Source organism: Phallusia mammillata, chromosome 3 (assembly GCF_965637545.1).
Source record: "Phallusia mammillata chromosome 3, kaPhaMamm4.hap1.1, whole genome shotgun sequence".
Taxonomy (NCBI): Eukaryota; Metazoa; Chordata; class Ascidiacea; order Phlebobranchia; family Ascidiidae; genus Phallusia; species Phallusia mammillata.
This window is the reverse complement of record NC_137254.1, coordinates 26,279,394-26,555,905: the sequence shown is the minus strand read 5'-3', so window position 1 is coordinate 26,555,905 and position 276,512 is coordinate 26,279,394. Positions and strand designations below refer to the sequence as shown.

Here is a 276,512-nt window from a genome sequence, read left to right as displayed (position 1 = left end):
GCAATAACCAACTAAAATAGGCGTGTATCTATTGTTTCTGGGGGTCCAAAAATTGAAAGGGAAGTGCTATAGCCTTGGTGTTTCTCCTAAATTCGAGCAGAAATTTTGGGTTTGCGATACGCATTTAAAACGGTTTGGAGGGGCTGTAGGAGGCAGAAACCGACTGGAATCAGTTTAAATTAAGTTAATTCAGGCGGTTACCCACTAAAATAGGCGTGTTTCTTTAATTTCAGGCGGTCAAAAAATCGAAAAAAGGGAAAGGCTATTGCCTTGGTATTTTTCCTAAAATCGAGCAGAAATTTTGGGTTTGCGATACATATTTAAAATGCCTTTGAGGGGCGGTAGGAAGCAGAAACCGACTGGAATCAGTTTGAAATCAGCCAATTCAGGCGGTAACCCACTAAAATAGGCGTGTTTCTTTAATTTCGGGGGGTCAAAAAATCGAAAAAAGGGAAAGGCTATAGCCTTGGTATTTTTCCTAAAATCGAGCAGAAATTTTGGGTTTGCGATACATATTTAAAATACCTTTGAGGGGCGGAAGGAGGCAGAAACCGACTGGAATCATTTTAAAATCACCCAATACTGGCCGTAACCCATTAAAATAGTCGTGTATCTTTAATTTCGGGGGGTCAAAAATCAAAAAAATGGAAAGGCTATAGCCTTGGTGTTTTTCCTAATATCGAGCAGAGATTTTGGGTTTGCGATACGTATTTAAAATGCTTTTGAGGGGCGGTAGGAGGAAGAAACCGACTGGAATCAGTTTGAAATCAACCAATTCAGGCGGTAACCCACAGTCGTCCCAGTTTAAATTAAGATAATTCGGGCAATAACCCACTAAAATAAGCGTGCATCTATTGTTTCGGGGGTCCAAAAATCGAAAAAAGGGAAGGCTGTAGCCTTGGTGTTGCTCCTGAAATCGAGCAGAAACTTTTGCGATACGCATTTAAAACGGTTTGGAGGGGCTGTAGGAGGCAGAAACCGACTGGAATCAGTTAATTCAGGCGGGTAACCCACTAAAATAGGCGTGTATCTTTTATTTCGGGGGCCCAAAAATCTAAAAAGGGAAAAGGCTATAGCCTTGGTGTTTTTCCTAAAATCGAGCAGAGATTTTGGGATTGCGATACGTATGAAAAATGGTTGGGAGGGGCGGTAGGAGGCAGGAACCGACTGGAATCAGTTTAAAATCTCCCAATTCAGACGGTAACCCACTAAAATAGGCGTGTACCTTTTATTTCGGGGGGTCCAAAAATCGAAAAAAGGGAAAGGCTATATAGCCTTGGTATTTTTTCTAAAATCGAGCAGAAATTTTGGGTTTGCGAAACGTGTTCAAAACGGTTTGGTGGGGCGATAGGAGGCAGAAACCGACTGGAATCAGTTTAAATTAAGTTAATTCGGGCAATAACCAACTAAAATAGGCGTGTATCTATTGTTTGTGGGGTCCAAAATTTGAAAAAAGGGAAATGCTATAGCCTTGGTGTTTCTCCTAAATTCGAGCAGAAATTTTGGGTTTGCGATACGCATTTGAAACGGTTTGGAGGGGCTGTAGGAGGCAGAAAGCGACTGGAATCAGTTTAAATTAAGTTAATTCAGGCAATAACCAACTAAAATAGGCGTGTATCTATTGTTTCTGGGGGTGCAAAAATCGAAAAAGGGGAAAGGCTATAGCCTTGGTGTATTTCCTCAAATCGAGCAGAGATTTTGGCTTGGCGATACGCATTGAAAACGGTTTGGAGGGGCTGTAGGAGGCAGAAACCGACTGGAATCAGTTTAAATTAAGTTAATTCGGGCAATAACCAACTAAAATAGGCGTGTATCTATTGTTTCTGGGGGTCCAAAAATTGAAAGGGAAGTGCTATAGCCTTGGTGTTTCTCCTAAATTCGAGCAGAAATTTTGGGTTTGCGATACGCATTTAAAACGGTTTGGAGGGGCTGTAGGAGGCAGAAACCGACTGGAATCAGTTTAAATTAAGTTAATTCAGGCGGTTACCCACTAAAATAGGCGTGTTTCTTTAATTTCAGGCGGTCAAAAAATCGAAAAAAGGGAAAGGCTATTGCCTTGGTATTTTTCCTAAAATCGAGCAGAAATTTTGGGTTTGCGATACATATTTAAAATGCCTTTGAGGGGCGGTAGGAAGCAGAAACCGACTGGAATCAGTTTGAAATCAGCCAATTCAGGCGGTAACCCACTAAAATAGGCGTGTTTCTTTAATTTCGGGGGGTCAAAAAATCGAAAAAAGGGAAAGGCTATAGCCTTGGTATTTTTCCTAAAATCGAGCAGAAATTTTGGGTTTGCGATACATATTTAAAATACCTTTGAGGGGCGGAAGGAGGCAGAAACCGACTGGAATCATTTTAAAATCACCCAATACTGGCCGTAACCCATTAAAATAGTCGTGTATCTTTAATTTCGGGGGGTCAAAAATCAAAAAAATGGAAAGGCTATAGCCTTGGTGTTTTTCCTAACATCGAGCAGAGATTTTAGATTTGCGATACGTATTTAAAATGCTTTTGAGGGGCGGTAGGAGGAAGAAACCGACTGGAAACAGTTTAAATTAAGTTAATTCGGGCAATAACCAACTAAAATAGGCGTGTATCTATTGTTTCTGGGGTCCAAAAATTGAAAAAAGGGAAATGCTATAGCCTTGGTGTTTCTCCTAAATTCGAGCGAATTTTTGGGTTTGCGATACTTATTTAAAATACCTTTGAGGGGCGGAAGGAGGCAGAAACCGACTGGAATCATTTTAAATTAAGTTAATTCGGGCAATAACCAACTAAAATAGGCGTGTATCTATTGTTTCTGGGGGTGCAAAATTTGAAAAAAGGGAAATGCTATAGCCTTGGTGTTTCTCCTAAATTCGAGCAGAAATTTTGGGTTTGCGATACGCATTTGAAACGGTTTGGAGGGGCTGTAGGAGGCAGAAAGCGACTGGAATCAGTTTAAATTAAGTTAATTCGGGCAATAACCAACTAAAATAGGCGTGTATCTATTGTTTCTGGGGGTGCAAAAATCGAAAAAGGGGAAAGGCTATAGCCTTGGTGTATTTCCTGAAATCGAGCAGAGATTTTGGCTTGGCGATACGCATTGAAAATGCTTTGGCGTGGCAGTAGGAGGCAGAAACCGACTGGAATCAGTTGAAAATCAGCCAATCCTGGCCGTAACCCATTAAAATAGACGTGTATCTTTAATTTCGGGGGGTCAAAAAATCGAAAAAGGGGAAAGGCTATAGCCTTGGTGTTTTTCCTAATATCGAGCAGAGATTTTGGGTTTGCGATACGTATTTAAAATGCTTTTGAGGGGCGGTAGGAGGAAGAAACCGACTGGAATCAGTTTAAAATCAACCAATTCAGGCGGTAACCCACAGTCGTCCCAGTTTAAATTAAGATAATTCGGGCAATAACCCACTAAAATAAGCGTGCATCTATTGTTTCGGGGGTCCAAAAATCGAAAAAAGGGAAGGCTGTAGCCTTGGTGTTGCTCCTGAAATCGAGCAGAAACTTTTGCGATACGCATTTAAAACGGTTTGGAGGGGCTGTAGGAGGCAGAAACCGACTGGAATCAGTTAATTCAGGCGGGTAACCCACTAAAATAGGCGTGTATCTTTTATTTCGGGGGCCCAAAAATCTAAAAAGGGAAAAGGCTATAGCCTTGGTGTTTTTCCTAAAATCGAGCAGAGATTTTGGGATTGCGATACGTATGAAAAATGGTTGGGAGGGGCGGTAGGAGGCAGGAACCGACTGGAATCAGTTTAAAATCTCCCAATTCAGACGGTAACCCACTAAAATAGGCGTGTACCTTTTATTTCGGGGGGTCCAAAAATCGAAAAAAGGGAAAGGCTATATAGCCTTGGTATTTTTTCTAAAATCGAGCAGAAATTTTGGGTTTGCGAAACGTGTTCAAAACGGTTTGGTGGGGCGATAGGAGGCAGAAACCGACTGGAATCAGTTTAAATTAAGTTAATTCGGGCAATAACCAACTAAAATAGGCGTGTATCTATTGTTTGTGGGGTCCAAAATTTGAAAAAAGGGAAATGCTATAGGCTTGGTGTTTCTCCTAAATTCGAGCAGAAATTTTGGGTTTGCGATACGCATTTGAAACGGTTTGGAGGGGCTGTAGGAGGCAGAAAGCGACTGGAATCAGTTTAAATTAAGTTAATTCAGGCAATAACCAACTAAAATAGGCGTGTATCTATTGTTTCTGGGGGTGCAAAAATCGAAAAAGGGGAAAGGCTATAGCCTTGGTGTATTTCCTCAAATCGAGCAGAGATTTTGGCTTGGCGATACGCATTGAAAATGCTTTGGCGTGGCAGTAGGAGGCAGAAACCGACTGGAATCAGTTGAAAATCAGCCAATCCTGGCCGTAACCCATTAAAATAGACGTGTATCTTTAATTTCGGGGGGTCAAAAAATCGAAAAAAGGGAAAGGCTATAGCCTTGGTGTTTTTCCTAATATCGAGCAGAGATTTTGGGTTTGCGATACGTATTTAAAATGCTTTTGAGGGGCGGTAGGAGGAAGAAACCGACTGGAATCAGTTTAAAATCAACCAATTCAGGCGGTAACCCACAGTCGTCCCAGTTTAAATTAAGATAATTCGGGCAATAACCCACTAAAATAAGCGTGCATCTATTGTTTCGGGGGTCCAAAAATCGAAAAAAGGGAAGGCTGTAGCCTTGGTGTTGCTCCTGAAATCGAGCAGAAACTTTTGCGATACGCATTTAAAACGGTTTGGAGGGGCTGTAGGAGGCAGAAACCGACTGGAATCAGTTAATTCAGGCGGGTAACCCACTAAAATAGGCGTGTATCTTTTATTTCGGGGGCCCAAAAATCTAAAAAGGGAAAAGGCTATAGCCTTGGTGTTTTTCCTAAAATCGAGCAGAGATTTTGGGATTGCGATACGTATGAAAAATGGTTGGGAGGGGCGGTAGGAGGCAGGAACCGACTGGAATCAGTTTGAAATCACCCAATTCAGACGGTAACCCACTAAAATAGGCGTGTACCTTTTATTTCGGGGGGGTCCAAAAATCGAAAAAAGGGAAAGGCTATAGCCTTGGTATTTTTTCTAAAATCGAGCAGAGATTTTGGGTTTGCGATACGTATGAAAAATGGTTGGGAGGGGCGGTAGGAGGCAGGAACCGACTGGAATCAGTTTAAAATCACACAATTCAGACGGTAACCCACTAAAATAGGCGTGTACCTTTTATTTGGGGGGGTCCAAAAATCGAAAAAAGGGAAAGGCTATAGCCTTGGTATTTTTTCTAAAATCGAGCAGAAATTTTGGGTTTGCGATACGCATTTGAAACGGTTTGGAGGGGCTGTAGGAGGCAGAAACCGACTAGAATCAGTTTAAATTAAGTTAATTCGGGCAATAACCAACTAAAATAGGCGTGTATCTATTGTTTCTGGGGGTCCAAAAATTGAAAGGGAAATGCTATAGCCTTGGTGTTTCTCCTAAATTCGAGCAGAAATTTTGGGTTTGCGATACGCATTTAAAACGGTTTGGAGGGGCTGTAGGAGGCAGAAAGCGACTGGAATCAGTTTAAATTAAGTTAATTCAGGCGGTTACCCACTAAAATAGGCGTGTTTCTTTAATTTCAGGGGGTCAAAAAATCGAAAAAAGGGAAAGGCTATTGCCTTGGTATTTTTCCTAAAATCGAGCAGAAATTTTGGGTTTGCGATACATATTTAAAATGCCTTTGAGGGGCGGTAGGAGGCAGAAACCGACTGGAATCAGTTTGAAATCAGCCAATTCAGGCGGTAACCCACTAAAATAGGCGCGTTTCTTTAATTTCGGGGGGTCCAAAAATCGAAAAAAGGGAAAGGCTATAGCCTTGGTATTTTTCCTAAAATCGAGCAGAAATTTTGGGTTTGCGATACATATTTAAAATACCTTTGAGGGGCGGAAGGAGGCAGAAACCGACTGGAATCATTTTAAAATCACCCAATACTGGCCGTAACCCATTAAAATAGTCGTGTATCTTTGATTTCGGGGGGTCAAAAATCGAAAAAAGGGAAAGGCTAAAGCCTTGGTGTTTTTCCTAACATCGAGCAGAGATTTTAGATTTGTGATACGTATTTAAAATGCTTTTGAGGGGCGGTAGGAGGAAGAAAGCGACTGGAAACAGTTTAAATTAAGTTAATTCGGGCAATAACCAACTAAAATAGACGTGTATCTATTGTTTCTGGGGGTGCAAAAATCGAAAAAGGGGAAAGGCTATAGCCTTGGTGTATTTCCTGAAATCGAGCAGAGATTTTGGCTTGGCGATACGCATTGAAAATGCTTTGGCGTGGCAGTAGGAGGCAGAAACCGACTGGAATCAGTTGAAAATCAGCCAATCCTGGCCGTAACCCATTAAAATAGACGTGTATCTTTAATTTCGGGGGGTCAAAAAATTGAAAAAAGGGAAAGGCTATAGCCTTGGTGTTTTTCCTAATATCGAGCAGAGATTTTGGGTTTGCGATACGTATTTAAAATGCTTTTGAGGGGCGATAGGAGGAAGAAACCGACTGGAATCAGTTTAAAATCAACCAATTCAGGCGGTAACCCACAGTCGTCCCAGTTTAAATTAAGATAATTCGGGCAATAACCCACTAAAATAAGCGTGCATCTATTGTTTCGGGGGTCCAAAAATCGAAAAAAGGGAAGGCTGTAGCCTTGGTGTTGCTCCTGAAATCGAGCAGAAACTTTTGCGATACGCATTTAAAACGGTTTGGAGGGGCTGTAGGAGGCAGAAACCGACTGGAATCAGTTAATTCAGGCGGGTAACCCACTAAAATAGGCGTGTATCTTTTATTTCGGGGGCCCAAAAATCTAAAAAGGGAAAAGGCTATAGCCTTGGTGTTTTTCCTAAAATCGAGCAGAGATTTTGGGATTGCGATACGTATGAAAAATGGTTGGGAGGGGCGGTAGGAGGCAGGAACCGACTGGAATCAGTTTAAAATCACCCAATTCAGACGGTAACCCACTAAAATAGGCGTGTACCTTTTATTTCGGGGGGTCCAAAAATGGAAAAAAGGGAAAGGCTATAGCCTTGGTATTTTTTCTAAAATCGAGCAGAAATTTTGGGTTTGCGAAACGTGTTCAAAACGGTTTGGAGGGGCGATAGGAGGCAGAAACCGACTGGAATCAGTTTAAATTAAGTTAATTCGGGCAATAACCAACTAAAATAGGCGTGTATCTATTGTTTGTGGGGTCCAAAATTTGAAAAAAGGGAAATGCTATAGCCTTGGTGTTTCTCCTAAATTCGAGCAGAAATTTTGGGTTTGCGATACGCATTTGAAACGGTTTGGAGGGGCTGTAGGAGGCAGAAAGCGACTGGAATCAGTTTAAATTAAGTTAATTCGGGCAATAACCAACTAAAATAGGCGTGTATCTATTGTTTCTGGGGGTGCAAAAATCGAAAAAGGTGAAAGGCTATAGCCTTGGTGTATTTCCTGAAATCGAGCAGAGATTTTGGCTTGGCGATACGCATTGAAAATGCTTTGGCGTGGCAGTAAGAGGCAGAAACCGACTGGAATCAGTTTAAAATCAGCCAATCCTGGCCGTAACCCATTAAAATAGACGTGTATCTTTAATTTCGGGGGGTCAAAAAATCGAAAAAAGGGAAAGGCTATAGCCTTGGTGTTTTTCCTAATATCGAGCAGAGATTTTGGGTTTGCGATACGTATTTAAAATGCTTTTGAGGGGCGGTAGGAGGAAGAAACCGACGGGAATCAGTTTAAAATCAACCAATTCAGGCGGTAACCCACAGTCGTCCCAGTTTAAATTAAGATAATTCGGGCAATAACCCACTAAAATAAGCGTGCATCTATTGTTTCGGGGGTCCAAAAATCGAAAAAAGGGAAGGCTGTAGCCTTGGTGTTGCTCCTGAAATCGAGCAGAAACTTTTGCGATACGCATTTAAAACGGTTTGGAGGGGCTGTAGGAGGCAGAAACCGACTGGAATCAGTTAATTCAGGCGGGTAACCCACTAAAATAGGCGTGTATCTTTTATTTCGGGGGCCCAAAAATCTAAAAAGGGAAAAGGCTATAGCCTTGGTGTTTTTCCTAAAATCGAGCAGAGATTTTGGGTTTGCGATACGTATGAAAAATGGTTGGGAGGGGCGGTAGGAGGCAGGAACCGACTGGAATCAGTTTAAAATCACCCAATTCAGACGGTAACCCACTAAAATAGGCGTGTACCTTTTATTTCGGGGCGTCAAAAAATCGAAAAAAGGGAAAGGCTATAGCCTTGGTGCTTTTTCTAAAATCGAGCAGAAATTTTGGGTTTGCGATACGCATTTAAAACGGTTTGGAGGGGCTGTAGGAGGCAGAAACCGACTGGAATCAGTTTAAATTAAGTTAATTCGGGCAATAACCAACTAAAATAGGCGTGTATCTATTGTTTCTGGGGGTCCAAAAATTGAAAGGGAAATGCTATAGCCTTGGTGTTTCTCCTAAATTCGAGCAGAAATTTTGGGTTTGCGATACGCATTTAAAACGGTTTGGAGGGGCTGTAGGAGGCAGAAACCGACTGGAATCAGTTTAAATTAAGTTAATTCAGGCGGTTACCCACTAAAATAGGCGTGTTTCTTTAATTTCAGGGGGTCAAAAAATCGAAAAAAGGGAAAGGCTATAGCCTTGGTATTTTTCCTAAAATCGAGCAGAAATTTTGGGTTTGCGATACTTATTTAAAATACCTTTGAGGGGCGGAAGGAGGCAGAAACCGACTGGAATCATTTTAAAATCACCCAATACTGGCCGTAACCCATTAAAATAGTCGTGTATCTTTAATTTCGGGGGGTCAAAAAATCGAAAAAAGGGAAAGGCTATAGCCTTGGTGTTTTTCCTAAAATCGAGCAGAGATTTTAGATTTGCGATACGTATTTAAAATGCTTTTGAGGGGCGGTAGGAGGAAGAAACCGACTGGAAACAGTTTAAATTAAGTTAATTCGGGCAATAACCAACTAAAATAGGCGTGTATCTATTGTTTCTGGGGTCCAAAAATTGAAAAAAGGGAAAGGCTATAGCCTTGGTGTTTCTCCTAAATTCGAGCAGAAATTTTGTGTTTGCGATACGCATTTGAAACGGTTTGGAGGGGCTGTAGGAGGCAGAAACCGACTGGAATCAGTTTAAATTAAGTTAATTCGGGCAATAACCAACTAAAATAGGCGTGTATCTATTGTTTCTGGGGGTCCAAAAATTGAAAAAAGGGAAATGCTATAGCCTTGGTGTTTTTCCTAATATCGAGCAGAGATTTTGGGTTTGCGATACGTATTTAAAATGCTTTTGAGGGGCGGTAGGAGGAAGAAACCGACTGGAATCAGTTTAAAATCAACCAATTCAGGCGGTCACCCACAGTCGTCCCAGTTTAAATTAAGATAAATCGGGCAATAACCCACTAAAATAAGCGTGCATCTATTGTTTCGGGGGTCCAAAAATCGAAAAAAGGGAAGGCTGTAGCCTTGGTGTTGCTCCTGAAATCGAGCAGAAACTTTTGCGATACGCATTTAAAACGGTTTGGAGGGGCTGTAGGAGGCAGAAACCGACTGGAATCAGTTAATTCAGGCGGGTAACCCACTAAAATAGGCGTGTATCTTTTATTTCGGGGGCCCAAAAATCTAAAAAGGGAAAAGGCTATAGCCTTGGTGTTTTTCCTAAAATCGAGCAGAGATTTTGGGATTGCGATACGTATGAAAAATGGTTGGGAGGGGCGGTAGGAGGCAGGAACCGACTGGAATCAGTTTAAAATCACCCAATTCAGACGGTAACCCACTAAAATAGGCGTGTACCTTTTATTTCGGGGGGTCCAAAAATCGAAAAAAGGGAAAGGCTATAGCCTTGGTATTTTTTCTAAAATCGAGCAGAAATTTTGGGTTTGCGAAACGTGTTCAAAACGGTTTGGAGGGGCGATAGGAGGCAGAAACCGACTGGAATCAGTTTAAATTAAGTTAATTCGGGCAATAACCAACTAAAATAGGCGTGTATCTATTGTTTGTGGGGTCCAAAATTGAAAAAAGGGAAATGCTATAGCCTTGGTGTTTCTCCTAAATTCGAGCAGAAATTTTGGGTTTGCGATACGCATTTGAAACGGTTTGGAGGGGCTGTAGGAGGCAGAAAGCGACTGGAATCAGTTTAAATTAAGTTAATTCGGGCAATAACCAACTAAAATAGGCGTGTATCTATTGTTTCTGGGTGTGCAAAAATCGAAAGAGGTGAAAGGCTATAGCCTTGGTGTATTTCCTAATATCGAGCAGAGATTTTGGGTTTGCGATACGTATTTAAAATGCTTTTGAGGGGCGGTAGGAGGAAGAAACCGACGGGAATCAGTTTAAAATCAACCAATTCAGGCGGTAACCCACAGTCGTCCCAGTTTAAATTAAGATAATTCGGGCAATAACCCACTAAAATAAGCGTGCATCTATTGTTTCGGGGGTCCAAAAATCGAAAAAAGGGAAGGCTGTAGCCTTGGTGTTGCTCCTGAAATCGAGCAGAAACTTTTGCGATACGCATTTAAAACGGTTTGGAGGGGCTGTAGGAGGCAGAAACCGACTGGAATCAGTTAATTCAGGCGGGTAACCCACTAAAATAGGCGTGTACCTTTTATTTCGGGGGGTCCAAAAATCGAAAAAAGGGAAAGGCTATAGCCTTGGTATTTTTTCTAAAATCGAGCAGAGATTTTGGGTTTGCGATACGTATGAAAAATGGTTGGGAGGGGCGGTAGGAGGCAGGAACCGACTGGAATCAGTTTAAAATCACCCAATTCAGACGGTAACCCACAGTCGTCCCAGTTTAAATTAAGATAATTCGGGCAATAACCCACTAAAATAAGCGTGCATCTATTGTTTCGGGGGTCCAAAAATCGAAAAAAGGGAAGGCTGTAGCCTTGGTGTTGCTCCTGAAATCGAGCAGAAACTTTTGCGATACGCATTTAAAACGGTTTGGAGGGGCTGTAGGAGGCAGAAACCGACTGGAATCAGTTAATTCAGGCGGGTAACCCACTAAAATAGGCGTGTATCTTTTATTTCGGGGGCTCAAAAATCTAAAAAGGGAAAAGGCTATAGCCTTGGTGTTTTTCCTAAAATCGAGCAGAGATTTTGGGATTGCGATACGTATGAAAAATGGTTGGGAGGGGCGGTAGGAGGCAGGAACCGACTGGAATCAGTTTGAAATCACCCAATTCAGACGGTAACCCACTAAAATAGGCGTGTACCTTTTATTTCGGGGGGGTCCAAAAATCGAAAAAAGGGAAAGGCTATAGCCTTGGTATTTTTTCTAAAATCGAGCAGAGATTTTGGGTTTGCGATACGTATGAAAAATGGTTGGGAGGGGCGGTAGGAGGCAGGAACCGACTGGAATCAGTTTAAAATCACACAATTCAGACGGTAACCCACTAAAATAGGCGTGTACCTTTTATTTCGGGGGGTCCAAAAATCGAAAAAAGGGAAATGCTATAGCCTTGGTATTTTTTCTAAAATCGAGCAGAAATTTTGGGTTTGCGATACGCATTTAAAACGGTTTGGAGGGGCTGTAGGAGGCAGAAACCGACTGGAATCAGTTTAAATTAAGTTAATTCGGGCAATAACCAACTAAAATAGGCGTGTATCTATTGTTTCTGGGGGTCCAAAAATTGAAAGGGAAATGCTATAGCCTTGGTGTTTCTCCTAAATTCGAGCAGAAATTTTGGGTTTGCGATACGCATTTAAAACGGTTTGGAGGGGCTGTAGGAGGCAGAAACCGACTGGAATCAGTTTAAATTAAGTTAATTCAGGCGGTTACCCACTAAAATAGGCGTGTTTCTTTAATTTCAGGGGGTCAAAAAATCGAAAAAAGGGAAAGGCTATTGCCTTGGTATTTTTCCTAAAATCGAGCAGAAATTTTGGGTTTGCGATACATATTTAAAATGCCTTTGAGGGGCGGTAGGCGGCAGAAACCGACTGGAATCAGTTTGAAATCAGCCAATTCAGGCGGTAACCCACTAAAATAGGCGTGTTTCTTTAATTTCGGGGGGTCAAAAAATCGAAAAAAGTGAAAGGCTATAATAGCCTTGGTATTTTTCCTCAAATCGAGCAGAAATTTTGGGTTTGCGATACATATTTAAAATACCTTTGAGGGGCGGAAGGAGGCAGAAACCGACTGGAATCATTTTAAATTCACCCAATACTGGCCTTAACCCATTAAAATAGTCGTGTATCTTTAATTTCGGGGGGTCAAAAATCAAAAAAAGGGAAAGGCTATAGCCTTGGTGTTTTTTCTAAAATCGAGCAGAAATTTTGGGTTTGCGAAACGTGTTCAAAACGGTTTGGAGGGGCGATAGGAGGCAGAAACCGATTGGAAATCAGTTTTCGAGCAGAGATTTTGGGATTGCGATACGTATGAAAAATGGTTGGGAGGGGCGGTAGGAGGCAGGAACCGACTGGAATCAGTTTAAAATCACCCAATTCAGACGGTAACCCACTAAAATAGGCGTGTACCTTTTATTTCGGGGGGTCCAAAAATCGAAAAAAGGGAAAGGCTATAGCCTTGGTATTTTTTCTAAAATCGAGCAGAAATTTTGGGTTTGCGAAACGTGTTCAAAACGGTTTGGAGGGGCGATAGGAGGCAGAAACCGATTGGAATCAGTTTAAATTAAGTTAATTCGGGCAATAACCAACTAAAATAGGCGTGTATCTATTGTTTCTGGGGTCCAAAATTTGAAAAAGGGAAATGCTATAGCCTTGGTGTTTCTCCTAAATTCGAGCAGAAATTTTGGGTTTGCGATACGCATTTGAAACGGTTTGGAGGGGCTGTAGGAGGCAGAAAGCGACTGGAATCAGTTTAAATTAAGTTAATTCGGGCAATAACCAACTAAAATAGGCGTGTATCTATTGTTTCTGGGGTGCAAAAATCGAAAAAGGGGAAAGGCTATAGCCTTGGTGTATTTCCTGAAATCGAGCAGAGATTTTGGCTTGGCGATACGCATTGAAAATGCTTTGGCGTGGCAGTAGGAGGCAGAAACCGACTGGAATCAGTTTAAAATCAGCCAATCCTGGCCGTAACCCATTAAAATAGACGTGTATCTTTAATTTCGGGGGGTCAAAAAATCGAAAAAAGGGAAAGGCTATAGCCTTGGTGTTTTTCCTAATATCGAGCAGAGATTTTGGGTTTGCGATACGTATTTAAAATGCTTTTGAGGGGCGGTAGGAGGAAGAAACCGACGGGAATCAGTTTAAAATCAACCAATTCAGGCGGTAACCCACAGTCGTCCCAGTTTAAATTAAGATAATTCGGGCAATAACCCACTAAAATAAGCGTGCATCTATTGTTTCGGGGGTCCAAAAATCGAAAAAAGGGAAGGCTGTAGCCTTGGTGTTGCTCCTGAAATCGAGCAGAAACTTTTGCGATACGCATTTAAAACGGTTTGGAGGGGCTGTAGGAGGCAGAAACCGACTGGAATCAGTTAATTCAGGCGGGTAACCCACTAAAATAGGCGTGTATCTTTTATTTCGGGGGCCCAAAAATCTAAAAAGGGAAAAGGCTATAGCCTTGGTGTTTTTCCTAAAATCGAGCAGAGATTTTGGGTTTGCGATACGTATGAAAAATGGTTGGGAGGGGCGGTAGGAGGCAGGAACCGACTGGAATCAGTTTAAAATCACCCAATTCAGACGGTAACCCACTAAAATAGGCGTGTACCTTTTATTTCGGGGCGTCCAAAAATCGAAAAAAGGGAAATGCTATAGCCTTGGTATTTTTTCTAAAATCGAGCAGAAATTTTGGGTTTGCGATACGCATTTAAAACGGTTTGGAGGGGCTGTAGGAGGCAGAAACCGACTGGAATCAGTTTAAATTAAGTTAATTCGGGCAATAACCAACTAAAATAGGCGTGTATCTATTGTTTCTGGGGGTCCAAAAATTGAAAGGGAAATGCTATAGCCTTGGTGTTTCTCCTAAATTCGAGCAGAAATTTTGGGTTTGCGATACGCATTTAAAACGGTTTGGAGGGGCTGTAGGAGGCAGAAACCGACTGGAATCAGTTTAAATTAAGTTAATTCAGGCGGTTACCCACTAAAATAGGCGTGTTTCTTTAATTTCAGGGGGTCAAAAAATCGAAAAAAGGGAAAGGCTATTGCCTTGGTATTTTTCCTAAAATCGAGCAGAAATTTTGGGTTTGCGATACATATTTAAAATGCCTTTGAGGGGCGGTAGGCGGCAGAAACCGACTGGAATCAGTTTGAAATCAGCCAATTCAGGCGGTAACCCACTAAAATAGGCGTGTTTCTTTAATTTCGGGGGGTCAAAAAATCGAAAAAAGTGAAAGGCTATAATAGCCTTGGTATTTTTCCTCAAATCGAGCAGAAATTTTGGGTTTGCGATACATATTTAAAATACCTTTGAGGGGCGGAAGGAGGCAGAAACCGACTGGAATCATTTTAAATTCACCCAATACTGGCCTTAACCCATTAAAATAGTCGTGTATCTTTAATTTCGGGGGGTCAAAAATCAAAAAAAGGGAAAGGCTATAGCCTTGGTGTTTTTTCTAAAATCGAGCAGAAATTTTGGGTTTGCGAAACGTGTTCAAAACGGTTTGGAGGGGCGATAGGAGGCAGAAACCGATTGGAAATCAGTTTTCGAGCAGAGATTTTGGGATTGCGATACGTATGAAAAATGGTTGGGAGGGGCGGTAGGAGGCAGGAACCGACTGGAATCAGTTTAAAATCACCCAATTCAGACGGTAACCCACTAAAATAGGCGTGTACCTTTTATTTCGGGGGGTCCAAAAATCGAAAAAAGGGAAAGGCTATAGCCTTGGTATTTTTTCTAAAATCGAGCAGAAATTTTGGGTTTGCGAAACGTGTTCAAAACGGTTTGGAGGGGCGATAGGAGGCAGAAACCGATTGGAATCAGTTTAAATTAAGTTAATTCGGGCAATAACCAACTAAAATAGGCGTGTATCTATTGTTTCTGGGGTCCAAAATTTGAAAAAGGGAAATGCTATAGCCTTGGTGTTTCTCCTAAATTCGAGCAGAAATTTTGGGTTTGCGATACGCATTTGAAACGGTTTGGAGGGGCTGTAGGAGGCAGAAAGCGACTGGAATCAGTTTAAATTAAGTTAATTCGGGCAATAACCAACTAAAATAGGCGTGTATCTATTGTTTCTGGGGTGCAAAAATCGAAAAAGGGGAAAGGCTATAGCCTTGGTGTATTTCCTGAAATCGAGCAGAGATTTTGGCTTGGCGATACGCATTGAAAATGCTTTGGCGTGGCAGTAGGAGGCAGAAACCGACTGGAATCAGTTTAAAATCAGCCAATCCTGGCCGTAACCCATTAAAATAGACGTGTATCTTTAATTTCGGGGGGTCAAAAAATCGAAAAAAGGGAAAGGCTATAGCCTTGGTGTTTTTCCTAATATCGAGCAGAGATTTTGGGTTTGCGATACGTATTTAAAATGCTTTTGAGGGGCGGTAGGAGGAAGAAACCGACGGGAATCAGTTTAAAATCAACCAATTCAGGCGGTAACCCACAGTCGTCCCAGTTTAAATTAAGATAATTCGGGCAATAACCCACTAAAATAAGCGTGCATCTATTGTTTCGGGGGTCCAAAAATCGAAAAAAGGGAAGGCTGTAGCCTTGGTGTTGCTCCTGAAATCGAGCAGAAACTTTTGCGATACGCATTTAAAACGGTTTGGAGGGGCTGTAGGAGGCAGAAACCGACTGGAATCAGTTAATTCAGGCGGGTAACCCACTAAAATAGGCGTGTATCTTTTATTTCGGGGGCCCAAAAATCTAAAAAGGGAAAAGGCTATAGCCTTGGTGTTTTTCCTAAAATCGAGCAGAGATTTTGGGATTGCGATACGTATGAAAAATGGTTGGGAGGGGCGGTAGGAGGCAGGAACCGACTGGAATCAGTTTAAAATCTCCCAATTCAGACGGTAACCCACTAAAATAGGCGTGTACCTTTTATTTCGGGGGGTCCAAAAATCGAAAAAAGGGAAAGGCTATAGCCTTGGTATTTTTTCTAAAATCGAGCAGAGATTTTGGGTTTGCGATACATATGAAAAATGGTTGGGAGGGGCGGTAGGAGGCAGGAACCGACTGGAATCAGTTTAAAATCACCCAATTCAGACGGTAACCCACTAAAATAGGCGTGTACCTTTTATTTCGGGGGGTCCAAAAATCGAAAAAAGGGAAAGGCTATAGCCTTGGTATTTTTTCTAAAATCGAGCAGAAATTTTGGGTTTGCGAAACGTGTTCAAAACGGTTTGGAGGGGCGATAGGAGGCAGAAACCGACTGGAATCAGTTTAAATTAAGTTAATTCGGGAAATAACCAACTAAAATAGGCGTGTATCTATTGTTTGTGGGGTCCAAAAATTGAAAAAAGGGAAATGCTATAGCCTTGGTGTTTCTCCTAAATTCGAGCAGAAATTTTGGGTTTGCGATACGCATTTAAAACGGTTTGGAGGGGCTGTAGGAGGCAGAAACCGACTGGAATCAGTTTGAATTAAGTTAATTCGGGCAATAACCAACCAAAATAGGCGTGTATCTATTGTTTCTGGGGGTCCAAAAATTGAAAGGGAAATGCTATAGCCTTGGTGTTTCTCCTAAATTCGAGCAGAAATTTTGGGTTTGCGATACGCATTTAAAACGGTTTGGAGGGGCTGTAGGAGGCAGAAACCGACTGGAATCAGTTTGAATTAAGTTAATTCGGGCAATAACCAACCAAAATAGGCGTGTATCTATTGTTTCTGGGGGTCCAAAAATTGAAAGGGAAATGCTATAGCCTTGGTGTTTCTCCTAAATTCGAGCAGAAATTTTGGGTTTGCGATACGCATTTGAAACGGTTTGGAGGGGCTGTAGGAGGCAGAAACCGACTGGAATCAGTTTAAATTAAGTTAATTCGGGCAATAACCAACTAAAATAGGCGTGTATCTATTGTTTCTGGGGGTGCAAAAATCGAAAAAGGGGAAAGGCTATAGCCTTGGTTTATTTCCTAAAATCGAGCAGAGATTTTGGCTTGGCGATACGCATTGAAAATGCTTTGGCGTGGCAGTAGGAGGCAGAAACCGACTGGAATCAGTTGAAAATCAGCCAATCCTGGCCGTAACCCATTAAAATAGACGTGTATCTTTAATTTCGGGGGGTCAAAAAATCGAAAAAAGGGAAAGGATATAGCCTTGGTGTTTTTCCTAATATCGAGCAGAGATTTTGGGTTTGCGATACGTATTTAAAATGCTTTTGAGGGGCGGTAGGAGGCAGAAACCGACTGGAATCAGTTTAAAATCAACCAATTCAGGCGGTAACCCACTAAAATAGGCGTGTTTCTTTAATTTCGGGGGGTCAAAAAATCGAAAAAAGGGAAAGGCTATAGTCTTGGTGTTTTTCCTAAAATCGAGCAGAAATTTTGGGTTTGCGATACATATTTAAAATACCTTTGAGGGGCGGAAGGAGGCAGAAACCGACTGGAATCATTTTAAAATCACCCAATACTGGCCGTAACCCATTAAAATAGTCGTGTATCTTTAATTTCGGGGGGTCAAAAATCGAAAAAAGGGAAAGGCTATAGCCTTGGTGTTTTTCCTAACATCGAGCAGAGATTTTAGATTTGCGATACGTATTTAAAATGCTTTTTGAGGGGCGGTAGAAGGAAGAAACCGACTGGAAACAGTTTAAATTAAGTTAATTCGGGCAATAACCAACTAAAATAAGCGTGTATCTATTGTTTCTGGGGTCCAAAAATTGAAAAAAGGGAAATGCTATAGCCTTGGTGTTTCTTCTAAATTCGAGCAGAAATTTTGGGTTTGCGATACGCATTTGAAACGGTTTGGAGGGGCTGTAGGAGGCAGAAAGCGACTGGAATCAGTTTAAATTAAGTTAATTCGGGCAATAACCAACTAAAATAGGCGTGTATCTATTGTTTCTGGGGGTGCAAAAATCGAAAAAGGGGAAAGGCTGTAGCCTTGGTTTATTTCCTAAAATCGAGCAGAGATTTTGGCTTGGCGATACGCATTGAAAATGCTTTGGCGTGGCAGTAGGAGGCAGAAACCGACTGGAATCAGTTGAAAATCAGCCAATCCTGGCCGTAACCCATTAAAATAGACGTGTATCTTTAATTTCGGGGGGGTCAAAAAATCGAAAAAGGGGAAAGGATATAGCCTTGGTGTTTTTCCTAATATCGAGCAGAGATTTTGGGTTTGCGATACGTATTTAAAATGCTTTTGAGGGGCGGTAGGAGGAAGAAACCGACTGGAATCAGTTTAAAATCAACCAATTCAGGCGGTCACCCACAGTCGTCCCAGTTTAAATTAAGATAATTCGGGCAATAACCCACTAAAATAAGCGTGCATCTATTGTTTCGGGGGTCCAAAAATCGAAAAAAGGGAAGGCTGTAGCCTTGGTGTTGCTCCTGAAATCGAGCAGAAACTTTTGCGATACGCATTTAAAACGGTTTGGAGGGGCTGTAGGAGGCAGAAACCGACTGGAATCAGTTAATTCAGGCGGGTAACCCACTAAAATAGGCGTGTATCTTTTATTTCGGGGGCCCAAAAATCTAAAAAGGGAAAAGGCTATAGCCTTGGTGTTTTTCCTAAAATCGAGCAGAGATTTTGGGATTGCGATACGCATTGAAAAATGGTTGGGAGGGGCGGTAGGAGGCAGGAACCGACTGGAATCAGTTTAAAATCACCCAATTCAGACGGTAACCCACTAAAATAGGCGTGTACCTTTTATTTCGGGGGGTCCAAAAATCGAAAAAAGGGAAAGGCTATAGCCTTGGTATTTTTTCTAAAATCGAGCAGAAATTTTGGGTTTGCGAAACGTGTTCAAAACGGTTTGGAGGGGCGATAGGAGGCAGAAACCGATTGGAATCAGTTTAAATTAAGTTAATTCGGGCAATAACCAACTAAAATAGGCGTGTATCTATTGTTTCTGGGGTCCAAAATTTGAAAAAAGGGAAATGCTATAGCCTTGGTGTTTCTCCTAAATTCGAGCAGAAATTTTGGGTTTGCGATACGCATTTGAAACGGTTTGGAGGGGCTGTAGGAGGCAGAAAGCGACTGGAATCAGTTTAAATTAAGTTAATTTTGGCAATAACCAACTAAAATAGGCGTGTATCTATTGTTTCTGGGGGTGCAAAAATCGAAAAAGGTGAAAGGCTATAGCCTTGGTGTATTTCCTGAAATCGAGCAGAGATTTTGGCTTGGCGATACGCATTGAAAATGCTTTGGCGTGGCAGTAGGAGGCAGAAACCGACTGGAATCAGTTTAAAATCAGCCAATCCTGGCCGTAACCCATTAAAATAGACGTGTATCTTTAATTTCGGGGGGTCAAAAAATCGAAAAAAGGGAAAGGCTATAGACTTGGTGTTTTTCCTAATATCGAGCAGAGATTTTGGGTTTGCGATACGTATTTAAAATGCTTTTGAGGGGCGGTAGGAGGAAGAAACCGACGGGAATCAGTTTAAAATCAACCAATTCAGGCGGTAACCCACAGTCGTCCCAGTTTAAATTAAGATAATTCGGGCAATAACCCACTAAAATAAGCGTGCATCTATTGTTTCGGGGGTCCAAAAATCGAAAAAAGGGAAGGCTGTAGCCTTGGTGTTGCTCCTGAAATCGAGCAGAAACTTTTGCGATACGCATTTAAAACGGTTTGGAGGGGCTGTAGGAGGCAGAAACCGACTGGAATCAGTTAATTCAGGCGGGTAACCCACTAAAATAGGCGTGTATCTTTTATTTCGGGGGCCCAAAAATCTAAAAAGGGAAAAGGCTATAGCCTTGGTGTTTTTCCTAAAATCGAGCAGAGATTTTGGGATATCGATACGTATGAAAAATGGTTGGGAGGGGCGGTAGGAGGCAAGAACCGACTGGAATCAGTTTGAAATCACCCAATTCAGACGGTAACCCACTAAAATAGGCGTGTACCTTTTATTTCGGGGGGTCCAAAAATCGAAAAAAGGGAAAGGCTATAGCCTTGGTATTTTTTCTAAAATCGAGCAGAGATTTTGGGTTTGCGATACATATGAAAAATGGTTGGGAGGGGCGGTAGGAGGCAGGAACCGACTGGAATCAGTTTAAAATCACCCAATTCAGACGGTAACCCACTAAAATAGGCGTGTACCTTTTGTTTCGGGGGGTCCAAAAATCGAAAAAAGGGAAAGGCTATAGCCTTGGTATTTTTTCTAAAATCGAGCAGAAATTTTGGGTTTGCGAAACGTGTTCAAAACGGTTTGGAGGGGCGATAGGAGGCAGAAACCGACTGGAATCAGTTTAAATTAAGTTAATTCGGGAAATAACCAACTAAAATAGGCGTGTATCTATTGTTTCTGGGGTCCAAAAATTGAAAAAAGGGAAATGCTATAGCCTTGGTGTTTCTCCTAAATTCGAGCAGAAATTTTGGGTTTGCGATACGCATTTAAAACGGTTTGGAGGGGCTGTAGGAGGCAGAAACCGACTGGAATCAGTTTGAATTAAGTTAATTCGGGCAATAACCAACTAAAATAGGCGTGTATCTATTGTTTCTGGGGGTCCAAAAATTGAAAGGGAAATGCTATAGCCTTGGTGTTTCTCCTAAATTCGAGCAGAAATTTTGGGTTTGCGATACGCATTTAAAACGGTTTGGAGGGGCTGTAGGAGGCAGAAACCGACTGGAATCAGTTTAAATTAAGTTAATTCAGGCGGTTACCCACAAAAATAGGCGTGTTTCTTTGATTTCAGGGGGTCAAAAAATCGAAAAAAGGGAAAGGCTATTGCCTTGGTATTTTTCCTAAAATCGAGCAGAAATTTTGGGTTTGCGATACATATTTAAAATGCCTTTGAGGGGCGGTAGGAGGCAGAAACCGACTGGAATCAGTTTGAAATCAGCCAATTCAGGCGGTAACCCACTAAAATAGGCGTGTTTCTTTAATTTCGGGGGGTCAAAAAATCGAAAAAAGGGAAAGGCTATAGCCTTGGTGTTTTTCCTAAAATCGAGCAGAAATTTTGGGTTTGCGATACATATTTAAAATACCTTTGAGGGGCGGAAGGAGGCAGAAACCGACTGGAATCATTTTAAAATCACCCAATACTGGCCGTAACCCATTAAAATAGTCGTGTATCTTTAATTTCGGGGGGTCAAAAATCGAAAAAAGGGAAAGGCTATAGCCTTGGTGTTTTTCCTAACATCGAGCAGAGATTTTAGATTTGCGATACGTATTTAAAATGCTTTTTGAGGGGCGGTAGGAGGAAGAAACCGACTGGAAACAGTTTAAATTAAGTTAATTCGGGCAATAACCAACTAAAATAAGCGTGTATCTATTGTTTCTGGGGTCCAAAAATTGAAAAAAGGGAAATGCTATAGCCTTGGCGTTTCTTCTAAATTCGAGCAGAAATTTTGGGTTTGCGATACGCATTTGAAACGGTTTGGAGGGGCTGTAGGAGGCAGAAAGCGACTGGAATCAGTTTAAATTAAGTTAATTCGGGCAATAACCAACTAAAATAGGCGTGTATCTATTGTTTCTGGGGGTGCAAAAATCGAAAAAGGGGAAAGGCTATAGCCTTGGTTTATTTCCTAAAATCGAGCAGAGATTTTGGCTTGGCGATACGCATTGAAAATGCTTTGGCGTGGCAGTAGGAGGCAGAAACCGACTGGAATCAGTTGAAAATCAGCCAATCCTGGCCGTAACCCATTAAAATAGACGTGTATCTTTAATTTCGGGGGGTCAAAAAATCGAAAAAAGGGAAAGGATATAGCCTTGGTGTTTTTCCTAATATCGAGCAGAGATTTTGGGTTTGCGATACATATTTAAAATACCTTTGAGGGGCGGAAGGAGGCAGAAACCGACTGGAATCATTTTAAAATCACCCAATACTGGCCGTAACCCATTAAAATAGTCGTGTATCTTTAATTTCGGGGGGTCAAAAATCGAAAAAAGGGAAAGGCTATAGCCTTGGTGTTTTTCCTAACATCGAGCAGAGATTTTAGATTTGCGATACGTATTTAAAATGCTTTTTGAGGGGCGGTAGAAGGAAGAAACCGACTGGAAACAGTTTAAATTAAGTTAATTCGGGCAATAACCAACTAAAATAAGCGTGTATCTACTGTTTCTGGGGTCCAAAAATTGAAAAAAGGGAAATGCTATAGCCTTGGTGTTTCTTCTAAATTCGAGCAGAAATTTTGGGTTTGCGATACGCATTTGAAACGGTTTGGAGGGGCGTAGGAGGCAGAAAGCGACTGGAATCAGTTTAAATTAAGTTAATTCGGGCAATAACCAACTAAAATAGGCGTGTATCTATTGTTTCTGGGGGTGCAAAAATCGAAAAAGGGGAAAGGCTGTAGCCTTGGTTTATTTCCTAAAATCGAGCAGAGATTTTGGCTTGGCGATACGCATTGAAAATGCTTTGGCGTGGCAGTAGGAGGCAGAAACCGACTGGAATCAGTTGAAAATCAGCCAATCCTGGCCGTAACCCATTAAAATAGACGTGTATCTTTAATTTCGGGGGGTCAAAAAATCGAAAAAAGGGAAAGGATATAGCCTTGGTGTTTTTCCTAATATCGAGCAGAGATTTTGGGTTTGCGATACGTATTTAAAATGCTTTTGAGGGGCGGTAGGAGGAAGAAACCGACTGGAATCAGTTTAAAATCAACCAATTCAGGCGGTCACCCACAGTCGTCCCAGTTTAAATTAAGATAATTCGGGCAATAACCCACTAAAATAAGCGTGCATCTATTGTTTCGGGGGTCCAAAAATCGAAAAAAGGGAAGGCTGTAGCCTTGGTGTTGCTCCTGAAATCGAGCAGAAACTTTTGCGATACGCATTTAAAACGGTTTGGAGGGGCTGTAGGAGGCAGAAACCGACTGGAATCAGTTAATTCAGGCGGGTAAACCACTAAAATAGGCGTGTATCTTTTATTTCGGGGGCCCAAAAATCTAAAAAGGGAAAAGGCTATAGCCTTGGTGTTTTTCCTAAAATCGAGCAGAGATTTTGGGATTGCGATACGCATTGAAAAATGGTTGGGAGGGGCGGTAGGAGGCAGGAACCGACTGGAATCAGTTTAAAATCACCCAATTCAGACGGTAACCCACTAAAATAGGCGTGTACCTTTTATTTCGGGGGGTCCAAAAATCGAAAAAAGGGAAAGGCTATAGCCTTGGTATTTTTTCTAAAATCGAGCAGAAATTTTGGGTTTGCGAAACGTGTTCAAAACGGTTTGGAGGGGCGATAGGAGGCAGAAACCGATTGGAATCAGTTTAAATTAAGTTAATTCGGGCAATAACCAACTAAAATAGGCGTGTATCTATTGTTTCTGGGGTCCAAAATTTGAAAAAAGGGAAATGCTATAGCCTTGGTGTTTCTCCTAAATTCGAGCAGAAATTTTGGGTTTGCGATACGCATTTGAAACGGTTTGGAGGGGCTGTAGGAGGCAGAAAGCGACTGGAATCAGTTTAAATTAAGTTAATTTTGGCAATAACCAACTAAAATAGGCGTGTATCTATTGTTTCTGGGGGTGCAAAAATCGAAAAAGGTGAAAGGCTATAGCCTTGGTGTATTTCCTGAAATCGAGCAGAGATTTTGGCTTGGCGATACGCATTGAAAATGCTTTGGCGTGGCAGTAGGAGGCAGAAACCGACTGGAATCAGTTTAAAATCAGCCAATCCTGGCCGTAACCCATTAAAATAGACGTGTATCTTTAATTTCGGGGGGTCAAAAAATCGAAAAAAGGGAAAGGCTATAGCCTTGGTGTTTTTCCTAATATCGAGCAGAGATTTTGGGTTTGCGATACGTATTTAAAATGCTTTTGAGGGGCGGTAGGAGGAAGAAACCGACGGGAATCAGTTTAAAATCAACCAATTCAGGCGGTAACCCACAGTCGTCCCAGTTTAAATTAAGATAATTCGGGCAATAACCCACTAAAATAAGCGTGCATCTATTGTTTCGGGGGTCCAAAAATCGAAAAAAGGGAAGGCTGTAGCCTTGGTGTTGCTCCTGAAATCGAGCAGAAACTTTTGCGATACGCATTTAAAACGGCTTGGAGGGGCTGTAGGAGGCAGAAACCGACTGGAATCAGTTAATTCAGGCGGGTAACCCACTAAAATAGGCGTGTATCTTTTATTTCGGGGGCCCAAAAATCTAAAAAGGGAAAAGGCTATAGCCTTGGTGTTTTTCCTAAAATCGAGCAGAGATTTTGGGATATCGATACGTATGAAAAATGGTTGGGAGGGGCGGTAGGAGGCAAGAACCGACTGGAATCAGTTTGAAATCACCCAATTCAGACGGTAACCCACTAAAATAGGCGTGTACCTTTTATTTCGGGGGGTCCAAAAATGGAAAAAAGGGAAAGGCTATAGCCTTGGTATTTTTTCTAAAATCGAGCAGAGATTTTGGGTTTGCGATACATATGAAAAATGGTTGGGAGGGGCGGTAGGAGGCAGGAACCGACTGGAATCAGTTTAAAATCACCCAATTCAGACGGTAACCCACTAAAATAGGCGTGTACCTTTTGTTTCGGGGGGTCCAAAAATCGAAAAAAGGGAAAGGCTATAGCCTTGGTATTTTTTCTAAAATCGAGCAGAAATTTTGGGTTTGCGAAACGTGTTCAAAACGGTTTGGAGGGGCGATAGGAGGCAGAAACCGACTGGAATCAGTTTAAATTAAGTTAATTCGGGAAATAACCAACTAAAATAGGCGTGTATCTATTGTTTCTGGGGTCCAAAAATTGAAAAAAGGGAAATGCTATAGCCTTGGTGTTTCTCCTAAATTCGAGCAGAAATTTTGGGTTTGCGATACGCATTTAAAACGGTTTGGAGGGGCTGTAGGAGGCAGAAACCGACTGGAATCAGTTTGAATTAAGTTAATTCGGGCAATAACCAACCAAAATAGGCGTGTATCTATTGTTTCTGGGGGTCCAAAAATTGAAAGGGAAATGCTATAGCCTTGGTGTTTCTCCTAAATTCGAGCAGAAATTTTGGGTTTGCGATACGCATTTAAAACGGTTTGGAGGGGCTGTAGGAGGCAGAAACCGACTGGAATCAGTTTAAATTAAGTTAATTCAGGCGGTTACCCTCAAAAATAGGCGTGTTTCTTTGATTTCAGGGGGTCAAAAAATCGAAAAAAGGGAAAGGCTATTGCCTTGGTATTTTTCCTAAAATCGAGCAGAAATTTTGGGTTTGCGATACATATTTAAAATGCCTTTGAGGGGCGGTAGGAGGCAGAAACCGACTGGAATCAGTTTGAAATCAGCCAATTCAGGCGGTAACCCACTAAAATAGGCGTGTTTCTTTAATTTCGGGGGGTCAAAAAATCGAAAAAACGGAAAGGCTATAGCCTTGGTGTTTTTCCTAAAATCGAGCAGAAATTTTGGGTTTGCGATACATATTTAAAATACCTTTGAGGGGCGGAAGGAGGCAGAAACCGACTGGAATCATTTTAAAATCACCCAATACTGGCCGTAACCCATTAAAATAGTCGTGTATCTTTAATTTCGGGGGGTCAAAAATCGAAAAAAGGGAAAGGCTATAGCCTTGGTGTTTTTCCTAACATCGAGCAGAGATTTTAGATTTGCGATACGTATTTAAAATGCTTTTTGAGGGGCGGTAGGAGGAAGAAACCGACTGGAAACAGTTTAAATTAAGTTAATTCGGGCAATAACCAACTAAAATAAGCGTGTATCTATTGTTTCTGGGGTCCAAAAATTGAAAAAAGGGAAATGCTATAGCCTTGGTGTTTCTTCTAAATTCGAGCAGAAATTTTGGGTTTGCGATACGCATTTGAAACGGTTTGGAGGGGCTGTAGGAGGCAGAAACCGACTGGAATCAGTTTAAATTAAGTTAATTCGGGCAATAACCAACTAAAATAGGCGTGTATCTATTGTTTCTGGGGGTGCAAAAATCGAAAAAGGGGAAATGCTATAGCCTTGGTTTATTTCCTAAAATCGAGCAGAGATTTTGGCTTGGCGATACGCATTGAAAATGCTTTGGCGTGGCAGTAGGAGGCAGAAACCGACTGGAATCAGTTGAAAATCAGCCAATCCTGGCCGTAACCCATTAAAATAGACGTGTATCTTTAATTTCGGGGGGTCAAAAAATCGAAAAAAGGGAAAGGATATAGCCTTGGTGTTTTTCCTAATATCGAGCAGAGATTTTGGGTTTGCGATACGTATTTAAAATGCTTTTGAGGGGCGGTAGGAGGCAGAAACCGACTGGAATCAGTTTAAAATCAACCAATTCAGGCGGTAACCCACAGTCGTCCCAGTTTAAATTAAGTTAATTCGGGCTATATAACAAAAATAGGCGTGTATCTATTGTTTCTGGGGGTCCAAAAATTGAAAAAAGGGAAATGCTATAGCCTTGGTGTTTCTTCTAAATTCGAGCAGAAATTTTGGGTTTGCGATACGCATTTAAAACGGTTTGGAGGGGATGTAGGAGGCAGAAACCGACTGGAATCAGTTTGAAATCAACCAATTCAGGCGGTAACTAACTAAAATAGGCGTGTATCTTTAACTTTGGGGTGTCAAAAAATCGAAAAAGGGGAAAGGCTATAGCCTTGGTGTATTTCCTAAAATCGAGCAGAGATTTTGGCTTGGCGATACGCATTGAAAATGCTTTGGCGTGGCAGTAGGAGGCAGAAACCGACTGGAATCAGTTGAAAATCAACCAATTCAGGCGGTAACCCACAGTCGTCCCAGTTTAAATTAAGTTAATTCGGGCTATATAACAAAAATAGGCGTGTATCTATTGTTTCTGGGGGTCCAAAAATTGAAAGGGAAATGCTATAGCCTTGGTGTTTCTCCTAAATTCGAGCAGAAATTTTGGGTTTGCGATACGCATTGAAAACGGTTTGGAGGGGCGGTAGGAGGCAGAAACCGACTGGAATCAGTTTAAATTAAGTTAATTCAGGCGGTTACCCACTAAAATAGGCGTATTTCTTTAATTTCAGGGGGTCAAAAAATCGAAAAAACGGAAAGGCTATAGCCTTGGTATTTTTCCTAAAATCGAGCAGAAATTTTGGGTTTGCGATACATATTTAAAATGCCTTTGAGGGGCGGAAGGAGGAAGAAACCGACTGGAATCAGTTTGAAATCAGCCAATTCAGGCGGTAACCCACTAAAATAGGCGTGTTTCTTTAATTTCGGGGGGTCAAAAAATTGAAAAAAAGGAAAGGCTATAGCCTTGGTATTTTTCCTGAAATCGAGCAGAAATTTTGGCTTGGCGATACATATTTGAAGCGGCTTGGAGGTGCGATAGGAAGCCGAAACCGACTGGAATCAGTTTAAAATCAACCAATTCTGGCCGTAACCCATTAAAATAGGCGTGTATCTTTTATTTCGGGGGCCCAAAAATCTAAAAAGGGAAAAGGCTATAGCCTTGGTGTTTTTCCTAAAATCGAGCAGAGATTTTGGGATTGCGATACGTATTTAAAATGCTTTTGAGGGGCGGTAGGAGGAAGAAACCGACTGGAATCAGTTTAAAATCAACCAATTCAGGCGGTAACCCACAGTCGTCCCAGTTTAAATTAAGTTAATTCGGGCAATAACCCACTAAAATAAGCGTGCATCTATTGTTTCGGGGGTCCAAAAATCGAAAAAAGGGAAGGCTGTAGCCTTGGTGTTGCTCATGAAATCGAGAAGAAATTTTGGGTTTGCGATACGCATTTGAAACGGTTTGGAAGGGCTGTCTGAGACAGAAACCGACTGGAATCAGTTAATTCAGGCGGGTAACCCACTAAAATAGGCGTGTAACTTTAACTTTGGGGGTCCAAAAATCAAAGAAGGGAAAAGGCTATAGCCTTGGTATTTTTCCTGAAATCGAGCAGAAATTTTGGCTTGGCGATACATATTTGCAGGGACTTGGAGGTGCGATAGGAAGGCGAAACCGACTGGAATCAGTTTAAAATCAGCCAATTCAGGCGGTAACCCACTAAAATAGGCGTGTACCTTTTATTTCGGGGAGTCCAAAAATCGAAAAAGGGAAAGGCTATAGCCTTGGTGTATTTCCTCAAATCGAGCAGAGATTTTGGGTTTGCGATACGCATTTGAAACGGTTTGGAGGGGCTGTAGGAGGCAGAAACCGACTGGAATCAGTTTAAATTAAGTTAATTCGGGCAATAACCAACTAAAATAGGCGTGTATCTATTGTTTCTGGGGGTGCAAAAATCGAAAAAGGGGAAAGGCTATAGCCTTGGTTTATTTCCTAAAATCGAGCAGAGATTTTGGCTTGGCGATACGCATTGAAAATGCTTTGGCGTGGCAGTAGGAGGCAGAAACCGACTGGAATCAGTAGAAAATCAGCCAATCCTGGCCGTAACCCATTAAAATAGACGTGTATCGTTAATTTCGGGGGGTCAAAAAATCGAAAAAAGGGAAAGGATATAGCCTTGGTGTTTTTCCTAATATCGAGCAGAGATTTTGGGTTTGCGATACGTATTTAAAATGCTTTTGAGGGGCGGTAGGAGGCAGAAACCGACTGGAATCAGTTTAAAATCAACCAATTCAGGCGGTAACCCACAGTCGTCCCAGTTTAAATTAAGTTAATTCGGGCTATATAACAAAAATAGGCGTGTATCTATTGTTTCTGGGGGTCCAAAAATTGAAAAAAGGGAAATGCTATAGCCTTGGTGTTTCTCCTAAATTCGTGCAGAAATTTTGGGTTTGCGATACGCATTTAAAACGGTTTGGAGGGGCTGTAGGAGGCAGAAACCGACTGGAATCAGTTTGAAATCAACCAATTCAGGCGGTAACTAACTAAAATAGGCGTGTATCTTTAACTTTGGGGGGTCAAAAAATCGAAAAAGGGGAAAGGCTATAGCCTTGGTGTATTTCCTAAAATCGAGCAGAGATTTTGGCTTGGCGATACGCATTGAAAATGCTTTTGCGTGGCAGTAGGAGGCAGAAACCGACTGGAATCAGTTGAAAATCAACCAAAAACCAACAGGCGGTAACCCACAGTCGTCCCAGTTTAAATTAAGTTAATTCGGGCTATATAACAAAAATAGGCGTGTATCTATTGTTTCTGGGGGTCCAAAAATTGAAAGGGAAATGCTATAGCCTTGGTGTTTCTCCTAAATTCGAGCAGAAATTTTGGGTTTGCGATCCGCATTGAAAACGGTTTGGAGGGGCGGTAGGAGGCAGAAACCGACTGGAATCAGTTTAAATTAAGTTAATTCAGGCGGTTACCCACTAAAATAGGCGTGTTTCTTTAATTTCAGCCTTGGTATTTTTCCTGAAATCGAGCAGAAATTTTGGCTTGGCGATACATATTTGAAGCGGCTTGGAGGTGCGATAGGAAGCCGAAACCGACTGGAATCAGTTTAAAATCAACCAATTCTGGCCGTAACCCATTAAAATAGGCGTGTATCTTTTATTTCGGGGGCCCAAAAATCTAAAAAGGGAAAAGGCTATAGCCTTGGTGTTTTTCCTAAAATCGAGCAGAGATTTTGGGATTGCGATACGTATTTAAAATATATATATAGGGGCGGTAGGAGGAAGAAACCGACTGGAATCAGTTTAAAATCAATCAATTCAGGCGGTAACCCACAGTCGTCCCAGTTTAAATTAAGTTAATTCGGGCAATAACCCACTAAAATAAGCGTGCATCTATTGTTTCGGGGGTCCAAAAATCGAAAAAAGGGAAGGCTGTAGCCTTGGTGTTGCTCATGAAATCGAGAAGAAATTTTGGGTTTGCGATACGCATTTGAAACGGTTTGGAGGGGCTGTCTGAGACAGAAACCGACTGGAATCAGTTAATTCAGGCGGGTAACCCACTAAAATATGCGTGTATCTTTAACTTTGGGGGTCCAAAAATCAAAGAAGGGAAAAGGCTATAGCCTTGGTATTTTTCCTGAAATCGAGCAGAAATTTTGGCTTGGCGATACATATTTGAAGCGACTTGGAGGTGCGATAGGAAGGCGAAACCGACTGGAATCAGTTTAAAATCAGCCAATTCAGGCGGTAACCCACTAAAATAGGCGTGTACCTTTTATTTCGGGGAGTCCAATAATCGAAAAAGGGAAAGGCTATAGCCTTGGTGTATTTCCTCAAATCGAGCAGAGATTTTGGCTTGGCGATACGCATTGAAAATGCTTTTGCGTGGCAGTAGGAGGCAGAAACCGACTGGAATCAGTTGAAAATCAGCCAATTCAGGCCGTAACCCATTAAAATAAGCGTGTATCTTTGATTTCGGGGGGTCCAAAAATCAAAAAAAAGGAAAGGCTATAGCCTTGGTGTTTTTCCTAAAATCGAGCAGAGATTTTGGGTTTGCGATACGTATTTAAAATGCTTTTGAGGGGCGGTAGGAGGAAGAAACCGACTGGAATCAGTTTAAAATCAACCAATTCAGGCGGTAACCCACAGTCGTCCCAGTTTACATTAAGTTAATTCGGGCAATAACCCACTAAAATAGGCGTGTATCTTTTATTTCGGGGGCCCAAAAATCTAAAAAGGGAAAGGCTATAGCCTTGGTATTTTTCCTAAAATCTAGCAGAAATTTTTGGTTTGCGAAACGTGTTCAAAACGGTTTGGAGGGGCGATAGGAGGCAGAAACCGACTGGAATCAGTTTAAAATCACCCAATTCAGACCGTAACCCACTAAACTAGGCGTGTACCTTTTATTTCGGGGGGTCCAAAAATCGAAAAAAAGGGAAAGGCTATAGCCTTGGTATTTTTTCTAAATCGAGCAGAAATTTTGGGTTTGCGAAACGTGTTCAAAACGGTTTGGAGGGGCGATAGGAGGCAGAAACCGACTGGAATCAGTTTAAATTAAGTTAATTCGGGCAATAACCAACTAAAATAGGCGTGTATCTATTGTTTCTGGGGGTCCAAAAATTGAAAGGGAAATGCTATAGCCTTGGTGTTTCTCCTAAATTCGAGCAGAAATTTTGGGTTTGCGATACGCATTGAAAACGGTTTGGAGGGGCGGTAGGAGGCAGAAACCGACTGGAATCAGTTTAAATTAAGTTAATTCAGGCGGTTACCCACTAAAATAGGCGTGTTTCTTTAATTTCAGGGGGTCAAAAAATCGAAAAAACGGAAAGGCTATAGCCTTGGTATTTTTCCTAAAATCGAGCAGAAATTTTGGGTTTGCGATACATATTTAAAATGCCTTTGAGGGGCGGTAGGAGGCAGAAACCGACTGGAATCAGTTTGAAATCAGCCAATTCAGGCGGTAACCCACTAAAATAGGCGTGTTTCTTTAATTTCGGGGGGTCCAAAAATCGAAAAAAGGGAAAGGCTATAGTCTTGGTATTTTTCCTAAAATCGAGCAGAGATTTTGGGATTGCGATACGTATTTAAAATGCTTTTGAGGGGCGGTAGGAGGAAGAAACCGACTGGAATCAGTTTAAAATCAACCAATTCAGGCGGTAACCCACAGTCGTCCCAGTTTAAATTAAGTTAATTCGGGCAATAACCCACTAAAATAAGCGTGCATCTATTGTTTCGGGGGTCCAAAAATCGAAAAAAGGGAAGGCTGTAGCCTTGGTGTTGCTCATGAAATCGAGAAGAAATTTTGGGTTTGCGATACGCATTTGAAACGGTTTGGAAGGGCTGTCTGAGACAGAAACCGACTGGAATCAGTTAATTCAGGCGGGTAACCCACTAAAATAGGCGTGTAACTTTAACTTTGGGGGTCCAAAAATCAAAGAAGGGAAAAGGCTATAGCCTTGGTATTTTTCCTGAAATCGAGCAGAAATTTTGGCTTGGCGATACATATTTGCAGGGACTTGGAGGTGCGATAGGAAGGCGAAACCGACTGGAATCAGTTTAAAATCAGCCAATTCAGGCGGTAACCCACTAAAATAGGCGTGTACCTTTTATTTCGGGGAGTCCAAAAATCGAAAAAGGGAAAGGCTATAGCCTTGGTGTATTTCCTCAAATCGAGCAGAGATTTTGGGTTTGCGATACGCATTTGAAACGGTTTGGAGGGGCTGTAGGAGGCAGAAACCGACTGGAATCAGTTTAAATTAAGTTAATTCGGGCAATAACCAACTAAAATAGGCGTGTATCTATTGTTTCTGGGGGTGCAAAAATCGAAAAAGGGGAAAGGCTATAGCCTTGGTTTATTTCCTAAAATCGAGCAGAGATTTTGGCTTGGCGATACGCATTGAAAATGCTTTGGCGTGGCAGTAGGAGGCAGAAACCGACTGGAATCAGTAGAAAATCAGCCAATCCTGGCCGTAACCCATTAAAATAGACGTGTATCTTTAATTTCGGGGGGTCAAAAAATCGAAAAAAGGGAAAGGATATAGCCTTGGTGTTTTTCCTAATATCGAGCAGAGATTTTGGGTTTGCGATACGTATTTAAAATGCTTTTGAGGGGCGGTAGGAGGCAGAAACCGACTGGAATCAGTTTAAAATCAACCAATTCAGGCGGTAACCCACAGTCGTCCCAGTTTAAATTAAGTTAATTCGGGCTATATAACAAAAATAGGCGTGTATCTATTGTTTCTGGGGGTCCAAAAATTGAAAAAAGGGAAATGCTATAGCCTTGGTGTTTCTCCTAAATTCGTGCAGAAATTTTGGGTTTGCGATACGCATTTAAAACGGTTTGGAGGGGCTGTAGGAGGCAGAAACCGACTGGAATCAGTTTGAAATCAACCAATTCAGGCGGTAACTAACTAAAATAGGCGTGTATCTTTAACTTTGGGGGGTCAAAAAATCGAAAAAGGGGAAAGGCTATAGCCTTGGTGTATTTCCTAAAATCGAGCAGAGATTTTGGCTTGGCGATACGCATTGAAAATGCTTTTGCGTGGCAGTAGGAGGCAGAAACCGACTGGAATCAGTTGAAAATCAACCAATTCAGGCGGTAACCCACAGTCGTCCCAGTTTAAATTAAGTTAATTCGGGCTATATAACAAAAATAGGCGTGTATCTATTGTTTCTGGGGGTCCAAAAATTGAAAGGGAAATGCTATAGCCTTGGTGTTTCTCCTAAATTCGAGCAGAAATTTTGGGTTTGCGATCCGCATTGAAAACGGTTTGGAGGGGCGGTAGGAGGCAGAAACCGACTGGAATCAGTTTAAATTAAGTTAATTCAGGCGGTTACCCACTAAAATAGGCGTGTTTCTTTAATTTCAGCCTTGGTATTTTTCCTGAAATCGAGCAGAAATTTTGGCTTGGCGATACATATTTGAAGCGGCTTGGAGGTGCGATAGGAAGCCGAAACCGACTGGAATCAGTTTAAAATCAACCAATTCTGGCCGTAACCCATTAAAATAGGCGTGTATCTTTTATTTCGGGGGCCCAAAAATCTAAAAAGGGAAAAGGCTATAGCCTTGGTGTTTTTCCTAAAATCGAGCAGAGATTTTGGGATTGCGATACGTATTTAAAATGCTTTTGAGGGGCGGTAGGAGGAAGAAACCGACTGGAATCAGTTTAAAATCAATCAATTCAGGCGGTAACCCACAGTCGTCCCAGTTTAAATTAAGTTAATTCGGGCAATAACCCACTAAAATAAGCGTGCATCTATTGTTTCGGGGGTCCAAAAATCGAAAAAAGGGAAGGCTGTAGCCTTGGTGTTGCTCATGAAATCGAGAAGAAATTTTGGGTTTGCGATACGCATTTGAAACGGTTTGGAGGGGCTGTCTGAGACAGAAACCGACTGGAATCAGTTAATTCAGGCGGGTAACCCACTAAAATATGCGTGTATCTTTAACTTTGGGGGTCCAAAAATCAAAGAAGGGAAAAGGCTATAGCCTTGGTATTTTTCCTGAAATCGAGCAGAAATTTTGGCTTGGCGATACATATTTGAAGCGACTTGGAGGTGCGATAGGAAGGCGAAACCGACTGGAATCAGTTTAAAATCAGCCAATTCAGGCGGTAACCCACTAAAATAGGCGTGTACCTTTTATTTCGGGGAGTCCAATAATCGAAAAAGGGAAAGGCTATAGCCTTGGTGTATTTCCTCAAATCGAGCAGAGATTTTGGCTTGGCGATACGCATTGAAAATGCTTTTGCGTGGCAGTAGGAGGCAGAAACCGACTGGAATCAGTTGAAAATCAGCCAATTCAGGCCGTAACCCATTAAAATAAGCGTGTATCTTTGATTTCGGGGGGTCCAAAAATCAAAAAAAAGGAAAGGCTATAGCCTTGGTGTTTTTCCTAAAATCGAGCAGAGATTTTGGGTTTGCGATACGTATTTAAAATGCTTTTGAGGGGCGGTAGGAGGAAGAAACCGACTGGAATCAGTTTAAAATCAACCAATTCAGGCGGTAACCCACAGTCGTCCCAGTTTACATTAAGTTAATTCGGGCAATAACCCACTAAAATAGGCGTGTATCTTTTATTTCGGGGGCCCAAAAATCTAAAAAGGGAAAGGCTATAGCCTTGGTATTTTTCCTAAAATCTAGCAGAAATTTTTGGTTTGCGAAACGTGTTCAAAACGGTTTGGAGGGGCGATAGGAGGCAGAAACCGACTGGAATCAGTTTAAAATCACCCAATTCAGACCGTAACCCGCTAAACTAGGCGTGTACCTTTTATTTCGGGGGGTCCAAAAATCGAAAAAAAGGGAAAGGCTATAGCCTTGGTATTTTTTCTAAATCGAGCAGAAATTTTGGGTTTGCGAAACGTGTTCAAAACGGTTTGGAGGGGCGATAGGAGGCAGAAACCGACTGGAATCAGTTTAAATTAAGTTAATTCGGGCAATAACCAACTAAAATAGGCGTGTATCTATTGTTTCTGGGGGTCCAAAAATTGAAAGGGAAATGCTATAGCCTTGGTGTTTCTCCTAAATTCGAGCAGAAATTTTGGGTTTGCGATACGCATTGAAAACGGTTTGAAGGGGCGGTAGGAGGCAGAAACCGACTGGAATCAGTTTAAATTAAGTTAATTCAGGCGGTTACCCACTAAAATAGGCGTGTTTCTTTAATTTCAGGGGGTCAAAAAATCGAAAAAACGGAAAGGCTATAGCCTTGGTATTTTTCCTAAAATCGAGCAGAAATTTTGGGTTTGCGATACATATTTAAAATGCCTTTGAGGGGCGGTAGGAGGCAGAAACCGACTGGAATCAGTTTGAAATCAGCCAATTCAGGCGGTAACCCACTAAAATAGGCGTGTTTCTTTAATTTCGGGGGGTCCAAAAATCGAAAAAAGGGAAAGGCTATAGCCTTGGTATTTTTCCTAAAATCGAGCAGAGATTTTAGGTTTGCGATATATATTTAAAATGCCTTTGAGGGGCGGAAGGAGGCAGAAACCGACTGGAATCATTTTAAAATCACCCAATACTGGCCGTAACCCATTAAAATAAGCGTGTATATTTAATTTCGGGGTGTCAAAAAATCGAAAAAAGGGAAAGGCTATAGCCTTGGTGTTTTTCCTTACATCGAGCAGAGATTTTAGGTTTGCGATACGTATTTAAAATGCTTTTGAGGGGCGGTAGGAGGAAGAAACCGACTGGAATCAGCTTGAAATCAACCAATTCAGGCGGTAACCCACAGTCGTCCCAGTTTAAATTAAGTTAATTCGGGAAATAACCCACTAAAGTAAGCGTGCATCTATTGTTTCGGGGGTCCAAAAATCGAAAAAAAGGAAAGGCTATAGCCTTGGTATTTTTCCTGAAATCGAGCAGAAATTTTGGCTTGGCGATACATATTTGAAGCGGCTTGGAGGTGCGATAGGAAGCCGAAACCGACTGGAATCAGTTTTAAATCAGCCAATTCAGGCGGTAACCCACTAAAATAGGCGTGTACCTTTTATTTCGGGGGGTCAAAAAATCGAAAAAGGGAAAGGCTATAGCCTCGGTGTATTTCCTCAAATCGAGCAGAGATTTTGGCTTGGCGATACGCATTGAAAATGCTTTTGCGTGGCAGTAGGAGGCAGAAACCGACTGGAATCAGTTGAAAATCAGCCAATTCTGGCGGTAACCCACAGTCGTCCCAGTTTAAATTAAGTTAATTCGGGCAATAACCCACTAAAATAAGCGTGCATCTATTGTTTCGGGGGTCCAAAAATCGAAAAAATGGAAGGCTGTACAAAAAAGGGAAAGGCTATAGCCTTGGTGTTGCTCCTGAAATCGAGCACAATTTTTTTTGCGATACGCATTTAAAACGGTTTGGAGGGACTGTAGGAGGCAGAAACCGACTGGAATCAGTTAATTCAGGGGGTAACCCACTAAAATAGGCGTGTACCTTTTATTTTGAGGGGTCCAAAAATCGAAAAAAAGGGAAAGGCTATAGCCTTGGTATTTTTTCTAAAATCGAGCAGAAATTTTGGGTTTGCGAAACGTGTTCAAAACGGTTTGGAGGGGCGATAGGAGGCAGAAACCGACTGGAATCAGTTTAAATTAAGTTAATTCGGGCAATAACCAACTAAAATAGGCGTGTATCTATTGTTTCTGGGGTCCAAAAATTGAAAAAAGGGAAATGCTATAGCCTTGGTGTTTCTCCTAAATTCGAGCAGAAATTTTGGGTTTGCGATACGCATTTAAAACGGTTTGGAGGGGCTGTCTGAGGCAGAAACCGACTGGAATCAGTTTAAATTAAGTTAATTCGGGCAATAACCAACTAAAATAGGCGTGTATCTATTGTTTCTGGGGGTCCAAAAATTGAAAGGGAAATGCTATAGCCTTGGTGTTTCTCCTAAATTCGAGCAGAAATTTTGGGTTTGCGATACGCAATGAAAACGGTTTGGAGGGGCGGTAGGAGGCAGAAACCGACTGGAATCAGTTTAAATTAAGTTAATTCAGGCGGTTACCCACTAAAATAGGCGTGTTTCTTTAATTTCAGGGGGTCAAAAAATCGAAAAAACGGAAAGGCTATAGCCTTGGTATTTTTCCTAAAATCGAGCAGAAATTTTGGGTTTGCGATACATATTTAAAATGCCTTTGAGGGGCGGTAGGAGGCAGAAACCGACTGGAATCAGTTTGAAATCAGCCAATTCAGGCGGTAACCCACTAAAATAGGCGTGTTTCTTTAATTTCGGGGGGTCAAAAAATCGAAAAAAGGGAAAGGCTATAGCCTTGGTATTTTTCCTAAAATCGAGCAGAGATTTTGGGTTTGCGATATATATTTAAAATGCCTTTGAGGGGCGGAAGGAGGCAGAAACCGACTGGAATCATTTTAAAATCACCCAATACTGGCCGTAACCCATTAAAATAGGCGTGTATCTTTAATGTCGGGGTGTCAAAAAATCGAAAAAAGGGAAAGGCTATAGCCTTGGTGTTTTTCCTTACATCGAGCAGAGATTTTAGGTTTGCGATACGTATTTAAAATGCTTTTGAGGGGCGGTAGGAGGAAGAAACCGACTGGAATCAGCTTGAAATCAACCAATTCAGGCGGTAACCCACAGTCGTCCCAGTTTAAATTAAGTTAATTCGGGAAATAACCCACTAAAGTAAGCGTGCATCTATTGTTTCGGGGGTCCAAAAATCGAAAAAAAGGAAAGGCTATAGCCTCGGTGTATTTCCTAAAATCGAGCAGAGATTTTGGCTTGGCGATACGCATTGAAAATGCTTTTGCGTGGCAGTAAGAGGCAGAAACCGACTGGAATCAGTTGAAAATCAGCCAATTCTGGCGGTAACCCACAGTCGTCCCAGTTTAAATTAAGTTAATTCGGGCAATAACCCACTAAAATAAGCGTGCATCTATTATTTCGGGGGTCCAAAAATCGAAAAAATGGAAGGCTGTACAAAAAAGGGAAGGCTATAGCCTTGGTGTTGCTCCTGAAATCGAGCAGAATTTTTTTTGCGATACGCATTTAAAACGGTTTGGAGGGACTGTAGGAGGCAGAAACCGACTGGAATCAGTTAATTCAGGGGGTAACCCACTAAAATAGGCGTGTACCTTTTATTTCGGGGGGTCCAAAAATCGAAAAAAAGGGAAAGGCTATAGCCTTGGTATTTTTTCTAAAATCGAGCAGAAATTTTGGGTTTGCGAAACGTGTTCAAAACGGTTTGGAGGGGCGATAGGAGGCAGAAACCGACTGGAATCAGTTTAAATTAAGTTAATTCGGGCAATAACCAACTAAAATAGGCGTGTATCTTTAATGTCGGGGTGTCAAAAAATCGAAAAAAGGGAAAGGCTATAGCCTTGGTGTTTTTCCTAACATCGAGCAGAGATTTTGACTTGGCGATACGCATTTAAAATGCTTTTGAGGGTCGGTAGGAGGAAGAAACCGACTGGAATCAGCTTGAAATCAACCAATTCAGGCGGTAACCCACAGTCGTCCCAGTTTAAATTAAGTTAATTCGGGCAATAACCCACTAAAATAAGCGTGCATCTATTGTTTTGGTGGTCCAAAAATCGAAAAAAGGGAAGGCTGTAGCCTTGGTGTTGCTCATGAAATCGAGTAGAAATTTTGGGTTTGCGATACGCATTTGAAACGGTTTGGAGGGGCTGTAGGAGGCAGAAACCGACTGGAATCAGTTAATTCAGGCGGGTAACCCACTAAAATAGGCGTGTGTCTTTTATTTCGGGGTGTCAAAAAATCGAAAAAAGGGAAAGGCTATAGACTTGGTGTTTCTCCTAAATTCGTGCAGAAATTTTGGGTTTGCGATACGCATTTAAAACGGTTTGGAGGGGCTGTAGGAGGTAGAAACCGACTGGAATCAGTTTGAAATCAACCAATTCAGGCGGTAACCCACTAAAATAGGCGTGTATCTTTAACTTTGGGGGGTCAAAAAATCGAAAAAGGGGAAAGGCTATAGCCTTGGTGTATTTCCTAAAATCGAGCAGAGATTTTGGCTTGGCGATACGCATTGAAAATGCTTTTGCGTGGCAGTAGGAGGCAGAAACCGACTGGAATCAGTTGAAAATCAGCTAATTCTGGCCGTAACCCATTAAAATAGGCGTGTATCTTTGATTTCGGGGGGTCCAAAAATCGAAAAAAGGGAAAGGCTATAGCCTTGGTGTTTTTCCTAAAATCGAGCAGAGATTTTGGGTTTGCGATACGTATTTAAAATGCTTTTGAGGGGCGGTAGGAGGAAGAAACCGACTGGAATCAGCTTAAAATCAACCAATTCAGGCGGTAACCCACAGTCGTCCCAGTTTAAATCAAGTTAATTCGGGCAATAACCCACAAAAATAAGCGTGCATCTATTGTTTCGGGGGTCCAAAAATCGAAAAAATGGAAGGCTGTACAAAAAAGGGAAGGCTATAGCCTTGGTGTTTTTCCTGAAATCGAGCAGAGATTTTGGGTTTGCGATACGTATTTAAAATGCTTTTGAGGGGCGGTAGGAGGAAGAAACCGACTGGAATCAGGTTAAAATCAACCAATTCAGGCGGTAACCCACAGTCGTCCCAGTTTAAATCAAGTTAATTCGGGCAATAACCAACTAAAATAGGCGTGTATCTATTGTTTCTGGGGGTCCAAAAATTGAAAGGGAAATGCTATAGCCTTGGTGTTTCTCCTAAATTCGAGCAGAAATTTTGGGTTTGCGATACGCATTGAAAACGGTTTGGAGGGGCGGTAGGAGGCAGAAACCGACTGGAATCAGTTTAAATTAAGTTAATTCAGGCGGTTACCCACTAAAATAGACGTGTTTCTTTAATTTCAGGGGGTCAAAAAATCGAAAAAACGGAAAGGCTATAGCCTTGGTATTTTTCCTAAAATCGAGCAGAAATTTTGGGTTTGCGATACATATTTAAAATGCCTTTGAGGGGCGGAAGGAGGAAGAAACCGACTGGAATCAGTTTGAAATCAGCCAATTCAGGCGGTAACCCACTAAAATAGGCGTGTTTCTTTAATTTCGGGGGGTCCAAAAATTGAAAAAAAGGAAAGGTTATAGCCTTGGTATTTTTCCTGAAATCGAGCAGAAATTTTGGCTTGGCGATACATATTTGAAGCGGCTTGGAGGTGCGATAGGAAGCCGAAACCGACTGGAATCAGTTTAAAATCAACCAATTCTGGCCGTAACCCATTAAAATAGGCGTGTATCTTTTATTTCGGGGGCCCAAAAATCTAAAAAGGGAAAAGGCTATAGCCTTGGTGTTTTTCCTAAAATCGAGCAGAGATTTTGGGATTGCGATACGTATTTAAAATGCTTTTGAGGGGCGGTAGGAGGAAGAAACCGACTGGAATCAGTTTAAAATCAACCAATTCAGGCGGTAACCCACAGTCGTCCCAGTTTAAATTAAGTTAATTCGGGCAATAACCCACTAAAATAAGCGTGCATCTATTGTTTCGGGGGTCCAAAAATCGAAAAAAGGGAAGGCTGTAGCCTTGGTGTTGCTCATCAAATCGAGAAGAAATTTTGGGTTTGCGATACGCATTTGAAACGGTTTGGAGGGGCTGTCTGAGACAGAAACCGACTGGAATCAGTTAATTCAGGCGGGTAACCCACTAAAATAGGCGTGTATCTTTAATTTCGGGGTGTCAAAAAATCGAAAAAAGGGAAAGGCTATAGCCTTGGTGTTTTTCCTAACATCGAGCAGAGATTTTGACTTGGCGATACGCATTTAAAATGCTTTTGAGGGTCGGTAGGAGGAAGAAACCGACTGGAATCAGCTTGAAATCAACCAATTCAGGCGGTAACCCACAGTCGGTAACCCACAGGCGATAGGAGGCAGAAACCGACTGGAATCAGTTTAAATTAAGTTAATTCGGGCAATAACCAACTAAAATAGGCGTGTATCTTTAATTTCGGGGTGTCAAAAAATCGAAAAAAGGGAAAGGCTATAGCCTTGGTGTTTTTCCTAACATCGAGCAGAGATTTTGACTTGGCGATACGCATTTAAAATGCTTTTGAGGGTCGGTAGGAGGAAGAAACCGACTGGAATCAGCTTGAAATCAACCAATTCAGGCGGTAACCCACAGTCGTCCCAGTTTAAATTAAGTTAATTCGGGCAATAACCCACTAAAATAAGCGTGCATCTATTGTTTTGGTGGTCCAAAAATCGAAAAAAGGGAAGGCTGTAGCCTTGGTGTTGCTCATGAAATCGAGTAGAAATTTTGGGTTTGCGATACGCATTTGAAACGGTTTGGAGGGGCTGTAGGAGGCAGAAACCGACTGGAATCAGTTTGAAATCAACCAATTCAGGCGGTAACCCACTAAAATAGGCGTGTATCTTTAACTTTGGGGGGTCAAAAAATCGAAAAAGGGGAAAGGCTATAGCCTTGGTGTATTTCCTAAAATCGAGCAGAGATTTTGGCTTGGCGATACGCATTGAAAATGCTTTTGCGTGGCAGTAGGAGGCAGAAACCGACTGGAATCAGTTGAAAATCAGCCAATTCTGGCCGTAACCCATTAAAATAGGCGTGTATCTTTGATTTCGGGGGGTCCAAAAATCGAAAAAAGGGAAAGGCTATAGCCTTGGTGTTTTTCCTAAAATCGAGCAGAGATTTTGGGTTTGCGATACGTATTTAAAATGCTTTTGAGGGGCGGTAGGAGGAAGAAACCGACTGGAATCAGCTTAAAATCAACCAATTCAGGCGGTAACCCACAGTCGTCCCAGTTTCAATCAAGTTAATTCGGGCAATAACCAACAAAAATAAGCGTGCATCTATTGTTTCGGGGGTCCAAAAATCGAAAAAATGGAAGGCTGTACAAAAAAGGGAAGGCTATAGCCTTGGTGTTTTTCCTGAAATCGAGCAGAGATTTTGGGTTTGCGATACGTATTTAAAATGCTTTTGAGGGGCGGTAGGAGGAAGAAACCGACTGGAATCAGCTTAAAATCAACCAATTCAGGCGGTAACCCACAGTCGTCCCAGTTTAAATCAAGTTAATTCGGGCAATAACCAACTAAAATAGGCGTGTATCTATTGTTTCTGGGGGTCCAAAAATTGAAAGGGAAATGCTATAGCCTTGGTGTTTCTCCTAAATTCGAGCAGAAATTTTGGGTTTGCGATACGCATTGAAAACGGTCTGGAGGGGCGGTAGGAGGCAGAAACCGACTGGAATCAGTTTAAATTAAGTTAATTCAGGCGGTTACCCACTAAAATAGGCGTGTTTCTTTAATTTCAGGGGGTCAAAAAATCGAAAAAACGGAAAGGCTATAGCCTTGGTATTTTTCCTAAAATCGAGCAGAAATTTTGGGTTTGCGATACATATTTAAAATGCCTTTGAGGGGCGGAAGGAGGAAGAAACCGACTGGAATCAGTTTGAAATCAGCCAATTCAGGCGGTAACCCACTAAAATAGGCGTGTTTCTTTAATTTCGGGGGGTCCAAAAATTGAAAAAAAGGAAAGGTTATAGCCTTGGTATTTTTCCTGAAATCGAGCAGAAATTTTGGCTTGGCGATACATATTTGAAGCGGCTTGGAGGTGCGATAGGAAGCCGAAACCGACTGGAATCAGTTTAAAATCAACCAATTCTGGCCGTAACCCATTAAAATAGGCGTGTATCTTTTATTTCGGGGGCCCAAAAATCTAAAAAGGGAAAAGGCTATAGCCTTGGTGTTTTTCCTAAAATCGAGCAGAGATTTTGGGATTGCGATACGTATTTAAAATGCTTTTGAGGGGCGGTAGGAGGAAGAAACCGACTGGAATCAGTTTAAAATCAACCAATTCAGGCGGTAACCCACAGTCGTCCCAGTTTAAATTAAGTTAATTCGGGCAATAACCCACTAAAATAAGCGTGCATCTATTGTTTCGGGGGTCCAAAAATCGAAAAAAGGGAAGGCTGTAGCCTTGGTGTTGCTCATGAAATCGAGAAGAAATTTTGGGTTTGCGATACGCATTTGAAACGGTTTGGAGGGGCTGTCTGAGACAGAAACCGACTGGAATCAGTTAATTCAGGCGGGTAACCCACTAAAATAGGCGTGTAACTTTAACTTTGGGGGTCCAAAAATCAAAGAAGGGAAAAGGCTATAGCCTTGGTATTTTTCCTGAAATCGAGCAGAAATTTTGGCTTGGCGATACATATTTGAAGCGACTTGGAGGTGCGATAGGAAGGCGAAACCGACTGGAATCAGTTTAAAATCAGCCAATTCAGGCGGTAACCCACTAAAATAGGCGTGTACCTTTTATTTCGGGGGGTCCAAAAATCGAAAAAGGGAAAGGCTATAGCCTTGGTGTATTTCCTCAAATCGAGCAGAGATTTTGGCTTGGCGATACGCATTGAAAATGCTTTTGCGTGGCAGTAGGAGGCAGAAACCGACTGGAATCAGTTGAAAATCAGCCAATTCAGGCCGTAACCCATTAAAATAGGCGTGTATCTTTGATTTCGGGGGGTCCAAAAATCAAAAAAAAGGAAAGGCTATAGCCTTGGTGTTTTTCCTAAAATCGAGCAGAGATTTTAGGTTTGCGATACGTATTTAAATTGCTTTTGAGGGGCGGTAGGAGGAAGAAACCGACTGGAATGGGTTTAAAATCAACCAATTCAGGCGGTAACCCACAGTCGTCCCAGTTTACATTAAGTTAATTCGGGCAATAACCCACTAAAATAGGCGTGTATCTTTTATTTCGGGGGCCCAAAAATCTAAAAAGGGAAAGGCTATAGCCTTGGTATTTTTCCTAAAATCGAGCAGAAATTTTTGGTTTGCGAAACGTGTTCAAAACGGTTTGGAGGGGCGATAGGAGGCAGAAACCGACTGGAATCAGTTTAAAATCACCCAATTCAGACCGTAACCCACTAAACTAGGCGTGTACCTTTTATTTCGGGGGGTCCAAAAATCGAAAAAAAGGGAAAGGCTATAGCCTTGGTATTTTTTCTAAATCGAGCAGAAATTTTGGGTTTGCGAAACGTGTTCAAAACGGTTTGGAGGGGCGATAGGAGGCAGAAACCGACTGGAATCAGTTTAAATTAAGTTAATTCGGGCAATAACCAACTAAAATAGGCGTGTATCTATTGTTTCTGGGGTCAAAAAATTGAAAAAAAGGAAATGCTATAGCCTTGGTGTTTCTCCTAAATTCGAGCAGAAATTTTGGGTTTGCGATACGCATTTAAAACGGTTTGGAGGGGCTGTAGGAGGCAGAAACCGACTGGAATCAGTTTAAATTAAGTTAATTCGGGCAATAACCAACTAAAATAGGCGTGTATCTATTGTTTCTGGGGGTCGAAAAATTGAAAGGGAAATGCTATAGCCTTGGTGTTTCTCCTAAATTCGAGCAGAAATTTTGGGTTTGCGATACGCATTGAAAACGGTTTGGAGGGGCGGTAGGAGGCAGAAACCGACTGGAATCAGTTTAAATTAAGTTAATTCAGGCGGTTACCCACTAAAATAGGCGTGTTTCTTTAATTTCAGGGGGTCAAAAAATCGAAAAAACGGAAAGGCTATGGCCTTGGTATTTTTCCTAAAATCGAGCAGAAATTTTGGGTTTGCGATACATATTTAAAATGCCTTTGAGGGGCGGTAGGAGGCAGAAACCGACTGGAATCAGTTTGAAATCAGCCAATTCAGGCGGTAACCCACTAAAATAGGCGTGTTTCTTTAATTTCGGGGGGTCAAAAAATCGAAAAAAGGGAAAGGCTATAGCCTTGGTATTTTTCCTAAAATCGAGCAGAGATTTTGGGTTTGCGATATATATTTAAAATGCCTTTGAGGGGCGGAAGGAGGCAGAAACCGACTGGAATCATTTTAAAATCACCCAATACTGGCCGTAACCCATTAAAATAGGCGTGTATCTTTAATTTCGGGGTGTCAAAAAATCGAAAAAAGGGAAAGGCTATAGCCTTGGTGTTTTTCCTTACATCGAGCAGAGATTTTAGGTTTGCGATACGTATTTAAAATGCTTTTGAGGGGCGGTAGGAGGAAGAAACCGACTGGAATCAGCTTGAAATCAACCAATTCAGGCGGTAACCCACAGTCGTCCCAGTTTAAATTAAGTTAATTCGGGAAATAACCCACTAAAGTAAGCGTGCATCTATTGTTTCGGGGGTCCAAAAATCGAAAAAAAGGAAAGGCTATAGCCTTGATATTTTTCCTGAAATCGAGCAGAAATTTTGGCTTGGCGATACATATTTGAAGCGGCTTGGAGGTGCGATAGGAAGCCGAAACCGACTGGAATCAGTTTTAAATCAGCCAATTCAGGCGGTAACCCACTAAAATAGGCGTGTACCTTTTATTTCGGGGGGTCAAAAAATCGAAAAAGGGAAAGGCTATAGCCTCGGTGTATTTCCTCAAATCGAGCAGAGATTTTGGCTTGGCGATACGCATTGAAAATGCTTTTGCGTGGCAGTAGGAGGCAGAAACCGACTGGAATCAGTTGAAAATCAGCCAATTCTGGCGGTAACCCACAGTCGTCCCAGTTTAAATTAAGTTAATTCGGGCAATAACCCACAAAAATAAGCGTGCATCTATTGTTTCGGGGGTCCAAAAATCGAAAAAATGGAAGGCTGTACAAAAAAGGGAAGGCTATAGCCTTGGTGTTGTTCCTGAAATCGAGCAGAATTTTTTTTGCGATACGCATTTAAAACGGTTTGGAGGGACTGTAGGAGGCAGAAACCGACTGGAATCAGTTAATTCAGGGGGTAACCCACTAAAATAGGCGTGTACCTTTTATTTCGGGGGGTCCAAAAATCGAAAAAAAGGGAAAGGCTATAGCCTTGGTATTTTTTCTAAAATCGAGCAGAAATTTTGGGTTTGCGAAACGTGTTCAAAACGGTTTGGAGGGGCGATAGGAGGCAGAAACCGACTGGAATCAGTTTAAATTAAGTTAATTCGGGCAATAACCAACTAAAATAGGCGTGTATCTATTGTTTCTGGGGGTCCAAAAATTGAAAGGGAAATGCTATAGCCTTGGTGTTTCTCCTAAATTCGAGCAGAAATTTTGGGTTTGCGATACGCATTTAAAACGGTTTGGAGGGGCTGTAGGAGGCAGAAACCGACTGGAATCAGTTTAAATTAAGTTAATTCGGGCAATAACCAACTAAAATAGGCGTGTATCTATTGTTTCTGGGGGTCCAAAAATTGAAAGGGAAATGCTATAGCCTTGGTGTTTCTCCTAAATTCGAGCAGAAATTTTGGGTTTGCGATACGCATTGAAAACGGTTTGGAGGGGCGGTAGGAGGCAGAAACCGACTGGAATCAGTTTAAATTAAGTTAATTCAGGCGGTTACCCACTAAAATAGGCGTGTTTCTTTAATTTCAGGGGGTCAAAAAATCGAAAAAACGGAAAGGCTATAGCCTTGGTATTTTTCCTAAAATCGAGCAGAAATTTTGGGTTTGCGATACATATTTAAAATGCCTTTGAGGGGTGGTAGGAGGCAGAAACCGACTGGAATCAGTTTGAAATCAGCCAATTCAGGCGGTAACCCACTAAAATAGGCGTGTTTCTTTAATTTCGGGGGGTCAAAAAATCGAAAAAAGGGAAAGGCTATAGCCTTGGTATTTTTCCTAAAATCGAGCAGAGATTTTGGGTTTGCGATATATATTTAAAATGCCTTTGAGGGGCGGAAGGAGGCAGAAACCCACTGGAATCATTTTAAAATCACCCAATACTGGCCGTAACCCATTAAAATAGGCGTGTATCTTTAATTTCGGGGTGTCAAAAAATCGAAAAAAGGAAAGGCTATAGCCTTGGTGTTTTTCCTTACATCGAGCAGAGATTTTAGGTTTGCGATACGTATTTAAAATGCTTTTGAGGGGCGGTAGGAGGAAGAAACCGACTGGAATCAGCTTAAAATCAACCAATTCAGGCGGTAACCCACAGTCGTCCCAGTTTAAATCAAGTTAATTCGGGCAATAACCAACTAAAATAGCCGTGTATCTATTGTTTCTGGGGTCCAAAAATTGAAAGGGAAATGCTATAGCCTTGGTGTTTCTCCTAAATTCGAGCAGAAATTTTGGGTTTGCGATACGCATTGAAAACGGTTTGGAGGGGCGGTAGGAGGCAGAAACCGACTGGAATCAGTTTAAATTAAGTTAATTCAGGCGGTTACCCACTAAAATAGGCGTGTTTCTTTAATTTCAGGGGGTCAAAAAATCGAAAAAACGGAAAGGCTATAGCCTTGGTATTTTTCCTAAAATCGAGCAGAAATTTTGGGTTTGCGATACATATTTAAAATGCATTTGAGGGGCGGAAGGAGGAAGAAACCGACTGGAATCAGTTTGAAATCAGCCAATTCAGGCGGTAACCCACTAAAATAGGCGTGTTTCTTTAATTTCGGGGGGTCCAAAAATTGAAAAAAAGGAAAGGCTATAGCCTTGGTATTTTTCCTGAAATCGAGCAGAAATTTTGGCTTGGCGATACATATTTGAAGCGGCTTGGAGGTGCGATAGGAAGCCGAAACCGACTGGAATCAGTTTAAAATCAACCAATTCTGGCCGTAACCCATTAAAATAGGCGTGTATCTTTTATTTCGGGGGCCCAAAAATCTAAAAAGGGAAAAGGCTATAGCCTTGGTGTTTTTCCTAAAATCGAGCAGAGATTTTGGGATTGCGATACGTATTTAAAATGCTTTTGAGGGGCGGTAGGAGGAAGAAACCGACTGGAATCAGTTTAAAATCAACCAATTCAGGCGGTAACCCACAGTCGTCCCAGTTTAAATTAAGTTAATTCGGGCAATAACCCACTAAAATAAGCGTGCATCTATTGTTTCGGGGGTCCAAAAATCGAAAAAAGGGAAGGCTGTAGCCTTGGTGTTGCTCATGAAATCGAGAAGAAATTTTGGGTTTGCGATACGCATTTGAAACGGTTTGGAGGGGCTGTCTGAGACAGAAACCGACTGGAATCAGTTAATTCAGGCGGGTAACCCACTAAAATAGGCGTGTATCTTTAACTTTGGGGGTCCAAAAATCAAAGAAGGGAAAAGGCTATAGCCTTGGTATTTTTCCTGAAATCGAGCAGAAATTTTGGCTTGGCGATACATATTTGAAGCGACTTGGAGGTGCGATAGGAAGGCGAAACCGACTGGAATCAGTTTAAAATCAGCCAATTCAGGCGGTAACCCACTAAAATAGGCGTGTACCTTTTATTTCGGGGGGTCCAAAAATCGAAAAAGGGAAAGGCTATAGCCTTGGTGTATTTCCTCAAATCGAGCAGAGATTTTGGCTTGGCGATACGCATTGAAAATGCTTTTGCGTGGCAGTAGGAGGCAGAAACCGACTGGAATCAGTTGAAAATCAGCCAATTCAGGCCGTAACCCACTAAAATAGGCGTGTATCTTTGATTTCGGGGGGTCCAAAAATCAAAAAAAAGGAAAGGCTATAGCCTTGGTGTTTTTCCTAAAATCGAGCAGAGATTTTGGGTTTGCGATACGTATTTAAAATGCTTTTGAGGGGCGGTAGGAGGAAGAAACCGACTGGAATCAGTTTAAAATCAACCAATTCAGGCGGTAACCCACAGTCGTCCCAGTTTACATTAAGTTAATTCGGGCAATAACCCACTAAAATAGGCGTGTATCTTTTATTTCGGGGGCCCAAAAATCTAAAAAGGGAAAGGCTATAGCCTTGGTATTTTTCCTAAAATCGAGCAGAAATTTTTGGTTTGCGAAACGTGTTCAAAACGGTTTGGAGGGGCGATAGGAGGCAGAAACCGACTGGAATCAGTTCAAAATCACCCAATTCAGACCGTAACCCACTAAACTAGGCGTGTACCTTTTATTTCGGGGGGTCCAAAAATCGAAAAAAAGGGAAAGGCTATAGCCTTGGTATTTTTTCTAAATCGAGCAGAAATTTTGGGTTTGCGAAACGTGTTCAAAACGGTTTGGAGGGGCGATAGGAGGCAGAAACCGACTGGAATCAGTTTAAATTAAGTTGATTCGGGCAATAACCAACTAAAATAGGCGTGTATCTATTGTTTCTGGGGTCCAAAAATTGAAAAAAAGGAAATGCTATAGCCTTGGTGTTTCTCCTAAATTCGAGCAGAAATTTTGGGTTTGCGATACGCATTGAAAACGGTTTGGAGGGGCGGTAGGAGGCAGAAACCGACTGGAATCAGTTTAAATTAAGTTAATTCAGGCGGTTACCCACTAAAATAGGCGTGTTTCTTTAATTTCAGGGGGTCAAAAAATCGAAAAAACGGAAAGGCTATAGCCTTGGTATTTTTCCTAAAATCGAGCAGAAATTTTGGGTTTGCGATACATATTTAAAATGCCTTTGAGGGGCGGTAGGAGGCAGAAACCGACTGGAATCAGTTTGAAATCAGCCAATTCAGGCGGTAACCCACTAAAATAGGCGTGTTTCTTTAATTTCGGGGGGTCAAAAAATCGAAAAAAGGGAAAGGCTATAGCCTTGGTATTTTTCCTAAAATCGAGCAGAGATTTTGGGTTTGCGATATATATTTAAAATGCCTTTGAGGGGCGGTAGGAGGCAGAAACCGACTGGAATCATTTTAAAATCACCCAATACTGGCCGTAACCCATTAAAATAGGCGTGTATCTTTAATTTCGGGGTGTCAAAAAATCGAAAAAAGGGAAAGGCTATAGCCTTGGTGTTTTTCCTTACATCGAGCAGAGATTTTAGGTTTGCGATACGTATTTAAAATGCTTTTGAGGGGCGGTAGGAGGAAGAAACCGACTGGAATCAGCTTGAAATCAACCAATTCAGGCGGTAACCCACAGTCGTCCCAGTTTAAATTAAGTTAATTCGGGAAATAACCCACTAAAGTAAGCGTGCATCTATTGTTTCGGGGGTCCAAAAATCGAAAAAAAGGAAAGGCTATAGCCTTGGTATTTTTCCTGAAATCGAGCAGAAATTTTGGCTTGGCGATACATATTTGAAGCGGCTTGGAGGTGCGATAGGAAGCCGAAACCGACTGGAATCAGTTTTAAATCAGCCAATTCAGGCGGTAACCCACTAAAATAGGCGTGTACCTTTTATTTCGGGGGGTCAAAAAATCGAAACAGGGAAAGGCTATAGCCTCGGTGTATTTCCTAAAATCGAGCAGAAATTTTGGCTTGGCGATACGCATTGAAAATGCTTTTGCGTGGCAGTAGGAGGCAGAAACCGACTGGAATCAGTTGAAAATCAGCCAATTCTGGCGGTAACCCACAGTCGTCCCAGTTTAAATTAAGTTAATTCGGGCAATAACCCACTAAAATAAGCGTGCATCTATTGTTTCGGGGGTCCAAAAATCGAAAAAATGGAAGGCTGTACAAAAAAGGGAAGGCTATAGCCTTGGTGTTGCTCCTGAAATCGAGCAGAATTTTTGGGTTTGCGATACGCATTTAAAACGGTTTGGAGGGACTGTAGGAGGCAGAAACCGACTGGAATCAGTTAATTCAGGGGGTAACCCACAAAAATAGGCGTGTACCTTTTATTTCGGGGGGTCCAAAAATCGAAAAAAAGGGAAAGGCTATAGCCTTGGTATTTTTTCTAAAATCGAGCAGAAATTTTGGGTTTGCGAAACGTGTTCAAAACGGTTTGGAGGGGCGATAGGAGGCAGAAACCGACTGGAATCAGTTTAAATTAAGTTAATTCGGGCAATAACCAACTAAAATAGGCGTGTATCTATTGTTTCTGGGGTCCAAAAATCGAAAAAAGGGAAATGCTATAGCCTTGGTGTTTCTCCTAAATTCGAGCAGAAATTTTGGGTTTGCGATACGCATTTAAAACGGTTTGGAGGGGCTGTAGGAGGCAGAAACCGACTGGAATCAGTTTAAATTAAGTTAATTCGGGCAATAACCAACTAAAATAGGCGTGTATCTATTGTTTCTGGGGGTCCAAAAATTGAAAGGGAAATGCTATAGCCTTGGTGTTTCTCCTAAATTCGAGCAGAAATTTTGGGTTTGCGATACGCATTGAAAACGGTTTGGAGGGGCGGTAGGAGGCAGAAACCGACTGGAATCAGTTTAAATTAAGTTAATTCAGGCGGTTACCCACTAAAATAGGCGTGTTTCTTTAATTTCAGGGGGTCAAAAAATCGAAAAAACGGAAAGGCTATAGCCTTGGTATTTTTCCTAAAATCGAGCAGAAATTTTGGGTTTGCGATACATATTTAAAATGCCTTTGAGGGGCGGTAGGAGGCAGAAACCGACTGGAATCAGTTTGAAACCAGCCAATTCAGGCGGCAACCCACTAAAATAGGCGTGTTTCTTTAATTTCGGGGGGTCAAAAAATCGAAAAAAGGGAAAGGCTATAGCCTTGGTATTTTTCCTAAAATCGAGCAGAAATTTTGGGTTTGCGATACATATTTAAAATGCCTTTGAGGGGCGGTAGGAGGCAGAAACCGACTGGAATCAGTTTTAAATCAGCCAATTCAGGCGGTAACCCACTAAAATAGGCGTGTACCTTTTATTTCGGGGGGTCAAAAAATCGAAAAAGGGAAAGGCTATAGCCTTGGTATTTTTCCTAAAATGGAGCAGAAATTTTGGCTTGGCGATACATATTTGAAGCGGCTTGGAGGTGCGATAGGAAGCCGAAACCGACTGGAATCAGTTTAAAATCAGCCACTTCAGGCGGTAACGCACTAAAATAGGCGTGTACCTTTTATTTCGGGGGGTCCAAAAATCGAAAATGGGAAAGGCTATAGCCTTGGTGTATTTCCTCAAATCGAGCAGAGATTTTGGCTTGGCGATACGCATTGAAAATGTTTTTGCGTGGCAGTAGGAGGCAGAAACCGACTGGAATCAGTTTAAAATCACCCAATTCTGGCCGTAACCCATTAAAATAGGCGTGTATCTTTGATTTCGGGGGGTCCAAAAATCGAAAAAAGGGAAAGGCCATAGCCTTGGTGTTTTTCCTAAAATCGAGCAGAGAATTTGGGTTTGCGATACGTATTTAAAATGCTTTTGAGGGGCGGTAGGAGGAAGAAACCGACTGGAATCAGTTTAAAATCAACCAATTCAGGCGGTAACCCACAGTCGTCCCAGTTTAAATTAAGTTAATTCGGGCAATAACCCACTAAAATAAGCGTGCATCTATTGTTTCGGGGGTCCAAAAATCGAAAAAATGGAAGGCTGTACAAAAAAGGGAAGGCTATAGCCTTGGTGTTGCTCCTGAAATCGAGCAGAAATTTTTTTGCGATACGCATTTAAAACGGTTTGGAGGGACTGTAGGAGGCAGAAACCGACTGGAATCAGTTAATTCAGGCGGGTAACCCACTAAAATAGGCGTGTATCTTTTATTTCGGGGGCCCAACAATCTAAAAAGGGAAAGGCTATAGCCTTGGTATTTTTCCTAAAATCGAGCAGAAATTTTGGGTTTGCGAAACGTGTTCAAAACGGTTTGGAGGGGCGATAGGAGACAGAAACCGACTGGAATCAGTTTAAAATCACCCAATTCAGACGGTAACCCACTAAAATAGGCGTGTATCTATTGTTTCTGGGGGTGCAAAAATTGAAAAAAGGGAAATGCTATAGCATTGGTGCTTCTCCTAAATTCGAGCAGAAATTTTGGGTTTGCGATACGCATTTAAAACGGTTTGGAGGGGCTGTAGGAGGCAGAAACCGACTGGAATCAGTTAATTCAGGCGGGTAACCCACTAAAATAGGCGTGTATCTTTGATTTCGGGGGCCCAAAAATCTAAAAAGGGAAAGGCTATAGCCTTGGTATTTTTCCTAAAATCTAGCAGAAATTTTGGGTTTGCGAAACGTGTTCAAAACGGTTTGGAGGGGCTGTAGGAGGCAGAAACCGACTGGAATCAGTTTAAATTAAGTTAATTCGGGCAATAACCAACTAAAATAGGCGTGTATCTATTGTTTCTGGGGTCCAAAAATTGAAAAAAGGGAAATGCTATAGCCTTGGTGTTTCTCCTAAATTCGAGCAGAAATTTTGGGTTTGCGATACGCATTTAAAACGGTTTGGAGGGGCTGTAGGAGGCAGAAACCGACTGGAATCAGTTTAAATTAAGTTAATTCGGGCAATAACCAACTAAAATAGGCGTGTATCTATTGTTTCTGGGGGTCCAAAAATTGAAAGGGAAATGCTATAGCCTTGGTGTTTCTCCTAAATTCGAGCAGAAATTTTGGGTTTGCGATACGCATTTAAAACGGTTTGGAGGGGCGGTAGGAGGCAGAAACCGACTGGAATCAGTTTAAATTAAGTTAATTCAGGCGGTTACCCACAAAAATAGGCGTGTTTCTTTAATTTCAGGGGGTCAAAAAATCGAAAAAACGGAAAGGCTATAGCCTTGGTATTTTTCCTAAAATCGAGCAGAAATTTTGGGTTTGCGATACATATTTAAAATGCCTTTGAGGGGCGGTAGGAGGCAGAAACCGACTGGAATCAGTTTGAAATCAGCCAATTCAGGCGGTAACCCACTAAAATAGGCGTGTTTCTTTAATTTCGGGGGGTCAAAAAATCGAAAAAAGGGAAAGGCTATAGCCTTGGTATTTTTCCTAAAATCGAGCAGAGATTTTGGGTTTGCGATATATATTTAAAATGCCTTTGAGGGGCGGTAGGAGGCAGAAACCGACTGGAATCATTTTAAAATCACCCAATACTGGCCGTAACCCATTAAAATAGGCGTGTATCTTTAATTTCGGGGTGTCAAAAAATCGAAAAAAGGGAAAGGCTATAGCCTTGGTGTTTTTCCTTACATCGAGCAGAGATTTTAGGTTTGCGATACGTATTTAAAATGCTTTTGAGGGGCGGTAGGAGGAAGAAACCGACTGGAATCAGCTTGAAATCAACCAATTCAGGCGGTAACCCACAGTCGTCCCAGTTTAAATTAAGTTAATTCGGGAAATAACCCACTAAAGTAAGCGTGCATCTATTGTTTCGGGGGTCCAAAAATCGAAAAAAAGGAAAGGCTATAGCCTTGGTATTTTTCCTGAAATCGAGCAGAAATTTTGGCTTGGCGATACATATTTGAAGCGGCTTGGAGGTGCGATAGGAAGCCGAAACCGACTGGAATCAGTTTTAAATCAGCCAATTCAGGCGGTAACCCACTAAAATAGGCGTGTACCTTTTATTTCGGGGGGTCAAAAAATCGAAACAGGGAAAGGCTATAGCCTCGGTTTATTTCCTAAAATCGAGCAGAAATTTTGGCTTGGCGATACGCATTGAAAATGCTTTTGCGTGGCAGTAGGAGGCAGAAACCGACTGGAATCAGTTGAAAATCAGCCAATTCTGGCGGTAACCCACAGTCGTCCCAGTTTAAATTAAGTTAATTCGGGCAATAACCCACTAAAATAAGCGTGCATCTATTGTTTCGGGGGTCCAAAAATCGAAAAAATGGAAGGCTGTACAAAAAAGGGAAGGCTATAGCCTTGGTGTTGCTCCTGAAATCGAGCAGAATTTTTGGGTTTGCGATACGCATTTAAAACGGTTTGGAGGGACTGTAGGAGGCAGAAACCGACTGGAATCAGTTAATTCAGGGGGTAACCCACAAAAATAGGCGTGTACCTTTTATTTCGGGGGGTCCAAAAATCGAAAAAAAGGGAAAGGCTATAGCCTTGGTATTTTTTCTAAAATCGAGCAGAAATTTTGGGTTTGCGAAACGTGTTCAAAACGGTTTGGAGGGGCGATAGGAGGCAGAAACCGACTGGAATCAGTTTAAATTAAGTTAATTCGGGCAATAACCAACTAAAATAGGCGTGTATCTATTGTTTCTGGGGTCCAAAAATCGAAAAAAGGGAAATGCTATAGCCTTGGTGTTTCTCCTAAATTCGAGCAGAAATTTTGGGTTTGCGATACGCATTTAAAACGGTTTGGAGGGGCTGTAGGAGGCAGAAACCGACTGGAATCAGTTTAAATTAAGTTAATTCGGGCAATAACCAACTAAAATAGGCGTGTATCTATTGTTTCTGGGGGTCCAAAAATTGAAAGGGAAATGCTATAGCCTTGGTGTTTCTCCTAAATTCGAGCAGAAATTTTGGGTTTGCGATACGCATTGAAAACGGTTTGGAGGGGCGGTAGGAGGCAGAAACCGACTGGAATCAGTTTAAATTAAGTTAATTCAGGCGGTTACCCACTAAAATAGGCGTGTTTCTTTAATTTCAGGGGGTCAAAAAATCGAAAAAACGGAAAGGCTATAGCCTTGGTATTTTTCCTAAAATCGAGCAGAAATTTTGGGTTTGCGATACATATTTAAAATGCCTTTGAGGGGCGGTAGGAGGCAGAAACCGACTGGAATCAGTTTGAAACCAGCCAATTCAGGCGGCAACCCACTAAAATAGGCGTGTTTCTTTAATTTCGGGGGGTCAAAAAATCGAAAAAAGGGAAAGGCTATAGCCTTGGTATTTTTCCTAAAATCGAGCAGAAATTTTGGGTTTGCGATACATATTTAAAATGCCTTTGAGGGGCGGTAGGAGGCAGAAACCGACTGGAATCAGTTTTAAATCAGCCAATTCAGGCGGTAACCCACTAAAATAGGCGTGTACCTTTTATTTCGGGGGGTCAAAAAATCGAAAAAGGGAAAGGCTATAGCCTTGGTATTTTTCCTAAAATGGAGCAGAAATTTTGGCTTGGCGATACATATTTGAAGCGGCTTGGAGGTGCGATAGGAAGCCGAAACCGACTGGAATCAGTTTTAAATCAGCCAATTCAGGCGGTAACCCACTAAAATAGGCGTGTACCTTTTATTTCGGGGGGTCAAAAAATCGAAAAAGGGAAAGGCTATAGCCTTGGTGTTTTTCCTCAAATCGAGCAGAGATTTAGGCTTGGCGATACGCATTGAAAATGCTTTTGCGTGGCAGTAGGAGGCAGAAACCGACTGGAATCAGTTGAAAATCAGCCAATTCTGGCGGTAACCCACAGTCGTCCCAGTTTAAATTAAGTTAATTCGGGCAATAACCCACTAAAATAAGCGTGCATCTATTGTTTCGGGGGTCCAAAAATCGAAAAAATGGAAGGCTGTACAAAAAAGGGAAGGCTATAGCCTTGGTGTTGCTCCTGAAATCGAGCAGAATTTTTTTTGCGATACGCATTTAAAACGGTTTGGAGGGACTGTAGGAGGCAGAAACCGACTGGAATCAGTTAATTCAGGGGGTAACCCACTAAAATAGGCGTGTACCTTTTATTTCGGGGGGTCCAAAAATCGAAAAAAGGGAAAGGCTATAGCTTTGGTGTTGCTCCTGAAATCGAGCAGAATTTTTTTTGCGATACGCATTTAAAACGGTTTGGAGGGACTGTAGGAGGCAGAAACCGACTGGAATCTGTTAATTCAGGAGGTAACCCACTAAAATAGGCGTGTACCTTTTATTTCGGGGGGTCCAAAAATCGAAAAAAAGGGAAAGGCTATAGCCTTGGTATTTTTTCTAAAATCGAGCAGAAATTTTGGGTTTGCGAAACGTGTTCAAAACGGTTTGGAGGGGCGATAGGAGGCAGAAACCGACTGGAATCAGTTTAAATTAAGTTAATTCGGGCAATAACCAACTAAAATAGGCGTGTATCTATTGTTTCTGGGGTCCAAAAATTGAAAAAAGGGAAATGCTATAGCCTTGGTGTTTCTCCTAAATTCGAGCAGAAATTTTGGGTTTGCGATACGCATTTAAAACGGTTTGGAGGGGCTGTAGGAGGCAGAAACCGACTGGAATCAGTTTAAATTAAGTTAATTCGGGCAAAAACCAACTAAAATAGGCGTGTATCTATTGTTTCTGGGGGTCCAAAAATTGAAAGGGAAATGCTATAGCCTTGGTGTTTCTCCTAAATTCGAGCAGAAATTTTGGGTTTGCGATACGCATTGAAAACGGTTTGGAGGGGCGGTAGGAGGCAGAAACCGACTGGAATCAGTTTAAATTAAGTTAATTCAGGCGGTTACCCACTAAAATAGGCGTGTTTCTTTAATTTCAGGGGGTCAAAAAATCGAAAAAACGGAAAGGCTATAGCCTTGGTATTTTTCCTAAAATCGAGCAGAAATTTTGGGTTTGCGATACATATTTAAAATGCCTTTGAGGGGCGGTAGGAGGCAGAAACCGACTGGAATCAGTTTGAAATCAGCCAATTCAGGCGGTAACCCACTAAAATAGGCGTGTTTCTTTAATTTCGGGGGGTCAAAAAATCGAAAAAAGGGAAAGGCTATAGCCTTGGTATTTTTCCTAAAATCGAGCAGAAATTTTGGGTTTGCGATACATATTTAAAATGCCTTTGAGGGGCGGAAGGAGGCAGAAACCGACTGGAATCATTTTAAAATCACCCAATACTGGCCGTAACCCATTAAAATAGGCGTGTATCTTTAATTTCGGGGTGTCAAAAAATCGAAAAAAGGGAAAGGCTATACCCTTGGTGTTTTTCCTAACATCGAGCAGAGATTTTAGGTTTGCGATACGTATTTGAAATGCTTTTGAGGGGCGGTAGGAGGAAGAAACCGACTGGAATCAGCTTGAAATCACCCAATTCAGGCGGTAACCCACAGTCGTCCCAGTTTAAATTAAGTTAATTAGGGCAATAACCCACTTAAATAAGCGTGAATCTATTGTTTCGGGGGTCCAAAAATCGAAAAAAGGGAAGGCTGTAGCCTTGGTGTTGCTCATGAAATCGAGCAGAAATTTTGGGTTTGCGATACGCATTTGAAACGGTTTGGAGGGGCTGTAGGAGGCAGAAACCGACTGGAATCAGTTAATTCAGGCGGGTAACCCACTAAAATAGGCGTGTATCTTTAACTTTGGGGGTCCAAAAATCAAAGAAGGGAAAAGGCTATAGCCTTGGTATTTTTCCTAAAATCGAGCAGATATTTTGGGTTTGCGATAGGTATTTGAAATGCTTTTGAGGGACGGTAGGAGGCAGAAACCGACTGAAATCAGTTTAAAATCACCCAATTCAGGCGGTAACCCACTAAAATAGGCGTGTATCTTTTATTTCGGGGGTCCAAAAATCTAAAAAGGGAAATGCTATAGCCTTGGTGTTTCTCCTCAATTCGAGCAGAAATTTTGGGTTTGCGATACGCATTGAAAACGGTTTGGAGGGGCGATAGGAGGCAGAAACCGACTGGAATCAGTTTAAAATCACCCAATTCAGACGGTAACCCACTAAAATAGGCGTGTAACTTTTATTTCGGGGGTCCAAAAATCGAAAAAAAGGGAAAGGCTATAGCCTTGGTATTTTTTCTAAAATCGAGCAGAAATTTTGGGTTTGCGATACGCATTTGAAACGGTTTGGAGGGGCTGTAGGAGGCAGAAAGCGACTGGAATCAGTTTAAATTAAGTTAATTCGGGCAATAACCAACAAAAATAGGCGTGTATCTATTGTTTCTGTGGGTCCAAAAATTGAAAAAAGGGAAATGCTATAGCCTTGGTTTATTTCCTAAAATTCGAGCAGAAATTTTGGGTTTGCGATACGCATTTAAAACGGTTTGGAGGGGCTGTAGGAGGCAGAAACCGACTGGAATCATTTTAAAATCACCCAATACTGGCCGTAACCCATTAAAATAGGCGTGTATCTTTAATTTCGGGGTGTCAAAAAATCCAAAAAAGGGAAAGGCTATAGCCTTGGTGTTTTTCCTAACAACGAGCAGAGATTGTAGGTTTGCGGTACGTATTTAAAATGCTTTTGTGGGGCGGAAGAGGAAGAAACCGACTGGAATCGGCTTGAAATCAACCAATTCAGGCGGTAACCCACTAATATAGGCGTGTATCTTTAACTTTGGGGGGGTCCAAAATCGAAAAAGGGGAAAGGCTATAGCCTTGGTGTATTTCCTAAAATCGAGCAGAGATTTTGACTTGGCGATACGCATTGAAAATGCTTTTGCGTGGCAGTAGGAGGCAGAAACCGACTGGAATCAGTTTAAAATCAACCAATTCAGGCGGAAAACCACAGTCGTCCCAGTTTAAATTAAGTTAATTCGGGCTATATAACAAAAATAGGCGTGTATCTATTTTTTCTGGGGGTCCAAAAATTGAAAAAAGGGAAATGCTATAGCCTTGGTGTTTATCCTAAATTCGTGCAGAAATTTTGGGTTTGCGATACGCATTTAAAACGGTTTGGAGGGGCTGTAGGAGGCAGAAACCGACTGGAATCAGTTTGAAATCAACCAAATCAGGCGGTAACCCACTAAAATAGGCGTGTATCTTTAACTTTGGGGGGTCAAAAAATCGAAAAAGGGGAAAGGCTATAGCCTTGGTTTATTTCCTAAAATCGAGCAGAGATTTTGGCTTGGCGATACGCATTGAAAATGCTTTTGCGTGGCAGTAGGAGGCAGAAACCGACTGGAATCAGTTGAAAATCAGCCAATTCTGGCCGTAACCCATTCAAATAGGCGTGTATCTTTGATTTCGGGGGGTCAAAAAATCGAAAAAAGGGAAAGGCTATAGCCTTGGTGTTTTTCCTAAAATCGAGCAGAGATTTTGGGTTTGCGATATGTATTTAAAATGCTTTTGAGGGGCGGTAGGAGGAAGAAACCGACTGGAATCAGCTTGAAATCACCCAATTCAGGCGGTAACTCACAGTCGTCCCAGGTTAAATTAAGTTAATTCGGGCAATAACCCACTAAAATAAGCGTGCATCTATAGTTTCGGGGGTCCAAAAATCGAAAAAAGGGAAGGCTATAGCCTTGGTGTTTCTCCTAAATTCGAGCAGAAATTTTGGGTTTGCGATACGCATTTAAAACGGTTTGGAGGGGCTGTAGGAGGCAGAAACCGACTGGAATCATTTTAAAATCACCCAATACTGGCCGTAACCCATTAAAATAGGCGTGTATCTTTAATTTCGGGGTGTCAAAAAATCGAAAAAAGGGAAAGGCTATAGCCTTGGTGTTTTTCCTAACAACGAGCAGAGATTTTAGGTTTGCGATACGTATTTGAAATGCTTTTGAGGGGCGGTAGGAGGAAGAAACCGACTGGAATCAGTTTAAAATCAACCAATTCAGGCGGTAACCCACAGTCGTCCCAGTTTAAATTAAGTTAATTCGGGCTATATAACAAAAATAGGCGTGTATCTATTGTTTCTGGGGGTCCAAAAATTGAAAAAAGGGAAATGCTATAGCCTTGGTGTTTCTCCTAAATTCGTGCATAAATTTTGGGTTTGCGATACGCATTTAAAACGGTTTGGAGGGGCTGTAGGAGGCAGAAACCGACTGGAATCAGTTTGAAATCAACCAATTCAGGCGGTAACCCACTAAAATAGGCGTGTATCTTTAACTTTGGGGGGTCAAAAAATCGAAAAAGGGGAAAGGCTATAGCCTTGGTGTATTTCCTCAAATCGAGCAGAGATTTTGGCTTGGCGATACGCATTGAAAATGCTTTTGGGTGGCAGTAGGAGGCAGACACCGACTGGAATCAGTTGAAAATCAGCCAATTCTGGCCGTAACCCATTAAAATAGGCGTGTATCTTTGATTTCGGGGGGTCCAAAAATCGAAAAAAGGGAAAGGCTATAGCCTTGGTGTTTTTCCTAAAATCGAGCAGAGATTTTGGGTTTGCGATACGTATTTAAAATGCTTTTGAGGGGCGGTAGGAGGAAGAAACCGACTGGAATCAGTTTAAAATCAACCAATTCAGGCGGTAACCCACAGTCATCTCAGTTTAAATCAAGTTAATTCGGGCAATAACCCACTAAAATAAGCGTGTATCTATTGTTTCGGTGGTCCAAAAATCGAAAAAAGGGAAGGCTGTAGCCTTGGTGTTGGTCATGAAATCGAGAAGAAATTTTGGGTTTGCGATACGCATTTGAAACGGTTTGGAGGGGCTGTCTGAGGCAGAAACCGACTGGAATCAGTTAATTCAGGCGGCTAACCCACTAAAATAGGCGTGTATCTTTAACTTTGGGGGTCCAAAAATCAAAGAAGGGAAAAGGCTATAGCCTTGGTATTTTTCCTGAAATCGAGCAGAAATTTTGGCTTGGCGATACATATTTGAAGCGGCTTGGAGGTGCGATAGGAAGGCGAAACCGACTGGAATCAGTTTAAAATCAACCAATTCAGGCGGTAACCCACAGTCGTCCCAGTTTAAATTAAGTTAATTCGGGAAATAACCCACTAAAATAAGCGTGCATCTATTGTTTCGGGGGTCCAAAAATCGAAAAAATGGAAGGCTGTACAAAAAAGGGAAGGCTATAGCCTTGGTGTTGCTCCTGAAATCGAGCAGAAAGTTTTTTTGCGATACGCATTTAAAACGGTTTGGAGGGACTGTAGGAGGCAGAAACCGACTGGAATCAGTTTAAATTAAGTTAATTCGGGCAATAACCAACTAAAATAGGCGTGTATCTATTGTTTCTGGGGTCCAAAAATTGAAAAAAGGTAAATGCTATAGCCTTGGTGTTTCTCCTAAATTCGAGCAGAAATTTTGGGTTTGCGATACGCATTTAAAACGGTTTGGAGGGGCTGTAGGAGGCAGAAACCGACTGGAATCAGTTTAAATTAAGTTAATTCGGGCAATAACCAACTAAAATAGGCGTGTATCTATTGTTTCTGGGGTCCAAAAATTGAAAAAAGGTAAATGCTATAGCCTTGGTGTTTCTCCTAAATTCGAGCAGAAATTTTGGGTTTGCGATACGCATTGAAAACGGTTTGGAGGGGCGGTAGGAGGCAGAAACCGACTGGAATCAGTTTAAATTAAGTTAATTCAGGCGGTTACCCACTAAAATAGGCGTGTTTCTTTAATTTCAGGGGGTCAAAAAATCGAAAAAACGGAAAGGCTATAGCCTTGGTATTTTTCCTAAAATCGAGCAGAAATTTTGGGTTTGCGATACATATTTAAAATGCCTTTGAGGGGCGGTAGGAGGCAGAAACCGACTGGAATCAGTTTGAAATCAGCCAATTCAGGCGGTAACCCACTAAAATAGGCGTGTTTCTTTAATTTCGGGGGGTCAAAAATTGAAAAAAAGGAAAGGCTATAGCCTTGGTATTTTTCCTGAAATCGAGCAGAAATTTTGGCTTGGCGATACATATTTGAAGCGGCTTGGAGGTGCGATAGGAAGCCGAAACCGACTGGAATCAGTTTAAAATCAGCCACTTCAGGCGGTAACGCACTAAAATAGGCGTGTACCTTTTATTTCGGGGGGTCCAAAAATCGAAAATGGGAAAGGCTATAGCCTTGGTGTATTTCCTCAAATCGAGCAGAGATTTTGGCTTGGCGATACGCATTGAAAATGTTTTTGCGTGGCAGTAGGAGGCAGAAACCGACTGGAATCAGTTTAAAATCACCCAATTCTGGCCGTAACCCATTAAAATAGGCGTGTATCTTTGATTTCGGGGGGTCCAAAAATCGAAAAAAGGGAAAGGCCATAGCCTTGGTGTTTTTCCTAAAATCGAGCAGAGAATTTGGGTTTGCGATACGTATTTAAAATGCTTTTGAGGGGCGGTAGGAGGAAGAAACCGACTGGAATCAGTTTAAAATCAACCAATTCAGGCGGTAACCCACAGTCGTCCCAGTTTAAATTAAGTTAATTCGGGCAATAACCCACTAAAATAAGCGTGCATCTATTGTTTCGGGGGTCCAAAAATCGAAAAAATGGAAGGCTGTACAAAAAAGGGAAGGCTATAGCCTTGGTGTTGCTCCTGAAATCGAGCAGAAATTTTTTTGCGATACGCATTTAAAACGGTTTGGAGGGACTGTAGGAGGCAGAAACCGACTGGAATCAGTTAATTCAGGCGGGTAACCCACTAAAATAGGCGTGTATCTTTTATTTCGGGGGCCCAACAATCTAAAAAGGGAAAGGCTATAGCCTTGGTATTTTTCCTAAAATCGAGCAGAAATTTTGGGTTTGCGAAACGTGTTCAAAACGGTTTGGAGGGGCGATAGGAGACAGAAACCGACTGGAATCAGTTTAAAATCACCCAATTCAGACGGTAACCCACTAAAATAGGCGTGTATCTATTGTTTCTGGGGGTGCAAAAATTGAAAAAAGGGAAATGCTATAGCATTGGTGCTTCTCCTAAATTCGAGCAGAAATTTTGGGTTTGCGATACGCATTTAAAACGGTTTGGAGGGGCTGTAGGAGGCAGAAACCGACTGGAATCAGTTAATTCAGGCGGGTAACCCACTAAAATAGGCGTGTATCTTTGATTTCGGGGGCCCAAAAATCTAAAAAGGGAAAGGCTATAGCCTTGGTATTTTTCCTAAAATCTAGCAGAAATTTTGGGTTTGCGAAACGTGTTCAAAACGGTTTGGAGGGGCTGTAGGAGGCAGAAACCGACTGGAATCAGTTTAAATTAAGTTAATTCGGGCAATAACCAACTAAAATAGGCGTGTATCTATTGTTTCTGGGGTCCAAAAATTGAAAAAAGGGAAATGCTATAGCCTTGGTGTTTCTCCTAAATTCGAGCAGAAATTTTGGGTTTGCGATACGCATTTAAAACGGTTTGGAGGGGCTGTAGGAGGCAGAAACCGACTGGAATCAGTTTAAATTAAGTTAATTCGGGCAATAACCAACTAAAATAGGCGTGTATCTATTGTTTCTGGGGGTCCAAAAATTGAAAGGGAAATGCTATAGCCTTGGTGTTTCTCCTAAATTCGAGCAGAAATTTTGGGTTTGCGATACGCATTTAAAACGGTTTGGAGGGGCGGTAGGAGGCAGAAACCGACTGGAATCAGTTTAAATTAAGTTAATTCAGGCAATAACCCACTAAAATAGGCGTGTTTCTTTAATTTCAGGGGGTCAAAAAATCGAAAAAACGGAAAGGCTATAGCCTTGGTATTTTTCCTAAAATCGAGCAGAAATTTTGGGTTTGCGATACATATTTAAAATGCCTTTGAGGGGCGGTAGGAGGCAGAAACCGACTGGAATCAGTTTGAAATCAGCCAATTCAGGCGGTAACCCACTAAAATAGGCGTGTTTCTTTAATTTCGGGGGGTCAAAAATTGAAAAAAAGGAAAGGCTATAGCCTTGTTTTTTTTTTCTGAAATCGAGCAGAAATTTTGGCTTGGCGATACATATTTGAAGCGGCTTGGAGGTGCGATAGGAAGCCGAAACCGACTGGAATCAGTTTAAAATCACCCAATTCAGACGGTAACCCACTAAAATAGGCGTGTATCTATTGTTTCTGGGGGTGCAAAAATTGAAAAAGGGAAATGCTATAGCATTGGTGCTTCTCCTAAATTCGAGCAGAAATTTTGGGTTTGCGATACGCATTTAAAACGGTTTGGAGGGGCTGTAGGAGGCAGAAACCGACTGGAATCAGTTAATTCAGGCGGGTAACCCACTAAAATAGGCGTGTATCTTTGATTTCGGGGGCCCAAAAATCTAAAAAGGGAAAGGCTATAGCCTTGGTATTTTTCCTAAAATCTAGCAGAAATTTTGGGTTTGCGAAACGTGTTCAAAACGGTTTGGAGGGGCTGTAGGAGGCAGACACCGACTGGAATCAGTTTAAATTAAGTTAATTCGGGCAATAACCAACTAAAATAGGCGTGTATCTATTGTTTCGGGGGTCCAAAAATTGAAAAAAGGGAAATGCTATAGCCTTGGTGTTTCTCCTAAATTCGAGCAGAAATTTTGGGTTTGCGATACGCATTTAAAACGGTTTGGAGGGGCTGTAGGAGGCAGAAACCGACTGGAATCAGTTTAAATTAAGTTAATTCGGGCAATAACCAACTAAAATAGGCGTGTATCTATTGTTTCTGGGGGTCCAAAAATTGAAAGGGAAATGCTATAGCCTTGGTGTTTCTCCTAAATTCGAGCAGAAATTTTGGGTTTGCGATACGCATTGAAAACGGTTTGGAGGGGCGGTAGGAGGCAGAAACCGACTGGAATCAGTTTAAATTAAGTTAATTCAGGCGGTTACCCACTAAAATAGGCGTGTTTCTTTAATTTCAGGGGGTCAAAAAATCGAAAAAACGGAAAGGCTATAGCCTTGGTATTTTTCCTAAAATCGAGCAGAAATTTTGGGTTTGCGATACATATTTAAAATGCCTTTGAGGGGCGGTAGGAGGCAGAAACCGACTGGAATCAGTTTGAAATCAGCCAATTCAGGCGGTAACCCACTAAAATAGGCGTGTTTCTTTAATTTCGGGGGGTCAAAAATTGAAAAAAAGGAAAGGCTATAGCCTTGGTATTTTTCCTGAAATCGAGCAGAAATTTTGGCTTGGCGATACATATTTGAAGCGGCTTGGAGGTGCGATAGGAAGGCGAAACGGACTGGAATCAGTTTAAAATCAGCCACTTCAGGCGGTAACCCACTAAAATAGGCGTGTACCTTTTATTTCGGGGGGTCAAAAAATCGAAAATGGGAAAGGCTATAGCCTTGGTGTATTTCCTCAAATCGAGCAGAGATTTTGGCTTGGCGATACGCATTGAAAATGCTTTTGCGTGGCAGTAGGAGGCAGAAACCGACTGGAATCAGTTGAAAATCAGCCAATTCTGGCCGTAACCCATTAAAATAGGCGTGTATCTTTGATTTCGGGGGGTCCAAAAATCGAAAAAAGGGAAAGGCTATAGCCTTGGTGTTTTTCCTAAAATCGAGCAGAGATTTTGGGTTTGCGATACGTATTTAAAATGCTTTTGAGGGGCGGTAGGAGGAAGAAACCGACTGGAATCAGTTTAAAATCAACCAATTCAGGCGGTAACCCACAGTCATCCCAGTTTAAATTAAGTTAATTCGGGCAATAACCCACTAAAATAAGCGTGCATCTATTGTTTCGGGGGTCCAAAAATCGAAAAAATGGAAGGCTGTACAAAAAAGGGAAGGCTATAGCCTTGGTGTTGCTCCTGAAATCGAGCAGAAATTTTTTTGCGATACGCATTTAAAACGGTTTGGAGGGACTGTAGGAGGCAGAAACCGACTGGAATCAGTTAATTCAGGCGGGTAACCCACTAAAATAGGCGTGTATCTTTTATTTCGGGGGCCCAACAATCTAAAAAGGGAAAGGCTATAGCCTTGGTATTTTTCCTAAAATCGAGCAGAAATTTTGGGTTTGCGAAACGTGTTCAAAACGGTTTGGAGGTGCGATAGGAGGCAGAAACCGACTGGAATCAGTTTAAAATCACCCAATTCAGACGGTAACCCACTAAAATAGGCGTGTATCTATTGTTTCTGGGGGTGCAAAAATTGAAAAAAGGGAAATGCTATAGCATTGGTGCTTCTCCTAAATTCGAGCAGAAATTTTGGGTTTGCGATACGCATTTAAAACGGTTTGGAGGGGCTGTAGGAGGCAGAAAGCGACTGGAATCAGTTTAAATTCAGTTAATTCGGGCAATAACCAACTAAAATAGGCGTGTATCTATTGTTTCTGGGGGTCCAAAAATTGAAAAAAGGGAAATGCTATAGCTTTGGTGTTTCTCCTAAATTCGAGCAGAAATTTTGGGTTTGCGATACGCATTTAAAACGGTTTGGAGGGGCTGTAGGAGGCAGAAACCGACTGGAATCAGTTTGAAATCAACCAATTCAGGCGGTAACCCACTAAAATAGGCGTGTATCTTTAACTTTGGGGGGTCCAAAATCGAAAAAGGGGAAAGGCTATAGCCTTGGTGTATTTCCTAAAATCGAGCAGAAATTTTGGCTTGGCGATACGCATTGAAAATGCTTTTGCGTGGCAGTAGGAGGCAGAAACCGACTGGAATCAGTTGAAAATCAGCCAATTCTAGCCGTAACCCATTAAAATAGGCGTGTATCTTTAATTTCGGGGGGTCAAAAAATCGAAAAAAGGGAAAGGCTATAGCCTTGGTGTTTTTCCTAATATCGAGCAGAGATTTTGGGTTTGCGATACGTATTTAAAATGCTTTTGAGGGGCGGTAGGAGGAAGAAACCGACTGGAATCAGTTTAAAATCAACCAATTCAGGCGGTAACCCACAGTCGTCCCAGTTTAAATTAAGTTAATTCGGGCAATAACCCACTAAAATAAGCGTGCATCTATTGTTTCGGGGGTCCAAAAATCGAAAAAAGGGAAGGCTGTACAAAAAAGGGAAGGCTATAGCCTTGGTGTTGCTCCTGAAATCGAGCAGAAATTTTTTTGCGATACGCATTTAAAACGGTTTGGAGGGACTGTAGGAGGCAGAAACCGACTGGAATCAGTTAATTCAGGCGGGTAACCCACTAAAATAGGCGTGTATCTTTTATTTCGGGGGCCCAACAATCTAAAAAGGGAAAGGCTATAGCCTTGGTATTTTTCCTAAAATCGAGCAGAAATTTTGGGTTTGCGAAACGTGTTCAAAACGGTTTGGAGGTGCGATAGGAGGCAGAAACCGACTGGAATCAGTTTAAAATCACCCAATTCAGACGGTAACCCACTAAAATAGGCGTGTATCTATTGTTTCTGGGGGTGCAAAAATTGAAAAAAGGGAAATGCTATAGCATTGGTGCTTCTCCTAAATTCGAGCAGAAATTTTGGGTTTGCGATACGCATTTAAAACGGTTTGGAGGGGCTGTAGGAGGCAGAAAGCGACTGGAATCAGTTTAAATTCAGTTAATTCGGGCAATAACCAACTAAAATAGGCGTGTATCTATTGTTTCTGGGGGTCCAAAAATTGAAAAAAGGGAAATGCTATAGCTTTGGTGTTTCTCCTAAATTCGAGCAGAAATTTTGGGTTTGCGATACGCATTTAAAACGGTTTGGAGGGGCTGTAGGAGGCAGAAACCGACTGGAATCAGTTTGAAATCAACCAATTCAGGCGGTAACCCACTAAAATAGGCGTGTATCTTTAACTTTGGGGGGTCCAAAATCGAAAAAGGGGAAAGGCTATAGCCTTGGTGTATTTCCTAAAATCGAGCAGAAATTTTGGCTTGGCGATACGCATTGAAAATGCTTTTGCGTGGCAGTAGGAGGCAGAAACCGACTGGAATCAGTTGAAAATCAGCCAATTCTAGCCGTAACCCATTAAAATAGGCGTGTATCTTTAATTTCGGGGGGTCAAAAAATCGAAAAAAGGGAAAGGCTATAGCCTTGGTGTTTTTCCTAATATCGAGCAGAGATTTTGGGTTTGCGATACGTATTTAAAATGCTTTTGAGGGGCGGTAGGAGGAAGAAACCGACTGGAATCAGTTTAAAATCAACCAATTCAGGCGGTAACCCACAGTCGTCCCAGTTTAAATTAAGTTAATTCGGGCAATAACCCACTAAAATAAGCGTGCATCTATTGTTTCGGGGGTCCAAAAATCGAAAAAAGGGAAGGCTGTATAAAAAAGGGAAGGCTATAGCCTTGGTGTTGCTCCTGAAATCGAGCAGAAATTTTTTTGCGATACGCATTTAAAACGGTTTGGAGGGGCTGTAGGAGGCAGAAACCGACTGGAATCAGTCAATTCAGGCGGGTAACCCACTAAAATAGGCGTGTATCTTTTATTTCAGGGGCCATAGCCTTGGTGTTTTTCCTAAATTCGAGCAGAAATTTTGGGTTTGCGAAACGTGTTCAAAACGGTTTGGAGGGGCGATAGGGGGCAGAAACCGACTGGAATCAGTTTAAATTAAGTTAATTCGGGCAATAACCAACTAAAATAGGCGTGTATCTTTGATTTCGGGGGGTCCAAAAATTGAAAAAAGGGTTTCTCCTAAATTCCTTGGTGTTTCTCCTAAATTCGAGCAGAAATTTTGGGTTTGCGATACGCATTTAAAACGGTTTGGAGGGGCTGTAGGAGGCAGAAACCGACTGGAATCAGTTTAAATTAAGTTAATTCGGGCAATAACCAACTAAAATAGGCGTGTATCTATTGTTTCTGGGTGTCCAAAAATTGAAAGGGAAATGCTATAGCCTTGGTGTTTCTCCTAAAATCGAGCAGAAATTTTGGGTTTGCGATTCGTATTTAAAACGGTTTGGAGAAGCGATTGAAGGTCGCAACCGAGAATCAGTTTAAAACTCGTGTTTTCAGGCGTTAATCGAATAAAATAGGCGTGTTTTTTTTCGAAATTTCGCTGGCACTAAACCAATAAAGGGAAATTGCATTTTTTAATTGATTTACTTACATTTGATATTTCATTGTTTACTACTATTCATCTACTTTCGCTCATCAATTTCTCCAAAAAAACTACGGTTTAACACACCTCTTTCAATTAAATCATGCACGATGGTCAGTGTTTGTTCACTATCACCACAGCAGAAGAAATCATTTGTGATCTCCAAAAATTCCTTCAAGCTGACATCTTCACTTCGCCTAATTCTTCGTTGCTGGTGTTGCCGATTTGAACTGACGTATTGGTCAGTAACTACAAATATAAAGCTGATAGTCAAACATGGTTCGGGTGACAAGCCAACAAACTGAAGCTTAGTTTCTGGACACGGTATTATTGTATTGAAGCAATACGAAAATCTTCACCTGGGCTTTACTCACCCAATACAGTTGATGATGCAAGTTTACTCGTTTACAATCTCCACGCTGCGTTTCATCAATCACCAAAGCAGAAAACACACGTGTTGTCTCGAGAAACGTTGTAAAAACTTCCACTGTCGCTGTGATCATCTTTCGTGATTGTGTTTTTCCTAATTTTTTTTGCCTTCTTTCATCCTGATCTTTTTGACTGAAATCTGCAACAACACTAATAAAAAGAACCGAGTTGGTTTTTTCTGTACGCCAATGTAAACAATATGAGAAGAAAATTTTAATACACATAACACATGTTGCTAAACCAAACTGTTAACCTATAATTCCGAGTTCGAGTACCCAATTTATTCGTATGACACAATGTAATTTTTGAAGCATGTTGTGAGCTTTAATTTACCTCACAAATTATTATTGCCAGTTCACAGATTGATCTTCTCTGTTAAACGTTCCACCATGTCCAAGCAGAGGAAATCATTTGAGCTTTCCAAAAACGTCATTCAACTGTCATCACAGCTTTGTTCATGTTGTTATTGGTGTTCCTCCACTTCAGGGTCAGTTTGCTGCAAAAAAGCAGAAATTTTGATGTATTATACATAAACAAGCGCAGTTGTCTTTGGTGTGTGACCCCGATTTAGGTCGCGACCCACAGTTTGAGAAGCCCTATTGGCAATAGTCGTACACGTTTCATTATTTTTAAGCATCACGCACAGTCCCATAGCCATTTTACAGTATTTCCGTCTAAGAATGAGAATCGTAAAAATCTTCGCTGTGCGAGAAAAACATTGTTTTAACAGTATTAATTCCACCTTTAGCAGTTTACTTTCTATCAATCCATACCCAAAAGCAATGATACACATTTCAAAACTGCAAAATAAATTAACACATCCGCTATTTTAATACCATTACACCATCAAAACAAATATACTAAGAACAAAAAGATAAGTCAATGACTACACAGCGGCTGCTTACTTGACTTCAATACAACATACAGGAGACTGAAGTCACGTTTGCGCTTTTCCAAAAGCGAATCGCCAAGTAAACGCGTTTGCCTAAAAACTAATTGCCTTCGCGCTCAAAAAGACACAAATCGACTGAAACCAGTATTTGATATATTTCAGCTATTATTCACTAAAATGGGCGCATTTCAAAAATTATTTGAGTCTCCGAAAACCAAAATACAGAAAACGGTATGGCTAAAGTGTTTTTCGTAAAATTGGACGGGATTGCTGGGTATGCAATTAGTATTTAAAACACTTAAGTGCGGTTAAAATCAGATACCCTTTTTAAAATAATGTAATCGGACACAAAGCCACTATAATAGCCACAATTCGTCAGTTTTAAGTGCCGAAAACCAATAATTCGGTTATACAAGCGTGTTTAACCGACGCCACAAGCCTAAATTCCTAGTAGTGGTCAAACAATGCGTGAAGAAGGTGCTGAAAATAGGTTAAAATGGCGTACATTGCTTCTCTTGGATATCTGTAAGTTATCAGTAATGTTTATTGTCACAATTAATATTTAAAGAATGCCTTTATCTTACCTCACAGTTAATTGTTGCCAGTTCACAGATTGTTAAACGTTCAATTGGACCAAGCAGAAGAAATCGTCTGAGCTCTCCAAAAACGTCTCTTCCTACTGTCAATTGTTCATCGTATTGCTGTTGTTCCTCCACTTCTGGGTCAGTTTGCTGCAAAACAAAAGCGGATATTTAGAGGTGCTCAAACAACAAACACTAATTGTGACAACAGCGAATACTGACTTGACTACACAAAGATGCGTCGTGTGAAACAAGCTCTTCAAACAGAAGTTTTACCTTTGCGATTCGTATTTAAAACTGTTTAGAGGTGCGGTAGGAGGCAAAAACCGACTGGAATCAATGTAAAAGCAGTTAGTTCAGGCAATAACTCGCTTAAATGGGCGTGTCTCTTTAATATGTCGTGTGCCCGAAACTCATAAAGGTAAAGTCCATCTCTATTTTAGTTTACTTACATTTGATTTTTCACTGACTTCTACAATTCATTTAGTTTCGCTCATCCATTTTTCCACTCCTTATCTTTTTTGTCCAAAATCGGCAACAAGACTAAGAAGAACATCGAGTTATTTATTGAAATATATTGTTAACCAATGTTCGTAAAGTGTATTGCACCAAAGCAGACTTTTATTTCTAGTTTGGATATTCATATGATGTTTCAATGACCCTTTTCATCATTTGGTTTAACCAACGGGTTGCATACGAAACTGTTTAACACACCTTTTTCAATTCAATCATGCGATCTCCCGGGATGGCTTCCTTCACCCAGTGTATCATCACAATCACCACACCAGGAGAATATAGTTAGAGTGCCAAACCGACAAACAAAAGCTTTATTCCTTGAAACGGTATCACTTCCTTCAAGTAAAGTACAAAAAATGTAGCCAACCTAATAACGCCAGAGTTTAAAATTAAACCCCAATACAAATATCTGCACCCGAGTTTTACTCACGCAACACAGTTGATGATTCGAGTTTACACGTTGAAAATCTCCACTCAGCGTTTCATCAATCACCAAAGCAAAATAAAAAACATGTGTTGTCTCGACAAACGTTGTGTAAACTTTATTTGCCGCTGAGGTAATCTTTGGTGTTTGTGCTTTTTCTGACGTTTTTCGACCCGATCTTTTTGACTGTAATCTGCAACGAGACTAATAAACAGAACCGAATTAGTTTTTTTTCTGTGCACTAATTAAACAATTTGGCATACTTTTCAAGAAGAAAATTTCCTAACGGTTTGCTATAATAAACACAGAACACATGTTGCTAAACCAAAATACTAACCCACATTTTCCTAATTCGAGAAATGTTGCATAAACTTCAATTGCCGCTGTGGTCATCTTCCGTGTTTGTGCTTTTCCTGAAGTTTTTCATCCCGATCTTTATGACTGAAACCTGCAACAAGACTAACAAAAAAACGAATAAGGTATTCCTATGTACGTCAATGTAAACAATTTAACACAGTTTTCTGAAAAGAATATTCGCCAACACTTTGATATAATACACATAACGCATGTTGCTAAACCAAATTGTGAACCTAAAATTCCGGGTTCGAGTACCAAATTAATTTGCATGACACAATGTAATTTTTAAAGCATGCTGTGAGCTTTTTCTTACCTCACAAATTATTATTGTCAGTTCATTGGTCTTCTCTGCTGAACATTCCACCACAATGGACCAACCAGAAGAAGTTTGTTGAGTTCTCCTAAAACGTCTTCCAATTCATCTTTGCTTGTTCTTCTTTACATGTTTCACTGGAGGTGTTTTTAGTTCTTCTTTTTTTCATCCAGATGATTTTTGATAAACATCTGCAACAAGACTAATAAACAGAACCGAGTTAGGTTTTCCTACATATGCGCATCAAAGTAAACAATTTAGTACTGTTTTCTAAGAAGAATGTTTGCCAACTTTTTATATTAATATATTCACAAATCAGGTTATATAACTATGTTTTACTGCCACAATGTAGCCCTAATGACTGCAGATAATGGTCAAACAATACCTTAAGAATGAGTTGAATATGAGTTGATATGGCGTACATTGGTTCTTTTCCGGCGTTAAACGTTCCACCATAATGGTCCAAGCAGAAGAAATAGAAGCTTTTCAGAAACGTCGTGTAACTGCCGGAAATCATTTGCGTCTTCCAACTGTCATTTCAAAGCTTTGTTAATCTTGTTGCTGCTGTTCCTCCACTTCAGGGGCAGTTTGCTGCAAAAAGAAAGCAGAAACTTAAATGTATTATACATCAACCAGCTTTTTGGCAGTAATTGTTCTTCAAACGTACACGTTTCATTAATTTTAGGCATCACACACTGTCCCATAGTCGTTTTACAATATTATAATCTTCGGTGTGCGACAAACAACATTGCTTTAGCTAGATAAATTCTACCTTTGTTCAGTTTCTATTATCTAATCAGTTTTTATTATCTAATAAAAAAATGTTTAAAAAGCTTTGGAGAGCTTGTCACAGTGACTTAAGTCTCCTGTATGCTGACTTCATTTCAACACAACATACAGGAGACTTAAGTCACTGTGACAAGCTCTCCAAAGCTTTTTAAACATTTTTTTGCATCACAAATTATCTCATAGCCATTTTACAACAGATGAAAAAGCAGCAAATCCCGAAAACAACGCAATTGAAAACCCCTTAAAGCTTATAAGGTTAATAAAAGTCACCAGAGTGAAGCTGGTCAACAATCGCTATTGCGCTAAAACTAAACAAGATTCTATACTGAAATTTTAAAATATTATTCTACGCTTTTAAAGCTTTTCAGCGCACAAACTTATAAAAATATTTTTCCGTTATTAATACGCGTATTTTGAAATTAATGTTCATCGATATGAACGTCATTACGCCAGGTGTACTACATAAAATGTGTTGCAGAGTCTTCTCCTAAACACATGCTTTAAAATAAGCTCAAACACAATGTTCTAGGAACGGGGAGTCATGTCGAAATAATAATAACAATATGTCATATTCACCCACGACAACATTAGATGTGTGCTGAACTTAAAATTTAACGCAGCTCTTGGAAATCTACAATTTTATTCTCTATACCCAGTGCCGGATTAAGGGTCTGCTGGCCTGTAGGCACATTTTATAAGTGGCCCGAAAAACTTAGAATTATCAGTGTTGTCAAATCATTGTCACAAAGATCGTTGTTGCAACTATAACACAGGGTACCGTGCAAAACTTGGTCGTATGCCTAACTAAGTAACAACTTTGCGCGTTTTTGCGATTAAAGTGGCCTGGATTTTTGCCTAGCCTGTTCGCGCTTGCCTACTTTGCCTAATGGTTAATCCAGCACTGTCTACACCCATACCTTTAAAATAAGCAATCACTCGAGCTTCTAGCAATGGGGACGCAGCACCTAATACACTATCGAAAATACATAACCGTCATCCCAAAACCGAAAATTTTATTTTTCACCCAAACAACATTCAATGTGCGTTGGCCCTTCACCGCTACTCTTTGAAATTTACAAATGTTATTTCTACATTCATACCTTTAAAATGAGCCATCACTCGAGCTTATAGCAACAAGTCAACTGTACCAAATTTGCGTTTGTTAATTCATAAATAATGCCCGAAATCAACCCAAAAAGTATTGGATTTGCGCTGGCCCTAAACTTCATCGCTACTCTTAACAGTCCTGCTACAAGTCTCCACTGGTAAACAATATAATCATAATAAAAGCCAAAGGGATAAACATCTACATTTCACCAAATCGGTAACCAATATTATCAACTTGGCATAAAAAGTGTAAAAGTTTTTAAGCAGTGTGCAACAAACAACATTGATTAACAATATAAATTCTACCTTCGGTTGTTGTTCACATTTTATCATCTAATCCATATCCAAAAGCAATCTGACTTTGTTTTAAACAGTGAAACAAACAAACACAGCTATTTTAATACCATTACAGCATTATAATACCTAGGAACAGAAACATCAGTTAGTCTTTGCACAAACACTGCTTGCTTTACTGCAACACAACACAGAGTAGACGAGATTGCACGTTTGCGCTTTGCCAGAAACGAATCGGCAAGAAACCGCGTTTGCCTGAAGACTAATTGCCGTCGCGCCAAAGCATGCATTACAACTGATTAGTTCACACGCGTCTGCAGTACATGTAACATTTAAATGCAAAATAAAACCAAAAACATATAATTTTATATTGTAAGTAAATATGATGTAAAACAAAATTAGTAACTGTGCACGTTTTGTACCAGTTTTGTGTTACGTTGTAAGTAATTCAAATATTACTGCAAAATTTTTACTAGAACTATTATTGTCGTTTTTAAGCCTTCGGCGAGGGGGATAGTGAGTGGGGAAATGTGTTTATCAAGATTAGAACGAACTGTTTTGTAAATAGTTCGAATTTTGAATGAATTGTTTTACTTTCATTTTTTCAACTGAAGCTGAATATCGTAATTGGAACTAATGCGAGAAGAAAACCAAACGATGAAATGAAATATAAATTTAATCGCTTGTTTGTTCCAGGTCGTATGCTCCTGTTATGAGTTTATCAAACAATTTAACTAGCACATGCACAATGAATGATACATAAGGAAGATGGTAATGATTACACTTACGCAAAATACATGATATATATGTTATTTGGTGATATTACTGACTAGCGCGTTTTATCTCAGACATTAATCGTGGTCCTGGGCAGAACGGTGATTTGAGTATTGTTTTCCATGACTCGAAAGTAAAAAGCACACTGAACAAGTTTATTACCACGTTAAAGTCGAAAACTAGAAAGGCTATGTAATTCGGTTTTCCTAGAGGCGAAACAAGAGCTGCATTGAAATTTGCGATAGTATCAGAGATCACACAAATAAGTGCTACAATCGCACTACGTTTAAAAAGACCAAGCATTCTGTCCGTACCGCTTGCTAGATTCCCGCCAGGGGTCTTTCTTACAGGGTAAAGAAACAACAAAAGCATCATGGCTTGCCCAAATATCACGACGCTGTTGGAAAAGTAATACGGCCAAATAGCTCTCAGATCATTGGACTTAGGTTCGCAGCCATTGCCTTGTGATGTATAGTTGTCTACTAGTAAGTACATACAGGCGCTAAAAGTTCCGGTGATCATTACCACGACGATGCTGAGCCAGTTTACAACTTTGATCCAGCCAATGTAATATGTTTCCTTGATCAATGGATGCCCATAGAGCGATATCTGTTTGAGCCATAGGAAAATGTAAACGCTGCCTTGAAAAAGCAGGTAGGCTATGACTGAAATAAGTGTTGCATATTTACAACGCTCTTCTGCGCCTTGGTCTCCATAACCTACGTTGTACACAAACTGACACGTTATCAAACGAAGCAAGCTCGCAGAGACAGTGACAACAGCAGCTGTGTAAAGTACTTTAGAGTTGTATCTTCGTTCATAAGACTTTTTCCACTTTCCAGCCGCTATGCCAAAGGTGACAAAGCATATGAGAAGTAGCGTGGCGACCATCAGCTGTAAAATCCCACCTAGCTCTGAAACCCACCACGCAGTTTGACTAAACCGAGAAGTAGCAGAGAAGTTAGTAGCAGAAGCTGTGCTTGCGTTAAAGGAATCCATAATCGACCAAAACATAGGTTGCTACGCACCAAGGAAACTAGTTTCGAAATGATTCCTAAGGCAACACAAAGCTAAACATTTTTTTAGTTTACATAATGCGTCCTTTTTCGTACAATGATGTAAGTTACGTGTTGCTAAGCTATAAATAATTAATGACAAATGTATTTCAATGCAATTAGACAAATTAGGGCGAAGCGACAGAAGCTCAAACCTTTTTGCTGGTAAACACTGATGTCCCGAAAGCAATTCAACCAATCACCACAAAAGTAAATAATAATAAAATTAAACGGAATATAACAGTTATTGTTTATTTTCAATTCAAGAGATTTATTCTTAAGTCTAGGATAAACGAGTTCGGAAATTTCATAAGACGTTGAGAAAATGTAATTTGGAAAAAACCAGGGGTGTTTGAGAATTCATTCATCACGTAGAAAGAGACATTTGAGACAATACAGCAGCAGACGGTAATAACATAATAACGTTATTACTGCGTCTGGCAGTGGCATCTGCAAAGCGCCTGGTATTGATTTGTTGACATTAGACATTAAAAACATGACATCGATCAAAAAATCAACAACGTCACCATTCAAGCCTGGACGTATTTTGGAAAAAAAAAGAATAACCCGGTTTAGTTCGGGGGTTTTATCAGACATAAAGGGTAGCAGTTTGGAGAGAAGGGCTTTCGAAAAAGCGGAACTCTTAGTAAAAGTCAGCAAGTTTCGAAACGTTCTTCAACAAAAGTGGGTACTTTTCAGCTACTGAAGGGCAGGGTAGTGCTCCTGAAACTGGGGTAACGCCAAAAAACTGTTGTCCGTGAACGAACTATTGACTTTAGGGCTTCGCACATTTTCGTCTCGCGAAGTTTAAGCAAACGCAGCGAAAATTTATGGTTCCTACCTAGCGTGGTGTGAACGTTTCGGTCGTAAAGCTCGATAGGAAAGAAAAGATATAGTCTTACTCTGTTGCACTCGATGGTACAAATAAAACAAGGTCAAACCATCCAGTTCCAGTAACGATTTATACATTCAGGGTTAAAAAAACATCAAATTTAAACACTAGTGTTTCACCCAAAAGCGTACTTACTGGCAAGAAGAAATGCGTTACTACATTTGGTAACATAGTAGCCTACATTATATAAACCTTCTAAAAGCCCGAATTAAATCGACAAATAAGGAAATTCAAGTTGTTACAACCAGACGGTCCGTTCATTTGCTTTCGACACTTTTTCATGCGAAACCTTATAGTGCCTCCAGCAACATGCAGTACATTTCGGCGTGTTTGAGATGCATAGCGCATACAGTTAGTGTTAGACAATCAAGAGTGCACTCATGCAAAAATTTTACGCACGCTAAGCGCTGAGAAGTAATAGCGCCACATAAGCGTGGGCCGGCGTGACAGGAAAGACGGCCGGTCCTCAGCTGCAGAAACATTACAGTGCACAAACGCACAATGTGTGCTGTTTATACAACAACGCATCAGCTGACTGCGAGACGTTGTTTAATGAGGCTTAAAGCTGCTACTTTTTTCAGTATTTCTCCTGTTAATCAGTGTGGAACAGGTCTGGATATTACAGTTTTTTTGTATGTATAGTGTGTTTCTGAGCTTGGCAAGATCAATATGGTACCCGTTATTAAAGAGAACCATAAGATACAGTTGTACATGTGTTGGTTAAGAAAAGAGTAGCAGCGTACAGCCCAATTACGAGCGTCTGCTATGGTCACATATTGTTTTAATTGACATCGACTTGTTTTGTAGTCAGAGAAAGAGATAAAATGACTGATAAACTTGATACAATCAAAACAAGACAAGATGCTACCACAAATAGGCTTGCCTCTATCGAGTTGAAAGAAGACACTAAACCGTACAAACATAAAGGTAACTTTAGCTTTTGTCCCAGTGCATTTAGTTAGTCAATATGTTTACATTTTATTACTTTCATCGATTAGTTATGGGGTATTTGTTGCGAAAAGTCCATTACAAATTGTACTAACACTATCAGCAGTATGATGATTGACTGCACAGCGCGATGGCGCGTTTTTTATGACGTATGACTATGCGCTCACATATGCAAACACGTATTACAGAGAGCTGTGAACCGCCTGTCCAAGATAAACAATACACGGAGGCGGGATAATGACCTGCGTCCTGCGTAATACCAGGCTGGTATTGCTAATTTGTTTACATAAAGGTTACTTTCGTTCAATAAGTTCGGGGAAAATTTACAAGCCAGGTGTTTGGGGGGCGTGGTGTAAGTCGTAAAGTAAAGCTTTCATTGTGCCTTTTTTGAGTAGCGATTTTATTGCATTGCGTCAGCTGTTTTGCACATGCCGTGCGCACAATCATCAGTAACGGCATCACTGTGAAAACAACGGTGAAAGAGGAAGCGATTTGGGAAACTCGTTTACAGAAGTAACACACTATATGCCACCAACAACGCAAATTCCATATGCTTAATTCCACATAACGTCAAAACTGAATTAAAACGTGGCTAATACACGTACACAAAATAACGATATACTTAATGTGTTTCAGTCATGTTTAAGAAGCTCCGTTATAACTGTAATCTATCGGCTTTTTAACATTAAACACCAAAGTGGATAAGCCAACTGAAACGTAACAAAACGCTTTACGTGGTAAACCCTTTTATCGCAGAGTGAGTTATAACGCTGGATAACGTTGATCCTCCAAATACAAAGAGTCTCTAAATTTGTCTCATAATTTCCGTTTGTTCACGTTGGCAAATGACAGATAATATTGTTGTCGGTGCTATTATGTGTGCTATTATGCAATCTATGAGATAGTTGATATTTCCGACAAAGACTTTCGTACATCTTCATACGGCATACAACAATATTATTTTATCCAACATTGTGCCATATATGCTACATTTATACTTAATCCGTGAAGGGCTACGCAATAAGGCGAAAATAGTCCGAGACATGAAAGGGGAAAGAAACACTTTGCAAAAATTGTATGGAACATGATAACATTGTAGACTAGTTTGTTCTGCGTAAGAATATCATGATTAACTGTTTGTTTTCTGTAGAGCAAGGAGGTGGAAGCATGCAAGATGCATACAGGACACTTCTACGTTCTATCGGTGAAGATCCTAACCGACAGGGCTTGCTACGAACGCCTGACAGAGCAGCAGAGGCGTTGAGGTTTTTTACAAAAGGTTACCAAGAAAGTTTAGACGGTAAGAGAATAAAGCAGGTGTGATATTATTTAGTTATAACGTCGCTGTGACTAAGTAAAAACACTTCCGCTGAAAAACGCCTGCAAAAGTGCTGTTGGATTGATTCAAATGCTAAAAAATTTTTTTACCCTGTTTCCGTTCTAAAGTTTTGAATAAAACTTTACGATTTCCGCTAACTCATAAATCACACTTTCGGTCGCACAATGCATGCAGCAATAGTCAACATGACAAAGTTAAGAAAGCAATCTTAAAATAAAAGAGTTAGCAAAAGTTACATTGTTGACATGATTTTGATTTGTACTGTATGTAATTGCTAGTTATATCGTTTTACATTCAAAAGCATAATCCACGCTTCGCTTTCCATCGTAATTGTTTAACACCTGACCCCTATATTGGCTGGTAACAAATTGACCCAGGTAACAAGACTGTCAAAAAGACCAAAGACTTTGCCCTGTAAGTCTGCTGCTCAGCCTTCAGTTTGAGATATAATACACCACAACGTGGTAAACCAATAACAGCAGGGGTGTCAAACGTGCTGCCTTTTGATACCAAAATCAGCAGGACGCGAAATAGGCGATTATCCTTAAAAGTTATTTACCCAAAACAAACAATTTCTGAATTGAATGTAGCCATAAAAGCATAGCAAGACACACATATGAAGGTAGTATGTTATAGCACAATGGAACACTTGTATGGTTTATGAACACGTTCAAATGTGGCTGCTAAAATCAACAAAAACCCTGACTGCCAGACGCCGTTGTAATCCACCTTCTTATTAAATAAACCGCAGTTGATGCTACCCCTTACAAATACGCTGAATGTTTATGCAACAACAAAAGTAATTCAATTCTCCAAACATGTTGCTTTTATCGTTTATGATTTACAGACATTTATCGAATACTGGAGGTATAGTTGTTTTGTTTTTAATGAGTTATTTGATTTTTAGAGCTCGTGAACGAAGCTATTTTCGACGAGGACCATGATGAGATTGTCATTGTCAAAGATATCGAAATGTTCTCGATGTGCGAGCACCATCTAGTGCCCTTTACTGGCAAGGTTTGTGATTTCGCAAGGTGGTGTGCTAGTCGTGGTCGTGTAAAGGAAACTTGGGTAACTGTTTGGGCTAATGGTCGGTGATATCAACATACATACGCCAAGGCTAATAGGGAGTTGTACAACTAAGGTTAATGTACGTACAGAATGTACTAAATTGAAATCACTTCATTTACTAACATAAAGTGGTTTCAACAACACTATTATATTACGATGTTACTTGGTTCATTTTGAGCAATGACTTAGACTGTAACCAAACATGCTATTCCAAATTACCCCAAAGCACGTCACAAAATGAAATGTGTCTTTTTTAGGTTTGCGTTGGTTATATCCCGAACAAGCGCGTGATTGGATTAAGCAAGCTCGCACGGTAAGTTAAATTGCAAGTTTTTACGAAGTTAATATCGAGGTGTTGCGAAAAACTATCGTAGAAATAAAAAAGCGGTCGTTTTATACCGAACGAACGATGGCATTTAGCCTGGAAACTAAAACTTACCATTATTAAATAGTATTAAAAAAGGACAGCAATGTTTAGGGAAAAATGTACATATAAGTTTACAACTAATCGATAATATAAAGAGTCTGCGTCAAGAAAACTCCATGGATTCTGCGTCACTTAAACTCTAGTTAAACTCCAGTCATTATAACTTAGGAACGAATGCCACAAAACACATGGACCCGCTTTAACACTTACTTTAAGCTTCTTTTGCTCTGTGTGTTCTGCAGAATCGTGGAGATGTTCAGTCGTCGTTTGCAAGTTCAAGAGCGGTTGACCAAGCAAATCGCCATGGCCATCACAGAAGTATTGGAACCAAATGGTGTAGCTGTTGTCGTTGAGGCATCGTAAGTCAACTGATTTTCAATCTAAAAAAAGAAATATAAATAAGATATCCACCGAAGCAAAGTATTTATGACGATAACCCTATCATTTGTTTCATATCAAGGCATAGTTTTAGGCCGTCGAGGGACAATATCACTTAGTACACAGGATGGTAGTACTGACAGGTTTTAATGGTTTGAAAGAAATCTTTAACTACATTTGTAAGTTTTAAACATGGCCTCTATGAGAAATGAACATGTTCAAGACAGAAAACACAATGTTTAAACGTAAAACTACTTACAGTAAATAAACAATAATTACTTGTTTTATTACTTGAGAACATGCAAAATAGTATGATGTAAAATAGCATGTATACAAACATTTTTTTGCTAAGCCTAAGATTTTTTTTACAAGTGCCAAAACCTATTTGTTCGCAGGCATATGTGTATGGTGATGCGAGGTGTGCAAAAGCCAAGTTCAAAGACAGTCACCAGTTGTATGTTAGGAGTTTTTCGAGACGACCCAAAAACGAGGGAAGAATTTCTCGTCCTTTCCACCAAATAATGCTTATGTATAAGTTTTGCTAATACAAACAATTCTGTTTCATAGGAACTTTATTTGCCTATTTTATCACCTGTTTCTTGCATAGCTGCAGCACGTACTTTCACCTACCTATGACATTAACAAATGTCAAAACACAGAAGTATTTCACACCAGGTATTGACCATTTTTGTTGATGAAAGCAATTGGGGAAAAATAGTTGCTTTTGGGCTGGTTTGCCTCGGTAAAATACAAGTTTCTTTGAATATTCATTTTATTGTTGGTGTTTTAGTAGCATTTAAACTGTTTTGTTCGCCATTACGTAACCGGTGATACCTTGGGTACTTTCTGTGGGTGAATATGGTTGCCGAAAGTTCTGCATTTTATTTAGACACCAATGTTGTAGTGTTTTGTGTTGTGTTCCTTCGCTACATATATTAATGTGACTCACCAGAGGATATTTTTTCTACATTTCTAGTTTGTCTAAATATGCTGCGGTGTTACATCGTTTTCATGTGTTACTTGCACTGCGTTAATCGTATTTGTGTTTTGAAAATGTTTCTATAATGTCTTGAATTGGAATTTCTATTTCTTTTTCGAATTTCCTTTGAACGACTGCACCGACCAACACACGAAAATTCAACACCGGCACCTATGCACGGGTTTTTAGTTTCGTTACTAAGGGAGGCGTTTGTTCTTTAAAAAAATACATGCTGTCTGCGCTGCTATTTAGAGCATAATACACTTTTTGCGTAGCGTTTTTTAGCATGTTTTGACTGGTAAGCTTTTGTATGTCCAGTCTTACAAACGATGATCCTTTTTCTTACTATGTTGGTATTGTAAAATCAAACAAATCGAACAGGGTCTTTATAGCCGACAACAAAATCACTTAGTAGGTTACCACTGCTAACCAAATCACGAATGGTATTACCGCTTAAGCAGGAATAAAGAAGAAGGCCGCTTTACAATGCATCACACTTTGACAAGACAGTCCGTACTTACAACTTTTCCCACAATATTTATCTTAAGTGACAACAGGTAAGCTGTATGGAATGGAAGTCGTACAAAATGCCTAATGTAAAGGCATACAAGTACAGCGGGCATCCAAACCAGAAGCACCAGCAGACGGTAGCAACTAATTGCGACAAACAACTTCGTGAGTGTGACAATTATAATAATGATTGATAAAGTGTTAATGAAATTGCTTGCCGCAAACATTTATGATTTTATTTAAGACAGCCGCACATAATATTGATCGACTCAATAGCAGTCAATAAAAAATCGCCTACCGCTGGCTTATAAAGTATAAGGTGTCTATTGAAACTAGAGTTGTATGCTGATGGGCCGGGCTTTTCGAGTCGGGTTCTGGTTCGGGTCGGGTTCGGGCTTAGATTTGTGAAACAAACGTACCTGACTTTAAATCTGTATCCGTTTTTTTATATAAAATTACCGAGCTAAGTAGCTAGTTACTGGGTGGCACCTAATGCCCAACAGCCCTAAAACGCCATTTTAATTATATTATGAACACTAGTACGTTTTGTAGGCTTTTAGAGGCCTGTCAATCAAACTTTGAAACTGTGACTAAAACTATGCAGACACGATTAAAGCACTCAGCATTGGACTTCATATAAGCCGATAACAAAACATGCAATACGCGCACCACATTAAGTTTAATCGTTACAAGCAGCTTAATCACAAATATCGCATTATTGTACAGTGTACAACAAGGTCACCGAGACCCAGTAGCCCGCCCTGCTTCTTATCGCAAATTGCGCTGTAAGGCAATGTAACGAGCCGTTAAACAAACACTTTGCCAAGCGTTCCATGGTCTGGTGAAAATGTGAACGACATGATATACATAGGGATGGAATGAACCGAAAATCCTTGGCTAATAAGCGAAAAATTACAGGCTAAAACACAATATTATGGCGCTTGGTACATTTAAACTATATATTTAACTGATTGTTGCTTTGCTTTTTAACGTGTTTGATAAAATCAGCAGCTAATAAAAAATATGATCTGAAAGGCAATGAATGCAACCCGATACGAAATTAGCTTTCTCTTTGCATTGGTTTGCAGCGAAACACAACCGGATCATGGGCGCCGCCACGTTGGGGCAAGAGGGGGCACTTGGACCCCCCTGGAACTTCAAAATACCAAAGCAAAATTACAACATTTTCTCGAAAATCGTGATGACTGAAAAACGATAATGCTCTAAGAAGGGAAGTTGAGATAGTCAAAGTAAATGTCTAAACAAGCGACTTTAACGATGTCTGCATTGTTTACGTATCTGGTGTTGTAACCATAGCCTCTGCTAATGCTTTTCAAACGAACAAAATGGTTCATAGTTACGTGGCTGAGCGGGGATTTTTTTTATCTTTGACGCAAATCTACTGCATATATTTTATGCCTTGTGTACATAATTACTTGATACATAGTAATATATCCCTGCAAGTGTGTTTTTGTCAACATTTGACCCCCCCTGGAAAAATTTCTGCCGGCGCCCATGAGCCGGATACAACTTAATGGGAACGTGAGCATTGCAGTATAACGAACATCATACATTCACGACAAAAACGTGAAATGCGCAGTTATTTTCCACCACGATATCTGCATTTGACCCGTTGTTTTTCGTTTTATTTTCTGTAACATTTAACAGTTCTGACGTCTAACATTCAATATTAGTGAGTATCAGCCGTTGATTGAATGCAAAATATAGGTTCAAACAACGGCCATAAGCGGAACTCGTCCTGGTTTTGTTCGTCATAGGGGCACGATTTTAGTGCATGATCTCGAAAAGGGTAATAAATTTAAGTTGTGACCAATAACGCGTGTGTTTATAAAATACAAGCAAAATATAGGAAGTACATCCTTTACATTTCATAACCTATGACTTGAAATATTGATCTGTGGACAAGTACGGCATCACACAACTTTAAAAAACATATTCCCATCATGGGAATCCCATGTCTTTCGACAGTCAAAAAAATTTCGACAGTTAATTACATGGCTTGTATTTTACCAAATATAAGTGTACATATAAAACAAAAAACTTATTTAATGCGAACATGTTTTAAATTAGGACCCTGCTTAATGCCTGCTAAGTTGTCAGTATGAAGTCAACAAGACTTTATACACACCACAAGGCAAACAACAAGATCACCTTGAGTTGTAAAACTCGGCGAAAGCTTCATTATTCGGATAACAGAAACCGTCCCGGTATGTTTGCCTGGTGATGTTGCCAGGAGCCAAGTATGTGTTTGCCAAAGCGCAGGAGCTAATCCTTCGCACGGAAGGTCAAACTATGCGTTTTAAAGTCAAATATTTAAGTTTGGGTCAAAGCCTTCAGGAAAATGTATCGTACACGTAAGGCGTGTTTTTATGTAGATATAGCAAATGTGTAGTTTACATTTAACCTGACATGAAAACTAAGACACTGGCATACAAATGAATCCAACTGAAAGAAAATACTACAGAACTTGTATATACTGAACGCATTTATAAAAAAAAACATTTTACAACTGTTAGCGCATTGAAATAAATTCAGGCACAAATTATTGTCTGCTGCGTTTCACGTTGTTGTGTATATATCAGGGTTTAAAATAAACGTACAAATAAGCAACATAGCAGAGCAAACGCTTTTAAAATGTCATTTTAAAAGTGAGTAGATTAGGATGCAAGTAATATTGCGTCCTATTTCTGGCATTCATATGTTAACAACGAAACACTCTGTAACATCAGGCTCAGTGAGTTTGCCGTAGCCAGGAATCGTCGACAAACAAACAGTTGATGATATACCGGCCGCCTCGCAATTCAGTTCATTAAATTTGACCTGTGTGACAACATAGTCGATACACAAGGACCGGGAATAGCAAATCATCGATACGTATTGACACACCTGATCTGTGGTATGGAAAGCAGTTCATAGTAAAGGCGATTGCGCAATTGACAAGCCTACGCCGGAATGTGAAACACGCGTAGGAGCCTTGTTGTAAAATCGTTTGTGGTTTTCACTGAGGCCAGTTCAATTTTCTCAACATGTTGCATGAGTATTAAACTTTATTTAAACCAGTCGGAAATGGTATTGTTTTTTGTGACGCAGTTATGGTCAACTTGATAAGCTAATTGAATTTCCATATCCCGTTCTATTATTAAAGATGCATTACGTTGAGTTATGAATTAATGTTCATCTTAACTTTGCTTTACTTCCTTATGTAAAACAGTATGTGTACATCATATTTACGAACCGGATATGAAATGTAGGCGGTTTGGACATGCCAAGCATCATTACTTTGACAATTACCAGTCAGGTAAGTCTAGAACGCGAGGAACTAGGGAAATTAAGCGAATTACATTGGATTCAATTACAAATGAGAATGGGATGTTAATGTAATGCATAATACATGGCCTGGGATGTTTCATTTAAAGTCTGCGGTTAGGTTTAGATTCCTACATATTGATGATGCCAGACAAAATAATATGGTGCATTTTCTGCGGACCCAAACCGAAAACGCAGTTCTTTGTGTAATACAGTGGTTGCGAAACAGGGAGAAATTTTAAAACTTAGGGTAGGAATTTTTTTTGCATGTGGTTTGTAAATAGACACCTTAGCTCTTGGAATATGACTTGTGAAGTTGATAAAAGACACAAACTTAAATGAACCTGTATGGTTTAGCATATACTATGTAGTCTAATGGAGAGGAAATAAAAATGTTTTGAATTGTTACGGGAGGAATTCGTCGAAAGTGTTGGAAACCACTGATGTAATAGTTACTGCGTTGTTGAGTAGTGGATAATCACGCTGGACAATGGCATTTAATACATTTGTTCAATCAATATTTGACATGGGCAGTACAGGCCGTTTGGACATTTTAAGGTCACCGTTACGCCTCAGTAAGAGAAGTGATCAGCTGACCTGAACGTAAATACACGCCACTACACGGTGTCAGTTTTCGAGTAAACAATGGATATCACGCCTCAAAACGGCGCTACGGTTGAACGCCTACACACAGAGGGAGGCGTTGCGAGGTATAAAACACACTCGCTGGGTTCTAGCAATCAAACTGGGAAGAGTACAGGTGGTGTACGCTCGTGAGCTATGCAGTCAAGGAAGTGCAAGAAAGGTAATGCATGTCTATAGAGCCGCCTCCGCTTATCTAAGGCCTTGCGGTGCTGATGTGTCTGGTAATTCGTATATCAGCTAAAGGTAAACTAAAGTGACACGTTTATGCTGTTTGATGTTATTGCAGGAAAAAGAATTATTGATATGTACTTGTACTTTTATACAACCGTAATATAACGTCTTAGATTTGCAATTACATTTAGTACGTTAGATCAATCCCAGTAGTTGGCACAATCAATTGCGCCATGGATTGCGTTGTTGCGCGTAGTACAAGTCAAAATTGCGCTAGTCTGACTAATAGGAAGTGATCATCAGCTGACAAACTTGCAAACAGGCCAAGCGCAGGAGACAGTTGTTGGCGCCTTGAAGCATTAAATTCGAGCACAACTTTGCAAACTGCAGTTTGACTGATTGGTGCCAGTTACAGCTTCGGTACAGGTCCGTGGTTTTAACGGTCTTTTAGCTTCGCACGCCATGCAAACAGACCTACAAAGGCAGACTGGGTTGAGTATACAGCAAATTTCCCACGGGAGTGCTACGTGAAAGAATTACCGACAATGTCATTGTCAGCGTGCCTAAGAACTTTTAACAATAATGTATTGTTGTAAGTAGGATATATAATTGTGTCATAACCCGCTTTTGTTGTGTTAATCGAAATGCTTTTTGTCTTAGATTTAGTTTGTTAATTTGGTTTAGAAGTTTAGGTTAAAGTTCGGCAAAAGTGTGCACAATGACTGAATGGGGCTACAACAACTCCGCCTGCCGTGAGTATGCTTGTTTAATGTTTATTAATACTAGCAGCATTGACATCGGCGCCGGAAACGGAACAAAGCGCATGGATTTGAATCGCATTAGTTTAATTGTTGTTTAAGCGGGTATTGTTACTCGATGAGAAACGAAGCCATAAACAACAAACACATGCAACGATGATTTGGTATGCAGTACATCATTGCAATACGTTCACCCATTGCTTTTGAATTATAGTTTACGGCCATTTGTATGCATTTAGAGTGGTGAAAAAACATACACGACTAACAAATGCCATACATAGTAATAACTCTAAAATGTTTTACATTTGTATTTTAGCGCATTATTCTGATACAAACGTACTATTAGTATAAATAAGCTATCCTGATGAAGGCGTCTTATGGGACGTCGAAACGTCGATTGTTTGTAATAAAAACTGCTGGATGAGCAATATGTACTCTCAGTATGTCTACACCGTACTAAAGTCTGTTAACTTATTTTGTGTTTAAATATCTTGGACTTTTTTTAGCTCCCAACGACTGGTCAAAGCTCTTTCCCATTGCTGCGTCCGGTAAACACCAATCGCCGATTGATTTGAACACTTCTTCAGCAGAGGTTAGTTGAAACAGTTTTTAGCGACTTTTTTAACCAGAATCAGACACACGAAAAGTTATACACTGGCCGCGGAAGTACCTGTAACGACGCTGTACAACGTTGAACCCGTTTATACGAGCGCTGTGGAACACTAGAGTAACACTTAAGCGGTAAATTGAACCGTGTTGACCCCTGCAGTTTTACCACTAACATTACTAACATGTCACTACTTTATGACACTTGTGCTATTCGCGTGTAACCATGAATGGTGTGCATTTAGAAAGCCGCCTTTCCCAAGCTGAGCATGAACTACGTTGCTGCGGAAGTTACGTCAGCGAGCAACAACGGCCATTCAGTAACCTTTCACTTGACAGGCGGAAAATCGGGTACGTCATTAAAAAAATGCTTGCTGTTCTTTATGTATGCACTATACCAACTGGTCACTTTAGAGTTGTAAACGGGCCTGAAATAGGAGCCCGAACACACCGAACCCGATTCGGTTTTGAAAAGTCCGTTTAGGCCCGAAAGTTTGATTGACAGGCCCACACATTGAAGCCTCGGGAAAGACCAAGACAACAGCAAACAATAAAAAATTGGTCTTAAACAAGGAGTTTTAGGGCTGTTTGACATTTGGTCGGGTCTAGCAACTGGCTACTTACTAGTTAAATTTATTCAAAAATAATACAGACACAGAGTTTAAAGTCAGGCCCGAATCCGGCCAGAACCCGGTCCGAAAAGCCCGGCCGACTTACAATTCTGTGTCACATCATTTCAACACTTTTGCGATTTGCTGCGTTTGAATAGTGTTACGTTGATACAACAACGTGGACCCAAATTTTATTTTCCTATGCAATATTTTATGCACAGTTCTTACCGGCGGTCCACTGACTGGAGAATACAAACTGCTGCAGTTCCATTTCCACTGGGGTTCCACCAATGGCCAAGGGTCCGAGCACACTTTGGATGGAAAGCAATTTGCCGCGGAGGTACGTCAAAAATTGAGATGAACCTGTAAATAATCAACTTCGTAAAAGACCCACTACATTATATAGTTGTTTATAATCCTGTACGTTACACTTATTATAGGTTAATGTTACATTACATAGTAATAACACATTGAAGTATAATGCATCGTTATGATAATTTGTATGTATTGGTGAAGGCTGAAACGGCCATTCATTTAATTTTAAAATTGCCGAAAAACACACGTTGTTACAGAGTTAGCTAGCTAGGTAACTTATATTTAAAAAAAATACGGCGCAGAATTTGAAGTCAGGGCCGATTTATGTCCATATGTTTAAAACACCTAAGCCTAAACCCGGCCAGACGAACAAATCTGAACCACCCAACAACACACAACATCATATATGAGCGTGCTCTTTAAAAACACGTTTTACGAATGGCGGCTGTTGAAAGTATTGATTTTCAATGATAGCTATAATGTTGTTGCCCTATACGCAGTTGCACTTGGTACACCAGAACGTCAAGTATGAATCGTTTGCCGAAGCTATCAAGCACCAGGACGGATTGAGCGTCATTGGAGTGTTCCTCGATGTAAGCGAGTGTCAAAGTACTTGCAAAACATTCATTCATTAGGGAAACATATGTACTATGAATGGATACAATAGCATGGTATAAGTCCAGACAAGGTGTTGGGATAACATAACTGACACATAGCATTAAAATGTAAACTCATTCATAAAAAATAAACCTTTTGATTTTATGTGTTCTTTTACATGTTGGCAATGTTGCGTATACTCGGTTAATTCGGACCCTGTTGGACCAAAAAAATGTCGAGGTCAGGCGAATATCCAGATTAACCGACGACTATTAGTTAAAGCCTTACCGCATTACAAATCAATTGTACCTCAAGTTTTGTCCGAACTAGGCGAGGATGCAAATTAACCGAACCCGATTTAACTGAGGTTTCGGCCTACTATACTTGTACACGTACAAATTTTATACACTTACATTATCATTTTAGGTTGGAAATGCACACAAAGCGTTTGAGAGTGTGACGAAAGTTGTATCACAAGTTCCGAACGCCGTAAGTTGCAACTATCCCTCCTTTTTTTCAACATGTTATGTGCTACTGTTATGTTTTGTAGGGAGACAGCGCACAAATTACGGGAGGAATTGACATTATGGGCCTCTTGCCAGCAAGTAAGTAATATATACGCTGTTTTACACTTATTTCTCTTTTTTTCAATGTTTGTTTATAGGGTTTATTTGTTGCCCTAATTAAAAGTAAGGCTTGACATGTAAAAGAAATTTCGAAAACGTTTTGTAATCAAATAAGTTATTACATATCTAAGTTCACTGAAAAATGCGTTTTTTTGGACAAGTAAGTTCATCGGCAATGCAAAGTTGTTTCTAAACGACAAAATAAAACAATGCACAAAATGCGAAAGGTCGTTTACCAACTTTAAATATATGAACTTTGCAGTTTTTTTAATGCGCTTGAATATTTTTAGTCGGGCTGAACACATGGTTTTGCAGATGAATTTGATTTCAGACGCTGTGTTGTGTTAACTTTCGCAGGGAAAACCTACATTCACTACCTTGGTTCGCTGACCACTCCGACATTGAACGAATGTGTTTATTGGATCAGTTTGGTCACACCCGTGGCAATTTCGGAAGCGCAGGTGTGTTTGAAAAAAAAATGCTTACAATTTTACTAGCAAAACAAATATTCTAACTCATACAGAAAGTGTCACGACTAAATTTTTTCCACCAAAGGACGTGCATTTATATTTATAAAAGTGTCTTAAATTATACGCAAGTGCGTATAGTGTCTGAAAAAGCATTGGGCGACGGGTTCTGATCCCTGTAGCGAACATTTTTCCTAAATGCTTGACAAACCCTATTAAATACTAGGTTACGAAACCGCAGATGACTTTTGTTTACCAGGGCATTTTTTCCCTATAATACATGGTTAATCGGATTCCGGTGTGCACAGGCGCATGTAGTTGTTCATTTGATTGAACAGGTGTTGCAAGAACTGTGCATGGAACTCGAATTTTTTTTATTCTAAATGTTTTCTAGATTGGAGCTTTCCGCAACACGATGCATACCGGCAAAGGAGCTACTGCGGTCGAAAAACTAGTGGATAACTGGCGACCTGTGCAAAATCTCGCTGGCCGTAAACTCCAGATATGCCAAGACTAGCTTATGCCTAGCCTATCCATAAAAAACATCACCAACAGCTGTCTGTGTGTGCGAGTGTGTTTTTTATTGTAATTCTCCGCATTGCCAATTGAAACCAATTAAAAGCTTTAGTTGCGTAATAATGCATCAACACAGTTCTTATAAATGCATTGTAAATTACCGTTTCAACGTGGTTTGTCATTTTTGCGTGAATTTGTAAAGCGTTTAATTGCCAAACATAGCGTATGTGACAGTTAATTTTGCCAATTGGCCATTCTACTTGGAAATAAATTATTTCAGCTATTAGCGGCCAAAACGCAGTTGAATTTGTTTGATTAATGTTGGTGTTTTCGGCTTCATCGCGGCAGTTAATAAGTTTTTTACCTTATGCACTTCATTATAAAACTGTGGATTAAAACGTACTGCAAACCGAATAAAACTGTCAATCGAACTAATGCACCTAGTTGAGATGTCTGCAAATTCATTACCAAAGGAGATAGCAAATGCATTGCGCCAAATTGTAACATGCGAGAAGCACGACATCTTTAAATGTTAATTATCCTCGCCTAGACCGATTAGTATACGCGGTGTACCAAAATAAGATAAGTAATGATGTGCCGTTGGCGGTTGCCATTGCTCACTGCTGTTGTGTATTTTTCATACGGTCTACGCAGGATACACAATGTCAGTTTAACTGCTTTAGGATCCGCTTGACAGAAAAAATGAAAACAGTTCAGATTTTGGATTTAATTTGCAAGGTGTTTTTGACACAGGAAATCATGACCTCAGATTTAAGGTGTAGAGTTAAATACAGTAGGCCTCAGTTAAACCTGATTCGGTTAATCCAGGTTTTCGTCCAATTCGGACAAAACTTGAGGTGCAATTGATTTGTATTAGGATAAAAGTTTAACTAATTGAAATCGGTTAATCCGTAATACGACCATCACCCCAAAAAATTTTGCAGCAGGAAGTAATTAGCGGAATACATAACACGTGCAACGATGAGTAAAATAGTAAATCACCTTGCGGGAATTTAACACGGAAATAAGACTTGCTATAAAACGGAGCTGCCAGAATACTTGTCTACTGTGAATGCAGTCCGTTGCGAACGTTTCAACGTGCTACCAGTGCGATAATACCTTAGCTTATGTTTACAAATTTCTCTGCAGTTGTGTTTATGATTAACTAACGCTACTAGAGTACTAGCATAATGCGTGGGATGCAAAAGTCTGAAGGCCATAGGCGTCTCTTTAACTTCACGGTTCGTTCACGGCCAAATCTACATTGAAATTCGCAACCGGAACCACTGTGCTATCAAGAATGGTATTTGCCTGCTATACAGATCCAGTGTATAGCGGTAATCCATATGTGCAGAAGTTATGCTGCAGACAGTTATTAAAGTCAAGGTGCATTTTGCAAAACGGTTGCAGGCTTACAAAGTGGCAAAAGGTGTTTAAACCAGCTGGGACGTTTTCATGCTATCAATCCAGATTTTGTTTGGAACGCTATAATTAAAGGCCCTTCTAGTTGACTGTATAGTTTTATTGTATGACAATGTAGTGGCCTTTAGATTTTACAGCCCGCATTTTGTATGTACAGAACTTTCTAGTTACACAAATTGCTCAAATTCAAGTTAATAACATGTTTTTCCGAGCAATTTTATCATCCCACGCATGCAAAGTTTCCAAATTTTCATACATGTCAGGCACAAAATTCTATACCACGATACGTGTGGTTTTTTTCCTGCCAAGTTGCATTCGTGTCCTTGTAAATTAAATGATCTTGACAGCGCTGGTACTTTATTTTTGCTTGCTGCAGCGTAGTTTCCCGCGTGTGTGTTAGGTAACAGTGTGTTCAATATTAAGATCATACTTCACTATACGGCTTTGGTTGAAAAACGTAACGCAGTTTATCTCAATACATTAACCGCGTTTAAAATAGTACAGAAGAAAAAGGGGAGCCTAAGCCATAAAAAAGCTGCTGCCTTTTTAAAGCGTGGTGCTATGCATATTATGCGATTAGTTGGGCTTGGCTATTAAATGTGGATGCTTTAGTGGACTCTTTTCAAAAGTTTTAAAATCATTTGTAACAACAGATTTTAAAATTGACATTTAAAATTAGAAACAGTTTAAAAATTGGAAAAATCGAAAAGATAGAAACTAAAAACAAATTGGGTAAGAAAAAAACAGGAAGTTTGTGCAAAATGTACTACTAGCGTAGGTCAAAACCATGTTTATGTGGGCTAGATAATGATAGGTTAGTTGTGCGTAGCCCGAAGAATGCTCTTTCTTGCAGAAATATGCACATTCAAAATTGTTTGTAGCTGTGTTTATTTTGCAGTACTGCATTTCTAGCTAAGTATCATTTGACATAGTTTATCAGAAAAAGAAGCATCATCATGGCTGCATGGGGCTACTACCAAAGTGCCTGCAGTGAGTATTAAAATACAAGTAGAGTAATGTTAAGGGAAGATTTTAGGGATATATATATAGGCTACTGCCCGCAAAAAAAGAATAAACAACTGTTAAACTAAGGTGGCAGAAACGTTCACCAAAAAGAAAATTAAACATTCTGTGTGCGCGGTAGTGAATTAAAAAAATTCCAGGCCTATTTGCAGCGAAAATAACAATTTTGTTCGCTATAGCGCAATCCAACGGTTGATATGTATTACATCAGATATTTGCATTATTTTTAGCACAGTTTAAGCTCTGCACCAGTAAAGGGCAAAAATACTAAATGCGATAATATTGAAAGAGTCCTCGTCAACTGCATTAACTTTAGCTCACTGGTCACATCTGTGCAAAAAATTCACACTACGCTACACGACATTGCGTTACAAATAGACATGAGAGGTGCTACAATGAAGTACGTAATTTTTTGCTGTTTTAGAGCCAAATGAATGGTACACTTCATACCCAATAGCGGCCAATGGAAAACAGCAATCCCCTATCGACTTACAGAGAGAAATAGCCGTGGTAAGTTAAGAGTTTTGCAAATAGGTAAACCACTAAGGCCCGTTGTAGGCCTAAAAAGTGTATATACCGAGTTTAAACGCCAATTTTTTTTCAAAAACATACATTCAGTAGTTTTCATTTAGCGGCAATTCGTAAAAACAAACAATTGAACTACTTTTTCTCAATGCAACTTAATAAAATTGTTTGTCTTAATTTTAAAAACTCGCAACATAACTTATTGTTTAACCAAACTCGACCCCGGGCATTACAAATTCACATGTAAAAATATATGGTTGTTAGGTTTATGATAACAGGTCTGGTTCGCAGCCATTGCGCAAAATTTGACAGGTTTGTTTTTGCCGAGTACAGAAAACCGATTATCCGAAGCTCGAAATGGATTACCTTGGCTCGGAAGTGAAGTCAGCGGGAAACAATGGCCATTCCGTGACGTTTACGCTTACTGGGGGAAATTCGGGTAACATAAAAGTCACGGCAAAAATTTCGCGTTGGCCCGAACAATGTGTGTATCGCGTGCAATATGTGTGTTGATTTTACGCGAACCCAGAATGGGCTTTTCGGGTTGAGCTCACTGGAAACCTTCTTTGCCGGTTTTGCTGTTACTGAAAAAGTTTTTTTTAATTGCACACTGATTACAAACGGTTGTTTTGTTTGCACTTACTGAAGTACAGTTGTACACGGGCCTGAAACTGGAGCCCCACATTGCCTTTAGCAAAAGGCAGGCAAAATTATTTTGCAAACTTAACCGTTTACGGAAAGGGCTATAAAATAATACAAGCGCATTGTTTTGTGTGAAACCTTTTCGACCTTAATGATGAAAATAACTGATGGTGGTATGAGCATTTGCCGAAACATTTGAACAATAAACCATGTCGCTTTATACGTCTGTTTGAAGCGTTATATTCATCAATAAACTTATGAACAGATCCGTATATAGTTTTCCTTACCGACCTGTTCTAAAATTGTAAGTTTTACAAACGCCCTGTTGATTTGTTTTACTCATGAACCGTAAAGTAAGGATGAAAATTATACGCAAAGTTAAACAATCCCGCCATTATATGCGAAGTTCAGGTACGGAACTGCGGTATTTTAGCTATCCTATAATGCAACGTACTTAAGCTGAACTTAAAACCGCAGGCCCAAAGCGATCTGAATTATAGGTTTGCCTGACCAAGCGAGTTCACAGTTTCCAAACAACACAACTGCAAAATTGCAAAGTAGTCGGAAATTTTTGCATATTCTGCGAAAGTTTTCACTTAACACCCTCAAATTTTTGCAGTGCTTAGTGGCGGTCCACTTACCGGAAAATACACACTTCTGCAGTTTCACTTCCACTGGGGTTCCGACAACAGCAAAGGATCTGAACACTTCTTGGACGGAAAGCAATATTCAGCTGAGGTCCACCAACCTAAATTACAGCAACAATATGTTTGAGATTACTTTGAAAAAGCATGGCATATGTGGTCATTACTTATCTAAATCAAATGCAAACGTACAGAGATGTTAAATTTTTTACATTGAATTGTGATCTGTTTTCAGATGCATTTGGTTCACATGAATCAAAAGTATTCGACTTTTTCTGAAGCAATTGCCCAAAAGGATGGTCTTTGTGTAGTCGGGGTGCTTATTGAGGTAAGGCAGTTTGGGAAATAAAACAGAAAATATACTTTAAACATTATATCATTCCAAAACAACTTAAGTTTAAGTAAATTTTCTCATGCAAGTTACTCCACTGCAACGTTTTTGAAATTTTATTGCATCAATCAATTCAAAACTCTTTTTTTACTAATTGGCCAAAAAGCTGCTATAAAGGGGACATTAAAAAGTGTTTCCTAATGAATTTTAATGGAAAACTGTGGCTTTTAGAAATTTCAAAAGAGTTTAGTTAATCTTTTGTATTGTATTGTTAAGGTTGGTGACGAAACCAACCCTGCTTTTCAGAGTGTGGTGGATGTGGTAAAGAATGCTCAGTACAATGTAAGTCTGGCAATTCAGTCAGTTTTAAGTCGAGTCAGTTGCTAAACAACCTTTTTTGTAGGGAGATACTGCAACAGTAAACGGAGGAATCGACATCAATAAACTTCTACCCCAATGTGAGGAAATAAGTTGCCAATAAACTCATCAAAAATTCACAAGTTAATATAAAAATTTAGTAATGCTCGACTCCAAAGAGCTACTTAAAAGACTTAACCCAATATACCCAATACACAGCACAAAACTTATATATTGTCTGATCCACACAAATATTGCAAGCTTTTTTGAAGCATAATTCTTTGAACAATTATGGCTTTGCTACGCATGAAAATCAATTCTTTCGTTTTACACGGTTAAATCAAGGATTACAAGACCCAACAAAACTAAAGTTTTAAAAATAAAAAAAAATACTTTCAGGTTAGAAGAGTGCTCGTTTAACCAAAATAAAACTTTTGCCGAAATTTTAAATCGTTTCACATGGTTTAGCGGGCGACTACATTCACTACATTGGATCATTGACAACACCAACCCTTAACGAGTGCGTTGATTGGATCAATATGACTGAACCAGTTCGCATTTCAGAAGAACAGGTGTTTAAATTAACGACTATAGCCTATACCTAATGTAATATGGTCTTATAGTTTAATAATGAAAGCATATTTGTTTATAAGTTTAATGAGGAAAATAACGTACCAAACAGACTAAAGGCGACATGTTTTTTTGATCAAACGTTTCGGCCAATGTTATTGCCATATGAGTTGTTTATGTAACTGTGTTTACAAACGGATGTAACTGATGTGAATGTCCCCCATCACTGGTGACGACATTTTTGGGTTTGAATTATTTAATTTGAAGGAATTTAAGCACACAAAACATGTGTTTAAAGTAGCTTGGTCAAAAAGGAAACTTTAACTGTTTGAGATTATGACCCAGCAAGCATATTAACCTAACCCAGGGAACCATTGACTCGCGGGTCACGAATTGACCCGCCACGTGAATTTTAGTGACCCACTTTTAGTTTAGCTCAGATATGACTGCTGCGTGTTTTGAGCTGAAAACTACCTAGGATTACAAGACTTGCAGAGAAGCATGTAGCAACAAGCTTCTCATTGACATTGACAAATAATAATAAATGTGACCCACTTTGTTTTCATTCCGAATTATGATCTCATATATGACCCATTCAACTAAAAAGGTTCGCCATCCCTGACCTAACCAATGGTTCTAGCAGTGGCTTCTCATTATGAGTGCGTTATTTATTTGTCAGGTAACAAATATAGACAAAAACACCGTTAAATTACTTGTTTCAGATTGCGGTGTACCGTGGACTGTACCACACCGCCAAAGGAGAAGCTAACCCGATACAATTAGTGAACAACTTCCGACCTTGCCAGGGTTTAAACGACCGCAAGCTGAATCTTCATTCAAGAGGTGGTCCCGGTGGTCCCGGCGGCCGTGGCGGTCATCGCGGAAGTCACTAAAGAAAAGCATCCCATTGGTTTACACCACCCACCAGAAGATATATTCTTACTCATTGTTTAATTACATAGTAAAAAAGTTTTTTTTGTCTTATTAACAATTATAACACCATACAAAAGTCAAACCTCAACATTTTTTCTTAAAGTAAACAGTCATTGCTCAGTTTAAATGTACAAACGTAATGGGAAAAGCTATTTGTGTATACCCCGAACGCGCAGTGATGTATAATAAACGGAGTAACCAAAAAGTGTGTCGTTTACAAAAGGGAAACAACTGCTTTTAAAAATGGCATGTCAGCAAAAATATTTCTGCTTAAGACCAAAAGCAGAACCTATTTAATGCAGCATACTTCGTTCTAGTATACTTAGGAACAAGTAGCGAAATGATTTAAGACCGATATCACAATCAATCATGCTACTTCCTGCAACAAAGTCATTTTCTCCTAACCCTAACCGCAAAAGCCAGTAGCACCGGTGTTTTATCATCATAAGGCAAGTGTGTTGTTGGTACGTACACAAAGCAGCTGCAACTAAAATGGATTGTCGTCTGTGGTCTTACAAGAAAAGCCACCAAGCGGTTGATTCTTGCGGTAAGTAAAAGTCGAGAGGCAATTGAAAGTACGACTCAATACTGCTTTGCGTGTTCTTAAGAACGTGTTGATGAAATCGGCTTAATACAAGCGGTTCGTCATAACAAAAGACAATTGCTAAGTTTGTCACTGCTTATGTGGTGATGTCATAGTGTTAAGAGCTAGAACTAGAATGGTAGAATAGATTCAACTTGTATTATGTTTTCTTTACTTGTTTTGTGACTTTTTGCAGCAACTAGCATAATTGCAACAGTATTGGTGCAAGTGCAGTGACCTGTGACCAATGGGTTAACCCAGGGGTGGGGAACCTTTTTGTTTGTGAAGGCCGCCAAACGGTTTATCGACACTCGTTCAGGCCGCACAGACTATTTCTCAGGCCAAGGACAGTGTCATTCAAACATTTTGACTTACAAAATGGTTAATGTGCTATTGGACTTACGGTCCAAGCTAAATAAAATTCGTCACTACATTTCAACCCTCACTACAACACAGTGGCGTAGCGTAGTCAGGGAGGGGCCAAAGGGGCCATGACCTCTCCCAAGTTTACAAAGTTGTACGTTGATAAACTTTAATCTAGTGTAGTTTCGTCCCTCATCATTGTGGTTTCGTCTCTCAACTATCAAAGGAATATATAAATTACCAAAAATGACTTTTGTCACCAAGTTGTAAGCCGAAATCCATGCTTTTTTGACTTATGCAGACATGGAATAAATCAATAAAGCGTTTTTAGTAGGGATGAACACATGGTTTTGCAGATGATTTTGATGTAAGATGCTTTGTTGTGTTAACTTTTGCAGGGAAAACCTACATTCACTACCTTGGTTCGCTGACCACTCCGACTCTGAACGAATGTGTTTATTGGATCAGTTTGGTCACACCCGTGGCAATTTCGGAAGCGCAGGTCTATTAAAAAAATGCCTAAAAAATTTACCAACAAAACAAATATTCTACGTTTCATACAGAAAGTGTACCGACTATTTTTTCCACAAAGAACATGTTTTTTAAGTGTCCTAAGTTATAGGCAAGTGGGTATACATTCTTAAAAGCATTAGGCTATGGGTTCGAATCCCTGCATAAAGCATTTTTTTCTTTTCCTAAATGCCTGAAAATCTAGATTAAATAATAGCTTCGCAAGCCTATATTTTACCCAGGTATATTCCCTACTATATTTGGTTATTCGGGCGTGCGCGGGTGCATGTCGTTTTGATTTGATTGAAAAGGTGTTGCGGCAAAAAAGGTGTGGTTAAGCCTAATTGTCTTTTTTAGATTGGAGCTTTTCGCAAACTGGCGACCTGTGCAAAATCTCGCTGGCCGTAAACTCCAGATATGCCAAGACTAGCTTATTCGTAGCTTAGCCATAAGGAAAACAACATCACCAACAGCTGTATGTGTGTGCGAGTGTGTGTTTTATTGTAATTCTCCGCATTGCCAATTGAAACCAACTAAAAGCTTCAGTTGTGTCATAATGCAGCAACACAGTTCTTATAAATGCATTATAAATTATCGTTTTAACGTGGTTTGTAATTTTTGTGTAAATTTACAAAGCGTTTTTGCCAAACATTGCGTATGTGACAGTTAATTTATCCAATTGGCCATTCTACTTGGTAATAAATTATTTCAGCTATTAGCGGCCAAAAAATAGTTGAATTTGTTTGATTAATGTTGGTGTTTTCGGCTTCATCGCGGCAGTTAATAAGTTTTTTACCTTATGCACTTCATTATAAAACTGTGGATTAAAACGTACTGCAAACCAAATAAAATTGTCAACCAAACTAATGTACCTAGTTGAGATGTCTGCAAATTCATTACCAAAGGAGATAGCAAATGCATTGTGCCAAATTGTAACATGCGAGAAGCACGATATCTTTAAATGTTAATTATCCGCGCCTAGAACGAATAGTATACGCGGTGTACCAAAATAAGATAAGTAATGATGTGCCGTTGGCGTTTGCCATTGCTCACTGCTGTTGTGTATTTTTAAAGCGGTCTACGCAGGATACACAATGTCAGTTTAACTGCTTTAAGATCCGCTTGACAGAAAAAATGAAAACAGTTCAGATCTATGATTTTATTTGCAAGGTGGTTTTAACCAAGAAAATCATTGACCTCATGCAGATTAAACCTCGGTCAAACCTGATTCGGTTTATCCGGGTTTTGGCATAATTTGGACAAATCTTGAAGTACAAATAATTTGTAATGTGGTAAGGCTTTAACTAATGGACATCGGTTAATCCGGATCTTTGTTTAATCCGGACTTATTCTATATGACAAATTCTGATGATTTAAACCAGTGGTTCCCAAACTTTTTCATATTTTTTTCTAAACGGTCCCCTTGCCATTATTTCGAGGACTCGCTGTCCTTAAGCCTAAATGTGTATTTCATAAAAACGAAAGTTGATTGCAGGATTTTAGCCAGTTGTGCAAAATTGCGCATAATAATCATCCAAAGACAACATGTGAAATCACAAACAGGACAAAAAAATTACGATTGTGCGCGAACAATTGCATTTATTATAGTTGTCATTCAATAAAGGCCATTGTTTAGCAATGGAGACAGTCGATTCTCAATTCTACTTTGATTTAAACTTATTTAGTGGCACAAACTGACGCCAAATAAGATTATAGAATTACTTCCATCGCCTCGCGGTCCCCCCAAATCGCCTCACGGACCCCTAAAGGACCGCGGACCCCAGTTTGGGAATCGCTGATTTAAACGGTAAATCATCGTAAACCGACAACAACAGTTCATTTAACGAAAGGAGAAGCTACTGGGGTCCTTTTAAATTATAGTGTATACATTTAACTAAGTCCCAATGAGAGTTTAAAGCGTAGAACTATATAAGTGTTAACTGGATGGTTTGTGATCTCCGCTTAAGACCATATCAGCCTGAAAATCAAAGTTATGATGGGTCACATGTTAACGGATGTACATGTTATGTTATGGTTCGTAATATCATCATCCAAAAAAATTTGCAGCAGGAAGTCATTAACGGAATACATAACACGTGCAACGATGAACAAATAAGTAAAGCACCTTCTGGGAATTTAACCCGGAAATTGGACTTCTATAAAATGCAACTGCCAGAATACTTGTCTACTGTGAATGCAGCCCATTGCGAACGTTTCAACAATCGCTGTAATTGTTGCTACCAGTGCGATAATACCTAAGCAGTGGTCTTCAACCTTTTTTAAAGGCGACCCCAATTTAAAAGAAAATTAAATCAACATTTACATGCGACCCCATTTTTTCCGATAGGGAGAAAAATGCTTGTAGTAATGCAGAAACTGAAACTATATTTTTATGTAAATATGACCGCTCAATTTTCCAGTATACATTAACTATTTGCATTCAGCGTGCGTTATTACGCTCAAATGTTAGAACCCAAACGTTTTATTTAATTTGACCAGTCTAATTCGCTTTAAAGCTCACCAGTTTGCAGAAATCAGTAAATTCACGTATATTTCCCTGTACCCGCTGTATTATTTTGGACACAATATGTCATTAATGGGGCTCTATGGCGTAACAATGGGTTAGATGACTTGTGTTTCATCTGGATTACTGCATTACAATGATTAGATTGTGACTAACGCTACCAAGTTATATGCAGAACATGAGCCAAGGTTGCGAACTAGAACAAAAACGTATCATTTTTTTGGTAATAAATTTAAACGCCAATAAATTGAATTTATAGCGACCCCAGAAAAAGTTTAGGCGACCCCACTTGGGGTCGCGACCCACAGGTTGAAGACCACTGCCTTAGCTTATGTTTACAAATTTATCTGCAGTTGTATTTATGAACTGACGCTACTAGAGTGCTAGCATAATGCGTGGGATACAAACGACTGAAGGCCATAGGCGTTTCTTTAACTTGCACGTCCAAATCTACATTGAAGTTTGCAACCGGAACCACTGTGCTATCAAGAATGGTATTTGCCTGTCATACAGCGTCAGTGTATAGTGGTGTCCAAAAACGCGGAACTTATGTTGCAGGCAGTTATTAAAGTCAAGGTGCAATTTACAAAACGGTTGCAGGCTTACAAAGTGGCAAAAGGTGTTTAAACAGGCTGGATGTTTTAATACTGTTATACCAGATTTTGTTTGGAACCCTATAAGGCGCTTATAAGTTGCTGCATAGTGCAATTGTATGACAATTTAGCGTGCTTAAACTTTTGTAACGCGTATTTTAGAGATGCAGAACTGTTCAGGTATACAAATTGCTCAAATTCAAGTTAATAATATGTTTTTCAGAGCAATTTTATCTTCCCACGCATGCAAAGTTTCCAAATTTGCATACATGTCAGGCACAAAATTCGATACTACGATACGTGTGGTTTTATTCCTGCCAAGTTGCATTCGTGTCCTTGTAAATTAAACGATCTTGACAGCACACGTATTTTATTTTTGCTGTCTGCAAGGCAATATCCCGCTTATGCGTTAGGTAACAGTTTGTTCACCATTAAGATCATACTGCATTAACGGCTTTGCTCAAAATAACGTTTATCTCAATACATTAACCGCGTTTAAAATATAACAGTAGAAAAAAGGGGCGCCTCAACCGATAAAAAGCGGCTGCCTTTCTAAAGCGTGGTGCTGTGCATATTACGCGATTAGTTGTAAGGGGATTCGCTTTTAAATATTAAATGCTTTTGTGGATTCTTTTCAAAAGTTAAAGTTTATAAATCATCTGGAACATAAATTTTAAATTTGACAATTACAATTATAAAAAGTTTGAAATCAGATGACACAAGCTGAAAACAAATTGAGTATGAAAAACAGGAAGTTTTATTTGAAAACATTGCAAAATGTACGGATGGCTAACCTGGGGTTAAACCATATTCCTGTGGGCTAGATAATGATAGGTATATGATATGTGCATAGCTCAAAGCATCCTATTTCTTACATGCAAATTCAAAAGTATTTGTAACTGTGTTATTTTGCAGTGTTGCATTTCTAGCTAGGTATCATTTAGCATCGTTTATCAGAGCAGATCATCATGACTGCATGGGGATACCACGGAAGTGCCTGCAGTGAGTATCTAAATACAAGGAGAGTAACGTTAAGGAAGATTTTAGGGATATGTATAGGCTACTGCCAGCAAAAACGAATGAACAACAAACTAAGGTGGTGAAAACGTCCACCAAAAAGAAGAGTAAACATTCTGTATGTACGCTGTAATGAATTAAAACAGCGGTTCTCAAACTGGGGTCCGTGAGGCAATCTTGGGGGGACCGCGAAGTAGTCCTATAATCTTATTTAGCGTCAGTTTGTGCCACTGAATAAGTTTAAATCAAATTAGAATTGAGAATCGACCGTCTCTGTTCCTAAACAATAGCCTTTATTTAATGACAATCCTGTAATCAACTTTCGTTTTCTGAAATACACATTTAGGCTTAAGAACCGCGAGCCCTCGAATTAATGGCGAAAGGACCGTTTTGAAAAAATAATGAAAAAGTTTGAGAACACTGATGTAAAAAATTCCAGGCCTATTTGCAGAGAAAATAGCAATCTTGTTCCCTATAGCTAGCGCAATCAAACGTTTCTATCGTATTACAAGGAATTTGCATTATTTTTAGCACATTTTCAGCTCTGTACCAGTAATGCGCAAAAAGCTTCGGCACACGACATTGCGTTACAAATATAGGCTACATAAGAGGTCATACAATTATGTACACAAAACGTTTTTCCACTTTAGGACCAAATGAATGGCACACTTTATGCCCAATAGCGGCCAGTGGAAAGCAACAGTCCCCTATCGACTTACAGAGAGAAAAAGCCGTGGTAAGTTAAAAGTTTTGCAAATAGGTAAACCACTAAGCCCGTTGTAAGCCTATAAGAAGTATATTTGCCCATAAGTCGAGTTTAAATGCCAAATTCAAAAAACATTTTACATTCACCAGCTTTCATTTGCAATTAGTAAAAAACAATTGTTTTAAACAGACCTACTTTTTCTCAATGCAACTTAATAAAATAATTTCTTGATTTTCAAAACCTTGCAACATAACGTATTCTTTAGTCAAACTCAAACCCGGGCATTACAAATTTACATAAAAAGGTATGATTGTTAGGTATATGATAACAGGTCAGGTTCGCGGCCATTGCGCAAAATTTGACAAGTTTGTTTTTGCCGAGTACAGAAAACCGATTATCCGAAGCTCGAAATGGATTACCTTGGCTCGGAAGTAAAGTCAGCGGGAAACAATGGCCATTCCGTGACGTTTACGCTTACTGGGGGAAATTCGGGTAACATAAAAGTCACGGCAAAAATTTCGCGTTGGCCCGAACAATGTGTGTATTGAACGCGTGCAATATGTGTGTTGATTTTACGCGAACCCAGAATGGGCGTTTCGGGTTGAGGTAACGGGAAACATTTTTTGTCAGTTTTGCTGTTACTGAAAAAGTATTTTCAGAGTTGTCAAAGGGCCTGGGGGATTTCCCTTCGCCACTTAAGCAGGATGTTTATAGGGTAACAATATACTTTATGGTGTTAGTCAGAAATTGGCCTTGGTTCTTCGTAACAGTTGCAACAACAACAATGAAGGTGTTGCAACATCAATACACCCACATCCTTCTTCACATCCTTCTTCCGCGCGCATTGCATTTAACAAAAAGCAGGCAGAATTATTTTGCAAACTTTTCTGCAAACCATTTAAGAAAACGGCAAAAAACAAGCAAACCGTTTTGTTTGAACTCTTTCGACCTTAATGATGAAAATAACGGCCCAATAAGACGTAAAAAGCGACATCTGATCACTAATGGCATGAGCAAGTGCCGAAACGTTTGGCCAACGCTTTTTGCTTTTTAAGTCTGTTTTTTAGGCCATTGTTTTCTTTATTAAACTTATGAACAGATCCGTACATAGTGTTCCTTTCCGTCCTGTTCTTAAATAGTAAGTTTACACATGCATGTTGATTCGTTTTACTCATAAACCGTAAAGTAAGCATGAAAATTACACCCAAAGTTGAACAAACCCGCTAATGTATGCAAACTCCAGGTACTAAACTGTGGTATTTTTTAGCTACATATAATTCAACGTACTTAAGCTGAACTTAAAACAACCGGGCCAAAGCGATCTAAATTATAAGTTTGCCTGTACCAAGCAAATTCACAATTTCCAAACATCACAACTGCAAAATTGCTCTGCATGTTTTGCATATTCTACGAAATTTTAAGGCTTTCACTTATCACCCTCAAACTTTTGCAGTTCTTAGTGGCGGTCCACTTACCGGAAAATACACACTTCTGCAGTTTCACTTCCACTGGGGTTCGGACAACAGCAAAGGATCTGAACACTTCTTGGACGGGAAGCAATATTCAGCCGAGGTACACGAACCTAAAACGTAGCAACAATAAATTTGAGCCTACTTTGAAAAAGCGAATCTATGGAAGGTCATTTTTTAATCTATTTTGTGCTGAGGCCGTATACCAGAGTTGTAAATCGGGCCGGGTTCGGGCTTAGGTTTCTTATAATTAAGAAACGGGCTTAATTATACCCTGACTATACACATTTTTTTAAATAAATTTAACTAGCTAAGGGGCTAGTTGCTGGACCAGCCTTATGTCAAACAGCCCTCAAACGCCTTGTTCGAGACCAACTGTCTATTGTGTTTGTTACCTTAACCAATTGGTTATTCCTGAGGTTGTAATGTATGGGCCTGTCAATCGAACTTCCGGGCCCAAACGGGCTTTTTAAAAAGGATTTGGGTTCGTGCCGGGTTTCGTGCTTGTACTTTTAGGTTCGGGCCGGGTTTAGGCCGGGTTCGGGCTCCAATTTCAGGCCCGTTCACAACTCTGTCCCTACTATGAGTACTTGGTTGGCATTTTATAAGTGCACATTTGTGTTCATAATTATCTAAATCAAATGCAAGGTTACAGAAATGTTAAATTTTTTACATTGAATTGTGATTTGGTTTGCAGATGCATTTGGTTCACATGAATCAAAAGTATTCGACTTTTTCTGAAGCAATTGCCCAAAATGATGGTCTTTGTGTAGTCGGGGTGTTTATAGAGGTAAGGCAGTTTGGGAAATAAAACAGAAAATATATTTTAAACACAATATTATTTTAAAACAACTCAAGTTTAGGTAAAATTTCTCATACAAGTTACTCAATTGCAACGTTTTAAAATTTTATTGCATCAATCAATTCAAAACTCTTTTTTACTAATTGGCAAAAACGCTGCTATAAGGTGCCACGAAAAAATATTTTCTAATCATTTTGATAGGAAGCTGTGGCTTTTATAAGTTTTGCAAGATTTTAGTTAATCTTTCGTATTGTTTTGTTAAGGTTGGTGACGAAGCCAACCCTGCTTTTCAGAGTGTGGTGGATGTGGTGAAGAATGCTCAGTATAATGTAAGTCTGGCAATTTGATCAGTTTTATGTGCAGTCATTTTTTAGTGTCACGCCAAACGATACTAATTTTGTAGGGGGACACTGCAGCAGTGAACGGAGGAATTGACATCAATAAACTTCTGCCCGAATGTGAGAAAATAACTTGCCAATAAACACCGCCAAAATTGTACAACTTAAAGGGTTTTTCTCAATTTTTGACTACAAGTAACAACTTAAGACTTGGTAACCCAGTATAGCACAAAACCTATGTAAAAGATTCGTCAAATCCACACAAATATCGCAAGCTTTAGTCTAGAACAATTTCATTCTCCAACCACTTTTAAAAGTATAACTCTATTAACAGGGCTTTTACTACGCATGGAATCCCTAAAATAGTAAAAGTACTTAAGTGGCATTATTGCGCGTTTCAAAAATAAAACTTTTGTTTTATTGTTTGACATGGTTTAGCGGAGGAGTACATTCACTACATTGGATCGCTGACAACACCAACCCTTAATGAGTGCGTTGATTGGATCAATATGATTGAACCAGTCCGTATTTCCGAAGAACAGGTGTTTAAATACTATACCCTAATGTAATATGGTCTCGGAACACTATACACGAATCTGTTTAAGTTCAATGAGGAAAGTAACGCCCCAAGTAGATTGAAAGTACGGCAAGTTTTATAAATCAAACGTTTCAGCAAATGCTTATGCCATATGTGTCTTTTATGTAACTAAGTGTTTATAAACGGATGTAAATGATGGCCCCTTATTAATGGTGATGACATTTTTGGGTTGATTTTTTTAATTTAACGAAGTTTAATCACACAAAAGATGCATTTAAAGTAGGCCTAGCTTGGTCAAAAACGTAGTTTCAACTGTTGAGAATATGACTTAGCAAGACAATACCTTAACCTGCAATCGTTCTAGCAGTAGCTTGTCATTGTCATTATAAGTGTGTTATTTATCTGCCAGGTAACCTATATAGACAAAAATATTGTTAAATTACTTGTTTCAGATTGCGGTGTATCGTGGACTGTACCACACAGCTAAAGGAGAAGCTAACCCCGTACAATTGGTGAACAACTTCCGACCTTGCCAGGGCTTAAACGACCGCAAGCTTAATATTAAGCTATCTTCATTCGAGAGGAGGTCCTGGTGGTCCTGGTGGTTACGGTGGTTCAGGCGGTGAGGGCGGCCGTGGCGGTCATCGCGGAGGTCACTAAAGAAAAACATCCTATTGGTCTATACCACCCACCAGAAGATATCTTCTTAATCATTGTTTACTTAGATTGTAAAAAAATATTTTATTGTGTTAACACCTTAAACACCATACAAAAGTCAAACCTTAACAGTTTTACGAAAGTAGGCTAAAAAGTCATTGCTCAGTTTACATGTACAAACGTAATGGGAAAAGCTATTGTGTTAAGCCTACCCTTAACGCGCAATAACGTATAATAAACGGAATAATCTCTAACAGTGTGTTGTTTACAAAAGAGAAATAACTGCTTGTGAAAATGCCGTGTCAGTAAAATTATTTGGGACTTTTGACCAAAACCAACACTTAATTACTTCAGCAGACTATGTTCCAACAAACTTAGGAACAAGTAGCGAAATGATTTAAGACCGATATCATCACCAATCATGCTACTTCCTGCAACAAAGTCATTTTCTCCTAACCCTAACCGCAAAAGCCAGTAGCACCGGTGTTTTATCATCATAAGGCAAATGTGTTGCTGGTTGTACGTACATAAAGCAGCTGCAACTGAAATGGATTGTCGTCTGTGGTCTTACAAGAAAAGCCACCGAGCGGTTGACTCTTGCGGTAAGTAAAAGTCGAGAGGCAATTGAAATTACGACTCAATACTGCTTTGCGTGTTCTTAAGAACGTGTTGATAAAATCGGCTTAATAGAAGCGGTTCGTCATAACAAAAGACAATTGCTAAGTTTGTCGCTGCTCATGTGGTGATGTCATAGTGTTAAGAGCTAGAACTAGAATGGTAGAATAGATTCAACTTGTATTGTGACTTTTTGCAGCAACTAACATAATTGCAGCAGTTTTGGACCAAGTGCAGTGAGCTGTGACCAATGGGTTAACATAATATTACTATTTTTTGGCAAAGTTATCATATCATAAATGTATGGTTTGCATTTACAAGTTATACACGGATACCATACAGCTTGTCGAAAAACAAGCAATTTGTTGATAAATTTTACTATAACACTTTGCTCATCCATTTTTGTAAAATACTTCTCAAGCCTTTGCAGAAAAAGTAAAAACAATACTTGTTGCAACAGTCTTGTTGTAATTCTGATTTACATTAGTTTAAAGTTGATTCGTTCCAAATAATATGAACTGTAGACATTTACTACGAGTTTGCGGTTTGTCAAATGCTTGCCGAGCGAGGTTTGCAAGCCAAACAAACACCATCAAAGCACTGTACAAAAGTAGGTAAATGCTGGGGTTTTCAGTAAAAAAACAAAACCACAATTTGTATATTAGAACAATATTTCCCTAACCTTTCTTCTTTTATTTTAGAGCCTCATGACTGGCATCAGATATACCCCATCGCTGCTGGCAAAAATCAGTCACCAGTGGACTTAATTGTTCAAGATTCTGCCATCTGCAAGGTACAATATACACTTATATTCTTGCTTTAGCAGCAAATGTCCAAGATGCAGTAATTTAAACAAAACATTATTTGATTGTTTCAGCAACAAGCGTTTCCTAACCTTTCATTAAGCTACAACCCAGCGGATATAAAATCTGTGGCTAACAGAAACTTTTCTGTAACATTTATGTGTGAAGGCTCCAACTCAGGTATACCACTTACATAACACTGCTTGCTCTACTCTAGTGGAGCAATAGTATTTTTAAGTGTGCCCAGTAACTGTAGAAATGACATGTGAAGGCTTTTAAGTCCAAAAAGCCTGTACAGTTCGGAAGTCTGAACAAAAAGTAGAGCCAAACTTCTGTTATTTAAGTGTTCTGTTTCTCCAAATGTTGCATGTCAATAATAAATATTTTTAAGGTAAAGCAACTGACTATTCCCCTTGAAATGTCAATTATATGTTGATTTGTGCCAGATTTTAACTTGTTTTACTTTGTTGGACTGTGTTAAACACATTTTGGCTAAACACCAAGCAAACATGCATTTAAAATTAATTTCATATGTTCGTGTTCTTTCAATAGTTGACAAAAAATAAAGATTATACAAAGGTATGATAAAGGTATTTTTGTTTACAGTTATAAGTGGTGGACCATTGCAAAACAGGCACAAGCTGCTACAGTTTCATTTTCACTGGGGGTCAAAAGATGATGTTGGCTCTGAGCACACTGTAAATGGAAAACAATATTCAGCAGAAGTAAGTACCAGCCATTGTATAGGTTTTCTCAATCTCATTTTTGGTCACAGACCTTTGTAACGCTTTGACAACAGTTACATACCCCCTGTGGCATGCTGGGGGCATTTGGTGATTTTAATTCAAGTCAGATCATAAAATGTAACTTAACTGACTCAACTAATCAGCTTTGACATTGTTTTGGAATTGCTATCCTTGCTGGTTTGAAAATATGCTGACCTAGTTGAGCAGAATAGACCTGACTACTGTTCTGCCCTTTAAAACAGTTTAGATGGTTCACCAAGAAAGAAAATGATCCCAGGTGATCAGGAGGTGGCACTTGAATTTTTCTTTAAACAAATAGAAAGAAGGGGGATTTTTCGTCTTTTCTATGTCTATTGGCAATCCAATCCTTTTAAACTTGTTACTTTTACAGTTGCATCTTGTGCATATGAATGAAAAGTACAGTGAATTCCCAGAAGCCCTTGAACATCCAGATGGCCTTTGTGTGATTGGAGTGTTTTTGCAAGTAAGTGTCATAAATTGTATTGCAAGAAAACATGCTCTTTTAATCACCTGTCATTCATATGCTTAGGTTGGACCAAATCCAAATAAGGCATATGATGCCATTGCAGATGCAATCAGCAAAGTCAAAACAGAGGTATATATAACCAAGCTGCTTTACTGCTGAAAGTTTTATACATCTAAATGTACACAAACATATGGTTTAATGAAAAGCATTACAATCTGGAGTCATGCACAGAGTTTAGGGGTCACAAGACTAGTTGTTTCTCTAGTATTACGGTAGTATTAAAATATAATACTTTTTGTTCAGTTCAAAATGTAAAATTTGCAAAATGTAAAGGGATAACTTCATGAATTTAACCTATTTGACCATGATTTTGATCAGGTATGTAATTTAAATTTACAGGACACAGAACATGAACTAACAAATGGTATTGATGTTACAGCACTTCTACCACAGGGTGAGTATGATGTTTTTGTATGATATACTGTTGTTTTATATCTGTTTCCCTTGCAATTAAACAGTTTTGTTAAATGATTTGTAGCAAAATTGAAAATTTACTGACAACCTATTTCAAATCTCTGGTATTTGCAACTAATATCTAAAATCATTTGTTAAAACAAGTGTTTTTATTGAACATAGTGTTGTTGCCGCGCATAATTCATAAACTGCCCTTTTGATCAACTAGCTATTAGGGTTGAGCACCGAGCATCTTACATTAATGTTAGCAGGGCGTGAATATGCAAATGTAATATGCCAGGGTCAGTGCAACTGCTCGGCCGAGCTCTGAGCATCAAAAACCACGATGATCAGTACAGAGTACTCGGGTTTTGGCTTGGCTAGGCCCATCCTACCGGCAACTATTTTTCTCGGCATCAGAGTAACATAAATGTGTTTTTAATTTTTAGACAAACAGTATGTAAACTACAATGGATCCTTAACCACTCCACCATTGAAAGAATGTGTGCAATGGATAAACTTCATAGAACCAGTGAACATCTCAAAACAGCATGTAAGGAACAACATATATAGTATCTTTTATTACATTTTGGACAAGACTTTGTCAACCTATTTCAGATTGAAGCTTTTCGCAATCTTTCATGCAATGCAAGTGATGAAAAACATGAATGCATCATGGACAATTTTCGACCCGTCCAACCCTTACATAACAGAACATTGCATTTTTGCAAACATTAACAACCCAAAAACAGATATGCAAAATACTCAAGAATGTATTCTTGTGAATTATCATTTTATAAAGAAATGTTTGTTGTAAGTGTAGTTTTCTTTGGCGATAGCAAATTTATGTAACTAGGCTGAAATCAGTTGTACTATGTTGTTGTTTTTTGTCACCATCCACACCAGAAAATACGTCGTGCAAATGTGTTTGCTGAAATTTACCATCTTTTGTGAATCTGTCCTTATGTTTAATTTCAATCATGGCCATCCTTCTTTACCTCATGTGTGCCATTTATGTTTCTATGTTGGTGTTAGCAATGTGGTGTTTTGCGATATATTTTCAGATTCGAAAGGGTTGTTAGGATTGGGTAAGCTACACCATAAGTCTGTTTGTTAAGCAATACACAATTGAATTAGTACCACACATGTTTGCTTGCCCATATGTCAAAATTTCCATCCAATTTTTTTGTATCGATTTTCAGTAAAGTTATGGTGCAAAAAAATGCCCAAAAGAAACTGGTTTATGTAATTTTTTAGTTAAACTATAGTGGGTAATTTGTATTTGTGCAGATTGGTCGCTAGTGAATTGAGTAATTGCAGGTTTTTATCAAGTTTGTAGAGCTCTTCTGGCAAATGTAATTTTATTCCGACGTTTCGACGTCCTATACAGGTCGTCTTCATCAGGGTAAATAACACTGAATGCGACTAGTACAGTGCACGAAAAACAAAGGAAAAAAGGTCGGAATAAAATTACATTTGCCAGAAGAGCTCTACAAACTTGATATTATGCCTGGCAGCAATAGCTTATATATTGCAGGTTTTTATGTTAGGAAGTTGACATATTAATTTTTTTGCTGATGTTAACAAAAACTAAAACGTTTTGGTGCATACAAATGCGAATCTTGTGATGTACGACTCACTCGTGGTCGCTAAAGAGTTAAATTACGTCGCAAAATCGGAGTAGTGAAGCGCCTTGGTATGTTTACACAGCCTGTGAAATAGAATCCAAAGGTACCGAATTACCTACTGGGTCAGTGTTGGACCTTGTCGTTAGTAAGTTGAAATCAATTCAGTGATCAGTATCTCAGATGTCATTTTGGTTACTTGTGCGATCGTGGATACGTCAAAGAGGGGCATTTGAAATTTCAGCAATACGTTACGAAAAACTCATTTGATTTTCTTTGGTCTTTTTTGCCAATTCGCGAGAAAATTGTTTAATAGCAAGTTCCGGTAAGCTATATTAGGTCTACAGGCTTTTGGGGAAAAACCGCAGACCAATTGGCAACGCAAGAGGTCGTTACGAAAACCACAGCTGAACAATAACCAGTACAGATTAAAACCTAAATCTGATAAAAATCAAAGGTTAGGCGTTTAAATTTCTATGTCCCTTTCAAGGTGGGATTGCTTTATGTTATGAACCGTAAACCCATCAACTAGTTTTCGTTCCAGCATTTACCCAAACGGAATTTCAGGCGAAACGCGCCAGTGCACAATACGGTGACGTGCAATCAGGCGTGTCACGAAAACCGGCCGATTTCTCCCAATTTAAAGGTGAACTAAGGTAATGTTTGTATGCGCCCTGAACCGAACACTTGTGAAAATAGGATCAGTCGGTGACCTAGTATAGAGGAGGTCTTCTATGTTTGCTAACGAGGCCTTGAAACAATGTTTGAAGATCGCGAATGAGGCATTTAGGTTACGAGTATTTGCCGAAACTCCTAAGGCGAACGCGAAGTAGTATCAATGGCGCAGAGTTGTTTGCTAAGCCGCCGGCACTTTGAGCGTTACAGAAAAGGCGTGTCCCTTGTTCAGAGTCGCCGACGCTATAAATTATACAGGCTTTCCGTATCAGCATCATTACAGCACAATAATCTGCAAATTAAACAACCTTGTAAGTTAGATGAGATGAATTATTGTAGAGGTCTCAGCGTGGTGCAACGAAAAGCAATTTTCCGTGGTTCTCGTATTATGTACTATGGGTTTTGCTGAGTGAGACAAAAAATGCAAAGGGCTCTTTGAATTTAGAGAGAGGTTAAAAATATTGCATATAAGTTTTTGGTCTTTTGCTTACCTGGAAAAAAAATATTTCGCTTTTCAGCGATTGTATACATTTTTTGAGCCACTTTGGACAAGAAAGCAAACATAATTTAGTTAAATAAGGACTTGAAACTAAATTCGCTTTCCGGGTTGCAAATGCAGTGAGCTGTCAGCTATGTTTGATGTTTTTTGCTTTCAAACAGAAAAGGCACTCAACGGAAACGTATTTCAGTTGCCTAAGGGCGCAATGTATCTCGGTATATCTAGTGTTTGATCAAGCTATTGAAACTGTTCGGCGTCGCAACATATTGCTACGAGGCGGCTCGCGAAAGAGTTTGTTTATCACAACAAGACAGTTTTCGCCCACAATAACGTCTTGTAAACGCCGGAGGTGGTATAGAGACCAATAAACATACAATGGGAGAATATAGCCTCATAAAACCACAAGGAATGTTCATTACACTACGCTTTTCCTCCTTCCGAGCCTACATAGCGATTGGTAGACGATGACCTAACTTACTAAACAAGCAATCGAAGAGTTGAATTGGCATGTGTCAGTGTTTAATAGCCCTCGAATCGTCTCGTAGGTGACGTAGCGCCAATTTGAATGTAAACATTGAGTGTTATGAGCCATCAATTGTTGTTGTTTTACAGTTGATGCATATCAATGTATGGAATTTGTGTTTGGCGCGTAGGACCAACGCAGCTTGTATAAACATGATTGAATACAGAAAGTCTGTAAGCCTTGATCGCTGTGGCGTTTAGTTTGTCTGTATGATTTGGCTACAACTTAGTTGGAAGTTAAGAGGACGTTTTATGTGAATTTTGACTGGTTTAGTGACATGAGAAAAGGGTATTCGTTCCGCGAACAATTATATTGTTTCGACTTTACCCCAATAAAAATCGATCACGTTTTCAATTACCGTATTGGTATGCCCGCCATACAATGTAAATTAGGCCACAAACGTTTTGACTGTAGTTTGCGTTGTAAATCATTCGTATATGACTGGTAAGGATTTAAGCACTGGCGTTGGTTCAAAAACCCGATCTTTGATGGTCAATACGCGAATTGAAACCGACTGTGAATTGAAATGCGACCGGATATACGTGTAATCGAGGAGGAGTCAGGTTCCTAAGAGCAGTAAGAAGCGAATTGAGAATGTTCTTGTAACGGTATGAAGTAATAAAACTGTGTGAATAGTATAATACTGAATGCTTAGTTCATATAAGCTAAATTCAGTCGCACTTAACATGGACTAGACTATTTTAAACAAGAGCGGTGATGAGAATAAATTTAGAGTAGTCGCTGTGTAAAAAATCCCCTAACAAGGGCACCTTGTCACGTTCTTATATGTTAATAGTATGAGGTTTTTACCAATCAAGTGCTCCGTAATGGCTAACATCCGACTAGTTAGACAGGCGCACAAGTAGCTATGTCCATAAGTGCAGATTTTGCGCAAAAATATGCGCTCCTCGCGATGGGCCGCTGATGCGCAGACACTAAAGAATTTGAACAGCTCCTTATATGGAGCGCTATGCCGGGAACGCCCGTGACGTCATAGCCGGCTTGAATGAAGTTTTGGGCGCAACAACATTGGGTCGGGGTGCACGTATCTGGCAGTGTTCGCTTCCTGTACTGCGCCAGTACAGAAAGTTTCGTTTTGGTTAGAATTCAATGGCGTTTAATATTACCGCAGTGTTCAAACGAAAATAAATAAGCGTCATAATAGGATGTACAGTTCAATACGTACTGTGAGTTTTAAACAGTGCTTCAGTCATCAAAAAAATTAGCAGTTCCATATGTTTTGTCAAAACTATGCAAGTATGCTTAAACATCTATGTTACAGTAATCTCATCTTAATCAAAGACTTATTTTTAGCGGCATTTTTTAAGTTAGCTTCAACGTTAGATATACAAGCTGCAGAAGACGTGGTATGCGTAAAGAAAGCGTGATCTCACTAGAAAACCGGCCGTCACTTTTGCATGGGCCATGGGCTGTTTGCTCGCAAGTCCGTGTGATATTTACCGAACACTCACAAAAAACTGTTTCGTGTTTCAGTTAGCGCATGAGGTGCGCTGTGAGAAAGGATTGACCCACTTGGGAAGATTATAAGGACCTCCTTCAGATTTGAAAGCGTAGTTTGTGTTCGACTGACAATGGCGACTGGTGGTTAAAGACCAAAAAAGGCAAATATACATTGATTTCTTCAGAGTGTTTTGTGTTAACATTAAGTAAAGGTTAGAGAACTGGCCTTGTGGGTGCAAGCCACCTTCGGCGATTTGTTTTAGGTACGCACCTTAATCTTTAATACGTTTATAGGTAAAATGACTTCTTATATATATTAAGAAGCATCGATTTGGAGAGAAGGCCAGATTAGATAGCCGATTATATGTCTTCCGTAGAAGTTGCTTTCAATGTTTAGATATTGCAAAGCCTACAACATCCGTTACACGGGTGGCTTGACTGTCAGGTAACTGAATTACCATCATGCAGCGTGTACAGTTGCTCTGCTTTCAATTGGCGTTATTTGTGTAACCGACGCACATTGCTGAAGCTAATTAATGGGCGAATGAGGGGAAATGACATTCGGAAAGTCGTGGGCGTGTGCTTAATGCAGCTAGGAAGGTTGTTAGGACAAACATTGGTTGCCTAACTCGCTAGGTTAAAATACTAGAGTACCGGTTAATGGCTGATAATTAAGTCACATAAACAATCAAAGCATAAAGTGATTTCAAACTTTTAAACATATCGGCAATTAGATAAAAAAGGCACCCTTAGCTATGCTTACATTGTTACAAAAAAGCTAGCAGTACTTTGTATATGACTTTTGATTTGCAAACACCCTTTATCAAAGTTAGCTCTTAAAACACTTAGTTTAATAATAAGCCGGTTAGAGTGGTGTGAAAAAATTACGACGCTTTTTGACGAATGGCTATAGTCAGCACTGCAAGAAAACAGGTGCTGCCCTTTTATCATCCGGTCTGTAAAGCATCTTTGTGACGACACCGTGCTAACGGTAGCCATGTATCAAAATTCACCTAACGATGTGAACCATTCGTCTGAGAAACGAGTGTGACAAGCGACTGCGTTGTTCTTCGTCTAGATTGCGGTGGTTTGCAATTGCAATAGCCGGTTACGCATTGGTATTAGCGCACCAGTTCAGTTATTACGTGAAGAAGAGCGATTTGGACGATATGCCCCCGGGTAAGGCTTTCTAAAACCAACGAGCACTGGTCGTCCTCTCTGTGCGATACTTGCCATTGTTGTACTTCAGTCTATTGGTCAAGCAAAGACCGGTTTCAAATCAATTTATCAGGCAATGAAAGTAAAGACGCTTGAATGAAGTAGTTGTGGACTTCTTTGTTTACCGATCTAGAACGATAGGTGAATGTCGTATGTTCGACTTCAAGCAAAGTATTTGATAAAAAAATCTTATAAATTAATAAACCTCAATATCACTTTACAGAAAACAGGGTTTAGTTAACATTTGTATTTTTGTCGTGTAACCGAATATACCTGCTTAAAAAAATCATGGAAGGTGTTAGGAAGAAGGTTGCCGACCTCAGAAACCAGCTTGACGAAAAAGATGAAAAGATTTGTGCTTTGAACGAGACGATTGAAATGCAACAGAGAAGGATACAAGAGGTAAAAAATATTCTTGTCAATTGTTTTGGCTTTTTTCGTGCTCATGACTAAAAACAATAACTTTCAATTTAGATGGAGGATGACAACCGAAGTTTTCAGTACAAAGTCGAAAAAGCATCTGTAGAGTTGGAAAACACTGAAAAGAAACTCGAAGATGCGATCCAAACAAAGAGCCAATTAGAATTGTAATGCATTCATTATTGTAAATGAGGAAAATAACAGCCCAAATAGACTTGAAGCGACATGTTTTATTTGCTAATTTCCCGGGATAGCACTTTCGGGAAATGCTAATGCCATCATTATTGTTTTGTTTCGCAAAAAGATATAGTTTTAAACGTACTTTTCTTTTCTTACTTACAGAACTTACACGGACACCACCAGCAACACACGAAACCAGGTACGTTTTGTTAAAAAATCACATTAAAGTGGATTAAGGAAATTAAACAGAGGAGAAAATTTGTATGTTTGTAGCATAAAACCTCAGGATCTACTTAATAACTCGCAATCCGCTGTTTAATTCCTGGAGCGTTTACAAAATAGCTTCTTAAACTGCACTGTTAACTGCTAATCGAATAACAAAATTTTGAAAACAAGCCCATGTAAGATCTAATGTTGAACTTGAAGATCCTACGTTGGACACATAACACGGAGTGCTTGAATATTGCCTGACAAATACGATTTGATTTCAGGTTGATAAACTAGAACGCGAGTTGGACTGTGCATTGAATGATCTGGACAATTACAAAAGGAGATGCCACGAGGTATGTTCATGTGATTTTTATAACAAACTTCTTACCTAATTTACAACCGTGTATATTTTGTTTAGGCGGAAGAGGGCCAGGAGCATGCTACACGAGAAGCCACCGCGTTGAGAGCAAAGGTTGCCAAACTAGAAGGTAATGAGATACAATAGCAACTTTGATTTAAGTGACAAGTATGGCGATCTTATACAAATGACTATAAACCTTGATGCCTTTCTAAAGTGTAACTTAGAGGTTGGTAGCTTGGTATTGGTACATTGTATTTGTATATACAGTAAGTTTGTGTAGACAACGTTTCGAAAAATGGCCTGTGGTCATTTCATGGTTTTTACATTTTTGTATTTTCGCTCAGACGAATTGGACATAGCAGACGAAAGATATAAGGCGGTCAAAGAAGAGCTGGACGAAACTATTGCTCAACTGAACGAAATTTGAATCAGGAGCGCCAAAAAGGCAAACCAAACTTCAGTGATAGGTTAAAGACTTATGGACGCAGAATATTTAATTAAAAACTGTAGGCCACGTGTTTTGTTTTCTGCAAAAAAGCTCAAAAACGAACTGAATGAACAAAGGCAAAAAAACAGTGACGTTAAAATTTGGCAGTTAAGACTTTTTTACGAAATGAGATTACACAAGATTCAAAATATCTCGCTTGGTGATTGATGTGTCCAGTTTTATGTATGGCCACTATAAACAATTGCACCCACGCACTATAATTTGCTTTTTATGTACAGAAGATTTTTAAAACTATTACTCGTGGTATCTATATTAACGCCGTATACTGTACATATTGTTTGTGTTTGCGTGTTGTTTGTACGTCATACCAAACGTGTTTTCTTGCCGTTTGCTGACACCGGCCCCCATAAGTTTCATGTACCTTTTGCTCTATATATACTCGCTTACTTTTATGGCTTTATACTGTTATGTATATGTGCGCGTAGTGCCTTGAAAGTTAGAAGCTGTGCCTTTAGGCAAATCAACGTATTATAGAGTCACTCTGTAGCGCTATGGTGGCTTTCTAAATGCAGTGAAGTACTCCATCGGAAACGGCCTATTGTTTGTGTAGGTATTTCAAAAAGATTTTATAACAACTGACAACCAATTTTGCAACACTATCCTTTTATATAAGAAATAATACGATTTTGCAACTCAAATTCACATACCTTTATCCGGCTTACGTCTTGCGCTGTCTTATTTGGCCGCAGCTTGCTATGCATGGCTCGAACCTCTTGACAAAATCTTCTGTAAATTAAAAATCAGTGTTGTTATCGACGTTCTAATGGAATCCCCACAGCGTTGGTGTGTGATTTTATTCAATGCAATACATAACGCATTAACGCTGATTACAGTGTGATTTTAGGTGATATGCAAACACAAAGACCAGATTCCAATACTATGCCAGTTGTAGTACAGAAAAATAAAGTATAAATTATCACATCTATTTGTAAAAGTGCATATTTTCTGCATAACTTCAACGTGTATTGATCAAGCCCTGTTCAAAAGGCTAGTAAATGTAGAAAGTTTTGAAATACCAAGCCTAAGCTTTGTGCCTTAATATGGCATCGTGGAGAAAAAAGAAAGAAGGGGCTGTAGGGTATCAACGGAACATGTTCTCCTTATCGCCAGCCAATACCGTTTTAGTCAAAATACAGTGGAGCCGAAACCGAATAAGCCGAAATACTGTCAAAAAAAGTTAGTCAAAAAACACTAGGCGCAAACAGAGAATCGGGTTAAGACCAAGGCCACAAGTTATAAGGTCACGTATTTACGTAGGAGGAACGTGGTGGTTTGCCGACAAAAAAGTTTGTCCTCTCCTTATATGGTTCGGCGATGGAAAGTACGTCACGTCGGATTTCGCGTCACGGCCCAAGAAGTGGCCAAATATTATCGCAAAACGCTACAGATGCTCATTACGAGTTCATGCTAGTGCAGATTATTAATGACGAGCAGTAGAAATAGCCGAAAACGGTCAAAAAGTGTTGTTGTGTTGCTATTAGGTTTGTAAACCCTGTGGACTTAAATGCGCTTGAATGGAGAACAGCCAGGAAGCGCTTATGCCAGCTCAATAGGTCATGGTAAACCGGAAGGCGCCATTACTGCTCAGCGTATATCTCTCTTTTTATATTTGATGCACAGCGAATTAACGTGGGTTCTGTGCATCGAAGCGCATTCTGCGGGTTCGGCGACTTGGTCGGGAGGCTTAACGCCGCCGGTTTCTTGCGAAAAAAGCTGTTTTGAGCCAGTTGAAATATTTAGCCTAAACAGTGCAATAACGAGTGCAGTGACCAAGACCTAGCGTCGACATAAAACGGCCAAGGAAAAGTTTTCGCGTTTAAATTGCGGAGAAACACCAAACAGTTGGTGTTCTGATTGAACATTTTTAGTCTTTGCAAATCAGGCTTGTGTGACCAGTAAAGTTTGTACAAATTTACATTTTTTAGCGTTTGGCACCTGACAACCATGCTTAATTTACGTTGTATAGAGTTAAGGTTGTCACACTGGGGTAAGTCACAACGGAAACGCACGTCGTGTAAGAACATTAAGTAGCAGAAAACAATAACGTTCTGTTCGGTTTGGTCTGATAATGGGCAACCACGATTTGACTGACTACCACTTACCGGTTTACTGAAAAAGAGATTTTGAGCTTGCGGCGTTAAACGTGAAACTATACATACCAAACCGTAGAACCTTAACGCATATAGGCTACCTCGAACTTCATTTTCAATCCACTGAATGCAACGTGGCAATACTGTTTTAGCGTTGAGATATAGTACGTAGGTTGTGTTTGGAATACTGTGTATTGTAATGGAGTCTGTCAAACGAAAGATTGCTGAGCTGAAAAAACAGGTAGAAGAAAAAGATGAATCTATTGACAAACTGCAAGCAGAACTTCGGCAAAAAGACGAAAGAATACAACAGGTACCATAATTTATTGGTATATGGGAATGGATCAATCAAATACCACGCAAAATGCGAGTAATTAGTAAGAAATGGTCCACATTTAATTTAGATAAAAAACAAACACATGTTAAAAATTAAACGCAGCTGCGTAGCTCAAATGAAAACGACACCAAAATCGCTTTCATAAGCGTAAAATGTCATAAACTGGTAGTGTTTATGATCATTCTATTTCGGTTTCTATCTTATGATTGACAAATCAATGAAAGCGTCAAACCACTGCAAATTTGCGCAAACCGTACTCTTCAGCACTACTAGCGGCACTAAAAATATGACGCTTATACCTTTCTGACAGCTTGAATCTGACAACAGCGCCAGTGAACGAAAATACGAGTTACAAAAGAAAGAAAAAGAAGCATTGGAAGGTAGATGTGGATGATGTTTGATTGTCAATGGAATGTTCAATTATGTTGTTATATATTTTACAGACCAGAAAGATAATTACAAACAGGCTTCTGAACAGGTAAGTGGATATACATAAGCGCATAAATAATTGTAGTGACCCTTCAAAAGGCAGAAAATATAGGGAAAGAAACGTGGTATAACAGGAACTGGCGATTTTATGCGAAAAATACATGATTTTTGGAAGTTTATAATTAGTAATTAATATGAATATTGAGGGACAAACAGAGCTTATTTAAGGCACTTTTAAATGGCAGATTTCAGTTTTTTCTTATTAACGCAGTATCTCACTGTCTTTTATAGGCGGAACTGGCTAAGGGAGAGTTGGAACGTGAAGTTGCTGGTCTTCAATCTCAAATTAGTGGTTTGCATGGTAAAACATTGCTAATTAAACTAAGTGTCTGTCTTATAGCATAAGAAATAGATCAATAACGTACCACTGTCGTTTATCAAGCGATTGTGGCCGTCGTAAAATTGCTTACCAAAGTTCTCACACAAAAATTCTCTTGCCCGAACGGAAAAACAAACAAAACATGATAGTTTTTAGAAGTAAACTGAACAAAAACAACGTATTTTTGCAGATCAATTGAAACAAGCGGATATAAGGTACGACAGCGTGAAAGCTGATTTGGACAAAACCCTTGCCGACTTAAGAGAGATGTGAAAACAAGAAGAAAATTCGACATTCAGTTTATACACACTTGTTAAACTTATGGGCGCCGCTAAATCTTTGCTTTGCCAACGCACTTAAATGCAATGATGTAAATGATCTTGTATTGATACTTTATACTACTCATTGCGCTTGGTAACACGATTGCCTTCTCATCTGTTGTTTTGTAGAGTACAGCCATTTTTCTTGACCTATTTGTTGGCCAGTTTAACACTCCTATCAGTTTGCTTAGACAAGAAGAGAACATTAGTATCAAAACTGTTGAGCATAATTTTTTCGTACAAGCAGAATTTAGTCGCAAAAAACGCAGATAAGCAGCAGGTATAGTCGTAATATCTCCTTGAAATAAATATTTTGTACAGTTCTAACGTAGCATGCACGTGGGGGCAATAATGTTTTACCAGACATCTAGGCAAGCGAATCGTAAAATTTTGGCAAAACTTTTGCACTACAGATGCCAAGGCTGGCTAACAAGTAAAACACAATTTTTTTGATTGTGAAAACTGGGAAAATTTCTGAAATGTTTCAAGAAGGGACGAGCATTAGTTAATGCATTTTTTTGATAGCCAACGAAAGCCTGTTGTTGACAGAAAGACATTAATCATTGCACACAGGAAACGTTTTTTTGCCGAAACCAGAACCCAAGGAAACACAGGGGGTAGCTGTTTGCATATTTAGCATATTGAAGCCACTGCCGTTCCAGCACCACGATTTGTAGCAACTTTATTAGAACGGATTATCAGAGAAATTTTGGTAAAATGGGACAGTTGGATAAACTTAAAAAGAAAATAGCCGTCTTGCAAAACGAAGTAGCAAAAAAAGACGCCGAAAATGCCAAAATTATGGCACAAATACAAGCATTACAAGATCAACAAGATGTACAACAAGAAACTGGCCAAGTAAGAAAATACAACAGCTTACTCAAACTAGCTATTTGCTGAAGAGCTATTTTTGCAACTGTGTTAAGAGTTTGTTTCAAGCTTCGACTGAAGTTGCCAAAATGAAACAATTTATACAACTTTATTTAGAACTAATGCTCCGTTTAAAATAACGCTTTATGAAATAGTAAAACCAAAATGACCATATATAAGTAAAAAATATACTCAAAAAGACTGATCAACGTCTCGCATATTTAGGCAAAATGATCAAAAATGTTTTTGTACATCAGGTGGAAAACGAGGAACAAAAAAATCGTCGCATATAAATGCTGAAATTGCAACGGACAGATTTGAAAAGTAAAATAATTAAGCTCTCCAGGGTTGTGGTCACGAAACAAAATAATGAAGCGTAAGTTTTCTTTCAAAATCTAAACTGTTGGTTTGAATTATTCCCATGTAATTATGTTTTCGTTTTGTTTTAGAGAAGCAGACAAAAAACAGGTATGCTAAGCATTTTTACCAAAAAAATGGGTGAAAATGCATTTCTTTGATTTTAAACACGAGCTAAACAAAACCCTTGTTTAATACAGATTGAATCTCTTAAAATTGAGTTTGAAAAAGCGCAAAAGTGCACGGAACGAATGGAAGCAGAATACACCAAGGTGGGGCCAAAACCTGTAATAGTATGATAAATAGTTGTAATATATATGTACTGAATAAAGTCAAGTATTTACCTCCCAGTGAGGGTTAAAAAATTAAGTGTACCACAAATAGCTAAAAATGACTGCTTTATACTTTAAATAAGAATCATATGACAATACCATTAACTGCGATTCATATTTTTATATTAGGCAGAGAAGAAGTCTGAAGCATTTAAACGCGAAATGAAACGTCTTGAGCGCAATATTTCGGAGATAAACGGTAAGTAATCAATCTTATACTGTTTAATGTTTAATCAAGCAACCGTTCTAAGTACAATTATCCAAACTAACTATCAAATCTGGTTATGATTTTACATTTTAGACGAAATTCAGTCGTGTGAAAATAAACTTCGAGACATATAGGCTACTGCAACAATGCACGGACATGAACGATATGGCCAATACGGTTTAGAATGCAATTCCAACTAATTACGGATGCAACTTTCACCAAATTCAATCAAATAGGGAACAATGTGTTTAACCTAAAACAAAGCAATATTATACTGTTACCTCCACAATATAACGTCTGTACTTTTGCTCACAAATGGCGTCATCTATATAGTTTTGTTGTAATTAAGCAATGATATATTAAACAGAAAAAATATGTGTCAAGATTTTTGATTGAGGTTGTAGCGGTCATGTTATTATTACGAACAATGTTTACATTAACGTTGCATTTTCGTGTGCAAGAGCATTTTATTGCAACAACAGGAAATGTTTCGTTCGATGCTTAAAAAACTTTGAGTCATTTTGTTCTTCTAGAACAGGGGCGGGCAACATACGGCCCGCGGGCCGGATCCGGCCCGCGACGGGATTTTGAGCGGCCCGCAGACAGTTTCAGGTCTTACATGATAATGTGGCCCGCGGCCACATTCCGCCGCAATCCCCCACTACTTGCTTACTGCGTCAAATTATAGTTGCAACGGACAGTAACGCTCCCCAATAGCAAAAACTTTCCCGCCATTGTTACCATTGCACCATACGTCCATTGTTACGACATAACTGCCAACCATGTGTGTGGCCTGCTTTCACGGTTTCCTTTGTTTCCACAAGTGTATAGCCTAGTTAGTGTTTCAGCAGTATCTAAGTCTGTGGTGTATGCATTAAATTTGCTGTGGTGAATAATTTTATGTTATATCAGTTAGATTGTTTGGACTGTATTGTATTTGTGATGTTCTTGAGTGTATTTGGTTTAGGTGGTCAAAAATCCGTCTTAAATCACTGGATAAATACGCGATTAATGTATCGATTCAGGAATCCGGCCCGCCAAGTACTTGATTTTCCCATGTCAGGCCCGCCGACTGGAGAAGTTGCCCGCCCCTGTTCTAGAATGTTCTGCACAAACATAAAGGTGTTTGCGCATACTTCCTATTGTTTATACTGTCGTTTCAGTTTCAAGTTTAAAGAAGAACACAGCCGCTCGTACTTGACAAGAAGCATAACACCTGGGTTAGAGGACGCTATAAATTTATCAATTGTACCTTTGCCATAAAATAATTTCTATAACTTAAAGTAAAAAAGGTTTACTGTAAAAAAAGGTTAAAAGTTTTTGCGTTACTATATATAGCTTGTTTTCGACTTTGTCGCGGGTTTTTCTATTAGTGTTCTATACTTCTATTTGAATAAGCAAGATATTTCTCTCGTTACGAGATGATTTAATTGTTCGCCTTTGAAACGTTTATTCAAGATTACAAAGAAAGAAGAGATACCCTCAGTCAGCTGGTATTGAGATGCAAAGATCAAACTTACGAAACAATTTGTAACGAACATTGTAGTTTACACTGTAGCCGCCCTTGTCAAGTCGTCATCGAGGCAGGTGCGGCTACACGGTCAAGTTTGATATTTAAAGTGTCAGGATTTACATTGAAAAGAAAAGAAAGTCCGAAACTTTTAGGTGCATCAGTGCCATTTGTTAAGTAGGCATTAGGCTTTTACTTTTTAATCTGCCACTTTTTATTATGACAGTAACAATGGATGGTGATAATAAACGTTTAATAACTATAACAAGGAAATTGCATTTCACTAAAAGAAAGTTTTTGTCAAGGGAAGCGCGTGTACAGAGTAATTAAAAATAACACAATAATTAAATGCAATCGCGTTGCCATTACAATTTACATTAGCTACATAGAACGTACAAAGACTTAAAAGTTAAAATTTACAAAATGGAGCAAATCAAAAAAAAGGTAGCAAGTCTAAAAAACGAAATTGATAAAAAGGAAGAAGAAAACGCGGAACTGAAAGAAGAACAAAAACAACTATGGTTAGTATTACTTAACTGTTGGCTTATAGCTGCAACCTACTGCTTATGGGCCCCAACTAAACATTCAGCGTTTGGAGCCTGACTAACTTTAATCTTTTGTTGTTGTAGGGCAAAAATAACGGAATTGGAAAATCAGGTGAGTTTGACTGGGCATAATTAAGTCTCACAAGGTGTAGGAAAAGTAAAGTGAAATTGGTGATGTTTATTACCACACGACAAATGTTCAACTTAAGAAAACTAAGCTACATAATGTTCTCCAAGTTAAAAAAATAGCCCCAAGATTATTGAAAACAACAGAAAACTTGTACTTCGTAGCTTAGCTGTTTTGTCCTATTAATCTCAAGGTTGCATCGTTGATAACCAAGTTAGAAAACACCGAACAAAGTTTAGAAGAAATGAGAGCAAAATACATGAAGGTACCATGGAAGGCTTCTTGAACTAACAAATATGCATGGCAAGCACTTTCAACAATTAATTACTTATTATTTATTAATGGCTAACACTATCATAGATCTGGCATTGCGCAGACGTTTCCGTTTTGCATTTTATTTTATAATTGCAACAATGACAACAACAATCTGTTATTTAGCCAACTTAAAGAAATCTCTTCGGCTAAACCATTTTATTGCAGAGTTCGTTTATTTTTGTAACACTGCGTTTTATATGTTTTTGTCAGGCTGTGGGAGGTATTTAAAGACAAAGACCAACATAACTATAAAAGAAGCAAGAACTGGACCTAACCCTTTTTCAATGAACATACAATGCTTGTCCTGCAACATATTCAGAAATGGAAATCACTACACAGTTTGTTTCATGTTGTGGTTGTGCAATTATCGTATTGCTTGCAGTTTTTAGCTGCTAAACTAATCATTAAATAATAAATATTAACATACTACAGTTGTGTCAGTAGAAAATATGGTGGTTTATACTTTACCACTTATTTGGTAAACAAACAATGTAATAGCAAATTGACGATTGTGTAGTTCTGTGCAAAGGTGCATTAATTAAAACCACGTGTCAACTCGACTCCGTTCTGAGACAATATGTTGCTCTTTAAGGAAATACAACAACTGGCTTGGGCCGCGAGTCAAAAAAATGAACACAGTAAGCGCAGTGCGAAAGTTAAAAACTTTTAAATCCTAGTACCATCTAAACCAGCGGTTCTCAAACTTTTTCAGATTTTTTTCAAAACGGTCCCTTTGCCATTATTTCGAGGGCTCGCGGTCCTTATGCCTGAATGTGTATTTCAGAAAAATGAAAGTTGATTACAAGATATGAGCTAGTTATGCAAAATTGTGCATGAAAATGATCCAAAGACACGTTGTGACATCAGACAAGAAAATTAAACTTTCCGATTGTGCGCGAACAATTCCATTTTTTCAGTTGTTATGCAATAAAGGCTATTGTTTAGCAATGGGAACAGTCGTTTCTCAATTCAACTTCGATCTAGAGTCTAGATCTAGATTCTAGACTTATTTGACACAAACTGACGCCAAAATGATTATTATAGAAGTACTTCAACCTTTTCGCGATCCCCCCAAAATTGCCTCACGGACCCCTAAAGGACCGCGGACCCCAGTTTGAGAACCGCTGATCTAAACACTGAAATTACAGAATCAAGCCTAACAAATCGTAAACGCAAGGCAAGGGTTATCAAAACGTCATTGTTTGTTATAGATAATTTTTTTAAGATGTTGGGTAGAGCTTACAAGGTGCCTATATTACATTTTTGTTTACATCGAAATAAAATCTTTTGTTTACATTTTAACGAAATAGAAACATATATAAAGATGGACAAAAACTGGGAAAAAATATTATTTAAATATAAGAGTAGAACCTCCGCCAAATAAAACAAGGTAAATTATACACTATAGTTAACTTTGTTGATAACAGTTTAACGCTTGTTCTTTCACATTTCCAAACGGTAATATCTGTAGAGTTTTTTTTTTGTTCACGTGTGCAACAAAAATACAAAACGCTGCCATCACAACATAAATGTTGTCGCGATTTGCACGTGTAATCGTAGGGAAAGTTGTTTTCTACTTTTCAGCTTGATAAACGTTACAGATTAAAAATACACGCTTTTTGACAGACGGTTGTGATTGATTACAAGCTACACAGGAAACAAATCTTGACCAGGAAACATTTGGCAAAAAATAATCAACTTTTTACACGCACGACGAAAACGTGTTGGTATTACAATTTGCATGGGAACATAGCTGCTATTTTTTCTGCTCAACCTATGGAATTAATTTGCATCTGGAGGCAATTAGAATGATGTTGCTTAACATGAAAAACGAAATAGCGGAAAAAGATGCAGAAAATCCAAAACTTAAAATGTCGTAAGAAAGTTAAAAAAAATATATTTTGCAATTACGAACGACTTTTAATTGTTGTCTGTTTATTTAATTAACTCAAGATATTCAAGCCTGACATGTTGATTAAAGATAGCAACTTTTAAACTAAAACCATAAAAATGTCAAACCCTTCATTAAGTAACATGCATTAGTCTATGTACTTTATGACGTAATTCACCATTGCGTTTGTATAATAGATGGAAATAAAAGGTCCATCTAAACTTCGTCGGATTACATCTCCGGTACGCGAAATCAAAGAGTTGAAAATTGGAATACTTAAAAACGATAAAAACGAAACAACGTAAGTTTCTGGATAGCGGATAAAATTCTTCTATAAAATGTGTTTTAAGTGTGAATCAATAATGATTATTCCCCAACTATAAGAATTTATGTTTTTCAGTGCAAACCAGAACCACGACAAAAAAGTAAGTTTGTTCTCTAAACAAATACATAAATCAGCATAGTCTAGGTCTTTAAACCGAGCATTAAAGTAATGTCCGACCGTTTTATATTACTTAACTACATTTAAATTAATCGCAGAAAACAGGATTTGTCACAAGTTAAAATTTGCCAAAATTGCTGGTCCTAATGCTGAAAATCGATTTTGATTTTTTATACTATATCTTAATTAAAGCGTAATGGTTAAAGTATCTTATAGTATGTTTCAACGAACTAATCCAGCGCTATATATAAATACGTGTTGGCTCAGGAACACGCTGAAAATGCTGAAAGAGAAATAACACGCCTGCAAAAGAAAAGAGAAACGTTGAAAAGTAAGCGATATCCCAAGTTATAGATTACAATCTGCTGTGATAAATCCTCTACAAACACGTTTTAAATAACCAGTATTTTTTACATTTAGTTGACTTGGAAGCAACCGAAGATAAGTATTTTAACACGGTAAAGCAAGATGTGGACAATGCACTGATGGAACTTCAAGAAATGTATAACAATTGTTATACTATATCTAGAGAACAATCAATATTTTGTTCTGGTGCAGCCCACACAGCTTCAACTGTAACAAAATCATTTAAGCATTGCTTCTGATCTGTAACCTTGCAAATAAAAGATTGTGACTTGTGTAAAAGTTTAACAAGTGTGTGAAACGTCAAGTAAAACTTCCACACAACAGGCATGTTCCTCGTAAGGGTTAAACCAGTTAAAACGCGTATCCTCAAAGCAATACATCAGGACTGTTTTGCAAACGCCTGCAAGCAAATAATTTTGAAACACTGGTTTAACTAAATACAACACTAAGAATTGCAGTGTTGAGAACATTAAAGGTTTGAACAGGCTCTAGTAGAAATTGTTAAAACAAAAAAGTCTCGTACTTTGTATAGCTTAGTTATTTTGTCCTATTATTTACAATTGTTTAGGTTGCTTTGATGGAAAACAGATTAACAAACACCAAAAGGAATTGCAGCAAAATACAATCAGGATCCTACGAGAGTTCTTAAACTAACAAGTTTCCATGACAAGTTCTATTAAAATTCACATTAATTTATAAATGGTTAAACAATCATACATCTGACATTGCGCAGACGTTTTGGTTTGCTTTTCATAACTGCATCAACCTCAATGATATAGGCCAAATTCGCGTTTGCTATGTGATATGTACTAAACCGTGCAAGTACTGTGCAATTATTACAGCGATTGCTCCATATTTTCGTAGAGGCAGTTGTTTTTAATTTTTTTTTTTGCTTGGTAAATGTTTCAGATTAAAAATGCATGGTTTATGACAGAAGAGTATGAGTTATTATACACAGGAAACAAATTTTTGCCAGAGGATGCACGAAAACAGCTGGCAAAAAAATGCGGTATTTTTAACCATCAGATGTAAACGCGTTGGTATTACAATTCACATTACATAGAAACCCATAGGAGTTGCAGCAATTTGCTTAACTTATCGTTAGTTTTAATTTGCAAAATGGAGGCAATAAGAAAGAAGATGGGCAATATGAAAAATGAAATAGCAGAAAAAGATGCAGAAAATGCAAAACTTAAAAGCGAACTACGAAAACTACGAGAACAAATCGACAACGTAAGATAAAACAGCGTATTATATCTTGCATAAAAAGTTTTAGAATTACAAACTAAGTTTTGTTGTTGCTGTTGTTGATGTTGTTGATGTCTATTATGCTTATGGTTGCTTATGGTTTTTAAGTATGCTCTTTATAACGGCTTTTTAAAAAACGACACAAAAATGTCAAACCCTGCAGTAGTATATTTCGATCTATAATATACTGTACAACGTTAACCGCAATCGCTTTTGTTTAATAGGAGGGAATAAATGATCAATCTAAACTTCGTCGGATAGCCTCGCAGGAACGCGAAATCGAAGAGTTGGAAAATCGAATAGCAAAGCTAAACACTGTTGCTAACGATACAAACGACACAGCGTAAGTTTTATCAATTTGCTTCTAAGCATGTTTTTAGCTTAATTTGTGACTATAGGCTTTTACTATCTCGAATATATTTTTTCCAGGACAAACCAGATTTACGACAGAAAGGTAAGTCCTGTTGTTCTTAACCAGTGTTCTTTTTTGGACCCCATAACACATACAAAGCCAGACCAATTTGTTTTTTTTCTCCACTTATTTTAAGTAAAGCAAAATCAAGCACAAATTTTTACAGCAATTAGAAAATGTGCCTTAATAATTGCAAAACATACAGATCGCAATGTTGGAAACCGATTATAAAAGCGCGCAAAGACGTTTGGAAGAAATGGGAGAAAAATACAAAGAGGTAACAAATATATATTTCGAACAACTATTTTATGCATTAAAAAGGGTAATTTCGCGTTTTTTTTCAAAAATTTGCGATCAAAGCACAGCGATCAATTTATCTGAGATTTTATTATTTTTTCATCGAACTTATACGCAACGCTATACCTATGTACTTGTCAGGCTTTGGATCAAGCCGAAAATGCTGAAAGAGAAATAAAACGTCTACAATGGGAAAACGAAACGTTGGAAAGTAAGCGACATTCCAGTTATATCTGCTGTGATAAAAGCCAGTCCATTGATCTCATTTAATCGCTGGTGAAACTTTTTTTACATTTAGTGGACTTGGAAATAGCCCAAGACAAGTATGACAAGATAAAGCAAGAGATGGAGAAGACACTGATGGAACTTACAGACATATAGAAATTATATGTTCAAAACTAAAGCGTTCTATACATTAATGTAACTATATAATATATAATACTTATCCTACAATATGTATAGAAACATTGTTTCAAAGCAGCTCAAACAGGTTATATTGTGCGATATCTGAAAATCATTTGAGAGCATTGATTGTGATTTCTGCGTCTTTGCAAATAAAATGTTGTGATATGTGTAAAAGTTTAATTACCAAAGAGTGAATTCCTTTCAGCAACATTGACAGAAAATAAACCTCCCACAGAACAGTCAATATATTTCTCGTCAGGATAAGGCCGGTTCAAACGAGGATTATCGAAGCATTATATAAGACTTTAGAACATTGTTTTTACGCTACTCTATAGTTTCGCAACATTTTATCAATCTCTGTGTAAACTGGTGTAACTGATGTGCCCCCTCATATCACTGATAATGACATCAGCATTTGTCAAAACGTTGGATTAATAAAGCATGTCGGTTTTTCAATCTATTTGAGCCGTTATTTTCCTCATTATACATTGAACTGTTTTGCAAACAAAAGATTTAGATACAATGCTGGTTTAACTAAATACATTATTGAGAATTACAACGTCAGCATAACGGTTTAAACTGGCGCTAGTAGCAGGAAAATTAAGCCTTTTTTCTGAGTATACATGCTTGGTGTAGGCTATATAAACGTAACGCTGTGTGGTGCATGTGATTTTATTTCAAACATTTCTGTTCAAGCTTTTCTGGCTACAGTTTTAGGTATGTTGACATAAGGCAATGAATAATGCGCAGGAAACAGTACTTAAAATAGGGCTTTACACTAATGCATGTTGTTTGGAAAGAATATAATACGTTGTTACAAGGTGCACCAGGAAGTGATTTTCTTCTTAGCAAACTACTTATTTTAAATTTAATAATGGATCAAATTAAAAAGATGAAGCAATTGCTGAAAGATCAAATATAAGACAAAAGACAAGACAGATGAAGCAAAAAGATGAAGCAATTATCAGACAAGACAAAAGAACTTTCAAGAACTGCAGCAAGCACAACAACAAATTGACGGTGTAAGAATACGCCTAATAACGTGCCTTAATATCTATTTAAGTATTGAATGTACCAAAGAATTTACTAGCCTAAATTTCATTGTCTAATACAGTTCTATATTAGGGTTACCGTATGTGCGTGAGTAAAATTCCGGACGGTTTCAATAAATATCTTTGGCGAAACAAAAGTTGCGTTACAATGTTACGCGTACCAACCCAAACAGTGCCATTTTTGATAAAATATCTTTACTACCAGAGATAAAAAAGCGCAGGTTTGTTTCTAAATATGTTACAAAACAAAGTTTTATAAAATCCGGTCCTTTCAAGATGCGTTATTTTGCATGAATGTACACAGGAGGGTGTATCGTAAATCAAAATCAAAATCAGCACAGATAACAGTTATAACCTAAACCTTTCAGTACCCCCTAAAAATAGTTGTGAAAACTACTGTAGGTTAGTTAGGCTACTAGACGCTACAATTCCGGACATTAAGAGTGTATTTGAAAATTGTTCCGGGCACAGAACGCCCAAATTCCAGACATGTCCTTGAAATTCCGGACGTCCGGTAACCCTGTAAAATCTATACCTATTGTGACCGTATTTGCTAACTGCAACCTGCGACGAAATACAAATACTTATGAATGTGCCCCTTCAAGTAACTATGATACATAAGGTCAACTAAAATCGTTTTTTTTTATCAGATGGAAGCAGAAGACCAAGTTAAAATTGATCACATAGAGCCACTGGAAGAAAAAATTGAGGAGTTAAACAGTCAAGTAGATCTGTATAAAAATGTTATAGACGAGGAAAACAATCAAACATAAGTAAGCTAATATGTTATCAAAATGGTGAATTTCATTTGTTACTCATGTTTGTTTGCTGAATGAGACAACTGCATTTGAGACCAAACTAACATCAAATATTCTTTCAGTGCTAACCGGAACCACGACCAACAGACAAGTTTTGCGTTCTGAACCAATAGAATTAATAGTAAAGTAAAACTTTCAGTATAGACTTAAATCTGTATTTTTTGTTTTGCAATGTATTGTAAGATTATATCGACTTCGTCGATTTAATGGCATCCTCAGTTCTAAGAAATAAATAAAAATAAATAGAATCAAGTTTAAAGCCATTCAGAAAGTTTGTTTGATTCTAATCACAGTTATAGAGTCAACCGCGGTTGCATATAGTTAACGGGTTGCGCGAAGCAAAATTGTCAAGTATGACCAATTCATTGAAGTTTGCTAGTTTAGTAAAGACATCAACGGTATGATATAATTAAACTCGCAATAGGAATTTAAGCAAAAGTTTCATCAATGAGTAATACAAAGCTTAATACTGGTAAAAAACGAATCTTTCAAATAGCCTAAATGTTTCGTTTAGTTAAGACAAAATTGAAGCCCAACTAATATATTAGTGGGCTTTTTACTTTACTAAGCTTATTCAAAACAACGTAGGTTTTTGTAGTAAGCAATTATAGTGTTTGACAAATATCCAGATTGCATTTCTGGGGATTGAAGTAGAAAGCGCAACGAGTCGCTTGACGGAAATAGAAGAAAGATATGATCAGGTATATGACTGGTAAAAGTACAAAGGGCGATTTTATAAAGTCATTATTTTTTCAACCCCTGTCCTGGTAGTCATTAACAAATAAGTGTTTAACACATTTTGTTATTTTTTGCAACCGATTTTCCCATTATGTAACTGTTTCTGCAATCGATCTCAGCTAAAAAAAACGTTTTCCTTGATAAAATTAAATTAACAAAAAAATCAAGCCGCTAAATCTTGTTACAATAACACAAGTCTACGTTTTTAAGAAATATTATGTTTTGAGGCTACAAAACAAGCCAAAGATTTCGAAAACGAGGTGAAACGACTACAATACGACGTGACAGCGTTGGAAAGTTAGTGCGACTTCCTCCTATACCTCAGTCTTTAACTTATATGCACAATTGTGCTAAATCCAATGAGTAAAAGGGGTTAATCCAATTGTATGTTCACTTTTAGGTGACATTAAAACGACTGAAGATCAATATAACGAGGCAAAACAACAGCTGGATGAGGCACTAAAAGAACTCAATGACCGACAAGGCAACATTCGTCCGCCGATGCTTACATCCTTTCCACGTTAACGCTGATTTAGTGTATTTTCTATAAAGCCAGTCTTACATAATCAGAAATGCCAACACCTGTATAGTTTTACTTTCACAAGAGGCGAAGCTGGAAAGTATCATAGACAAGAACAATATTACAACTGTAGGGTATTGTTTTGGTCGAAACGACTATAATTAATAAACCTCCCTATACCTATATTGGACAGTTAATTTTATATAGCTACTTTTCACGCAGTTTTCATGTATTCCTTACATTAGGCCTATGATGTAAAAATTATGTGATGACCAATTATTTAGTGTTTGCGTTTTATATGATATTGTGTTCCCATTTTTGCAAAACAAATTGTTGAATGGTTTGTGATCGTATTATTATGCTGGTTACTAACAAGAAATCAAAAAACGACCGCTGAGTATTGTGACGTTTAGTCCATATATGTTAGTTGTTTGTAATCAGCATTTAGCAGAAGGTATGCTGCTTGACGAGGTACATTTTGAGACAGCGCATCTCCGAATAAACATACGCTCTTGATAAGGCAGATTGTCGTTGTGGAAAACTTTGCGGTGAATATTTTGCGAATGGGTGCAGTGTAGATGTGATGAAAGATTGAGAAGCAAAAGCACTACAGCAGGCCTATTGTAAGCAAAACCTACGAAAGTACAGTCATATATACAAAAACCGTTCCGTCTAAAAAAAGGTCGCCTGGTATGTGTGTTGCCAAAAGTCAATGAATCATATTAAACAGGAAACAGTTCTTTGTTGGTGGAAGCACAGAAACAAGGCCAGAAAAAACATAAACGGATCTTATTACACCTTTGTTAGAGTATCATAACAATTTACAGTAGACTCTCAAAAGGGTAACTGTATATTCATTCCTTATTTAAATTAGCAAAATGGATGGACAGAAGCTTCCAAGAGTGAAAGCAGACTTCGCGAGATTGGCCCAATTGAGTGCAGAGAAAGATGAATCAATTGCAAAAATGAAAAATCTAATAGGAGAACTACAAAAGAAAGCAGACAAGGTATAAGAAACACAGCGCCATGTAACTACACTAGTCTCTGAAAACCGACCGATCCTAAATTTTCTAAAAACATAACCCAAACTTGACCAGAAAGTTGGTAAAATTCAACACGAATGAGACTAAACTTGAAGTCAGCCCCGAATTAGCTGCGATATAAGAATTCGTAATTTCGAACCCAACTCGAAAGCTTGGGCCGTAGTACAACTTTGTACTTATATAGGTTAGAATAATGGGCTTCATCTAATGTAAAAATTGCAGTGAAACAGATAACGCTATGATTACGCCCTTGTTGAAGTAAAAAAAAAACTTACCAAGGTAACTGAAATTGTGTTCTTTTGGTTTTTGTCATCAGGTGAAAGTAGACGATCAATCGAAAGTTCGTCGCATAATTTCTTTGGAACAAGACATCTTGGAATGGGAAAATCGAGTAATGTATCTGAAAAAAATTGCAGAAAGAAATAATGAAAATATAGAAGCGTAAGTTTTATTATATGTAAACTCATATTTGTAAAACTAACCCAAACGATAATGCGTAACGTAAATTCTTATTTTTAGCGAAAACCTGATCCACAACAAAAAGGCAAGTTCTTCTCCAATGACGTTAGCAGCCAAGAAAGTCTGTTTTAACTTCTACTACAACCTAAGTTAAATTTTGTCCATCGGAGATAATGTATAAATAATGTTCTTAACCATACAAGATTTCAAATAACGGCAAAGATTACTCCTGATTTTGTGTAAAAAGCCACAAACTTGTTGACAAATACTTTACGTATATAGGTTGAATTACTCCAAATTGAGTTAGAAAGCAGCACGAGCCGCTTGGCAAATTTTGAAGAAAAATACAATCAGGTATAAAAGTTGTGTCAAATAAAGTTTGCATTACAAGCACAAAAAACAAACTTTACCCAGTCGATAACAGTAAACAATACATTTGAGACACCCTTGAAACTTACACATAGTCCAACACACTTTTGGTAGGTTGTGCAAAAAGCCGAAAATTTTGAAAAAGATGCAACAGACCTTCAACAAAAGATGAAAGTGTTAAAAGGTAAGCAACACTTTTGAATTTAACTCAGTTTACATAACATACGTTTTGATGTCTATCAAACTCTCAATCAACTTATGGTATTTTAGTCATCAAAAACAGGACACTTACTTCATCGCATATAATTGCAAGTATGGTATTAGATATATTCGGAAACGGTCACACCCGCGTTTTTTGTGTGTCCCACATGGACCATGTTGTATAAATGCGCATTGCTTGCCTTTTTTACGTTTTAAACTTTGCAACAAGTTGCCTTAATAAACAACCTCAAATAAAGAAAAAGAAAAATGGTGTCCGATGCTTTTTTGAGTAGCATAAAAATTGTCCCCTGAAATATAAGGTTAACATCGTCAAAAGTTTTGGGCGTAGGAGTTGCTGTAAGGCAGGGGTCGGCAAGCTTTTTTGCACTGCGGACCGTTTTTGAAAGCGAAATTTTATCGCGGACCGGTCTTTAAAAAACTACAAATATTTAGCAATAAAAACGCTTAAACTAGTTTATCATCCCCGGGATACATAGGCAAAATGTTTTATAGCATTTAACCTGAATAATTATACGGACTGGTAACGAACTCCTCGCGGACCGGTACTGGGCCGCGGGCCGGCGGTTGCCGACCACTGCTGTAAGGGATCAGAAAGCGTAAGCCTAAAAAGCGGTTCAAATGTTTACAGTGGTCGCGCTGGTCCGTCTTATTGAATCAAAGTTAACTTACATAAGGTGTAATTTGTCCGGCTGTAGAACATGTGAGAACGTCCATAGTGCAAAGAAGATCGGGCACCGTTTTATGACATATAAAGCTAGACCAAATTCAGTCAATTTTTTTTTAAACGCGAACACGACCCGAAAAGCCTGCTGGTCAAACTTATAGCTCTGGTTTGACAACTGCTCTAAATTACCAATATACGTAAGATGACAAAGGGAGATGATTGATTGTACGCGGGAAACAGACTTTTACCAGAGGATGCACGAAACGGGGTAAAACAGAAAACACACCATACGCATCCGCTTGGCCATTGCATATTACATGGAAACATATTCATATTACATGGAAACATATTCATATTACATGGGAACAGACAGTACATTTTCTGCTCTAGTATTGCTAGTAATAATATACGACATGGAGACGATAAGAAAAAGGATAATAAACTTGAATTCTGAAATAGCGGGAAAAACTGCGGCTAATGCTGGTCTTAAAGAAGAATTAAGAGAGCTTCGACGTCAAGTAGACAAAGTAAGAAAAAATACCGAACATAAACGATCAATTTACAAAAAGACGTCGTTTAGTTGTGAGCCAACTGTACTTCAATAACTGGGTTATAATCTCGCCTTTAAAGGTTGGATACAAGTTTAACCTCAATTGTTTGTTTTACATTAGGCAGATGTTTAACGGTGAATTTAAATCTCGCCGCATAGTGTCACTGGAACAACAAAATATAGAGTTGGAAGGTCGGGCAAGAGAACTACTAAAGGTTGCAAGACAAAACATAGATGAGTGAGTTTTTGATATATTCGTTACCAATGATACTGATTCTAAGAATCTTACGTTGTTCTTTTTTGTAGTCGGAACGAAACCGGCAACGAAGAGGTAAGGCCTGTCTACTATAACAAGAGCTCTTGGTTTTAAGTTTTGCACCATTTAGTACTTTAAAACGCAGTAGACGATGAAGTGATTTGGCAACCAATGTGCTTAAGCCATTGAGATATTCGAACAGCTTATGAACGAGAACGTTATTTGTATGCATTGACGCAATGTATTCAAAAAAAAAAACCACAACATGATAAGCAGAAGATTTTAAGTGTTTTGTATTTTGTCTTATTTTAATGAGAAACAGCCGCAAACAAGATTCTTTGTGCTTTTATCATGGAGTTAAAATTGATTGTGAAACATACAGATTGCGTCGCTGGAAAACGACCTGGAAACCCAAGAAAGAAGTTTAGAGGCAATGGAAGAAAAATACCACAAGGTTTGCGGTTATCGCAGTGACGTAACGCATGAAAAAAGTGATGTTTTCTGCAGTTCGATTTGCCTAATACTAAACACTACCAAACGTACAACGTTCCGCGGACATTAAACTACTTGTTTTCAGCCTAATTCAACACGTTTTTCTCGCGACATGTTTTTTAAATTATCCTTGCTTCAAACATGTTTTTTTAGACCGAAGAACAGGCTGAATGTTTTAAAAGAGAGGTGAAAAATCTACAAGAGGAGATTGGTGAAATAAAAAGTAAATAAATACAGCTAATATGTGATAAAATAAATAAAACTGTAAATATTGTTTACGTTTAGTTAATCTCGAAGCGGTCATAGAGGAACACAACAAGGCAAAGGGAGAGCTGGATTCGACACTAGCTGAATTGAACGAGTTATAGATACGACGTGTTTAAAACATAAATTTGCTAAAATTATACAGTTGTTTGCATATAGTTAGTAATGGCAACTCGTACGCAGATTTACGTTTTACCTCAATCTGTTCCAATACATGTTACAATTATAATTGTAATTGATTTCAAAACCAGTGAATGGCGACCTAGACTTAGCAAGCATTCTGAAACAAACGATGATCGTTGTAACGTGCCTTACAAATAAACTACATTGAAACCGACCAACCTCCTGCATGTTCGTTGCTCGCAATTCCATGACAAGCCCTGAAGCACTTGAGACCTTAACTGTAATTTGCATGTAGAGTGGGCGGGTGTGTTGCAAAGCTAGTCTGAAAATTAAATATTTGGTTAAATGTTACAATATTTACATCCATAAGTATAGAAGTATCTGGTGGGAAAACGGTTTTGCTATTACAAACATTCGGCTACACAAACAATGACTTAAAACATTTTATCATGCTGTTTAATATCTAAGCATTCATTGTTTAAAGATGACCTTGTTAAGGTAGGTACGAGATGCAGCCCATAAAAATGTGTAACGCGCCTTTTCAGTTCGGTATGGACCTGCAGTTAACAGTTGTTGCAATCGTTATTGGCAATATAAAACCGGCATATAAAATCCAGTTAGGAAAATCACATCTGTCTTGCACAACGACCAAATCACGACTACTACGTGCATTCCTTGCCACGTCGAGTATCGCTACTTACAGAAAGCACCCGGGGGCGCCACAGAGCACATGTGACGTAATAATTATGCAACAAATGCAACAAAACTGATTGAACTATAATAAATTACCTAAATCTAAACGCCCTTCTGATAATTTCATAATTAATCCCAATAAACTTTGAATGCACTTAGTATGTTGTACGATTCACGCCTAAGTGGGACGAAGTAATTGTAAATTGCAATGAAATAGAACGACATAAAAAAACGTGGTCACATTCAAAACCGACAATGTTAGCAGCTAATATAGGCAAATTGAGAACAGCGCAAACGTATTTTGCCAATAACTATATGCAGGGTTGCCATCGACTTGAAACCAAAAATAAGGACAACCGAAAAATTAAATTTTCATACGAAATAAAACAAATGTTCTTGATCAAATCTTTGCATTTATACGAACCGTGGCATATCATATGCAATATTTGGGCAGAAACAATCAGATTCAGTTACTTCTTGTTCGTAGAAAATACTTTGTGCATCGCACAACAGCTCAGGTCTAGGTTTACTTTCATTTGTAGCAGGAATTGAAACAGTAATTGTTGAAAATAAGACAAAAGAAGGACTCAGGTCAAAAATAAGGACAATTCTTAGAAATAAGGACAATAAACTTTTCTAAGACAAAGCCTTTCAAAATAAGGACAAATCTTAGAAATAAGAACGGTATGGCAACCCTGATTATATGCTATGATATTTGCCTATGTGTAATAACCGAAAAAAGATAATAATTTCCCAACCAAAAAAAATTAAAACAGTTTATCGAATAAATCAATCTGACAGACAGTTAGGCCTACATATAAATCTCTATAGAGTTTACGGCTGTATGCAACAAATTTATTTAACGTGGGGGTATGCGGGGGCAAATGGTGCACTCGGGACAGTCCGTGTCCTGTTTTTCTTTCGAAATAAAAACAAATCCGACACGAATCGGAAAAACCTGACACGGAATACAGGTCTGTGTCGTAGAAAGTGGCAAAGTATTTTTTTTACAAATCTGTTGTTTGGCAGCAGTTTAAGTTAACAAATGAATGTTTGTTGACAGGTGATAATTGATTATATATAAACGCAGAAAAAGGTTTTTTTTGCGAAAGAGTGCACAAAAAAGGCGCCATATGGAAACGTTTTCAAATTTCTGTGCCCCTGCACACGACAATCAAATGTGCCTTAGATATTTGAAAGTGTGCAGCAAAAATAAATTATCATCCAACGGTTTAGAACAGGGATTCTTAACCGATAATAATGAACAAAACTTGTAAGTTTTATCCAATGTTGGGGATGTTTGTTTTTTGGTTTAGGGTGTCATCGTTTTACTTTTTACCGAAAGGCAATCTTACCCAATACCTTAAAAAAGGTTTTGTTGTTGTGTCACAATGAAACAGGGTAAATGCAAAATCTTTTGGCTCGACTACTGTAGGTTTAATTTGCAAAATGGAGGAAATTAAAAGGAGGTTGCTGGCCCTACAGAAAGACATACATGAACACACCAATGCAGCTGCAGTAAAATAAATAAAACTTCGAGAACTACAACGGCAGTTTGAACAGCAAGACCAGCAAAAGAGATTCCATTGTATTTTTTTAATTACTATTTGTTTGTTTTTTATTACCACTGTACCTAATTAATTAGGTTGTAATCCCATTCCAACCCTCGGTGCAATTGTAGCAAGGTCCGCGATTAACATGCCCCTAATATAATCTTTTTTACGTCAGATGGGTGGAAAAGTTGCCGATGATGGGATAAATTGGCAAACAAGCTGAACAGGCAGAAAAATGGAGACAGAGGTGTCACCGATTTGTAAGTTGTTGTTAAGTTTCAAGGTGTATAAGATGAATACATTCATACTGAGATCAGCCCTGAAGCGTTCATGTACAGACAAGCGGTCACGGCACGCTTATCAATGGTCGAACTGGCGATACCCTGCTACAAGGCTGACATGTGCAGCATGCGAGGCAGGCAACGGTGTTTGTGATTCGACTTTCGGCAGGTTCACCACCGAGCCTGTGTAGCTCAGTTGTTAGCGTGCGAGTCCGGAAAAGACCCCTGTCATGGTTTCGAATCCCATCGCAGGTTAGATATTACTTGCCATATGGTGAAATATTGGACGAACGGCTTGATTCGGTATAACGCCTTCAATGGGCCTGACGTACTGTGATATATTCTAATATACATCTTTTAATTTAATGTCTAAACCAGCGGCTCCCAATCTGGGGTCGAGGCCCCTTAATTAGTGATCTGTAAAAAAAATTCGCCGGAACCGCCAAAAGCTTTCAACAAAATTTTTAAAGGTTTTAGGCCATTGGTTTGACGTGGTGCGATTGAACCCAAACTAAAGAGTTCTTTACTTTTTTAGTGCAACGATGGATTTCGAACTGGAGCCGGACAGGCAAGTTATGTTATCTCAACCAGGGAAACTCACGGAACAATGATTCGGTTTAAACCAATTGTTTCTCAGCGTCGGCGTCAACATTTGCAAACAAGTCGGGAAGTCGTAAAAAATAAAATCACAAAACAAATAAGGAAAACACTGGTTTAATACAAAACCTAACAACATATTTCCTAAAGCATGGGGTCTCAAACACGCAGCTTTCCGTTTTTTGAGGCAAAGTATTTAAAAAAGTTAAGTTCTGGATTTTTAAATGAATGTGCATATAATAAGCAGATACAGCTGACAATGGGTGCAATGTCTTCGTGTTGGATAGCCTTTATTTTTTGAGAATCAGATTTTGCATCACATTTGTCATTATTTTCGAAAAATCGTGATAGCGAAAGCTAGTTCTTTTGTTGTGTTGTATTTTACTATTTTTTTGCTTGTCGGTTGGTTATCTTAACACCACAATTTTTTGTCGATGCAAATAACACGAAAACTATACTTTATCTAGATTTCTATATAATGCGTTTTGCTGCAACGTTTGCTGTAATGTAAAACATAGATACTACATACACGATGGCCAACAAATAGATTTAAGTTTGATACCCCCGTGTAAAGTAATGCTGTGCCTATGTTTTCAACATATCTAGCGGGATATAAAACGGATGGAATTAATAAACACGGAAAAGGAGTTGAAAAATGACAAAAGTAGTATACAGCGAGGTAATATTATTTCCAACCATTGAAAATGATTAAATTAGGAAAGTTTTGCATCAGCTTTTACTTCAAGTTTTACGACATTTTTTAGGCTGCAGAAAAGGCCGAAAACTTTAAGAGCGAGGTAGAACGCCTAGAAGCAAGAGTGGAATTCTTGAAATGTAAGTCAGAGACCTTTTTACAATTTTCTGTTCATCTTCTTATTCTACGCCCATATTTTTTTACTAAAAAGAGCACACATATATATATACCCTAAAATTGTCAGTTTAAATCGCCCAGTTGAGATAAAGTTAATGTCAGTAAACATTAATGAAACTCGCGTAAGTGTGAGTTATCTATGCATTTTGAATGGTTTAATTTGCCTAATAGTTGTAATGATAAAAATGCCACTAAAGAACGGTAATTGGGCTTATTTTTTGTCCTCGGGGGGCAAGTTACTTTTCGTTAAAAGAAGGACATGTTACCAAAAAAGGACGTACGTTAGGGTTAATTTTTATATTTGATTGCAGTGGCTATACAAAAACAGACGCTGGAATACTCTGAACTGATGGACACAGAATCAATGCGTTGGAAATTACCTTGACCCTTATATTACAGTTTTTTTTTAATGTTTAAAATGTAACGTTTTCACATACTCAGTATAGCAATATATATTCAGTTATCATGTGGAATATAATGTGTATTAAACTGTAAATAGTAGTATGCCAGGCCTATTAAAAGCGTGATGCTGAATCAAGCCGGTTTCCCAAGCATTCCCATATGGCACGGCACAGACTAGAAAATCTTCAGGTGGGATGGTTTGGTGGGTCATAATTAGTTTTTGTTCAATGGTAGTGGCAACAGTTACTGTTGTCATTTTGTTAAATTCTGACATCATAATACAAGCAACTTGTTTCACGGCAATTTTTAGTTTTTACCAAAATGAAGCATTGGATTTTTAGCATCTGCATGTACACAAACATGAAAAAGATGAAGTAATATATTTTTGCTGCCAACAAAATTTCGTTGTTTTTCTGCATGCGAACAATGCGACCAATGCTCTTTGTTACGCCAAAAAAAGAACATAAAACCTTAGTGCAGGGTTGCACAACCATTTTGCTGGGACGGCCACGCCGCAGATTCTTATTTCACCAACGGCCGCCATTCGCCTGGTTATTTTTGTTTTAAAATACTTGGTTTATATCATGTATTTACCATCTAATAACGCCCAAAAAACCAAACTAATCTCTAGCTCGGTGCATAGATTGAGCTGCACAGCGAGGAGATCAGTCTTAAGTGTTTATGATGTCATAATCTATATTGTGGTACCTGTATTGTTGGCATACAATAGGCGTACAAAATGTCTGACACATATGGTTATTAGGCTGGTAATACTCTTTTTAATACCACAAAAACTGTTTAGAGCAGTTTAAAACACCCCTGCCTAAGTTTAACCTTCCAGTGTTTTGATATTGAGCGAATACAAATTGCCGTTTTTAGCGACTATATACCATAAACTTTGACAAAAACGAGTATATTGAACCCCTGGGGTTCGATCGAACCTCGGTTAAGAACCACTGGCCTGGAAGATAAGCCAGCTTACAAAGTACGATGGCCGAAGGAAATTAAACAGTTACAAAACTTACCGAAGAATAACTTTTATTGGTTTCTGCTTTTGGTGTTCCTTCCTCCCAATCTGCCATGTTTATCTCCTTCACGTCGTTCCTCGTTGCCATGGCAACGATAGCCGACTGAGGGCAAAGACAAGTTGTAAGAATCGTCGAGTTGCGACGGGTAAAAACATTCGTTATATATTAAGGCCTTTCGTGTATTAGGTAGCATACACGCTGATTTCAATGCATTAATAGGTTACGCACGAAAATTCGGCTAAAAGTGTTCCAAAGTATATTTATTAGCTATGGTTCCAAAATACAGTAGGCATATGTTAAAATATTGATTAGGACTACTAATTATTAAAGGAAAGGCATGACAAACCATGCAGCTTTTGACATGTACAAATGAGCACTTATTAGCTAACATAAAAAGGTTAACTTATTTCTAAATTCCTGTTCTCGTATACTTTATCTTATCCTAACAATTTCCTGCTTCTGGCGTCGGTCAGTCGCACTTTCTTTTCCAAGTTTAGTGCCAATCATATCGATCACCCTAACAAAAACATAATACAGTAACTTATCAAACGCCGTAATTTCATCATTGGTATGTCGTGCTGCTTCAGGACAAGCAGGATTGCCATAAAGTTTCTGCCTTGCTTGCACGCACATGGGAAACTATTAACTTGAAAAACGCTTTGGACTTGAGTCCCTGTCGCAAATGTTTTGTAGCCTTGCCTACGCCCGTAAACCGGCCTCCAGCAAAATACGCTGATTAGCCAGATGTGTTTCATAAAATACGCTTTCGCCCATGCGTCAAACTTGGCTACCTTTATAATTTAACAACTGAACCCACAGTTTCTCTGCGGTTAAATAATTGTGTAACATGGTTTGCAAAAAAGGGCAGATTGCGTATGGGAGTCAAGTTAAAAAAGCACGAAAAAACGTGGATGAAATAGAAGCTCTAAGGCTGCAAACATTAGCAAGCGCCAAAAAACTCTTTTAAAAACAGGTTTCATTGTGTGGATACTGGAAGTTAAAAATGTGCATTACAGCTTTAGTTAGAATTGTGTATGTAGGACCAGCAAAGTCAGCTAAAAGCTAAAAGTTTTGTTTAGGGGCGGCACTACAGTCAGGCGTATATGTATCTAAACACAGTACGCACCATGTCGGAGTTATGAAAATAATTCACTTTCCGTTCAAAACACATAGGCTAGCAAGGCTAAGGCCTAATATAGCCTACCCTAGCCTAGTGGAGCTTAAGTAGCCTAGACTACTAACCTGCCTTGAAACCGTTGAGATTTTCTTCCAGAATCACATGATACATTCCATGACATGTTTCCTGGTGGTGTCAGACATACTTCTTGTTACATGTTAAATGCCAATCATAAATTTATCATCATAATTGTAACACAGCCTACTACAAACTCACATGGTTAACCAATCTATTTAGAGTAGCCTAACCTATAACTTTTATTGATTTAACCATCACAACTTCAACTTTAGCACACACAAGCAACTCCGTAAAGTGTTTTTGCTGTTAAATTGCTCGTTGCCAGTAGCCTGATCGACTTGCCCGCAAACCAGCCACCAGCAAAACGCGACGGCACTGATTAGCCTGATGCGTTTCACCAAATTAGATCCTACATGTTTAAATGACGCCTGAAGAATGATTTTTGTTAAATCTCAACAATAAAGAAAGATTGCTATTGAGATAAGCAAGGTACATATTTTTGACATCAACAAACATCAAACGATATTCAAAAACTTTGAGGATTTGTTGTTATTGTTTTCTGCCGAACAGACGATTGGGTCACGTGACAACTGCTGCAAAGACAGTTAGCTGCTGTTTACAGGAAATAGTTTAAAGTTACGTAAAATCAAAAGAGTCATGTCTCAGCGCAAAATTAACTCCTTTTTTAATTCAAACTTTGGGTGAGTGCCTTTTACTATTACTATAACTGATAACCGCTGTTTTAAAATATATAACTGCTAATATTAGTCGTACGCATGAAGTTGTGCATTCCATTGTGCACAATTCATGCATTCATGAATGCAGACAAAGTTTATAATACCACATTCATTCTTACAACTTTTGCAAACATAAAAACGTTTTTGCTCGCACTTTATGCATCTTCCTTTTCATCCAAAATTGCTCATGTGTTTTATCATAGAGTTGGTCAGCCAAACGTTGAAATGAATTCGTCTAGAAAAGGCTCATTCTGGAACAGCTACAAGTCATCAAACCAAACTCTTCAATTGTATCAAAGCAAAAGGGTAACACAATTTGCACAAACATTTTGAGGTGAATTTTTCATTCTAAAATTATTTGTACAGAAGGAACAGAGGGCCAAAAAGATGAATGATCAAATGGCATTTAATATAAGCAGTGAGTTGTCTACACCAAGCGATTCACAAATGATGGATGATTCCCAAAATTTTCCTTCATCACAATCACAGGTTTCTTTTCAATTGAACCGTTTCCTTTTACTTTGGAATAAAAATAAAGTCTGTTAATATGGATTGTCATGTGCAATATCCGTTCAGTTTTCTTCAACTTTTTTATTACTTGCAGGAAAGCTGTAGTTGGAATCCAAGAGCACCCAGCTTTAAACCAAAGAGAAATCCAAATGCCCCCTGGAGTCGATCAGGTTTTTATTCCATGGATTCAGACATGAAACCTGATTACAGACAGTACATCGAAGAGGCTGAGAAGGTTGCCAAAGAAAAAGAGGAAAGGTTAGATTGTATTAGTTTAAGTCAACCTAAACACAATCCTTATATATATCTTATGCTATTTAAATTTTATGCCATATAAATCACTCTGAAATAGTGTAATTTATGGCCATAAAGGTATGAAAACCATACATCAGGATAAAAGCACAAAGCAAGATGAATCCAATAGAAATGGTTGTTCATGTAATAACATTTAAACGACATACTTGCTATTGTGTGCAGGGAAATGCTGCAAAACTTTCTGTTGTCTGCTAAACAATGTTGTGAAGAGGCAAACATGATGGCTACACAATTGAATGAAAAACAAGAAGCTCAGACTGCAACTTTGATAGCAAAATGTAAGTGCAATAAGAAACTCCAATTACTAAAATACACTACCACCTCTCTGTTTATCTTTCCTTTAACTACAGTTCAGAAACTGGCTGAAGATATCTCTATTGACAAACTAGTGGAAAATAACAATATACAGGTATGTTATCTTGAAAAGCAAACAGTTTAATATGCCTGTAAGTAGAGTTGTTTTGTTTTAGATGAAAAAATTGGACACAAACTTGGAAGCATGCTTGGAAAAATTACAAGCTCTGGAAAAACAGTTTGAAAATCATCAAAAATCAATAGCAGAACATGAGGCATCTATGGTATCTGCTGTACAGGTATTAAACTGTTAGGGAAAATTTTATATAAGCCCTGTAATAGCGCAAACAGTGATGAAATCTGAATTGCAAATGTTCAAGTTGACCTAGCTTTTTTGTACTTGAATATACCTAATGTTTTAAATCTTTTCATAGAAAAGTATGCTTCACAATGTCAACATAATTCACATGCAATGTTTTACAGTTGTAATAAACAAGATTCCCATTAGTATTAGTCAAGATGTAACCAGTTCTGACTTTGTTGTTAAGGAATGCTGGAGACAAGATGTTCTTGTGCTAAAAGAGCATCTTTGTAACCAAAAACCAATTTGCACAGAAATGGCAACTCAATATTCACCAAGAATCTTTACTGCTAAGGAATCCCAAACCTGTTTTTCACCTACAGGTACTGTAATATGGTTACTAGTCTGTAGCTTTATTATAACTTCGCCCAGAAGTTGTTCCGTTTGTTGGTGGGTTAAATTTGAGGCAGTGCATAACATTAGGTGCAGCCCTTTACCACATGTATTTTTTTAAAGGGTTTTCAATTTTGAAACTGTATTATAAGTAAGGCACCACTGGGTCTGCAAAGGTGTAAGCCAATTCAGTGTAAAACATTAGGCAAATATTTTACAGCTATAGCCCAGAACATTGTTCGTTTATAGCATAAGGGTGTCAAACATATGTATACCTGTTGTATATTCATGATAGCAACAGTCTGTCTAGCGAGTTTTTTAAACAACTACTTATACTTCACCTTTTAATTCTACATAAATATGAGCACATGTTATGTATTTCCAGTGCAACAACCTTCTGTCGGCAAACATAACAGAAATCCAGAGACCAAACAGCATGATTATGTGCCCTATGCCCCTAAACACAGGTGTGAAGTATAGCCAGATGATTTTTTAACAGATAGAAAATTTTAAACAATAACAAATGCTTTAACCAGACAAAGCACAAAGTATCAGCATCAGTTCAACGAGGAAAGGAGTTTTCCAGGACAGGTAGTGTTAGCTGAGGGATTTATTTTGCACTGTCAGATAACATGCTTTTTCAAATGTTTAGATTGATGATGACTACCAATGTTATGCAACGGACTTTAATGACAAAGAAAATTTCAAAACAAAAAAGACAAACCGAAAGACCAGAAAACCAAGGGTATGTAAAAATCCTTTGTATTTCAATTTCAATTGGATGAGTTGTGAAACTTATTGGCCTTTTGGTACATGTATCGGCAGCTTTACTTAAAATAAATGCACTTTAATTGCAGGTAGGACGAAAACAAAAAACTGTGATGAACTGTGGAAGCAGTGGTGCGTCCATATCCAGAGCAGTGCACCCCTTTAGGTAGATGCTTTAAAGTGTGATTTCAATTGTTTTCATATTCTTTGCAATTAAAAAATATCTTTGCTTTGCAGCAACGAAAGGCACCTTGAAAACAACCAGGTTGTATGTCGCTAAGATACTTGTCAAAGTAAAACTGTAAATCTTTATTTACTACTTTTTTGTATTTAGAAAGAGGAAGCTACTTCCATTTGCTCTCCTGGTCTGCTAATGGTACCATCAAAAGTAAGGAATGTTTTTTAGAATACTATTTGCTACTAAAAGACAATGCAAATATGACTCTTGAAAAACTAATGCAACCCCCAGTAAGGTGTAGGTGCCGACAAATAAATAGACAAAGTTTTTGTTTGGCATAACAATGCTGTTACATTAACTCGGTGAATCCCAACCTTTATTGACGAAATCTTCACTTAACAGTTCCAAGCATTTTCATTTCTCTTGAAAAGACTACACAGTAGATTTAAAGTTGGGCCATTTGTCAACTTCACAGGTTATATTCCCAGAGCTAATGTCTATTTGCAAACCACATGAACTAATTAAAGAAAATTCTTCCCTTCAAGTTTTAAAATGCTGGTCAGAATAGTAAGTGTTGTTCATTAGCGACAAAATGGGGTCACTTTGTTATGTGGGGTTTAGGTTGTATACCTTCATTCTTTGCATTTACTTTATTTCTGTTTTGGCACAGAAAATTATCGGAAATGGTTCGGAGACTGACGATGATTATTTCTTCAATCTTTTTGATGTGGATGGCACAGAAATATCTTTTTGTTAGTTTGCAGTTCGCTTGTTTAATGAAATGTCAGAATTCGACGATTTTTTGTTGATTAAATTTTTCCTTGTGTGTCAGTTAAACAGAAATCAGTTTATTGGTAAAGAATAGAAATTGTAAAGCAAATCAGTTAAACTATACAGCATTTAACGATGAAAAATTACATTATGCAGGCACACATTACACATTATAGAGTTTATCCAACAATTCAAAATGAAAAAAAAAACAAGGTATAACTGTTAATTTTACTCTTCTCTTTATACAGGAGCAAGTATGAGACAGGTAATGTTATGGCAATATTGTTGTGATTAAAACACCATTTGCTCAATATCAGTACACTAGGCAGTCAGCAGTGTGTGATACAGATACAAGGGAATTGTTTTCTCTGCCATTGGTAAGTACGACATATATAACTGTTGCTTAGCAACCACACATCAGTTTGTGTATGGGTTTACAGAGAAGCACAATAATCACCAGGCAAAATTTATAAGTGGCAATGGATACAACAAAGAAAAAAGGTTTAGCACTATATGTTGAAGATATTAATGAAATATAAAAAACAATGATAAACAAATTCCAAAAAAATAGCCAAGTTTAAGTAAAGTTTTTATTTTACAGAGCCAAAATGTATAGCCTAGAATCATATCTTTTACATCCAGATTAAGTGCTAGAATTATGCCGCCTAAAATGGGGTGAGTGAACCGCAGTAAAACAGGACAATCAGTAACTTTAAACAGAACAAATAACACCAAGATAAAACTGATAAACAAATTTTCACCGTTCCAATCAGTCAAGCACAGTGATTCAGCGTATGTTTCATTTCTTAGCTTAATTCAGTCAGAAAACAGATAATTTGTTACCTTAACCTATGTTTGAACATAAACTATACAGAAATCATACAAACGTTAGCATTTACAATTCCAATGGTTTGTCAAAATATGAATTGGCACTGTTCAAAAATTTGTGTGATGCAAGCCATTATTGTTGTAGTTTTTAAAACGTTTTTGCAAAACAACTGTTACTAGCACATATCAAGGCACCTATTGTGTTAAGTACTCAGTTATCATGAATATAGCCCTAATTGGATTAGCACAAATGTTATACAAAGGCAATTAAATAAACATGGAACACATATAATAAACCCCATAGCTGTAACATTATACCCTGTTTATGTGGTTTTAGGATAAAAAACAGCATTTTCCGGAAAAAAGTTACCAAAAATAAACACTATTATTTGTAGTTACAGAAAATATCTAATAGCAACCTTAAAACGTAAAAAAAATATTCGAAGTATTAAACATGTTTACAGATTCAGTGGCTTATTCGCACATTAATACTTAAATCAATCAGCAACAGAGTGCAAATTTGCAACAGAATATACGATGTAGCATCAAAATAAACATCCAGTGGACATGTCGTTGACAATGGAACATGAAGTGCGGCAAATTAAAGTGCAACTTGCTTCAAGTATCTTCCATTAACTGAAGTGCATACCTACATAAAGCATTTGCAATTTAACATACTTGTGGTAGTTCATGTACATGCGACGGGAAATTGTATTAGTCAATGGTACCTAAATTGTTGTTTTAAGTTTCACTTTGGGTCATTCGGTCATCTGATTATTTAGCCTCAAAGTTATGGATTTTCAATCTAATAGAGACCATTATTGCTAATGCAACGCACAAAACATCCTTGTAAGCTGAGAGAAGGGGAAATTCAAACTTGATGATTGACTTTATTGGCAAACTACACCAAATCTACAACATAACTTTTAGGTTTTTATGTGAATTCAAATACCTCAAACCGTTTTTTAGCAAATTTTACATTGCTATCAATCAAATCCCATCCAGACAAGCAATAAAAATTGTGGACATTGTAAATGTGATATGACTAGTGTTTTTCAACCCTTTATGGTCTTGAACTATTGTGCCTAAACATAAATATTCACAGATTAACAGTAGAGATTAAAAAATATTGTATGTCCGAAGGTGACTGTGGAGAAAAACTGTTGTAGGACTTTGTCTCAGACCTAGTTAGATATATATGTCATTTCCTGATAAAGGCGTCTCGTATGGAATGTCAAAACATTGATTATTATGATAAAACTGCCGGAAGAGCAATACTCATTTATATGTTATGCCTGGCAGCAACAGCTTGTTGTTGCAACATTACTACGTTATGAACATTAACTACTTTATGCACTGACCATTGTGTTGTTGGTTGGTTCAAGTCAGTTGCAGACAAATCAATTGTCACCTGGCCCATCAAAACCTTCTCAGATGAGAGAAAACCTGTTTGATTTTTCACTGTAACATTGAGTTTCCCATGAGTAAGTTCTCTCAAGGGAGCATCAAACTCAAGCCTGTAACCCAAATAAATTCAAAGTACTATAGAAATACATTATAGTTAACTAAGCAGTGGATTTGAGCAAATCACATAGTCTTTAATTAACAGACTCTTATGACAGCCACATGGCCCAATTTGACATTTGACGTTTTTTTTTTAAGTAGCTCAGTAGTTCTCAAACTGTGTGCTGCGACGCCCTGGTGCGTTGTTTCAATTTTTCCAAGGGCGTCGCCGAACAGTTTCGTTTCGTTGCTTTTTGTTGTTGTATCAATAAACACAACTTCAGTAACAAGTTTTCTCATTAACTTGTATTTGCTGGTGCGTTGCAAGTCCAGAAAACTTTTCCTAAAGTTTCTACTTGTATATGTCAAGCTTCATACTTACTTCTAATTGCAATTAAGTCTAAGTTAGATTACAAAGCATGGCTTTAAGTAGAAATCTGTTTCGCCAAATCATAAAAGTGTTATAGTTATTTTACATACTTCTGGTCGTAGACAGGATCCAGGTTGTTCTTGATCACTCTGGTTTTCTTTCGTTTGCCTTTATCATTGTTCAGATAAATCCGAACATAGGGATCCGATGTTTCATTATCCACATCACACACTATAAGATTTCTGAACAAATCAGATATTCTAAATTAGCATAGAAATTCTGACTATTTACGATCTAAATGGCAGAATATTTACTTAACAAAAATGGTGTGTTGCATTGTGATAATGTAAATGCAAGAAAGTTTGTCTTTTTGCACAAAAGAACAGCTTGCTACTTTTCCACTTAGACACTACTGGTTTATGTTTTTGCTTACTGCCATGTCATCCCCTTGGTAACATAATGCTCAAAGCTGCCGGTCAAGTTTAAGAAGATTTTTATCCTTACAGAAAATAAAGAAGCTATTGCAACAGAGTTTATATTGTTATGCAGAAGAACATCATACACATAGACACTAACCCAATTTTTAAAGCATTTGAAGTTTTGAACCGCTACAAAATTATATGCAGGTTCACATAACCGGTTGATTTTAAAAGCACTTTGGCAGACTGTAATTCAGTTGCCAATGCAAAGTGTTTGTTTGTAAAAGTGATTAAAACTGTGGTACTCACTCAGCTCGCACAACAACCACCACCAGCTTGTTGTTATGGTAACGGTGGGTCAACTTGATGCGTCCAAGAGCATTGGCAACTTTTTCCTCCACATTTTCACTAACATTTTGCATCCTGCATAAAAAGGTTTGGTTAGTTGAAATTATTTTGTTTTCATAAAGTTATCAAGCTTTTAATCGGCGTTTGGAGACTAATGTCCATTATACAAGCTTCAAAGTTAGAAATTTTTACAAATAACGTATGGTGCAATATGTTTTACATAATTTGTTCACCATGCAATGAATGAAAACTGTTCAGGTTGCTGCTTTATAGATTTAAAGAAATTAAATGTAGAAGCATAACATTGTACTTGAAGTACATCAACAGTAATTGTGGATGCTAATATATTTTTAGCTGTGACACAACAGTTTATGTTTCAACTGTGTTTACTTGGCATTTAATCTTTTGCGCAGATCGTTGAGGGCTCCAGGGTTTGAAATTTCAGATGAAATACTTGGGGTGCGATTTAAGCCAATGGAAGTATGGGAGGGTGAGGTACCAGTTTCTGAAAAATGTCAACAAATACTTGCTTCATGCTATTATTTACAGAGCAAAAGAAATTTAAGGACAAGAGTTTAGAAAAGATACAGAGTCTACTGAAATAGCCATTTTTTTAAATAAGCTGCCACAAAAAACTATTGTTAGGCCATAACAAAAATCACTTAATAAGGGTGCTACAAATTGCATAGACAATATACATGCACAAAAAGATCTGTACAGGCTAGGGGAAAAAATTCCTTGAAACAAGTTGCATGCCACGCCCATTTTTGCCCTTCCAACACCTATAAATTAACAACAAAATGAGTGAAATCTATAGACATACAGAAACAAATTGCATAGCACACAAACACCATGCTTAACAACTACAATATTCCATCAAGACAACACTTGACAAGTGTACTACAAATTCGCTGATAATGCATAAGAAATTTTCAGCCGTGTCCCATTTGTTGGTGTGCAAAAATTGATTTTGCCTAAACGTGTTTTGTTTTTCATGCAAATTATCATTTCCACAGAGCCACAACCCTTACCATAGAACAACTGTAGATTCTTATCAACTAAATAACAAGACAAAAATTTAATTGTTTGGTCACTAACTATTGACTATGATGCAGTTACAAAATTATTGCACTTATTAGACTTTTCAAATTTATAACCATCCATATATTTATGCACACATCTTGTAATAAATTTTTGTTAGATCTTGTAAATAACCATTTGGTTTTAAACAGGGTCAGGACATGGTTGCTGAAACACATCAAGCTTGAGTACAGAAACTGTTTCTACATTTAAATCTGATTTTAATGAGGAAATTTGATAATTTAACAGGTCTATTATATTCTGGGAAAAACAGAAACAAAAATCATCATAATCATTTGTTGTGGTGATTATATGAGACCGGTTGGTGTATACCTACAGGTCAAATAAATGCCAACAGCCATAGACAGGTCTACATGCAAAAATGAAAACAAACTAAAATCCACACCAAACTCAATTCCTCCACTTGTCTCACTTCCACTGTCGCTTCCTCTAACTGATAATTTCTCTTTTGAGGTATTTCCAGAGTCAGTGGAATCTATAAAAAAAGTAACACACTACTACAACATGCTAAGATAAATATTTTCATACTGGGATCAGCCCTGAAGCGCCAAATTAGACGTGCGATCATGGCATACTTATCGATAATTCACAGTACGCCAGGCCTATTAAAGGCATTAAACCGAATCAGCTGGTCTCCCAAGCATTCACATATGGCAAGGCATAGGCTAGTCCCGGAAAGACTCCTGTCGTGGGTTCGAATCCCACGGCAGGCTAGATTTTTCTAGCCTATGCCTTGTCATATGTGAATGCTTGGGAGACCACCTGATTCGGTTTAATGCCTTTAATAGGCCTGGTGTACTGTGAACTACTACAACATGCTTTAAATATTGCTGCAAAGTCAAATGATTTCAATAAGACCCTTTCATCCTTAAGAGGTTGTATTAAATTTAAAAGTGTTGAAGTTGCATGGTACATTTGCCCACTTTGATCTGTGCCTAGAGCACAGATAATTGTTTAACAGCTGAAAGGTTTAGAATAATTTTCACTGTAAAACACTATGACTTAAAAAAGTTATTCAACTTCAAAACATGAAACATAACTATCATTTAGGACATTTGCTGAAACGCAATTCAGTACTGTTGCATGTTATCAAAATGTATACATTTTCACATTGTATGAAACGATACTGAAAATTATTGCAATTTGAACAATATACAGTTTAAACCAGTATGGTTGGTTGATATGCCAATTTTTACATAATATCTAGTGGCAATTAAAAAAGAAAAAAATATCTTTCCAAAATAATAGGCTTCGTGGACTTCTATGAAAGGGTATAAAAGTAATGAATTGCTAAGAAAAAAGTTGAAGACAACTGATGTAAACTAAGTATAGTAAGACTGCTATTTACCTGCAGCAGATGATTTCGGTTTGGAGTGAACAGTTATTTTTTGTGCCCCACTTTCAGAAGGTGTGTATTCTTTTGGACAAAGCAACTGCACAAAACACAAACGTTATAAACAGATATTATGTCCGGATATTATACAAACACATGTCAAGTGGGATGTTACAGAAAAATGCTGCTTCTGAAAGCATACCCAATGTAAATGGCAAAACAATAAAACCAACCAATGGTTTATCAAAATTTGAGCTAAATGACATGTGACACATCACTTTATTTTATATTTACAGCAGGGGTGCCCAAAACTTGTCCCTTTTATGATTTAAAAATGGGCAAAATTAAGTGGGGTCAGTGACTATGACTAAAAAACAAAAGTACCCTTAAGGTAATCTTGCAACTTAGCACAGACTTAGTGCCAGCTCCTTGCAAACGAATTGGTTCATCCAATGTCATATCCTCGGCATTCAGGACCTTTTGTAATGGCAGCTCATATCTGCCAAGTGTACCCTTTGCAGATGAATTTTCAACCTACAAAGTAAATCAGCAAATCAGAAGAGCAAGAAATCTATTGTTTTGTTTCATGTTTAAATTGTAATAGAGTACAATGCTATAATGTATTATACACTACATTATGCTTTACCCTGTCAAAACAAATAGATGGTACATACCGATGTCATTCACCAAATGTTTCATGACATAGCAATTCAAACAGTTTGATTTCGTTTGCTACAATATGTATTTTGGTATAACCTAATCAGTGTTATACAAAAGTTAAAACTAAGTTATAATTGCAACATACATTACAAGTAAAGCAGCAAAAATGCAAATGCTACTCTAAAATCTCAATTGGTTTGTAAAACTTGAACAAAATAGAAGGTCAAACCAATGCAGGTCTACACTGTGTTCAATGTATAGTAATAAACTTGATGCACAAATTTAACAAAAAAAAAAACATGTTAAAATCCCTTTGCAGGATATTATGTCCAGTCGACTGTCAACATTCATGCAGTCTGTGTTTAAATGCCCATGTTTGTATCTACTGCAACTAAGAGCACATAATACATGCAAGAAGATTTGAGTGCAGCACATTTCAGCTGCTTAGTTTACATTGTATTTGCCAATGCATTGTGTACATGACTAGTATAGGTGTATATGTCAGTACAGACAAATCCAGTTAATCACATAATCCTGATAATTGCATATCAATGGTGCAACTGTAGCTTATCACTTGTCAAGAAAATCGTTCCCTTAATCTTATAATCCAGTTACTAGCATAAAAGACATCAGCAAGTCGGGTATGTGATTAACAGGATGCGTCTGTACAACAATAAACAAGTTTCAGAAGCTAAAAACAAACAATAAAAGACATTTTCAGTTTCACAGCATCAATGTCTATTCACTGCAACAAAGTCAGAATTGATGGATTTTTCACACTCCAAAAATCATTTTTTTCGGCCTGACTTATTGCCACTACACAACAGCATAGCCACATATGTCACACAAACGAAACCTTGGTTTGCTTTTTGTTGAAAACTCTAACCGAGGCCTTCACCATATTGTTGATGCGCCGCTTGTCCTTGAGCTACATGTAAATTTTATCCATGCAAAATATCACCACTATAAAACTGTTTAATTATCTTGATTTGAGTTGATTTATACAAATTAGGAATATTGTGAGCTTTAAAATAAAAGCTGTTTGAGATTGGAATAACATATGAAACATAATGTAAGCAACTGTTTGGGAATTGTTTAAACAGCAATTTGGACATGCAAATAAAACCTTGATTAATGTAATAGTGCAAATTATACACATGGCTCTGTTTTATAATAAATCTGCTGCAGTTTTTGGCTACAAATAAATGAAGTAAATAGGTGCCTGGGAACTGTTTTGAAAAGTACCAATAAGATATTATGAAAAAGTCAGTTTGCGAAGGTGTTTGTTTATATAGGTGGACATTAGAAACTAGTTTGTTTTGCAGGATAACCATGTTTTTTCAAATGTTTCACTTTAGATAGGCACATTTTCACTAATAACATGGTTTACTGACAAAGTGTTTATATGTAGCATAATTACTTTACATTTTGAATTCAACACAAAAAATGTAACACTGTGATTTTAATACATAACTTATTGGCCAATGAGTGAAAACTCTATGTTTGCAAATTACAGCTCAGTATAAATGTAGAAGCCACCCAAATTACCATGTAACATACTAAAATGAAGATGTATACAACCATAAGTTGAAAAGTGATAACATTACCATGTAAAACACCACTACAAAATGTCAATGGCCAGCCACCAATTATGCATATATTAGTTTACAGAATACAATACATGCATGATAGACAGATAATTGAATTGAACATGAACATACATTCACTTACCTCAAAAGTAACAACTTGTTTTTTTGGATCTTCGACAAGAAGGCAGAAATTTTCCTCCCAAACTGGAAGGCTAGTCTCAGGTGCAGCCTAAATAATATCATAATCTAGTTGGGGTCTGTCAAAACTGCATATGTTTTGTTTTTCCAAGCACCAATCGTTTTGTGATAATATTTGCTGCCTGGTGGTTTCAGGTACAGTGATGTACCACAGATTTGTCGAAACAATATACAGTATTTATTATCATGTGTGAAATATAGCATCTGTAACTTAGGTGCATTAGCATTGAGCAATAACAAAAGCCTATGCCCAGAACTTACTCACTACTAATTAGTGGTTCAATCTACAACCCTTATTAACTTGGTAAAAAAAAACTGCAATAGGTGGCTGTTCCAGCAGTTTTTAATATAACAAGCCAATGTTTTAAACAAATTTGTCGTTCAAGTGTAATGCTCCAGTTGATTGACAAATTTGTTAAATATGCAACCTGGTTGACGAAACGCTTGTTCTGTATTTTCTATTATCACAAGCCAACATTTTTAACATCTTTGTGTTTCAATTTATGTTATTACCCTGATGAAGGTATCATGTATGGGATGTCAAAACATTGGCTTGTATTTGCTAATGCTTGCATGTTTGTTTACCTATGTAAGATCTATACCTCTATCAAAAAAGCCACATACCTGAGTTTTCATTGGTTCTTTGTTTGGAACAGAAATCTTCAGAACTGGGCTTGGATCAAAGCTTTCTTCATTTCCCTCCTACATTGCAGTACAGTATTTGTTAAAACATATTTTTGAGCAAATGACAAGCATTTGATCAACTAATCATGTATAACCTATTTTTTTAAGATTTGTAAGATAGCAAATAAGGAATAGGATAAATATATCGGTAATGTGTGAATAATAAACTGACATAATACAATAGCAAACACTTCAAACTCAAAAAGCAAACATCAGTATTTTAAATGTACTTACAGCAAGGAGCTGGGCACTGTTAGCAAATATGTTCAGCAAAGCCATACTTTTGGGTTGTATCTGTTAAAAGAAATATGTGCAAAATGAATCAAAGGCAAAATTTATTTGATCCAAGTCAATACCTAATACATTTTATTGTATACATTTATATAACAGCAATTGTTATCAATGGCAGAAAGAAAATCTAATGTATTTACTACCTTTAAATTTTGGCATCATTTTTAACGTTTGAAGTCAGTGCCTAAGGATTTAATTTTTTTTTGGCTTGTCCATGCCAATCTTACGTAGAGAAAGAATTATCGACCAGTGTGTTATGCAATGATTTAACGCTAACCTTAGCTGTAGCACTGATAAGCTATGGAAAGGAAACGGGAAAGCTATTCACAGCAAAAAAATATCGAATACATAGAACCTGCTGTCAATATATATTAATTTCAGCTGTGCTGTCAATGGATGTTCATACATGCAAGGAAGTTGTATTCATACAATGTCAAGTTCATCGTTACCTTGTCAAGGTCATTGATGTCACTGGATAGATCCATCCACTCTAGTTTTACATGTATTGCTCCTGTGCTTGCATCACTCAAGTTGAACCACTGTGGAATAATAATAAGTTTCAACACAGGCTAGATTGAGTTTCAAAAAGCTATGACAGTTGTACTTACCTCATCAACCACACCTTGGTCATAGACTGACTTGATTGGAATGGAAGCACTAAAAATAAGTTCGCATTAATGCATACAATGTCCTTTTTAATTTGCAAACTTCAATCAGTGTTATCGCATGATTATATCACATGGCACCTGCTCAAAGATTAGAGGCCTACATCAATCGGTATCACACAATGTTTTCGTTGCGTTGTGACATGCTTGCATTGAATTTTTGTTTTTTTGTTTATTGTGTACTGTACTAGGTGCATTCAGTGTTATTTACCATAACAGAAAGCGACCTGTATAGGACATCAAAACACTGATGCAAAAACACAATTGCCAGAAGACCTCTATTAAGTTGACATTAGTATAAGTTACAAAAAAAGTTGCAAGCAAAGAACTGTAAAAAGTGTGAAGCTTTATACTTGCATGGCTTAAAGGACTTTCAAATATTTAAAGTCACAATTACTCGATTTACAATGTACAACATTCATGGTTTTAACTTATCCTAACAGGAAAACTTCTTTATTAAACTTATCTTATGGTAACAACTGACAACATTTTTTTCAATCAATTAACAATGATTTACATACAAGCATTGCCTTAAATGTTTTTGAAACTACACAAAACCTCAGTTAAACTGGATTTTAATTAATCCGAATCTTCACCGAATGTGTACCAATCTTAAGGTACAAATGGTGTGTAAAGGCTTGAACTAATCAACATCAATTAATTCGGCTTTTTGCATAATGGAGACAAATTTGTTGGTACAAACAGGTTCAGATTAACCATTGTTTACTGTATGATTTTACCTTCCAAGATCATCTGCCTTGTTAAGTGGCCCATCATCATCAAAGAGAAGAAATTCGGCAGTAGTAAGAGGAATGTCGGCAACCATAACATCAAATGTTTCATTCCAATGTGGGTTAATGTTATGCTCGATGGTGGCAGTTTTAAACTTCTGGTGATGACCCACTTTAACAAACACATACGTTACTTAAATGGTGGCTTGCCAGGAAGATTTTTGACCAAAAAATATGAACTCTTTTGACACAAATACATTAACAAAGAAAATGTGAATAACATCGTTTAGCATTCTATGGCCAACTGTGTGTTATTACCTTTAAACATAGAAAAATTCTAAATATATAATTTCCTGTTTTATGTGTTGCAGCACATTAGCATAGTAAATTCAAATGTCTTTTATATTCTAGGTTACAATATAAATCATGTTAGTGCAACATGTGAATATTCACACCCATGCATGTACTGCTGTTAATCACACTTAGTTAGTGACATTTAAGACACGAATGCCATGCTATTAACTAGGTTCCACCCACACAGCACATTTGTTAGTGACTAATATTCAAATTACATAGACCACAATCCCAGGCTTTACTTTAAATGATGTGTAAGTCCATTTCATATCAAATGTCACTTTATTTTATAAGCTGTTGCTGCCAGGCATAATATTAACTTTCTAGAGCTCTTTTGGTATTTTGGCACCATTTTTCAGAAGCCTATACAATAATGATCGCACATTGTTTTTTGATGCATTGTGACATGATTGTGTTTAATTCTTTTCCCTTCAGTATTATTTATCCTGATGAAGGCGACCTGTATAGGACGTCGAAATGTCGGTGCAAAAATACAATTGCCAGAAGAGCTCTTTAAAGTTGTTACTTTATGTTATTCATATACAGACAGTTTATTTATTTCACCAAACAATAAAACCTTAATTTTGTTATAATGGATGTAAATGAACTTCATACATTTTTAGTGAGTTTTTAATTTAACTATATGTGATGAAAATGGAATAAAGGTTTGCAAAGCTTATCCTACATCTGAAGCAGATACTTTCACAATATACAAGGCTTAGAAAAAAAACATTGATTGAGTTAACAAGCAGCTGCACAGATGATCTCATTAGTTGTGGCTTGAATTCAATGGGATCCAATATAGCCTGCCTCCCATATGGAGGTGGTCCTTGACAACAAGCCAATATTTCGTAAATGACATTTTCCCAATCGGGACAGATGTCACTTGTACCCACTTAAACACAGAGCTGTACTTGTGACTAAGAATTACACACACAACAGTTTGTCTCCGACATTACAACGCTTTCATAGCACTAGATCTAGCTTATGAAAGCCACAAACAAACTGTAACATATCATGAAATTACAAAACCTTACAGTCACAACACAATGTCACCTACAAGGAGTATTTACAAATTACATGTTCCCAAACAAAGGGGAATGTGAAGAACATGTCAAATTGTCCAGTGTTGCTATAATTAATTCACTGTTGGACTGTGATTATGTGACTAATACAAGTTTTACAAATTATACCACTGATGACCCAATAACCATGCAAACATTTTTGTCCCTCTCACCTTTAAGCAGTAAACCTGTCCAAAATATTAGTTAAGAAACTTAGTCAAAAAGTTGTTGAAAAATCAAATTCTTAATGTATTGACTGTTTCCAATGCAACATTCAAAATGTACAAGAGTCAATGTTCTACATTGATGTACATTCCACTACTATGACTTTGTTAAATAATAGTCTTGAGTTGAAACATAATATAGTTTTTTAAACATATATGCAAGGAAAGTGAGATAATATCATTGTTAGTCACAAATTCTCCTGTTATTGTCACTGTAATGATTTTAGGGTGGATCTTACCACTAGTTTACAAATGTTAATTTTAAAAAATCCAAAACTACCTACATTTTTATATAGGGTTAATAATACACCCTGGTAAACAGCAAACGTTTATTGTAGGTTATAAGCGTCACAAAACAACCAAAATGTTAGTAAAAAGTAATGGTCAATGAGTATCCCATGCTGAATAAGATCATTCAGTGAGTGAACAATGTAACTAACCAGGTTTTGATGATGTTGGATTAAGTGAATTTGTATGGTAAACTGTAAACAATGACTTTGTTGATAAATTTATCACTATAGGTAACTAAATATTGTTATTGTTCACCAAGCAAGAGATTACCACCAAAATTTGTTGTTCTAAAACCCAGGTGATGTTTACACACTGTTTTAAATATTTTGAGCAAAAAGATGGTTTAATTTTAGCTGAAAATGACAAAAAGAAACTGTCGAAACGTTGTTATGTTTTACATGTAAATACTGGCATGGATCTTTTTGCCCAGGTGATGCTGTTGTGACAAGCATATCAGAATGAATGAGATACAACAAACATAATGATAAAATACTGGCAACAAATGATAAAAAAATCTAGGCACAATGGTAAATGCTGGTCTTACAACATAGGTGTGTAGGCATCAGTAAAGCATACTGCGCACCTGCTAACTTACCTACCAAGCATATTTACCTTTTATTGTTACAAATGGATCACTGCCACCGCCAAATCCCAAAACTTTTTTGTCCTTTTCTTCCAGGTTTTTGGCCTCAATTACATGAATTCGCACCACTCCCTACATAAGAAAAACATTAATTCAAAAAGGAATAAAACTTATACCGTATTAATGAATGTTTTGTAGACAAGCATTGGTTAACAACCATATTTTGTACAAACCAAAAAAACTGCTTTGTTTTGCCACAGCTGATTTTTTTCGTCACAAACTTACTAAACTAGTATGATTTCTTGTGGAAAGTGCCATCAATTGTGTTTCAGCAAGAAATTCGATACACACAATATAAAGGTGTATATTGATACATTGACAAATATAATGTAACATAATGATGAGCACAGTACAATGTGGATAAAATATGACAATTGCACCCTCTTGTAATAAAAGTTAGATGAATGTTATGTTTGAAGTGTTTTTTAAACAGCAAACTGATTCAAAAAGTGTGATTTTTTTTCATTTAAAGTAAACCGACAGATTTCAGCAGAGGGCATTCAAAAGAACAAAATGATTGTACAAACTTCCAGGAACCAATAATTTTACCAAATCAAAAACTGGACATGCTTTTTCTGCCATTGTTTAAAATGGTTTCCATGCGATCTATAGTTTCCTGAGATAAAACATCACATTGTATTTGCACTGAACTGATAAGTCAGGAAATACGGCACCAAGCAAAACATGCCGTTGTATAAAAAAATCCAAATAATAATGCAGGAAAAAGCATGATGGTATGTCATACGTAAAATTAATTCCGACCAATACTGACATTTCCTTTGTTTGCGGTTAACATGAATGATGGGTTTGACTAACACTCTTAATATACCTATAAGTGAAATATACTGACCACTATGGAAAATTAAGTACTTAAATTGGAAATTATATTTTTATTTTTAAAAACTTTTAAGTTAATCAAGAGTTAATTATAGCACAACTACTGATGATGATATGGCAAAAAAAAACTATCACAAAAAAGTTTTAATTTTTACCAAACAATTAAACAATTCTGTTTGGCAAAACCTGTAACACTGACAACCCCATAAATAATCATATCCATTTTTACATAAAATTAGAAAAAAAGAGATTATGTTGGGTCAACATAACCACACAAAACATAAAAGAACATACATATGGTTAAGAATATGCATGGCCATCTAAAACCTATAATAGTGTAAATATTTCAATCAATACTTTTATTTAATATAAAAATGGCTCAATTCTAATCAAATTTACTCATAGATACTGAAAAACAGAAAATTTACAGCCATAAGAGTCATGAAAACACAGTGTTATTGTGTTCCAGACTTTACACCAAATGCAAATTATCCAAAACATCGTTAAAGCTCAACTTCCCATCTTTGCCACTTATTGGGTAGTTGGGGAATAATATTACTTCCTATTAGGTTCGTCCTATCACTCATTTAGTTCCAATATACACATAATGATTTACCAAAATATGTAAATAAGAGCAGAAAAGGCATACATGTTTCACACAGAAAAAGGGCAAATTGGAGACTAAAAGTGGAAACAATCACAGAGGGACATGATTAATGTCTTAATGATATGATTAGTAGCAATGTACTAAAGGACATAGGTAATTTACAGTTCATTAAAAAATATGATAAAAGTATCCTATTGACCTTTTACATAAGGGTGATGAACTGTCAACAAATTCACATAAAAAATAATACAAAAGCATAAAGATTTATCACAAAATTTTCAGGGCATGAAAATTTACAGTCTAACAATTGTATTCTCACCTTTGGCAGTGGATACTTAAGAAGGCTTATGTCCAGATCGGGGTTCAGTTTAACGATGTACCTCTCAGGCATTACCATTAAACCACCAATACAATCAACCACAGCACCTCGCAGTAATCCATCAATACCAGGTAAGTCAAACAAATTGGCCAGGTGGGTAAGGTTGAAATCGATTTGCTGGAATACAATGCAGAAAGACATTGGCACATCTCAATACACATTGTGAAAAATTGAACAGTCTGAAGATAAGCTGATCCGAAAATGACTGGAGGCATTTTGAAAAGATGTGAATCATGTTTCAGTTAAAGTGCAGCAATTTTGTTTCAAATTTTGAAATTTCTCTTTAATGCTTTCAAACCAGTCTACAATGCAAATCTTTTTTTTAATGAAATCTGCTTTCAGGAAGAGCAAAGACTGCGACAATTTTATGTCCGAATCTTATATATCTTTGTTTTGAGACACTGATGATGCCAAAAAAGGGGATGCATTTGTTTTTGTGAAAAAACTAAAATACATTGGCAGATTAAGTGGTTTTTACTAGAAATTTCCAGGCCACACTGCTTGCAACACATTTTAACAGAAACTAAAGAACTTTTACACTTTTAAACTAAAGTATTTTGCACTAACATATATACAAACATAGGACAATAGGTAAGCACACAACCCGAAATAAAATCACTTAAAAGAGGAAATCCTGACATTTTACTTACTGGGTCGCGAATAAATGAGACTGATACTGCCCCAACGATGGGAAGGCGCGGTATTAATGGGTAAAGCTCGACGCGCAGCAGGCCTCGAATTTGAAGGTCGCAAATTCCAGCTTCCAGTCCATTAATGGATACACCATAGTTGCACTCACTGTCATATCTAAAGAGAATTTAACAAAAGGCCAAATAACATTATCATTTGACTTTAAATTTTACAATAGACCAGTATACTATAGCTGATATTGGCAAAATTATGACATAACAGGTTCCAATGGAATTGAATATGGTCAAGACTAATATTTGGCAAATAACATATTGCTCAATTAAAAAAGAGTTTTTTTGAAAGGGAACAATCAAGGTTCATTCAACTAGCAATTAAACATGTGCATATAAATACGCTTCATAGACAAGCTTTGCTATGTGGCCTATCATGTAATACTAAACAACCTTTGCAACCACCAACATGTTATTGCAGCATTAATTTGCACTGCATTCATCCCAGGATATGTTTACCACAAGGCTCATGTTATCAACATTCGATGGCATTTCCCTATTTCAAATTGTGGGAAACAAAATCGCTCAGTTTTATTGAGGAAACCACCAACACCACATATGAAAAACACTGTGTTGTTTTGTGCATTATATTAATAGCAGTATGCTAAAGGGACACTATATACGGATCTGTTCATAAGTTGAATGAAAATAACGGTTGAAATAAAAATGCTTGAACAATAAAGCATGGCACATTTTTTGTTTATTCTGGCCATTATTTTTATCATTAAAGTATGGTAAAGCATATTGCAAATGGGCTACAGACATGACATTTGTGCTACATACTATTTTGGCATATAAGAAAACAGGCTTGTAACAAATTTGCTTAAAAACCTCTGCTTTGAAATGATACATGTGTGGGTTGTAACTGATATCAATGTCTTGGCCATATAAGAAAATAAGCATGTCACAAGTTTCTTTGTTTACCAGACACATATATATATATGTACACTTACACAAGCTGCAAGTCCATTATAATCTCATTTGGGCGAGTTAGAGCCTTGTCATAGACTTTGATGCCAGCAATACGCGGTGATCGGTCGCCCAAGTTAACATCAGTAAATGTGAAGCTCGAAAGAAGAGATGATGAATTTTGAATAGATTTTTGGACCTGAAATTATGTTCACAGTATTTTAGTGCAACAAGCCAAGTGTCTATATGCATTAGCGCATGTATTATGCATAGGCCTACAGATTTTACATCATGATAAATATTTTTATGTATATCCAGTGACCTTCAAAAAAAAAAGATTGAAATCTATAAAATTTAAATGCAATTTTTAAACATAATTCTCAAGAATAAGGTTTTTATTAAAGCTCATATTCCTGTAAATTCAAATAAGTAATAAAAGATATGAATAAATTGGTCGATTATCCGCAATTGTCAAATCTACCATACAAGGGAGTTTGAATGAATAAAAATCTGAAGATAAAATAAGAAGTAAATAAGAAACTATAAAGTAACTGAAATGAAATCTGGAATAATAAAATTTTATACACTTTACTTTCCTGCAAACTAGTAAACAGGTTTAATTTCATTCCTACAAAGAGGTATAAAACAAGGCCATGTAAACAACCTATATATATTCTTCTTTAGGATTTATTTGGGGCATAAAGTTTAGCACTGTTTTCCAACCTGGTTTGTGAGAAGGTCCTTGACATAGTCACCGATATTTGGCCACAACTGCTGTAGCATTTTGTTCAGCCATTCTGCCTTCTCCATGTCAGGAAAATAAATCTGCACAAAAATTGTTGTGTTACCTTATATGTAGTACGTCTTTAGGACACCTAGTTTAGATTTACAAATGCCAAAACCAACAACAGGATAAAAAAAACAATAGTCCCGACATTTTCTATTGTTTACTTAGATGCACAATAACTACTTTGTGCGGCACATGAACTGTTGCGCCTTATGCTGACTTGATAAACCTAATGTTTTGTCTTATGAATATCAGCCAGTAATTGAGTGTCATTTTATTTCACATAATAGCTATAAGGAGGCATGTGGGTTCTATTTGTTGACCGACCTATCTTGAAGTAAAGTACAACGCTACTGCATAAAACTCTGTTTCAACAACTTGGACCTTCAATGCCAATCAAACACAGACAATGAAATCACACCTACCTCCATTGCAAATTATTTCAGTCTTGAAAAACAGTTTTCAGTAAAAAAATTCAACTGGTGCAAAGCAGATACAGGACAAATTCTAACAGCCAATGTGTGAAACAAAACTGGCTCTGCATTTCAGAAACAAAAAAGATAAAAAAAAAACTGCTCCACTACACAAAAAAACTTAGTCACTTCCTATTATGAGTTGCAAATGCAAAAAAGGCCCGGTTTTATCCAGGCTACTAAAATCATAATGACCTAAATGCATTTTTTTCAGTGGACAAAGTCACATAGTAAACAATGCTCAACCTAAACTGATACAAGTTTTTTTTCACTTAGCAATACCCAAATCTAAGTCTTTAATGACTGGTGTGGAGACTCTAACATGTAGTCCGGAACTGTTCACATGCCTCAAGTCATTACACATTTTCCTGTGACTGCACCTGAGAAAACGCCTACGTTTCAAAGAATAGTTACACCATTTCCCCCCGTTTTACACAACAGTGCATTTGTGTCAGCACTTGTCGTTCACTTCTAACAATAGTTCCCTCCACTTGTTTCAAAATGAAACAAAAAGTTAGTGACCGTGAATGGGTCAAGTTTCAGTAGTGTTAAGGTCAACTGCTTACAATATACAAAGCTGATGCCTTTTACTTGATAAACAATTCAACTACACAACTTCATTCTCAGCTACTGTTGACACATCAATACTGTGGGTTTAATTATCAGCAAAATAGTTGAAGAGTTTTAGGTTTTGCAGTGCTGGCCTATGTACAATTTATAAGACAGAGCTAACCAACAAATGGTACTAAAGGCGTATCCTTACAAATGAAATGCCAAAAACCACAATTAAACCACACATATGCCACCTGTCATTTATTGAAAGGAAACCTCGATCACAGCTAGCTAAAACCCAACAGAAAAGGGTTTGGCACTGGTACTGATTGACATTTCAAAAAAGATAAGCATATTGAGCAAGGAAGGGAAATGCCAGATCCATATTATGTTATATTATTGGCTATGACTTGTCAGCTGTCTATGGTTTTTGCACTGTCTGCATAACGCTTATTCTCTATTGGGAGAGTTTGTACCAGTCAGCAATGGTAATGACGCAAAAATAGTGCTGCTATGGCAAAAAAATCTATTTTATAGTGTATATTTTTGGAAGGTCAAGCTTTGTATACCACTTGTTTGTCTATCTGTAAGCTATAGCAAACATAACTTGTAAATACAAAGGTCAAAGAAACAGTTATTTTTTTGCAATTTTCACAGGAGTAATATAATGTATGTGCAACAAACAATGTAGCAACATTGATACCAGAGATTACTAATTCTTTGATAATACATGCTAACAATTACTGTTGTCGTTGTTGTATTGATAATGACAACAATGATTGTGAAAATGGATAGTTTAAAGAAGCACTTACGTTTTTCACATAGAAACCCTGTGGAATTTACTTTTTACATCAAAAGCCTTGTTTCATCATAGCAATATACCCTGTCTGTGGCCATATTCTTGTTATATGTTGATTTTGGCAATTAGCCATGATGCTTATCTAAACTGCTTACCCATGCAGGCAGTTGGCGACCTTCTGATCGATATAGTGTCTTCATTTTCTCAATAAACAGCGAAGGATCATCCGCAGACATCTTTGATACCTGTTAGAACGAAAAATGTTTTGGTTTGTTATCAGAAAAACTGTCAACATCTAAACAATAGATTGCAAAAGATTTAAAACATAAATGATAAATTTTGAATAGATTTTTGAAACTAAAATCATGTTCGCAGAATATTAGTGCAACAATCTAAGTGTCTTCATACAAAATTACAAAACTTTAAATACAAAATTTAGCCATTTTGTTGTGATAAAAACTGTTAACCTCGAGACAAGATTGCAAAAATTGTAAAACATATACATACTAAACCAAGCCCATATCAGTAATTCAACTAAAATAGTCAATGATAACGACAAGGATAAACCACAGCATTAATTTTTCTGCTGCTCAGGTGTTGGTGAAGGAAACTGATTACCACAAGCGAAGTTTCCTAGAGTCTTGGAACATCCATTCACGCGCCAACACAATGAACGTTAAAACAGATGTTCTAATGCCGATAAATTATCGGGCGCTTTTACACCACTGAGCTGTGTTATCATTGCGTGGTGCGAGTTTGCAGCCGCGCGATCTTCTTATCGCTATTTTTGTGTGTGTGTTTTGCATTTTGTCGCTTTATAAGAATTTTGTTCTGCAAGTTACGGCATTATCCTGATGAAGGCGTCTTGTATAGGACGTCGAAACGTCGATTATTTATAATAAAAACTGCTGGATGAGCAATACTTTGTTAGACAAGGATAAACGTTTGAAATATGTTTAGACTTAAATATGTTCAAATATAATGCTCAAATGCTAGAGCAAACAAAAAATGGTTAAAACACACAAAATATGCTAACCTCCCCTCTACCTATAAAATGAAAAATGTTTTTATTTGTTGTCATAAAAACTCTCAGCCCCAAGACTGTTTAACCAAATGGGAAATAATACAAACACACAAAATGTACCTCCGCTCCAATCTTTCGCTTTTGTATTTTTTCTGCAACAAACAGCATAACACCCACACCTACAAAACAGAAGAATTTGGATGAATTGTGTTCTGTTTGAAAGATGTTACTACAAAATCATTGTGTTTATAAACAAGCTCATGACTACTCACCACAAAATATCCATAGCAAGCTAAAATTGAAGTAACCAAGAAACCATGCTAGGGACGCAAGTGCAAATTTGTAAGTTCCAATCCTCAGCAAATCAAGTGTGCTTGTTACTCTGGAAATATATAACAGCAAATTGATAAATGCAGCACAGTATTAACACAAAAGCATACATCATAGCAATAAATGAAATGGAAATAAGTATGTGTACAAAATACCAAATGTAATTTTATGACTAAAAAGACTGTTTATACATTTAAATTTTTATGTGTTCTGCGGTGTGGGCGCAACCGGTCATGTTAGGTCAAAGGAGTTTGTGCAAACAATAAGATACATATATATATCCTGTGTGAATATTTGAAGAATTCTTAAGGAAAGTGTGTAAAACCGATGTTATGTGATGACAACTATATGTGGAAATGTCACAATGGCTTCCGTAAATTTAAAAACACAATTCACACTTTGGTACAAAAGTATCACAGTCAAAACCTTTTACAAACAAGAACATTGACAATTATTAGTGACATTTAACATTATTATTTCAAATCATTCTTGTTTGAATCAGTAGGTCCAAAGATAAGTTAAAACAAGAAAGTGTTAAGAAATTAGTGGCAATTAAAACCTGTGTCGGGTAGCTATTAAAACTTTTTAGCAGTTTAGGATGGAAGAATGTAAGGTATTGCTGATTCATAATTTTTGCAACAATCTGCATTACAACCAATGAAATGTGATGTTGTGTTTGTATTGCGGCGCTAATTTGCACATTTTTTCGAGATCGCATAGGGGTCTGAACACTACAACTGAAGTCAAGATTTTGTTGTCAATGCAAAAACAAATAAACATACTTAGCCCAAAGAACTGACTGCACAATTTCTTGTATTGTGCTTGGCTGGGAGTTTGTTTTCTTTTCTTTAGGTTCATTTCCTTTCTTGTCAGAAGCACCATCCTTAAATGTTTCGTTGTCCATTTTCAGTGGTGCAGTTTGCAAACCGTTTTCTTCAGAAAAACCAGAATCATTTCTTCTGCTCATAGCCAAAAATATCGTTCTCTAGCTTGGCTTTATCCTGTTCTACTGACACAGCTCGAAAGTTGTTAGCACCCAACATACAAACATGCGCACATTAATCGATCTGCACCACCTAAAATCCGTTGATTTGCTAAGAATACAAGAATACAAGTTAATTACGTTTGTATTTTAAATAACTATAGTTATGCATATATGCACTGCTCAAACAAGGCAAATTTAGTAGCAACAATGGAACGCATAGAAAGTGTTACCTTTCACCAAAGGTGCAATAAGACAAGAGATGAATTAACAGCCGTAAACCTTGCCCATACAAAAGAAAAAAGCAGACAGACAAACTTTCTGTTTCTCGTTAGTCGTTACGGTGCAAATGACCTGAGGTAACCTTTCACCTTTGCAGATTTCTATGGTGGTCAATTCTGAAACAACGTTACAAATGCGAAAACAATTTGGACGTAAGAAGCTTTCTTAACCTTAACAAATACTTTAAAGTTTTCAAACCAACAAAATATCATTGCGGTATTCTGAAAATGATATCGCTGCAGAAGAAAAAACGTAAATAAAAGAAAAAGATTACGCGCGGGGAATTACCAGTTTGGCGAAAACAAAAAATCTGTTTATTTGCAATTAACAAATAAAATTTTTGTGTATTTCATATTTTTTTCTAATTTCGCGGCAAGTTATGTTGTAACTGTGACAGATCAGTCAAGAAAATTAAAGTTTACCGAAAATCAGTAAAACTTAATTCAAAAATCAAAACGTGGAAAAAAAAAACTAAAGCAGTTAGTTGGAAAATACCTGATAAAGATTACAAAAGGTTAACAAAATAAGTTTTAAAACACGAGTATAGTTTCATGATGAATATGCCAGCAGCCCGAAAAGACTTGCCGTGTCATGCTGATAGGACAAACTGTGTTTTGTAGCGGCTCCTGAGGCGTCCAGAGAAACGCAGACTAAACGGAAACATGGCGGCTCAGTATGTGTAGGCGATTATTTATTTGTATTTATTTGCTTTGTTATAATGCTACCAGTTTGGTCTTTGCGCTGTATTAACAAGTACCTACGCAGTATGGGTGTTGGAGTTTTGTCAAGGTCCAAATTTCTGTTTGTAATTCTGGGAGTAATTGTTACAGGTGAGGTTTAATAAGTTTTTACTTCTACAATGAATTTTTACTTTTACACTGTAGTTTGATACTTGACTGTTATTTTAAAAAATTCTACACAGAATGAAGGTTAACATTTGCCAATTATTACACAGGTTTTTGCTTTCTTGGTCTTCGTTTGTCGGAAATAATCCAGTTGCAGAAACGACAACTTTCTATTCAGGCCACTTCACATGTACAACGAGTTCCAGTCAATTTAGGAGAGAAGAAATCATCTACCAATCACCTTACCTACTGGCTGATAGCAAAAAAGTATGTTTGGTTCCAGGCATATTGTTTAGCAGCTATTTCAGCAATTGTGTATCAAATCTGGTTAAAGTTTGGCAGACTTATGTATATTGCGTATGTTAAGGTATTTGGCTGGCTTGACTGCAAAAGCGAGTGCATACAACTTACACTGGTCATGTTTAACAGTCCTACCAGTACAGACTAACCTGGTTAAACACATTACCATTTTACCAAGCTTTTTAAGCAACAAATTGGATTATATGTGCAATTAGGTGAACAATTTTCTCAAAACAAGAAGCTATCTGCAGATTTTCAACCTGTCTGCAGAGTCAAAGAGTCTGTGAAATTGTATCATGACATTAATCAATACTTTTCAACTTTATATTCCTTTCATACTTCTCTTGTTTATCCACAAATAATCATGCTGGGGCAAAAAATGTCTCATACCAATTAGGGTTTAGAAAACCATGCCTCATCTTCTCTCAAATTATAATTTTTGATAATTAATAATTATTAACCACAAATGTGTGTGCAGTGCTGAATCCCCCCATATGCAGCATGTAAGAAATGTGTTTCGAATGTGTGGCTATGACCGATTGGACAAGGCAAGTAGTTCATGGGATGTTGTGTGGTCATATGAGTATCCCTTCCCATCAAAAATCAAGCCAGAAGACATCAAACCAAACCAGCTGGTAAGTCCAAATTTGTAATGTCGAATACTTTTCATTACTAATAATCACAATAACTGAATTTTAAACTTTAAAAAAAATTGACTGGTATCATGTAGAACAATGTTTTGGAAGAGATATATTTCATAAAAGGCAATTGTTTAAACTAATTCAAGGTCAATTTTTAAACAGTTTTCTTGTTTATTAGATAAACCACTTTCCTGGATCAGGGTATCTTACAAGCAAAGTGTTTCTGGTCAAATCAAAACTGAGGTATATGATAAGTTTTGGGGCAGTTGTTTTAAACATATATATACCTATGAAAATATAATTTACATATAGTATTTGCTGTTTAACATTTACACATTTAAAACTCTTCGAATTTAGATATAACAGTGTTTTTGCATGATAGCTATTACTATAAGTTTCAAAAATGTCTAGAATTTTGTAATAAAGTATAAATAATTTTTATTACTTTAGTTACATACCAACTGCTTTTGAACTCCCAAAAGACAAAGACCAGTTTACAAAGTTTGCCAAGGCCAACCCTGAAAAATTATGGGTACAAAAGAGCAACAACCACAGAGGAATTACCATTAAGTCTGTAGATGGTAAAAATATACTCATTTCCTGAAGGATGTTTATTGTACTGTACAGAACATCCTTATTATGATTGTGTAATACTTATATTGGCAATCCTTTTTAGGTCTGGATTTAAGTGCGTCAAACACCTTTGTGCAAGAGTTTGTGAGTGATCCATTTCTCATCGACAATCGGAAGTTTGATATTGGAATTTACACTGTAATAACCTCTATTGACCCTCTGCGTGTTTATGTGTATGATGGTGAATGGCTTATCAGGTGGGAAGCACTAATGTTACACACTGTATGGGTGTTCTGTGTGTTTAATACAGTGCTCTTCAACCGGGTATACTGTATACCCCAGTGTATACCGCATCAAAACTAGGGAATACGACTGAAAAAGGGTATACAAAGGGAATACAGCTGTGGTCAGTGTTATTAAAGGTCACTATTTTATATGAAATGCACTATTTTATATGAAATCAAGGCATAGCATCGCCATTCATGACCTGTGAGACTGACCTGCTTGTTGTGAATATTATTGCGTCAGTTCGGGATTGTTGCATCAACAATGTGAATTATGAAGCAATAAGCACCTACCTGTTACTTTCTGAGATTTTACTTTTAACATTCCTGGAGTAACGGATTGCGAAAACGAAATAGGATTTTTCGAACTTTTTGAGATGAAGTCAAATAAACAAAATTAACTGATTTTTTAAATGGTCGAATGGTAAATCCTTCCTAATAGTGCCTGATAGCGAATTTAATTTCTAGCTTGTTTCGTAGATTGAGTGGCTTCTGGGCTGATAATATTTTTTCCAGACCCTCAAACTAGTTTTACAATCCAAATATGTACCGTGTTTTATTTACATCACGGCCGCCAGTGCATGCATTTCAGTTTACATGTTCACGGTGACAAGTTATCTACCCCTGGTCTAGTATAACAATAATTCATGTGACCAGGCAAGTACCGTAACTATTAGTTGACTCTTTTACTTTATGTGCGCAATTAAAAATTACCATGTGTAGGGTATACAAAGTTGCTTGAAAATTGCAAAAAGGTATACAACGGGAAAATAGGTTGAAGAGCGCTGGTTTAACATATCTTTCAAATACACCTTTGTGTTGGCTAAGTTTTCCCATGCAGTTTTAGGGCCTTAGGGTGAAAATGATATTATAATGACTTATACTTTATAGTGCTTGACTCATAGATAAAAGATTTGTTTTATTAATGTGGTATATGTACGAAATTAAATCACAGGTTTTGCCCAGAAGACTATGCACCACTGGATGTTAAGAATCCAAGAAAATATGTTGTAGAAGATGATTACACACCAACTTGGGAGGTAAGAATAAAGCAATCATCCTGTAATTTATGTGCAGCTGCAGCAAATCTTCATCCACCAATGGTGCCCTCAACTTTGTGCTTTTTAAAGTTTCAGCATTGTACAGTTTTTATATATAAGACCAAAATTGGCTTGGCTTCACCATACTGTAATAAAAGTACCATTTTAGATGCCTTCACTGCGAGACTACTATGTGAGACTGAAGCTGTCACATAGAGAGAGCATATTAGCTTATGTCAGAAGCCAGAATCTCAATGCAGACTCTTTTTCCAGAAGAATCTATGATGCAGTGGGGGATATGATATTGGAAAAACAAACACATTTCATAAAATCCTTAGAAAAGTAAGCACTTGTATAAGTAACTGTTACAACTTTTTTCACAACCCCTGATATTATTTATATAGTGTTTAGCTAAGTTAAGTTGAGTTTATTGGATTAAGTTAAACATTGCAACAAAATTGCACTGGAAGCCGCTTAAAGCTATGGAGCGTGTCCTTGCACTGAAACTTTATGTTTTGACTTAACTAAACAAACCTTTAAATAATTTTAATATAAACCAAAAGACTTCCCTCCTAAAAGTATACATGAATATGGACTGAATCTCTGTTTGTTCAATTGCACAGATATCCATATGGGTCTTCAACGTTCTTTGAGATGGTTCGTTTTGACTTTGTGCTGGACTCCAAGTTAAACATATACCTGATGGAAGTTAACATGTCACCCAATCTGTCAAGTGCCCACTTTTCAGCCAATGCACTACTCTATGAACAAGTCCTTCTCAATACCTTCAGTGTTGCTGGTATCACCAGCAAACTGTTACAAGTTCATGAGTAAGTCAGTTTGTTATGAAAGATTGTGTCTCTTTTTTGCATTTCAGTAAAACCTGTTTATGGAATTAAACTGAAAAGTGTATATGCTACTAAATTCAAATTGTTTGTATTTGTTTTTAGATCTGTGCAAGCAGATATACTGGTCAGTGTCAAAGATATTCAAGTCTATGAAAAGGAATGTTCACAATGTGCCAGTTGCAGTACACAGGTGTGTGCAAAAGGTTTTGTTTTTATGTGTTTTCACAGTCACTGATTATTATTATTAAATACTACATTTTGGCATAAACTCCAGGCAAAATAATGTACAGGTTTTAAGGTAAAATAATAAAAAGTGCCTGTTGCTATGAAAAAGGTAGGAAACATTTCTTAGATTACATCAATGGTTCCCAACTTAAAAGTGATTCTACTCTAGTATGGCATTTTGAAACTTTAAGGAAAGATCTGTTTTTGCATGTTTTGAAACTTGTTCTTTTGTTGACTTGCATATTAGCGGGAATAAACAGGAGTAAACATGTTTTTAAGGTTCAGTGACTAAATTAGATGCTTAAAAAATATGTTGCAGTCTGTTGTAATATATTTTGTGATTTTTTAGATGTGTAAACTGTGTGTCCCTTGCCTTACACCAGCAATGAAGACAAACTTGGAAAGAGCATACAAGGAACACACAAACCGCATGCAATGTGCGAGGGCGTTTCCTAAACCTTTGGTGAGTTTATTTTTGAACCATAGAAATCATGGTCAATCTTTTAAAACTTTAAGAGCTAAATTCACAAGTTTTCGTTTTTAAGTGCTTGCAAACAATCCAGAACTAAAAAAAACGTGCATAAACATCTAGTGTCAACCTTCACTGGGGCTGGCTTTCGAAATGTTTTATATTGTTTGTTTTTTTGGATTTTTTGTATTAAAGATATACAGTACACCTCAGGAAATCTGGACCTGCTTGGACCAAAAAATTTCAGGCGAAGATCCAGATTAATGGATATGGTTAAACCAAAGTTTACTGTAAAAACATATGTAGCCATTTTAACGATGGGTGTAAAATTTTACAAACCTTACATTGTTCTGTAAGTTACTGGTTTAAGTTGAACTATAATTGTAATGCGTCAAGTTGGGTATTGATAAGTGGCTTTTGGTGCATTAAGATACTAATTGTTTGTGCATTTTATTGTAGTCCGAACTCGGAAAAGGTACCAAGGAAAACACCAATAAGCATCTCACGGAAAACGACAAACTCATGGAGTTGTGGTTCACGGGAATGTGCCGCAAATCATCCGCGTGGTGTCAGTAAAATATCCTTTAAAGAGGACTAAGTTGGACTCCTTACTACCATGTTACTGTACATGGAAATATGTCTTACTGTGGAAATTGCAGTGAAAGTCAAAGGAGGTGTTGTTTGCGCTTATGAATTGTCCCCTTTTTCCAGCCAGAAAACGCATTTTTTTATTGTTATTCGTTTGTTTTGTGTGTGTGTCATGTTATTTTCTGCCATTGTGTTGTAATATTGGACGTACGCGTACTAAACAATATTGCAGTATAGGTCGGTATGCAATAAACGCTTGTCACATGCAAAATTATTTGCACATGTTAGTTAAATGTTTTCCCCGAAATTTTGTGTCCAATTTCCGCCCATCACTGAAGCTACCTCCCTGCCCAAACCACAGGCATAAAACTTCACTAGTCATTTGTGTACAATAAAGGTAGCAGTAAATTTGTTGTCTCTTGAACCCCGTCTCACATAAAAGCTTTGTATTTTTATGTTTGTCGATGTCTTTTGGCCAAAAACTACAAAACGTTTGCGGAAATGTTCTGAAAACTTTTTTAATGTATTGAATTTGCAATTAAGTGAAAATTGTTTTTGTATTTGTGTGTTTGTTTGGCAAATAGGCTTGTCTTAGACCGTCGTCCGCTCGTCCCTGTGATATTTTGAAAAAATGTAAAAATGAAAACTGATTTTTAAAAGCCAATTGTAATGGTGATTTGTGTTTATTGAGTAATAAAGCCACAACCGTTTTGTACTTATTTTTCAGTATACTTTTTACATATAAACACCCACGTTTTTTGTGCACAATTGCACGCCTGGACAAGAAAAATCATACTTACATCCTAGTAAAACAAATCTACTTTCTAATAAATGAGTTTTGTGTAGCTCTTATGCAGTACATTAGCATCAACAAAAGTAATTGCATTTTTGGTCAGTTTTGAGTATAGATTTTTCGGTTTCTCTTCATTTGTGAACCCAATTGTGGATTTATGTGTGTGAAAGAGGCCCGTCCTGTGATTCGATGGAACAAAATATCTTTGTCACAGCACCAGCGTACAACATATTGCATAATAATGATGTCAGATCTCCCGGGTGTTTACGCAGGCACCGAACAAATCACGTTTGCCCCGATTTCCGGATATTCGTCTTATCCGGAGCTTTTTGTCTCTTTTACAAGATCTTAATTAAACCGCCACGTTGATTTCCGCATACTCACAGCGTCATGTCTGTCTACGTGTATTTTGCAAAATCACCAATAATTTTCTTTTTATAGTTCAGCAAAAGAATTTTAGCGGGACAAAAATGTACGATGACATTATTATTATGAGCGAAATTTACTGATTTTTTTGCAAAGCAACAAATGGCTTTGTTGTTTTCTTGTACTTAAGCTTTTTTGTTTTCACATACTACTTAGATTTTTCTCGCTTATGAAATGTATTTTTTTGTGTTTTCTAAATGCAGATCATTTTTTCAATTTTTAATATTTGTTTGCGCAATTGATAAAAATTCACTAAACGCAAATCGAGGAACAAAGCATTTTTGTAGCATTTTTTCTTTATAGTGTTTGTAAAAGTCTACAGATCATTTTATTACTGAAAGCAAGGACCAATATGTAACTGATTGTCAAAATGACAGTTTTGTGAAACATCTAACTTTTGTTCCCAAACGTACTTACATAATTTTTCCTTGCAACTGTTTTGTTCGAAAGAATAAAAATGTTTCATAATTTCCCAAATTCGTTAGCAGCAGTGTGCCCTTTTGTATTTTTCTTTACTGAGCTTTTCTCAAATCTTGCCGTATTGTGTGTCCACGAAGATCAAAATAAACACTGCTTTTGTATATGTTTAAAGGATATGTGGCCTTGCGAACACGAAGTGATCCAGAATTAGGTGTGTATAAAAACTAAAAGTTCTACTCCAAGAAGTTGTTCTCTTCGCTATTCCGATAAATGGGTAGAATAGAGTTTTTCAGAATATACTTTTAATTGGGATTTTTTACTAATTTTCTGAGAATGTATACATGGAAACTTTAGTTCCATTTCGAGTCACAAACAATAATAGATAAATAAAATCTACATTGGAATTTTCGAATTTAGGGTTAACGTTCGGTGAGCCACCGGTATTTTTACGTTTGCTGCCGAGAATGACCGGAAAACATTAAATCTCAGAAAATGGGCGTAAAAACAGAAAACGTGTGTTAAGTAGTGCACGAATTTTTGGACATAGTACGTTTATAGCGGATGCAAATAGTCGTGTAGTGGACAAAGGGATTGGGTAGAGATTGAGCGGAGTTTTAAAAAGCCTATTCGTGGCTGAGTTTAGAACGATCTGAATCTATTTTGACCTGACATGATGCATGAAACGTATCAGGACATTATTATTTGCTCACCGAGCAGTCTGGATTTAAAAATACCTTCATTGTGATGTTACGCATCATGCAGCGTACTTTTGTTTATCCAATGAAAATATATTGACGACCTAAACCGGTGCAATGACTCAATCAAAATCGGCGGCTATAAAACACGCTGTTCTCAGGTCTTCAACACATCAGTTTTCAATCACTGCAAATCTCAGTCTCAAAAACGATGAAGTATCTTATTGTTACTGCCGTCTTCGTGGCGCTTTTCAGCGTTTGCCATGGCATTATATTCTCGGGTGGAGCAAGGAACCTCCTTGTGAAAGCTCTCACTCGCAACCTTAACAGGAGGAACTGTCAGGCTTGCAGAGACGTGGGTGGGGCTTACTGCAAAAATTTTGGCTGTACTGGGAAGTTTATGTACCTTTGCGCAAAAACCTGCGGAACATGCAAAAGCTGTGAAGAACTCGGCATCACCCCGGCAACGAGCAGCGCAGACAAGAAAGTCGTAGGCCGAGCGGCTGCCCTTGAGCCTCCTGGATGCGTACCAGGTTAAAATCTAACACACTTTTAAATATTGGTTTTGTATTCAGGTTTTAAGATAACCATTAAATTTTTCAATTATTTTTATCTTGCCTTGATCTTAGAAAATCGCAAGTCGAAACATTTGTATGTTGGCTGACATCTAAAGTTACAAAACCTTATCCAAATTTAATAGCGGTGTTGTTTTTGGCGTATTGTTTTTTATTATTTTTTAATTTTTAATATATTCTGTTGAAACTTAGCGTAAATTTATAAAATTACATTCAAAATGTAACCAGGAGTATTTTTTCTAACTTATTTCAATGTTGTTTGAAGGCTGCGCCGATCAGTTTCCCGATTTTTGTCCGATTTATTTGGAGGAGCAAAAGTGCGCCACCTACCAGTTCGTCTGCAAAAAATCTTGCGGGGTTTGCGTGCCTTGTACTAACACTGGAAGCAGTGGAGGAGGCCAGGACAGTCAGGGCACAGACGCCGGGGCTACGGCCGACACCAGCGGAGCCAGCGTAACCAGCGGAGCCAGCGGTGGAAAAGGAGGCGGCAGTGTCAAAACCAGCACTTCGACTGCACCGGCACGTCTCCCTTGCACTTTAGGTGGGTTTCATTTAAGACCAACCATTGTAGTATTTTTCTGCTATCTAACCACAAACGTAAACAAATACCTTTGTTTTGGATCTAGTTTGGACAGGGACAGGTACAAACAAAGTCATTGTTTTTGCAAATCTGTTTCTGTTGTTTTGCGACGATAAACTTATCTAGAAATGATTTGTTTTTGTAGATTGTCGCGATTCAAGACCGTCTTGTACAGCCTGGGGACTACAAGGTCACTGCAACCCACAAGGAGCTTACCCTGATACCATTGTAGCATGCCAGCAAACCTGCAAAGCATGCAGAAAATGTATTTTACCCCAGCCAGCCACAATCGTGAACCAAAACAATATGAACTAAAGACGCCCGAAACAGTATTATTTTGAAAATATTGTAATTTTCTGTACATACCATCAAAAAATATTGTTTCTGTGTCGTGTTTTTGTACATATGCGATTACACAAAAATATAAAGTGCGGGCCTTAATTGTGTGTGTGAAATGACTTATAAATAAAACATTTGTCCTGCTGATTTCAAATATTCTATAGTTCTTTGTGTCTGGGACTGGATATACTCAAACACTTCAACGATTTTGCACACCTCGTTGACGCGTTATGGTTCGTTGCGCACGGTTAGCACGTGACAAATACTACGTCATCCCCGGCTTAGTTGAATCGCTGCAAGGCAAGGAAAGTCGTGCGGCTGTAGGCATTTCGCTGTAGCTCAGTTTTTGCATTTGTCAACTGTAAGCAAGTGCAATGTATAGCAGGGTATTACGTGGTATGGGATCGGCTGCAAAACAAACGGTATGTAATGTATGCATTATCATTTACTCTCTAACGTGTCGCATAACTTACTAATTCAAATAGTTTAACCGTGTATAAACAACAGCAGTTACAGCTGTTTTGCTGCTCACGTACACGTTAAACTACGTGTTATGTGTGGACTAAACGCTATATGTTAAGTCATAACATGTCGCTCTATCTGACAGGTCAACAGGCGATCACTTATGGCACTTACCAGGCTCCTGGTTTTGTGGTGACCTGTGGTAACTTGATACGACTCTTCGATCAGCCATTGGCCTATTTTTAAACGTGCAGTAGTGGTGGGGAGTTGTGGGACTCACTAACAAAGTAAACATGTGTTCACGTTTGACAACCAAGTTATAACCGCACAACGTGATGTTTACATTAGGAACTAATTTGGTAGAGGCTATGTGAAAAATAGTGCCATGATAATAAAGTTTATCGCAAAATTAATACAATGCATACGTCGGTTCCAAAGAGTCGTATATTAGGTCTTGCAAAATAATTTAAACTAGAAAACGATTCATTATAGTCCATGTGATGCGCATTGAAGTGGTTTATAATGAATCGCAGAAAAAGAAGTTCATAAATGTGGCAACTAATTACGTTCTCATAATTTAGCAAACTAGTCAATAATAACATAATGCCACAACCCCCCGGGTTCGTGCTGTTTAGAGAATGAACAAGTTTCAAAAAGGGCGGCAGTCTATTTAGGCAAGTGCAGAAATCTAAGGATGACACAAAGCATTTTTTGCCGTCGAAAACCACAAACGAATTGACAACTAAACATGTACATTAACGTGATAACCATCATTTCAAGATTCACATGACCCGATGTAAGTCAACCGTAACGGCGCCTGTCTCCAATCGATTCTATTTGTTCAACTACTTCGAATACCCCGGAGACGTTGAGCTGTTCAAATCGGTTTGGCTGAAAGGAAGCGACTACGTTGCAAAACAGGAGCATTTTTTGGCCACTTATCTTCACAATTCAACTGACCCCAAGAACAAGTAAGCATACAAATCTTTGCGCAATGATTCTGCTGCTTATCCGTCAAAGAAATGCAATTCATGGCGCAAAAAAGATAAACGGTTTCCCAATTGATTGAGCGTGTTGCGCAGATATTGTTCGTTATAGCATTAAATTAAGCAAATTTCCGTCTTGTTTTCTTTTTGTAACTCATGTTGACATTTTAAACGAATTCGTATTTTCTGAAATCAATTAGGGACTACTTAGGTTCAAAAATAAAGTCCTTAGCTTACCCAAGGCTGGGTTATGTTGATTCGGTCAAACTCAAAACCGATTGTAATCAATCATCATAGTTTTGGGATTTCATGGTGCTAGAGACAAGTTGTGAAAAGCGTTTTTCGAATTCTGTCCTATACATCAACTTGCGCGACACACACCCTTGGAAGCAATATTGCTATTGAGTAAAACGGCCATAATAGCTGAGCGATAATCTTTCGCTTCGCTAAGTAGGCAAACAGGATTTCGCTCTCTGCAAACGTTTGGCCGCTTTTGCTTGATATTATAGAATCCTTATCAATGCTCTATCACCACGTGTTTCCTGTAGTATTGTTTGCACTGAAACACTGGCCCTAAAGTTAGAAAACAGATAATATTCCGAGCTGGCGATATCTAAAGTAAACTGTTAAAAACCTGCTACGGTAGTAAAAGAAGAGAAGATAAAAAAATCAGTTTGAACAAGCAAAAAGGCATATTTAGGCTTAAAAATTGTTTGCCACCATTTGTGTTTACATTTTTTTATTTCAATTTCCGTCAAGCGATCTTTAGTATACTCACGTTGTTTTTAATTCTTTAGCTATACGCTATATTTCGCTTATGGCCTTAATACAACAGAGAGTATTTGTTCAGATTTCCTTGGGTGAACTTTGCACTGACTGATTCAACCGACATATGTTTCTTCGGGAAGAAGGATGAATTTTGGGCGAATTATATGAAGGAAATTATGCAACACAACTACAAAGCCGCCCCTGGTAAACGGTTTGTGTAAACAGCCTACTAAGTTTTTCTAGCAAACAAACTGCATGAGATTGTATTGAAATGTGACAGTGTTAAATCCAAATCCAAGATGGGCATGTATTTTATGACTGAACTAACTAAGCAACATTTCAAGCTATGCTAATGATTCAAATCTTCTTCGAATGTAGGGCGAATTAAAGTGATAGTGTTTTTTTCGGCTAGGCTATATATAGGCTACAATGTAATTTGAAAGTCAAACAAACAACTGTTTTTACAAACGTTGTAATCACTTTATGTCCATAAGGTTTAGTTTGTCAGTAACAATAATTGTAAATAGTCTTTTTTTAAGCTGCTTTTCATGAGATCGGTTGCTACAACGAAAAAGATTTGTGCACTGATGACAAAGAGCGCCCAAGGGCACACAGATTTTTTCTCACTGGTTTAAAAGGTGAATAGCGAATGTTTTGTAAGTTTTTTAATGGTATTTTATCAACTCGTCAGTCCAGAGAATTTCTCATCAGTCCAGAAAATCTTTCTCTGATTTCAAAACGCAGGAAAAACAGTTGCAAGTGATGTAATGCCTGCTCAGGGTAAAACCAGTAAAACAAAACAATAGACGTTTCAAAAAGACCATTCCATTTTGTTTCAAAATGACCATTTCGGTAAATTGTTTTTACCTGAACTGTTGATATTTTCAGTTAAACAAAAAGCATATGTACCAATGTCACGATTGGTAGCATTCAAACAATCACAATCCGATGCAATACAGCAAACTTCGACGCTGCAACAATCCATTTGTCATTCCCTATCCAAAATTTGTCGAAATGATGAACTAGAAATTCAAACACAGTTGTATATAAGCATCCCCGAACAAACCACCAGTTGCTACATTCGTTGTACAAGTTCCATTGCTGCGCACGATTGCCACTTACTGATACGTGGCACAAACTTGCTTGCCCTAAACGTTGCCAAGATATTACATCACAATGTTTGTCGACTTTCCCCTTTTACCTATACCCGCATAAGAATGACAACAGCGTTGGTTTCATACTGCCTATATTCTGCTATCACATTGGACTGTACCTATAGCTTGTTTGGTGATAGTTTGGTAACTTGCTTAAAAAGTCTATTAACGTGTTGTGCTACAGCTTCTGAGAACATTAAAGATGAAGACATTGAGTCAAACTGGAAGGAATGGTCGGGATCAGATCTTCTGCATTCACAGAAAATGGCAGGAAACGTTGCAGTAGACACACATTTATACAAGGTAATGTCGGCAAAAAGTATGTTGAGGGTCCGTGGGTGTAGGACTGTAGGTAGTATGTTGCGCATGTCCTTGGTTATTAAAAGCCCTATTATTAAATAAGTTCATGCCAGCTAGTATAAACATTGACGTCCGCCAACACAAATTCTGGTATCCTTACAGGGGTGTGCAACATTTTTCGTCAGTGGGCCATATAACCAATTTCGGAGATCAAGCGAGGGCCATACATTTTTTTCATCTACACAATAAACTTCAAATTCTTCCAAAGCAACAATACATTTGTTTTCTATAACAATGTTTAGCTGCAACGCTGGATTTCACGACAAAATAATTATTTACTAGACAAGGGGAATTATTTCGTCACATTCGGTGTACGTGTAAACTGCTGTATGGCCCGCCGGTTAGAAAACGCTGGCTTAGCTGATACTTGTTACGTGTAGTATAGCAACTTAGAAGATTTACAAAAAACTAGTTGAAAATTTTGCCGAATTCCCTGAAGATTTGCATTTTTTCTGAGGGCCACACTAAATAGCTTGACGGGCCGTCTGTTGCACACCCCCGCTTTAAACGATCAGGATAAGATTTGTATGAGTAGAATTCAATTATGGATAAACCTCAGTTTAAGTTGTTAACGCTGATGAAATAGATTGAACGAAACATTCAGATGCTTCTGATGCAATAGTTTAGAAAGAGGAATTTTACAGAGGGAGTGATGCAAAAGACTGAAATCAGTTGTTGAATATCACCGCAGCATTTCTTAAAAACACAGGTATTTGACAAAACTGATGCAACAGTTCAGAAACAGGTATTCGATGAAGCTTATGTAACAGAGACTTGAAGAAGGCAGTCTGATGCAATGGTTAAGAAAGAAGATTTTCAAAGGGGACTGATGCAACACGTTGAAAACTATTGGTCGATATTAACTGGTGCAATAGATTTGAACGAAGCAGTCGCAGTCAAAAGGACTGGTGTAGTAGTTCAGAAAGAGGTATTTGAATGAAGCAGTCGAAAGGACTGACGGAATAGCTCAGAAAGAAGTATTTCAAACGTGGACTGATGCAACACGTTGAAAACTATTGGTCGATATATCTGGTGCAATAGATTTGAACGAAGCAGCCGTAGTCAAAAGGACTGGTGTAGTATAGTTCAGAAAGAGGTATTTCAAATGAGGACTGGTGCAAGAGTTTGAACGAAACAGTCGCAGTCAAAAGTACTGATGTAATAGTTTCAAAAAAGCGTATTTCAGATGGGGACTGATGCAAGAGGTTGAAAACTATTAATCGATAGAAATGATACAATAGTTTAAAAGCAGGTATATTCGATACATCCGATGTGATACTTAAGAAACATGTATTCGATAGAACTAATGTAATAATTGCATTTAAAACTATTCAATGATAGGATTGGTGTAGTAGTCTTCAATTGAACTTTCTGTACAACTACAGAAACCTAAATTCATAGGGTGGAAATACGTTGATGAAATAATGATCAGGCTGACGCAATGCGCTACCAATACATGCTTCTGTGGTAACCACACATGGGTTTTCATGATTTCATGATTGCATGAACAGCGGCGTGAAGAGGAGAGTTAGGGGCACGTGATAAGTCGCTGTAGACAAATGACACCACATGGTAACACTTGATGCAAACAAAAAACTTTCATAGCTTTGTGTGTACAACCTTAAAACCACTGGTGGGATTCAGCCTGTTCGCACCGGCTCTAAATTTTATGAGATCTGCGAACCGGTTAGCATTACTGGTTACTGTCAAAGGACTTTTTGTAACAGAACCGGCTAAAAAAATATGACTTTTGTGATAGAACCGGCTGAAAATTTGAATCCCACCACTGCGTAAAACAAACGTATGAAGTTTGGCGCAAGGGAAAATGTGTCCAATAACAGTGAAAGAGCAGAAAGTTTTAAACATTCTAGATTCCAAAAGGTTATGTTAACCACAAATATATACGTTTTAGCGCATCTTCATGGCACCCCTGTGGCGATACGTTGTTCGATCCGAGGTCACCGGAATGAGTGACGCCGAAGGTCACGTGATCGCCGACAAGCTTAACGCACGCTCGGGGATTCCTCCGGGCGTGGAGACGGTTACCGGCTTCTATCAAGTCGAAGTTGCCATCAAAGCGAAGAAGTGACAACCATTCGAAGGGTTATGTGATATTACAAGAGCGAACTGATCATGTCTAGTAGCGCAATACACATATTTAATTTAGCTGCTTTTACAACCTTATGGGTTTTATCAATTTGTAGCGCTACTCATTATGGCGAACTTGTTTTCTATTGGGTTTTATGCTTTTTTAAAAACAATAGTTCAAACATAAAATGTAACTGTGTAAGTGGTACTTACCCTACTTTCGCATGTTTATGATTTGTCGTATATGTTTTATAAACTGCCGCCTATTTTGTTACAAGTGCAAAAAATATTTTAAGCTGTGAGTAAAACACACACTCATTCAAATTATGTGGATCGTTACCTAAACCGAATGAAACCGTTTTTGTGTTGTTGTAGTACCTTAGCACGCATAGTTAGCTGCATCTTGTAACGTTTTCGTGCTGAAATTGTATTCAATCGAGATTTTTGCACAATGTTAGTCTTTAATGAAAAAATATTTTTTTAGTCTACAATGGAATGGTATGATAAAGTGAACTGGCAAATATAATAGTTTTAATTGTACATCACACAACCATAAGGAGAAAGAATGTGTTTCGTTGACTGTCTTAGTTCGTTTGATACAAGTAACATCTGTCAAAAGTTGTTTTAATATCTATCGAGCTATCGTTTTGTTGTATATGCTATTTTGCTTTATAGCCCATATAGGTAGTCAAAATGCATCATAAAATTTTCATTGTTTTTTAGATTCACTTTGGCATAGGTCGTATTACGTAAGAAAATCTTGGCTTGTTTTAAGTCTCGGTGCACGAATCGGTAAATTTGACACGAATCGGCAAGTCACAGACATTCAACATGGTAATTATTTTCAAATGCTTCTGTACATGTTTAAAGCTCTACATTTTGAATGTAAATTGTATGTAATTTATGAACTCGAAAATTCTGCACATAATCTGTTTTATTCGTATCAAGGCTATAGTCATTTTCTGTGTTGCCATAACACTATGTTGGCATTTGCGAAATCAAACCATGTTGGATTATGCAACAGTCACATAATCTGTTTTATTCGTATGAAGGCTATGTCACCGCTAGAGAGCCGTTATTTCATCGTTAATTTCTTTGAGCGAACCGACGACACGAAAATGCTGATTGAGAAGTGGGACGTGGCTGCAGTGTACTTAAAAGAAAAGGAGCATTTTCTAGCAACCTACCTCCATAGATCAAACGATCCTTCTGCGGTGTAAGTCGTTTCTACCCATCAAGCGCTGATCTAAGCAACTTCCCAGCTTTACTGACATACTAATAATGTGACAGAAAACTAAAAAACCATGTGACAAGAAGTTTCAAGTGAAAACACTAACTAAGTGGCTATATGTTTATTATTGTACAAAGAAAAGAAATTTCCTGCAGTCATAAAACAATGACCCTGAATCGGCGCAGTCCTTTTGCTTTTACTTGCAAGGAGATTTCATTCATAAGAAAGGTTTACAATAACACACAGTTATTTTTTCATCCCAAACCTTGCTATGTATAAACTGGTTCTAAATTTAGAACTAGTTCGGACGAGTAATCGGACGATATCTAAACGACAGGAACAATGATAATTCAGTAATATCACATTTCAAAAAACAAGGGGTAAAGATTTAATGCAAAGATTCATACACGACAGCGAGATAATACGCACAACCGCATACCCCTTTTTTGTACCCACAGGTAAAGCAAAACCCTTACGGTTGTCCAATCCTTTTTTTTAAACATTTTTCGGTTTTTGTAGATACCCGGTTACCAATTTTGCCGTGTTTGATTCCAATGACGTGTGTTGTTTTGGAAAACCGGATGTTGAATGGCGAAAATTAGCCAGCAGAGAAGGTCTAGGTGGAAAGTTTAATGCATTTCCATGTAAGTATATTCTACCGGCAAATTTCTAAACAACTACTTAATAACCCCTATTCGAAAACCATGTACAACTACAAGCCTAAAGGTTTTCATTGCAAATTGTAGCAATCCCATAGTTATGCTTTCGTTACTCTACAAGTTTCGCCACGTAAGTTACAAAATCACATTTAACACTTTACCGTTGTATTTAGCTTAGCCTGACCAAAGAAATATAGAAATGACACAATTTTTAGATCTGCCTTAGAAGATAAGGCATAGTTTTAAATCTCTTACGTACTTTTAGCCGGATACAGGGAAATAGCAAGCTACAACGGAAAAGATTTGAAACAAGACGACAAAGAGAGAAGCAAGGAACATCGATTTTTTATTACAGCGATCAAAGGCAAATGTTTAACTATTTTAAGCAAACTTCAAACTTCAATGTTAACCGATAAAAATACAACTTGCTAAACATAGTGTCCGAGGCGGTTTCAGATGAAGACTTTCAAAGCAACTGGAAGGAGTGGAGTGGATGTAACGTGTTACATAAGGAACTGGAGGGCAAATGTTCGATAGCAGACAGTCATCTATACCAGGTAAACATTGCTGTGACATTTACCATGGGTGAAAACTCAAACGCTGGTGCCTCTGATTGTATTAGACCTGCACTGCTTACCGGCTACGCAAACCTATATATATCCCAACGGTAATCGCCACCTCCAAAGTTGAAAGCACTGTTTCGGACTTAGGTCTGTTAAGATTAGGATGTTTAAGAATGTGACAAGTTTCTCTGAGTTTAAATACACTGCAAATTGGGTGTTTGTTTTGCGTGGTTCGAACTAACGAAAATCCCGCCTGCAACTACTTTCTGTTTTGTATCTGTATGTGGGCTAAGCGTCTAGGTTTGAAAAATAACCCGTCCATTGCATATGTAGCGCCATACACACAACAACAAAAATCAAAAATTATGCATATTTTCTTGGGTGCGATGCAGCGCATACGGCAAAAACATCAAATCTCACCAGAGAGTCAAAACAAACCCCAATTTCACTTATATACGTTTTCTGCTTAAAAAACAATACACCATTAAAATGACGAAACACTATTCTGATCAAAGAGTCCACATTACTGCTTGACATATAAAACTATACTCTTTTTAGCGGTTTCAAACGCCCCATCCACCTGTCTTTAAGTTTGTTACAAGGACTGAAGTGACGGGATTGGACGACGACACCGGTCACGTGATTGCAAAAGCAGCCAATGAGGGAGCAAAGGCGGCGGGCGTGGATACCTTTACTGCGTTTTACTCCGTCTATATTACTTACAAACAATAATAGTTCACCAAAGATCCTGCCAGTGTAATGTTGAAGCTTAACCCAGTGATAGTACCTCATCAGTTTTGTGTTTTGACGCGGTGTTGACTGTGCATTGACTAATACAGTATTCAACAACAAAAAACGTACGATTTGTGCTGTATAATTTAGTACACAGATTGTCAAGATTTGATCAGCTATAGTCGAATCACAGTACGCAAAGCACCGTTGCCTGTCTCGTATGCTGCACATGTCAGCTTCGTAACAGGAAACCGCCAGATTGACCAACATCAGTCAAGATGAATATAAATTCATAACTGGTATGCATAAGACGCTTCAGGGCTGATCACAGTTATGAATTTATTTTATAGCTATAACTAAAGTGGAAAATGAAGCTTTGGAATTTATTTCGGTCAATGCATTGTGTTTCTATCTTGACAAGCGGAATGTACTATTTCTACTGTTAGTAAATGTGCTTAGTAATCCCTTAACAAAACATCAAAGCAAATAAGGTCGTTTCCAAATTATACAATAATGTTTTTTGTCTTTGTTTGGAATGTACGTAAACCGATTTTAAAATCTAAAGCAGATATTTCTAATGCGTTGCTAAATTCGCAATGCTAAATAGAATGCCAAGTAGTTGCGACTTCACAAAAGTGGTTGGACTACTCTTGAAGGCCACACGAATGGGTTTTTTTTTTCAGATTGCACCAGTGAGCCACCACAATTTATTTCATAGAAGTGCACAAGTGGTTGGAATTCACCTAACTCGGATGGCATTCCCCACGACAAATGGCACGTTGAAAGCAAAAGCAAACAATACTTGCCTTCGGCGTGCACTACTTCCTCTTTTGCAAGACGGGGTTGCACGCAAGGCGCCAAGCAACATATTGTAAACCTGTATATGACTGCATACGTGTAATAACCAGTTTGTCATGTATTCAGCAGAATAAAATCGTGATTCAACACATACATACAGACATCAAACTGTTTTAATCAATAGGGAAAAACTGATTCTTTTAAAGAAGGGTTTTACGGTAAACATAGTTTCGCACCACTGAGTGGATAAATAATTACATTATTTAAAAAAATTTAAAGACAAATTTATTTAAACAGCGCTGCAAAACAAATAATTCTGCGATGTGGATACACAAATGCAACAACTTGCTTTACCCTCGTACATGTGACACCCCAGGGGTGGAATCAATTTCCACCGAAGCTGTTAAGGTTGCGTTTGTATCTGTTGCCCCGGAAACAAAAGTGGGAGATGTGGGCGGAGGCAAAGAACACGGTTTGCATGATCCGCACGACAGTGGACAAACATATTTGGTGTCGGGAAAGTTTTTCGATTTGCAATAGGTTTTCCAACCTGGGCAGTTTATCGGGTCCTTGTCGGCACAACCTTCAAATAAAAAGTCTTCTTAATTCAGGTTTAAAATGCGTTGTGTTTTTCGTTTTAGAGTAGTGTTAGTCAGTGGCAGAATAAGCTACTTGCTTTGATTTGTGGTTAACAGAATTGAGTGTTTAAGGTCAAATGGGGTCACGAAAGCAATTTGACAACTGTAGAACGTCTTTAGTATTTTCGTTAAGTAACGTACATTGGGCAAAATCGTATCATGGTTAAAGCCCCATTAATTTTTGAATTGTCAAACCCAGTAAATCCTTGGATAAGTTAGGTGCACAAGACACGGACGTAAATAGTGGCTTTTATAAAAACCAAATTGCCAAGGATGTAGAATAAAACGTACTCATTTCATTAAACAGACGTTTCGACAACAACAATTGTCATCATCAGTGAACATATAATGTACATAAAATGAGTACGTTTTATTTTACATCCTTGGTAATTTGGTTTTTATTAAACCTTGGATAAGTATTTTGACAAAATGGCCGACAAAGCCTATTGCGGGTATTATATGTTCTGCTCTTGACTTACTCAATGTACAAGGTGTAGGCGGCGGTGGTAGTTTGCAACAAGCGCCACAAGTTGCTTTGCATTCATTTCTAAAGTTGTGGCACAAAAGTGGATCCTTTAAGCGCAGAAGTGCACAAGTTGATATTGTGTCCGCACAGGGGCCTGAAAATTGTAAATTGCAATAAAAATGTCCTGAGTAGACGAAACTTATAATACGCCATAACCTAAGTGTGGTATATTGTACAAAGACTTTGGTCACTGAGGGTATTTAAAATAAAGTTAGATTGTTGATTTGCTGGTTTGAATATCAAATCACTGCGTTTACATAAAAATTATCCAATTTTTTTCAAGCATTATCTGTGCCAATTCTGCTGTTAGCAAGCAACAAATGATAAAAATTTTATAACTCATAACTTATGAGCTCATGAGTCATAAGTAATGCAAAAGACGATTCACCAAATATACAAATGCCAACTAATTTAAATTGTTTATTGAATAGCTTACCGAACACACACGGAACTGGGCAGGGCATGCACAGTTTACATGACAACGGACACATAAGTTTAAAGAACAAGTTCCCACAAAATTGTGTCGCCAAGCAAAGCTTTGGATTCCGATCAACGCACAGTTTATCTGCAAGAAAAATTAGACGACGTAAGTACGTGTTCGCAAAATAAACAACGTCTTTGATTTGCGGAAACGGACAATAAGATAACTAATAGGCTATACTAAATCACAAAATTATTTATAGTGTAAGGCTTTAAAGATTAAAAAAAATCAAAAATTCGGTTCAAAAATAGGAAAAAACAATTGTCAGCTTCTCTTAACCTCACAGGATTTGTTTGCAGCTATGAAATTACATTTAGAAATGCAATCGTTTGCCGCCGTAAGTCATAAGATCAGTCACCAATATGTTAAACAGTTTTTTCAACTTACTGCATGCGTTGCAGCTTGCAAAAAATGCAAAAGCAACAGAAACTGCAAATAGGCATTTAACCAACGTGGACTTCATTCTTTTCGTCTTCTTGCCTTGAAAAGCTTCTGCAATTAGCAATGAGCAGGTATGGAGGTAAGGACCCAATCACCGGGGTTATATACCCCGCTTCAGACAATTCCAGTTCCTCAAAACGAATTACATCAAATCTATTTGTGGTTTTGAAAACGAACACTTTTGAACTCGGCCTTTGTGTCGCCGACTTTCTCCCGACCGCAAGATTGTGCGGTACTTTCCGTGGCTGCCCATACTTACGAAGGATAGGTTACGCATTGTTTGGCACATGATCATGATTACATTTGTGACGGCGCAAAAAAGAAGTACAAAATTAGAGGCAATGCCATGACGTTGCGGTAGCCGCAAAAAACGAGCTTTGTAAACCAAATGGTTTGAAGAACGAAACGGTTTTGGAACCGCCGGGCTGACATTGCGCAATCGTCTGTTTTAATTACCGGCTTGGTGATTGTTTGTCGTTTGTTAGGTAGCGGCACCCGCAAAATCTAAATACAGGCGCCAACGGAACGCTTTCTCCATAATCAAAGCAGCTTCCCATGTCAGGAAAAAAGGGATTTAAATACGAAACTAGGCCATCCGTCGTTTTTGAAGTAAAAGACATACACACACCACATTCATCCTCTGTACGAAAAGGGTAAAGGATACAGCGAAAAATCCAAAATGTGTTTTTGATCAATAACATTGAACTCCGATGATGTAAGATTGTTATTCTAAATATACCGACGGTCAAAGAAGCAACTTGTTTTACTATTTCAACGTATTAAAATACTCCATTCATGATGACATAAGCATTGCTAAATGTTGTCAATCGGTATTACAAGCACTTCTTTTGGTCATCCGTAAACAAATGTTGTCACCAGTATTCAAAAATAGTCTTCAAAGGCACACGTTTTTGCTGACCTAACCTAAATTAAGGTAATTATACAAAGGGGAATTTGTCAAATTCAAACCTCAAAGAAAGATGTTAATTGTTGTTCGCATAATTGACCACAACACGAATTGACGCGGTTGTCGCGTGTCGTGGCTTTTAAAGAAACTCTGTAAGGACTTCAAAACCACCTAAGGCCGTTTAGTGAATAATAGAATGAGTCAAAATGAATTTGCATTCATTTTCCGACGTGCAATACACCTTCCTGCCACACGAGCAGATGCTGACATGGCGTTCCCCATATTCCTTACGCCTGGGATTTCGTGTAGGCAAAATACGTGGGCTTGGAAGGCTGACGATAAAGTATGCAAATGTACTTTAAAGTTATATAAGCTTGCCCCAATCCAACGTTTTGTTATCTTCTATCAACGACAACAACGGACAAAAGATGAAAATACAAGTAGCAGCAACGGTCGTGGTTCTTCTGGCCTACATCAAGTCAACCAATTGTTTTCTACAAACTGGATGCAGTAAGTAGACATGTTTTTTCTAAAAAATATACAAAAAAATATTTATTTGTTTTCCAACTTCAGAGTCGACTTGTCGCGATCGTTATCCAGTAATTTGTTCCCGATCCAAATCCAAATGCGGAACTCTGATTGGCAAGGTATTTTGTCCACTCACCTGCAACATGTGCAAATGGTGCCCAGTTGAAAATCCACCTTGTCTTTTTAGTAAGTACGGCTAAGAACGTTTAAGGTCAACTCCTATATATAAGCTATTGTTGCCAGGTATAATATCGAGTTTATAGAGCTCTTTAATTCCTATACTTCTCAAAAAACATGCGGTCGTTTTGCTCGAGTTATTGTTTGTGCTATAGTTTGACATAAATTATTGACAACTGGATTAAAACATTTTAAAACGGTTTTAATTTTCAGATGGCACATGTTTTGATGCAAATCCAACAATATGCTTCTCAGTGAAACAGAAAGGATTGTGTCATGCTACTGCTGAAGCAACGTGTCGTAAGACCTGCGGCTATTGCCACGACTGCGATATACTCCCTGAAGATCCTAACGCATGTGACCCAAGTAAAGAATGACTAACAAAAACATTTATTAGATACTTTTTTTTTACTTTCTTTTTGTTAGTACCTGTTTTTTCTTTTTTCCCTTTGCCTTTCATGTCTGCAAATCTTCCATACATGTTACTTACTGTTTAATAATAGTGTTCTTTTGGCATCTTCATTAGAGAGTAATATAAAATGGAAAAACTTTGTTTTAACAGCATGCCAGGACACTAAGCCTGCCTGTCCGTCGTGGAAGGAATACTGCGCAGAAGACAGCGAATATAAATCTGTTCCCTATATATGTCCGAAGACTTGCGGAAAATGCAAAGGCTGTGAATTGCCCCCGTCCGCTCCTGAGCAGCAGTCAGATAACGTAGCTGGCGATGTTGTAACAACAGACGAGGAAAGGTCGCTTCTTGCACAAAGTGACGATGAAGATGAACCGGAACTGATGGATTCCGCCGTGGAACAAAGGGCTGAAGATTATTAGGATGGAGTTTGTGAATGCACTTACATAAAAGATGTTTCAATCTTGTACATAAACAATTACTCATAAAATATTTACTGATAAAAAAATTAGTCATCACCTTGTGTACAGTCACCATTGTTTTAAATGTCATTTTTTGTAAGAGGGGCAATACGTTTTTTTTGCAATGGATTGTTTGTCTGTTAAAGACAGTTTGATTGATGATATGCGTATGCGATGAAGATGTAATCGCACGAATAAAACGAATCAAATCACTGGTACATATTGTTTAAAATCCAAGGCAATCTAGTTGACTGGCAAAAAACAAAAAAGGCGTTTTTTAAATCCTTATCGTCGTAGAAAACCATACGAATTAGCACACAAATTGTCCATGACCCAAGACAATACAATCGGAATTACTCATTTGACTGTGTGGTTTTTCCACATAACCCACAAATGTATATCAGCTGTTGCTGCCAGGCATATGATAAATCTTATAGAGCTCTTCTTTCATCAGCGTTAATAACGCATGCGCGTAGAGCGTAATCAAAACGTCAGTGTATCGAAATACAATTACCAGAAAAGCTCTAAAAGGTCCACAAATGTATGCTCAAACTATTCGGACTTTACTGATTTCCCATATATGTGTATACTCTTTCCTGATTAACGCAACTGCATTGCGGCCGATGAGCACATATGTCACAAGTCCTTATCTTTTTTCACATAAACATCATACAAAACGTAGACACCGCAATACTGTTACATTCATGAACCTCAAAGCGCCTATTTACATTTCTACGAAAACAACGGATGTTGATGTAATAATTATAGAGACATGCTAGCCTGTTTTCATAACAAGCAGCACAGTAAAAAGGTTAAGATTACACAAAAAGGCAACAACAAAAGCCAACGGAAAACAAAGATAATAAAACCTTTGATGGACCAGTTTTCTTAACCCTTAGGAAGCACACTACTTTAACTGAAGTCCAAGGAAGAGCAGATTCCAAAGGCAGATTCAAAGAAACGTAAAAAGTGCGTGGAGCTATTCAAGAAACTGCGTGCTTAAACATGAAAGTACTAAAGCATAATTGTTGTGTGCAGAGCCAGCATAAATAAAACCTAATTACGTTCCCAAGCCTGAAACACCCAAACACTCTTTATAATCGGAACCATAAAACCATTTATTCAAAGAATCCACAATACGTGGCCCCTCTGGCCGCTGGTACGAAGGTATATGTTTGTACTTTGCTTTGTAATCTGGGTTGTACACATTGTCGACGTTAATACCGTGCAATATACGACAAAGCTGACAAAAGCCGGTAACCCGATCTCGCTCTTTTACTTCTTTTCCATCAGTTTTCATCCAGTTTAAGTACTCTTTGTAAGCGCTGTCATTTTTATCGAGATAATTCAAATATTCAGCCAAATGTCGCGGAGTAGGAAAATCCCCAGCGTAAATGAAAGATTTCGGCGAAGGTGCGATTGTTTCGTAATCGCGTTTCGGGGGTCCAAGGACCACAGGCACCACGCCATTTTGCAAACTATTGACCCAAAACTTTTCCGTGATATAATCCCTGCAGTGCCAGGCATTCTCGAAAGCCAAATAAAATTTGAAATTGTGATTTCTAAAAATTTTTGCCGGATTGTGAAAGCACTTTCCGCCTAATATAACATCCAAGCCGGCTTTAATGAGCTCCATGGCGTATTTTTTTCTTGCCACTGCGTGTTTTGTTGCGTGACAATTAGAAGCTACCCACAATGCAACTTTAGATTTGTTCTTCACCCACGTGTCCAATTCGGCGTCACTAAAAGGAAGGTCCTTTCGGAAAGAACGGAGTTGTTGATGGGTTCCGTATGGACTATAGACATCAGAATCTCTTCTGCAAGATGTCAGAATTAGAACTGTCAAGTATGTTGTTTATATGAGTTATGTAATGAGAGAGACGGGGAACGGTAGTGTCATAGGCCAATTAAAAACAACAAGAACATAGGCATAGCAAAATACGGATTTACACATTACCTGTAGGACATGGTTAGGTTATAAAAGTCATCAGACCCCTTTAGATCCATCTTTCTCAAGTGGTAAAGAGCCACAGGGCCCTCTCCGGTACGCCATACATAGTGCTGGTCCTTCCGTCTGCACATACAAAAACTTCATCAAAAGTCATCAATGTGCATTAAGAAGTCACACTTTGCTTAATGTTCGGTAAGAAGCGGTTTTACAAGCCAGAGTTGAAAGTAGGGCCAGGCTTTTTGGGTTGGGTCGTTATGTCTCATCGGATAATGTAATTCTCGCACTTAATTAGGGATTTGCAAACAATTTACAGGTTTGGGACTTTGGTTCTGCTAACAACTCCGGTCAAGCAAACGCAAAATTTGAGTCCAAACAACAACCATGAGGGACCTTGTTTGTGGCGCGATTTCCTTGATCGGGTCATTAAAATTAAACACCAGTGCCTTTGTGCTTGAATTTTCCACCTGTGAACAAAACATAAGCTCTCGACAATTGTGTACAAAATACAGGTTTGCAAGCAATTTATCAAGAGTTTGTGAAAGCCCAATCCGCTGTACAAACTGAACTAGGCTCATAACTTACTTTTGACTTGTCAAGTGAAACCTCGCAGTTTCCACAGTGGTGCGGCAACTCCATAGCATTTATTGCGTTCCAATGTTTTGGGTACATCACAATAATTGTCAACTGGAATTTAAATAAAGTGTTGTACAAAAATAGGCAATAATGACAAAAGAGACGTTCTCCCAAGTAAGCTTTTAGCGCCCCCTCGCCTAACGTTTTTCCCATTCCGTTGTCTACCCACAGTGCGTCAAATTCGCTATTTTGTAAGGTCCTGTCACATGACGCTTTATAAAACGCCGTTCTGCAGCGAGTTAAGCATTCTTTTACGAAGCGAAATAAACTCGTGTTAGAACACGCAACTGCAACAAAACCATAACATATCGGACGGCCTGACATTGTCGAAGGTACCGGTGGATATTTTAAAAGCCCCTAAACGATTTAATACAAAAGTTACATAGGCTTTCGCTGTCAATAGTTGTGTTATATGTTTGTTAGTCTTCAAACGTCAAAGATAACAGACCTAGAACAAAATAGTTTTACCTTTCCACTAGATCGCGCTAGCGCAGCTTTTAATTCACGATCTGTTATGTCAATAGCTTCTTCAGATTTTGGTGTCATTCTAAGAGTAGGTGGTCCCTGAAGAAAATGCTTCCCCGTCACAAGATGAGCGACGATGTTCTGTTTAAAAGTTCATGTGGATACGCATTGTCATGTAATGTATTTGACCTAATAGTAAATTCCCTCGCAATAGACCAGCTACACCTCAACTTTAAACGGTTTAACGCAAAACAAGTTTTATTCTCACCTGGTCCAAGATACGAAGAACGAACACAATCAACGCAACACTCAATGCTATGACTGTTAAACTTAGAATGCGCATGTTTCTAGCAGTAAGCGAAGCAGTCACACGTAACTTTAAATCACTAGAAACGTCCATAGTAGTTAACTGGAAAATGAATTCATACGACAAGTAGTTTTTTTCTACTTCAATGTGAAGAATCCTTATGATATAGTAAACCCCAAGCCCGCTTACTAGTAAGCCTATAAAGAAAGAACAAGATTATCATTTCAGTAAGCTAATCATCATTAATATATTTATTCAACATATCATGTGCTACCTTTATTTTAAGTCCACACTGCCTATCAGATATCTATTATCTGTTTTAAGCTGACAATCTGACTTTTGGTCGATTGGGCCCTTCGGTACAAAAACTCGTTGTTCACTCTTCATATATCAGCAATATCCATAAAAGCGACTTGCCTTAAGTGACTATTTGCACCTAAAAACTGAACTGTTAAAACAAACGGTTGTGATTTTCCAAGCTGTACACGCAAGAGAATTGTTCGCCGTTAAATAATCTTGCTGTTTCCAAACATATATACACAACAGAACCTTATGCTGGTTTCGTACCCACCAAACGAACTAAGGCATTTAGGAAAACTGCTTAGATTTGTTTTCCAGGTAACCTGTCTGTGTCAAAACTAGTGTACTTTGTTTTTCGTACTATGTTAAATCGTCGCCAACGTATCACAAAAAGCTTAGACGTCGTTTGTTTTACGGTTAAACGTTAACATGTAGCGTTGGCTTTGATGGCGTCTATGTTTACTCCAGACACCACAAGAAATGGCAATGTCAATGCCTCGGTTATTGCTGGATCCTCCTACTGTCTGCTTGAAACTGTTAAACGCTATCTGAGACACGAAGCCGAACACAGTTGAATTCTTGAATAAGTACGACAACATATATCGCTTTCACAGTGAAATTCTGATCCAGTATGAACACTGAACCAGGGAAACAGACCGAGTTGTAGAAACTAAATACAAAAGTAAGTTTGCGGCAAACGCGAAATGTAGCCAAAGAACTCTATAACCGTGGAATGTATAGAGGCAAACGTGAAATGTAGCCAAAAAACTCTTTATAGGTAACGGAGCATAGCTTTTACTCTGGCAGTAATTGCTAACTCATCAAGTTGCTGACTTAGGCAATAATTGCTGACTCAGTAAATTGCCGAGCAATTGCCATAGTAAAAGCCTATGCTCCGTTGCGCCACCTTTCGGACATTGGCAGGCATGTCTTCCTCTGTTAGCAGATTTTCCCTTTTCATAGTTTTTTTCGAGTTCTTTGATGTAGCACATATGACTGATTTCACAAAACCTTCGTCTTATCCGATATCGAAAAATCGTTGTTTTTTTCAGTCTAAAAATGATATTAATGTTTGCTGAAACTTTGCTTGTATGTTGACTGAAACAGGCATACAAAGTTTAGTTAAGCAAAGGGTAGTGTATTAAGTTGTGACAGTTTTACATTAACCTTTACGAAACTTTTTGAAGGCTTTTTTATGGCATGCAATTGGCCTAGTTCGAAGTTTATAAATGGGCAACATCTAGTCATGCGATTGGCGTTAATATATATGCTAATCATAAATCATGCTTTGCACACGTATATTCTGGCTAATAAGAGGACACACTTATCAGGAACTCAGTGGTGTGTTTGTTCGTTGTTGGAGTGGAGTGTTTAATATTAAAAATTGTAAAAGCAGAATTGCACATATTACCTACAATTAACAGTTACTTGCAAGTCAGGAAAAGGACTCACTCATCTTAGAAGCAAATGAGTTAGAAGGGTACTATGTCTTTGTTTCAAATAGCACATGATCTCTAAGCAGACAGGTGCTTGATATTTTGACCTAAATCTATTCCCAGTGCACCTATGTATGCGTCACGAGTTACGTCTTTTGTTCAGTTTCCTGATTAACGCAAACACGTATTGCATTGCGGCCGATGAGCGGATATGTCACAAGTCCTTTATGGCTAATTTTCCGAGATACATTTAACTGGAACGTAGACATAGCAACACAGTTACATTGGTTAACTTTAAAACGCCTATTTACATTTTTTTCGAAAGCAATGGATGTTTGATGTGATAATTATAGTGACATGCTAACCTGTTTTCATAAAAACACCACAGTAAAAAAGTAAGATTGCATAGAAAAGGCAACAACAAAAGTCAACGGAAAACAAAGTCAATGAAATCTGCGACCAGTTTGTTCTTAACCCTTAGGAAACACACTAATTTAACTGAAGTCTAAGGAAGAGTATCTAATAAACGTCGGCATGCGAATCACTAAAAGCCGACTCAAAGAAATGCATGGAGCCAGAGTACAAGAAACTGCGTGCTTTAAACATAAAAGTACTAAAGCATAATTGTTGTGTGCAGAGCCAGCATAATAATTAAACCCAATTACGTTTCCAAACCTGAAACACCCAAACACTCTTTATAATCGGAACCATAAAACCATTCATTTAAAGAATACACAATACGTGGACCCTCTGGCCGCTGGTACAGAGGTATATGTTTGTACTTTGCTTTGTAATCTGGGTTGTACACATTGTCGACGTTAATACCGTGCAATATACGACAAAGCTGGCAAAAGCCGGTAACCCGATCTCGCTCTTTTACTTCTTTTCTGTCAGTTTTCATCCAGTTTAAGTACTCTTTGTAAGCGCTGTCATTTTTATCGAGATAATTCAAATATTCAGCCAAATGTCGCGGAGTAGGAAAATCCCCAGCGTAAATAAAAGATTTCGGCGAAGGTGCGATTGTTTCGTAGTCGCGTTTCGGGGGTCCAAGGACCACAGGCACCACGCCACTTCGGAGGCCACTGTGCCAAAACTTTTCAGTGATATAATCCCTGCAGTGCCAGGCATTCTCAAAAGCCAAATAAAATTTGAATTTGTGATTTCTAAAATTTGCTGCCGAGTTTTGAAAGCACTTTCCGCCTAATTCAACATCCAAGCCGGCTTTTATAAGTTCCATGACGTAGTCCTTTCTTGCCACTGCGTGTTTTGTCGCGTGACAATTAGAAGCTACCCACAATGCAACTTTAGATTTGCTCTTAACCCACGTATCCAATTCGGCGTCACTAAATGGAAGGTCCTTTCGATAAGAACGGAGTTGTTGATGGGTTCCGTATGGACTATAGACATCAGAATCTCTTCTGCAAGATGTCAGAATCAACAGTTTCAAGTATGTTGTTTACATGGGTTGTGTATAATGAGAGAGATGGGAAACGATACTGACTTAGGTCCATTAAAAAAACATGTTGTACTTTACAATAGCAAAATTCAGATTTAGACATTACCTGTAGGACATGGTTAGGTTAAAAAAGTCATCAAACCCCTTTAGATCCATCTTTCTTAAGTGGTAAAGAGCCACAGGGCTCTCTGCAGTAATCCACACATAATACTGATCCCTCCGTCTGCACATACAAAACTTTAAAGGATTTTTTAAAGTCATCCATGTACTTTTAGAAGTCACGAATTGCTTAATTTTCGGTAAGAAGCGGTTGTACAAGACAGAGTTGAAAGTAGGGCCGGGCTTTTTGGGTTGAATTTCGGAGTGTATAAAAAACACGTGATTGAAAATTGACTTTGACAAATTTTTGGGGGGCCGTTATAGCTACCCGGTTAGTGTAATTCTCGCACTTAATTTGGGCTTTGCTGAAAAAATGCAGGTTCAAGACATTACGTAATACGTGTCGGATCTGCTAACAACTCTGTTAAGCAAACGCAAAATTTGAACACCAACAACAACAACAATGTGGGACCTTGTTTGTGGCGCGATTTCTTTGATCGGGTCATTAAAATTAAACACCAGTGCCTTTGTGCTTGGATTTTCCACCTGCGAACATAAAATAAGCTGTTGACAATTGTGTACAAAATGAAGATTAGCAAGCATATTTATTAAGAATGTATGAAAGGCCAATCAGGTGTCTCAACTAAAGTATACTTCCAACTTACTTTTGACTTGTCAAGTGAAACCTCGCAGTTTCCACAGTGGTACGGCAACCTCATAACATTGTTTGCGTCCCAACGCTCTGGATACATCAGAAGAATAGTCAACTGGAATTAAGTAAAAGTGTAAACTTGTACACAAATACCAAAGAATCACAAAAGAAACTCTTTCCCAAGTTAACTTTTAGCGCCCCCTCGACTAACGTTTTTCCCATTCCGGTTTCTACTCACAGTGCGCCAAATTTGCTATTTTGTTAGCTCCTGTCACTTAACGCTTTATGTAATGGTGTTCTGTAGCGAGTTCATCCACTATCCAATGTGCCCTTCACTAATTGAGCGCCATGCGGCTTTAACGTTGCGCTGCTATTTCCGGTTTAGTGATTGCAATAGTGTGGTTAAGTGGCTAGGCATTCTGTCACAAAGCGAAATAAACTCGTGTTAAAATACGCAACTGCAACAAAACCAAAACATCTCGGGCGATCGGACATTGTCGAAGGTATAGGCTGCCGGTGGATACTTTAAAACCCCCCTAAACGAATCAATACAAAAGACCTTTGCTGTGAATAGTTGAGTAATATGTTTGTTAGTTTTCGAGCGTCAATGATAACACCTCTAAAACAATATGGCAAGTGCTGTGTTTCAGGTAAGCATCAATAGAAAACAACTTTTAACAGCATAAGGGGTTGTTGCATTACTGTGTGGCCAATCACAACTTTACCTTTTCATTAGATCGAGCTAGCGCAGCTTTTAATTCACGATCCGTTATATCAATAGCTTCTTCAGATTTCCGCGACATCCTAAGAATAGGTGGTCCCTGAAGAAAATGCAAATTACTTCCCCGTCATATAAGATAAAGGATACGCATTGTCTCGCAATGCATCTAACACAAAAGAAAATTACCTTGCAGTGTATAAGCTACACCTCAACTTTAAAAGGTTTGATCGCAAAACAAGTGCTATTCTCACCTGGTCCAACATAAGAAAAACGAACACAATCAACGCAACGTTCAATACTATGACTGTGAAATTTAGATTGCGAATTTTCCTAGCAGTAAGTAAAGCCGCCACTCGTAACTTTAAATCACTCGGAGCGTCCATAGTCCTTGAAAATGTAAGCAGACAACAAGTAGTTTTTTTCTGCTTTTAGGTAAAGAATTCTTATAAACATGTAGTAAACCTAGACTCCACTTACTACTAAGGCTATATGAAGGAAGAACATGATTATTATAGTAAGCTGCATGATTAATAATAACAACCTATTTGATCATTACATCAACATATCCTGGACTACCTTTAAATTAAGTCCACACTTATGGGCGCCGGCACGTAGGGCCAAGCGGAGGCACTTGCCCCCCTTTGGAGTTTCAAAGTAGGCCTACCGCAAAACGCTATTGCTCTAATAAGGAAGTTGATGGTAAGCAAATGTCTAAACAAGCGACTTTAACGACGTCTGCTTTGTTTACTTATCTGGTGTTGTTTCCATAGCCTCTGTCGTTTTTATGCTTTTTGAACGGACAAAATGGTTCATAGTTGCGTGACTGTGCGGGGATTTTTCATCGTTGACTCAAATCCACTGCATTATTTTATGCCAGGTGTTTACATAATTACTTGATATAGTAATCTATCCCTGCAAGTGTGTATTTGTCAAAATTTGACCTTCTCTGGAAACATTTCTGCCGGCGCCCATGTCCACACTGCTTATCTACTAGGCTATCTGTTTTTAGCTGACTATCTAGAACTTTTAGCCGATCGCGGCCTTCGTCAGAATAACTTATTGGTTAGTCTGCATACAATGACAATATCCATGAAAACGAGTTGCCTTTAGTGACCACTTGCATCAAAAAACTAAACTGTTCGAACGAAGGGTTGTGATTTTCCTAGCTGTACACGCAAGAAAATCAATCGCCGTTAAATAATCTTGCAGTTCACAACCATATAGCCTACACAAAACAGAGCATGGCGCTGTCCGTGTCTATCAAACGAACAATCGTTTTAAGAAAACTGCCGGCGTACATTTGTTTTTCGGATGACGCGTTATTGTCCATGTCAAAACTATTGTCCTGTGTTATCGTACCGTAATAAAGCGTCGACATAGTTTGCTTAACCAAACAATAGCAAATGGAAACGTCATTTGAATTACCAACGCATCAAAGGACAACCACTACGCAAAAGAACAACGGAAATACAAGAATACTCGTAATGTGTAGCACCTTGTTTTTGTTTTGACTTTAGCTGTCTTGGTAAATCAACACGACCCGCAAGGACACTACATTCTTTATAGTGCAAAGGCGCAATCCAAGAGCACATATCAAAGGGGACTTTTATAACTTGTCAAATTCATAGCAATTGAAAATACTGAACAGGCGTTTCGTCCACCAGGTTGCATATTTAAACAAATTTGTCGTTCAACTGGTGTAATGCTGAACAAAATACTAAATTGCCTCATAAATTCTAATTCAAATGTTTTAAACCGTAACGACGGCAAAAACCTCAGCCCAGTTTTCCGCGACATTTTGCGTTCGACTTCCTCTTCAAATATCGGGCATTAGTTACGCACTGTCACAATATAGCACACTCAACCCATCACGATAAGCCTTTGTTCTCTTATAATTACTTTACGTTATATCCCGCTGCGCTTGTGCATTTTCGCCTGTTGTGCTTGCACTATATCGTTCATTGCTCTGATGAAGCCCTACCGTTCTGGTGGACGAAACGTTAGCGAAATACAAGTTCTTAAAAACAACAATTAGTATTTTGTTCAGCATTACACCAGTTGAACGACAAATTTGTTCATAGCAATTGTTAAAAACGTAATGACGTTACAATACGCAATTTCACGTTAAAAAGGGGTTGCCTCCTAAATAATAAGGCCATTAAAATATTTTCGCACACGTTTGGGTACGTTCTAACACATTTGTGTCGGAAGTAATCTTTCTTTAAAGTCGATCAGTTCCATCAGTCGTTTCCAAAGTGTGTTTAAAACGACCTCACCCCACCGTTTTCTCGAGTAGCCTACCCGATGTTAAAGCAAAGATGAAATACCAAAAAAACTGCCTAACATTTAACATCGCCTGCCACTCTTAAACATACATATTTTTTTTTTCAACCGGGTATTTAAATTTGTACTTTTAAAACAAAACGTTCTGCATAAACTGACACCGCCAAACTCAATCCCGCCACATAGTAGCCTGCCCTACGGTGTAGCTGCAGCGCATTTAGTCATGATCCACTAACTGTGCCATTCACTAATTTGCGTTCCACAAAGTTTCGAAGTGCGTAGCTAACTTGGTGATTGTTCAGTGCCATTGTGACGCTATACGTGCTTTTACCAAGCGAAATAAACTTGACAAAACCGTCACACATGTAGCGCTACTATTTCTGCGCCTAAGGTTCAGGACGCTGCTCTAACGGCTAGCCGGTAAAACCAATAACTAGACCGCGCGCTACTCTTAATTCTTTTGCAAAACAGTAACAAAATATGCAATATATCCTTTGTTCTTATTATAAAAGCGGAGTAAAATAAGCACGGTTCTCGACAACACAATCGGGCCAACGTAGCACTTAAAAACACGATGTAAAAACGGACAAATAGATAAAAGATCTCACAAGCCAAAAAGCACGTTCTACCAAGGCCGACCAACCAAGTCTGCCTGATCACATTTTCACAGCCCTCACGTTAGGGAGCCAGCCACGAGGAGAAAACAGCAGTTATTCTTGAGGCAAATTAAGCAAAGTCCCGAGGATGTTCGTAATTAGGGACACGCGCAGGAATGCCAAGGCAACACGGTGGGTTGCATTCGAAACGAATAGGAAATAAAACAAAATGAAAGTCTGCTGTGAGAAACAAATATACGCAAGGTAGGTTGAGAAACCTACGTAAAACAACACCAATGGTGAAACACAAACAGAAAAGACGGATAACATATAGTGACAGTGCAACAACCAAACGTAGTGCCGGGACAGAAAACGAATAAACAAAGATAATAATGTTCGCAACATATGGAAATGAATCGCGTATGAACGTATGTCGACGAACCAACAGACCAAAGCAATAACAAAACTGTGCAATAAACCAATAAATCATATTACGAGAAAAGGAAAACATATAGTGACAAAACAACAAACTAAACAAGTGGCAAAACAGTGCAATAAAGAAAGTTGTAATTTTATTCGTAACACACCCCCCTTCCCGCGTTGTTGCACTCCCGGGCAACAAAACTATGTTTCGCCGTTACAATGGGTTCGTTGCGTGCGTGCCCTAAGACGACTTGCAATCGGGCCGTCATCAGTCGAATCGTCACCACACTCTATCGTAACGTCACCTTGTGCTTCTTCCGCAACCGGCAGTGTTACGAAGCACGTGACGAGAGGTGGATTAATGCTTTGTTCTCCTGGTGATTCCTCTTGATGCCGGTCTTGTCCGCCGACGTCTTCCCATTTCGCACTGCTGGACTTCAATCGATTGAAATGTACGGTCTGCTGTCGACCAGCGTCGTCTTCGATAACATAGTTCACCGGAGGCTTGATGTCGGTAACGCGGAAGGGCCCTTTAAATGGCATATGGAACTTGCGACAAGTCCCCACTGGTACGGCGGGATTAGTCAGCCACACCACGTCACCAACCTGATGCGGTTCACCCTTGCATCGGCGATCATAATGGTCTGCCATCCTTTTCCGCTGCCGCGTTAATATTTCCTGCACCACTCCCTGTGCCAATTGCAATCTTGACCGTAGTCCTTCTACGTATGCTTCAGGTCTCTGCGATTGTGTTGGTGCACCCATCAGGTCGGCTGGCAACCGAAGAGAATGCCCATTGAGTAGATAATGTGGTGATATCGATGTACTTTCGTGCGCGCTTGCGTTGTATGCCGCCACCACCGCTGACAACGCTTCGTCCCAGGTTCGAGGATCGTTTTGGACATAGCTGCGGATCATAGATACAATAGTTCGATTATTTCGTTCGCACCCCCCATTCCCCTCGGGGTGGTAAGAGGTTGTTCGGGTCTTACGGCAACCCATTAACCGCGATAGTTCTGCGATCAGTTGCGACTCGAAATTTGTGCCTCGGTCGGAATGAAGGACGTCGGGTACGCCATGGACTGTGAACCACCTATGAAACAACAAACTGGCAACTTCAGGTGCTTTCTGGCTCCTAAGAGGCCACGCGCGCACGTATTTAGTAAACACATCGCAAGCCACGAGAATAAACACGTTACCGTCCATAGATTGTGGCAAAGGACCGAGAACATCTATCTCTACACGCTGCATGGGGCCCATTTCATCTGATGGCACTAAAGGTGCTCTCGGTTTTACAACAAACTTCTTGCTTTGCTCACACACCAAGCAACTCCTAACAAATGTTTCCACGTCAGTGCGCCACCCCGGCCAATAGTGCCTTTCCATAACTTTAGACTCAGTTTTTGCAATCCCTAAATGTCCTCCCCATGGGGGCAGTTGTGTAAGGCGGTAACCACATCATGACGCATAGATTGGGGAGTGAGTAAACGGCTAATGTCAACTCCTGGTTGGTGAGGGTTATCGCTTCGATAATACACGACCCCTTCATTAACATCAAGTTTACCAAACTGACCCCAAAGGTGCCGTGTCATAGAGGACAATCGTTTAATCCCGCGATAAGGCGGGCGCTTTCCTGCGTCTAGCCACTCGAATACTGGAGCAATTTCAGGATCTGCCCGTTGGGCTTCCGCTATTTTTTGTACTGGCCACCCCACTGTTTCCCGAAAATCGATAACATTAGCAGTACCTGCATATCCAGTGGCTTTGTTATAGTCGGTGTTTATTGAAAAAGGCATGGGGTCGCCCTCGTCATCACACTTCACACGACTCAAGGCATCAGCGTTGGCATGCCGTTTCCCTGGGCGATGTACAAGTTCGAAGTCGTATTCAGCCAGTTTCTCTATCCATCTGGCACACTGTCCGTAAAGCTCACGGGATTTCCATAGCCAGCGGAGGGATGAATGATCTGTCCGAAGCAAGAATCTATGTCCTAAAAGGTAGCAACGATACAGTTTAAACGCATAAACTATCGCCAGTAGTTCCTTGCGTGTCGTGGAATAGTTGCGTTCAGCTTTAGATAGCGTCCTGCTTCCATAGGCAATTACACACTCTTTATCATCAACAATTTGAGCGAGAACGCACCCTACCGCCGTATCTGATGCGTCTGTGTCAAGGACGAAACTTCTATTAAAATCCGGGTGCTGCAGGATAGGAGCAGTCGTCAGTCGGTTCTTTAACTCCACAAAGGCGTCCTGTTCTTTATCAGTCCATTGGAACTTTACCCCTTTTTCTGTTAACCTGTGAAGCGGTGCGGCAATCTGAGAATAACGTTTAATAAATCGTCGATAGTATGACGTCAACCCTACAAACTGTCGTATGTTACGTACGTTCTTTGGGGTGGGCCACGAGCGAACTGATTCGACCTTACTTGCGTCACACGCTACTCCCTCTTCCGACACGATGTGCCCAAGAAAACTAACCTTTTTTCGTAGTAGCGAGCATTTTGAAGGTTTTAAAGTTAGGCCAGATTTTATAAGACGATCTAGCACCGTTTCAAGCCGTGTCAGGTGTTCATCAAACGTACGAGAGTACACAATAACATCGTCCAAGTAGGCCAAAGCTCCTTTCCACTCGACCCCAGCTAAAACGATGCGCATGAGGCGCTGAAAGCTAGCCGCAGAATTTGATAAACCCATGGGCATGACATTAAATTCGTACAAACCAAGATGGCTCGCAAACGCAGTTTTCTCTTTAGATTTATTCTCCATGGGTATCTGCCAATAACCAGATTTTAAGTCGAGGGTTGAGAAATATTTGCAGTTGGACATCTCGTCCAGGCTATCGTCTACCCTAGGAATAGGATAGCTGTTTTTCTTAGTGAGGTGGTTTACTTGTCGGTAGTCTATGCAAAACCTAGTTTCGCCGTTTTTCTTACGCACAAGTACAATTGAACTTGACCATGGCGACTGCGAAGGTCTTATAAGTCCGTCGTCTTGCATACCTCTTACTATTTCTTCTACTTTTCTTTTATCATGAGGCGCCATCCTCCTAGGTGGCTGTCTTACTGGTGGATGATCGCCCGTGTCAATGGTATGCCGGACCAGGTCTGTACGGCCCAAGCTCCCTCCTTCGGTCGTGAAAGCTTGTAGCTTCGCACGCACTAGATCGAAGACTCGATTGCGTTGTCGTTCGGTTATGTGGTCCCCAACTTTTATATCTTCGAGCACCTGGCGTTCCGAGTTCGCGTATGTGGCCTGTTGGGTTTCGGACCTGGAAACACGACTTACAGAATAAGAACGCACACACCGGCCTCCATTACAAGCACATGGTTGCGGGGCAGTTTGGCCGGTTATTTCGCACGTATCATTTCCTAAGGCAGTGTCGTCCCCCGTACCCGTCACTGGGCAACACCTTGCTACTCGACACCCGCTCGACAAACGAATAGGGTCGTCTGTTAAATTCGCCAGATACACCGGTACTTTGTGATTTTTACAGTTAGTTAGATATGTAGCACCCAACGCGCCGTATTTTGCCTGAAAGGCGGAAAGCTTTCCGATCATAACAGTCGTGTTTATAGGAAGGTGTTGTTCATCCACCTCAAGGTCTAATTTACCCCCAGACACATACCTCAGTGTGTGCAGGAAGAGTTGCTTGCTGAATCAAGCACACGTCAGCTCCTTTCAGGTTGAATCGCGAACTCAGTAGCGGTAACGTGCAACTCCTGCTCCAAAGTGTTCGGTTTTCGTAACATAGGTTAAAGTGGTTACGCTGCAGGAAATCTAAACCAAGTATACAATCTTCTTGAATGTTAGAGGTCACGTACACCAAAAACTCGTCAGTGATGTTGCCGACTTCGATCGTCAGGTTACATTGCCCGTTTATAAGTAGCTCGCCCCCGTCGGCATTAGAAAACCTAACGGTATTGGGAACAGGCGATAGACAAGCTTCGCCTTTGGACAGCGAGTCCCATACGCGCTTGTGAATAACAGTTACAGACGCCCCCGTATCAACCAGGGCACATACCCGACGTTTGCAGATCTTAATATTTACATACCGGTAGAGTTTTTCACGGACGCTGCACGTTTCGGCGACATGCTGCTGCTTTGGACAAGTTTCCTCTCTTTTCTTCACCACCCGGGGTGACGTTGCAGATGGCCTTGTTGCGCTACGAACAACCGGAATTAAATCTTTGCTTGTTTGTCTGTTTGGTCTGCCCATTGTACAACTTCGAACCAGGTGCTCTCGTGAACCACACGCAAAACATGCACGTATACTAGGCTTACCGTTCCTTGTTGGTGCAGTGCGGTTGTACCTATCCGGTTTTGTACATATGTCTGCCCGAAACTGAACAATGTCCGCGCGCATGGCGTCTAAATCGCGTCTGAAGGACGACATACACTGTTGAAGGTTGGCGTCAATCCGCTGAATGGCATCTCGGCACTTCTTGGGTCTCCGGTCGCTTTTCCAACCCTGAAACTGGAAAACGCAAGGAGGGATTTGGGGGCCCGGCGCCTATGGCGACCTTTGCTGCAGCGACAAACTCTCTGGACTTTACGTTGCGCACAACGTCAGAAGCCAAACTTCGATCAGATAGCCCCTTGACAAGCGCCAGAAATAGCACTTCGTTCTTAACGTGGGCGTCTTCTGCCTTAGGGTACCCTCTATCGGCCAGTGATTGCAGTGCATATACGAAGGCCCGTGGGGATTCGTTTGGTTGTTGTACCCTATCCATAAGATCGTGGCGCAGCACTTGGCCGTGGTTAAAATCATGTTCTTTTGCTTTGGATACCAATTCGTCAAAGGAGTACTTATACACATTAGCACCATCAGTTAAGTCCCACAAAAAATCTTTGTCGACGTGCGTAAGCAGTAAATGTTTTTTGACTTCTTCTGTCGCTTTCACGCTTGCACAATACGAATTAAAAACTTCAATAAAACTATTAAAATCATCACCGATCATAAATCGGGGCGGGTTCATACACACGTTCAAAGCCATGAAAATAAAATCAACTTACTTGGTCGGCAGTGAAGCGCGCGGTCGTGCGCGGCTGCAGCGTCCTGGCGTGCTCGCCAATTTGTAGCGCTACTATTTCTGCGCCTAAGGTTCAGGACGCTGCTCTAACGGCTAGCCGGTAAAACCAATAACTAGACCGCGCGCTACTCTTAATTCTTTTGCAAAACAGTAACAAAATATGCAATATATCCTTTGTTCTTATTATAAAAGCGGAGTAAAATAAGCACGGTTCTCGACAACACAATCGGGCCAACGTAGCACTTAAAAACACGATGTAAAAACGGACAAATAGATAAAAGATCTCACAAGCCAAAAAGCACGTTCTACCAAGGCCGACCAACCAAGTCTGCCTGATCACATTTTCACAGCCCTCACGTTAGGGAGCCAGCCACGAGGAGAAAACAGCAGTTATTCTTGAGGCAAATTAAGCTAAGTCCCGAGGATGTTCGTAATTAGGGACACGCGCAGGAATGCCAAGGCAACACGGTGGGTTGCATTCGAAACGAATAGGAAATAAAACAAAATGAAAGTCTGCTGTGAGAAACAAATATACGCAAGGTAGGTTGAGAAACCTACGTAAAACAACACCAATGGTGAAACACAAACAGAAAAGACGGATAACATATAGTGACAGTGCAACAACCAAACGTAGTGCCGGGACAGAAAACGAATAAACAAAGATAATAATGTTCGCAACATATGGAAATGAATCGCGTATGAACGTATGTCGACGAACCAACAGACCAAAGCAATAACAAAACTGTGCAATAAACCAATAAATCATATTACGAGAAAAGGAAAACATATAGTGACAAAACAACAAACTAAACAAGTGGCAAAACAGTGCAATAAAGAAAGTTGTAATTTTATTCGTAACACACACAAATACTGACACTGCGTTCTGTACAGTAGCCCAGCGTTTGGTCTCCCTCTGACAAAAGTTTTGCCAAACAATTTATGACGTCTCGCTATATATATACCAGGGAGTCGAACCGGAACTGAACCCGCGAACCGGTTTGAGCGGTTAATTTCTGTAAACCCGAACCGCTAATTACGATTTTTCAAAAACCCGAACTGGAGTTGAACCCTATATTTTGTTTGGCGTTGGACCCGAACCGGAATCGAACCACTAAAAAATGCGGTCTTTTTTAATTTGTGATTTTTTTCAAAACAGCGCACTGAAAAATACGCGAGATAACACTTATAGGGCGTGTCAAAATTAACAGTGCTCGGGCAAAAATTTTTTGGAGTTTGATTAGGCCAGGGTGATGATGGGTGGAATTGGAATTAAAACAAATAAAAATTTGAACCGGTTTAAAAACCGCAAACCGGTTCGGACCGGATAATTTGCCCGAACCGGAACAAAACCCGAAAATATACATTTTTAAAAACCTGAACCGAACCCGAACCGTTAAAAACAAAACCAAGTGAACCCGAACCGAACCTGAACCCGTATGACAAGCGGTTCGACTCCCTGATATATACATGTTGGACATGCAAAAAAGCAGGCAGTGGTGTTACACAACAGAATGGTTGTGTTTTGATATCATTTCACTTTTGTGGGGTTCCAGGTTGCCTGTCGGCTAAGGAGGCACTGACTTAATTATTTTGAAAGTGGGAAGACGACTGTTACCACCGACACAGTGAAAGTTGCTTTTATCTTTAACTTTGCCGTAACTTTTACCAAGTCACATCCCTTCTGTTGGTTTTAATTCACCTGACGATGACAGAAGAAACAGTCGAAACGTTGTGATGTTTTTCACCTAAATACTGGCTTGAATCTTTTTGCCCACATTGAAAGTAATTTGAAATATTGTTAGAATTAGCTCATTATTTTTTCATTGGTTTCAATTAACTATGCCTAAAAGCTGTTTTTCAGTCAACTTTTCTGAGATCAATGCATCAGATGAAAATTTCACATAACTGTTGCTGTCACTTTCCCAAAGTTTAATTTCCAGCAATTCATCAGAGTTCCAATTGACTTTTGAAGAAGGCAATCTTTACTTGCTTTGTAATCTGTAGTCTTTTAAAATTGCTTAGCATATTTTAGGTTTTCACTTATATCAATCTACCAGTAGCAGTAGGGGTTTGAAATAAAAACAAACTGAACTAATACCAATGCATTACCTTTAATGTTTCGAGGATAAGTTTTCAAATTGATCCAGAAGCATTTTGATGCAACACATAAAGTCGTTGGTAAAATGTGGACTTCCCCAAAGATGTGTAAGCTTGCTATTTTTTAGTGTGGTGATGAATTTCTAAAACATTGCGACAAATAAGGACCCTGTTTTTTGTAAAGATTCTATAGTAAACATATACTCACCATTTTATTGAGTTAATTACTGATGCAAGAATCACTTCATGTCATAAATGAAATCTCATTTTCATCTCAATCACTGTCCAATCTCAATCACTGTCCGAAAAGAACCATTTGGTACCGTCACAAGTCAAAATAGATGCAAACATATATTAATGCTGTACCAAATACCAAAATCAAAGCCAGTTGATACTATATTGAATTAATATCCTCTTGTGCAGGAATGGACACAGGCAAGACCATGGTTGTATATTGTTTTGATCATTGGATGTTGTTCAATGTTGGAGTCTGGTGAAATTTCACAACACTAACATTTTTTTTTTAATTATTCCTGAAAGCAAATCAAAAAATTTCACACCAAATTATGGTACTTATCTAAACGCCATCAAAATTGTTACCGCCGCTTTTCAACGAAAGACAAACTGAACTTTTTACTTCGTTTTCAGAAACAACGTCAGTTTGTGCTTTGCGAACAAAGTTTGCCGCAAACGTGGATTGTAGCACGCATGAATAATTTCGCGGAACCTTCGTCTCATCCGACATCTAAAAAAGCGGTGTTTTTTTCAGTCTATAAAATAATATTATTGTTTGAGAAACTTCTTTTTTACGTTGACTTAAAAAGACGATATTTGTCCAATTGTAACGATTTTTAGTTTAACTACTACACCATAAGTAGATTTAAGAAATGGGTGATGTTTCAAATTGTGACAGTTTTACATTAACTTTTCCAAACTTTTTAAAGGTTTTTTAGCATGCTATTGCCCTGAAATTTATAAATGGGCAATTTGTAGTCATGCGATTGGCGTTGATATATGCTAATCATAAATCATGTCTTACATAAGCATATGCTGGCCTAGATATGAATAGGAGGACACACACATCAGGAACACTATGGTGTGTTTGTTCTTTGTTGGAGTGCAGCTTTTGGTATTAACAATTGTAAAAGCAGAATTGCACATATTACCTACAATTAATAGTTACTTGCAAACACATAAAACATCCAGCCTGTCTTACACTTGGTCCGTAAAACTGAATTCTGATTCAAGTCAGGAAAAGGACTCACTCATTTTAGAAGCAAATTATGTAGCAAATGAGTTAGGTTTCATCAATCTTGGTCAAGTTGGTGAGCTCAAGGGGTACTATGTATTTGTTCCAAATGACACAAGGTCTTCTAACAAACAGATGCTTGATCATCCAAAAATAGAATGGACAGAACATCAAGAAATTCTCAAAAGAGACAAGCGGCGCTTTATAAATAATAAAAACAAACTGTTTGATATGAGTTCATTTCGGGACCCTTTATTTCAAGAGCAATGGCATTTGTATAATTCAAAGGCATCTGGCTTAGACTGCAATGTGACTGGTGTATGGGGCATGGGTATCACTGGAAAAGGAGTGGTTGTTGCTATCATAGATGATGGGGTGGAATGGAGGCATCCAGATCTAAAAGACAACTACTGTGCAAATGGCAGTTTTGATTTAAATTCAGATGATGATGATCCTTCTCCAGAATATGACAAAGCAGAAGAAAACAAGCATGGGACTAGATGTGCTGGTGAAATTTCAGCTGTGAGAAACTCAGTATGTGGAGTTGGCATTGCATATGATTCACGATTTAGTGGGATCAGAATTTTAGATGGTCCAATGACAGACTCACTGGAAGCAACTGCATTCAATAAGCACATGGATGTCAATGATGTATACAGCTGTTCATGGGGTCCCGAGGATGATGGAAAAACTGTTGATGGACCAAGAAACCTTGCCCAAACTGCTCTAAAACATGGAATTGTTGCAGGAAGGTCTGGTTTTGGTTCTGTTTTTGTTGTTGCCAGTGGAAATGGTGGAGACAATGATGATAACTGTAATTATGATGGCTATGCAAACTCTATTTATACAATAACCATCGGTGCAATAAATGAATATGGACAAACACCTTCCTATGCTGAACAGTGCACATCAATGTTAGCTTGTACTGTTAGCAGTGGTGCCCCTGGTCGAAGCATTGCCACAACTGATTGGACTCTTGGCCATCGCTCACAACAGTGTACAACACAACATACAGGAACATCTGCTGCTACCCCTTTGGCTGCTGGCATGATAGCACTGATGCTTGAAGTGAGGCCTTGTTTGCAATGGAGGGACATTCAGCACATCATTGTGTTGACATCAATACCATTAAACAGTGACAAATATGCATCTTCAGCCAAAGATAATTGGGTTCAAAATGCTGCTGGCTTTTTTCATAGCAACCAGCATGGATTCGGACAGTTGAATGCTTGGAGGCTGGTAAATGCAGCTAAAGTATGGGAAAGTGTTCCTTGGTTGACGACATACCAACCAACTTGTCCTGGGCACAACTTGGCAATAGTAAAATCTGTAACTAAACCTTTGACAGTTGAGTGCCAAGTTTCTGTTCAGCAAAGCTTAGACCACATGATAAATACTTTGGAATCAGTGCTTGTTACCGTTAATGTCAAGCACAGTTTTAGGGGAAGCTTAAAATTTGTGATTGTGTGCCCAAGTGGTACAGAATCCATTATATTTCCAAGGAAAAAAGACAAATCAGACGCTGGTTTATCAGATTGGACTTTCATGACTGTAAAATGTTGGGGAGAATCCTCTTATGGGAAGTATCAGTTAAAAATCTATGACACTTCAAGAAAGCAAGCAAAAGTGAATGTCCTGAAAAGTTGGCAAATTCAGATTTATGGTTCAAATTTGACAACATCAGACATTGCCAATCGACAAAAAATGCTTCAGAATTCATTTAGTGGGAATATTAATGCAAACTTTTCTTGTCCTGCTGGAACACCACTATTGTTTGATGTTACTGAAGCTTTATCAGAAAGAACCCTTCACTTACTAGTGTTGCTGTCATTTTTCTTTGTGTTTTGGGGTGTTTATTACAGTTTAGACCTTGCTTTTTGCTATAAGGAAGAAGAAGAAAACAAATGAAGCATCAACTTGTACTACATTATTATTTGTTAATGTGCAATGAATCATGATTTCATAAAACTTTTTTAGATTGTGTTATAAAAAAGTTCATGCACTTTCAGTGTTTTCCTAAAACTGCATAAAATATTAGACCTTCTTTTGTGTATATGATGTTGATTATATATGAAGCTGACATTGCTCTATTTAGGTTCTGCTTTTTTATGTTATGTTTAAAAGCAAAGGTCTGTGTTGTTTTTGTTTTTTATTCTGAAATCTAGAAGTATAGCAAAAAATGTAACAACGAAAGCTGTTTTGTATACATTATACATGTCAAATGTGCTACGTTAAAAAATATTTCCCATCGAAAAGTGCACATGTGTTAACTTTACCTAAAAACAAAATTTCCCGTTTTATTTGGCGTGTTGACGATTGCATTTTGTTGTGTGCGATAAACAGATGGTGCCACTTGCATTGCATTGCTTCTGCTTTTTGACAAATTAAACAGGAAATCGTTTTTAGTTGGGGTGTCTGCCAAAATATCAAAGAGTTATTTGAAGCAGGGGTCGGCAACCGTTTTTGAAACTAAAATTTTATCGCGGACCGGTCTTCAAAAAGCTACATATATCTAGCAATAAAAACGCCTAAATTAGTTTATCATCCCCGGGATACATGAGCAAAATGTTTTAGAGCATTTAACCTGAAAAATTATGCGGCCCGGTAACGAACTACTCGCGGACCGGCGGTTGCCGACCACTGATTTAAAGGAAAGATTTTGACTCAAGCCTGCAAGTAAAAGTCAAAGATGATTTCTCACTCAGCTTGCCGTGTAATGTAATTATTTTTTTGCTGGGCGTAATGTTGTTGAACCCATATGGAAGCTAACGTGAAACTTCGGTCAAATCTTGAAACAAGTTAAAAAAACAATTCATTTTGCTGGACACAATTAAACAACTTATGGGTAGCTTCATGTACACGGCGAATCTGTTCAATTGGCTTTAAGTTAATGAAGCTAACAACTTGAGCTGAGTTTATTTCGCCTTGTCAAAACGATTACCAATCGGAAATTGCTCAACGTTGAAACGTTATGAAGGAATTGAAAGTAAAACAGTGAATTACACAACATATCTATGATGACCTTCTGCGTTGCAGCTCCACCGCTCTTGCAAGACGTCGTTTTGCTAGGGGCTATTCCATTGGTGGGATGAACCGAATGGGATTGTTAAGCCAACGACCCGAGATAGGGAGGGGACAGTAACGTTTAACAAGAAAAATTATACCGAAAAAAAGTCTGGGCAGATTTAGTCGGACACACAAAGTCCTCAATTGGTCAGAGAACACAACGACTCACGCCATAACAAGCAGAACCTACACAACATTCTGCTTCCAGTGAAGAGGCGAAAGTGGAATGTATCCGACATGGTAACTTATGTACCTTTTACGTAAATGGGCGTTATAGTATTTTTTCAGATTGACAAGTAGATGTTGCAAAAGTTGAGAAGGTTGTTATATGCTTTCCAAGTATTTGTTTGTAGTCCTTTTATCTTTATATAGGCCTACCTGTTCAGAAGCAAAATTTTAAAACAATATCGAAAAAATGGCAAAAATTTTGGGAAAGTTATTTCTGTTGTTTGCAGGTGAGTTTGCAATAAGTTAGATAAAATTTTATTAGTAGCTCGTAGAATAGCCTACGAACTGTTTGTCCAAAATGCGTGTTTAACGTTTAAAGCACATTTTTACTTCAACACGCAAAAAACCTTTTTTTTAGTTATATATGTTTCCGGCGAGGAAATACGGTTTTCGGTTGTGGAAAAGTTTCCATGGCCAACACAAGCAATTGGTTCGAATTTCACCGTTACAACTCGATTTGACACCTGGGAGAACTTTTCCGATACTGTCAGATGGAATAAATACAATGTTAGCATAAGCAAATACTGCTCATTACTATAGTTTGTTGCAATAGACCACAGAAACCAGTATTTCAAACTTGAAATGTACTGATTTTACAGAAAGTCCTTGGGACTCTTACCATTAAAAAAGGCGCTGCGCAGTTTATTCCAACAAACATTAATTCAGGGAGCCCTGTTGTCTTTTCATGGTGAGTGAATTTCGGTCCATAAAATTTGAACGTATTTCTCTCCGACACGTTTATGTGTTCACACTGTCTACTAACACACAATAAGTTCATGCACAACACAAGTGTGGTAAAATGCGCTAGTGATAAAAGTTTAGCCATACCTTACATGAACAATGCCATATAACAAGATTAATTCTTAAATTCTCATTCTCAAAGGGGTACTGCTAAGAACGGCAACAGAACAACGACTACTGTCGTCAAAATGACAGTTGTTGGCGTTCTTGAATACGAAAATGGAAGGTCCATTGGAATTTATAGTTACACCAAGCAATTTGCTTCTATTGTCCTGAACGTTAAAGGTAAAAGCATTTTTTCTTTTTTTCGGTTGCGTATCCTAAAGTGAATTGCTGAAGCTCTAAGTGTGGGGGATAAAGTTTTGACAGAAACCTACACCTGAGGTGGGATTGGAACCCATGGTGTTTTTTGGACCGACAAAACAAACATCAACGCATATCGAATTTTTGTTCGTATGTAATTCATGTTGTTAACTGTTTTGTGTTTTGCTATGCAGGATGTCCATTAAACATCAGCAGGCATCTTGCAGTGACATCGACGTCCAACACATTTAATTCAAGAGGAATCTTTCAATGTCGAGCCAAGGGGATTCTTCATGACGTCAACTCAACAAAAACATCAGCGACCAATCAAACTGTATGCCTTGCATCCGCCAACTGGGAAAGTCAGCATACGTTGCAATGCTGGAACAGTAATAACTTTATCTTGACTGTTCAATTAGTCAGTGTAATTCGTTACTTTTGGCCAAAGGAAACTAAAGCCAATTTATATTGGTTTAGTGCCATCTGTGGTATTGGTGATTGAAGAACTTTACTTATCCGGAACCAACGTAGCTTTCTTTTGCAACTATACCAGTGACGTATATCCACCAGTGACGTCAGTACAGTTTCTCATTAACGGAAACAAGATAAAGGTTCGTGTGAGTTTAAACGAAGTCCACCCACTATTAGAACAACTTTAATAATTAGAAGGCATCCATATTGGCGTGGGAAGTCCATTTAATGCATTGCTTGGATTTGTCTAATAAACAATAAGTTATAAATTGTGTAAATTACATTTCACTTGTAATTTTTGTAAAGTAATTATTAAACTCGGAACAGCCATCTAAGTTGATAAGTTAGTTCAGCGTTTAAAGCTGCCATTGGTGCTGCAAATTTACAAATCGTTGCTGTATCAAAATAATGTACACAGGCTGCTGGTTCCAGTATGACCGTTTCCCTTACACCCACATGGGACAGAAAAACCATTGCTTGCCAAGCCTTTTCAAACTACACTGTAGTATATGGAGACCTAGGACAATCCAGAACTATCCTCCTTAACGTCTCTTGTAAGCATCTTCAATGTTTGTACATATACAAGCACCAGCAATTTTGGTACCTGTCATTATTTCTTTACAGATGCGTATTCCAATACTACCACAGTGTGCGAATGGATTGTTGGCACAAAAGGAAATTGTTCCATTACATTTTTTGCAAACCCACCAGCAACGCAAATAAGTTTGATCAAAAACGGTAAGAATACCGCAAAGCCAAAATAAAAACATGCACGCGTCACTGGAAGCCAGACTCACAATTTGAAGTAAAAGTGTGTAAGTTACCAACATGTCAAATGTATATATGTTGCAGATACGAAAATTTCCTATGATGCCATTGCCAATTTGGAAACACAGCAAGACCGACACGTACTTTTCTTCGTGAGAGAAAAGGTCAACAATTACATTGTGGATATATAATCATTTTCTCCAATACGCTTTATGCATGCGCACTAGTTAAACGAAAAAAAATCTGTTCTGCACACGTAACGTCCCTCACAAAGGTCCTCGGTTTACCACCGGTGGCGCCTGTGCGTATAATAATCACATAAATGACAAAATAGAAGGGACCGTTGGCATCGAACTGTGTCTAAAATCGATCTTATACATCGTAATGCTAAAGGTGACGGAGTCTGATAATGGATCATACACTCTCAAAATTGTATCCGCCATTTCTGAAACGCTGATTAAATTCGAGGTGTTGGTTACTAATCAAGCAACGCCCACCATCACCAAGGCAACAACCACTACCCAATCAAGTCATTCCAATCTACCAACCATTCTTGGTGCATGTGTAGCTGCATTGCTGATTGTCATTGGAGGTGCAACATTGGTTCTGTGGATGAAGCAAAGTTCGAAGGGATGCTTTTCTTCGATCGGTATGATTAAATTACCTGACCCTAGTGGTAATTATATCTGGTCTATAAATTCGGAGAAAACACACATGCGTAGAAAATCTACAGTTAGTAGAGCATAGTTGTAAGTCGGGTCGGTCTTTTCCGGCCGGGTTCGGGATAAGGTTTCTTCAAAAAACGTGCCTGATTCGGGCCTAAACGGGCTTTTCAAAATGGAATGGGCTTCGGGACGGGTTTCGGGCTTGTGCTTTCGGGTTCGGGACGGTTACGGGCTCCAATTTCAGGCCCGTTTACAACTCTGTAGTAGGCTACAGCGCCATTCGGTACAGACATTAAAGTCAGACAGCGCTTAGGCTCTAAATGCTTCGGGTTAGGGCGGGGTTTCGGGCTTGTGCCACCAGATTTTCTTAGAAACTATATTTCACTCCACTTTACAGTCAATACGTGTTTTGCAAAGTTGCCAGAAGTTTGAGTTATCAAAATCAGTGCTACGACAGTTTGAACAATGAAATCTTAACGGTATGTGCGGATTAAGCACGACATTCAGTTTGTTATGTATTGCAGAGATAATAGTAGAGGCGGAAAATGAGTATCAGTCGCCTGAAAAACACCCGAACCAGCAACATCCGACATCGGTATGACTTTTTGCGAAGTTCCAACCAAACAATTAATGTAAACAATATTACTTTGACTTTTTTCAGCAGAATGATGCACAGAAGAAAGTTTACGAAAACCTAGTTGAGGACGTTGATGTGTCGACAGGTAAAAGTCAAGTTATTTTTTTGTAGGCTTTTAAGTAAAATAACACCTTCGGTCAGCTTTAGTTCTTCCTGATTTCTGATAACTAGTAAGAAAACCAGCAAAAGTAACTGATATCGTTTCAGACCAACACGGTTATATGGTTTTCAGTCCAACTCAGCCTAACGGGCAGGTGAGGTACAATCATTTCAAGTTGTCTGTTACAACGTCAACTTAACCTGTTTCAAAAAAGTCACAGCCTAATGCGTTCGCTTTATAACTTTGTTTCAGAATGTTTACGAATCAATTCGTAAAACAGAAGAACGTCCGAGTGATGCTTACGAAATGCCATTGAAAGCGGAGAGGAAGTAATCAAACCAGAATTTGTCTTTAGAAGTTGGAAAAAATTGACTTTTCTTGAACTTGCCTATATTCATTGCATTGATACAGTAGGACAAGAAACACAACAAACTTGAGTAGTTATACTATTGTTTACCCGTCGCTAAATGTGTATACCTACCCCAAAATGTGAAAGTCCAACTGAAAGTGTACGGTAGTTGTGTTTTTCCATTACTAATATTTTTGGTCTGATTGTAATTTTTCAAAGGTGACCACTCTGTAAAATGTAATAAGAATTTTGTGACAAATTAAATAGGTGCATTGCACAAAATTTAGTTGGTACGAGTCACGGTTTAAGGAGCTAGGATACAAAGCACAGTAAAAAATTAAACAAATTTGTCATTTTCGCTATTAAATAAAGTCCACTGGTTTAAAAATTAGCAAACCATTGCAAAAACTTTTAATGAAGGTTGGCACTGTATCACCGACATAACACACAAACTACAAACTATGCCAAACAAAAATAATTTGAAGGTTTCGCCTCAACGTTTTAAGTTACTGAAATCGAGGTGTTTACATAAACTCATGTGGCCAGCCTATGTGTCTAATTAACGAACCTTTACGAACTGCCCACAGCGTGTAATGAATATAGTTTTTCCTGTTGGCTGTACTGGACAGCGCAGAGCTATCCTGGATTTCAAGAAAAACGCGTGTTCAAAGAAGTACCCTACCTAGGTCGGTCTATCAGTTTCCGTCACAGCGGAAAGAAGCGCAAAACCCGCAGTGTCGACACGAGTGTGATGGATTAGACTCACTATTCATTACAATGGCCTTGGCCTTCTAGCGCGGCCTCTTATTTTGCTTTCGCAGCCTCTGGCCGACAGTCACGCACGATATTTTCTCAACCCAAACGGCAAAGGCAAAAAAACGCTACCTCACTTGAGGCGGGTGAAGCCTACGGAATCATCATCCATCAAAACGCAACACAAGCGCCGCGCATAGTAGCGCCTATTGCTTTGGCAGACCAGCGGGCGGCCGTGTAGATTACGGTGAGGAACGTGGCTTAACAAAGTTTTTCTCCGAAGAAACAGAGTAGAGGCGGTGATCTTTATGAATAGCCGTCGCGGCGAGCTTGTGATTCCTTGAAGCCTTGGAAGATGGCGAATGTACGTAAAGACTTAATCCCCGAATCAGGTTGAATAAATAAGCAAACTGTTCTGCGCCTGCAGTTAACCTTTCTGATCGCGCATTCCTAGTTAATGCGTTATAAGTGGTGGCATGTATAATATCGTATGTTAGGATTTTAGTGTTTCTAAACACGGAAACCAATCAAGTTATCTTCTTTCACAAATTTATCAAAAACACTTTTCCGGTCGATAAGATTTTCCGCGTCTTTACACAAAACCAATTAAAATGTAAAAAAAATGATTTTTGAAAACAACTTTTCTTTAAAAAACATTTTAATTGATTTCACATGACAAATAATGAGAATTAAAACAAGCCCAAAATCCAATTTACCAACTTGTTCTCAATGCAAACCAAATGCACAGGGGTCAATTGGGTTTTTTTACTGTCAACAACAAATCATTGCGTCCAATTAAATCCGTAACCTTACAGCAAACGCTGATCATAATTTGGTGTGTCGGGCCAAGTCCAATTCCAATGCAATTTAATGGACTGGTGACTTTCGTTGATTTCTGCCAGGCGATCAGTGGCGACTAAATGGCCATAAAACCCACAAGGCGTAAGACCTTGGACGCAAAAGCAACCGAACTTTTCAACCCGGACTCGCTATCTCTACGTCTCATTTGCAACGAGCAGTCAGCTGGGCTGGGCAGAGATATGAACTTGCTCAGTGGGGACGAGTTTACGCAGCGTCTAGACGCCTTAAGGGGCCACTATTCATGGAAGAGTCAAGATTAAGAAGCAACACTGTTTAGTGATGTTAGTGGTTCTCCTGCTAAGATATTGCTTGTGGTTGAGTTATTTTGGCCAGTTAAACACAGTTAAATAACCTTCGCTGTCAGAACGCGTTTATTTCACCTTTTTCAAGTGACTTTGTTAGATCCGATCCGTTGGAATTGCAACTGGAACCATATTAATTGCTAAATGCTTGTTAGTTGAGAGTAAAATATTGGTGGGACGTTTTTAGTATCCTTTTTGACATGAGCACCCCATAATTTAAATTTAGATTTATTTACAAAATATTGGTAACTGAATTTAGCAGAACAACTTCAACCACAAGGAATGGTTGTAATTGTGTGGTTAAGGCAGTGCGAAAGATGAAAAGAATTTCCTTGTTACAGGAGTAAATTCTCTTGTTTTTACCTTAAGATTTTTAATAAAACTGTTATGTTATGTCTAAATTACGTGGTTCGAACACGGTGTTCTGTGGAATGGTTGTAATATGGTACGAGCAATTAAAACGAGGGTTTAGAATTGATAAAACATCATGTTGACCGACGTGACCGTTGAACGCCATTTTGTAACATCAATGTGTAGGAGCTAAACACTTCGATGCTCTTTAATCCCCGTTTTTATATAAAGAGAAACATTTTAAAATAGAAAATTATTATGTTGGAATAAACAAGTTCCGATTTCAGATTATAAAGACAGTCATTGTCATTAAGCCTATATAATCGACATTCTTTCTGGTGCTGGTATAAAAACTTTCGCAGACAGTTGAAAACAATTGAAAGACCTTGTTTTCGAAAAGATTTAAAACAACCAAGACAAGACGATTTTGTTTCAAACAAAAAGTATTTGCTATTAGGTAGTGATTTCGTTGGACGCCATTTTGAAAAAGAACAATTTCCTTAGGTTCGTGAAGGCTTTTTTAGGAAAATACTTTTGCAAAGTAAAGCAATATTTAGTTCATAACTTTATTAAGGAGTACATATTAATAAAGAATGTGATACACACCCCAAAATCGTGTAGTTCGATTTTTGTTTGTCCATAACGTCCCATATGTTGATTTGGTGCTTCTCTTTGACAGTCAAATTAATTTAGATCTTCAATAAAAGCTGTAATGGAGTTTCAAACATAGGAAGGCTGTTGTATTTTTGTTGTTTCGCAAATTGCTGCAAAAATCCACAAGTGCTTTTCAATTCCACAAATATGGATCGATCTGCGAACGAGTTCTTCAAAAGCAAATTTCCAATTGCATCAAGACCGTTGCTACGTCAGGCCATGGCTATGACGTTTCAGTCACATTCGTGTGATGTCTCTAAAAATCCCGAAGAAGGTGTAATCAAGTCAGCGTTCAATCACAATCAAACAGGATATCATAATCAACAGGTGATAGGATTTATTCTAAATGTTTAGTAACACAAGTTTGAATTGCAAGTTCTTATAGTTGTCGATATTGTTTGTGGTACTGGTGTCAACTTTATTTAAAAAACATAAAGCCATTTGTATGTTGTAAAAGCGAGATTTTCACAATATGCACCCTAACTACTTTTGCACTAATGGGTGCCTATTTTGTTATTAAACTTTAGCTTTCAAAAACTTATCATGGTTACTTTGAAAGAGAAAAAAAAAACAATATGTCACCAACGTTTGGCAGAATACTTTCCTTTTCGTCAATAGCAGCACTTGGATCCGTTATGTTGTAAATGCAAGGTTTTTGGTCCTCAACTCACTTTTATAATTTGGGAACTCATTATGTTACACATAAGTTTCTCAAAAACTTTTCCAACAATTACAGTCAGGAAACAACCAAAGGTAGCCTACTACTCTGAAATAGAAAAAAATCATCAGTCACTAACGTTTTGAAAAATTATCTACCTTCCTTTTGCTAAGAAAATCTGATTTTTAGAACAACTGCAACAACTTTGATCCATGGTCACGTGCAGCATCTTTTCTTCCCCAACCAATTGCAAACGACTCCTCGTCTTCGTATCAGCATCCAAACTCCCAGTCCATTTTCAATGTTTCGAGGATTCTTATGGGATCAGAAGTGGAGGAAAAACGGGACAAGGAAGAGAAGACCGACTCCGAAGCAAAGATTTACTCCTGGATGCTTCCAAAGAACGGTCAGCGCATGTTTTTTTGCTGTTAAGAAAAAATTGAAACCGTTTTTAACAGCAGTGTAATGTTGGGTGACGAAATATTTCCATACTTGCTAGTCGTTTTTTACACTTTTAGAGATTTTTAACAATTGTTGGTGCCAACCATTTTATTTCACTTTAAATATGGCCAGAAACATTTAATAACAAAAGATTAAATAACCCATAATGCATTGGGAAACAACAATTTTATTTACCAATGAATTAGAAACCTTACAGGCCTGTCGCTAAAATTCACTTGTGTTGATAATGTACAGTTATGTTTTAGCACAAAAACACCGCACAAAAGGTTAAGGGTTCGAAAACGACCAATAAAACATTATCACGTGCAATAGCGATGGCCCAAATACATCGCTTCTTGGCTACTATTGCCCGTGTCGTTTATGCATAACTTCATAGCCTATTTGGCCTGAATGATTTGCCACATTGCTATGCTTTATATGTTATCTGTGGAATAATGTATTTCGTTTCTTTTAGGTGTACTTCAGGCTAATTAGTTTTGATATGTAGTTAAATTGAGTTTGTGCACGCTTGGAGGTCGCAATCAATTGAGACAGCTTTTAAGAAAATGGCGGCGCGCAGAATTCGTATGCATCCATACGGTGCGGTCCAGAAAAACATATTGGCTATTTCCTAAGGCTTCTGAAATGATAATTGTTTTTCGGGTTTCCGCAACGTCCAGCCACGACGGATTAGCCGCAACGTTGATTTCAATTGCTACTGAAAACATTCGGTCCAGGAACTTGATAGCTCCAACACAGTATGCGTGATGGTAACCATCCATCATCTAAACTATCAGCTATCGCGCTTGGCCCAAGTAGATGTTTACGACTTCCCAACGAGTCCTCCAAAAGCTTTCCGTTTAGTTACGAATTTAATACGCGTTATAATTTGTATATATAGGTGTATATAGCCACAATTTAAATCATGATACATACTTCATTTGTGAATTTTTAAATACCAAATGAATTACGAACTAATGTATTAGAGGTTGGATTGATTTGGAGTTTACACTGTGTGATTATCGGTGGTTCAATAGGTGAATTGAAAATTGATGCATTGGCTCCAACAGGCACAATAACGTAAAATTTGAATCATGTGGCGTTTACATTATTGTCACAAAACCGCAAAATTCAAATCAACCGAAACTGTACCGATTACGTTGCATGTAAAGTCGCTAGCTTTCTACAATTAAAATTCAGTACTAATAATCACACATGTGGAAGTCCACGACGGCCATAAACCATCCGTACAGAAATCAAGCCTCATGCCGCGTTGCTCGCTTCAAGGTCGCGCGAAGGTCATGGCGCCCGAGACGCTTAAAACAACAAGAATGGATTTTGACTGATCGCACAGCACCGACCCCTTGGTGACCGACAATCAATAAAAACAATTAAGAGGTCGGACTCTGGCTCTGACGAAACAACATCTACATTGCTAAGATCGCTTTACGATGATTGAGCGCACGTTGATTGTGCCCAACTTGCAAAATGAGGATTGTACGCGCTTTGTCCTTGGACAGTTGATGGTTTAATTCGCGCTGCGATTGCGTGGCACGTGTGTGTCAAAGATCACGAGATATTGAGCTAGGGTCCGAGTATTTTAACAACCAAAGTTGTCCGTAACTCAACACTATGCTGTCTGTCACAAGTAATTACATTATGTCGTTAGGACAAAGATACAGTAAATTTAGGTGCCATTTGTTTTCAAGCATTCGGAACACTTTAATTTCTACATAGCGGTTAGCTGGGAAATGATAATGAAAATTTTAAAGAAACGCCGGCTACTTAACAGCGAAGACAGATTCGAAATTTTAATGTAATCTTTGCTTATTATGTCTGTCCGTAACCTGGCAAAGACTATAAGAACAATAATATCACTCACGAGTATTTCCAAGCGGACTTCAAAATCTACTATTGAAAAGCGTGAAACAATAAACCAAAAAGAAAATTGTTGTCTAAATATATTTCTTCGCAGTTTATTTCACCGACGTTGCAGTTTAAATATAGAAAAACAGAAAGAAAATTTTAAAACGGATTTTCTCGTTACGGTAGCTCTTATTTACTTGCCACGATTTAGAAGTAGTGATGTCTAAAAAAAAAAGTTGGTGTGATAAAATGGCCTCACGAATGTTTTAGTGCTTGGGTAAAAGTACCTTTTTTAAATTCGTATTGAAACAAAATAGGTTTGTTTCGGACAGTCAATGCGTAAATTTATTTGAAAGCGTTGCTTTGCTAGATACGTTGTGTAACAGGGTTCCACATGACCATACAAATCGAATCCACGTGTACATGCATAAACATAGCCAATGTTAGTATTGTAGATCCTTGGCGTACCTTCTTTATAATTGTGACGGGGTTTAATTCAGAATCTGTTTTAGCCAGTTCAGTGTATTGTAAAATGGGGAGTTGTAAGTCGGGTTCGGGCTTAAGGTTTCTTAAAAATCTGACTTGTCAGTATTTTTTTGAATAAATTTTACTCGCTAAGACTGTACCTCACCTAACGTCAAACAGCCCTAAACCGCTTTGCTTTAAGACCACTTGTCTATTGTGTTTGTTGTGTCTTGGTCTGTCACCAGGCTGCAATGTATGGGCCTGTCAGTCAAACTTTCGGGCCTAAACGGACTTCTCAAAAACGATTCGGGTTCGGGCCGGGTTCGGGCCGGGTTCGGGCCGGGCTCGGGCGCCAATTCCAGGCCCGTTTACAACTCTAAAGGAGACTGTCTGGGGCTTATAGGAGAAACCACAAAAGCCTAGGCATTCCCCATCGAAACCTTTTGGCGTACATGAAGTTGGTTGGATTAAGAAAAAGAAAACATAGCGACACAATGGCATTAAATAGTCAGCGGAAAAAAGCAATTGTTGAAATTGTTGAAAAAGTTTAAAATTGCCGCGCGATGTTAAAAGGTTATGAAGTACAAAAAGTCGATTTTATAGAACTGCTTGTTATGCGAAACCAAATCCTATTCAATCGTAAAATGAAAATTGTTTAAACAATTTTGAACCACAGCGATGCAAATTTGTAGGGATTTAGTTACTCATAAAGTCGATCGTTACGTTAAATGAATTAACGTAACGATCACAATAGGAAGATATCAGGTTTTGTTGATTTATTGAAGTATTTTAACCATTCATGTGAATGAGGCAAATTTATTAATTGTTTAGCGAAATCGATAATCCATAGTTTTTTTGTTTTGTTTTTTCAAGAAGAATTGGGTGGAAAATTAACAATAAGCAATAATTACCGTTTTGTTAAACTTAGCTGTTGTCAATAGTAAGTCATTTACAAAAGAATTGAAGTGTGTTCGTTTTAAGGTTTGTTGTATAGAACTCTTCCCCATTTTGTACGTGTTTTTTAAACAATCAATGGAAACGATTGTGTTACTGCTGGTGTTAAATTCATTTTGAAATGAAAAATTAAAGTAATTAAAAAAATTAAGGGAAAGGCGTTTGTGTGCATTTATTATAATTTTTAAATGTTCATCATACCATTGTATAAAAATATTATTACATGTAGTTTTAAATTTTATTATTAGATGTTGTTGGTGTTTTTGTTGCTGATTCATGAGTGCTAATAGGCATGGCGTACGTTTAAAATCATTTCGCAAAAAGCGGATGTTTATATTTCAACGGGTCTAATTTTCTTACAAGAATGTGCTTTTTAAATTGAGCATTTTTCATCGAAAACTATGCGTCGAATGCGTGGGCGGTAACGACTGCCCACCGTACAATACAGTCTTAGAACAGTGGTTCCCAACCTGGGGTTCGCGGACCCCCAAGGGGTCCGTGAGCTGCTTTCAGGGGGTCCGTGGAGGCAAACATTTGTAGCATTAACAGCAGTACAACATTTTTAAGTTCCCAAAGCGTTTTTCCATTCCTGCGTATGAGTGCAAACCATTTATCAAACCTCTGGATCAGGAAAACTTGTGATTGTTACCTCCATTGTGACATCACAACACACATTAACAACATAACTTATTGTGCTTTGTTTCAAGTATTGTACACCAGAAAGGCTCTTGTTGCATTTGACTGCTACAGTACAGTACTTTATTGAGATTAAAGGACTGTGAACGTTGAATAAAATTCTGCCCCCAAAACGAAAGTATAATAAAGTATAATGCAGGAAACGAAAAACATAACAAGACTAAATTACGTTGGGGGTCCGCGGACCTATAAAATTTCTAAAAGGGGTCCGTGACTACAAAAAGGTTGGGAACCACTGTCTTAGAATAATTTACGTTTGTGGCAATCAAATATAAAACGCATTTAAGTACCGATTTGCGGCAAAAGAAATACCGAAAAACAAAACATTGCAAACGCAGGTCCCGAAATAGGGCCATCCGCCATTTTGTTTTAAATGCTTTGAAACTAAAACAATATGACATTATTGATATGGCAATGTCGGGGTGACATACCTTAACAAAAAATCCACGACAATATTTATGATGTGATGCTAAACCTAGATTGTCATCCATTATCCATCTTGAATTTATATTTCTTAGTTTTAGTGCAATAAAGTAAATTTAAACACGACTGGACGTCTTTATTCAATTTCAATAGAAATGCCACAATTTATAGTAAATGGGACAATAGTTTTTAAGTAAATTAAAATGGTGTTTTATTTTAGGTGGTTGATAGGCATTTTTGTCTAGCATTCCAACTGGGCTGCACGCCAAATAGGATTATCGGAAAACATCTGTCTGAACATTTATCACAAAAAAACTGTTCCACAAAAATGCTTTTTGTAAGCGCAAGGAAGGGCCGACTTTTTACTTGTCTAATTCCAACCGAGCTACAAAGCACCCACAACACAAATCGATATCCAGAATGAAATGAAGCGAGCAGAAAGGCCAGCCAATGCAAATTGACCTCAGACATCGCCCTTTGCTTCCGATTCGTCAATCTACACCGCCTTAAAATACATACGCATCTGCGCAGGCGGTTCAAAATACCCGGAGATCGCGCCAGCGTACAGCGATCAATTTTGGCGCGTGTCTACAAAATGTCATACAATGTGACAAGATCACAAAACACTTGAGTTACATGCGCCACTTGTTAAGTTACGGTCGTTTCAACACGCCCACGGAACCGCATTCAAGCTAATGAACCCAACCACGATGTCATAACAAGACCCTGTATGTTGTTTACAGTACCTTGACTGTTATTGCCTTGCGTTGTACGGCATGGGGGCTGCAGAACTACGAACTCGATGCATATTATTTTTTGGCCGACAGGTGATGAATGGGACATGGTGGGCTGAGAGAGTGGGGTATTATATGACAGTGGGTGGGCAGGAAACTGTAGAGCACGACTTGATGCGGGAGCAATGCAAAAATACGTTTAGGAAGAAGGTTGGCGGTTGGAATAAATGGACGATGCATCTGCATTCTCATGTCGACTAATGACAAATTGCGCTTAGAACAAGCATTTGTGAATAATATCCGGTTACTACTTTCAAGTTTTAGAGTAGTCTAGTCACGGCAGGTTAGGTACTAAAACAGATTGTAGGTGATTTGCATTTAAATTTGATGCAGGAAACAACTAAATACTATCTAGGAACGAATGGTAAATTATGAACTTGTCAAATGGTAATCAAGTGCAGTTGTATTCACTGTGTAAATTCGTACGAGGTTGATGTTTGGGTTATGTAAAGGGAGAACACTCTCAATGTACAAGGGTTGTACATTTAAAATGTGGTATAAACTCAAATCCGGTGATTTTTCATTTGCTTTGTATTTGAATTGGGCGAACCTGTTAAATGTTAAACGAACTAGTTTGATTCTACTAGTCTCATTAAAATGATTGGAAGATGGGCTTCATTCTGTTTGATGCCTCTTATAGGCTATGCATATTGTGATTGACAATGTCATTAAGAGACTGTCCAGTTGCTGCATTTGTTTGCATGCAATGTACTGCAGTACATGTCTGTGCCGTAAAAAATATCGAAACTTCGATTTATTTAATCGTCTATTTTTTATCGAGTATCATGGAATTTTTAAAGTCTATACGCTTGCCCGTATGAAAGCGAGTAGAAGTTCGAATCATTCTCTCTAACGCCTGTTATATAGGGTTGGCGTATTAAAACGTGAATGTCCGTTACATCCGTTTGCAGTTAATGCTAAAACAATGTCAAAATTTGTTTTTTAAAAATGGTTACATTTTTTGTCGTATGAAATAATCCTAATCTTATATTCTTTAGCTGGTGACGACGACCCTTCAAAACGTACACGAACAGCCTACACACGATACCAGACTTTGGAGTTGGAAAAGGAGTTCCATTACAACCGCTACCTCACCAGGAGAAGGAGGATTGAGATCGCGCACGCTCTTTGCCTCACTGAGAGACAGATCAAGATCTGGTTTCAGAACAGAAGGATGAAGTGGAAGAAGGAAAACAAGGTCCGTAGCCTGAGCTCGGGATCTCAGGCGTCGTCGGGGAACTCCCCAGATGGAAGAGTAATCAATTAGTTATTTGAAAGGTTGAGATTTTAAAATGCTTCAAAAGACGATAAAGATGTACTTTACATTGTCTTTTTCGCTCACTTTCATTGGGTAATTTTTGTCACCTTGCTGCTTTTACTTCAACATGCATATGACAAAGTCAAAATTTGTTAAAAAACATAAAGTAATTGATTTTTTTTTCAAGTTTACAGTATGAAAACCGCAATCAATAATGGGAATAGAGCGTATGTGCAAGTTTTTGTACGTGATTTCTATTATTTTCCCAAATATTGTTCCGCTAGGGGGAACGCACTACGCAATCCACTTGCCGGCAGATGTCGCTAATGATTATTTTATTTCGTTTCGTTTTGCTTCGTCACCGAATAATTGATTATGTAAAGACGCAAATAGATTTTCTTTTTTCTAGTTTAAAATCGTTATCCATATTCAATTATGTATGGGTAGTATTACACAACGCGCTTCTAATCTCTTCAATGTGATTTTGTTTTGTGTTTACGTGCATTTTATAACTTGTAGACGGTTTCTTATTGCCGACGATTTAAAACAAGCACAACCAAACTCGTTTGCATGTTTGCTGATTTTGCTTTATTCGACAAGGAATTTTCGCAATAGAAATTCTGATAAATGAATGCCAATGGGTATAGCAAATACGAAGGTTATAACAGAGTAACGCACTTTACACACAACACCACACAAGTTTAATTAAATCTGTACTAAATAATACAGCGAGCATCGCTTTCTGAACTTAACCATCTTACTATGTGTTGTTAATCAAATGAAACGGTCTGACCAAAGTCTGTAAAGTGCAATTCGATAGCTAATAAGGTATCGGTTTCAATATCGCAACTGTGTCATGTTTTCTGAACGACAAAATTGACTACCATTGATCCAGCGCTACCGAACACGACAGGTTTATACAAATTATAAATCCATTAAAACGCATATTGTTGCTATTGTGGATACATGACCGAACGACCTCCGAACAAGCCTTGCGCGTGGAGCCCGTATAACATTAGGAAACACCACCCGCAATACCTTACGAATAAAAAAATAAAATTCAGTATGCTACTTTACATAGAGTTTCTTTCTGGCTTTTATGATTTATCGCTCTGTATGATGAATATCACATTTCGATCACAGTATGATGTCTTAACTATGTCGAATGGATTGTAGACTGAACGATTGAGATTGAGCTGCAATAGATTTTATATTTGCTAAGTATATACTAGCACTTTATTTTCTAAGGCGAAAGCTATCAGTCTACGAAGGCACGCGCGGCTCGGCGTGGAGTCCATTGTTGCGTAACAATGCGTCGCGACACGCGCCGAGAATTGGAAAGCGCTCGAGCACAACTAATTGCAAACAAAGAGATATTATGTACGGTCGCGCGCATCGCATCAGAAGGAGATGATTAATATTGACAACAATTGTAAACCATAGCCGAAGTTGTAAACTAGAAACATTTAAAACACAGATCGACTAGTTTTTCATTGATTTGCGGAGGACATTAGTGGTGTAATTCAAGACTTCTATTTGACAATTGAATTACTATAAAATTTTGTCTCTCACATAGTAATGAGCAAAACATAAGTTATATTAACGTTATTAGCGTTAATCACTTTCAAACTCAGAAACATTGATTTCAAACCTCTACAAGTGAGTTGAATTGGTGTTACAGCAACGAACTGCGTTAGAAGAATGCTCGTTTTTTAAGGTTCGAACCCACGAAGCTTCCACAAAAATTCCATTTTACAAGTCCCGATAAGTTGTTTTATGAGTGTGTATGAGTTGCGCACGTCAATCTATTCACCAACAATACCATGCACTTCTGCTTGGTAACGTAGCGCTACCTACCGGTAACTTTTGCACACCTAAACAGATCATGAGTCACTTTTTTACGACCGGTTGCCGAGACCACTGCACCGCATCATTGACGCCAGTCTTTTATTTACACAAAAAAACTGTGTAACATAACAATTACACCCACTAAGTATTTCTTTGTAGTTATAGGTAAGCCGTTTGGGTCAGTGAACTCACTGCAAAATGACGTAACGCCCCTGTCTAATAAATATAGGCAATAAAATGGAGAAAATACCACATGGAAATTGGAAATTATTCCTACTCAATATAAATCTGTCCGTCCCTTTTGATCACTCTCTCTGATTTTATATGACAGTTTGGAATTTTAACTAGACTCGGTAGGGATATTTAATTCAGGATTGAATGAGGTTCCCTCATTGTGCAAAATGATTTCTTAATGGCAGGGTAGAAGTAAAAAGGAGTAAAGTTTGGATAAAAAATTGAAGTAATACAGGAAAATAAAAATAAAAGAATGTTATCCGTTTAAAACATTTTTGTCGCGTTAAAAAGCAATAATTTTTGTTTTCAATAAATTTTCGGCATCATAAAGACTATATGGACTCTAATATTACGCTGATTGCTTTGCTGCTGGACGGGCACGTGCGCGAACCTGTGTTGGCAAACCTACCAAATATTATTGTTTTTTAACTGTAAATCAATACGGTTCGGAAAAAGGCATAAGTTGCGCTATTTGTAAAGACATAAAGGTTTAGGATTTTCAATGAGGAGATATTAAAGGCTATCACTTTACACCTGTCGCGGAACCCATTGAGGAGTGAGGCTTACAAACAGCGTAGTGTCAGCCATTAAAACGAAATTGCTTTTAGGTCGTAAACTTACATCCTTTCGATAGCAAATCGTCGCTGAGTGACATCTCGCTTAGATCGACTAAGCATGGGGGAAATCGAAAAAAACAAACATTTATCTTGTAAGTTTTTGCGACGGAGTTTCAATATTCTGGTGTTTTTCAAAATGCTAGATAAGAATTAAAATTTAAGATAAAAATCGGCAAAACAATTGGTCAAAATAAGACAAAGAATTTTGTTAGAGAGTGTATAGAGCAAAAGGGTTGGATGTTTACTTAAAATTCATTTGATTTTCGGAAGCGTTTCACAAGAGCTATCAGCAATCAAAATACTCTATAGGATCAGTTGAGCTTTTTTTAAAACGTATTAGTAGAAAACAATTGACTTTTGTCCTAATTCCTAAATAATGTGACATAACATTTACATTTTTAAAATTTTGTGCGACTGTATTGTAATCGCAAAGTGTAGTTAAACAATTAATTTTCATGAGAGCGAGTCCCAGTGACTACTGTTCAATCTCGCCTTTCTGTAACAAAGCATTGCACGGACGCAAATATTCAAACAAAAAACAATTAAAAACAACAAACAGCATGTGTTTTGGCCCTAAATTCGAACTTGCTTGCGAATTGCCCATGTTGATACTTAACTGACTTCGCTGATATAAAAACCGCTAAACATGGTCGACCACCACCCACATAAAATTTGGTACATGGTGTTTACATCGCGGAGGGCAGAGCACAAGGTCACGTCGAGGTCACTACACATCGCAATGGGACTTTGAGTAATTTTGCAACAAGTCTTTTACAGACATGTTTTCTGACATTATAGCATGTAAACATTGTGAGCATCAAACGGTACAGTGGAATTAAGTGTTTAAGAAAAACATATTTCTGCAACGATAATATGATTATTAATGATCGCTTTATGAATAATATTGATAGAGTTTTGTTTGGAAACGTGCCACATTTCTTAGTAATTGACTTGCGTGCAAATAAGTTTTCTGTAAAGACCCCTACTGATTACAGGTAAACCAAAATTCATACGATATTCGTTTTACGATCAGTATCTGCTACAAAATGGTCGCCAAACATAGCTTAAAGCGGTCGTCGATCTGGTTTGGTACGGGACATATTTACTGATAGTCTGGTGTAAGCGCAGTTATTGGCAAAGGGCTCGTAAATTAGCATCTACCACGGGACTCATCGCCCAAACGGCGCCGGGGACCAAGGGCCGTATGTTCCGCCACCGGCGCAAACGACTTTTATTAACTTTGATTTACCTCTGTGAGCAGGCCCAGCATGTCAGCAGGCTGCGGGGCCAGCCATATTTACCGACCTGCCCCGCACGATATATGACATTGCTGGGGTCGCCAGGTAACGGTATTGATCGCGCTCGGGTCGCTCACGCAAGCCTCAAGCAGCAGCGACCTCTTTATTGCGTCATAAAATGTGCGAAAAGCCTTTTACGACGTCAAAGTCCGGCGTATCCGGGGGCTGGCGAATTCGACCGGACGTAGAACCCCCTAAACCCTCTTTGACGTCACAAACTCAGCCCCCCGATCGAAAGCGTTTCTTGGCGGGCCACAATGGAAATGGGGACGGACGACTTAATTTCGTGCGATAATTAAGAGCGTTTGGATTCGGCGTTGTGTTGACACGAGTCGTTGTGCAAATAAAGGCAGATTCCCGGTGTACAGACTTTTAGGCGATAAATTTGCGTCATTCCGTCAAATTGCGAGGCCTCAATGACTTTTATGAGGTCATAACGGATTGCCTCGTCACGCGACGCTAAATTCCTTGCCAAGACGAAAACTTCATTCACAAAATTCTTTTCGTTTTCGATCGTCTCGGTGAGAACTTTTGCTTATTTCGCAGCCCGAACTTTTTTAAGTTACGATTAAAAGCGTAATTTAAATAGCAAACGAATTTTTATGGAAGAAAATGAACTGTAACATTAGATATATGTTTGTATGATTTTCTATTTGCCGATAGGGTTTTGTTGCGTTAGCAAACATAGCATATTCAATTTTATGTCAGTGAATTTGTTTAATTACTTGGCGGCAATATAAAAGCAGAAAAAACCTTAGTCAAAAGATTGTACAGTTTGAGTTAAGAAACGCGCGTTTTGTTTATATATGTGCTGTGAAATTTAAATCAAAGATGCTAAGCAAACATGTAACATATGCGCTGCCATAAACTATGGGGTTAGGAATACACGCTACAAGGCTAGCTTGAAATATACAATTTAACGCCCTATTAGCACAGCTTTAAAACAAGGCTGATCGTAACAATTAGATTTATAACCAGACGAGCAAGATAAGTGCTGATCTAAATGGCAATGTAAAAAAGGCGCATTCGGAAATGTACTCCAGCAAATCCGTAAATACAGCAACAGTCCATGCATGAGCTTAAAAAGAGCAAGAGTTATGAGATGTTGTCAGGTTGGGTCGTGTAAATCATTATCAGATCCGTATTTACGAGTTCCCGTAAAATACATATGTCAGGCCCAAGCACGGGCCCGAAGCCATACAGGACCCGGTTGATTGTCAACAGCTAAGCGAGGACGGGAAAATAGAACTTTGTGTAAGGGTTACGACATATTTGTGCACAATCAGCAGAAAATTGCAGAACGCAACACTAAACATATCAGCTCAACATTCAACGTTCATATTGTTTGTTATTGTACATTTTTTTAATATAGTAAGTATATTATAGAAAAACTGTTTTGGCATTTGTTCAAGACCCATGAAAAAAGCAAATACAAAAAGCGTTTAGAAATAAATTTGTCTAGTTTTAGTTGACATTAAAGAACAAAACACACTTTTGTACCGAAAAATCGTTTCCAGTCTAAATGATAAGAATATAAAGGGTATTCACCTTGGCCAACGCGTACTATTAATTGAACAAATAAGCAATTTAAAAAGAACGTAAACCGAAATAACGTTTTGACAGGCAGCACACTGAGCAACCAAAGAGCGCCATTAAACTGTTACGCACTGCAATCTAGATCAGACAGTCGAATATGGCGGTAATAGAACCACGCATCAGTTGGAAAATAAACTTTATGGTCGTTTTTACGCATTAGTCGCAAACTTTATAGTTTTGCTATAAAGCGCCATAACGTACTTCTGTATAGAATGATATAGGGTATCAATGGAAGTCTGGCGAGTTACAAATATGCGAGCAATCAAAACAATGCGACTGTTGACAATTGGCCCGGCTATGTTGGCCTAAGATTTGTTTTCTGTCAAATGTATTGTTGTAAAGTAATAAATTTCTTGCATTTTCTTTGAAATAAAGCTGATTGCTTTTGTTGAACGAACTTTGGACTTTTGTGATGCACAAAGTATAACATTAAAAAGAATATTAAACCAAAAAATGGACTTTTGGTTCTTACTTTAAATTATGTCATTAAATACAATAAAAATTGAGACGAATTTAATAAAATAAACTTACAAAAGTCATCAACAGAAGATGATGTATTGTGCTATGTTTGACGCTGTAGTTAATGCCTTGTGCTGTATTAAATGCTTTAGTTTGACGTTAAAATGGAGAATGCTATGATTGACAATGGGTGACTCTGGGTCCGTGAAATTAGCTGCCAACAAACTGGCTTCGAGAGAACCGAGTGCCTTCTTCTTTTGTTTCTCTCGAAATAAGCGCTCAGTTAAATGGCGGACTTGCAAACAAACCTAATTTCTTTATTGCTACTGCAGTGCACAAAGGTAACCAGTGTGCAGTATTATGTCTGCGTATGTAGCAGGTAGACGATGTAAATTTGCAACAGAAGAATAGGAACAGGAAAAATAAACTATCTAAGTTTTACGTTTGAGGGAGGAAAGGTATAAAAGGTTCGCCCTGTTTCAAAAAATCTATGGTCGTAATCATTGCGCGCACAGTATTTAATCGACAATATATTTTCGTACGTTTAGTATGAATTTTTAAATTATTAAACATAAATATTGTGCTTAGTTGGTTTGTTTTGTTCGAGGATAAGTTCAAACTTTTCATTTTTTATTCAAATTAACGTTAAATATTTTTTGGTTTTTGGCCTTTTTTTACGCAGCTTGCGAAAAAATAAAAATTAAGATTTATTTAGCTAAAATTATATTTTTAAATTAAAATTTTAATATCGCTTCAGCTGTAGGTAATAGATACAATGAGCACTCCACTGACTGACAAAGACCCCAATTCGCACAGCCAAAGCAACTTTTGTGTGTACGACAGTCGACTTTGTCCAACTTCAGCAGAAAAATCGAACATTCCTGCTTTTCAAAATCACCTAAAACGTGTAGACGAGGTATCTTCACTTGACTACGTTGACCCAAGCCCTAGATCTGGCTTTTCTGCAGTTGCTTACCAAGAGAAAAAGAATCAAAGTGGACTGGACGCATCAGACAAGAACAATCCATTCATTATGAGCAACTTATACGATACTGGAGGTTCAAATGGAGGGTATAGGCCAAATCTATTCCGCGATCATCAAGTAACAAGTGAAAATTTCCTCCCTCCAATTCATGCTGTACCCTCCCATCCCATTGTTACATCACCAGAGAAGTACTACCCCGAAGAAGGAGTAACTGGTACTAACGTAGACTCCCAACAGGAGCAACAGAATCACTTGTTGGAAAATCAAAAATCCAGAGAAGCATCAACGCCTGATCGAAACCCGTTGATTCCAGCAACGTCTGTGTTTCAAGCAGCGCTTGACGCCAACAAGACAACATCTGTCCCAACTTTTCCGGTTTCATCCATTCTTTCCGACCTTAAAACGGCTCCGACATCGACACAGCATAATGGCTGGGGGGTTGGCGCTGGAATCGAGGAAGCTTCTTCCGACTTGAGAAAGAGTTTGTCTTCTTATCCACAAGAAGACGTGATGAAGTCTGAGAAAATTGACTCTCCCTTTTCAAACGATCAAACGTCCGTGTCTCCGTTTGGAGCGGATGGAAAAGGAGATTTAGGATCAACTGACGGTAAGACTTTGGATTTTAGTTTGGCTGCGCGACTGTGTGGGTTGAGATATTTTAATAACCGTTTATAAGTCCACAATACGTTACTAGAAAAGATGTATTGGTTATCCAGGAAAAAATACATTCAAAATAAATTAGGCCTACATTTTAAAATGAAAACACTGACGTTAAGGACTGATATTTTCGGTACTTAAAGTTTTAGGGAATAGTACAAAATTTAGGGTGTAGGTCTATCATGTTTAACAATTTCTAAAAAGAAGGATAAAAGGCAGTTTGAGTTGAAAATGTATCTTCTCTCGAAAATATCGATGGTAACAATGAATACAAGTATAAGATCGAGTACAGTTTAGTAAAACTGGACAAACAGTTTAGAGATACCACAGAAATTATTTCTGAAAATAAACAAAGCTTTACAAGCTGCAATTGTAAAAAGCATTGCGCGTTTAGGAAACAATTTTAATGTAAACGTTTTTATGCCATGCTTAAAAAGATACGGTAGTTTTGGCCACTAAATTAGCGCCTGTTAAACGTTTACAAAAATTGTTTGCTTTCAGTTCGCAATTTCTCTGACAATTTAAATGGTTTTCTTAATTTTGAATGTAATACTGCATTAAAATCAGAGTAGGTGATTATGCAATTTAAAGTGTTTGTTTGTATTTTTTTGTAGGGTATCATATACACAACTATTGTTTTTGTTTATTTAATTGGTTTGTTTTGTACAGCACAAAATTACCTTTTTTTTAATTTTCTTCGCTTCTGTAAACGGATACAAAGTAGTAGAATTTATTCGAATTTACAACGCAAAAATAGAAAGGAGAAAGATTTTAAGCGACAAGACGCGCCAACCCATAATGGCGGCTCTCCACCGTTGTAGGGGATCGAACTTTGAAACATCGTAAAATCGTTTACGACCCGCGGCCTTGTTAACGCCAATTCCCGGGCAATAAACTGGCTGATATCTGGGCCTCTCGGCTAAATCAGGCAGGTGCGTAAAGTGGGTAGAGTAAACTTGTTGTTTTATGGCCACGGCGTTTCTCCATTATACATGTGTACAAAAAAGTTATTCAGAAAATTACGTACCTCAAAAAGGAAAGCAACGCGATTTTTCTTTTTTTCCCCGGCAATTCAATGTTTCCAAGTCAAGCGAAAAGTCCGCCTAGAATCTACAAAATAATTCAACAAGTGGATATATTTTTGTCAAAGTTTTGCACAGCGAAAGTTTCAAGCATAAATAATATTTTGAAAGCAAACAACAGTTATACAAACGCATTGAATAAGCACTAATATAAAATACAAGTTTTTATATTTCCTGACAAACACTTCCACAAATGGGAAAAATTATATTGGAAAAAATTAAGTGCGAATGTATTTTTGCAAAAACTACGAAACAAAAAAGCATTTTGGAACAGTACGGTTGGCATAAAAAAAAAATATCGCATCAGATCAGTTGTTTCTCAGGAGACAAAGCACACCTAGCCGTCGCATGCCATCAACTTTATTGCTCCTCCTAAACTTTCGCGAAGCTGTCGGGTTCACTTGTGCAACGTTAACCGGGCACGGGGTTATTACGGTTCACTTTACTGCTCGCTGACCTGTAGTAAACCCAGGTCGCGTAACTTAGGTTTAGGTCAAGTCGCACGCCGCTACTGGGAAAATTATTTACGGCTCACCGTAATTGTTTGACTCTTTCTAACAATTTACGGGCGCTTTTGAACTTGAACAAAAGGGCGACTGGTGGACAATCACAATCCACTTCGTGAACTTGCCATGTTACTGAAGATGCGTTACCGCATTGTATATCTTGAAATGACCTGGTTTCAAAAGAAGTTGTATATGTGTATTATTCTAACTGGGTTTAGTCAACTTGTTTGGCAACCAAACTCCTCTTATGCCGATTGAGTTTAGTGCGTTTATTACTAAATTAAAAAAAGCGATTGTATCGTGGCTCAGATGTTTAATGATAAATGTAAGATACCTTTTATAAATGACTAGTTTTCATACATATTGCGCAAAATGTTTGTCTACGTTTACATTCTGTATCTTCTCTGATGACTGCTAACAAGTTGTTACAAAACCGCATTTCTTTTTAGAAAGCGATCCAACAAAGAATTGGCTGACAGCCAGTGGGCGCAAGAAGCGCGTGCCATACACAAAGTTCCAGCTCCTCGAACTGGAAAAAGAGTTTCATTACAACCAATATTTATCTAGGGAACGAAGATTGGAAGTAAGTTAAATCCGCCAGCAAATGATATTTGTAAAAGGATAACTTCCAACATACTGGAAATTAGGACATAAATATAAAAACCAAACGCTGTTTCTTAACGATCGATTTAGAAAATCACTTTGTAAAATCATTTAAACGTGTTTTTGGAATTCCAATCTTTTTGGTAGCTTGAAATACAATTGACAAAAGGTTTATATACCAAGTCCTATCATTATGACAGCCCCTGTATTCTTTTCAGGTTGCCAAGGCAGTTAAGCTCACAGACCGGCAGGTAAAAATCTGGTTCCAGAACCGAAGGATGAAGTGGAAGAAAGAGCGGCGCGAAGAGAGAATGAGAGAGTCTGTTCCGCATGAACAACTCGCAGGTCACATGACCGGAGGCCCGCCCCCTGGCATGTACCATCCAGGCATGCAGGCTCATTATTCTAACACGGCAGCGGCCTTAGCAGCAGCGGCAGGTTTTTCCCCGCTTAACCACCACCCGCACCATCCATTCAACTCTGCTCCTGCAATGATTCCAGATACGATGACGTCACACTACGGTTACCCGGCACCCCCTCATATAGCGACCGCCTCGCGTCATCACCCTCAAGCTGTCAATCAAATGGCAGCGGCGGCTGCGGCCGATTTCTTGTACGGTGGCATGTCACGTGACAGTACAATTCCTTTAGGCTGCATGTACAGCTGAGTCGAGTTACTGGATATGTGGGGTTGGCATTGAAGTATTTTTATCTTGGCGAGCAATTGGTAAGATACAGCTCATGAGTTGCCAGTATGATGTTGAGTGCCTTTCCAAAGCATACTCGATTGTTTTATGACTAAAAAAATGCTTTGCAAGACAAAATTGGAATCCGCCAATCGCTGCGCGTTTTAACGTTACGTATTTATCCCTAGCCGATGCACTCTGTAATTCTTTGCAATCTTCTGTCTACCATTGGACTACCTAACTCATTCCAATTGATAATTTGTCATCTCCGTTGCTTTTTATCGCCGCCCAACGACCTGGCTCATCTTGCCAGCAATCCGCGCAGTGTCGCTGTTTGAAATCGTTATTTTGCTTTTTGCGTTTGTCAGTGTTCTTCGGTCGTCGGTGTAATTTTGCTACCTTTTTATCATTGTATGTTTCTTGCATGTGCGCTCAGACGACCTGATGGGTGTAAAAATACTAAAACGATAAACTACGGCAGGTGGTAAGACTATGAAGCCTATGACATTATATTCGACAAAATATTCAACTGTTGACTGGCTATAAGTTGATATACAGACACACTAAAGGGAAGGGTAGGTTAATATCAAATATTTTTCTTCAATAAGCTTTATTTGAAAAAATTAATTAAAGACACCATTTCCACAACAGAATTTTGAGAGCCAAACGACAAAAAACCAGAACAGATATATATTTTAGATAGTGAAGTAAGGAGAGAAAAGTATTTTTTTTGCATCTATCACTTTTCACTCCAGAACAAATTGGACCTACAAAAATACGATACTGTCAAGTTAAGCGGGTACAAGGTTAGATGGACATGTTTGAACCGTTGACCTGAAGTTGCCTCAGTCTTTGGAGAGCACGCACACCACCTAGCGGCATATGCTTGTACGGAAAATGACTGGTATACTGGTATAGCAACTGGTATACCGGGAATACACTACAAACCAATTCTCCAACAACCCTTGTAGATATCAAAGAAGGCTTTCTACGTTCAAATGCTTATTGTCAATTATAGGTACCACGCACTCGTTTTGTGGTGGTTGAATAATCCAACAAAACTTGTTAAAACATCACATGCCTGAAATCACGACTCCGGATAATAAGTTCGCACGAAGCACTATGTTCTATACAATAAAGCACATGATCAGACAGGATGGCAGTCGGCCATGTTCCCTCCATGTGTATTCTTTCAGGGTCTATGCATATCAGCCATTGGCGAGGAGTATGACTTATTTTCTGTACTTTAATCACCCCATCGTGGTAATTTTTTAGGCTAAAACTTTAAATTCCAATTATACAATGGTGAAAAGACCTTGACTAAGCAAGCGTGGTTGATAGATACTTTAATGATGTATACAAAACTTTTTAAGTTGTAAACTCTGACAGTAGACTACAAAGCTGTTAAGCTTTAGAACGCTTGTGATAATTTCACTCAGGAAACGAGTCATAGAACGCAACTGCGTACACAATAGTTGAGTAACTTCACAAATCACAACGAAAGGCCTTTCTTATCATTGTTGTCATTTCTTTGGAAAATATTCCTTTAGACTAGGTCTAGGACAAAACCCAAACGAGCATTAAACAGACATGGTCAAATTGAATAAAGACACGTGGCATAATCGCGCAAAGAGTTCCACGTTTCTAGAAATGGTGTTTCATCATTACTGGTCGTTCTAAGCAACAGATCGCAAATCAGCATATGGTTTTACCGAATTGCCTGCGCGTTCTATTATTTTCAGAGAAACTTTACACCGAATCTATGCTCACTTCAGCAGCGTGTGGATTATGTAATGGTTTAGTCATATTCAGATTTCAGATAAAACGGTTTCGAGTTTAATGCCATACGATACATTAAACATACTAAAGCGTTGGAATTAAGTACAACAGTTTAACAACCGAAATTAACCCACTTCGATGATTTAATATGCAAACGAGAATATTTGCATACGAATAACAGAGACCATGCTTGGGCCATTCAAAACCACATACAGTTTTACATTTGAACTAAACTATAAAAAGGGCGTAAAACGTTCCTGATGCAAATTTGAACGACGGCTTGATTTTGGTTATGCCTCACGGTATATATTAGAATAATTTAGAATCCGTGGCGTTTGTCATGCTGTGACACTTGCTTGGAGAAACTGTACAACTCATACTAAAATTCCTCTACGCAGTATCCAAAAATATTTTTTTGCGCAATGACTACTTTTTCGATCGAACAAAAATGATATTTCCAGTCATTTAGGGTTGGTGGGGGATGTAGGGCTTAAATACAACCATTTTACACTTTGTTACAAGTCAGGACAATACAGTCAAAAATATGTGGTTTTTAGTTCAGAAATAAAGCTGAAAAATAAGATTTAATTTTGTCTTTGATAAAGAAATATATTTGTGGAAAACTATATGAAATGTGACTGAAATACATCAACTATTTTGGTCGTAATTTCTTTAGTTTCCAAGACTTTAATATAGTGTTGTCGCCAGGCGTATTACATTGACAATCTTTGCTTTTTCGACAGTTTGGACCTAAATGAGATATTACCAACATTAGGCAAATTGTATCTGTTTGCACAATGCTTTAGTTGAATAATCTAAAGTTTCTAAACAGACGTGTTAAAACATCACATGCCAGAAATCACGAATCCCGATTAAGTTTGCACGAATTCAAATAGTCACAACAATGGAGAACATGATAAGGCAGGATGGCAGTTTGCAAGTATGAGAATAGCGGAGGGCTCTTTCCTGTGATTTTGTCTCCCACACGCTGTAACCCCACGAACGCTGGCTGGCATCCTCCGCAGTAAGCAATAGAAAATAAACATATGGTGGCGTTCGGGCCCAAATTACGCTTAGTATTGTTTAGTAAGTCGAACCGACGGGACTATCAACTACAGTGAAAAAAGTTAGCAGCTGATAGTTGTATTACATGATTTAATTCTGTAACACTTTTAGCGAGTTTTAAGTTGTCCATGATTCGAATCTAAAAGTATCTCGCATACGATGGAAAAGTTTTGTTCTATATACGTTTCTTAATTTGTATTAATTTCCATATTCAATTCAGTCATAAACCCTGGTAGTTTTGAACTATATTTAGTTATTTCGATACAATATATTTGTAATGTATGGTTTGTTATGCCGTCAGAGTACGTCTGCTCCTTACTTTAGTTTAGGTGGGCGGCGTTGCAAGCGCTCCTCCCTCCTTTAAACGCTTTGGCTAGGACAAAGAGTTGCTTCCTTGTTATGGTTGCTATAATCGTCCTAAGACAATCATATACAAAATAACTGCAGGCAGGGTACTTGAATAGCTGCTGGCAGGATAAATTATGTTTGAAACCTTAAGTTTGGTTTAATGATGGTAAAATTTAAAGGGGATGCAAAGTGAACAAATCTATAGATTCTGGTCTGTTTTTAACATGTAAAACTGAATTCAGATGCCATTAAGAGTGTAACATGTTAAAAAATTGTTAACAAATTTCTAATGTTTTGTCAGATTTGGGCAACTACTACTGTTGTAAACAAATAAAACTGAAAATGAAGGGATTTCTTGTTTGCCTTTTGTTGGGCGTCTCCATGATGGCGATGGCCGATGCAAGGTATGTTATGTGTTATATATAAACTTTTCATTTTTTGTACCTTTGCTCTATGCCGAAATAATGTTCAAACTGTTCGGCCCTCATTGTCAAAATGCGCTAGATTAAAATTGCAATCATTTGTTAATTTTCTGTAAAATCTGGACAAATTAAAAATGTATTAGCACAAAAATCGTTCTAAATAGATGCTCACAATCTAGCTGGAAAAAAAAATGATCTTAATTGACTAAGCGCCGCCGGAGTCAAAAAGCGGTATAAAAAAACGATAGTAACATTATACTTTATTTTTGATCGACATTGGATGCTTGTTAAAACAAACACCGATTCCAAATGTCTAGGAATCGTTAACCGTTTTGGATTGTGCACTTGAAACAGTGCAGTGCGGTTTCAGAATTCGCGAAATTTCCGCAGGCGCAAGTCACATGATCAAAAAGGCATCACGTGATGAGCGGCTGAAAACAAAGAATCGCTGCGTGTGCCGACCGCAACAGGGAAATTATTAAAGAACAAAGGGCTTCCGGTCTCGCGGCCTGCGCACAAACTTAACGCGCCACGCAGTCAGAAATGACGTCACAACTGAGCGCCAGTGTAAACATATTGTGAAGCATTATAGAACACAAATAAATTTTCGAATAAAAACGGTGCGTTGCCAAATCGCAAATGTTCGTTACGGCCCCAAATCACAAAAATAACACTGTTTGCAAGCGTTTTGTTTGAAAATAGACGACAATCTTATGCCTGAAATGATTTTCAGGCATCAGCACTGACACCATAAAATATACTGTGACTTTTCATAAAGTTACTAATAAAAAATTATAATAAGACACACGCTGCTCGATTCATGTACTTAAGCATTATATTTAATAGACCTTCCCGAGATATGATGAGAAGCGACAGAATGAGGATGGACCAAAGAATGCGGATGGACGAAAGGATGCGTGCACGCCCATCATTTGACGAAGATGAAGATGAACAGGACGAGGATGTTTTCGATGCACAAATGTTCGAGATGCTGAAAGACCACATGAAGATGCTGCAGGATCAACGAGCCAAAGCAGACAACCAAAAGAGTGATGAGAAGGCTGCAAAGGAAGAGGCATCTGAGGAGAAACCAGTCGCTGACGAAAAACCAGCCGTGAAACCCGTTGCTGATGAGAAAGCTGATCAAGATACCAGCGAGAAGAGCGATGAGCTTGAGGAGAAGCAATCTAAGCGGGATTTCCTGATGCAGATGCTTCGCAATCTTCGTGATCATGAAGATGAAGAAGACGAGGATGATGACGATAATGAAATGGATGCTCGTGAGCACATGCTCCGTGACTTGATTGCCAGAAGAAACATGATGCGAATGGATTCACGCGCCAGGATGGATGCCAACAGACGACCAGCACCTGTAGCCGATGCACCTAAGCCAAAAGCCGATGTAAAGCCAAAAGCCGATGTAAAGCCTAAAGAAGATGTCCAAGAGAGCAAGCCAAAAGCTTCCCAGGATGAAAAGGCCGATCAGCTAGTGAAGAACCTCCACGATCTTCTTGCAAGAATGCGGGAGGAGAATTAATCAGAATCTCTTTGAAGGAAAGCACGGTCAAATTTCACAGTCTGTGTTATATAATCGGAGAATTGTTTTCGCGGAAGATTTTTGTGTGCAAATTCGTGGAATAATTTAGTTTTTTTTCTGGCTTTTAAACTACAAAGATTTAACCATTACATACTGTGTTGTCTCACTGCCTACATAGCAGAAGTAAAACTGCCATTTTATTGACCTACACTTCATTAACTTATACAAAAGCTTTCGTACCTTGTGTTTATTGCCCTTTTTTCACTACAGGCTGTGGATTGACTCGTGCAAAATAATAAAAAAATTCCATGTCATGGAAAAGCAAGGTTTCCTTCTTTTTTAAACAAGGTAGATATATAACAGAAATTGATTACATTAAAAACGTTTTCTGCAGATAGTATGTATGGAATAAGTTCTGTCAGGAGAAATAAACAGCTTTAAGTGGTATACGGTAAAAGCCTGTTTATAAGATTGTAGATTGTACATCCGAACAACAGACGAAAAAGATCAACTTGTGACAAAGACCAAATGATGCTAATGAAGACAAGATACGAGTCGCTCAAATATAATTTTACCCGTTAAGGCATTTCTGTGCGCTGTTCAAGGAAGGGCTTAGAAGTGCAATTTGATCCCAAACTGCGTTCTGCCCACAGGCAATTCACACCAATACTGGCTCTGAAATCAATAATCTACATAGATCAAGGTCGGATATAAAATGATACCGCAGTGTTGAAACATTTACATTGGCGAGATCAACATTTAACTGGCAATATTCATTACAATTAGGTACAGAAAAGCCGAGGTGGATTAATAATTATTAATGGACTTCAAACAGACAAAGAGAGCAAACAAATTGGTAATACCGCTTTGTTTGATAATGTAAAATTGACAAATATCTGTTAATATCCACAAAGTGACTATGACATGGACTTTGCAAAAAAAGTTAATAAGAGTCTATGATGATACGTTTTGCCTTTATTTTTTAGCTGATCGGAAAAAGGTATCACTCCACTTTGAAGGGCAACGCTCGTTTACGGGCGAGCGGAAAAATGCCGGAAATCGGTACCGAAGATATATGGGATGATGTGTCAATCGCACACATTACAATCACGGACAAAGCAAGGGCCTAAAATACGATTTAATCGCCGAGATACGTTCTGCCCACAGGCAATCTTACATTTCATGCACACCAACCTTACCATACTGAATCTCAATTGAAAAATCAACGTAGCTCTATGCGACCGCAAAGAGAAAATTATATTCAGGCCGTAAGGTGCTGGATGTGAACAGTTTTGTTATAGTTGTATAACTTAAGGCCAGCAAAAAAGGGTTAATTTGTTACGAAAACGTTATGAAGCAATGATGAAACACTTTGAAATATTTTGCATTGTCTTAGTTACCACGAAAACGGCAGAAGGTAAAACATTTTTGCAAATAACTGCATTTTTGGTCAGTTTGAACAAATTACTTTGGTTTCAGGCATAAGATGCATGAGTCGCATTGGATCGAGTTTTGACAATTGTGACTTCAAGGGAAAGATAAAAGACTGCATGTCAAATCAGGTAAAAAATCTAAAATTGTATCAAGAACAATTGACAATGTTTACAACTACATCTAGGAATCATGTGAAACTGTCGTGAGACGCTATGGTGATCGCATGCGTGTCGTGAAAGGTTGTAAAAACCGAAGAGCTTGCCGAGACAACCAAATGCAGGCAAGCATATGTGAAAAAATCTTTTTTCTTCCTTAATTGATTAATTATTCATTTGTGTTTGGCAGAATACAAGATATTCTGGAAGGTCCACTCAATGCAACTTGGATCAAGCCAATTCAATGTGCACATGTTGCTGTAGTAAGGATTTTTGTAACGTTGGCATGCCAACATGCGCTTCCGTTTACAGTTCAGCAAGCCGAGGTACATTCAAATATAAGTATCGGAAGGGCAACGATATCGACAAAAGTAACTAAATTCAACTTATTTAAATTCCATTAGTTGCTGACTGCTTACAAGTGCCACGTAATTTTCCACACGGCAAAGTCGAGTGTCACAACGGAAACAAACCAGGTTCAGTTTGTGAATACCAGTGCACGGGCAAAGATTATTCTGTGTGGCCTAAAGGTCAGGAAGCGAACGTTTGTTTAAGAAATGGGACGTGGAATAGAGAACGGCCCTGCTGTGCAAGTGGGTTGAAGTCATATTATTTTACGTTATTACAATTTCCCAAGTGCTGTTCCAATGTGACCTACCTTTTTAAATATATATCAATTATTTTAGGGCCATGTCCACCTTACTACTTGTTGGATAACGTTTATCTTATCACATTGGAGGTGACAACCAGGAAGCAAGACTGAATAGATTTCGCGAAAGGATTACTTGGTAAGCAGCGCGATGTGTTTTCTCACCTTTGTTACTAAGCCTACATGTATACAATGTAAACATTTTTTTGTTACTTCTTAAGGCCGGCCGTAGCGGAGGATGCCATCATGATTTCAGCAATGTATTTTAGCGACGAGCCAGTCGTGTCCAGTGTGGTTAAATTCAACGAATACGGAACAAACAAATCACGTTTGTCGGAGATTGTGCACGAAAGAATCTCAGTAGCTCAAGGTTACTAAGAATAAGTTACATAAAGATCTATGATGACGTGACAAATCCTATAAACCTTAACGTCTATAGGTCCAGCAAATGTTGGTCCCGCGATTCAGTACGCAATCGATAACCTGTTTACCCGCGAATCCGGCCTGAGAGACGACAGAGTGCCCAAAGCAATTTTTTTACTCATTGCGAACGCCAATCCCACAGGTGATGTAAGAAGGGCGTCCGCTGAAGCCAGAAGACGTGGCATTCGGGTAACGTTGGCCTTTTGTATGAATCAATATGTATCACATAAAATCAATGTGCTAAAAGTTACACAGCTGCAGCCTTTGTATAAAAGTGAAATAGAGTATTTTTTCTTAGCAAATCATATGTTGTTTTTGGTTATTTGGCCACTATATTTTGGTAGCATTAAAATATTGAGTTTTGACACGAATCTGACGAAAAACATTAGACTGAACGTGTTTACAAAAAACATTGTATAAACCATCAACGCTTATTATAAGCAATTGCATTGTTTTCTAATCGAAAATAATATGACCCTACAATCTATTTGCACGACCGAAAATTAAATGCTTTCCAATCGCAATAACTGTAATCTAATTGCATACATTTGGAACTTGTTATTTAGGTGTATGCCATGGCTTATGGACTTGACGGATTTAAGTTCGATCGCAAGAAGTTAGTGGAAGTTACCGGAGACGAAAAAAACGTGTTTGTGTTCGACAGAGAAACCGGCAATCTTTCAGCGGAACAGATCAAGGAATTGAACAATCATTTCTGTTCAAATCCGTGTGACCACGTAATGCACGAACACGAGTAAAACGAAACAAGCCTGGTTAATGTCTGCAAAGATATAATTTAAAACACTTACGGTTTTTTGACCAACATTTGAACTCCCACAGATTGATAAAATTTAAAATTTATGTCGGACTCGTGTATGTGTGATTACACCATTGTGACTAATAGACTATACTTTTTACTTTAGGTTGGTTATAAACAAAGTAAAATTAAAATGCGGTATACAACAAAGAATCTGAACACAAAAATAAATGTCTGGAGTAAGAACTTTATCTGCGATATGACAAGACGCCCGTTTATTTTCGGCTTATTTTTGTTGTACTGCAATTGTACTGCTACGATTTTGACCGAGTGAAATAAACTCTGACCAACAAAATTGGCTGTGGTTACAAATATGCGAATACCTTCAAAACAAGAAGTGATAACATTAATGCAACAACAACCACTTAGTGATTTTCTCCAGTGCAAATAATACTAGTTTATCATTTTTAATCTAAAAATGTCTTATTTTTTGCCTATAACGCATTGTCGTAGCATAGAAATCGTAGTCGGCATGGTTGCTCTAGGATACCAGCGTATAGGGTTAACCCGAACTATAATGTGTATCATGTCAGCGACTTTTTATCTTTGCTACACACATTGCACACATTGGAGGTTTTTCAACACAACCCTCCTCCCCGTGCTCTTAACTAACACATAATTAGGAAACTATCGATGTGTGTTCATGCATATACATTTTTACAACCAATCGTCAGCGTTTTTATTTTGTCCTTAAACATGGATATGTATGATAAAGTCAGTTTAATTATCACTATTAAACTTTAATAGCTGAAATTCCAAACTTATATAGATATCGTAACAATATGTTGCATAATAAAATATTTGAATATCATTTTTGCCGATAAATGACAAACTAAGGTGACAATATTGTGCGTAATGAACAAAATTTTTGTGATACCAATAAAAATACCTTCATGACCCCATTAAAAAAATGCGACCCACCAACTTGAGAAACACAAACGAAGTGTAAACCTGTGTTAACAACATGTTAACAATTACGGATTGCTGATTTTTAAACACACTGCGTTTAAGCTACAAATAATAACAACCATTTCATTAAAATACCAAAGAACACTCGCATTTTTAAAGAGAACGCCAATAAATACGACCCAACGTAGTTCGCTTCAAAAAGAAACATCGTTACAGCAAAAGCATTTATATTTATGTGGCCTAATGGCAACATCAACGAAATGTAAAACATTCGTTTAACCTGTAAGTGGACATCGCAAATCTTATGAGCAGTTCAAACTCACCAAAACCAAACACAAAAAGCAGTGTTTATTTTATCAACCAAATATCAATATCTTGCATACTTTTATTTCAGTTCATATTTTAAGCAATGTTTATTTTATCAACTATTATCAAAGTCTAGTATATTTTCATTTCAGTTTAATTTGAACACCTCTATGTCCGTTTCGGATAAATCGATAGGTGTCAGGGACGCGGGGTTGAACACATATTGAATCCAAACATTGTCGTCAGGCTGATTAAGGACGTATAAGATTTCGTTTACCGATAGCATTGCCATTTACAGGAGAGTGATCGACTTTATATAATTGGAGTGGGTTTAAAACCACTTTGAACTGCTTAAATAGTTTGTGGTAAATGATCGTAAATAACTAACTTTAGTAGCTTTTTGACGAAATATGTAGCATTTAAGCCCCATTACAACTTGAGACATCGCAACCAATCAGAAACGCATAAGCAATATATCTTATCGATCTAGCGTAGGAAATTCGCGTTGGATGTTATCGCATTTATTCGACTCAAGCATCGACATTTGCCGCATTTGGATGCATTTTTGACCGTAAAAAGCGATGGAAAGCGAGTATACTGTTGTAATAAAACGACAACCATAAACTATGGAAATTGAAAAAAGGCAAATTGCAAAAAATGCCCCAAGGCTTAAAAAACAGTTGGCAATCACGCAAGGGTCCAGTTAGCCGGCAAAAAGTCAGTCAGGGACACATTCTTTAGAGCAAAGATGAAAATTATTCTCAGTATCTGTGTTTTAATAGGATGATTAAACGGAATTCAAGGTAAGTTGTAAAATAATCAAGTCAACAAGCAAAACTCACAAAAGCATTTTCAGGTCTGAAATGCATGAAGTGTTATGGTTCAAGCGTAGACAATTGCGATGCCAATGGAAGCATACAAAAATGCATGCCAAATCAGGTATACCTAGTAACTGGCGTTTGAGGCTTAACTGACGTTTAAGGCTTCAGAATAAAATGCTGAAAACACCCACACGAAAGAATTGATCAGTCAAACCAACTCGAAAATATATATTTTGCTTAAAATGTCTAAACTGCGTTAGAACAAATGAATGTACGTCTCGGCACGAAATTTTATGAAAATCTAAATTCTTTGCAAATACAATGGATGATCATTTACCGCATGTAAAATAACTAAACGTTAACCATTACAAAACATGCAAACCGAAAACTGACCAACGCATCTATTTTTCTCATAAATCATGTGAAACTGTAGTGAGACGTGATGGTGATCACATGACGCTCATGAAAGGTTGCAAAGATGTTCGAGCCTGTCGGGACAATCAGATGCAGGTAATGTACAGTAAAATCGCGCTTTTTAATAAGACTTAAACCCTTTAAAATTATTAGAACACGAGATACTCCGGAAGATCAACTCAATGCAACTCGAATGAACCAAACTCTGTTTGCACTTGCTGCTGTCGAGCGGATTTCTGCAATGTTGGAATTCCAACTTGTACAACTCATTACACGTTGAACGCACCAGGTATAATGTATACTCGATATAGATACAAATTATCGAGTCGAGCTTTAAATTAGTCAGATTACAGCAAATAACAATTGATGAAAAACAAACCTCACTTAATAAATATATGCTTAAATGGCAACTAGTACATATGAAGATCAACTGTTTTTATGAAAAATGGCAATTGTTTTAGTGGTTAGTGGTACAGTTTGGATAAATATGTGTCCCAATTATAAGCTTGTGCTACCTGTGATGATCGCAAATACAACTCATTTAGTTGCAGAAAATGTAACTTTTGTATCTTTTATAGTTAATGACTGTCCACAAGTGTCACCCAACTTTCCACACGGCAGCGTTGAGTGCCACAAGAGGAATAAGGTTTGTGAATATCAATGTACAGGAGAAGACTACTCAGTGTGGCCAAAGGGACAAGAAGCAAATGTTTGTTTGGGAAATGGAAGTTGGGCACGAGAAACACCATGTTGTGCAAGTAAGAAAATGATTGAATGTATACAGTTTTTCAACTTTGGTAAAAAATAGTGACAAATAAATACGGAAACATATATTTGATTTTTAAACAGGACCATGTCCACCTTACTACCTGTTAGACGATGTTTTTCTGTATCACACTGGCGGGGAAAATCCACAAGCTAAGCTCAAAAAAGCTTATTGATGTGATCAACGTGCAGTTCTGTGGAGATCCATGTGTTCACGTATTACATGAACACCAGTAGATGTTCATACTTAATGACAGTGTTATATCCACATTAAGGAGAAATCTAACTAACACATTAAGATGTCAATAAACAGTACTTATGTATATTGGAGTTTTGTCATTTTAGTTATAAATACAGAGCAATTTGTGTGACATCATTGAAAAGCCGACATTAGCAAATTAAGTTTAGAATGTTTATTTGCGTTTTATGTTAACCACCATATAAGATTTCACAGATTGTATGTCACATGATCTGAGAATTCGGGTTAAAAAAATTAGTGGTTGTCAAGAATTTCTAATCCTAAACACAGAATCAGTTTTGTTAAAAAACCACAACTTTAAACATTGAGGATAAATTATAATATTGTATAGTTGGTGTGTATACAACTGCTATATGTTTTTTTTACGCGTTTAAGAAAAACCAAAGCCCCCAAAAAACGTCACATAACATATTTTCGTTCACATGAGTGCAATAAATGACATTAAAACCTACACGGGACAAGGCTTCTGGCTTGCTTAAAACCCTAAAGCCACGATATCGCATGTGTTGCAAAACAACACATGAACGTATATTTATGCGCATAAACTTCTTAGAAAAAAGGAGCGTTTAAACCGGAAATAATCAGGGTTATATTTCTCGATACAGCTAATTTACCACAATAAACCATTCGGTTGTAACGCGCCTGCTGCTATAATCTGTCTTGTTCTTATGAAAAAAATTAACAACGTTTTTATGACTGGAATTCACACAATCGTCCTATTGCGCTGATCTTAACAGAAATAACTAATTGAACCAGAGTACAGCCCTATTTGGTCGATCATATCACGAAAATGCTTGAAGTCCTGTATAACAAGTCCTAAGTTATGCATGACAAGCCCTAAGGCAACATAATGCAAACGATAAGGAAACCTTGGGTAGGCGAGACATCTTTTCCAGAGACATTTAAGGCAGGTTCAGGGAAGGTATTCAACAATTCTGTCAAAAATCATGATAATGAAGGATCTTTGGAAGCTTGTGCTGATGTGCAGTTGGCTGGTATACGCACAAGGTAAACATCTTTAACACTAGAAGGCTTCAATGTCAATTATTATACTAAATATAAATGCTTTAAGGTTTAAAATGCATAACATGCCAAAGATCGAGCAGCATAGATGAATGTGATTCTATAGGGCACATAGAAGAATGCATGTCAAATCAGGTACCAACATCAGTTCGATTTGTAAAGTAAATGCCTAGTGCATATAAGAAATTACAAACACATTCTCTAGGGCTCGTGTGAAACTGTTGTGAGACGATATGGTGATCATATGAGCGTCGTGAAAGGCTGTAAGGACAGAAGAGCATGTCGAGACAATCAGCTTCAAGTAAGAAGCATTGTACAAAATCGACTCTAGGCATAATGTTGTCGGTTTCTTTGAAATTAGAACACGAGATATGCAGGAAGATCAACTCAATGTAACTCAGATGAACCAAACTCTGTTTGCACTTGCTGCTGTCGAGCGGATTTTTGCAATGTTGGAATTCCAACTTGTACAACTCATTACACGTTAAATGCACCAGGTAAACGTTATCCTTATGTAATGTTTGACTTTTACATCACAACATGGATCATGTGTTTCGAAGCGTTTAGTGTAGTTTGTAAACAATAGCATAAGTACAGCCTTAGAAAAACTAGATAATAAGTAAATCACATACGTTTCTTGCTGATAAATAGCAATAAAATTATTAAAGGTTTGCATTACCTTTATACAAGTTAATATAAAATTAATAATAACCGGAGATTAATTTGAGAAAGGGGTAGATTAAATTGAACATGGAGTATCGTTTGTTTATTATTGTATCAAATACATATAGTCAAGGCATGACTTAAGGCCAATTGTAGGCAATTTTTTCACATATTGTTTGTATGGTTTGTCATAGCCAATGACTGCCCACAAGTCACACCAAACTTTCCACACGGCAGCGTTGAATGCTATGATGCAAACAAAGTTTGTGTATATCAATGCACTGGACAAGATTACAGCGTGTGGCCAAAGGGACAAGAAGTAAATGTTTGTTTGGGAAATGGAAGTTGGGCACGAGAAACACCATGTTGTGCAAGTAAGTGAAACATGTTGCAGCGACACTAAACTTCGGTAATTTGTTTTAGATAGGATTCAATAAAGTACGGTGTAGCTGTAGAGCGTTCAGCTATTACATACCAATTGTGCCTTCCAACTGTGATGAAATGTTTTCTTTCACCAAACAAAATAAACACTTACTTCTGAAAGTAAATTAAGCGCCAAGTACTGGCAATTGCTTTTTTTGCAGGGCCTTGTCCACCTTACTATCTACTGGATGATGTATTCCTGTATCATGTGGGAGGTGAAAACCAACAAGTTAAGCTCAACCAAATTGTGCAAAAACTTAGATAGTAAGCGAAGGCAAATTATGTTCCATGTGTTTTTATTATTCTTATTTCATTTGATACGGTTTGTTTTGTAGCCCAAAGATTGCAGAAGATGCTCTCATGGCGGCAGCTCTATATTATAGCGCAGAACCGGTTGAATCGACTGTTATTCGGTTTAACGAATACGGAGCAGATGTCGAGCGCTTGCTTGAGCTCGCAGTGGAAAGAATGTTTGTTGTTCCAGGTATGTAAATTCGGTAAACTGTGGTGCGACAAAACCATTAGGCCTACCTATACACCAAACCTATGGTATACATCATATAATGCAAAACGATTAACTAAACAAAACCGTTAGGGTAAACAAGGTTTATTTTAGGACCAGCAAATACCGGAGCAGCTATTCAGTACGCACTCGATAACCTCCTAACGCCCGATGCTGGTATGAGAGACAGCAGAGTACCTAAAGCAATCTGGGTTCAGATTTCAAACGCAAATCCTGCAGATGATGTAAAAACACCATCAGAGGAAGCCAGACGACGTGGTTACCAGGTAACGCTGCATTGGATATGAAATTACACAAACTAAAACAGGAGGCATACACCTTTTATAATTTACAACTCGACATATCATATGCCGCATGTATTTCAGCTTTATATCATCGGGTATCAAACAGACGGATTCAAGTTTGACCGTAAAAAGTTACTAGAGATCACTGGGGATGAAAAACATTTGTTCGTGTTCGACAATGATAGTGAAAACCTCACGCCTGAAAACATTGCTACAGTCAACAAACAGTTTTGTGGAGATCCGTGTGTGCACGTATTGCATGATCACCAATAGCTTTGCAGTGAATCACCATAAAAATACACCAGCCAACAAAAATGTATGTTCAGTGCAGTCAAGTGCATATCGCAACTCACGTCAGATTTACCGTCAGGGAATATAATCTAGTGTCTTTATTGGGCGTGATGATGCGCACTCCATCATTTAAATTAGATATGCCTGATTTACTCCTTTTTAAACACAAACTGTTTGTCTGGTAATTTGCCTGCGGTAACACGGCAGGAAAGGGAAACGCATGCTTTACGGATCAAGCCAAAAATGCCCTTGGGGCTTTTATAAACTTGGCTTCGTGCCAAATCGTTGGGCATCATATAAGAGTGTGGTTAGTTGACCACCTGTAGGAGCCAAAGCTAAATAGTAACAATCATTTGACACTAAAATCTGAAAAGATGAATGACATTCTTTTGCTGAGTGTTTTGATGAGATCACTGACCGGAGTACAAGGGAACGGTGCCCTATGCATTTTCCCTATTGGTAACAAATTTTGATTCCAAATTCGTTAAATTTAACGAATTTTTGTTTCGAAAGTTGAAAATTTGTTTTGAAATCAAATTTGTATGTTTGACATAGGTAAAAGATGTGAAAATATTTATTTTTTAAACTAACCGTGTATTTTTCTTTCTTACAGGTCTAAAATGCATGGTTTGTTCGGGTTTAAATGTGGACGATTGCGATGCCAATGGACACATACAAATGTGCATGCCAAACCAGGTAAGCAAATAAGAATGTTTGTTGGTAATTGATTGATAAACTATATTGTTTAGAAATCATGTGAAACTGTTGTGAGACGTAATGGTGATCATATGACAGTCATGAAAGGTTGTAAAGATGATAGAGCTTGTCGGGACAACCAAATGCAAGTAAGTGAAAAGTTAGGTTTCTTTGCTATGTAGCCCTTAAACTTCCGTCATTGCCAGAGATATTCGGGACGATCAACTCAATGCAACTCCAATGAACTAAACTCTGTCTGCACTTGCTGCTGTTGATCGGATTATTGTAATGTTGGAATTCCATCATGTACAACACATTATACGTCGAATGTACCAGGTAAAACAAAGTCATCAAGGTTCAAGAGTATGATGTTAGGCGTTGGTTCATAAAGTAATTGTGAGAAAACAGATGCAAGTAATAATAATAAACATCGTGTTGCCTGTTTTCAAACAAAAGTTGACATAGGTTTTAAAAGAGAAGATTAACGTACATATTAGAAGCTATTTCCGATTTAATAGCCTTCAACTCATCTCAACATCTATTTAAATTATTTTCACAGCCAATGATTGTCCTCCAGTACAAGGCAGCCTTCCCCATGGAAACATTGAATGCAATAACGAGAACAAACCTGGTTCGGTTTGTGAATATCAATGTACAGGACAAGATTACTTCGTGTCACCAAAGGGTCAGGAACTGAACGTTTGTTTAGGAAACGGGACGTGGGCACACAAACAACCATGTTGTGCAAGTAAGAAAAAGTTAAAACATGATAGAGTTTATTCTGAAAACTTATTCTGAAAAAAAATGCAACCACCAAAAGACAGTACAAGTATCTTGCATTTGTTTAGGACCATGCCCGCCTTACTACCTTGTAGACGATATTCTACTGTTTCAAATTCGGGGAGGAAACGAGCAAGCGAGACTCAACAAGCTTGTCAAAACATTTGGAAAGTATGAAGTATTTTTTGTAACATGTATATTCTTGATTATAACTTAACATTTTTTGTAGCCTTAAATTTGCAGAAGATGCCCTGAAAGTAGCCACCGTTTATTATACATCGGAACCAATCGAATCGAGTGTGGTTCGGTTTAACGAATACGGGGCAGACGTTAATCGCTTCCTTGAACTCGCTTTGCAGAGAATGTCTGTCGAATCAGGTTTGCTTAAGATATCAAATATGTAAAATACCCAAGACAATCAGTCAACCTTTTACCAAGCAAGTTTTAAAACAGTTTCTCAATTTTCGAAACTAAGGGTAAATTATTTTTAGGTCCAGCAAACACTGGAGCAGCAATACAATACGCACTCGATAACCTTCTAACAGCCGAAGCTGGTATGAGAGACGACAGAGTACCTAAAGCGATTTGGGTGTTTATCGCCAACGCGGATCCTGCAGATGATGTAAAGACACCATCTGAAGAAGCCAGAAGACGTGGTTACCAGGTAACGATGCTTTAGCAATATAAGTCATCCAGTAGGAAAAAGAGTAATTGAAACCTAAACCATTTTCCCCCAATGAAATCACAAGTCCATGATATTAGTCATGGTGTAACTCCGCAATATATTTTAGGGAACAAAATAAACAATTGATTGAATTTAAGTTCTTTACCTAGCAATAAGTTCTTGACAAAACTTAACCTAGCAATATTTTTAGCTATACGTCATGGGATATCATACTGACGGATTTGAGTTCAACCGCAAGAAGTTATTAGAAGTCACTGGAAATGAGAACCACTTGTTTCTGTTCAATAAGAGCGTCGGCAACTTAGGCCCCGAAAATGTGGCTGAAATCAACAGTCATTTCTGCGAAGATCCATGTGATCACGTATTGCATGACCACTAGTGGCCAAGTTTTCACAACAAGAAACAAACTGAAATTTGACAATGAATACAAGAAATGCGCGAGAAACTGACGTATAGTTAGGAATTATTGTTTTCGCAAGTAGTGACCAAACCAGAAAACTTACCAAACGCAGTTTAAAATTGGAAAGCTACAAAACTAGTCAAACTTCTAAAGTATATGAGTTTGACTAACTACGACTAAACTGAAAATAATAGAAATATTTTTTACCAGTATGCTATGTTGTTTTTGACGTCCAACAATTTCGCTGCCGTTTCTTGTCTTGTCCTTTTCTAGGTCTAGAAAAATTACACTTGTTAGCACATTGAAATAAAGAGTAAAAAACTTGTTATAGTATAAGTTGAATACAACAATCTGGTAATAAACGTTGTTAAAAAAGTTGTGGTTTACATAAATTTCACGTTATTGTTGTGTTTGAACGACAGTAAAACCGGAGTCTCTTTTATTTTGCGTTTAGACAGCTAAGTGTCTGATTTAGTTAGCTGCGGTTACTGTAAAGTAAAAACGTATGCATTACAGTTTGCCTGTGGTAGCATTATACCGAAGAAAAACTACACACCACAAGCAACGATGTGGCTTAGGGTAAAATATGTGCCTTAGGGCTTTGGTTTTGAAAAGTTGGCTTTGATTTCAAATGGTTGCCAATGGTTAGAAGGCAACGATGTTGATAAGTGCAATAACAATTTTCTTGATTTGCGTTTTGGTGGGATCGCTGACGGCAGTACATGGTAAGTGATGATGATCTTCTTAAAATAAATAAAAATAATTGACTTTGGTTTCAGGGTTAAAATGTATGTCTTGTTTTGGCTCGGGTTTGGACAATTGCGACAGCCGAGGACGAATGCTAACGTGCATGCCAAACCAGGTGTGTACATAAAAGACCGATTTGGTCAAACAAAAATTGCAAGTTTGCTTTTAGTTTTAACTGCAAACCAACTACTGGTAATTTATTTTCTCAAGAAATTATGTGAAACTGTGGTGAGGCGTGATGGAGTTCATATGACAGTCATGAAAGGATGTAAAAATGATAGAGCGTGTAGAGACAACCAGATGCAGGCAAGTAAAAGCAAACCTGCGTTTTAAAACGTCACTGAAATTCCATATTTTTTAGAACACAAGATACGCGGGCAGATCAACTCAATGTAACTTGGATCAGCCAAACTCAGTTTGTACTTGCTGCTGCGGAAAAAATTACTGTAATGTTGGATTTTCAACTTGTACAGGCCATTTTGCATCAAGCGCACCAGGTATATGCGCGATATAGATAACTGAAAAAATAACAAAAGTCATTTTTCCGGAATACAGGAGGAGATATGAAAGTAATGTACATTTTGGACCTGTTTCCAATACTACGACAAAAAATAAACAAGTTACGGCAGACTAAAATAATTTAATGAGTTTGTAATGGAAACGTACTCATCAAAGGTTTTACCTGGTTTTCGCAGTCAATGATTGTCCTGAAGTACCAGACAATTTTCCTCACGGCAACATTGAATGCAACAACGAGAACAAAGCTGGTTCAGTTTGTGAATATCAATGCACTGGACAAGATTACTTCGTGTGGCCGAAGGGGCAAGAAGTTAATGTTTGTTTAAGAAATGGAAGTTGGGCTCGAGAACTACCATGTTGTGCAAGTAAGAGAAAAGCAAGAGGAAGAAATTTTGAAAGTTTTTTGTATTTTGTATTTCGTACAGGACCATGCCCGCCTTACTACCTCTTAGATGACGTTTTATTGTTTCATCTTAAAGGAGAAAATCAACAAAACAGGCTTGATACACTACTGAGAAGATTTGGAGAGTAATAAAGTGAAATTAGCTATAATTTTAATGCTCTACTTTTAATATTTATGACTACTTTTCAGCTTAAAATTTGCGGAGGATGCCCTAAAGATGGCTGCCCTATATTATGCCACAAAACCTATAGAAACAAGTGTAGTTCGATTTAACGAATACGGAGCAGACTTTAATCGCTTCCTTGAACTCGCCTTGCAGAGGATATCTGTTGTTCCAGGTATGTTTATCAATAACTGAACCAGTGGTTCTCAACCTTTTTTAATGTCGGGGTCAAGTGGCAGTTTTTTAAGTGTGTAAGGAGCCGCAAAAAACGAGACCTCATAGAATCACTAAAATAATTACCTTGAAAGTTAACATAGCAATCTTTGGCAGTTTTCTTAGGTCTGGTGCGAGCCGCAAAATAAGTAGTTGGGAGCCGCATGCGGCCCTGAGAGCCGCGGTTAAGAATCACTGAACTAAACCGTACGATCTTGTAATCGGAAGTAAATTTGTCCAACTATCAGCTAGGAGATGGGAACGTTACAATGCATCGCGAGTATATTATGTTCATTTTAGGCCCAGCAAATACCGGAGCAGCAATTCAGTACGCACTTGACAACCTTTTGGCACCTGAAGCTGGCGTAAGAGACAGCAGAGTCCCCAAAGCGATATGGGTGTTTATTGCCAACGCAAATCCAGCAGATGATGTGAAAACACCATCTGAAGAAGCAAGAAGACTTGGTTACCAGGTATCGTTAAAACTTAAGCATCCAGTCATTTGTTGCTTGCGGCCACTTTCCGTGTCCGGTTAATTTATCATTTATAAACATCGCGTTTATTTGCACATGAGGTACGTTAACGACAAGGCCAAAGTACCTCAACTAGCTTTACTTTGTGTTTAACAATTTCAGCTTTTCGTGGTTGGATCTGAAACCAATGGATTCAAGTTTGACCGCAAAAAGTTATTTGAGATTACTGGGAACGAGGAACACTTGTTTTTGTTCGATAACGACGTCAGCAACCTAAGTACTGAGAACGTGGCTGTTATTAACAACTATTTCTGCGGAAATCCATGTGATCACGTGCTACATGACCACGAGTAGACTTAACTCAAAACAATCCATGTCTTTATAAAGAAACCGTACTACCGAACACCCTGTTTATACTCAGTGCACATTCCTGCATCGCTGATGTCATTGCCAGTATTCATAAAAAATGCCGGAATACAATGTATACCGACGTGCGTTGTTGCCTCTTTTTGCCGTTGTACGTGTCTTTTTGTCTTTTCCTTTTAACATGCACGTTAACACTTTACGATAATTGTGTACTAATATAAAGATGTAAGACGAGTACTTATCGTGACTAGGTTATAATTTACAACAAGCAAAAACTTTAGCAAAATTGATTGGTAATCCGGAAAACATAAAGGTCTTAAAGCCCACGCGATTTACATTAACTTTTGCGTTGCTGGTCTGTGTAAAGCCTAAACCAAAAGCGTCCAATATGTTTATCGCCTAGGGCTCATAACTTTAACATATCAACACCGGCAAAGATTACTGACCGTGTGTGGCAGACATTGCAAGACTCGCAAGTCACATTTTAAATTAGGCAGGTAGAAAAATGTCAAAATGCATTTTATTGGGATTACTTATAACTGTCTTGACAAACGCCGAAGGTAGGTGATGTATTTTGTTTTTGCTGTGCAGTGTAAAAATAAACGTCGAAACACATGCTACAGGTTTGAAGTGTATGATGTGCTACGGCTCAAGCAGTTTTGACGATTGCAACATGAATGGACGCATCGAGCAATGCATGTCAAATCAGGTAACTTCAAAAACCAACCAGAATATAGTTTTCCAGGCTTCCCGGGTTTGCCTTTGGTCTTGTTGAAAGCTTTTTAGCATTTAGGTCATTAAGAAGTGTAAATTCAGCAAAAATCAACCAATGTAATTTAAGATCTAATTCATTTTTCATGTAGCTGACATGTGAAACGGTCGTGAGACGGCATGGAAATCGTATGACGGTAATGAAAGGATGCAAAGACAAAGGAGCTTGCAGAAACAATCAGCAACAGGTACAACACTTAACAATATTTTTGTCATACAAATTTGTTTGTAGCAAACTGTGGATTTGTGATTTAATTTTTTGATTAAAAACAGAACACAAAATACTCTGGAAACTCAAGCCAATGCAACAAAGATCAAATTAATTCCTTGTGTACGTGCTGCTGTGAGACTAATATGTGCAACGTTGGTCCGCCAACATGTACTGAATTTTACATGGACGCCAAGCCAGGTTTGGACACTTCTTGTGAAATTTACACATTGTACTTAATTTTTTAAGTTGTAGAACAAGATTGCCTAGAACCATCCACAGTCTTACCACACGGTAACATTGAATGTTATGGTAACAATAAACCAGGATCAGCAGTGTGCGAGTATCAATGCATGGGAAAGGACTATTCCGTGTGGCCTAAAGGACGTTTGACAAATGTTTGTTTGGGTAACGGTTCGTGGGCATACGAACCACCATGTTGTGCCCGTAGGTGCAAAAATATTAGGTAACAAATAAAGGTTTCTCTTCTATCATGTTTCTGTTTTACGAAGGACCCTGTCCGCCTTATTATTTGCTTGACGACCTGCAGATTTATCATGTCACTGGAAACGATGCCGAAAAACAACTTCAAGAAATGTTGGAGTTTGTCGTGTAGTAAGTGCATTTACGTTTCGCCAAAAGACCCTCCTGTCAAATGTATACTGTAAATGTTTTTAGTGGTGTTATTGCATTCGATGCGATCAAAATTTCAACGATGTATCACAGCGGTGATCCGGTCGAATCATCTATAGTTCAGTTCAACGACTATGGCGAAAATGCTACACTCCTTGTGGAGTTGGTACGAAAAAGAATGTCTGTGGTAAACGAAGGTAAAAGTACAGCCTACAATGCATCAATCACAATGGCTGTTTTCTCACGTTAATGCCTTACTAACAGGAGAATTAAGCACTGGAAATGCTATACAGTATGCTCTGGACAATTTGTTTGTCCCTGAAGCTGGAATGAGGGATGGCCGAGCACCGAAATCTTTGGGAATTATAACAAATACCAACTTAAGCGAAGACGCCAAGGGGCCGGCAGAAGAAGCAAGAAGACGAGGTTATATTGTAAGTGGTTTCAGCACTTTTAATACAACACAGTTACATCCAAAACGGGTTTCAAAACAATACGACCAAAATGCATTAGTTTTCATACAATTTTACTGTAGGCTACAATATCCCTATGACAAATCAATTTAGTTTTAAGCACATTTAATTTGCACCAAAACAATTTCATCAAACTTGGACATTCACGTTAACGCATTGCTACAAAATCAAGCGTTTTATGCAGGTGTACGTGAACGCTTATCAAACCGGTAGCACTAAGTTCGACAGAGAGCGTTTGGCTCAAATCACGGGAGCGGAAGAGCTTGTCTACATTTTTGACGACGACATTGAAGCGGTTACAGCACAAACACTTGATGTGATGGACAAATACTTCTGTCACAACCCGTGCGATCACGTGATGCATGAACACCAATAGAAACCAACCAGCAGTAGTTACAATGGCCCGAATGAAGAATATGTAACATTATGTTTGGAAACCCCAAAAAATGAGTTCCTGTTTTACTTTAACTACGCGCTCGATAGAAATGCCAATGCACTGTTTGCGCAGTGCGTTAATGTTAAGTATTCCTAGCGAAATTTTTAGCGGGATTTCGTCCAACTACTTTTTTTATCATTATCATGAAGGTTATCTGTGTTTTTTTGCGTACTTTTACACAGGCTAAATACCAAGACACACGGGACCAGAAAGTATTTGTCACCAGTACAGGTGCAATAACATGGACAAAGCGTGACGCACAACACTAATGAACTTTGATGTTTCATTCAACCGCGGTTTCTACGTTAAAAGTTTGTCGTTTTGAAATTAGCACTTATGGACTGCCCCGAGGGGTAAAAACAGAAGTTAAGACAGATTGCAGCTTAGTTTTACCGATTAGTTGTCGCCAACAGGGCCTAAATATTCTCTTTCAAATTTTAATGAGAAGCAGAATGAGATTTTTTATTAGGATTTTGGCGCTTTTTAAAGTACTCTTATGCGTCCAAAGTAAGTAAGCTACACAAAATTAATTAACAATGCGTTTGTTTGGATCAATATGAAATGCCGTACATGCTTAAAAATACGCAAAGTGAAATAAAACTATGATATGTCTAAACTATAATATGCTTGTAGGTCTAAAATGCATGAGATGTTACAGTTCAAGTGGTTTTGAAGACTGTAACTTGAATGGACAAGTACAACAATGTCTATCCAATCAGGTAAGCGGAAAGACCATGTCGTTTTTGCCTTACAATAAAAAACAGGTCTAATCAAGACTAAAAACCGAGACGAGACGATATTAAATTACTTTTAAGTCAAATTAACTCAACCCAACTCAATGTAACTTGTAGCTCTCATGTGAAACTGTCGTGAGGCGTCAAGATAAACACATAACAGTGATGAAAGGGTGTAAAGATGAGAGAGCGTGCAAAGACAATCAACTACAGGTATAAATGTATAAAATGTACAACCCACGCCCAATAAACATCAAATTGAACAACCAGAACAAACGATACTCAGAACGCTCAAGACAATGCAACTTAGATCAAGTTACTTCAATCTGTACGTGCTGCTGTGGTACAAATATGTGCAATGTTGGTCTGCCAACGTGTATAGGCCATTACAAGAACATTGAGCCAGGTTTGGACATAACCTATGTTACGTAAATCGCGTATACTAATTGATTTAATGTGGCAGTTTTGGCGCAAGATTGCCCAGTATCGTCCACAGTCTTACCACACGGCAATATCGAATGTTATGGTAGCAACAAACCTGGATCGGCAATTTGTGAATATCAATGCACGGGAAAGGACTATTCCGTCTGGCCAAAAGGACATTCGACAAACGTTTGTTTGGGAAACGGCTCTTGGGCTTACGAGCCACCCTGCTGTGCACGTAAGGAAAACAAGTTTTAAAAAGATCATTCCAGGGGCTTCTATACAGCATTTTGGTTTTTGGATAGGTCCATGCCCACCCTACTATTTACTTGACGACTTGGGACTCTTTCATGTTGTTGGAGACGATGCCGAAAAACAACTTCAAAAGATGCTAGAATTCGTCGTGTAGTGAGTAGTTTGATGTTGACAAAAAAAAGTATGTATTGTCTAACATTTTTCTGCAGTGGAGTTATTGCAAATGATGCAATAAAAGTATCAACAGTATATCACAGCGCTGAACCAGTCGAATCGTCTATAGTTAAGTTCAACGAGTATGGCGAAAATGCCACTCTGCTTATGGAATTGGTTCGCCAAAGAATGACTGTAGTAAACGAAGGTAAGGAATACAGTGGTAAAACGGGTAAGCCAAAGACCTGGTTTTAAATCTGGTCTTTTATAGGTAAACTAAGTACTGGAAGAGCTATTCAATATGCTCTTGATAATCTTTTTGTTCCGGAAGCGGGAATGAGGGATAACAGAGCACCAAAAGGTTTGGGAATTGTAACAAATACACATCCAAGCGAAGATGCAAAGGGCCCGGCAGAAGAAGCCAGAAGACGTGGTTACATAGTGAGTTTAATTTTGCTCAAATCAACTCAGCTTCAGACGCACGTAGAAATTTACTTAAAAAAGTAAGAATGCACAGCACATTAATTGCACGGACGGACTTCCAGATCCCTGGAATAAAATACCCATATTTATTTATGCACACTAGACTTGAGTGTTATCAGACACTTAACCTTGTTTCAGATAAACCAACTGGCACCCAAGCAACGAACAAATGATTGACCATTGTATCAAATTATACTCTGACAAAAGTCAGTTATGTAGCAATCAAGAATAAAAATTATTTTTAACGCATTGGTTCATGTGTAGTTTGTGGTGGGTAGGCGTATACATAAAGTTTTTTCGCTGGAATTTGCAAATAGCTACTGACCTGACTCCTAATTGCGTTTCATAGAGTTTATCAATTGCTACAAAACAGAACAAAACAACAATACTTTAAAATATAAATATATGGTGGATAACCACGGTATTGATTTTCTCAATGCAGGTTTACATTATGGCGTATCAAACAGGCAACGTAAAGTTCGACAGAAAAAAATTGACCGAACTAACGGGAGATGAAGAACTTGTCTATATCATCGACGAGAACATCGAAGATGTTACAACTCAAACCCTAACAGTGATGGACAAATACTTTTGCAAAAACCCATGCGACCACGTAATGCACGATCACAATTAACAACTGAAGTTGCTCAAAAAATTCAAAGAAACAGCAAACGGAACCATCAATTGTCTAAAACGTTTGTTTATGGTTGGTTGGGTGATTACTTCTAACCGCTGGTGGAACATAGAAACCTTTCATTTTTCTAACGCCCTTACCTTACATTTTTGCATTTAATTGTGTAAGGTTGAGAGTAAAGACAAATGCCACTGTTACCAATAGTAACCAACGACACACTTAAATACAAAACGTAAATCAAGGTATATTATTTCGCATGAAAGAAACAACGCGGTTTGTTTACACTAGCCAGGAAATTTTCTGACATTTTTGGCAACAAATTAAGTTACCTCGTTTCTTCGCACAATCTGCGCGCAAATTGCTAGGTCAGCAAGTATTAGATTTTAGATGTTTAACCGGCCCCTGAGCAATAACTTGATGAAGACAAAGCATGATAAACAACAGGCACAAACTGGTGAATGTTTAATTAGAAGTGTACTTTTGCAAAACGTTCATATTATTTGTTTTGAGTCGTTATTTAGTTTTAAAGAAGTTGTTCTGTAAGCTAAGGTTACAACACCTTCTGCTAAAATCGATTGGAAGCAGGCATGGAAATTCTATTTGGGTTTTGTATGATTTTGGGGGGGAGTTGCGTTCGTGGCAGGTAGCACAACTTAGTAGCCCATTTAATGCGATCTGTTAGGATTATTAAACAAACTTTATGAGATAAAACAAACTGTTGTTGTCATGGTTTAAGTGCTTGAGATGCTACATTTCAAAAGGTGTGGACAAACATGGTTTCATTTTTTGCGACAACTTTGAAAACGTTTTAACGCAGAATCAAACCTTAAACGGATGATAAAAAAATATTGTCGAAAACCATGTAGTCCAGAGTAAGAAATAGTTCAGTGACCAATAACAGATAGCATACGGCATCACTTCTTGTTGAATACTAATCAATGTTCATCACGCTAACCGGAATTTCTGATATTGTTCTTGTTGAGCTGTGTGTAACCGATGGTGGAATTATACAACGCTATTAAAAGTGACTTACTATTGTTATTTGTGTGTGTATGACATGAACTTGGATGATAAACACACTAATTGTGTAAACGCATTTAAATTTGTAGTGAAATATTTTGGCTTACGCTTTGTGGCACCTAAACGCATTAAAAATCGAACTACAAATTTATAACTTACAAAAAATAAATAACCAAATTTGATAAAATTAAACTTACCTTTTCTTTCCAACCGAGATGTTAGCTTGTATTTCTCACATATGTCCAAGATATGTTAATCCTGACACACAGCTACATCTCCAAATGCACAGTAAGTAACAAAGCGCCTTCGACGCACTGCCTTCTGAGGTGCAATGTGCCCGAAGGAGGAAGCAAAAAAACGTTTGGAAAGCTCAATCAGCGGCGTCTGTGTTTAAAAGCAGTTGTTGCTCTATCGAGATTGTCTCAGTTATCTGTAAAAACTCTATCTAAACTATCCCAGGGTAATAAATATGAAGGAAGCAAAAACCTTCAAATTCACTATGAAACTATAGTATAGTGGCAAAAAAACTAAACTAGACTTTCGTCACTTTTTTAAACTTCAAAAATTTTTAACAAGCGTATTTGTTTATAAATAGGGCCAAACCTTAGGTTATCAAATTCGATCTCAACCGTTTTTGAGGCTGTATAGGAGGTGGGTGTAAGGGTATCTAATAGTTTTAACATTATGGTTTGGGAAACAAAAGTATAAAAAAACACCAGCGCTACAAACGCTATCGAAACAAAAAAGCACCGTAATTTTACATGTTTACTACTTCTAAGTTACAATAGTAAGCTTGGTCGTTAATAACAATGCAAGAAACAGGGTTATATTCTATTTCGTTTAATGTGTATGACACGTAAGCAACGACAACATGCACCTGGGTGTCATCGTGAATTGCCCCAAGGCCATAAAGCATCCGATCAACACTATGTTAACACGTAGTTATTTGTAGATTACTGTCACGATTTGCAGTTTAGAAGTCACTTATGGCGGGTTATTCATCTGTGAAAGCGTGTCGGTGTCGCATATGCGTTTCTGCTGTGGTGTATTCAGTTTCGTTGTTGTACTGTAAGGCAAAGAAAATGTATTTCGCTGCAATTCTGATCTACGCTGCGTTTCTGGGGTATACTTCAGGTAAAGATTTACAATTTTAAAAGTATAATGTTGAGATAAGAAGTTTTTTAATCTTAGCGTATGAAATTAAGCCTGTTATATGTTGCAAAGTGTATGTATGCAACATCAGTCTAACAAAGAATAAACTAGGAAAGTATAATGTTGGTATAAATTGTATTCTTATAATTTCTTGACGTATGAATTATCGGTTTATGTAGTATGTCGTAAAAAAATTGATGTATCAAACATAATTCTAACGAAGAACGTAAATATCTGTTTAAGGTCTGCAGTGCATGACATGCTCTTCTTCGTCAAGTACTTTTGAATGCGACACAACAGGGGAACTGAAAGTGTGTCTTCCCAACGAGGTTAGTTTTTTCGCAAAACGTAGGCATCATCAGTAATATAGACCAAGTCAATATTACTGTCGCTAAGTTCCTTTGTCAGTTTCGTAAGCTTACAAGGCATTCACCGCTTCTGTAATGATTCAGAAAAGCTGCGAGACTGTAGTTCGTCGAAATCACAACAATTACATCGTTAAAAAAGGCTGCAAACAGACGCGCGCATGTTTAAACAACCAACTTCAGGTGAGCAAATGATTTCAACTAAACCAGCCGAACAGGTTGATTCTGAAAACCACCTTCTTGATTGTAGAACGATCGCTACTCTGGTTCTTCAACGCAATGCAACGGGGATCAGCGAAACTCTTTCTGCACCTGCTGTTGCCATGACAACGGTTGCAACCGAGGCGATGTACCGTGTGTTAAGTATCCAGGTACGACGCAACGTTGTTGCTAAGTAAAACGCAGCGACGAGCATGTGATTTAGACCAGTGCTTTCCAAGGTGGGTGGGCACAGCTTGGCAAAGCGGAGGTTTACACCAACAATAAAGATTAAACGAGCCCGTCATTTCGCCAACACAAATCGCTGTATAGGCTACATAGCAAATCAGCAGCATTTCCACAACACTTAATAATTGTAAGGTGTAATCCGCAAAAGTTAGGAATCCATCAGCATAAGCAGTATCATAAGTTCAGGATCCAAATCAGGTTTCTTTTTTTTTTTGATTTCATACAGGTGTCTGCCCACCACAACCTAAAGTCATTCCCAATGGAAATGTAAAGTGCAGCAACGAAGCTACATCTGACGCTCGCTGTGAATATGAATGCACCACGCCAGAATTCGCACTTCACCCCAATGGACAAGACTCCAATTCTTGTCAAGAGAACGGAACATGGCAGTATTCAACGCCTTGTTGCGCCCGTAAGTTTTTATCCTAATAGCAAATTATTCTGGAAGGTTATCCGTCTTGTTTCTTGTTTGTTTTGCTTTGTCAGCGAATTATAACTTGCATTGCATAATTTCAGGTCCGTGTCCTCCGTATATTCTGTTTGACTCAGTTATTCTTCTTCATGGTGCCTACCCGGAGGAAACCGGACCAGCCAGAACACAAGTGTTTTTAGATTTCTTTGCGTAAGTGCAATACATACTTATAGGATAATTTGAGTTTCAATAACAAAACTCAAAATAAACGTCGCGATATATATTTTTGGAAAAGATATCGAGCAAGTTTACTAAGTAAAGTAGAAGACTCCAAAACCAAAAAAAAAATGATAACGAGCTTTTAGTAAGTTTAGCTGGCCGTTTTTCGCACAAGCAAATGATAAAATGTGATGGTCACGGCGTAGGCTACTCTGTGAAACTGGCTTTATAGTTCCCGATTACACAAGTGTTCATGTTTTTTTTTTGCATCATGTACCCTGGAATTTAGTTTGTTTAAATTTTCAGAAACGTAAATGTCGGAGAAAACGCTGCAAAACTCGCTGCTATGGCTTACAGCGGAATTCTACACACAGAATCCATCGTAAGATACGACGAATATAACAACGACAAGACAATAATGACTGAAATGATACTGGAACGACTTCAGGTTAACAACACAGGTAAAAGAATACTTTTTTAGGTCATTACGAAAAAGCATTTGACCTTCGATTTTGAGATAAATTTCTGACCGGTAAGAAAAATGTTTCCAAAGGATGCAAAGTTTTGATAAGCCTGTAACGTCAGACCCTGAGACTTGCACTCGCAATAAGACCATCATCTGTACTGTCAACTAACTTGATTTCGACGAATGCTCTGCTTCTTGTGTATATATAGCTCACTATAAACTAAATTTGTAATTTATTGGCACTAATTCTAACAAAAGATAGCACGTTTACTTCAGGTACGGTTTAAAACTGAGTAAGCAACTGTTGTTTTGCAGCTGATGGTGAAATCAAGACAGGTTTGGCAATCCGCTATGCTGTCGACAATTTGTTTGTGCCTGAAGTTGGGGCCAGAGGGGCAGATGTACCAAAAGCCATAACCATTGCTTTGGACAACAACCCAACAGATGATGCCGTGGAGGCAGCGAAGGAGGCTAGAGCTCGTGGCATTGAGGTAATGTAAACCTTTCCTTTGTTTGGTATACAGTTCTTTTCTTTTCGGTAGAGCCACTAACACAAGACCCCCTTTTGGAAATTAGCAGGCCTGTCTGTGAGTTCTTGTGTTAGTAGATTCTCCTCTCTTTTCCCAACTCTTTCAATCTACTGCCTACGGGTATACCGATATTGTTATCTATTATACGTCTAAAATGCAAAACGTCCAGGGGTGAACATTAATTTTTAGGTTGTGTAGTGTGATTGCGTGTAAAACTATTGCACCCAGCAAAACTGTTTGCTTCGGAATTTTCAATTCTTGGTTGGGCCAGGTTTTTCCAGTAGGGTATGGGTTCGGTCTGAAGTTTCAATAAATTGTTCTTCAAGCCGGACCTCAAACTCGGCATCATTAAATCTGCCTTTCTGATAAGTAAGTTATAGGACCTAAACCGTATTTCGGTTTGGACCCCAAATTCAGGAGCGCTTACAGCTCTGGTACAATGTATGAAATTAAATTAGAAATCTCTGTTAGTTTCTAATATATTCTCATGACATTTAGACGCACGTGTATGGGTTTCGTCCGCCAGTCGGAGAACTGAATGTGGAATTGTTGGAGGAAATTGCTGGCAATCCAAAACACGTTTTTATCTTTGACGGTGACGCCAGCAAGTTAACAGGAGACTACCTTGCCGACGTGACACTGCACTTTTGTCAAAACCCTTGTAATTACGTTCGCTCTAAGGTCTAACCTTGTATGCCTTTGATTTTTTTTGCATGCTTATATACTGGCGCGCATTTGAAGAACAACATGTATTCAATATGCTTGTTGAAAAACCTACTGTACTACTTTGCGGAGACAATATTATAGTAAATAATATTCAAAATTGCCAAAATGTGTAGGCTACTGCAGTTACCCCAACTGACTTGTCTTTTTTGCATGACGGACTTTGTAACATTTGTTTTCGGGATTTTGATATACGAGTGATAGTTTGTTTAAGGTCTACATGGTTTCTGCGCGCCCAATTTCCTTGTTTGTTGTGTGCTTGAGAAATATATTCGTTTGTAACAGACAGGGTGTATTTTACGAAAGATAGGCGCTAATATCATTTTAGGCATACGAAAACGCAGCAAAAAAACACAAAAAAATAATTGAAAAAAGCCTAAAGACCTGGCAGAACGTGCCTGCATGGGTTCGCACACAAGAAGTCGTGAATCTCTTTGATAGAATCGGAGTTGATTTTGGTAGGGTCGTTTTCAAAAAGGAAAACTCTGTCTGGAGATCCGGTTATATCGACCATTTTATTGTAATCCAATTCCATGCCTTCGTTCTGGAATCCCAGGACCAGAAACTGTGTCAAAAAAAGAGTTTCAAGAAAAACCTGTTTTACACGCTATTAGCAGCGTATTAATGTCTTGCATTTATGGCTTCTGAAACCCATTTAAGGGACATTATTGTTTTGTGACCAAACTTTAGACATAATTTTGAGTTTCTGCTACCCATGCATGTAGACATTCAGATTACCTCAACTGGTAGGTCAGGATTGTTACGAAGCTGCCTTGCATATTCTGCTGTGTCATCGTCTGGATTTTGATTAGTCATGATAGTAATTTTCTTGGGGACTTCAGGTCCACGCATTCCAGCTTCTGGTACTAGAAGGTTCTGCATGGTGAACTCTAACGCCGATGTTGCGTTTACCAAACCATCCTCTGCAATAAACAATAATTTGCAGAGTTAACAAATATAACCCCTAAAACGAGTTTTCCCTATTTATAAAACAAGTCTTATAAAACGTCCAGATCACAAAAACAGTCGAGTAGAATCAAGAACCCAGCGAGTACGAGTCAAGGTCAGAGTTTTAGTAATTAGTTTTTGGATAAAGTATCTTCAACTGATGGATAAGCCGTTTCACGTTTGTTGAGTGTTTGTCACAAAGCCACTAAGATTTTGTCAAGTTCAATTAAACGACTCGAGTTCATGACTCCAGTCATTACAACTCTGGTTAACTCTGTGTTGGGTTTACCTGTGTTTTTAGGGTTGTGAAGTCGGTTAATAACAAGTTGACGCAAAGAGTCAGAATCAGTGTAATCGCTGAAACGTATCCTTGATGTGATCATCGTCACGCCACTGAAGTAAGCGCCTGCAAATCGAATGCTGTCCTGGCCAACTTCCACAGATCTGTACAGAGGATTGATGTTATAAATCTCAAATTTGGG

General features: G+C 38.4%; 32 protein-coding genes and 7 long non-coding RNA genes across 55 annotated transcripts in view; 30 read left to right on the top strand and 9 right to left on the bottom strand.

Annotated features, from left to right (window-relative positions):
• Positions 1-68,405: 68,405 nt before the first annotated feature.
• Positions 68,406-68,953, bottom strand: LOC145218579 (uncharacterized). Its single transcript, XR_013857660.1, has 2 exons — positions 68,737-68,953; positions 68,406-68,611 (listed from the first exon to the last, which is right to left on the bottom strand). It is a non-coding gene; the product is annotated as an uncharacterized LOC145218579 (long non-coding RNA).
• Positions 68,954-69,130: 177 nt separating this feature from the next.
• LOC145218580 (uncharacterized) lies at positions 69,131-74,389 on the bottom strand. The gene is made up of 9 exons (XR_013857661.1): positions 74,077-74,389; positions 72,260-72,465; positions 71,875-72,076; positions 71,542-71,663; positions 71,211-71,408; positions 70,979-71,116; positions 70,717-70,807; positions 70,268-70,414; positions 69,131-69,287 (listed from the first exon to the last, which is right to left on the bottom strand). It is a non-coding gene; the product is annotated as an uncharacterized LOC145218580 (long non-coding RNA).
• Positions 74,390-77,464: 3,075 nt separating this feature from the next.
• Positions 77,465-82,206, top strand: LOC145217945 (GTP cyclohydrolase 1-like). The gene is made up of 6 exons (XM_080085322.1): positions 77,465-77,712; positions 78,884-79,033; positions 79,980-80,089; positions 80,401-80,456; positions 80,813-80,929; positions 81,344-82,206. The coding sequence occupies exons 1-6, from the start codon at positions 77,610-77,612 to the stop codon at positions 81,468-81,470; spliced, it is 663 nt and encodes a 220-aa protein (XP_079941448.1). The 5' UTR covers positions 77,465-77,609; the 3' UTR covers positions 81,471-82,206.
• A 5,018-nt stretch (positions 82,207-87,224) lies between these two features.
• Positions 87,225-91,511, top strand: LOC145217944 (carbonic anhydrase 2-like). Its single transcript, XM_080085321.1, has 9 exons — positions 87,225-87,332; positions 87,845-87,930; positions 88,190-88,295; positions 88,777-88,895; positions 89,371-89,463; positions 89,894-89,956; positions 90,018-90,072; positions 90,451-90,554; positions 90,955-91,511. The coding sequence occupies exons 1-9, from the start codon at positions 87,299-87,301 to the stop codon at positions 91,075-91,077; spliced, it is 783 nt and encodes a 260-aa protein (XP_079941447.1). The 5' UTR covers positions 87,225-87,298; the 3' UTR covers positions 91,078-91,511.
• A 2,874-nt stretch (positions 91,512-94,385) lies between these two features.
• Positions 94,386-97,511, top strand: LOC145219899 (carbonic anhydrase 2-like). The gene is made up of 7 exons (XM_080087202.1): positions 94,386-94,485; positions 95,308-95,426; positions 95,568-95,660; positions 95,940-96,005; positions 96,067-96,121; positions 96,489-96,592; positions 97,313-97,511. The coding sequence occupies exons 1-7, from the start codon at positions 94,404-94,406 to the stop codon at positions 97,481-97,483; spliced, it is 690 nt and encodes a 229-aa protein (XP_079943328.1). The 5' UTR covers positions 94,386-94,403; the 3' UTR covers positions 97,484-97,511.
• Positions 97,512-104,229: 6,718 nt separating this feature from the next.
• On the top strand, positions 104,230-107,592 carry LOC145219898 (carbonic anhydrase 2-like). Its single transcript, XM_080087200.1, has 7 exons — positions 104,230-104,311; positions 105,273-105,391; positions 105,986-106,078; positions 106,354-106,419; positions 106,494-106,548; positions 106,867-106,970; positions 107,419-107,592. The coding sequence occupies exons 1-7, from the start codon at positions 104,230-104,232 to the stop codon at positions 107,590-107,592; spliced, it is 693 nt and encodes a 230-aa protein (XP_079943326.1).
• A 549-nt stretch (positions 107,593-108,141) lies between these two features.
• Positions 108,142-111,963, top strand: LOC145217943 (carbonic anhydrase 2-like). Of its 3 annotated transcripts, none has more exons than XM_080085319.1 (9): positions 108,142-108,225; positions 108,940-109,031; positions 109,116-109,221; positions 109,648-109,766; positions 110,179-110,271; positions 110,338-110,403; positions 110,674-110,728; positions 111,177-111,280; positions 111,346-111,543. In XM_080085319.1, exons 1-9 carry the CDS (start codon positions 108,171-108,173, stop codon positions 111,463-111,465), a joined length of 810 nt encoding a protein of 269 aa, XP_079941445.1. In that variant the 5' UTR covers positions 108,142-108,170; the 3' UTR covers positions 111,466-111,543. The 3 variants fall into 3 exon arrangements, with proteins under 3 accessions (XP_079941445.1, XP_079941443.1, XP_079941444.1); XM_080085318.1 differs by lacking the exon at positions 108,142-108,225 and adding an exon at positions 108,629-108,848; XM_080085317.1 differs by lacking the exon at positions 108,142-108,225 and adding an exon at positions 108,364-108,848 and having other exon boundaries at positions 111,177-111,963.
• Positions 111,964-116,927: 4,964 nt separating this feature from the next.
• LOC145218752 (uncharacterized) lies at positions 116,928-119,234 on the top strand. Its single transcript, XM_080086161.1, has 6 exons — positions 116,928-117,130; positions 117,203-117,315; positions 117,491-117,527; positions 117,820-117,891; positions 117,957-118,026; positions 118,244-119,234. Exons 1-6 carry the CDS (start codon positions 117,017-117,019, stop codon positions 118,324-118,326), a joined length of 489 nt encoding a protein of 162 aa, XP_079942287.1. The 5' UTR covers positions 116,928-117,016; the 3' UTR covers positions 118,327-119,234.
• Positions 119,235-120,623: 1,389 nt separating this feature from the next.
• On the top strand, positions 120,624-122,094 carry LOC145219152 (uncharacterized). Its single transcript, XM_080086543.1, has 5 exons — positions 120,624-120,810; positions 121,145-121,214; positions 121,278-121,312; positions 121,555-121,624; positions 121,833-122,094. Exons 1-5 carry the CDS (start codon positions 120,697-120,699, stop codon positions 121,913-121,915), a joined length of 372 nt encoding a protein of 123 aa, XP_079942669.1. The 5' UTR covers positions 120,624-120,696; the 3' UTR covers positions 121,916-122,094.
• Positions 122,095-122,497: 403 nt separating this feature from the next.
• Positions 122,498-123,285, top strand: LOC145220227 (uncharacterized). The gene is made up of 2 exons (XR_013858041.1): positions 122,498-122,820; positions 123,090-123,285. It is a non-coding gene; the product is annotated as an uncharacterized LOC145220227 (long non-coding RNA).
• Positions 123,286-123,336: 51 nt separating this feature from the next.
• On the top strand, positions 123,337-127,027 carry LOC145220336 (uncharacterized). The gene is made up of 6 exons (XR_013858111.1): positions 123,337-123,461; positions 123,651-123,720; positions 124,893-125,760; positions 125,869-125,896; positions 126,105-126,176; positions 126,437-127,027. It is a non-coding gene; the product is annotated as an uncharacterized LOC145220336 (long non-coding RNA).
• Positions 127,028-129,969: 2,942 nt separating this feature from the next.
• On the top strand, positions 129,970-131,467 carry LOC145218432 (uncharacterized). The gene is made up of 6 exons (XM_080085838.1): positions 129,970-130,158; positions 130,398-130,516; positions 130,603-130,627; positions 130,791-130,862; positions 131,024-131,093; positions 131,181-131,467. Exons 1-6 carry the CDS (start codon positions 130,045-130,047, stop codon positions 131,261-131,263), a joined length of 483 nt encoding a protein of 160 aa, XP_079941964.1. The 5' UTR covers positions 129,970-130,044; the 3' UTR covers positions 131,264-131,467.
• Positions 131,468-133,728: 2,261 nt separating this feature from the next.
• On the top strand, positions 133,729-134,773 carry LOC145218895 (uncharacterized). Its single transcript, XR_013857778.1, has 3 exons — positions 133,729-133,858; positions 134,123-134,192; positions 134,296-134,773. It is a non-coding gene; the product is annotated as an uncharacterized LOC145218895 (long non-coding RNA).
• A 462-nt stretch (positions 134,774-135,235) lies between these two features.
• Positions 135,236-136,071, top strand: LOC145219897 (uncharacterized). Its single transcript, XM_080087199.1, has 3 exons — positions 135,236-135,422; positions 135,775-135,899; positions 135,978-136,071. Exons 1-3 carry the CDS (start codon positions 135,294-135,296, stop codon positions 136,069-136,071), a joined length of 348 nt encoding a protein of 115 aa, XP_079943325.1. The 5' UTR covers positions 135,236-135,293.
• Positions 136,072-137,537: 1,466 nt separating this feature from the next.
• Positions 137,538-139,071, top strand: LOC145218393 (uncharacterized). 2 transcript variants are annotated; one of them, XM_080085796.1, is made up of 6 exons: positions 137,538-137,699; positions 137,844-137,960; positions 138,029-138,053; positions 138,361-138,432; positions 138,624-138,693; positions 138,756-139,071. In XM_080085796.1, the coding sequence occupies exons 2-6, from the start codon at positions 137,848-137,850 to the stop codon at positions 138,836-138,838; spliced, it is 363 nt and encodes a 120-aa protein (XP_079941922.1). In that variant the 5' UTR covers positions 137,538-137,699; positions 137,844-137,847; the 3' UTR covers positions 138,839-139,071. The 2 variants fall into 2 exon arrangements, with proteins under 2 accessions (XP_079941922.1, XP_079941923.1); XM_080085797.1 differs by lacking the exon at positions 138,361-138,432.
• Positions 139,072-140,855: 1,784 nt separating this feature from the next.
• Positions 140,856-143,356, top strand: LOC145218633 (uncharacterized). Its single transcript, XR_013857679.1, has 4 exons — positions 140,856-141,363; positions 141,920-142,660; positions 142,746-142,815; positions 143,164-143,356. It is a non-coding gene; the product is annotated as an uncharacterized LOC145218633 (long non-coding RNA).
• A 2,443-nt stretch (positions 143,357-145,799) lies between these two features.
• Positions 145,800-149,799, top strand: LOC145217857 (uncharacterized). Of its 4 annotated transcripts, XM_080085207.1 has the most exons (16): positions 145,800-145,966; positions 146,048-146,178; positions 146,418-146,520; positions 146,581-146,703; positions 146,819-146,982; positions 147,202-147,317; positions 147,390-147,448; positions 147,510-147,632; positions 147,882-148,017; positions 148,413-148,494; positions 148,564-148,618; positions 148,680-148,772; positions 148,885-148,961; positions 149,033-149,060; positions 149,130-149,183; positions 149,644-149,799. In XM_080085207.1, exons 2-16 carry the CDS (start codon positions 146,135-146,137, stop codon positions 149,728-149,730), a joined length of 1,344 nt encoding a protein of 447 aa, XP_079941333.1. In that variant the 5' UTR covers positions 145,800-145,966; positions 146,048-146,134; the 3' UTR covers positions 149,731-149,799. The 4 variants fall into 4 exon arrangements, with proteins under 4 accessions (XP_079941333.1, XP_079941336.1, XP_079941335.1 ...); XM_080085210.1 differs by lacking the exon at positions 149,644-149,799 and having other exon boundaries at positions 149,130-149,201; XM_080085209.1 differs by lacking the exon at positions 146,048-146,178 and having other exon boundaries at positions 145,801-145,966.
• Positions 149,800-149,801: 2 nt separating this feature from the next.
• LOC145217856 (extended synaptotagmin-2-like) lies at positions 149,802-171,552 on the bottom strand. Of its 7 annotated transcripts, none has more exons than XM_080085199.1 (26): positions 171,221-171,552; positions 170,381-170,490; positions 170,229-170,287; positions 169,240-169,329; positions 167,197-167,298; positions 166,518-166,672; positions 165,514-165,670; positions 164,804-164,980; positions 163,010-163,112; positions 162,547-162,588; positions 160,474-160,636; positions 159,677-159,725; positions 159,518-159,607; positions 159,012-159,071; positions 158,718-158,795; positions 158,038-158,124; positions 157,163-157,234; positions 156,031-156,180; positions 155,662-155,746; positions 154,699-154,788; positions 154,244-154,270; positions 153,603-153,717; positions 153,174-153,287; positions 152,556-152,687; positions 151,934-152,089; positions 149,802-151,221 (listed from the first exon to the last, which is right to left on the bottom strand). In XM_080085199.1, the coding sequence occupies exons 1-26, from the start codon at positions 171,403-171,405 to the stop codon at positions 151,191-151,193; spliced, it is 2,679 nt and encodes an 892-aa protein (XP_079941325.1). In that variant the 5' UTR covers positions 171,406-171,552; the 3' UTR covers positions 149,802-151,190. The 7 variants fall into 7 exon arrangements, with proteins under 7 accessions (XP_079941325.1, XP_079941330.1, XP_079941329.1 ...); XM_080085204.1 differs by having other exon boundaries at positions 154,726-154,788; XM_080085203.1 differs by lacking the exon at positions 162,547-162,588 and adding an exon at positions 162,056-162,070.
• A 726-nt stretch (positions 171,553-172,278) lies between these two features.
• Positions 172,279-178,817, top strand: LOC145218868 (putative tubulin polyglutamylase ttll-15). Its single transcript, XM_080086266.1, has 12 exons — positions 172,279-172,532; positions 172,658-172,814; positions 173,326-173,482; positions 173,667-173,731; positions 173,939-174,069; positions 174,165-174,318; positions 175,301-175,385; positions 175,555-175,727; positions 176,009-176,215; positions 176,336-176,423; positions 176,808-176,921; positions 177,387-178,817. Exons 1-12 carry the CDS (start codon positions 172,421-172,423, stop codon positions 177,501-177,503), a joined length of 1,560 nt encoding a protein of 519 aa, XP_079942392.1. The 5' UTR covers positions 172,279-172,420; the 3' UTR covers positions 177,504-178,817.
• A 923-nt stretch (positions 178,818-179,740) lies between these two features.
• LOC145218931 (uncharacterized) lies at positions 179,741-181,476 on the top strand. Its single transcript, XM_080086340.1, has 3 exons — positions 179,741-180,382; positions 180,690-180,965; positions 181,150-181,476. Exons 1-3 carry the CDS (start codon positions 180,061-180,063, stop codon positions 181,317-181,319), a joined length of 768 nt encoding a protein of 255 aa, XP_079942466.1. The 5' UTR covers positions 179,741-180,060; the 3' UTR covers positions 181,320-181,476.
• Positions 181,477-181,625: 149 nt separating this feature from the next.
• LOC145219896 (uncharacterized) lies at positions 181,626-190,482 on the top strand. The gene is made up of 12 exons (XM_080087198.1): positions 181,626-181,765; positions 182,586-182,776; positions 183,642-183,763; positions 184,099-184,197; positions 184,898-185,016; positions 186,986-187,158; positions 187,935-187,995; positions 188,214-188,377; positions 188,912-189,036; positions 189,317-189,415; positions 189,490-189,608; positions 190,173-190,482. The coding sequence occupies exons 1-12, from the start codon at positions 181,718-181,720 to the stop codon at positions 190,344-190,346; spliced, it is 1,494 nt and encodes a 497-aa protein (XP_079943324.1). The 5' UTR covers positions 181,626-181,717; the 3' UTR covers positions 190,347-190,482.
• Positions 190,483-191,242: 760 nt separating this feature from the next.
• On the bottom strand, positions 191,243-193,744 carry LOC145220087 (uncharacterized). Its single transcript, XM_080087380.1, has 4 exons — positions 193,177-193,744; positions 192,745-192,873; positions 192,262-192,402; positions 191,243-191,727 (listed from the first exon to the last, which is right to left on the bottom strand). The coding sequence occupies exons 1-4, from the start codon at positions 193,250-193,252 to the stop codon at positions 191,495-191,497; spliced, it is 579 nt and encodes a 192-aa protein (XP_079943506.1). The 5' UTR covers positions 193,253-193,744; the 3' UTR covers positions 191,243-191,494.
• Positions 193,745-194,210: 466 nt separating this feature from the next.
• LOC145220086 (uncharacterized) lies at positions 194,211-195,927 on the top strand. The gene is made up of 4 exons (XM_080087379.1): positions 194,211-194,647; positions 194,711-194,851; positions 195,056-195,208; positions 195,405-195,927. The coding sequence occupies exons 1-4, from the start codon at positions 194,566-194,568 to the stop codon at positions 195,674-195,676; spliced, it is 648 nt and encodes a 215-aa protein (XP_079943505.1). The 5' UTR covers positions 194,211-194,565; the 3' UTR covers positions 195,677-195,927.
• A 420-nt stretch (positions 195,928-196,347) lies between these two features.
• On the bottom strand, positions 196,348-200,554 carry LOC145217713 (3-galactosyl-N-acetylglucosaminide 4-alpha-L-fucosyltransferase FUT3-like). Its single transcript, XM_080085048.1, has 6 exons — positions 199,033-200,554; positions 198,768-198,863; positions 198,249-198,350; positions 198,057-198,130; positions 197,673-197,789; positions 196,348-197,532 (listed from the first exon to the last, which is right to left on the bottom strand). The coding sequence occupies exons 1-6, from the start codon at positions 199,162-199,164 to the stop codon at positions 196,776-196,778; spliced, it is 1,278 nt and encodes a 425-aa protein (XP_079941174.1). The 5' UTR covers positions 199,165-200,554; the 3' UTR covers positions 196,348-196,775.
• A 541-nt stretch (positions 200,555-201,095) lies between these two features.
• Positions 201,096-205,097, bottom strand: LOC145217712 (3-galactosyl-N-acetylglucosaminide 4-alpha-L-fucosyltransferase FUT3-like). Of its 2 annotated transcripts, none has more exons than XM_080085046.1 (6): positions 203,987-205,097; positions 203,740-203,835; positions 203,028-203,129; positions 202,835-202,908; positions 202,370-202,486; positions 201,096-202,225 (listed from the first exon to the last, which is right to left on the bottom strand). In XM_080085046.1, exons 1-6 carry the CDS (start codon positions 204,116-204,118, stop codon positions 201,469-201,471), a joined length of 1,278 nt encoding a protein of 425 aa, XP_079941172.1. In that variant the 5' UTR covers positions 204,119-205,097; the 3' UTR covers positions 201,096-201,468. The 2 variants fall into 2 exon arrangements, with proteins under 2 accessions (XP_079941172.1, XP_079941173.1); XM_080085047.1 differs by lacking the exon at positions 203,987-205,097 and adding an exon at positions 203,922-203,984.
• Positions 205,098-211,176: 6,079 nt separating this feature from the next.
• On the bottom strand, positions 211,177-214,825 carry LOC145217714 (uncharacterized). Its single transcript, XM_080085049.1, has 2 exons — positions 214,375-214,825; positions 211,177-214,309 (listed from the first exon to the last, which is right to left on the bottom strand). Exon 2 carries the CDS (start codon positions 212,031-212,033, stop codon positions 211,452-211,454), a length of 582 nt encoding a protein of 193 aa, XP_079941175.1. The 5' UTR covers positions 212,034-214,309; positions 214,375-214,825; the 3' UTR covers positions 211,177-211,451.
• A 253-nt stretch (positions 214,826-215,078) lies between these two features.
• Positions 215,079-217,773, top strand: LOC145217711 (proprotein convertase subtilisin/kexin type 7-like). The gene has a single exon (XM_080085045.1). The coding sequence runs from the start codon at positions 215,260-215,262 to the stop codon at positions 217,321-217,323; it is 2,064 nt and encodes a 687-aa protein (XP_079941171.1). The 5' UTR covers positions 215,079-215,259; the 3' UTR covers positions 217,324-217,773.
• A 7,921-nt stretch (positions 217,774-225,694) lies between these two features.
• Positions 225,695-233,784, top strand: LOC145217484 (uncharacterized). Its single transcript, XM_080084760.1, has 3 exons — positions 225,695-225,991; positions 226,512-226,728; positions 232,960-233,784. Exons 1-3 carry the CDS (start codon positions 225,812-225,814, stop codon positions 233,226-233,228), a joined length of 666 nt encoding a protein of 221 aa, XP_079940886.1. The 5' UTR covers positions 225,695-225,811; the 3' UTR covers positions 233,229-233,784.
• On the bottom strand, positions 226,701-271,192 carry LOC145217487 (uncharacterized). Its single transcript, XR_013857406.1, has 4 exons — positions 270,966-271,192; positions 261,869-261,936; positions 241,941-242,023; positions 226,701-226,747 (listed from the first exon to the last, which is right to left on the bottom strand). It is a non-coding gene; the product is annotated as an uncharacterized LOC145217487 (long non-coding RNA).
• Positions 240,027-244,265, top strand: LOC145217478 (uncharacterized). Its single transcript, XM_080084753.1, has 3 exons — positions 240,027-240,863; positions 242,951-243,084; positions 243,323-244,265. The coding sequence occupies exons 1-3, from the start codon at positions 240,047-240,049 to the stop codon at positions 243,770-243,772; spliced, it is 1,401 nt and encodes a 466-aa protein (XP_079940879.1). The 5' UTR covers positions 240,027-240,046; the 3' UTR covers positions 243,773-244,265.
• LOC145220332 (uncharacterized) lies at positions 247,261-249,262 on the top strand. The gene is made up of 2 exons (XM_080087571.1): positions 247,261-247,386; positions 248,251-249,262. Exons 1-2 carry the CDS (start codon positions 247,325-247,327, stop codon positions 248,939-248,941), a joined length of 753 nt encoding a protein of 250 aa, XP_079943697.1. The 5' UTR covers positions 247,261-247,324; the 3' UTR covers positions 248,942-249,262.
• LOC145218724 (matrilin-3-like) lies at positions 250,100-252,701 on the top strand. The gene is made up of 8 exons (XM_080086131.1): positions 250,100-250,358; positions 250,421-250,503; positions 250,560-250,856; positions 250,935-251,123; positions 251,217-251,318; positions 251,401-251,549; positions 251,619-251,791; positions 252,169-252,701. The coding sequence occupies exons 6-8, from the start codon at positions 251,426-251,428 to the stop codon at positions 252,358-252,360; spliced, it is 489 nt and encodes a 162-aa protein (XP_079942257.1). The 5' UTR covers positions 250,100-250,358; positions 250,421-250,503; positions 250,560-250,856; positions 250,935-251,123; positions 251,217-251,318; positions 251,401-251,425; the 3' UTR covers positions 252,361-252,701.
• LOC145218703 (uncharacterized) lies at positions 254,275-255,957 on the top strand. 2 transcript variants are annotated; one of them, XM_080086109.1, is made up of 6 exons: positions 254,275-254,437; positions 254,491-254,573; positions 254,889-254,965; positions 255,023-255,158; positions 255,448-255,627; positions 255,719-255,957. In XM_080086109.1, exons 1-6 carry the CDS (start codon positions 254,418-254,420, stop codon positions 255,808-255,810), a joined length of 588 nt encoding a protein of 195 aa, XP_079942235.1. In that variant the 5' UTR covers positions 254,275-254,417; the 3' UTR covers positions 255,811-255,957. The 2 variants fall into 2 exon arrangements, with proteins under 2 accessions (XP_079942235.1, XP_079942236.1); XM_080086110.1 differs by having other exon boundaries at positions 254,277-254,437; positions 254,870-254,965.
• LOC145218105 (uncharacterized) lies at positions 256,798-259,110 on the top strand. The gene is made up of 9 exons (XM_080085501.1): positions 256,798-256,901; positions 256,966-257,051; positions 257,122-257,217; positions 257,278-257,413; positions 257,774-257,953; positions 258,164-258,266; positions 258,338-258,486; positions 258,619-258,791; positions 258,891-259,110. Exons 1-9 carry the CDS (start codon positions 256,841-256,843, stop codon positions 259,080-259,082), a joined length of 1,176 nt encoding a protein of 391 aa, XP_079941627.1. The 5' UTR covers positions 256,798-256,840; the 3' UTR covers positions 259,083-259,110.
• On the top strand, positions 259,378-260,126 carry LOC145217486 (uncharacterized). The gene is made up of 4 exons (XM_080084761.1): positions 259,378-259,559; positions 259,714-259,796; positions 259,850-259,945; positions 260,003-260,126. Exons 1-4 carry the CDS (start codon positions 259,475-259,477, stop codon positions 260,069-260,071), a joined length of 333 nt encoding a protein of 110 aa, XP_079940887.1. The 5' UTR covers positions 259,378-259,474; the 3' UTR covers positions 260,072-260,126.
• Positions 262,305-264,764, top strand: LOC145217482 (uncharacterized). Its single transcript, XM_080084758.1, has 9 exons — positions 262,305-262,386; positions 262,441-262,523; positions 262,619-262,714; positions 262,770-262,905; positions 263,104-263,292; positions 263,353-263,455; positions 263,520-263,668; positions 264,007-264,179; positions 264,342-264,764. Exons 1-9 carry the CDS (start codon positions 262,320-262,322, stop codon positions 264,531-264,533), a joined length of 1,188 nt encoding a protein of 395 aa, XP_079940884.1. The 5' UTR covers positions 262,305-262,319; the 3' UTR covers positions 264,534-264,764.
• Positions 264,950-270,789, top strand: LOC145217480 (cochlin-like). Of its 3 annotated transcripts, XM_080084756.1 has the most exons (10): positions 264,950-265,105; positions 265,169-265,254; positions 265,409-265,504; positions 265,590-265,725; positions 265,780-265,971; positions 266,037-266,139; positions 266,203-266,354; positions 266,422-266,591; positions 266,815-267,573; positions 267,700-267,766. In XM_080084756.1, exons 1-9 carry the CDS (start codon positions 265,051-265,053, stop codon positions 267,004-267,006), a joined length of 1,182 nt encoding a protein of 393 aa, XP_079940882.1. In that variant the 5' UTR covers positions 264,950-265,050; the 3' UTR covers positions 267,007-267,573; positions 267,700-267,766. The 3 variants fall into 3 exon arrangements, with proteins under 3 accessions (XP_079940882.1, XP_079940881.1, XP_079940880.1); XM_080084755.1 differs by lacking the exons at positions 264,950-265,105; positions 265,169-265,254; positions 265,409-265,504; ... (3 more) ...; positions 266,203-266,354; positions 266,422-266,591 and adding exons at positions 267,918-268,013; positions 268,071-268,206; positions 268,276-268,461; ... (2 more) ...; positions 268,903-269,072; positions 269,557-270,789 and having other exon boundaries at positions 267,015-267,573; positions 267,700-267,785; XM_080084754.1 differs by lacking the exons at positions 264,950-265,105; positions 265,169-265,254; positions 265,409-265,504; ... (3 more) ...; positions 266,203-266,354; positions 266,422-266,591 and adding exons at positions 267,918-268,013; positions 268,071-268,206; positions 268,264-268,461; ... (2 more) ...; positions 268,903-269,072; positions 269,557-270,789 and having other exon boundaries at positions 267,015-267,573; positions 267,700-267,785.
• Positions 271,193-271,747: 555 nt separating the features above from the next.
• LOC145217481 (uncharacterized) lies at positions 271,748-275,368 on the top strand. The gene is made up of 9 exons (XM_080084757.1): positions 271,748-271,902; positions 272,164-272,249; positions 272,373-272,468; positions 272,536-272,656; positions 272,959-273,144; positions 273,249-273,354; positions 273,670-273,824; positions 274,145-274,320; positions 274,858-275,368. The coding sequence occupies exons 1-9, from the start codon at positions 271,755-271,757 to the stop codon at positions 275,044-275,046; spliced, it is 1,263 nt and encodes a 420-aa protein (XP_079940883.1). The 5' UTR covers positions 271,748-271,754; the 3' UTR covers positions 275,047-275,368.
• Positions 275,354-276,512, bottom strand: part of LOC145217483 (uncharacterized) — a 3,824-nt gene continuing 2,665 nt past the window's right edge. Inside the window, exons 7-9 of the mRNA XM_080084759.1 lie at positions 276,320-276,474; positions 275,821-276,005; positions 275,354-275,647 (exon numbers count right to left, since the gene is read on the bottom strand). Coding sequence (XP_079940885.1) covers positions 275,459-275,647; positions 275,821-276,005; positions 276,320-276,474 — 529 coding nt within the window. The 3' untranslated portion in view covers positions 275,354-275,458. The remainder of the gene's footprint in view (positions 275,648-275,820; positions 276,006-276,319; positions 276,475-276,512) is intronic.

Excerpts from the sequence above, each read along its gene's own strand:
- LOC145217480 (XM_080084754.1), top strand. The coding sequence starts at position 267,345 with ATGTTTCATTCAACCGCGGTTTCTACGTTAAAAGTTTGTCGTTTTGAA. Across the intron at positions 267,786-267,917 it reads AACAATGTCTATCCAATCAG|CTCTCATGTGAAACTGTCGT; the intron begins GTAAGCGGAAAG and ends TGTAACTTGTAG. Across the intron at positions 268,840-268,902 it reads AATGACTGTAGTAAACGAAG|GTAAACTAAGTACTGGAAGA; the intron begins GTAAGGAATACA and ends GGTCTTTTATAG.
- LOC145217713 (XM_080085048.1), bottom strand. The coding sequence starts at position 199,164 with ATGGACGTTTCTAGTGATTTAAAGTTACGTGTGACTGCTTCGCTTACT. Across the intron at positions 198,351-198,767 it reads TAGCGCGATCTAGTGGAAAG|TTGACAATTATTGTGATGTA; the intron begins GTAAAACTATTT and ends TTTAAATTCCAG. Across the intron at positions 197,790-198,056 it reads GAAATCGCGCCACAAACAAG|ACGGAAGGACCAGCACTATG; the intron begins GTCCCTCATGGT and ends TTGTATGTGCAG.
- LOC145219897 (XM_080087199.1), top strand. The coding sequence starts at position 135,294 with ATGGATGGACAGAAGCTTCCAAGAGTGAAAGCAGACTTCGCGAGATTG. Across the intron at positions 135,423-135,774 it reads TACAAAAGAAAGCAGACAAG|GTGAAAGTAGACGATCAATC; the intron begins GTATAAGAAACA and ends TTTTGTCATCAG. Across the intron at positions 135,900-135,977 it reads AATAATGAAAATATAGAAGC|CGAAAACCTGATCCACAACA; the intron begins GTAAGTTTTATT and ends TCTTATTTTTAG.
- LOC145217856 (XM_080085199.1), bottom strand. The coding sequence starts at position 171,405 with ATGAGCAGAAGAAATGATTCTGGTTTTTCTGAAGAAAACGGTTTGCAA. Across the intron at positions 166,673-167,196 it reads AGGACCTTCTCACAAACCAG|GTCCAAAAATCTATTCAAAA; the intron begins GTTGGAAAACAG and ends ACATAATTTCAG. Across the intron at positions 151,222-151,933 it reads AACCAACCAACAACACAATG|GTATGCACTTCAGTTAATGG; the intron begins GTCAGTGCATAA and ends TGCTTTATGTAG.
- LOC145219898 (XM_080087200.1), top strand. The coding sequence starts at position 104,230 with ATGGATTACCTTGGCTCGGAAGTAAAGTCAGCGGGAAACAATGGCCAT. Across the intron at positions 106,079-106,353 it reads TAGTCGGGGTGTTTATAGAG|GTTGGTGACGAAGCCAACCC; the intron begins GTAAGGCAGTTT and ends TGTTTTGTTAAG. Across the intron at positions 106,971-107,418 it reads TCCGTATTTCCGAAGAACAG|ATTGCGGTGTATCGTGGACT; the intron begins GTGTTTAAATAC and ends TACTTGTTTCAG.
- LOC145217943 (XM_080085317.1), top strand. The coding sequence starts at position 108,752 with ATGAACTGTAGACATTTACTACGAGTTTGCGGTTTGTCAAATGCTTGC. Across the intron at positions 109,032-109,115 it reads AAGATTCTGCCATCTGCAAG|CAACAAGCGTTTCCTAACCT; the intron begins GTACAATATACA and ends TGATTGTTTCAG. Across the intron at positions 109,767-110,178 it reads GAAAACAATATTCAGCAGAA|TTGCATCTTGTGCATATGAA; the intron begins GTAAGTACCAGC and ends TTACTTTTACAG.
- LOC145219899 (XM_080087202.1), top strand. The coding sequence starts at position 94,404 with ATGGATTACCTTGGCTCGGAAGTGAAGTCAGCGGGAAACAATGGCCAT. Across the intron at positions 95,427-95,567 it reads GAAAGCAATATTCAGCTGAG|ATGCATTTGGTTCACATGAA; the intron begins GTCCACCAACCT and ends ATCTGTTTTCAG. Across the intron at positions 96,122-96,488 it reads CAATAAACTTCTACCCCAAT|CGGGCGACTACATTCACTAC; the intron begins GTGAGGAAATAA and ends CACATGGTTTAG.
- LOC145217712 (XM_080085046.1), bottom strand. The coding sequence starts at position 204,118 with ATGGACGCTCCGAGTGATTTAAAGTTACGAGTGGCGGCTTTACTTACT. Across the intron at positions 203,836-203,986 it reads TTTTTCTTATGTTGGACCAG|GGACCACCTATTCTTAGGAT; the intron begins GTGAGAATAGCA and ends CATTTTCTTCAG. Across the intron at positions 203,130-203,739 it reads TAGCTCGATCTAATGAAAAG|TTGACTATTCTTCTGATGTA; the intron begins GTAAAGTTGTGA and ends ACTTAATTCCAG.
- LOC145217711 (XM_080085045.1), top strand. The coding sequence starts at position 215,260 with ATGGTGTGTTTGTTCTTTGTTGGAGTGCAGCTTTTGGTATTAACAATT.
- LOC145219896 (XM_080087198.1), top strand. The coding sequence starts at position 181,718 with ATGTATAGCAGGGTATTACGTGGTATGGGATCGGCTGCAAAACAAACG. Across the intron at positions 185,017-186,985 it reads TAGACACACATTTATACAAG|CGCATCTTCATGGCACCCCT; the intron begins GTAATGTCGGCA and ends TATACGTTTTAG. Across the intron at positions 188,378-188,911 it reads TCAAACGATCCTTCTGCGGT|ATACCCGGTTACCAATTTTG; the intron begins GTAAGTCGTTTC and ends CGGTTTTTGTAG.
- LOC145217857 (XM_080085207.1), top strand. The coding sequence starts at position 146,135 with ATGTCTCAGCGCAAAATTAACTCCTTTTTTAATTCAAACTTTGG. Across the intron at positions 146,179-146,417 it reads TTTTTTAATTCAAACTTTGG|AGTTGGTCAGCCAAACGTTG; the intron begins GTGAGTGCCTTT and ends GTTTTATCATAG. Across the intron at positions 147,449-147,509 it reads TGGAAAATAACAATATACAG|ATGAAAAAATTGGACACAAA; the intron begins GTATGTTATCTT and ends GTTTTGTTTTAG.
- LOC145219152 (XM_080086543.1), top strand. The coding sequence starts at position 120,697 with ATGGAGTCTGTCAAACGAAAGATTGCTGAGCTGAAAAAACAGGTAGAA. Across the intron at positions 121,215-121,277 it reads AGAAAAAGAAGCATTGGAAG|ACCAGAAAGATAATTACAAA; the intron begins GTAGATGTGGAT and ends TATATTTTACAG. Across the intron at positions 121,625-121,832 it reads TCAAATTAGTGGTTTGCATG|ATCAATTGAAACAAGCGGAT; the intron begins GTAAAACATTGC and ends GTATTTTTGCAG.
- LOC145218393 (XM_080085796.1), top strand. The coding sequence starts at position 137,848 with ATGTTTAACGGTGAATTTAAATCTCGCCGCATAGTGTCACTGGAACAA. Across the intron at positions 138,054-138,360 it reads ACGAAACCGGCAACGAAGAG|ATTGCGTCGCTGGAAAACGA; the intron begins GTAAGGCCTGTC and ends TGAAACATACAG. Across the intron at positions 138,694-138,755 it reads GGAGATTGGTGAAATAAAAA|TTAATCTCGAAGCGGTCATA; the intron begins GTAAATAAATAC and ends GTTTACGTTTAG.
- LOC145217484 (XM_080084760.1), top strand. The coding sequence starts at position 225,812 with ATGGATCGATCTGCGAACGAGTTCTTCAAAAGCAAATTTCCAATTGCA. Across the intron at positions 225,992-226,511 it reads CAGGATATCATAATCAACAG|AACAACTGCAACAACTTTGA; the intron begins GTGATAGGATTT and ends TCTGATTTTTAG. Across the intron at positions 226,729-232,959 it reads CTGGATGCTTCCAAAGAACG|CTGGTGACGACGACCCTTCA; the intron begins GTCAGCGCATGT and ends TATATTCTTTAG.
- LOC145217481 (XM_080084757.1), top strand. The coding sequence starts at position 271,755 with ATGGCGGGTTATTCATCTGTGAAAGCGTGTCGGTGTCGCATATGCGTT. Across the intron at positions 271,903-272,163 it reads GTTTCTGGGGTATACTTCAG|GTCTGCAGTGCATGACATGC; the intron begins GTAAAGATTTAC and ends TATCTGTTTAAG. Across the intron at positions 273,145-273,248 it reads TTCAACGCCTTGTTGCGCCC|GTCCGTGTCCTCCGTATATT; the intron begins GTAAGTTTTTAT and ends GCATAATTTCAG.
- LOC145218868 (XM_080086266.1), top strand. The coding sequence starts at position 172,421 with ATGCTACCAGTTTGGTCTTTGCGCTGTATTAACAAGTACCTACGCAGT. Across the intron at positions 172,533-172,657 it reads TCTGGGAGTAATTGTTACAG|GTTTTTGCTTTCTTGGTCTT; the intron begins GTGAGGTTTAAT and ends ATTATTACACAG. Across the intron at positions 175,728-176,008 it reads TTCATAAAATCCTTAGAAAA|ATATCCATATGGGTCTTCAA; the intron begins GTAAGCACTTGT and ends TCAATTGCACAG.
- LOC145220087 (XM_080087380.1), bottom strand. The coding sequence starts at position 193,252 with ATGAAGTCCACGTTGGTTAAATGCCTATTTGCAGTTTCTGTTGCTTTT. Across the intron at positions 192,874-193,176 it reads TGCAAGCTGCAACGCATGCA|ATAAACTGTGCGTTGATCGG; the intron begins GTAAGTTGAAAA and ends TTTTTCTTGCAG. Across the intron at positions 191,728-192,261 it reads GCCTACACCTTGTACATTGA|GTTGTGCCGACAAGGACCCG; the intron begins GTAAGTCAAGAG and ends TTTTATTTGAAG.
- LOC145217482 (XM_080084758.1), top strand. The coding sequence starts at position 262,320 with ATGTTGATAAGTGCAATAACAATTTTCTTGATTTGCGTTTTGGTGGGA. Across the intron at positions 262,524-262,618 it reads TAACGTGCATGCCAAACCAG|AAATTATGTGAAACTGTGGT; the intron begins GTGTGTACATAA and ends TATTTTCTCAAG. Across the intron at positions 263,669-264,006 it reads GAGGATATCTGTTGTTCCAG|GCCCAGCAAATACCGGAGCA; the intron begins GTATGTTTATCA and ends TGTTCATTTTAG.
- LOC145218105 (XM_080085501.1), top strand. The coding sequence starts at position 256,841 with ATGATAATGAAGGATCTTTGGAAGCTTGTGCTGATGTGCAGTTGGCTG. Across the intron at positions 257,954-258,163 it reads AGAAACACCATGTTGTGCAA|GGCCTTGTCCACCTTACTAT; the intron begins GTAAGTGAAACA and ends CTTTTTTTGCAG. Across the intron at positions 258,267-258,337 it reads ATTGTGCAAAAACTTAGATA|CCCAAAGATTGCAGAAGATG; the intron begins GTAAGCGAAGGC and ends TTTGTTTTGTAG.
- LOC145217478 (XM_080084753.1), top strand. The coding sequence starts at position 240,047 with ATGAGCACTCCACTGACTGACAAAGACCCCAATTCGCACAGCCAAAGC. Across the intron at positions 240,864-242,950 it reads AGATTTAGGATCAACTGACG|AAAGCGATCCAACAAAGAAT; the intron begins GTAAGACTTTGG and ends ATTTCTTTTTAG. Across the intron at positions 243,085-243,322 it reads CTAGGGAACGAAGATTGGAA|GTTGCCAAGGCAGTTAAGCT; the intron begins GTAAGTTAAATC and ends TATTCTTTTCAG.
- LOC145218752 (XM_080086161.1), top strand. The coding sequence starts at position 117,017 with ATGGAAGGTGTTAGGAAGAAGGTTGCCGACCTCAGAAACCAGCTTGAC. Across the intron at positions 117,316-117,490 it reads ACAAAGAGCCAATTAGAATT|AACTTACACGGACACCACCA; the intron begins GTAATGCATTCA and ends TCTTACTTACAG. Across the intron at positions 118,027-118,243 it reads AAAGGTTGCCAAACTAGAAG|ACGAATTGGACATAGCAGAC; the intron begins GTAATGAGATAC and ends ATTTTCGCTCAG.
- LOC145218931 (XM_080086340.1), top strand. The coding sequence starts at position 180,061 with ATGAAGTATCTTATTGTTACTGCCGTCTTCGTGGCGCTTTTCAGCGTT. Across the intron at positions 180,383-180,689 it reads GCCTCCTGGATGCGTACCAG|GCTGCGCCGATCAGTTTCCC; the intron begins GTTAAAATCTAA and ends TGTTGTTTGAAG. Across the intron at positions 180,966-181,149 it reads ACGTCTCCCTTGCACTTTAG|ATTGTCGCGATTCAAGACCG; the intron begins GTGGGTTTCATT and ends TTGTTTTTGTAG.
- LOC145217486 (XM_080084761.1), top strand. The coding sequence starts at position 259,475 with ATGAATGACATTCTTTTGCTGAGTGTTTTGATGAGATCACTGACCGGA. Across the intron at positions 259,797-259,849 it reads AAATGTGCATGCCAAACCAG|AAATCATGTGAAACTGTTGT; the intron begins GTAAGCAAATAA and ends TATATTGTTTAG. Across the intron at positions 259,946-260,002 it reads GTCGGGACAACCAAATGCAA|AGATATTCGGGACGATCAAC; the intron begins GTAAGTGAAAAG and ends CGTCATTGCCAG.
- LOC145217945 (XM_080085322.1), top strand. The coding sequence starts at position 77,610 with ATGACTGATAAACTTGATACAATCAAAACAAGACAAGATGCTACCACA. Across the intron at positions 77,713-78,883 it reads TAAACCGTACAAACATAAAG|AGCAAGGAGGTGGAAGCATG; the intron begins GTAACTTTAGCT and ends TGTTTTCTGTAG. Across the intron at positions 79,034-79,979 it reads TTACCAAGAAAGTTTAGACG|AGCTCGTGAACGAAGCTATT; the intron begins GTAAGAGAATAA and ends TTTGATTTTTAG.
- LOC145217714 (XM_080085049.1), bottom strand. The coding sequence starts at position 212,033 with ATGGCTTTGAACGTGTGTATGAACCCGCCCCGATTTATGATCGGTGAT.
- LOC145220086 (XM_080087379.1), top strand. The coding sequence starts at position 194,566 with ATGAAAATACAAGTAGCAGCAACGGTCGTGGTTCTTCTGGCCTACATC. Across the intron at positions 194,648-194,710 it reads TTTTCTACAAACTGGATGCA|AGTCGACTTGTCGCGATCGT; the intron begins GTAAGTAGACAT and ends TTCCAACTTCAG. Across the intron at positions 194,852-195,055 it reads AAATCCACCTTGTCTTTTTA|ATGGCACATGTTTTGATGCA; the intron begins GTAAGTACGGCT and ends TTTAATTTTCAG.
- LOC145218432 (XM_080085838.1), top strand. The coding sequence starts at position 130,045 with ATGGAGGCAATAAGAAAGAAGATGGGCAATATGAAAAATGAAATAGCA. Across the intron at positions 130,517-130,602 it reads AACGATACAAACGACACAGC|GACAAACCAGATTTACGACA; the intron begins GTAAGTTTTATC and ends TATTTTTTCCAG. Across the intron at positions 131,094-131,180 it reads GGAAAACGAAACGTTGGAAA|TGGACTTGGAAATAGCCCAA; the intron begins GTAAGCGACATT and ends TTTTACATTTAG.
- LOC145218703 (XM_080086109.1), top strand. The coding sequence starts at position 254,418 with ATGATTAAACGGAATTCAAG. Across the intron at positions 255,159-255,447 it reads TTACACGTTGAACGCACCAG|TTAATGACTGTCCACAAGTG; the intron begins GTATAATGTATA and ends TATCTTTTATAG. Across the intron at positions 255,628-255,718 it reads AGAAACACCATGTTGTGCAA|GACCATGTCCACCTTACTAC; the intron begins GTAAGAAAATGA and ends ATTTTTAAACAG.
- LOC145220332 (XM_080087571.1), top strand. The coding sequence starts at position 247,325 with ATGAAGGGATTTCTTGTTTGCCTTTTGTTGGGCGTCTCCATGATGGCG. Across the intron at positions 247,387-248,250 it reads ATGGCGATGGCCGATGCAAG|ACCTTCCCGAGATATGATGA; the intron begins GTATGTTATGTG and ends TATATTTAATAG.
- LOC145218724 (XM_080086131.1), top strand. The coding sequence starts at position 251,426 with ATGATTTCAGCAATGTATTTTAGCGACGAGCCAGTCGTGTCCAGTGTG. Across the intron at positions 251,550-251,618 it reads AAGAATCTCAGTAGCTCAAG|GTCCAGCAAATGTTGGTCCC; the intron begins GTTACTAAGAAT and ends TAACGTCTATAG. Across the intron at positions 251,792-252,168 it reads CCAGAAGACGTGGCATTCGG|GTGTATGCCATGGCTTATGG; the intron begins GTAACGTTGGCC and ends CTTGTTATTTAG.
- LOC145217944 (XM_080085321.1), top strand. The coding sequence starts at position 87,299 with ATGACTGAATGGGGCTACAACAACTCCGCCTGCC. Across the intron at positions 88,896-89,370 it reads GAAAGCAATTTGCCGCGGAG|TTGCACTTGGTACACCAGAA; the intron begins GTACGTCAAAAA and ends CCCTATACGCAG. Across the intron at positions 89,957-90,017 it reads TATCACAAGTTCCGAACGCC|GGAGACAGCGCACAAATTAC; the intron begins GTAAGTTGCAAC and ends TATGTTTTGTAG.